Source organism: Staurois parvus, unplaced genomic scaffold, assembly GCF_062004578.1.
Source record: "Staurois parvus isolate SC_StPar_1 unplaced genomic scaffold, SC_StPar_1.0 ptg000449l, whole genome shotgun sequence".
NCBI lineage: Eukaryota > Metazoa > Chordata > Amphibia > Anura > Ranidae > Staurois > Staurois parvus.
In genome coordinates, this window is record NW_028318245.1 from 7,008,485 (window position 1) to 7,291,140 (window position 282,656).

The following is a 282,656-nucleotide window of genomic DNA, read 5'->3' on the forward strand; positions in this document are numbered from 1 at the left end:
TTCACTACACTCATAGCCTGATCCCTCTACCATACCTAGTTCATCGTTCTTCCACTACACCCAATGCCTCATCCCTCTACCATGCCTAGTGCATCGTTCTTCCACTACACCCAGTGCCTCATCCCTCTGTCATACCTAGTGCATTGTTCTTCCCATACACTCAGAGCCTCATCCCTCTACCATACCTAGTGCATCATTCTTCCATTACACCCAGTGCCTCATCCCTCTGTCATACCTAGTGCATTGTTCTTCGCCTACACTCTGAGCCTCATCCCTCTACCATACCTAGTGCATCATTCTTCCACTACACCTAGTGCCTCATCCTTCTGCCATACCTAGTGCATCATTCTTCCCCTATACTCAGAGCCTCATCCCTCTACTATACCTAGTGCATCATCCTTCCACTACACCCAGTGCATCATCCCTCTACCATACCTAGTGCATCATTCTTCCCCTACACTCAGAGCCTCATCCCTCTACCATACCTAGTGCATCGTTCTTCCCCTACACTCAGTGCCTCATCCCTCTACCATACCTAGTGCATCATTCTTCCATTACACCCAGTGCCTCACCCCTCTACTACAACCAGTGTCCCGCACTCAATGCACCTCTGGTTCTGTCTGGCTAAACTCTGTGCTTCCAATCTTAATAATCACACCAACGCTTGGACTTTAGAATGCATTCAGTTTAGGACAGATTCTCAGGTAGAAGTCTGAAGGTCACCCTATTAGAACTCATATTACCCAGAGTAGACTACCATCCACAGTTCCTACAGACAGACACAAGGTGGCGTGTGCGCAGTCCCTAGAAAAAACGCCTTGCAGTTCACAAATTCTGTCGCTAGATGGCAGCGCCGAGCTTTAGGAGGGGCGGTTGGAACGCACAACCAGGAAGTGGGAGAGACAGGAAGTGCGGTGGAACGCTAACAGCAGGAAAAGGTAGAACAGACAGGAAGTGCTGGGTCCCTTTTCAGTGATGGCTGACTGCTGATATGTCTGGTAGCTTGTACTTTCTTTAAGGGTTATGGTTTGCATAGTTTGGTTTGTTTTTGTAACATTCTGATATTAATCTACATCGCAGAGCTGAGTTATTGTCGCCGCATCCTCAATGGTGTTGGTTTTGCTATCCTTTCGTTTAGGCGCTAAACGTTATTTTGATTCGACGAAAATCAGATTGGAAGTTGGGAGAGAGACGGAGAAGATCTGCGGAGTGCTCAGCAAAAATGGCGTGGGGAAAAAAAAGAAGCCGGACCTACTTGCTGTGTGTGCGCGACGTTTGACGCAGTGCTTGTTCTACCCCCTCCCCCCACCCAAAAAAAATACTGCCTTGGTTATAACAACAATATGCCTTTTGAGCTTTAATTCTGCGGTCATGTGACCACACAGACTCCCATCCCATTCCTTTTCCCCCACCAGGAAGAGGGGGGGTGACTAGGGGAGGGAGTGTTTTGACAGTGATGCTGCCATTCAGCATGGTGTGGGTGAGAGTGGTGCAGCAGCACAGCTGATTACGGGAGGACGGGCGCTCCATGCTTCCTGGTCAGATTAAGGGCTCGTTCACACTTGGCTGTTTTACTTGGCTGTTTTACAAACGCTTGCCAAACGCCCCTATAGCGTTTGGCAAGCGTTGGTCCGGCGTTTGCGGAGCGTTTTTTAATGCTCGGCAAACGCTCCGCAAATGCCACATGCGCGGTTTAGCGGCGGTTGCTAGGTGTTTGCCGAGCATTAATAACGCTCCACAAACCCCTATAATGCAGTTTCAGTGGTGTTACCGCTGTGCAAACGCCCCGCAACTGTGTCACAACCGCACCGCAAATGCCGGCCAGAGCGGCACCATAGACAAGAATAGGAGGCTTCAACGCCTCCTGACTCGACCAGAGGCTTCCGTTTTGCCGCGACGCAACGCAAACGCTCCCGTTAGAACAGCACCATGTGCTATAATGTGCAGAATTGGCAGAGGCTTTTGGGAAGCTGTAAAAACGCTTCCCAAACGCCTCTCTGCCGCCTGCACACAACGCTAGTGTGAACGTAGCCTAAGACCTTCACATCTGCGTGGGCACGAGATTCCATTCATTTGAATGGACTCCCGTGCCCCGGGATACGCAGGGAAGAAGTCCCTGCACTACTTTGGAAATCGCAGCCCGCACGGGAACTGAGGTTCCCAGTACGGTTGCGATTTCCAGTGCGGGCGGCATGCCATGCGGAGCTGCGGTTCCTCATTCCTCTGTGTGGGTGGTGTGGCTGCAGGTATTTGTGTGGGTCCCCCATTCCTCTGTGTGGGTGGTGCGGCTGCAGGTATTTGTACGGGTCTGCATTCCTCTGTGTGGGTGGTGTGGCTGCAGGTATTTGTGCGTGTCCCCCATTCCTCTGTGTGGGTGGTGCGGCTGTAGGTATTTGTGCGGGTCCCCCATTCCTCTGTGTGGGTGGTGCGGCTGTAGATATATGTGCGGGTCCCCCATTCCTCTGTGTGGGTGGTGCGGCTGCAGATATATGTGTGGGTCCCCCATTCTTCTGTGTGGGTGGTGCGGCTGCAGATATATGTGTGGGTCCCCCATTCCTCTGTGTGGGTGGTGCAGCTGCAGGTATTTGTGCAGGTCCAACATTCCTCTGTGTGGGTGGTGCGTCTGCAGGTATTTATGCGGGTCCCCCATTCCTCTGTGTGGGTGGTGCGGCTGCAGGTATTTGTGCGGGTCCCCCATTCCTCTGTGTGGGTGGTGCGGCTGCAGGTATTTGTGCGGGTCCCCCATTCCTCTGTGTGGGTGATGCGGCTGCAGGTATTTGTGCGGGTCCCCCATTCCTCTGTGTGGGTGGTGCGGCTGCAGGTATTTGTGCGGGTCCCCCATTCCTCTGTGTGGGTGGTGCGGCTGCAGGTATTTGTGCGGGTCCCCCATTCCTCTGTGTGGGTGATGCGGCTGCAGGTATTTGTGCGGGTCCCCCATTCCTCTGTGTGGGTGGTGCGGCTGCAGGTATTTGTGCGGGTCCCCTATTCCTCTGTGTGGGTGGTGCGGCTGCAGGTATTTGTGCAGGTCCCCCATTCCTCTGTGTGGGTGGGGTGGCTGCAGGTATTTGTGCGGGTCCACATTCCTTTGTGTGGGTGGTGCGGCTGCAGGTATTTGTGCCGGTCCCCCATTCCTCTGTGTGGGTGGTGCAGCTGCAGGTATACCTGCGGGTCCCACAGCGGCACCACCTGCACATTTGAACCAGGGGTTTAAAGTGGAAACATGGGGAATTGCCACGATCACCAGGTATTCTGCAGCAAAGGAGAGAGTGAAAATCTAAGGCGGGGAGCTTTGCAGGAATCTACCATTGGTATACCTAATGTGAATATTTCATATCAATTGTGCGGTTAACATTCACTTTAATTATTGTATCAGCGGTAATCTCACAGATGGACGTCAACCTCCGCACACAGGATCATTCTGGGAAAAAAGAAAACGTCTCCATGACTTGTGCTTTTCTGTACACAGAATATTGACAGAGAGAAGACCAATCCATTAAGGATGGATGAAGACCAATGTCACATTCATAGAAGGATATTAGACCTCACCCTGGAGATCCTCTACCTGCTGACCGGAGAGGTGAGAAGGATTCTGGGAGGTCACATGACATCACTCATCTCTATTAATAAAACACAGACCTGACCAGAGAGGTGAGAAGGATTCTGGGAGGTCACATGACATCACTTATCTCTATTAATAAAACACAAACCTGACCGGAGAGGTGTGGAGGATTCTGGGAGGTCACATGACGTCACTCTCATCTCTATTATTAAAACACAGACCTGACCGGAGAGGTGAGGAGGATTCTGGGAGGTCACATGACATCAATCATCTCTATTAATAAAACACAGACCTGACTGGAGAGGTGAGGAGGATTCTGGGAGGTCACATGACATCACTCTTATCTCTATTAATAAAACACAGACCGGACCGGAGCGGTGAGGAGGATTCTGAGAGGTCACATGACGTCACTCTCATCTCTATTAATAAAACACAGACCTTACCGGAGAGGTGAGGAGGATTCTGGGATACTACAGTTGGTAATGGAAACATATATTTTTGTTCCCTTCTGTAGGATTTCATGGTAATTAGGAAGTCATCAGGCCGTGAGTTGAGCAAGAGCCAGATCTCCATCATGCAGCCTCCACCTGGACACAACGACAAGAAGATTCTAGAAGCCCTCCAGAAGATGATGGAGGTGCTGACAGGAGAGGTGAGCGGTGCCGGGAATTCTGGGACATTCTCCAGTAACAGACAAGGGATGTGTCTGGATGGTGACTGTATCATTGTGTGTGTCAGGTTCCTATAAGGTGTCAGGATGTCACTGTCTATTTCTCCATGGAGGAGTGGGAGTATTTAGAAGGACACAAGGATCTCTACAAGGACGTCCTGAAGGAGGATCAGCCGCCCCTCACATCACCGGGTAGGGTATAATTTTCGTTATCTATATAAGAGAAGGAAGCAAGGTAGTTGCCATAATGGAGCCGGACATCTGGGCCTGGAGTTGATGGTTTTAGTATTTTTGTTTCTCCAGGTTTTCCACCACCAACTCTTGAGATCCACCCCATATGTACATCACTGAACGGCTACGTGTAATTTACTGCAGAAGGGATGTTCCATGTCTGTTCTGCAATAAACATCCTGACTGTTTGCAAGTTTTTTGTTTTGTTTTTTTTTTAGTTTCCACATTAGAGATCATTTACACTTGCTTCAACTTTAACACACATTAAAGCGCCGACTGCTCCAACATGCTTTTTTTCTGTGTTTTTGATTCTTTTTAGAATCTTTAATGACGCTTGGCGAATGCCCTGTGTGTGTTTATTTTCTGTTTGTTTTAAAGAGGCCCAATAAAACCCCAGCTCAGTGCTACTCCCACTCAGCACATCCACGGCTCATTAGTACCCCCGCTCATCAGATCCCAAGCTCATTAGTACCCTTGCTCAGCAGATCCCCAGCTCATTAGTGCCCCCTGTTTAGCAGATCTCCAGCTCAGTAGTAACTCTGCACATCAGATCCCCAATCCCCAGCTCCGTAGTACCTTTGCTCAGCAGATCCCCTGCTCAGTAGTACCTCTGCTCAGCAGATCCCCCTGCTCAGTAGTACTTCTGCTCTGCAGATCCCCTGCTCAGTAGTACTTCTGCTCAGCAGATCCCCTGCTCAGTAGTACCTCTGCTCAGCAGATCCCCTGCTCAGTAGTACCTCTGCTAAGCTGATCCCCTGCTCAGTGGTACCTCTGCTCAGCAGATCCCCAGCCCAGTAGTACCTCTGCTCAGCAGATCCCCAGCTCCTTAGGACCCCTGCTCAGCAGGTCCCCATCTCATTAATACCCCCTGTTTAGCAGATCCCCAGCTCAGTAGTACCTCTGCTCAGCAGATCCCCAGCTCAGTAGTACCTCTGCTCAGCAGATCCCCAGCTCAGTAGTACCTCTGCTCAGCAGATCCCCAGCTCAGTAGTACCTCTGCTCAGCAGATCCCCAGCTCAGTAGTACCTCTGCTCAGCAGATCCCCAGCTCAGTAGTACCTCTGCTCAGCAGATCCCCAGCTCAGTAGTACCTCTGCTCAGCAGATCCCCAGCTCAGTAGTACCCCCGCTCAGCAGATCCCCAGCTCATTACTACTCTTGCTCAGCAGGTCCCCAGCTCATTAGTACCCCCGCTCAGCAGGTCCCCAGCTCATTAGTACCCCCGCTCAGCAGGTCCCCCGCTCATTAGTACCCCCGCTCATTAGTACCCCAGCTCATTAGTACCCCCGCTCAGCAGATCCCCAGCTCATTACTACCCCCCGCTCAGCAGATCCCCAGCTCATTACTACCCCCGCTCAGCAGATCCCCAGCTCATTACTACCCCCGCTCAGCAGATCCCCAGCTCATTACTACCCCCGCTCAGCAGATCCCCAGCTCATTACTACCCCCGCTCAGGAGGTCCCCAGCTCATTACTACTCCCGCTCAGCAGATCTCCAGCTCTCATTAGTACCATTGTTTAAACAGATCCCTGGTTCAGTAGTGCCCACAGTTCTGCTGATTCCCCTACTTAGTGATTCTCCTCTCTCTCCAGTCCGCATTCACCTCCCGCTATATTCCTTCCACACTACACACCACATGTGACATCTTCTAGTTTTTGCTGCTCCGGTCCCCCTGCTCAGCTGATCCTCTGCCACTCAGTCCTCTCTCTCCGGTCCTTCAGCCCCAATTCACCTCCCACTATACCCATGTGGCACACTACGTGTGCTGTCTGCTTGTTGCTCTGCTTCAGTCTGGACCCCGCTCACCTTCCTGCTGCTTCTTTCTGCACACCAGATCAGACACTTCCAGAATATATTCACATGAACTGGAAATGACTGCTGATAACGGCTTTCTGGTTCACTTGTTGGTCTCCCTGTGCATCCTGGGATATCTCATACTTGCAATACCTCCAAAACAAAGCAAAGCTAACTCTGAATTATTATTTTTTATGATTATTATTATGATATACAGGATTTATATAGCGCCAACATTTTGCTCAACGCTTTACAAAATGAACGCAGACATTACAGTTACAGTACAATTTGGTACAAGAGGAAACAGAGGGCCCTGATCCTTAGAGCTTACAATCTAGGAGTATAAAAGCCACTCAAAAGATGTAGGAGAGCTTTGCCATAGACTTCTATGGAGGCTTTGGAGACACTTTGAAGCACCGAGAAAGCAATATGGGGTATTACTATTATTCAGGATTTATGGCGCAAACAGTTTGCTCAGCGCTTTACAAAATAAAGGGAGACAATACAGCAACCATACGGTTCAATACAAGAGGGTCAAGAGGGCCCTGATCCTGGGAGCTTACAATCTAAGAGGGAGAGAAATGAAGAGAGGGGCGCCAGGCTAAGTGCAGTATTGACAGGTAGTTTAATAGCACAAATAACTGGGTAACTCACTAGATGATAGTGGATTAAAGGCATGTGTCTCAGAGTAGACGTCATCCTGGTGGAGATCCCGGAGGCTGATGGGGAGGGTGGATGGACATCTAGGGGCCAAGGCTGTGTAGGGAGCCAGGTCTCCTGATTCATATCATTCTCGTCCAGCGTCCCGTGGCTGTGGCTGCGTGAGCGACCAAGCTGGAATGCAGATGGCTGCCGGGTGGACATGACGTCACCACATGAGCGTAATGCCGCAAGAAGGGGGCAGTAACACGTTTCAAAGCATCAGCGTCTTTGTCAGAGGTCCACCCGGCAGCCATCTGCTTTCCAGCTTGGTCGCTCACGCAGCCACAGCCATGGGACGCTGGACGAGAATGATGTGAATCAGGAGACCTGGCTCCCTACACAGCCTTGGCCCCTAGATGTCTATCCACCCTCCCCATCAGCCTCTGGCATCTCCACCAGGACGACGTCTACTCTGAGACACATGCCTTTAACCCACTATCATCTAGTGAGTTACCCAGTTATTTGTGCTATTAACCACTTCAAGTCCGGACACTTTCACCCCCTTCCTGTCCAGGCCAATTTTCAGCTTTCAGTGCTATCACACTTTGAATGACAATTGCGCGGTCATGCAACACTGTACCCATATGAATTTTTTATCATTTTTTGAGACAGATAAAGCTTTATTTTGGTGGTATTTATTCACCACTGGGATTTTTTTTTTTTTTGCTATGTAAATGAAAAAGTCCAAACATTTTGAAAAAAAAGTGTTTTTCTTATAAAATTTTGCAAATAAATTATATTTCATCATAAATCTTGTCCTATATTTATTCCGTTATCTTTTTAGTAAAAAAAAACCCAAATTAGTTTATAACCAAAATTTATAATTTTTAAACATATTTTTATTTAAATTTTTTATATTATTATTTGTTTTTTTTTTTATATACTGTGACCCTAGCAGTACAGTGTCACCATGGTGACACTGTACTACTTGTGGGGGGTGATGAAGATTTTTTTTTTTTACACTGTTTGCTTTTACACCCATAAAGGCTGTAAAAGCAATCACTTCTCCTTCTCTCTGGCTGCATTCTTGCAGCCATTGAGAACTACTGATTGGTCACAGCTTGTCACATGGTACAAGGCTGTTGTGAATAGCCCTGTACCATGTGATCTCTGTGATCATTCACAGATTTCATACATAGTAAGCAATGATGTCAGAAGTGACATCTTGCTCACTACTCTGCATGTGATCAGTGATTGGCCAATCACTGATCAGAGGTCCCGTTCGACGATCAGTGTTCCACTGTGTCCGGAGGACACAGCGGGCACCAGATCACAGTGCTGCGTGCTCCCAGAGAGCGCGCACAAGCAGGGGGCGGGGAGGCCGTTTATAAACTGCCACCCGCCCCTGCACTGCCACCGTCCGGCCTTTGTATATAAACGACCGGACGGGAGGTGGTTAAACTACCTGTCAATACTGCACTTAGCCTGGCGCCCCACTCTTCTTTTCTCTTCCATAAACAGAGTCCAGCTTTACTCTAAGGGTGCTACCTCCTGATGTTGCTGATTATACCACTTTACTGTATAATACGGACTACTCCCTCATAATAATTTGGACTTAAAAGTCTCCCTCTCTCTCCAGCGCCAATACCTTTAACTTTTTGTTGCAATCTAAGAGGAAGGGGCTGGTGGTACAAAAGGTAAAAACTGTGGGGGATGGACTGGTAGGAGGAATAGGAGATTCCGTTATTATCTGAAGGCAGGATAGGCTTCTCTGAAGAGAGAGGTTTTCAGAAGTGGGCAGAGTAGGCGATAGTCTGATAGATTGGGGTAGAGAGTTCCAGAGGATAGGGGAGGCTCTGGAGAAGTCCTGGAGACGAGCATGGGAGGGGGAGACAAGGGAGCTAGAGAGCAGGAGGTTGTGGGAGAAGCAGAGAGGACGGTTTGGGTGATGTCATTTTTAAGCGACGGTGTGAACAGGACTATATGGCAACCATTACTTGGATCGCCATTCAGAGCGCTTCAATAAAGCGTGTCCGATGCCACATTTTTGAAGCAAGTTTCATTTATGACCACAAGTTTCTACCAATGTGAGGAAATCCTTCAAAATTCTTGTCACCAAAAATATTTATATTTAACAGATTTACCTGAAGGAGCCAAGACGCTACAGACGCACAGAGCTGTAAAGGAGGAATCGGACTCTGTAGAAGACAGAGGTGTTAATACCGAGGTATGCTGTATGAGAGACGACATGAAGATAGAACGGCTCCACGGCGGAGACTGTCAGAACGATGCCTTTCGACCGTCTCCTCAAAACTGGATGGAGAGCCTGTCACCACTTACTCACTTCGAGGAGGAGTTGGGCAAATTTGCTGTTGAGACAGACCGTTTACCTTCCTATACGAAGGAAGAATCCTCTTCAGAACCAACGTGGACTGGCTCCCAGGTCCAACACAGCCACGTTCAGGAAAGAACTGAAAAGTTCGATATCCTGGTCAGAGATGGAAACCAAAGAAAAACTCATACAAGCCTTCCATCATGGCCGCCATCACGGAACCCGGGGACAAAAACCTACAACTGTGACCAGTGCCGGAGCGTCTTCACCAGCAGCTCGGAGTTCCTCAGGCACCAGCTGATGTACACAGGGCCCCATTCCCTGCCCTGTTTGCAGTGCGGGAAGTTTTTTGGCAGGGAGGAGCAGCTGGTAAAACACCAGCTGATCCACACAAGTCCGAAGCTGTACACCTGCCCCGAGTGCAGCAAGTCTTTCCGGCTTAAGTCGCTGCTCATAGAGCACCTACGGACTCACACCGGGGAAAAGCCATTCGCGTGCAAGGACTGCGGGAAGTGTTTCGCCCAAAGGTCGACGCTCATGAAACACTTACGCGCCCACTCGGGGGAGAAGCCGTATTCCTGTGCGGAGTGCGGGAAATCCTTTAATCAGAAGTCGATGCTGGTCAACCACCAGAGGACTCACACGGGGGAAAGGCCTTACTCTTGTTCGGAGTGCGGGAAACGTTTTTCCCATAGCACAAACCTTGTGACTCACCTGAGAATCCATTCTGGAGAAAAGCCTTATTCTTGTATGGAGTGCGGGAAATGTTTTATTAAGAAGTCAGCCTTGACCAGCCACCAGCGAACGCATACTGGGGAGCGGCCCTATGCTTGTTCGGAGTGCGGGAAAAACTTTACTCGCAGTTCTTACCTCCTTCTACACCAGAGAGTCCACTCAGCTGCCCAAAGTCCATCTCGCCTTCATAAACATAACAGGAATCTTAATCAAACCCTACAGACAACCTAGAACACCCTGTTGTCTTAAGACGAAGCATACATACTAACCAGAGGGCAACGAGCGAATTGTGAAAACGTTTTGCCAAATGCAGTTTTCCATCCAGAAAATTGGAAAGGTCGCAAAAATACCCAGGAAAAGACAATTTTTACCTTTCATGAACTAATAAAACAAGGAAACTAAATGCAGTGTCTCATACCTCTCTATTATGCTAGTGCCCCATACCTCTCTATTATGCTCAGTGCCTAATACCTCTCTATCGCTTGTCTAGTGTTTTGTCTCTTGTAATCCTGCATCCCTTTTTAATACAAGAAGGCTTCATTACCTGTCTAATACATTCAGCTTCTTTTACCTGTTTCATGCAGCGGCTTACACCTCCAAGTGCCTTGTGCCTCTGTATCAAATGCAGTGCCCCTTACCTCTTCTTTACTACACACAGTGCCCACTGCCTCTCCATTACCTTGAATATCTTTACTATGCATAGTTCCTCACACCTCCCCAACCAAGAGCCTCTCATGCCTTTATTTCGCACTGCACATCAACGCCTACAGTGTCTCATGCCTCTTTGAGACATGAAGTGTATCATGCCTCTGTATTGTTTACAGTGCCTTATGCTTCTATATTACATTTACAGCCTTATGACTCTCTATTGTGCCCAGAGCCTCATGACTCTCATCAAATGTAGTTCATCATGTGCCTCATGCCCTTTTACTACACATAGTACTTTATGCTTTTATAATACATTCAGTGCCTTATGCCTCTGTAGTGCACCATGATTCTCTATTATTATTATACAGGATTTATATAGCACCAACAGTTTACTCAGCGCTTTACAATATAAAGGGAGACAATACAGTTCAATACAAGAGGGTTAGGAGGGCCTGGCTCCTTGGATCTTACAATCTAAGATACACTGAATGCCTCAAAACGGTATATTACACATATTGCTTGATACCTTTCCATTGCACACATTTCCTAATGTCTGTTAAATATTTCCTTCAAACCTCTATTAGGTGGAAAGTCTTATACCTCTCCAATATACACACATACCTCTATTACTCAATCTGTCTCATACTGCTCTGTTATACACTATTCCCTATACTGCTATTACACAGTGTCTTGTATCTCTGTTATACACTGTGCCTCGAACCTCTTAAATATACGCCGTGCCTCATACCTCTATTACAAGTAGCGGGGGTGTGGACATTTTTTTGAAAACTACTTGTCCAAGGGATTAAATCGGGGTCCCAAGCTACTTGTTCCTCACAACAATCTACTTGTCCTGATAAAAAAAAAATTATTTTAACCAAAACTGTATTTAAACACCTCCCTCCCGCCATATAAGGAAATGACAGGTGGGTGGCGGCTCTCTCGTTCTGGGAGGATAGCATATGATGTCCTCCCACTCTAACTGCACATGCGCGCCGATCAGTGGTATGCTCGGTCGCTGGGACACAGCGGATCCCCAATCAAAGTAAAGAGCCGATGACACAGGCTCTTGTGTGATCAGCTGTGTCCAATCACAGCTGACCGATTGCATGGAAACAGGGAATGCCGGTTATCGGCAGTCCTCTCATCACGCTGACAGCTCGTTAGGAGAGGAGATCCGGTAAGCGGCATTCCTCAGAGGGGACATCTACACTGATCATCAGGGCACTGATGATCAGTGTAGCCCCATCAGTGCCACATACCAGTGCCCATCAGTGCAAATCAATGCCACATATCAGTGCCATATATGAGTGCTGCCTGTCAGTGCCCACCAGTGATGCCTGTCAGTACCCATCACTGCAGCCTCATTAGTGCACATCAGCGAAGAAGAAAAATTACTTAACAAAATTTTATAACAAACTAAGAAAAAACTTTTTTTTGTTAAATTTTCAGTCTCTTTATGTTTGCTTAGCAAAAAATAAAACATTCCAGTGGTGATTAAATACCACCAAAAGAAAGCTCTGTCTAAAAAAAAAAAAAAGATAGAAATTTTGTTTGGGTACAATGTTGCATGACCGCGCAATTGTCATTCAAAGTGCGACAGTGCTGATAGCTGAAAATTGGCCTGGGCAGGAAGGGGGTGAAAGTGCCCAGTAGGCAAGTGGTTAATTAAGGCTGACCATCACATCTCTGACCATCCCTACACTCAGCATGACACCTCTGATCATCCCTACAGAGGTGGCGTGCTGAGTGTGGGCATGGGCAGAGGTGGCGTGCTGGGCGTTGGCATGAGCAGGGGTGGTGTGCTGGGTGTTGGCATGGGCAGAGGTGGCGTGCTGGACGAGGGCCTAGGCAGATGTGGCATGCCACCTCTGATCATCCCTACGCTCAGCAATCACAAAATACAATGCTGTGTGTGGATGTGGCGTGTTGTCATTGATATGTCCTGTATGGTGGTCCGGGTCCTGAGGCCGCCTGCTGTGTGTGTGTCCTGCAACAGAGTATCCAGGCGTCGGGTGATATGAATTGCACATCCCTGAAGTAGGCTCATACCGCTCTAATTATTACATACAGTGTCTCATATCACTTTATTATACACATTCCTCATACCTCTATTATATGTAGTATCTCATACCACTCTATTATACACTGTGCCCTTTACCACTATTACACACAGTGCCCCATACCTTTGTTACAAACAGTGTCTCATACTGCTTTACAGTTGCAAGAAAAAGTATGTGAACCCCTTGGGATTACGTGGAGTTTTGCATGAATTGGGCATAAAATGTGCTCTGAACGTCATCTAAGTCACAACAATAGAACACAGTCTGCTGAACATAATACTACACAAACTTTAGATGTTGCTATGGTTTAATTGCACATAACATGTAAACATTCACAGTGCAGGGAGGAAAAAGTATGTGAGGCCCTAGCTTAATGACTTCTCCCAGAGCTAATTGGAGCCAGGAGTGAGCCAACCTTGACTCCAATCAGTGTGATGATATTGGATGTGTTGCTGACAGCTGTCCTGCCCTTAAAAAACACACACCTGTTTTGGGTTTACTGGTTTCAAGAAGCACTGTCTGGTGTGAACCATGCCTGGCAGAAAAGAGCTCTCAGAAGACCTACGATCAAGAATTGTTGACTTGCATGAAGCTGGAAAGGGTTACAAAAGTATCTCCAAAAGCCTTGATGTTCATGTGTCCACAGTAAGACAGACTGTCTACAAATGGAGAAAGTTTAGCACTGTTGCTACTCTCCCTAGGCATGGCGTCCTGTAAAAATGACTGCAAGAGCACAGCGCAGAATGCTGCATGAGGTAAAGAAGAATCCCAGAGTGTCAGCTAAAGACCTACAGAAATCTCTGGCACATGCTAACATTTTTGTTGACACATCTACAATAAGGAAAACATTAAACAAGAATGGAGTACATGGGAGGACACCACAGAGGAAGCCATTGCTGTCCAAAAAGAATATTGCAGCACGTTTGAAGTTTGCAAAAGAGCACCTGGATGTTCCACAGCACTACTGGCAAAATATACTGTGGACAGATGAAACCAAGATTGAGTTGTTTGGGAAGAACACACAACACTATGTGTGGAGAAAAAAAGGCCCAGTACACCAACATCAAAACCTCATCCCCACTGTAAAACATGGCAGAGAGAGCATCATGGTTTGGGGCTGCTTTGCTGCCTCAGGGCCTGGACGGATTGTTGTCATTGATGGGAAAATGAATTCCAGAGTTTATCAAGACATTTTGCAGGAAAACGTACGACCATCTGTCCGCCAACTGAAGCTCCACAGAGGATGGGTGATGCAACAGGACAATGACCCAAAGCATACAAGTAATTCAACAAAACAATGGCTGCAACAGCACAGAATACGCCTTCTGGACTGGCCCAGTCAGAGTCCTGACCTCAACCCGATTGAAATGCTGTGGCATGACCTTAAGAGAGAGATTCACACCAGACATCCCAAGAATATTGCTACACTGAAACAGTTTTGTGAAGAGGAGTGGTCCAAAATTGCTCCAGATCGTTGTGCAGGTCTGTTCTGCAACTACAGGAAATGTTTGGTTGAGGTTATTGGGGTTCACATACTTTTTCCTCCCTGCACTGTGAATGTTTACATGTTATGTACAATTAAACCATGGCAACATCTAATGTTTGTGTAGTATTATGTTCAGCAGACTGTGTTCTTCTATTGTTGTGACTTAGATGACGTTCAGAGCACATTTTATGCCCAATTCATGCAAAACTCCACGTAATCCCAAGGGGTTCACATACTTTTTCTTGCAACTGTATGCCTCTTTTACATACAGTGCCTCATACTCTTAAATAGACACCATGCCTCATACCTGTTACTAGCAGTGCCTCATACTACTTTACTATACATCATGCATCTATTACACAGTGTCTCATGCCACTTTTATACACAGTGCCTCATACCTCTAGTATATGTAGTATCTCATACTTCTCTATTATACACTGTGCTTTATACCACATATTACACACCGTTCCTCATACTGCTAAATTATACATAATGCCTTTGTTACAGACAGTGCCTCATACCTCTATTATATGCAGTGTCTCATACTGCTTTTTATACACTATGCCTGATACCACTATTACACACAGTGTTTCCTAACTCTCTGTCACACAGAGTTCCTCCAGTGCCACCAAGAAGGTAGGAGACACGGGAACTCAGTTACTCCAGGAAAGTCAGAGGGACTGACAGTGACTGCAGTACTAGAACAGAGGGTATGTAGGAGACATGGGCCGCCAGAGAGGTGAATTTACTACTTGTCTTGCAGGGAAGTACAGGATCATTTATTTTATGAAAAAAGGTCACTTACAGGCATGCTAGAATTGCTTACTATAATATTAGCCGAGAGACCATTTTATCAGTCCCTATGCAGGTACCTTAAATTTTATTGCGACATCATGAGAGTCTATATGTCCAAGGGTAAGGTTACCAGACAGCAGTGGTATCAACCTTTTATTATATTCAAAAGGAGACCGTAAACCTTTCAGCAATATCTTGTGGCCTCCCAGAATCCTCCTCACCTCTCCGGTCAGGTCTGTTTTATTAATAGAGATGAGAGTGACGTCATGTGACCTCCCAGAATCCTCCTCACCTCTCCGGTCAGGTCTGTGTTTTATTAACCACTTCCTTTCCGGACACTTTTACCCCCTTCCTGTCCAGGGCAATTTTCAGCTTTCAGCGCTATCACACTTTGAATGACAATTGCGCGGTCATGCAATACTGTACCCATATGAATTTTTTACCATTTTTTTGAGACAGATAAAGCTTTATTTTGGTGGTATTTATTCACCGCTGGGATTTTTATTTTTTTTGCTATGTAAATGAAAAAGTCTAAAAATTTTGAAAAGTGTTTTTCTAATAAAATTTTGCAAATAAATAATATTTCATCATAAGTCTTGGCCAAAATTTATTCCGTTATTTTTTTAGTAAAAAAAAAAAATCCAAATTAGTTTATAACCAAAAATTATCATTTTTAAACATTTTTTTTTACATTTATTTTTTTATATTATTATTTTTTATTACATACTGTCACCCTAGCAGTACAGTGTCACCATGGTGACACTGTACTACTTGTGGGGGGTGATGATTTTTTTTTTTGTACACTGATTGCTTTTACACCCCTATAGGATGCAAAAGCAATCATTTCTCTTTCTCTCTGTCTGCATTCTTGCAGTCATTGAGAAGTACTGAGTGAGCTGTGATTGGTCTCAGCTTGTCACATGGTACAACGCTGTTGTGAATAGCCTTGTACCATGTGACCTCTGTGATCATTCATAGATTTCACACGTAGTAAGCTATGATGTCACAAGTGACATCTTGCTTACTACTTTGCATGTGATCACTGATTGGCCAATCAGTGATCACATGATTGGGAGCTCGTACAGAGGTCCTGTCCGACGATCGGTGTTTCACTGTGTCCGGAGGACACAGCGGGCACCGGATCGCGGTGCTGCGCGCTCCCAGGGAGCGCGCACAGCTAGAAAAGGCGGGTGCCGTTTATGAACGGCAACCCGCCCCTGGACTGCCACCGCCCTGCTGTTTATAAACAGCAGGCGGACAGCAAGTGGTTAATAGATAAGAGTGATGTCATGTGATCTCCCAGAATCCTCCTCACCTCTCCGGTCAGGCCTGTTTTATTAGAGATGAGAGTGATGTCATGTGACCTCCCAGAATCCTCACCTCTCCGGTCAGCTCTGTGTTTTATTAATAGAGATGAGTGATGTCATGTGACCTCCCAGAATCCTCCTCACCTCTCAGGTCAGGTCTGTTTTATTATTAGAGATGAGTGATGTCATGTGACCTCCCAGAATCCCCCTCACCTCTCCGGTCAGGTCTGTGTTTTATTAATAGCGATAAGTGATGTCGTGACCTCCCAGAATCCTCCTCACCTCTCCGGTCAGGTCTGTGTTTTGTTAATAGAGATAAGAGTGATGTCATGTGACCTCCCAAAAAAGTGTAATAGAACACCAAACACACAAATCATAACACACATATCTGTAAAACGTCTCCTTTACTTTCATATTTTATTATCTGAGTCTTGAGTAGAGCGGAAAAGGGTTACCATCTGTGTTAGGTGTGTATCCCCATTGTGGGGAATGTTGCTCATTTCCTGGACCCAGAGACACAACAGAAAGTCCCAAAGTGGGAGGAAACCTCAATAGAACATGGAAAATGTGACTTCTACTTCTACCCTGTTCTACTGAAAGAATTTGGTTCCAAACTTTAATTGTAATTCGGTATAAGAAATATAGCCAACGCGTTTTGGAAGATTTGGTCCCCCCCTTCTTCAGGGCTCAGTATCAGATGCTGCCAAGGAAAAGCTTATAAAACCATTTCAGAGTCTGTGGGTTGTGACAACGTGTCAATGTTGCTTCAATGTGCTAAAGAGAAAAACGCACCTAAAAGGTTTTACCTGGAAAAATGGTGGATTTCCCATCATCGATAGTCACCGGGACAAATAGAGAGTGAGAATCTCCCCTGCAGGCACACAGCTATAAAAACCTGTTGGAGGTTCTGACTCATCTCTGCCCTATCCAAACCCAAAAATTGAAAAGGAGTTGGGTTTAGGGCCGTTCGACATGAATTCGCTGGTGTCTGACCAACACAGATTTATGGGAAAAGGCCTTCCCGCACTCCAGACAGGAATATGGCTTTTCTCCAGAATGGGATCTCTGGTGAACCACCAGGTGTGAGCTATGGGTATAACACTTCCCACACACAGAGCAATGATAAGGCCGCTCCCCAGTATGAGTCCTCTGGTGGGCGACCAGCGCCGTCTTGTGCCGGAAGGACCTGTTACACTCCAAACATGAATATGGCTTCTCCCCAGAATGGATCCTCTGGTGAATGACCAGAAGCGAATTGCGGGAAAAGCACCTCCCGCACTCCGAGCATGCGTAGGGCCTCTCCCCGGAATGGGTCAGCATATGATTGTCCAGCACTTGCCTTCGGGAGAAGGATTTCCTGCAGACTGTGCAAGAGAATGGCTTGTCTCCTGCGTGAATTTTCTGGTGCATGGTGAGCTGCGACTCCATCCAGAATGACTTCTCGCAGTGCAAGCTGGTCTGACATTTGGGCCCCATGTGGATCCGCCGGTGTCTAATCAGCTGCTCTGTCTCATCGAAACATTTTCCGCACTCCGAACAGAGGGGAGAAGGAGACCCCTGGCTTGTCGCCTGGATCTGGGGGATATTGGAGCTGTCGGTGAAGTTCTGCTTGCACCCGTCAGAACTGTAGTCTCCTGAGCTCTGTGATGGTGGCCAGTATTGGGCACCTGGCTGTGTTATCTCACTAAATTCATCTCCGAACCCCATTAACGGATTCCCAGTTACACCCCTATCTTTAGCCCAGTGGGACATAGAGTCCACCTGTGTGTGTTGCTCCAAAGAATCCCCTTTGGCTTCCATATTATCAGCCCTAAAACCTTGAAGGCCTAGCTTTCCTTTCTCATGAGAAATCGATGGATGTCTCTCAGATTCAGAGATGTTCGGGTTTCGGGGTGAGTCCTCTGTCATTTTGGCCAATGGTAGAGTTCTAGGGCTCCAGCAGTCTCCATCCAAGAGGGCTTCTTCCTTTACATTTACCATCGTATAGTCCGCCTCTATATTATCACCTCCCTCAAGGAGATTTTGTTCCTCAGATGGATACGATTCCTTCTTTAAGGCACTGGAGGTCTGTGGCATCTCGGCTCTTCCGGATAAATCTGTTGAGTATGAAGATGGTTGGGTTACTGGACCAATCACATACTGGCAGAAATGCTCTTTCTCTATGCAGTTCCCAATTAACCACTTCCAGTCCGGACACTTTCACCCCCCTTCCAGTCCGGACACTTTCACCCCCCATCCAGTCCGGACACTTTCACCCCTCTTCCAGTCCGGACACTTTCACCCCCCTTCCAGTCCGGACACTTTCACCCCCCTTCCAGTCCGGACACTTTCACCCCCTATCCAGTCCGGACACTTTCACCCCCCTTCCAGTCCGGACACTTTCACCCCCCTTCCAGTCCGGACACTTTCACCCCCCTTCCAGTCCGGACACTTTCACCCCCCTTCCAGTCTGGACACTTTCACCCCCCATCCAGTCCGGACACTTTCACCCCCTATCCAGTCCGGACACTTTCACCCCCTATCCAGTCCGGACACTTTCACCCCCCTTCCAGTCCGGACACTTTCACCTCCCTTCCAGTCCGGACACTTTCACCCCCTTCCTGTCCAGGCCAATTTTCAGCTTTCAGTGCTATCACACTTTGAATGACAATTGCGCGGTCATGCAACACTGTACCCATATTAATTTTTTAGCATTTTCTTGAGACGGATAAAGCTTTATTTTGGTGGTATTTATTCACCACTGGGATTTTTATTTATTTTTTGCTATATAAATGAAAAAAATCATTCACAGATTTCACATGTAGTAAGCAATGATGTCATTGGATCGTAGTGCTGCGCGCTCCCAGGGAGCGCGCACAAGCAGGGGCCGGGGAGGCCGTTTATAAACAGCCACCGGACCCTGCACTGCCACAGGTGGTTAAAGGGTGACAGAATCTGCATGGTTCGTGACCATGGAAGTCTCTGGCTTGTCTTAGTATCTGGCTGCTCTTCTCTTTCCAGCCTGACCCAGTTCCTTCGTGAGCTCTGTTGACGTTAGTGGAGTGTTCCTGCAAGGCAGACAGCCAGCCTTTGTTCACTTACAGACCATTGCCCTCAGTACCCCTCCAAGGAGAAGTTCTAAAGCCATGGGTGGGGTGTTGGTTGCTGCAGTTACACAAGGCAATTATGTGGACTAGCTGGAAAGAGGCAAGCGACAGGACCCTTTCTGTTTGAAACCCCTGGAGACTGCCCACCCCATGGACATGGTTGACTGGATACTACATAGAGCAAACTGCTCGCTGATTCCCCCCTTGATAACTGGACCTACTCCTGGAGGCTGAGACAGCAGAGACACCCTGGGCACCAGGGTGCAGGTAAGTTACCACTGGTTCTGGACCTGTAGTATCCCAGGACTATGTTCTCCTGCTGGCTTGGATGCAGAAATGTATCATCCTGTCTGCCTGCCATTAGCTGTCTCCAATCTTACCCTAACTGATTGTTTCTTTTGTGACCTGGACTATCTTCCTCTGTACTGTGTGGCCATCTTTGATCCAAGACTTTTGTATAAGGATCTGCACCCAATCTGATAGGAAAGCCTTTCAATAAAGACCATTATACAACTATTACGCCTTATCAGTTTGGTGCTATCCTGAGAGTCTCAAAGCTTCTGTGATAATAAGTACAGGGGAGCGGCCATATTGGCTCCCTATAAGATCATGTAGTACAACACAGTGAATGAAGTTCATTGAGGATGTTATTGTATCACTAAGGGAATCCAAGAATAGATGGAACCATACCAGATGATGTGGGGGTTTCCCGATTCTCCATGGTGACCTTCTTCCAGACCGACCTGGACTCTTCCAGCAGAGCCTGCACGGAGAAATAGACAGTGACATCCTCACCCCTTATAGGAACCTGACACACACAATGATACAGTCACCATCCAGACACATCCCTTGTCTGCTACTGGACAATGTCCCAGAATTCCCGGCACCGCTCACCTCTCCTGTCAGGAGGTCAGTGATCTTCTGGGTGACTTCTAGGATCTTCTTGTCATTGTTCTTCTCAGGTGTGAAAGAGGCAGGTGAAGGATCCATGAAGGGACTTCTACCCCATTCTCCAGACATAGGTGGATACATCCCTTGCAAGAGACCCTCAATGGACACCATCTTCACCACCGCACATTTCTATATAGGGGGAACGATAAGAGTGATGTCATGTGATCTCCCAGAATCCTCCTCACCTCTCCGGTCATGTCTGCTTTATTAATAAGGATAAGAGTGATGTCAGTGACATCCCAGAATCCTCCTCACCTTTCTGGCCAGGTCTGTGTTTTATTAATAAGGATAACAGTGATGTCGTGACCTCCCAGAATCCTCCTCACCTCTCCAGTCAGGTCTGTGTTTTATTAATAGAGATGAGAGTGATGTCATCTGACCTCCCAGAATCCTCACCTCTCTGGTTAGGTCTGTTTTATTAATAGAGATAAGAGTGACATCATGTGACCTCCCAGAATCCTCCTCACCTCTCCGGTCAGGTTTGTGTTTTATTAATAGAGATAAGAGTGATATCATGTGACCTCCCAGAATCCTCCTCACCTCTCCGGTCAGGTCTGGGTTTTATTAATAGAGATAAGTGATGTCATGTGACCTCCCAGAATCCTCCTCACCTCTCCGGTCAGGTCTGTGTTTTATTAATAAAGAAAATAATGACATCACGTGACCTCCCAGAATCCTCACCTCTCCGGTCATGTCTGCTTTATTAATAAGGATAAGAGTGATGTCAGTGACCTCCCAGAATCCTCCTCACCTCTCCGGTCATGTCTGCTTTATTAATAAGGATAAGAGTGATGTCAGTGACCTCCCAGAATCCTCCTCACCTCTCCGGTCAAGTCTGTGTTTTATTAATAGAGATAAGAGTGATGTCATGTGACTTCCCAGAATCCTCCTCACCTCTCCGGTCAGGTCTGTTTTATTAATAGAGAGAAGAGTAACATCATGTGACCTCCCAGAATCCTCCTCACCTCTCTGGTCAGGTCTGTGTTTTATTAATAGAGATATGAGTGATATCATGTGACCTCCCAGAATCCTCCTCACCTCTCCGGTCAGCAGGTGAATGATCTCCAGGGTGAAGTGTAATATCCTCTCGGTCACGGCCTCCTCCATCCTTGGGATAGGTCAGCGAGTCTCACACTTGCCCCTCTAAGCAATACTGAAAATAAGAAGGGAATTCTCTGTCACTCTCTTGATAAATTACATTACACAGCAGTACAGCGAAGGTTAATGTCAGAAGGACCAAAACAAGGTGACAACTTACCGGAAGATGCACCAGACACTTGCAGCTGTTAGCCACACCCACTTCCTGATTTACAGCTCAGCAGCAACAGAACTTCCTTGTTTTGCGTTCCACCTACTTTAGCAACTTCCTGTTGTGTGCGTTCCACCACCTCGGCTCTACCAACTACTTCGATTGATACATTCATTATTGATGCTGCCATCTACTGGTAGACTTTGTGAACTGCATGCTATGTCTGCATAGGGATTCTAGCGAGGACTTCCGCACCCTCTAGCAGGCAAGTGTTGGAACTGCAGGCTACAAACCAGACATGACAACAGTGCAATCACCAGGCTTCTCCTCTTCTTCTTTCAGTTATGTCCCCCTCCAAGAACTGTAGATCTATAATGGATTCCCTAATATTGCTGTAATTCATGTTAAAGGCCAATTAGCCAGATCTAAGAGATTCTTGGGAAACTCTGCTAGACCCTAGGGCAGCCATTCTCAGTCGTTTTAATCTGGAAGGGACCCTTGTAATCACTTTCTGGGCTCAGGGAACAACTGCTTATATCGCAGGGGTGTCAACTGGCTGCCCTCCAGCTGTTGCGTAACTACAAGTCCCATCATGCCTCTGGGAGTCATGCTTGTAACTGTCAATCTTGCAATGGTTCATGGGACTTGTAGTTTGGCAACAGCCGGAGGGCCGCCAGTATAGCCAAAGGTTCCTTTTTTTTTTTTTTATATTAAATCCAAAAATCTTTGTCAGGCAGCACCGCCAGGTCCAAACCTCAGCTTCCTCTACTGCAGCAAAATCAATTCAGCCGGGTCACGCAGCGTCAGTTCATGTATGAACGTCACAGGAAGAGAGGAAATGTCTAGAATAGGGTCCACCCTTAACCACTCTGCTCGAAAACCAAACACACTGGCTGCAAGACAAGATTAAAGTAGGTTGTAAACCCTTACACATACACAGCGACCGGCCTCAGGTGATACACAGAGATGAAACAAATCCTCCTACATAAGTTGTACCTGTTTCAGCCCCTCCAAGTCCAGAATTTATACAGCTTGTCTGATCTTTCAGAAAGCAGGGGTAGAAGAGCTGACGTTACATTCTGCAGAGCTCAGTGAAGAGAACTCTGAGAGCTGATTGGAGAGAATAGACACACCTCCTCCTTTCACACAGCAAAACAGGAACAGAGCTTTAGCTGTCAATCACAGGCTGTGTCCCCTGTCACTTTTTTTTTTCCCTTGGTGTCAGAAAAAAAAACTTGTGATAAGTGATTCATGCTGATAGCAGAGGAAAAGGAGGCAGTGGACAGAAATGACACTTAGTGCTCTGGATTGAGACAAGTACACGCTATAGAGGGATGTACTTTGTTCATATTTCATGTCTGAGGTTTTTAAAAATGAATACAGTATTTCATTATATGGGGGTAGTGTCTATCGTTCTACGCACCTTCATTAAAGAGACGCTGTCCTTTTACCAATGCAAGTCTCTGAAAAGAGCCAAACCTCCTTGTCACGACCCGTGGCCGCCGCCACCAACAGGCGACAATCGCACAGCCGCGACTAACAGTAATACGTCACGCCCACGGCGTCAGACCCCAGACCTTCTCACCAAACTTGTGACCGAAGGGCCGGCCGATCCAAAACCGCGGTGTGACGCGCGTAACAAGGCCCCACCCAGCTGCACCCTACACAGAGATTGCCCAGCTAATGGGCCACAATCGGTGCCTGCAGCCTGAATGCGCTTGTTACTGGGTTGGGTTAATTACACCACTAACCCTCTACTGCCACCACCACTTTTGTCGGAGACTGGGAAACTCCTGTTACCAAATATACACTATAATGATTGAAATATTGATCTATATAGCACGGCCCGCGGACCTGCTATACAGAAATATAACCACAGTAGCGTCTCTTCAAAGGCAGGGATTCGTGAATTGCAAGTAAGCGCTTAGAAACAGTTTAACACTTTCAGAAAGAAAGATTTATTACTAAAAGCGTTGGATGCAAAATAAATATGTACAAAGAGATATCACAAAAATATATATATATATATATAAAGACACAGCAAACATAGAATAGCGAGGAAATACAGGGTAAGTTACTTGCCTTGCCTGGTTTTAGCAAATTCAAGTTGTGAGCCGAAAGGTTCTTTGATCTCCTCTGTTACGATGTTACCTCGGAGATCTCTGTGTGTGTCAGAGTCTCTCTAACTCAGTTAAAAGTCTTAAAGGTCCCTCTCAAAAGGGGAGGGGGGCTCTGACTTGGGAGTGGTCATTGGGAAACTCTACACTAAATTACTAGCTTCATATCCCGTGATATGAACCATACAGTTGACCTCAGGACTGTGCACTTATTCTGGTCGGTTTGATAATGAGTGGGCTTACATAGTTTTGGGTGATAAAAATGACACCTTTGTAGACAGCGTGTCTCCACTTCTAATATCTTAGAGTGTTCCACCTCATCTGCCAGGAGATAAAGTCTGCCTCACAGGAATGCAGGGGGGATGTGAGGATCCCAGGAAGACCTCAAATACACAGACAGAACACGAAAAAGAGAGTGTAAAGGGGGACTCCGCTCCAACAAGGATGAGCAAGTTTGCCACACTCCTTCTGCTTCCCTTTCCAGAATTCCAGTGCTGCTTCCTCCATCTGTGCAGTTTTCTAAAATATCCAGTACTTCTATGTATGGAGGAGCAAGTGACCCTCTTCCCCGGCCCCCCCCCCTTCCCACATGACCGTGCTCAGGTCTAGCAGCCAATTGTGAGGCCCGAACACTGTCACACAACAGGACGAACTGCAATACCGCTCCCCTGGGTTGCCAGCACCACTCCTTATAATGCCGGCTGTGGGAGGAGAAACATTGGTAAGGTGAGAAGACAGGAGTCAGCAAAACCCTTTCCAGAGACGCCATCACTTTTCCCTGTATGTGTCCCTTTAACCCCTTGCCTACGGGGCACTATACCTCCTTCCTGCCCAAGCCAATTATCAGCTTTCAGCGCTGTTGCACTTTGAATGACAATTGCATGGTCATGCAACACTGTACCCATGACATTTTTAGCATTTTTTTGTGACAGATAGAGCTTTATTTTGGTGGTATTTAATCACCTCTGGGTTTTTTATTTTTTGCTAAACAAACCAAAAACTGAAAATTAAAAAAAAACTGTTTTTTCTTAGTTTTTGTTATAAAATTTTGCACTGATAGGCGGCACTGATGAGAAGGCACTGGTAGGTGGCACTGATGGGCATTGACAGGCATCACTGATGGGCACTGAAAGGCAGCACTCATATGGCACTGATTGGTACTGTTAGGAGGCACTGATAGGCAGCACTGATGGGCACTGATAGGTGGCACTGATGCGCACTGATAGGCAGCACTGACAAGCACTGATAGGCAGCTCAGATGGGCACTGATATGTGGCATTGATGTGCACTGGTAGGCACTGATATGTGGCACTGATGGGCACTGGCAGGTGCCACTGATGAGCACTGACAGCTGGCATTGATGGGCACTGACAGGTGACACTGCTGGGGCTACACTGATGATCAGTGTACATGTCCCCTCTCAGGAATGCCAAGTACCGGCTCTCTTCTCCTTTGTCAGCTCGTGAGGAGAGGAATGCCGATAACCAGCATTTCCCTATTTACATGCGATCAGCTGTGATTGGACACAGCTGATCACATGACAGAGCCGACTTCTTCGGCTCTGTTGATCAGTGATACGCTGCGTCCGAGGGACTCAGCGCACTACCGATCGCCGCATGGCCCTGGGGGTTACAGTGGGAGGACATCATATGACATCCTCCCAGAACGAGAGAACCGCTCGGGCGCCCGTCATTTCCTTATATGGTGGGCGGGAGGTGGTTAAATAGCCAAATACAATAATCAGGTGGGTTGCCTTGATGTGTTTTGGCTCATACGGTGTATCCAAAACTTTGCAAATAAAGAAATAAAAAAAAAAGGAGTTACCCCTTGCTTAAGGATCAAAAACGCCACAAACACTCCTTTATATTTATTACATTTTATTTTGCATTTAGATATGATGAAAACATTTTCAAATGCTAAGGTTTGACACTAACACCCCGGGTCACACCGATCCTAACTGAAATTGTGTGACTTACAGTGAAGTCGAACAATTTCAAAAGTCTGATGACACGCCGATTTGAAGTGCAATTTGCAAGACATCTGACACCGACGTCTATGTGAATCGTACCAAAAGTAGCGCATGGACTACTTTAGAAATCAGTGCGGCTCCGACCTGCTCTAGTGCCCTTGGCTGGTGGGGAGGATCACCTGCACCTGGCCTCTGGAAGGGGTCTTTCAGTCTCGTGTTTCCTGCAGATGGCCGGAGCCATCTCTCATGTGAACCTGGGAAAAGTCTTTGATGGAGGTTCCATCTTCAGTCCGCTGCCTGGTATGAATTTGATGGTGTCTGACCAGTCCCGACTTGTGGGCAATGGACTTCCCGCACTCCAGACAGCAATATGGCTTCTCTCCAGAATAGGATCTCTGGTGGACCACCAGGTGTGAGCTATGGGTATAACACTTCCCGCACACCGAGCAATGATAGGGCCGTTCCTTGGTATCAGTCAGCTGGTGAGCGATCAGCGCCGACCTGGTACGAAAACACCTGTTGCACTCCGAACAGGAATACGGCTTCTCCCGGAATGGATCCTCCGGTGGATGATGAGGTGCGGGAAAAGATCATCTGGCACTCAGAGCAGGCGAACGGCCTCTCCTCAGAATGGATCACTTTGTGGCTGTCCAGCAGCTGCCAACGGGTGAAGCCCCTCCCACAGTTGTCGCAAGCGAACGGCTTCTCTCCCGTGTGAACGCGCCGGTGTACGACGAGCTGAGACTTCATCCGGAACGTCTTCTCGCACTCCAGGCAGGTGTAACGTTTCGGCCCCGTGTGGATTCGCCGGTGTCTCACCAGCTGCTCCCTCCCGAGGAAGAACTTGCCGCACTCCGTGCAGAAAAGGGGAGGAGGCCCCCGGCGGGTCGACCGGTGGTGGAGGAAGTTGGAGTAGCCGGTAAAGATTTTCTTGCACCCGTCACAGCTGTAGATTATCACGCCGGTGCTCTGTGATAGGGGCTGGAGCGGGGAAGCTGGATGAGCTGTTCGTTCATTTCCACCTCCACTTCTTATTGAATTTCCAGCTCCTCCCCTCACCGTCCTAATATTCGATCTAAAGCTCATCCATGCATTTTGTTCCAGAGTCTCTTCTTTGTCTTCCAAAGTTATTTTCTTTAATATAGGGGGCGATGTAGAGTCTGTCTCTTTAACATAGGCAGTTGGTCTGTGTCATAGACGCCTGCATTTTGAGGCGTGTCCTCCAAAGCCTTAGCAGATGGTAGAGCTCTGGGGGTCCAGCAGTCCCCATCCAAGAGGTCTTCTTCCTTAACACTCACCATCCTGCAGTCTACCTTCACCTGAACCCCTTCCTCATACAGATTGTGCTCCTCAGCAGGATCCGATTCCTCCTTTGGAGTGCTGGAGGTCTGGATCATCTCGTCCTTTCCACATAAATCTGAGGAATATAAAGACATTTCAGTGATAGGACTTCTCTCGCTCTCTTCTGAGAAATGCCAAAACTACCCCCCCCCAACAACTTCACCTGTTCACCATGCCATTAAAAATGTTTTAACCTCTTTTAGTACCCAGTGAGAACACTCACAGCAGCCTTTAGACATGCATGCTGCTCCCTGTTGGCCAATGGGTGCTGAAGACTTTAGCCGTGCAATCTGCTGATCACTCTATTAAAGTGGAATTAGGCAACTGATCAGCAGATTGTGCAGCTAAATTCTGCAGCATCTAGTGGCCAGCAGGAAAGAGCATGCACATCTAAAAAGAGATTTTATTTTTATTTATGTCAGGTACTTATATAGCGCTGTCAATTTACACATAATATAGATGAAAAACGGTTTGTCTCTTCCCTCTAACTGCTACATCCGCAGGACGGCTTTTTAATTTTATGTATTTATTACAGGTACTTATAGAGCACCGTCAATTTACAAAGCACTTTACATATATATTGTACATTCACATCAGTCCCTAACCCTCAAGGGGTGTACAATCTAAGGTCCCTAAATCACATTCATACCTACACATACTAGGGCCAGTTTAGACAGGAGCCAATTAACCTACCAGCATGTCTTGGAGTGTGGGAGGAAACCGCAGTACCCGAAGGAAACCCACGCAGGCACAGGAAGAACATGCAAACTTCAGGCAGGTGGTGCCGTGGTGTGGATGCAAATCAACGACCCAAGTACTGCCTAGAGATGCCAAGTTCTTCAAATAACATTCTAAAAGAGCATGTGCAGTAACTAACACCAGCCCTAAAGGTCATATCCACGAATACTCAAGGCACTGTATGTTTTATAAAAAGAGGATACAAATTGTGGGTGAAAATTAAAGTGTTACTAAACCCTGAACCCGCATTCACTATATGTGCTCTCCTCGGACCCCGCATTCACTATATTCGCTCTCCCCGGACCCTGCATTCACTATATTCGCTCTCCCCGGACCCCGCATTCACTATATTCGCTCTCCCCGGACCCCGCATTCACTATATCCGCTCTCCCCGGACCCAGCATTCACTATATCCGCTCTCCCCGGACCCCGCATTCACTATATCCGCTCACCCTGGACCCAGCATTCACTATATATCCGCTCTCCCCGGACCCCGCATTCACTATATCCGCCCTCCACAGACCCCGCATTCACTATATCCGCTCTCCCCGGACCCCGCATTCACTATATTCTCTCTCCCAGGACCCCGCATTCACTATATCCGCCTTCCCCGGACCCCGCATTCACTATATCCGCTCTCCCCGGACCCCGCATTCACTATATCCGGTCTCCCCGGACCCCGCATTCACTATATCCGGTCTCCCCGGACCCCGCATTCACAATATCCGGTCTCCCACAGTACACAGAACATGGAAATGCAATTATTTTAGTAAATATAAACTGCTAAATCCCTTTTCTCATCAGCAGTATATAGCGATCTTGTGACTTCTATCAGTGTCCAGTAGAGCACTGATTAAAGCTTGTAGGAGTTTTCATTTTGCTTTAGGAGGATGCAGAACCCCTGACCTCTGTCTGGACAGTGCTGATTGGCCCTGTGCTGATCACATGCACTCTCCGAAGAAAGAAAAAACTCTCTAGCAATACACACTAAACTGAGCATGTGCAGAGTGTCTCCACACAATATGTCTTATCTCCTAGATTGTAAGCGCGAAAGGGCAGGGCCCTCTAACCCTCGTGTATTGTTTTGCTACTGTATTGTCTCATTTCTTGTCCCCCATTCTAATGTACAGCGCTGAGCAAACCCTTTGGCGCTAAATAAATACTCTATTATAATAATAATAATCAGGAGATAAGAGGGGGGCACTGGAAGAAGGGGAGGAATCAGAGAAGACAGGATCAAACAGCATTTTACACAATGCAGAGGATTAACCCTTTAGGTTCTACAGCGAGTATAACAAGCATGCTTTACTGCATCTACAGACTGATTTTACTGTTGTGGGTGTAGTAACACTTTAAGTCAGTAATTTCTATTTTGTAAAGATTACATATTGAACTCACCTTTAATTAATCAAAACACAACAGCTGAACTTTCAGTTTTAACCAGCTGAATGCATCGCAAGTGTATCACAATGAAAGATAGGCAAAGTCTAACAGTTTTGTTTCTAAAAAAGCAGCCACAGCCCAAGCAGAAAAACACCCCTGCCAGCATGCTGCAGAGAAGGATCCTTGCTCTCTGCGTGGAAGTAGAGGTCTCTTTACAGAAGTCTGACACCCTCAATGCCGAATCAGAGCTAGAGCGGACCAATCAGCAGGAAGCAGCTTTGTTGGGCCTCTGCAGAGAGACCACTGCTTCCACACATAGGAAAAGACCTTCTCTACAGTCTGCAGGCAGGAGGACACAGTGGAACACCGATCGCTGTGTGGGACCTCTGTGCAATCAGTGATCACATGAATAGGTGTAAGCAAGATGTCACTTCTGACATCATTGCTTACTATGTGTGAAATCTGTTAATGATCATAGAGGTCACATGGTACATGGCTATTCACAACAGCCTTGTACCAGGTGACAAACTGTGACCAATCACAGCTCTCACAGTATTTCTCAATGGCTGCAAGAATGCAGCCAGAGAGAAGGAGAAATTATTGTTTTTACAGCCTTTATGGGTGTAAAAGCAATCAGTGTGAAAAAAAATAAAAAAAATCTTCATCACCCCCCACAAGTACTACAGTGTCACTATGGTGACACTGTACTGCTAGGGTGACAGTATGTAAAAAAAATAAAATAAATAATAATAATAAAAACAAATTAAATAAAAATGTAAAACAAATTTTAGAAGAATTATAATTTTTGGTTATAAACTAATTTGGGTTATTTTTTTTTTTTACTAAAAATATAACTGAATAAATTGTGGCCGAGATTTATGAAGAAAGATTATTTATTTTCAAAATTTTATAAGAAAAACACTTTTTTTCAAAATTTTTGGACATTTTCATTTATATAGCAAAAAAAATTAAAATCCCAGTGGTGAATAAATACCACCAAAATAAAGCTTTATCTGTCTAAAAAAAATGCTAAAAAATGAATATGGTACAGTGTTGCATGACCACGCAATTGTCATTCAAAGTGTGATAGCGCTGAAAGCTGAAAATTGGCCTGGGCTTGAAAGGGGGTGAAAGTGTCCAGACTTGAAGTGGTTAATAGGAACTTCACCCCCCCCCCCATGTTATTCCCCCTCCTTTCCTTGTATAAGTCGGTTATCCTCAAACATCCAGAAAAGCAAGTGCTGTTCTACCGTCCAGTGCCGCCACACTATGTCATAGGGAGGCAGCTGTTTCTTGTAGATTTTTCCAGCTGGCCCCTAATGACGTGCATATGATGGATCACATCATAAGGGGACTGGAAACAAGAACAAGGAAGAGACAGCCAGCCCCACATTTGCACCTTTTATCCAAAGCCTCCTGAGATGCCTTATGTTAGGGCAGAGGAAGTACATTATTCCCGCTAGGCAAGAAAGGCCTAGAGTTTTGTTTCCTTCTTCTATAGAGATAAGAAAGAACAAATGACACCGTACCAGATGATGTGAGGTGAAGGGAAATGTATGTCTTTTAGGTCTGTCATTTTGTTCTTCCCCACTCCATTTTATATTCCATGTTGACTAATTGTTTTGTATTATAACCAGAATGAGTTAATGAAAATATGCTATGTCAGTTATGTATTACAGAACTATACTCACAAAATTCTTCTATCTTTTATCTTAGCTTAGCCTTGGTAGAGACGGTGAAAGTATCCAACTATTTCTTTGTATTAACAAGCACCTGTTTCTGTTATGATACAATTAAATGTCAAATATTTCTGTCCCATGAGAAAATAATTGTTTGTTACTTATAACTAATTACAATGCCTGAGAAAGATCATGTTCACAGCCTTGACAAGTATCTAGCCAGATTCTATTGTATGTAGCAGATAAGTTTTTATGTAATATTATAGACATTCCTTATTCCTGGGAAAGTTAAATTTTGCTTCTCATCATTATTCAGGATTGACGTAAATGCTTGTATTTGTATTCAGCCAATCAATTACTGAGAATTAAGTTTTTCCCAGATACTCTGTGCCCCCCACCTTTCTTTTTTGTTATATTAATCCTCTTCCCACTAATAAAAAATGTAGATTAATTTCACCTACACTGTGTGCACTTGTCTATTACTTAGGTGAAGTTAGTCTTCTGGACGTCCATACCTTCAAACAGACTGATCAAGACAGATAGCCAGGGGCTAGCGACAACCTTTCAATTGGAGGTCCCACCGAGATCGGGAGGTCAACCCGTTTGCGGTCACCCGGTAAGATAAACAAAATTTGTCTGTCTGTCCGGCTGTCCGTGGGCTCTGACTAAACTCTCGATCTCTGAACTGTGACAGGAGTATTCTGGGAATACTTCATTGAGTCTCAGGGAGACTCAGATAAGGAAAGGTGATTTCTGTAGACGGGGTCTACATTTAAAATACCTAGACAGGGTCTAGGTATAATTACAGAGTCTTAACGAGTCTGTTGAGGGTAACCAACTTTCTTTTCTTTGCTTCTATTATCAAATGCATAGCGTATAAGATAATTTGTTTATGCAAATAAGTGAACCCGGTTGGTAAGTGAACGGGTCGAAGTTATTGAAATAGAGTCAATATTTAAGTTCTTACTGTCTATCCTTTGTTGAGAGTGATAAGTGGTCACGTGTCACTCGACCCGCTCCATACTGTCAGCACGGCTGAAGTACCACTGTGACTAGCTCACGTTTATGGAAGGCGCACCAAAGTGAAAACTGCGGTGGCAGCTGAGCACTGTGAGCATTCCACTAGATCTCACATATGTGTGGTGTATTGATCCAACATACCGGGGTAGATGTAGGAGAACACATAATCAGACACATTTCCGTTGACCCTTACAACATACACCAAGCGTCTCCTACTATAGATAATCCAAAACAGTACTGTAAAAGACAGTACCTTTATAAACATAATTTTTCCTTTTTAATACATAACGATTTTATTGGGCGAACTTTAGGAGATTTACGATTTTTTATCAAGTCATTTAACAATTTTGTAGGACCAATATGGGAGGTGGTAAATCTAAATCAATTTCCCACCCCCCTCCTCAAGCTGAAGAGACATGCAAGGACTACATAGCTCGTGTCTGTGGCACGGACTATTTCCTCATTAACCCTTTTGTAGATAATCTTTCCGAATGGACTGAGTCCATGGGAAGTTGTAGTCCTTTCCCTAGGAACGGGGCAAATGATTCCTTCCATATGGATATGGTAAAGGGGCTGTGTTTAGGAGATGAGGAGGCATGGCCATATTTTGGTCCCGACCCTCAATGGGACCATAATTATATGGAAGAAGGAGGACTAAATTGGTTAACATATGCTCCACACTGGTATGAGACAACTGATAAGGGACAGAAAGTGAAAAACAAAAATAGTCAGGTTAAGTTTCACGAACTACAAAATAAATTGACAGCAAATATTAAGCCCAACAAACCTCCTCCATATAAACACATCTATCCCTCTTTATCACAAAAGGACATAGATGAACTTATGATGACTAGTGCCACCCTATTACCCCCACCACCCACTGTTCCCACGGTGCCTGACCAAAGACAAGACGTTCCCGGAGCAGACGGTTCACCCGTCATAGCAGACACAACAACTCATGACCACCCAGAACAGGAATCTGACGAGGAGGAAGGTCCTCCTCCCTCGAGACATGAGACACAACCTGACTCCACGCAGTCCAAAGCCACCCCAAGACGGTCCGTTTTAAAGATAGAATTACCACGAAGGACAGGTAGGAATACTAGCAAGAGTAATGAAGCAACACACCTGCCGTTTATGACGGTTGGGGAGCAACTCTTAAAGAAACCAATCGAAATCGAGGACATTAATAAAATAGTGAAACACTGTCCCAAACCAAACACGGCACCACAGGGCACCATTACTTATTTAAAGAAAGCAATGTAGGGGGAGAAATTACACTCAAGAGGACATGCGGTTAATCATAGACGGAGTTGTAGGGACACACTCTGGATGGGATTGGACAAAGGTACCCTCCATTAACAACATTCAAATGGGTGACCCCAATGCTAATCCCATTGTTCCCTATCCCACAGCCTCTACCTATGCCCTTAACACCCCAGAGGGACAAGAAACCATGTGGCAGGAGATTATTGACCATATGACGGAGATCTTTAAAACCAGATCCTCCCTTTCCACTGCTATAGCCTGTAAACAGAAGGGCTCTGAGACCCTTACTGAATTCTGGAGGAGATTTGATGCCTGTTGGACTCAGGAAGCGGGACTGGAGAAGACTAATAATGCCAGCCTCCTGATTTCAACATGGATCAGTAATACCCTGCCACACTTGACGGTCCCAATCAGGCAAATGATTCCCTCATGGACATCCGATACACTAGATGATTTTCAGAAACAACTTTATGATAGAGAAGCTGCAGGATGCTTTGACATCAAGAAAACAACGCCCTCTACACATAACTACGACAATATCCTCGCACCACAGAGAGGAAACCATCCCCGTGGAAGAGGTAGAAGGGGAGGACAGACAGGTAGAAGCGCCCCTAATAAATACCAACAACCCCAAACTCACCGCAACTTAGATTTCTCACCGGTCCAAGACCCACAGGTTTGCTATAACTGTGGCAGGCCAGGACATTGGGCCAGAAACTGTCCACAACCCAATAAGAAACAACAACCTAGGAATGAAAGCGCAACAATCACACAAAAGCCAGCACCACCCCAGTTCCCCATAGATTGGAATAACCACCAAACCTCACGTTTCTGAAGGGGCCCGGAGGCTGGTATCCCGACTTTTCCTCAGATCACTGACAGTTGGAGGGAGGCTCCCTTGATTGTTCTCAACATCAATGGATCCTCCATTCCATTTCTCATTGATTCTGGGGCAACCACTAGTGTGATATCTGAAGAACACTATGATGGTCCTAGAGGAAAGTCGGAGCCTTCTGTGGGTATAAATGGGATACCAACAAAAACTTACTGCACAAGACCACTCATCATTACAACAGATGCAGGAGATGTGGTAACCAAACATGTGTTCAGGATCATACCAGGGTGTCCTGTAAATCTACTAGGGAGAGACCTCTTTGACAAATTAAGTCTTTCCATTTCAGTCTCCCCACATGGTGGGGGATTACAGGCAGAATCTCCACTGTTACCCATCTCAATCCCCAGAGGCAAACATCAGGAAGCCCTACCCGAGATCTTGGCTTTCCAGGATCTCCCAGAAGAATTATGGGCTACAGAAGAGTTTGACACCGGTCTAATCTCCTGTACCCCATACAGGGTAACCTTAAAACCAAATGTGGCCCCAGTGTTTCAAAAACAATATTCCCTGTCACAAGAGAAAATTGAAGGTATCACCCCAATGGTTGAGAGGTTCTTACAGGAAGGTATTCTAGAAGAGATTATCTCTCCCTATAATACCCCTGTGAACCCGGTAAAGAAACCCAATGGTACATACCGATTTGTACAAGATCTGAGAGCGGTTAATGACCTGGTGCAGCCTATAGCCCCCATAGTACCAGATCTAAATGCCCTTCTCACTCGCATAACACATGACACAGCAGTATTTACTGTAATTGATCTTAAAAACGCCTTTTTCAGTGTCCCAGTTGACAAGGAGACAAGACCCATTTTTGCTTTTTCCCTTGATGGGCGGCGCCAACTGACCTGGTGCAGAATTCCACAAGGCTTTGTGGACAGTCCCGTGGTATATAGCATTGTTTTACAGTCCACTCTAAGGCCCTGGCAACCCCCCCAAGGTTCGGTAGTACTACAGTACGTCGATAACTTGATGGTCTGTAGTAAGTCATGGGAGTCCTGCCAATCAGATAGTGAATCACTGATGTTATGGTTATGGAAGTGTGGTCACAAAGTGTCTAAGCAAAAGTTGCAGTGGTGTAAGGGACAAGTACAGTATTTGGGCTGTGTCTTCACAAAAGGTCAAAGGAGAATCAGTCCTGAGCGCATCCATGCCATCTTTGGCCTGGTCACCCCACAAACTAAGAAGGAAATGCTGTCCTTTCTTGGAATGATAAACTACTGTAGGCAGTGGATCGCTGACTGCTCCTATTATGACACCATTTTAAGACAAGCCACCCTGAAAGATGCCCCAGACACCATACACTGGTCTAATGAAATGTTACAAGCTTTTCAAACTTTAAAAAGGTCTATGATTGTCAGCCCTGGTTTAGGACTCCCAGACTACAAACTTGTATTTCATGTGTATGCTAGAGAAAATTGTAAAACCATGGCGGGCGTGCTGGCACAAGAACACGGTGGCAAGCTACGGCCTGTAGCTTATTTTTCAAAGGTCATGCCTCTCCAAGTCCAGGGACTCCCCTCATGTTTGCGGGCGTTAGCGACATGTGCTATGATAGTGGAAATGTCAACTGTTCTCACATTAGGCCACCCCACCGAACTTCATACTTCACATGATGTAGTTACTCTTCTTAAGGGTATACACACACAACACATGTCTGCCCAACGACTCAGCGGATATGAGGTCATTTTGATGAGCAACCCCATGTTGCATATCAAGTATAGCGCAAACAATTCAGGTCCAGCAATGATCCTAAACGCACTGTTGGGTCTCAAATCGTCAAACGATCTGGAACCCGAGGCTCATGACTGCCTCAAATCCATTGAGGCTAATACTTCACCCAGACTGGATTTATCAAAGTTTCCAATCCCAAATGCTGATGTTGTTTTCGTAGATGGCTCCTGCACTAGGCCCAACGATAACACTTACCATGCTGGCTATGCTGTAGTTAAACTCCCTAACACCGTTATAGAAGCAAAACCAATCCCTTTTCAATCAGCCCAGGCTGCTGAATTGATTGCTCTCACTAGAGCATGTGAACTGTACAAAGACCAGTCTGTCACTATTTACACGGATTCCAAATATGCCTATGGAACAGTGTATGACCATGGTGTATTATGGTCTCTCAGAGGCTACATAGGAGCTGATGGGAAAAAGATTGCCCATTCCCAACTAATAGCCAATTTGCTCAAGGTTCTCACACTTCCCAAAGAACTTGCTGTCATACACTGCAGAGCACATACCAAAGGGGACGATGATATAACAAAAGGTAACGCTCTAGCAGATTATGAAGCAAAAAAGGCGGCTCAACAGCAACTTGCTTTACTACAGATGCCCACTCTATGCCCCATCCTCCCAGATGATTCCCAATTGATCACAACCTTGCAGCAGTCAGCTTCCACAGAGGAGCTCAAAGACTGGTGCTATCCTATTTTACAGAAGAATCCAAAGACTGGATTAATCTGCAAAGAGGGGAAACCATGCATCCCACGGTGTAGCGCCCCGATATACATTGCACAATACCATGGGATAGGACATATAGGATGGAAGGCAACCCTAAAACAACTTCAAAAAGATATTTATATCACAGAAGTGGCGGAGTTAGTACAAGATTATGTGAAAAGATGCATCACATGTATCAGAAGTAACCCAAACAACCCAAATAAAGCCATGCATCAACATCTGCCTTACCCCACAACACCTTTTACACATCTTCAAATTGACTTTACACACATACCCCAACCAAAGGGAGGACAACAACCAGCTTGTGTAGTCACAGATGTGTTTTCCCGATGGCCAGAAATGTACCCCACAAAAAGAGAAGATGCCAAAACCGTGGCTAGATTGCTCACACAGGAAATAATACCTAGATGGGGAGTGCCATTACAGATCAATTCAGATCAGGGTCCAGCTTTCACCTCCAAGATCTGCAAGGAGCTGGCCAGATCTTTGCGGATTGAGTGGAAATTTCACATCCCATATCACCCACAGAGTTCAGGGATAGTGGAAAGGATGAATAGGACTATCAAGGATAAGTTAAGGAAGGCAACAGGAGGCACATATAATGACTGGAAAAGGTATCTCCCAGCTATATTGGCAGAAATTAGGATGACACCAAACAAGACTACAGGATACTCACCTTTTGAAATCCTTATGGGAAGACCATTCCCTACCCCCTGGGCCAGGGATATATTCATGACAGGAGACAACTATGATAATATCAGAGATGAATATGTAAGGAAGCTTATTGAAATATTGATAAAAACTGAGAACGATGTTATCCGCAAGCTCCCGTCTTTTCCACAGGAAAATACCCACCCGTTCCAGGCCGGAGATCGTATTGTCGTAAAACAACTGACGAGAAACAAGAAACAGCAGGATTTCGCCTATGGACCAGAAACTACGGTCGTAGCAGTAACCAGAACAGCAGTCCTCACTGAACATAGCCCCACCTGGATCCATGCTTCCAGAGCGAAGCTGGTCGAGAAAGGCCCAGGACCAGACCCAAGGGAAACAGGAAAGGAGGTACTAACGGGGGCAGAAAGCCCTGACCTCGAACAGGACAATCAAGAAAAGGAGGTACTAACGGGGGCAGAAAGCCCTGACCTCGAACAGGACAAGGTGCTGTTTATTAAAGGAGGTGAAGCAGGTGATACAAATCCTCGAAGAGTGAGTGAAGCCGGTAACAAAGTCTCTGAAAATAATCAAGATGAGCATTCTGTTAGCCAAGGACTCTGGCAAACTATGGATTCTGCTGGGACTGATTACATTTTTAGTGTTTACCCCAATATGGACAGTGACTAACTGTATATACTCCCCAGAGGATTTGGGTGCTGTTCAGGTTATATGTGGTCACAACAACAATGCTAAAAACACCTCAGAAAAACACACATTTGATAAAAACACCTCAGAAAACGCACACCCAATACACACTAGGACCAAAAGAGAAACCAATGTACCAGCACAGAAACCAAAGGTTGCCATAACCAGAGAGGGGAAGATTATTACATTGTGGTTTGACTCTTCTAATACCTATGTTGCTACCTTTTCTTTTACCTATGACGACCTAACAGGAAAAGGGGATGAAGAGAGTAGCAGGAAAAGGGCGCATAAGAGGGAGGGAATAGGTTACATTTGTGTAACTGATGATTATTGGGGGAGTAACTGTGATTATTGGGGAGCAGTGGGATGGAACATAGGAACTGACTGGGGATACAAACCTGACACAGCCATAAATAAGAAGGACAAGAACGGAAAATCCCTCATAAACAGAATGACTCTTACCAAGCCCAATGCCAAATATACGCTTACCATAGAAAATCCCAGCCCTAGTGATTCGGGAATGTATGTATTTGGGTTATACTGGGGAGGAGGTATATCAGGCACAAGGGGAAAATTTAGGATACAAGACATGCATAATAACAATGATTACAATCCCCTGAAGCCACGTATCAGTACTATTAGGGATATGATTGCCATTGCTGATCCTTCTTTCGAAGATACCGTAGCAGCGGAGACGGGATTTTCAGATGTAAATCTTTGGTTAGAATGGATGAGGTACAGTGCCCTGCAGTACAACAAGTCTAATTGTTATGTCTGTGGAGCAGCCAGACCCCATGTGGGAACAGTGCCACTAAACCTTCCTGAAGATGTTGAAGAATGTTTTCTAAGTCTTTTTACAGGAACACATGACAAGAATGCTTCCTGTGAAACCTGGAAAGCAAAGTATCCCATAGTTACAAAAAACCCCAAACCAGGCGAAGGTTTGCAAATTTACCCAGGGAATTATACCTGCTATAGAGGATTGGCAAGAAAAAGAAGTTTTGCAAATTTTACAAAAGGTTTTTGTCACACATACAGCAACATTTCATCTAGGCTTTTACAGAATCAGACACAATCTTTAGGCGATATCTACTGGATTTGTGGTGATGGTATGATCAGGTCTAGATTGGAGAAGGAGTGGTCTGGTGAGTGTGCTTTGGCCAAAGCTATTATGCCCCTGCATATTTTTAGTGAAATTCCTTCTGAGATCCCTGAAGATGTAACAGGAGGTACTCAGAGGTACAAGAGGGAGGACCCGATGGGTAGTTTTGACCCACATGTGTATATAGACGCCATAGGGGTTCTAAGAGGGGTCCCAGATGAGTTTAAGGCCAGGGACCAGGTCAAAGCAGGTTTTGAGTCAATCATTCCAATCATCACCGTCAACAAGAATGTTGATTGGATAAATTATATATATTACAATCAGCAGAGGTTTGTCAACTGCACCAGGGATGCATTGAAGGGGATAGCGGAGCAGTTGCAGGCTGATTCCACCATGACCTTTCAAAATCGTATGGTCTTAGATATGATGCTTGCAGAAAAGGGTGGTGTGTGTGCAATGATAAAAGGAACAGGTACTTGTTGTACCTACATCCCAGACAACACTGGGCCAAATGGCAAGGTCACTATGGCTATAAAAAAACTGTCTGATCTGTCGGAAGAGTTGAAAAGGAATTCAGGGATCACTGATCCATGGGATCAATATTTTGGATGGCTCAAGGGATGGAAGCAGATGCTAGCACAAATAGGAGTGATTATTGTAGTCACCCTGATACTTATAGCCCTGATAGTGTGCTGTGTGATTCCCTGTATAAAGAAGCTTATGAACAAAGGTATAGATATGACTATGTACGAGGAAAAAATCCAAGAACAAACTGCCCCACTGAACCCAAAACCCAAAGAGTACAATAGTTATCTAGCCAAATACAGAGAGAAGCAGAAAAAGAACTATGTTGTATAAGGGGAAATTAAAATCATATATGTAAATAATGATTATAAGAGGGGATTGAAGGGAAATGTATGTCTTTTAGGTCTGTCATTTTGTTCTTCCCCACTCCATTTTATATTCCATGTTGATTAATTGTTTTGTATTATAACCAGAATGAGTTAATGAAAATATGCTATGTCAGTTATGTATTACAGAACTATACTCACAAAATTCTTCTATCTTTTATCTTAGCTTAGCCTTGGTAGAGACGGTGAAAGTATCCAACTATTTCTTTGTATTAACAAGCACCTGTTTCTGTTATGATACAATTAAATGTCAAATATTTCTGTCCCATGAGTAAATAATTGTTTGTTACTTATAACTAATTACAATGCCTGAGAAAGATCATGTTCACAGCCTTGAAAAGTATCTAGCCAGATTCTATTGTATGTAGCAGATAAGTTTTTATGTAATATTATAGACATTCCTTATTCCTGGGAAAGTAAAATTTTGCTTCTCATCATTATTCAGGATTGACGTAAATGCTTGTATTTGTATTCAGCCAATCAATTACTGAGAATTAAGTTTTTCCCAGATACTCTGTGCCCCCCACCTTTCTTTTTCGTTATATTAATCCTCTTCCCACTAATAAAAAATGTAGATTAATTTCACCTACACTGTGTGCACTTGTCTATTACTTAGGTGAAGTTAGTCTTCTGGACGTCCATACCTTCAAACAGACTGATCAAGACAGATAGCCAGGGGCTAGCGACAACCTTTCATGAGGGTCTGCTGATCCTCCATGGTGGTCTTCTTCTTGATAGATCTGCACTCTTCCAATAACGCCTTCATGGAGAAAAAGACAGTGACACCCTGACACCTTATAGGAACCTGACACACACAATGATACAGTCACCATCCAGACACATCCCTTGTCTGTTACTAGAGAATGTCCCAGAATTCCCGGCACCACTCACCTCCTCCTGTCAGGAGGTCAATGATCTTCTGGGTGATTTCTAGAATCTTCTTGTTGTTGTTCCTCTTGGATGTCCAAGATTGAGGAGGAGGCTCCATGGTGGGACTTTGCTCCTTCCTCCCAACATGGATGGATACATCCCTTGTAAGAGACTCTCAATAGACACCATCTTCACCACCGCACATTTCTACATAGAAGGAAAATACGAAAGAAAGATAAGAGTGATGTCATGTGACCTCCCAAAATCCTCCTCAACTCTCCAGTCAGGTCTGTGTTTTATTAATAGAAATTAGTGATGTCATGTGATCTCCCAGAATCCCCCTCCCCTCTCGTCAGGTCTGTTTTATTAATAAATCTAAGAGTGATGTCATGTGACCTCCCAGAATCCTCCTCACCTCTCTGATCAGCTCTGTGTTTTATTAATAGCTCTACGAGTGATGTCATGTGACCTCCCAGAACCCTCCTCACCTCTCCGGTCAGGTCTGTGTTTTAATAATAGATCTAAGAGTGATGTCATGTGACCTCCCAGAATCCTCCTCACCTCTCCAGTCAGGTATGTTTTATTAATAGATCCAAGAGTGATGTCATGTGACCTCCCAGAATCCTCCTCACCTCTCCGGTCAGCAGTTAAACGATCTCCAGGGTGAGGTGTAATATCCTGTCCATCATGTGACTTTGCTCTGTGTCCATCCTTAGCCAATCGTTTAGCGCATCTCGCTGTCACCACCGCCTGGCGTCTGTGTGCGGCCTGCTACCTGCAGCCCAAATGTTCATAGAAATTAGTATAAATACCACCATTTAGAAGAACATAATAACAGACCACAACAAAATTCTGCCAGGAATATAACAGGCGTGAGCCTGTGGTATGAAATGGTTATAAACGACAGCAAAGGGCCCCATATATCATACACACAGCTGTCATTGTTTACTACTTACAGCCAAACAGGGAACAGCTGATTCCACAATGAATTCCTCCTGCTTGATAAGCTACTTCCTGTTTATGCGTTCCAGCGGGCTTCCGGGTTTAGCGGTCCACATGCGTTCTTCCTACTTCCGGCGCTCTCTTCTAATCAGTAAGTGTTGACATCGTTACCTGACGTTTCCACCTAGCGGCAGTCTTTGTGTACTGCATGCTGTTGTTCTGATGAGTACTCGCCCGCCCTCTATATATATATATATATATATACATACATACAGTTGCAAGAAAAAGTATGTGAACTCCTTGGGATTACGTGGAGTTTTGCATGAATTGGGCATAAAATGTGCTCTGAACGTCATCTAAGTCACAACAATAGAAGAACACAGTCTGCTGAACATAATACTACACAAACATTAGATGTTGCCATGGTTTAATTGTACATAACATGTAAACATTCACAGTGCAGGGAGGAAAAAGTATGTGAACCTTTGGACTTAATAACTGGTTGACCCTCCTTTGGCAGCAATAACCTCAACCAAACGTTTCCTGTAGTTGCAGATCAGACCTGCACAACGATCTGGAGTAATTTTGGACCACTCCTCTTCACAAAACTGTTTCAGTCTAGCAATATTCTTGGGATGTCTGGTGTGAATCGCTCTTAAGGTCATGCCACAGCATTTCAATCGGATTGAGGTCAGGACTCTGACTGGGCCACTCCAGAAGGTGTATTCTGTGCTGTTGCAGCCATTGTTTTGTTGAATTACTTGTATGCTTTGGGTCATTGTCCTGTTGCATCACCCATCCTCTGTGGAGCTTCAGTTGGCGGACAGATGGTCGTACGTTTTCCTGCAAAATGTCTTGATAAACTCTGGAATTCATTTTCCCATCAATGACAACAATCCGTCCAGGCCCTGAGGCAGCAAAGCAGCCCCAAACCATGATGCTCCCTACGCCATGTTTTACAGTGGGGAAGAGGTTTTGATGTTGGTGTGCTGTGCCTTTTTTTCTCCACACATAGTGTTGTGTGTTCCTCCCAAACAACTCAATCTTGGTTTCATCTGTCCACAGTATATTTTGCCAGTAGTGCTGTGGAACATCCAGGTGCTCTTTTGCAAACTTCAAACGTGCTGCAATATTCTTTTTGGACAGCAATGGCTTCCTCCGTGGTGTCCTCCCATGTACTCCATTCTTGTTTAATGTTTTCCTTATTGTAGATGTGTCAACAAAAATGTAAGCATGTGCCAGAGATTTCTGTAGGTCTTTAGCTGACACTCTGGGATTCTTCTTTACCTCATGCAGCATTCTGCGCTGTGCTCTTGCAGTCATTTTTACAGGACGACCACGCCTAGGGAGAGTAGCAACAGTGCTAAACTTTCTCCATTTGTAGACAGTCTGTCTTACCGTGGACACATGAACATCAAGGCTTTTGGAGATACTTTTGTAACTCTTTCCAGCTTCATGCAAGTCAACAATTCTTGATCGTAGGTCTTCTGAGAGCTCTTTTCTGCCAGGCATGGTTCACATCAGACAGTGCTTCTTGAAACCAGTAAACCCAAAACAGGTGTGTGTTTTTTAACCTCTCTAGTGGTATGATTATTTCATATTTTTGGTGCTGAAAGCGGTACCATTATTTTGCATGGAAATATGTAGTTTTTTTTATTGTAGGCTGTAATTTTTAGGAATAACTCACTGAAATCTGTCTGAACAAGATTCTAAATCATACATTTAATTCAATAATATAATCAAACCAAAAACACTGAAATTTGAAATATAGCGCCGAGTTCGCACATCGCTGAGCAAAGTCGCAAAATTGTTTTCAGTGTCTGATGACGAATTTCTCCACGAATCATTATCACTCAATTCTGCAAGTGGTTCTGATTTACTATCGCTGTTCTCTAGCTGATCTAAACCCGCTTTTGACCTAAAGGGACACTTTTTGGACGCCATGGACTTTTCTACGTTTCCAGGCAGAAAGAACAATCAAAATGCAGACAGGGGACAGGACAAACCACTCAGGACAAAATGTATGTGAAATGGGTTGAAACAGCAATGTTTTACTATGTAAAATCGTTTTGAAAAAAATTACATTTTTTTAAAATTTTTAAATTTCCCGCCGCCGGCGGCACCCGTACGTCCCGACGTCACATGGACCGGAACACAGGAGGCGGATGCCAGCATCCGCCGGAGGAGATGGCCGGGGATGCTGCAGGGGACACATCGCGGGAGCCAAGGACAAGGTAAGTGCTGCATGGTAAGCCCGAGTGTAGCTCGGGGTTACCGCTTTTGGTATAGACATTTTACCCCGAGCTACACTCGGGATACCGTTAGGGAGGTTAAGGGCAGGACAGCTGTCAGCAATACATCCAATATCATCACACTGATTGGAGTCAAGGTTGGCTCACTCCTGGCTCCGATTAGTTCTGGGAGAAGTCATTAAGCTAGGGCCTCACATACTTTTTCCTCCCTGCACTGTGAATGTTTACATGTTATGTGCAATTAAACCATGGCAACATCTCATGTTTGTGTAGTATTATGTTCAGCAGACTGTGTTCTTCTATTGTTGTGACTTAGATGACGTTCAGAGCACATTTTATGCCCAATTCATGCAAAACTCCACGTAATCCCAAGGGGTTCACATACTTTTTCTTGCAACTGTATATATATATATATATATATATATATATATTAGTGAGGTAAATACAAGGTATTCTCTGATTGGATAAGGTGGAGAGGTGGATGTGAAGTCACAAAACCCGGCCACGGCCGCAAATGGAGCCAGTGGCGCTATTTTCGGTTGGCCGGGAACTGTGGTGGGGATACCTGCTCTCTGGGGACAGACACTTCAACAACAGGGGTTGTCCCTGATAATATCCAAATCTTTTGGGAGTGTCTACTCACTGCCTGTGCTGGCCCAGCTTCTCAGCCCCTCCCTACATAACCATTCATGACACCCCTGGTCTATGGTATACATCCCAAGCTTGTAGCAAAGCAAAGAGTTCTTTGCTGTAAGAGCAGTTCAGGATTAGAATCTCTATTGTAAGAGGTGGGAATGGAAGACAGAAAGCTGACCGCCTGTGTACTGTTTATGGTATACGTCCTGAGCTTGCAGCACAGGTCAGGGTTCTCCGCTGTAAGAGCAGGTCAGGATTTGAAATCTCTATTGTAAGAGGTAGGAATGGAAGACAGAAAGCTGACCGCCTGTGTACTGTTTATGGTATACATCCTGTGCTTGTAGCACAGGTCAGGGTTCTCCGCTGTAAGAGTGGTTCAGAATTTTAAATCTCTATTGTAGGAGGTGGGAATGGAAGACAGAAAGCTGACCGCCTGTGTACTGTTTATGGTATACATCCTGAGCTTGCAGCACAGGTCAGGGTTCTCCGCTGCAAAAGCAGTTCAGGATTTGAAATCTCTATTGTAAGAGGTAGGAATGGAAGACAGAAAGCTGACCGCCTGTGTACTGTTTATGGTATACGTCCTCTGCTTGTAGCACAGGTCAGGGTTCTCCACTGTAAGAGCGGTTAATGAATTTTAAATCTCTATTGTAGGAGGTGGGAATGGAAGACAGAAAGCTGACCGCCTGTGTACTGTTTATGGTATACGTCCCAAGCTTGTAGCACAGGTCAGGGTTCTCCGCTGTAAGAGCGGTTCAGGCTTTGGAATCTCTAGGGTAGGAGGTGGGAATGGAAGAATTTCAATCTCCAGGCTGAATAATTGGAAGCCATAGGAGGACTGACCCACCCAGAGGATTAATTTGCCTTTCATCAGATCAGAGGGGATTTGCTAGCACGTTGACATTGGCAGGCTAGGTTCACATCTTTGCATTTCAGGAATGTGCACAAAATCGCAGGCTTTCCCCGCCACACACAGAAACATGTTGCCCTTTAACAGACGCATGGGACCGTAACACCATGCCGTGCGGTGTTGCACATTTTTGGAAGAGGGTCAAGGAATTCTTCCCCGGTTTTCTCCTGCATAGGGCAGCCCACTGAAATAAATGTGCAGGAACACGTGGAAACGCACACATGTGAAGTCGCAGCTGTCTAAGTGTAGTGGGGTTTTCTCCTGCATAGGGCTGCCCACTGAAATAAATGCGCGGAAATGCGTGTAAAGCACACATGCGTAGTCACAGCTGTCTAGGTGTAGCGGGGTTTTCTCCTGCGTAGGGCAGCCCACTGAAATAAATGCGCAGGAACGCGAGGAAATGCACACATGCGCATTAACAGCTGTCTAGGTGTAGTGGGGTTTTCTCCTGCGTAGGGCAGCCCACTAAAATAAATGCACGGGAACGCGAGGAAATGCACACATGCGCATTCACAGCTGTCTAGTTGTAGCAGTGTTTCCTCCTGCGTAGGGCAGCCCACTGAAATAAATGCGCGGTAACGCGTGGAAACACACACATGTGCAGTTGCAGCTGTCTAGATATAGCGAGGTTTTCTCCTGCGTAGGGCAACCCACTGAAATAATGCGCCGGAATGCGTGGAAACGCACACATGCGCAGTCACAGCTGCCTAGGTGTAGCGGGGTTTCTCCTGCATAGGGCAGCCCACTGAAATAAATGTGCAGGAACGCGTGGAAACGCACACATGGGTAGTCACAGCTGTCTAGGTGTAGCAGGGTTTTCTCCTGCATAGGGCAGCCCACTGAAATAAATGCGCGGGAACGCATGGAAACGCACACATGCGCAGTCGCAGCTGTCTAGGTGTAGCGGGTTTTCTCCTGCATAGGGCAGCCCACTGAAATAAATGCGTGGGAACATGTGGAAACGCACACATGTGCAGTCGCAGCTGTCTAGGTGTAGCAAGGTTTTCTCCTGCATAGGGCCGCCCACTGAAATAAATGCGCGGGAACGCGTGGAAACGCACACATGCGTAGTCACAGCTGTCTAGGTGTAGCGGGGTTTTCTCCTGCATAGGGCCGCCCACTGAAATAAATGCGCGGGAACGCGTGGAAACGCACACATGCGTAGTCACAGCTGTCTAGGTGCAGCGGGGTTTTCTCCTGCGTAGGGCAGCCCACTGAAAAATGCGCAGGAACGCGAGGAAACGCACACATGAGCAGTCGCAGCTGTCTAGGTGTAGCGGGGTTTTCTCCTGCATAGGGCAGCCCACTGAAAAAAATGTGTGGGAACGCACACATGCGCAGTTGCAGCTGTCTAGGTGTAGCGAGGTTTTCTCCTGCATAGGGCCGCCCACTGAAATAAATGCGCGGGAACGCGTGGAAACGCACACATGCGTAGTCACAGCTGTCTAGGTGTAGCGGGGTTTTCTCCTGCATAGGGCCGCCCACTGAAATAAATGCGCGGGAACGTGTGGAAATGCACACATGCGTAGTCATAGCTGTCTAGGTGTAGCGGGGTTTTCTCCTGCGTAGGGCAGCCCACTGAAATAAATGCGTGGGAACGCATGGAAACGCACACATGCGCAGTCGCAGCTGCCTAGGTGTAGCAGGGTTTTGCCTTCTTCTCTACGGACTAAGTGAAACCGAAAGCTGAACTCCAGCCTTGCCTTCAGTTGTGCACAGTTGCTGCAATAGGTCTCATTTTCTGGCTTGAGGGCATCCAGCATCATCTAGTTCTTTCCTCCCCAGCCTGACTGTCCTTGGCTCACCCCTTTCATTTATTGGGTTTCAGTTCCGTCAATCATGGAGGCTCAGCATCACCTAGAGAAGGCTGCCTGTGAACCACTGACACCCACCTAATAAGGCATTTTGATATTTGCATGACTCCTCCCAAGAGCCAGCTCCTGAGAGGAGTTCTGAGGACGGATGTTGTTTTCAGGAAGCCATGTACAGCACCCTGCCAGCCCCTCCCACCAGCCATGTTTGGCCTGCATTGCTTAGAGAAGCACAAAGACCTAGTAATGACATCACCGGGTCCAAACTAAGATAGGTAATAAAAACGGAAAGGTTTTATTATCAAATGTCATCAGCATGTTGTTGATGGGAGAGAAAAGGAAGCAAGGAAGACGAAACATAGGCAGAACAAACTTCGGCTTTAATAGACCTAGTGCAGCTTTGCTTACTCCATGCAGCTGCTCATTGCTACAAGTTTTTTACAGGTTATCTGCTAGAAGGAAAGTGCATCAAAAGACTTAACTGATCCATGCGTACCTCGGGATAGTGAAACCTCCTCAGCTTCCACCAAACAGCAATGGAATACAATGGCAGATTTCATTATTCTCACCATGTGTGAGGTCAAAATGTCTCAAACAGGGAGCAGAAGACATCTGAGCCTCAACTTTATCACAACTACAAAGCCGCTCTCCTCTCAGATCCTTTCTATTCTTCCCACATTTTCTGGATGGATAGCATTAGAGGAGTACAGGACACCCCGGTGAATTGTTATTGACCAATTGTCATCGATGGGGTCACCTTGGCTGTTGTCCGCTAACCTCTCCATCCTCTCAATGAAGTCACCTTGGCTGGTGTCCTGTAATCTCTCCATCCTCTTGATGGGGTGACTTTAGCAGGTATCCTCTAACCTCTCAAACTTCTCGATGGGGCCACCTTGCTGGTGTCTGCTATCCTCTCCATCCTTTCAATGAAGTCACCTTGGCTGGTGTCCTCTAACCTCTCCATCCTCTTGATGGGGTCACCTTAGCAGGTGTCCTCTAACCTTTCAAACTTCTCAATGGGGTAATCTTGGCTGTTGTCCTCTAACCTCTCCATCTTTTCAATTGAGTCACTTTGGCTGGTGTCCCCTAACCTCTCCATTCTCTTGATGGGGTCACCTTGGCAGGTGTCCTCTAACCTCTCCATCCTCCTGATGGGGTCACCTTGGCAGGTGTCCTCTAAGCTCTTCATCCTCTTGTTGGGGTCACCTTGGCAGGTGTCCTCTAATCTTTCCATCCTCCTAATGGGGTCACCTTGGCAGCTGTCCTCCAACTTCTCCATTCTCTTGATGGGGTCACCTTGGCAGGTGTCCTCTAAGCTCTTCATCCTCTTGATGGGGTCACCTTGGTAGATGTCCTCTAACCTTTCCATCTCCCTCCCCCCACCCTCTCCATCACGACCAACAACGCCACCATCAGTCCCACCCCGCAAGCCAAGGTCCTAGGTGTCACTCTAGATTCAAACCTGTCTTTCCAACCCCATGTCCAATCGCTAGCAAGCTCATGCAGGCTCCACCTCCGCAACATCTCCAAAATACGCACGTTCCTAACCCCAGACACTACTAAATAACTCGTTCACTCCCTCATTATCTCATGCCTGGACTACTGCAACTCCCTCCTCACTGGCCTACCTCATCACAGACTATCCCCGCTTCAGTCTATCCTGAACTCAGCGGCCAGACTCATCCACCTTACCAACCACTCCGCTTCTGCCACCCCCCTCTGTCATTCCCTCCACTGGCTCCCAATTGCCCAACGCATTAAATTCAAACTACTAACACAGGCATACAAAGCCATTCATAACGCTGCCCCAAACTACCTCACCGACCTGATACCCAAATACCACCCAACTTGTAATCTTCGCTCCTCACAAGACCTCCTACTTTCTAGCTCCCTGGTCTCCACCTCCCACGCCCGACTGCAGGACTTCTCCAGGACTTCCCCCATCCTCTGGAACTCACTACTCCAATCCATCAGACTGTCACCTACCCTCCTCACCTTTAGGCGCACCCTGAAAACCCATCTCTTCAGGGAAGCCTACCCCACCCTCACCTAACTGCCAATCTCCTCCACTCCTCCTATCACTCCATCCCCCACAGCCACTTCCTCCTGTGCCACTATCCCCTCCCTCCTAGATTGTAAGCTCGAAAGAGCAGGGCCCTCAAACCCCCCGTGTATTGTTTTGTTACTGTATTGTCTCATGTTCTGTCCCCCACTACAATGTACAGCGCTGAGCAAACCTTTCGGCGCTATATAAATACTGTATAATAATAATATAATAATAATCTTCTTGATGGGGTCACCTTGGCAGCTGTCCTCTAACCTCTCCATCCTCTTGATGGGGGTGACCTTTGCTGGTGTCCTCCAACTTTTCCATCCTCTTGATGGGATCACCTTGGCTGGTGTCCTCTAACCTCTCCGTATTCTTGATGGGGTCAACTTGGCATCTGTCCTCTAACCTCTCCATCCTCTTGATGGGGTCACCTTGGCATGTGTCCTCTAACCTCTCCATCCTCTTGATGGGGTCACCTTGGCATGTGTCCTCTAACCTCTCCATCCTCTTGTTGGGTTCACCTTGGCTTGGTCCTCTAACCTCTCCATCCTCTTGTTGGGGTCACCTTGGCTTGTGTCTTCTAACCTCTCCGTATTCTTGCTGGGGTCACTTTGGCTGATGTCCTAAAACCTCTCCATCCTCTGACAAGAGATGACCTTGTATGCCTCATCATTGGAGAATAGGGTGCTCTAGTTGCTTAGATTTTTGACAATGGGGTGGATTAAAAAGACTCTTTCAGCTGAACAGGCAATGTAACAGGTTCGCTGAAGGTGCTACGACCACCACCAGTACCATCCCAGTGTTCCTCCTGCCACTTTGATCCTTTTGCAGAGCCTTTTTTAATTTCTATCTAAAGAATGGTCTTTGTTGGGGTTTGCACAGAATTGTTGACACTGTCCCTCCCTCACGTCATAGCATTCAGCCCTGGTTCAAAGAAATATTCCCAAAACACACGCTCCTGAAAATGGCTGTAAAGTGGGTGCTGCAGTGACCACCGGCTGGAGCCTGGGAATGACACAGAACAGGAGATATGTCGCCACACATTGAGGATCTCTAAAAATACATCCAAAGCTTTATTAAACTACCACATCACAGCATAAACGAGAGACGTTTTGGAGCCACGCATGCCTGATGAAGGGGTCCTGCGTGCCTCCGAAAAGTTGGTGGTTTATGCTGTGATGTGATTGTGTAATAAAATTTTGTTTTGTCAGAGACCCTTGGTGTGCTGGTGACATATCTCTTTTTCAGTATTCAGCCCAGCGACAGGCACACATATACGCAGGGCTGGTGACAACTGGTTAAAGAGGGGTCCCACCAAGCAGCAAAGGTGAGCATCAATAGGTTTTCAGTGCTTCTAGGTATAGGAAAACATATGAGCTCCTTCCAGGATGCAGTGCTTTGTTGTCAGGACGGGGATCTGAACCCACAACCTCTGCTGTGCCTGGCAATACATTTTTTTTTGTTGAGATACTGGACAACTCCCTGCCTGATTACTTAGACAATCTTACTTTCTGTCTTGTTTCTGGTGAACCTTGAACTCCTTGCTCCTGCTATGAACTTCCTATTTTAGCCATGCCTATGACAGATTATTGTGCTCTTCTCCAGCCAAAATCTTGCTCCTTTTCCTCCTGCTGCTGTCTGCATCTTCACTGCCACTAGTTACCGACCTTGGCTTGCTTTTCAACTACGCTTCCGCTTGATCCCAACCTTTGCCTTGTTACTGCCTACGCTTCCACTTGATCCCAACCTTTGCCTGGTTACTGCCTACGCTTCTGCTTGATCCCAACCTTTGCCTTGTTACTGCCTACTCTTCAGCTTGATCCCAACCTTTGACCTTTGCCTTGTTACTGCCTATGCTTCCGCTTGATCCCAACCTTTGATCTTTGCCTTGTTACTGCGCACGCTTCTGCTTGATCCCAACCTTTGACCTTTGCCTTGTTACTGCCTACGCTTCCACTTGATCCCAAACTTTGCCTTGTTACTGCCTACACTTCTGCTTGATCCCAACCTTTGCTTGTTACTGCCTATGCTTCCGCTTGATCCCAACCTTTGCCTTGTTATGGCCTACGCTTCCGCTTGATCCCTACCTCTGCCTTGTTACTGCCTACGCTTCTGCTTGATCCCAACCTTTGCCTTGTTACTGCCTTCGTTTCCGCTTGATTCCAACCTTTGCCTTGTTACTGCCTATGCTTCAGCTTAATCCCAACCTTTGACTTTTGCCTTGCTACTGCCTACGCTTCCGCTTGATCCCAACCTTTGACCTTTGCCTTGTTACTGCCTATGCTTCCGCTTGATCCCAACTTTTGCCTTGTTACTGCCTACACTTCCGCTTGATCCCAACCTTTGCCTTGTTACTGCCTACGCTTCCGCTTGATCCCAACCGTTGACCTTTGCCTTGTTACTGCCTATGCTTCCGCTTGATCCCAACCTTTGCCTTGTTACTGCCTATGCTTCCGCTTGATCCCAACCTTTGACCTTTGCCATGTTACTGCCTACGCTTCCGCTTGATCCCAACCGTTGACCTTTGCCTTGTTACTGCCTACGATTCCGCTTGATCCCAACCTTTGACATGTTACTGCCTACGCTACCGCTTGATCCCAACCTTTGACCTTTGCCTGGTTACTGCCTATGCTTCCGCTTGATCCTAACCTTTGCCTTGTTACTGCCCACGCTTCCGCTTGATCCTAACCTTTGCCTTGTTACTGCCTATGCTTCAGCTTGATCCCAACCTTTGACCTTTGCCTTGTTACTGCCTTTGTTTCCGCTTGATTCCAACCTTTGCCTTGTTACTGCCTATGCTTCAGCTTAATCCCAACCTTTGACCTTTGCCTTGCTACTGCCTACGCTTCCGCTTGATCCCAACCTTTGACCTTTGCCATGTTACTGCCTATGCTTCCGCTTGATCCCAACCTTTGCCTTGTTACTGCCTACACTTCCGCTTGATCCCAACCTTTGCCTTGTTACTGCCTACGCTTCCGCTTGATCCCAACCGTTGACCTTTGCCTTGTTACTGCCTACGCTTCCGCTTGATCCCAACCTTTGCCTTGTTACTGCCTATGCTTCCGCTTAATCCCAACCTTTGCCTTGTTACTGCCTACGATTCCGCTTGATCCCAACCTTTGACCTTTGCCATGTTACTGCCTACGCTTCTGCTTGATCCCAACCTTTGACCTTTGCCTGGTTACTGCCTATGCTTCCGCTTGATCCCAACCTTTGCTTGTTACTGCCTACACTTCCGCTTGATCCCAACCTTTGCCTTGTTACTGCCTACGCTTCCACTTGATCCCAACCTTTGACCTTTGCCTTGTTACTGCCTACGCTTCCACTTGATCCCAACCTTTGCCTTGTTACTGCCTACACTATTGCTTGATCCCAACCTTTGCCTTGTTACTGCCTACGCTTCCGCTTGATCCCAACCTTTGCCTTGTTACTGCCTACGCTTTTGCTTGATCCTAACCTTTGCATTGTTTCTGCTTACGCTTCCACTTGATCCCAACCTTTGCCTTGTTACTGCCTCTGCATCCACTTGATCCCAACCTATGCCTTGTTACTGCCTACACTTCCGCTTGATCCAGACCTTTGCCTTGTTACTGCCTACGCTTCAGCTTGATCCCAACCTTTGACCTTTGCCTTGTTACTGCCTACGCTTCCGCTTGATCCCAACATTTGACCTTTGCCTTGTTACTGCCTATCCTTCCGCTTGATCCCAACCTTTGCCTTGTTACTGCCTACGCTTTTGCTTGATCCTAACCTTTGCATTGGTTCTGCCTACGCTTCCACTTGATCCCAACCTTTGCCTTGTTACTGCCTACGCTTCCACTTGATCCCAACCTTTGCCTTGTTACTGCCTACGCTTCCGCTTGATCCCAACCTTTGCCTTGTTTCTGCCTATGCATCCACTTGATCCCAACCTTTGCCTTGTTACTGCCTGCACTTCCGCTTGATCCCAACCTTTGCCTTGTTACTGCCTACGCTTCCGCTTGATCCCAACCTTTGCCTTGTTACTGCCTACGCTTCCGCTTGATCCCAACCTTTGCCTTGTTACTGCCTATGCTTCCGCTTGATCCCAACCTTTGCCTTGTTACTGCCTACGCATCCATTTAATCCCAACCTTTGACCTTTGCCTTGTTATTGCCTAGGCTTCTGCTTGACCCCTACCTACTATATCAGCTACTGGACCCTGGCTTGCTCATTTCCTGGTGGAGAAACCATGACCTGGTAATAACATGCAGCAAAACCCATCTCCGCCATCAGAAGCTCTGGTGTATACCAGATCATACTTAGACCCTGCACCTCAGGTGAGCCTGCATCATCCACCAGGGTGACCATCAGGTCAGTGGGAGCCTCTCTACTGCTATAGCTACTGGTGTCTGAGCCTGACCCTTAGTCGTGGTCCTAGTCGCCAGGACCAAACATGACTATGTAAAGGGCAACATCCTTCACACCGTTTGTTGTTCTTCAAAAGAACCTCCCACTTTTCCATAGATGGGCAAAGTATCTGCGTCTCTTTAAAGCAGCCAACAAAGGGGGAGGAGGTAGGAATGATAGCATAAGTTTTGTTCTTTTATCGAATTATCTTAAAAATACAATATAAAGTTTTGATGACTAAAAAAAACAAATAAATTAGCACTGCGTCTCTCGGCTGGTGTGTGAGGAGTGTCCTCTTTGGTGTAAACGGAGGTGGGAACTGCTGGTAAAGCACTTCCCACACTCATGACAAGAATAAGGCCGTTCCCCGGTGTGAGTTCGTTGGTGGCAGATCAACCCTGACTTCTGGGTGAAGGACTTCCCACACTCCGAGCACAGATACGGCTTTTCTCCCGAGTGGATCCTCTGGTGGACAGTTAGGTTGGTTCTCTTGGTGAAACTCTTCCCGCACTCAGAACAAGGGTAGGGCCGTAAGCCGGTGTGCGTTTGCTGGTGGCTGATCAGCACCGACTTCTGATTAAAGGACTTCCCACACTCCGAGCACATGTATGGCTTCTCCCCGGAGTGGATCCGCTGGTGAACGGTCAGGTTCGTGCTCTTGGAAAAGCTTTTCTGGCACTCGGCACATCTGAAGGTCTTGGACTCGGCGCTCGGTGACGGTGGCTGGGACAAAGCGGTTGGTTGAGCGTGTCTTTCATGTCCATCCCTGGGTAGATCTCCACTTTCTTCTTGTATTCTCCAATTTTCTGCTCGACGTGGCATTGAGTCCTTGTGCCTATTCCTCTCTGAAGGTTGTCCTTCATCTTCTGAAAACGACTCCTCTTTAATACGAAAGGCTATATAGTCCGTCCCAAAATCTTCACTGCCAGACTCTTCTTTGATAGGAATACGTCTCTCGGCGTTGAAGATACATATGTTTTGTGGCAAGTCTTCCTTAAACATAGCCGGTGCTTTTAGATTTCTATGGCTCCAACAGTCTCCATCTGAAAGGTCTTCCTTGGAGAAAGATTCTTCCTTAAAGTTGACCGTGACGTTCTCCATCTCTGTACTAACCCTTTCGTCCAAGAGAGCCTCGTCTTCATAGGAGACCATATCTTCCTTCATGTCTCCAGGTGTTTGTGATGATTCTGCTCCTTTGGAAGGGTCTTCTGAAAAGAAATACAATGGGATTACAGATCTGTTCATATTGCTTACTCACTGGCATACATGCTATTACCTGCCTTCTTAGATGCTGGCATATTGACATGTATTATTTATGACATAGCTCATCTCATCCATGTGCCTATTCACAGAGTCAACGACCATTTCACTAATATAAAGAAGTCGTCTCACCAAACAACTATTCAGTGTCTCCTGCCCACCTGGAGACAAAGCGCATTTAGCAATTTTGGAAGAATGCCCCTTTTTTCCCACACTGGCAACCAATGTAAGGAGCATTCCTGCCATTGACCACCAATGTAAGGAGCATTCCTGCCATTGACCACCAATGTAAGGAGCATTCCTGCCATTGACCACCAATGTAAAGAGCATTCTTCCCACTGACTACCAATGTAAGGGTCATTCTTCCCACTGACCACCAATGTAAGGAGAATTCTTCCCACTGACCCTCAATGTAAGGGACATTCTTCCCACTGACCACCAATGTAAGGGACATTCTTCCCACTGATCACCAATGTAAGGGGCATTCTTCCCACTGCCCACCAATGTAAGGAACATTCTTCCCATTGACCACCAATGTAAAGGCTGTTCTTCCCACTGACCACCAATGTAAGGAACATTCTTCCCACTGACCACCAATGTAAGGAATATTTACTAGCAGGGGTTCCCTGAGATTGGGAAGCTATTTCAAGAGGTCCTCTGTATAATAAACTTGAAGAAGGCTGTTCGAATCCTTCCTTGTTCTACTAGTTTAATTAAACTTCTATTTTTTTTTTTTTTATACTCAACATAAGCTGTAAAATGTGACACCGAGAATACTTAAATAGGTGTTCATAGTCTTCAAGACCACTTCCCAAACTTGACCTACGCACCACCCACAAGCAATGTGCTACATTAGTATTCCAGAACGTCAACTGCAAAGCAGCACAAGACCAATCTACTCAATGGGCAAACCTTGTATCTGTCACCATTGGGTGTCCAGCAGAAATAATATATGGGCCCAGGAGCAACGAGTCAGTTACTGTGAGGTGTCAGCAGTCATGTATCTCTAAATCCCATCCATGAGGGACGTCTGTATGAATGATGAGTCATCGGGGGAAAATGGAAGTCAGCAGTCCTCATGATTGGGCAGAGGCTAGGTCTTCTTGCTACTGGTCCTGAGATATCTACGACTGGATCTGGATGAAGGAAGAGTCCACAGGCTGTCAGCACAAAGCATCTTGGTCTTTACCACCTACTGTTGAAGTAAAAATTCAACCAGATCACACCTGCTGGAAGGATTCGGGGGTTCTTCATCATGGTGCCCTTGTGGAGACACTTGGATTCTGTTAAAAACTCCTAAAAAACAAAAAGGACACCTTATAGGAACCTGACACACACAATGATACAGTCATCATCCAGACACATCCCTTGTCTGTTACTGGAGAATGTCCCAAAATTCCCAGCACCGCTCACCTCTCCTGTCAGCAGATCAATGATCTTCTGGGTGACTTCTAGGATCTTCTTTTCGTTGTTTATGGCCGATGTCAGGGAGGAAGGTGAGGGTCTTATGATGGGGCTCCGGGTCATGTTCCGTCTTCTGGACACTGCGGGATACACCCCTTGTAAGAGATCCTCAATAGATGCCATCTTCACTGCTGCATATTTCTACACAAGAGAACAGCAAACAGGCATGAATGTCATGTGACCTCCCAGAATCCTCCTCACCTCTCCGGTCAGGTCTGTGTTTTATTAATAGAGATAAGAGTGATGTCATGTGACCTCCCAGAATCCTCCTCACCTCTCCGGTCAGGTCTGTGTTTTATTAATAGAGATAGCAGTGATGTCATGTGACCTCCCAGAATCCTCCTCACCTCTCCGGTCAGGTCTGTATTTTATGGGGCAGCACAGTGGCTAAATGGCTAGCGCTTCTGCCTGGCAGTATTAGGGGTCGTTGGTTCAAATCCCAACCACGGCACCACCTGCCTGGAGTTTGCATGTTCTCCCTGTGCCTGCGTGGGTTTCCTTCAGGCACTCCGGTTTCCTCCCACACCCCAAAGACATGCTGGGAAGTTAATTGGATCCTGTCTAAATTGTCTCTAGACGTCTATGTATGAGTATAACTTAGGGACCTTAGATTGTACACCCCTTGAGGGTTAGAGCCTGATGTGAATGTACAATATATATATGTAAAGTGCTACATAAAGTACCTGTACTAATAGTAATAAAAATGATTATAGATAAGAGTGATATCATGTGACCTCCCAGAATCCTCCTCACCTCTCTGCTCAAGACTGTGTTTTATTAATAGAGATGAGAGTGGTATCATGTGACCTCCCAGAATCCTCCTCACCTCTCCGGTCAGGTCTGTGTTTTATTAATAGAGATAAGAGTGATGTCATATGACCTCCCAGAATCCTCCTCACCTCTTCGGTCACATCTGTGTTTTATTAATAGAGATAAGTGATGTCATGTGACCTCTCAGATTTCTCCTCACCTCTCCAGTCAGGTCTGTGTTTTATTAATAGAGAAAAGAGTGATGTCATGTGACCTCCCAGAATCCTCCTCACCTGTCCGGTCAGGTCTGTTTTATCATTAGGGATAAGAGTGACGTCATGTGACCTCCCAGAATCCTCCTCACCTCTCCGGTCAGCAGGTAGATGATCTCCATGGTGAGGTCTAATATTGTCTCGGTCATGTGACCCCGGTCCTCGTCCATCCTCTGCAGATCGCTCGGCGCCTTTTGTCGCCTATGGGTTGGGCTCCCACCTTTTATATAAAATCAGCAATCTAGAAAATAATAAGAATAAATGAATGGCTCTCTGTGGTGTTCAGTTGATATCACATTTGTGTCCCGTACATCTCATAACACATTGCAATGATAACAAATACCCCCAGACTGTGCAATATTCCCAATACAAGCCATACAGAACACACACCTACTTCTTCACAGTCAGTTAGCTGCAATTTACTCTCCAGTCACCCCCAACTCCACAATAAGCTCTACCCACTTCCTCTTGCATTTGAAACTTCCGCTTGTGCTCCACCGCACTTCCGGGTTGTGCGTTCCACCTGATGGTTTGCGTTTCACGTGCAGCTGTTGTTTGCTCGGCGCTGACATCTAGCGGTCATCTTTGTAAACTGCGTGCTGTTTCTCTGTTAGGAGTCTAGCGAGTACTAGCTCGCCCTCTGATGTCCACGTGGGAGAACTGCAAGTAATCATCCAGCCGTGACACCCAGGTCTCTCTCTTCCAGGGTTATCTAACCCAAAAGCAATTATATATTTTTTTTTATATTGAAAGTTACAAATTCTTAGATGGGATGGCTGCATTATTTATTTTTTTTTTTTAGGCAGCACAGTGGCTAAATGGTTAGCACTTCCGCCTGGCAGTACTAGGGGTCCTTGCTTCGAATCCCAACCACAGCACCACCTGCCTGGACTTTGCATGTTCTCCCTGTGCCTACGTGGGTTTCCTCTGGGTACATATACTATTGGAGGAATAGAATGTGAATTTATTTATTTTTTTTGCCTGCAGAGCATTGTAGCCATGATCAGCGGATGTTGGGTACAATGCCAAGCTTCTGTAGACTCTTCTTCTAGGTCTATGACCATACGGGGGTACGGGCATTCAGTTGGAGAGCCGGAGAAGGAGCCAATGTGCAGTGAACTGGCCTCGATCTGGAACCAGCGTGCAGCCAGTGAGGTCAGAAAAAAAAAGTCACAGGAAAGGAGGAAACTTTGCTCTTGCTCTAGGCCAAGGTGTGTCAAACTGGTGGCCCTCCAGCTGCTGCAAAACTACAAGTCCCATCATGCCTCTGCCTTTGGGAGTCATGCTTGTAACTGTCAATCTTGCAATGCCTCATGGGACTTGTAGTTTGGCAATAGCTGGAGGGCCGGCAGTTTGACACCCATGCTCTAGGCCAACAAAGTCTTGAGTTGACTTTTTATGTTGCGCCAGGGAACTAGCATTTTCTAAAGGGCAGCCTACATTTTTTTCTTAGAGGTGGTCTACTTTAACACGTCTCTCCTCAGGCAGGTTGCATATAGGTGCAGCAGCTAGTGCTGGGCTTTCTGGAGTATGGGAGACGCCCCCTGTGATATAAGGACCTCCCCTATGCAGATCATGCATGATTTTATAGTAAGCCTCTGAGAATGAAGACATGGAAGCCACCATAGCTGATGTTCTATGGACAATCTATTGCTACGGGGGGGGGGGGGGTATTGCTATGAGGAAATCCACTGTTGTTGGGGAGGGGTCTTATGTTGTTTGAGGGATCTACTCTTGGAAAGGGTCTGTTGTTGTTGTCTGCTAGAGAGTTCATTGATACTGGCTGATTGTGGGATCTAGTGTTGCTAGTGGGGGTCTATTGTTGTCAGAATGGATCTATTGTTGCTGGTGGGGTCCATTTTTTTGGGGGGGGCATTTTTTTCTGGGGAGAATCTGTTGTTGCTGTGGGGGAAATCTATTGTTGCTTGGGGGTGCCTATTGTTTCTGACTGCGTATCAGTTTTCCTGCCTTTTTTGGTGTCATCAACAAATTCCATACAAAATACTTCCACCACAAAATTATATTTGGTTCTGCACTCTCTAAAAGGGGCGGTAATGAGAGATGGGTAATGGGTGGAGACAAGAGAAGGTGCTCAGAAGTGGGCAAACGGGGCAGAGACAAGTGGTGACTTGGGGATTGGAGAGAGACTACCTGCATCTAACCTATGATAAAAAAAGCCCTGTATATTTCAGTCTGAGCCATATCAGCTGATTTCATGTTTCATAATTCCCTAAGCCCTGATGAAGGTTGATGTGTGGCCCCTGAAATGCACTGAAGTACTATTGCAGTTTGATGATTTAGAGCCAATATAGTTGCATCCCCCCCAGGTAAATGATTAGCACTTTTAATTTAGAATCGAGGTTGTCACCACTTTTGGAATTCTTTGCCAAAGGAAGTGTCAGTAGCAGCAATGTATGTGGCTGCAATTGTTGAGAAATGCCATGTCCGGGACGATTTTTACTTTTTACAAATCTTCAGCTGAGTGGACTGAGATGGAACTCAAGCTCAAGAAAATGTCTTACACATTCCAATGTTGGATAAGCATGCTGGGCATGATATCTAACATTTGGTTGGTGGACCTTATTATTCTAGGCGGTATGAATCTATATGGAAGGTTGTAGAGAGATATCTGATATGACCATCACCAATAGGTTATTGCAAATGAATCCCTTTATTATAATATGAACTATACTTTTTGTAGCGACGTCACACAGAGATTAGATACAGAGATCTTTGACAAAGGAACCCAAGCCCAGAGGAAGGAACCGAGTTGTAGATGAAGAAACCCAATCCTAGACGAAGCAATCCAACCCTAGACAAATGCCCAACCCTTGAGGGAAAAAAAACAACCCTAGACAAAAGAACCCAAAACTAGAGGAAGAAACCCAACCCTTGACAAAGGAACCTAACCCTAGAGGAAAAAACAACCCTGGATTAAGAAACCCAACCCTAGATGAGGGAACCCAACCCTAGATGAGGAAATCCAACCCTAGACAAAGACCCAACCCTGGATGAAGGAACCCAAACCTAGACAAAGACCCAACCATAGATGAAGGGACCCAACCATAGATGAAGGAACCCAACCCTAGAGGAAAAAAACAACCCTGGATGAAGGAACCCAAACTAGAGAACAAAACCCAGTCCCAGACAAAGGAATCCGACCCTAGACAAAGAAATGTAACCATAAATGAAGGAACCTAACCGTAGAGGAAAAAAACAACCCTGGATGAAGGAACCCAAAACTAGAAGAAACCCAACCCTAGATGAGGGAACCCAACCCTAGGCAAAGACCCAAGCCTGGATGAAGGAACCCAACCCTAGACAAAGACCCAACCATAGATGAAGGAACCCAACCCTAGTGGAAAAAAACAACCATGGACGAAGGAACCCAAACTAGAGAACAAAACCCAGTCCCAGACAAAGGAATCCGACCCTAAGCAAAGAAATGTAACCATAAATGAAGGAACCTAACCGTAGAGGAAAAAAACAACCCTGGATGAAGGAACCCAAAACTAGAAGAAACCCAACCCTAGATGAGGGAACCCAACCCTAGATGAGGGAACCCAACCCTAGGCAAAGACCCAAGCCTGGATGAAGGAACCCAACCCTAGACAAAGACCCAACCATAGATGAAGGAACCCAACCCTAGAGGAAAAAAACAACCATGGACGAAGGAACCCAAAATTAGAGGAAGAAACACAACCCTAGACAAAGACTAAACCCTGAATGAAGGAACCCAACCCTAAACAAAGACCAAACCATAAACAGAGGAACCCAACCCTAGCGGAAAAAATCAACCCTAGAAAAAGGAACCCAACCCTAGACGAAGGAACTTAGCCCCAGATGAAGGAATCCAACCCTAGTGTTAGGGATCCGGGTATGACCAGAAATGTGTGGACTGACACAGGGAAACGCAGACTTCAGGTATAGTGTGAATAAGACAATTTATTAAGACTAAACAAAACATAGACGCAGTGGCCAGCCCTGGTACTGCAGCCCACAAGGCAGGTGAGTCCCACCACCACTAGCAAGTCTATTCCTGACAGTACCCCACCCTCAAGGAGCAGCCTCAGGACGCTCCAAACAGTCCGTAATGGCCCAAATGTTCCACCGCCTGTGTCCGGCAACTGGCTGGATATCCCACTGCCGGAATCAAGCGATTGGCTGGGTCTCCTGCTGATAGGCCTATCTTTTTGTAGGAGACTGCAGGAAGGCAGATTGCTGGACACAGGATTTCCAGAAGCAGGCTGGGCATCAGGAGCTGGTACGTCAGGCTGGGCAGCAGGCAGAGGCACATCAGGCTGGGCAGCAGGCAGAGGCACGGCAGGCGGGACAGCAGGCAGAGGCACGGCAGGCGGGACAGCAGGCAGAGGCACGTCAGGCTGGGCAGCAGGCAGAGGCACGTCAGGCTGGGCAGCAGGCAGAGGCACGTCAGGCTGGGCAGCAGGCAAGGCAGCGGGCACCGGGCCATCAGGCAGAGCAGCGGGCACTGGGCCATCAGGCAGAGCAGCAGGCAAGGCAGCGGGCACTGGGCCATCAGGTGGAGCAGCGGGCACCGGGCCATCAGGCGGAGCAGCAGGCAAGGCAGCGAGCACTGGGCCATCAGGCGGAGCAGCGGGTACAGGGCCATCAGGCAGAGCAGCGGGTACCGGGCCATCAGGCGGAGCAGCGGGCACCGAGCCATCAGGCGGAGCAGCGGGCACCGGGCCATCAGGCGGAGCAGCAGGCACCGGGCCATCAGGCGGAGCAGCAGGCAAGGCAGCGGGCACCGGGCCATCAGGCAGAGCAGCGGGCACTGGGCCATCAGGCAGAGCAGCAGGCAAGGCAGCGGGCACTGGGCCATCAGGTGGAGCAGCGGGAACCGAACATCAGGCGGAGCAGCAGGCAAGGCAGCGAGCACTGGGCCATCAGGCGGAGCAGCAGGTACTGGGCCATCAGGCGGAGCAGCGGGTACCGGGCCATCAGGCGGAGCAGCGGGCACCGGGCCATCAGGCGGAGCAGCAGGCACCGGGCCATCAGGCGAAGCAGCAGGCAAGGCAGCGGGCACCGGGCCATCAGGCGGAGCTGCGAGTACCGGGCCATCAGGCAAGGCAGCAGGTACGGGGCCATCAGGCGAAGCAGCGGGCACCGGGCCATCAGGCGGAGCAGCGGGCCATCAGGCGGAGCAGCGGGCACCGGGCCATCAGGCGAAGCAGCAGGCAAGGCAGCGGGTACCGGGCCATCAGGTGGAGCAGCGGGCACCGGGCCATCAGGCGGAGCAGCGGGCACCGAGTCATCTGGCAGAACCGCAGGCACTGGGTCACCAAGCTCGACAGCGGGCACCGAGTCATCTGGCAGGACAGCGGGTACCGAGTCATCTGGCAGAACCGCGGGCACTGGGTCACCAGGCGGAGCAGCAGGCACCGGGCCATCAGGCGGAGCAGCAAACACCGGGCCATCAGGCGGAGCAGCGGGCACCGGGCCATCAGGCGGAGCAGCGGGCACCGGGCCATCAGCTGGAGCACTGGGCACCGGGCCATCAGGCGGAGCAGCGGGCACCGAGTCATCTGGTAGAACCGCGGGCACTGGGTCACCAAGCTCGACAACGGGCACCAAGTCATCTGGCAGGACAGCGGGTACCGAGTCATCTGGCAGAACCGCGGGCACTGGGTCACCAAGCTCGACAGCGGGACAGGGAAACGCAGACTTTAGGTATAGTGTGAATAAGACAATTTATTAAGACTAAACAAAACATAGACGCAGTGCAAGACTAAACAACAACGCAGTGCAAGACTAAACAACAACACAGTGCAACCAAACCTCCAACAGATAACAATAGAAACAATACTAAGCGTAGTCGGGCAGGCCGGGTCGGTAGCAAACGGGCAGCCAGGGCACAAGGAGCAGGCGGAAGAGTAGTCAGGAATAGCTGAGGTCAGGACAGGCGGAGTTCATGCAGAGTCAGGGATCGAAGCAGAATCTGGATCAGGCAGAAAGCAGACAGGATGCAGGTACAGGGGCCCTTGGGAAACATACACCAAGGCCCTGATCACAGGCCTGGCCATTCCTTAAATACACCTGTTGTAATCAGCTTCAGGTGATGGCTCATTGCAGGAGTGAGCCTCTGGTTGCTGAGAGCACCCGCTGGCCAGCCCTGGTACTGCAGCCCACAAGGCAGGTGAGTCCCACCACCACTGGCAAGTCCATTCCTGACACCTAGACAAAGACCCAACCATAGATGAAGGAGCCCAACCCTAGAGGAAAATAAAACCCTACATGAAGGAACCCAACCTTAGAGGAAGAAACCCAACCCTAGATGAAGGAACCCAACCCTAGATGAAGGAACCCAACCCTAGACATAGACCCAACTCTGGATGAAGGAACCCAACCCTAGACAAAGACCCAACCCTGGATGAAGGAACCCAACCCTAGACAAAGGACCCCTATCAACTTTTTTTTTTACTGCTGTCTGCTGTAGACATTCCTACACTTTGTCTGGTGAAACCGTACTAATGCTTCCCCTCTTTATACGAAAACTACACAAAAAAAAAAACTTTGTATGCTTGCTTTGGGTGTAGTTTTCACTTTTTGGCACCCAGAAGGTAACATTTAGTTTTTTTGGTGTATTTTTTTCTATTTTTTATCATATTACTGATGTATATACAACGGGTAAAGAAAAGAATCCCACCCTGTAAAATAATCACATTTTGTTGCTTTACAGACTGAAATGAAGACAGACACAATTTTTGTTTTATCCAGCTCTATTTACTCTGCAACTTATAACATCCAAGTGAAAGATATAATATCAACATGTCAGAAAAAAAATAAAAAGATTCAAAAACAGAATCACTGAGTTGGAAAAAAGATCACCCCTTCCTAAAAATGATGTGTAAACTCAATCAGGTGTAGCTAATCACCTTCTCAATGACACACAAAGCCACCTGACTTTAAACTGTGATCAGCTGTGATTGGTTCAGTGTAAAAAGAGCTTTCCTGGAGCATTTCTGTCCCTGGTAGTGCAACTGAAGCAAACAATCAACTATGGGTGGCAAGGCACTATCAATGGGATCTCCGGGATAAAGTTGGGGACAGGCAAAACTCAGGAGATGGATACAAAAAATGTCAAAGGCTTTATCATTGCCTAGAAGCAGAGTGAAGTGTATTAGTAAGAAGTGGAAGTATTTGGTACAACACAGACCCCCCCTTAATCAGGGCATCGCTCCAAACTGGATGAAAGAGCCAGGAGGAATCTGGTCAGAGAGGCTATCAAGAGGCCTCCAGCAACTACCCCAACTGCTTGAAGTTGAAGGAGATGCTCCAAGTGCTTGAGGTGGAAAGAGATACACTAACTGCCTAAGGTTGAAGGAGGTGCCCCAACTGCCCAAGGTTGAAGGAGATGCCCCAACTGCCCAAGGTTGAAGGAGATGCCCCAACTGCCCAAGGTTGAAGGAGATGCCCCAACTGCCCAAGGTTGAAGGAGATGCCCCAACTGCCCAAGGTTGAAGGAGATGCCCCAACTGCCCAAGGTTGAAGGAGATGCCCCAACTGCCTAAGGTTGAAGGAGATGTCCCAGCTGCCTAAGGTTGAAGGAGATGCCCCAACTGCTTGAGGATGAAGGAGATATACTAATTGCCTAAGGTTGAAGGAGATGCCCCAACTGCCTAAAGTTGAAGGAGATGTCCCAACTGCCTAAGGTTGAAGGAGATACCCCAACTGCTTGAGGATGGAGGAGATACACTAATTGCGTAAGGTTGAAGGAGATGCACCAAATGCGATCAAAGGACATGCCCCAGCTGCTTGAGGTTGAAGGAGATGCACCAAATCAGATAATAGAACATTCCCAAAAGGTCTAAGGTTGAAGGAGATGCTCCAACTGCTTGAAGTTGAAGGAGATACACTAACTGCCTAAGGTTGAAAGAGATGCCCCAACTGCTTGAGGATGCAGGAGATACACTAATTGCTTGAGGTTGAAGGAGATGCACCAAATGCTTGAGGTTGCAGGAGATGCATCAAATGAGATCAAAGGACATGCCCCAGCTGCTTGAGGTTGAAGGAGATACTCTAACTGTCTAAGCTGGAAGGAGATGCCCAAACTGCCTAAGGCTGAAGGAAATATACTAACTGCTGAGGTCAAAGGGAATGCCCCAGCTGCTTGAGGTTGAAGGAGATACAATAACTGCCTAAGATTGAAAGGAGATTATTATTATTATACAGGATTTATATAGCGCCAACAGTTTGCTCAGCGCTGAGGAAATGCACCAATTGCTTGTGGTTGCAGGAGATGCACCAAATGAGATCAAAGGACATGCCCCAACTGCTTGAGGTTTAAGGAGATGCCCCAACTGCCTAAGGTTGAAGGAAATACACTAACTGCTGAGGTCAAAGGGGGTGCACCAAATGGGATCAAAGGACATGCCACAACTGCTTGAGGTTGAAGGAGATGCACCAAATGAGATAAAAGGACATTCCCAAAATGCCTAAGGTTGAAGGAGATGCCCCAACTGCTTGAGGTTGAAGGAGATGCCCCAACTGCTTGAGGTTGAAGGAGATACACTAACTGCCTAAGGTTGAAGGAGATACACCAAATGCTTGAGGTTGCAGGAGATGCACCAAATAAGATCAAAGGACATACCCCAGCTGCTTGAGGTTGAAGGAGATACACTAACTGCCTGAGGTTGAAGGAGATGCACCAACTGCTTGCAGTTGCAGGAGATGCATCAAATGAGATCAAAGGACATGCCCAACTGCTTGAGGTTGAAGGAAATGCTCCAACTGCCTAAGGTAGAAGGAAATATACTAACTGCTGAGGTAAAAGGGGGTGCACCAAAAGGGATCAAAGGACATGCCCCAGCTGCTTGAGGTTGAAGGAGATAAACCAAATGAGATAAAAGGACATTCCCAAAATGCCTAAGGTTGAAGGAGATGCACCAACTGCTTGAGGTTGAAGGAGATACACTAACTGCCTAAGGTTGAAGGAGATGCCCCAACTGCTTGAGGATGAAGGAGATGCACCAAATGCTTGAGATTGCAGGACATGCACCAAATGAGATCAAAGGACATGCCCCAGCTGCTTGAGGTTGAAGGAGATACACTAACTGCTGAGGTAAAAGGGGTGCACCAAATGGGATCAAAGGACATGCCACAACTGCTTGAGGTTGAAGGAGATACAGCAATTGCTTGAATATGAATTTGTGGAATATATATCCGAGACCTGGATGTTTGCATTGCCTTTACCAAGCTGTTTGTAAATACATCCAAAATTTCTGAAACTAAAATTTATTTAAAAAAAAAAAAAAAAAGTATAACTAAAACCAAGGACAAAAATGTAATATAATGCAGCTAAACCAGTCCTTCCATGTGGTGGCTGCATAACTTTTCCTTTTTCCGGTCCATTTTCTGAAAATACCAGTTGACCTTGCAGAGTCCTTGTAATTTCCTGTGAATTAAACTCAAAATTCCAAACCAAGATATCTTCTGTAGACTGTAAGTTTACTCCACGATGTAATAGAGATGAGATTATAGTCAAAACAAGATATTTTTTGTATCAGGTGATTTTGACGCGTTTCGCCCCACCCCAAATATCATCCCGCTCCCCACGGCTTCATCCTAGAGACTTGACCAAGAGGCCAGGCCTCGAACCGCATCATCTTGGAGACCAGAGACACTTACAGCCCGTCTGGTCACCTTCTGGATTGTTGGCATGTCACTTCCAGTGAGGTGGTTTCTGGTGATGGACCGCTCACAGCAGTGGTCTCCAAACTTCGGCCCGAGGGCAAGAGGAGGCCCTTTGCTTGCTTTTATCTGGCCCTTGGGGCACTGTTTCATCCACCGATACCAACAATAGACATGCACGGTTCATTTCGTTCCGAATCGCAGTTCGGACAAATTTTATCATTCTTTGGAGATTCGGATGTATCCAAATAATGAATTACAAAAATAACGAATATAAATGAATCCAAAATAATGAAACCTAAATTCAATTCGAAAACAAAATTTAATAAATATTAGAAAACAAATTTAAAGCGGAGCTCCGCCCAAAAGGGGAAGTTCCGCTTTAAGAACTGGTCCCCTGCTCCCCGTTATTTTTCACATTTTTTCTAATTCGGTTTGAAATCTATTCCATTTCAAAACGGCTTTTCGAATTTTGTTGAATCATTTTCTAATTCGGTTGAACCAATTTCAAATACAAACGGCTTTTTGAATTTGGCGAAACGTTTTCGAATTGAATTCGAATGAGAATTACCGAAACGAATTTAACAAATTTACCGAATCCAGCTGCACGAAATTTGTTAAGATTTCGAAACAAAACTAATTTTTTTGTTTTACACAGGTCTAACCAGTGTATAATTCCCCCCACTGACACTGATGAGGGGTCACAATTTCTCCCAATGGCACCAAAAATGGGGCCCAATGACACTGCTGATGGGGCACAATTCCTCTCACTGACACCAACGATGTGGCACGATTCCTCCCACTGACACCAATGGTGGGGCATAATTGCCCCTACTGACACAAATGATGGGATGCTATTCCTCCACATGACACCAATTATGGTACACAATTCCTCCCAAAGATGCCAAGGATGGGTCACAATTTCTCCCAATAACACCAACAATGGGGCCCAATGACACTAGTGATGGGGCACAATTCCTCTCACTGACACCAAACGATGTGGCACAATTCCTCCCACTAACACAAATGATGAGGCACTATTCCTCCCACTAACACCAATGATGGGGCACTATTCCTCCCACTGAAACTAACGACGTGGCACAATTCCTCCCACTAACACCAAATATGGGGCATTGTTTTTGCTCCACTGACCTCGGGACCTTTTCTACTCTCAAAAGGTCACAGTCCGGCCCTCCTAAAATCTGAAGGACAGTAAACTGGCCCTCCCACTAATACCAATGATGGGGTACTATTGCCCCTACTGCCACCAATGATGGGGCACTATTCCTCCCACTGACACCAATGATGGAGCACTGTTCCTCCCACTGACACCAATGATGGAGCACTGTTCCTCCCACTGACACCAATGATGGAGCACTGTTCCTCCCACTGACACCAATGATGGGGCACTATTCCTACCACTGATAGCAATGATAGGGCACAATTCCTCCCACTGACACCAACGATGTTGTGGAACAATTCCTCCCAATAACACCAAAGATGGGGCATTGCTTTTGCTCCACTGACATCGGGACCTTTTCTACTCTCAAAAGGTCACAGTCCGGCCCTCCTAAAATCTGAAGGACAGTAAACTGGCCCTTTGTCTAGAAAGTTTGGAGACCTCCTGGGTTACAGCATTGGGTTTCCCCACTGGATTGTCCACCACCTGAATATTCCCGGTGAGTGCCTCCTACACGCCTGGCCAGCCTGCAGAGAGCTATCGCCTATACTATCTGGGCTCAACCGCACACCACGTGGTCACTAGATGAGCATGTAGGCTTCCTTAACAGGTCCATGTTGGACGTAGACCCATTGCTTTTAGAATTTGTTTGATTAATTGGACATCTTTTTATTCACCTGTCTTTAATTCACTTGGTTTGGATGTTTGGACTGGGGGTGACCGCCTATCGAATGGGAAAAAAATATATAAAATTCTGCATGCTTCCAATTATACTGCCAGTTAGCAGGTATGCTAATTGGGAAGTAGACTCTCTGACGAGTGGACCTTCTGGTGTTGAGTGAGGTAGGAACGGCGCGTAAAACATTTCCCACACTCTGAACAAGCATACGGGCGTTCGCCAGTGTGGGTTCGTTTATGGGTGTTCAGTCCCGTCTTGGTGGTAAAGGATTTTTCACATTCAGAACACCTATATGGTTTTTCTCCAGTGTGCGTCCTCTTGTGGGCCGTCAGTGCTCCCCGTTGGTTAAAACACTTCCCGCACTCAGAGCAAGAAAAAGGCCGCTCCCCCGTGTGGATTCGTTGGTGGATGACCAGTGCTGAGTTCAAGTGAAAGGATTTTCCACACCAAGAACACGAATATGGCTTTTCCACAAGATGGCTCCTCTGGTGAATGGTCAGTTCTCCTTTACAGGGAAAACACTTCCCGCAGTCAGAGCATGAAAAAGGCCATTCCCCGGTATCGGTCACTCGGTGCAGGATCAGCTCCGATTCGTAGAGAAAGGATTTGCCGCATTGAGAACATGAATAGGAGCGGTCGGCAAGATGAATTTTCTTGTGCATTTGAAGATGCAAGCTACTGGAGAAACTCTTCCCGCACTCGGAGCAAGCAAAGGGCTTCTCCCCAGAACTAAGTTTTTGGTGAGCGACGATGTGCGTTCTACGGGAAGAACAATTGTGAGCGATCTGATGTTTTTTTAGACCGAACTTCTGGTTGAAGCCCCTCCCGCATTCCGAGCAGACGTAGGGCTTTTCCCCCGTGTGACTCCGAAGGTGGATAACCAGGCTGCTTTTCCAGATGAAATTCTTCCCGCAAGTAGGACACGAGTACGGTCTCTCCTTGGAGTGAGACCGCGAGTGGATCTTTAGCGTCGATCTCTCCATAAAACTCTTCCCGCAGTCCTTGCATGAAAACGGCCTGTCCTTGGAGTGAGTCCGCGAGTGACTCTTGAGGTTCCATCTCTCCGTAAAACACTTCCCACACTCCTTGCATGAAAATGGCTTTTCCCCAGTGTGGATTTTTTGGTGCCTTTTAAGCTTTGACCGTACCCGAAAAGTCATCTCGCATTCAGAGCATTGGTACAATTTTGGACTTGTCCATACCTGTTGATCTTTCTCCAGCTTCTCTGCTTTGCCTAAAATTGTTCCACCTTCCAAACGCGGCAGAGAATAAGGCCCTTTGTATTTTGGTTGGCGTTGAAGGACTTCAAAGCTGCTGGTGAAGGTGTTTTTGGACCCGTCATCACCGTAGATCTTTGTCTCTGTCCTCTCCGACGGTGGTTTTGATGGACCGGCTGGTTGAGTCTTTATTTCACTTTTTCCGTAGACTTCAACCGGGATCTCATTTTCTTCTATTGCTGTCCTGTCTCCATCATGAAAAGCCGAAGAATCAAGCTGTATATTTGGTCCTACAAGGCCAACTTTGACCTCTGGAAAAGAACTTTCTTTCCGTAAAGACATGCATTTTGCTTCCAGATTGTTTTTCTTTTTATTATGAGCAAACCACAAAAACCTCTCAACAGGGGCATTTCCATGGTGAGGAAGTTCCTCCTTCACTTTTGGCGATGGGTTTTGGGTCCTAGAAGACCAACAATCTCTATCCGCAAGATCTCCTTTGTGCTCCGATTCTTCCTTTACAATGACTTGTGTGTTCTCAGGCTCTGCATCAACACCCTCATCAAGCAGATTTCTTTCCTCAATGGAATCTGATCCCTTCTTTGTAGCATGGCCAGGCTGCACCATTTCAAGTCTTTCAGATAAATCTGTTAAATAGAAACACATTGAAGTTATCAGATTGCTTACGGTGTCTCCTCATTGGTAAAGGTGCTATGGCTTGCCTATATGATGGTACACTGTTCAAATGCCGGTTAAGCTTCTCTGTATGTAATGGAGCTTTCAATCAACTCAATGGGAAAAGGGGCAAAACTAAGGTCGTTCCCGGACTTTAAAAGGGGGACACACACACACACACACACACACACACACACACACACACACACACACACACACACACACACACACACACACACACACACACACACACACACACACACACACACACACACACACACACACACACACACACACACACACACACACACACACACACACACACACACACACACACACACACACACACACACACACACACACACACTTTATTAGGTCCACCTTGCCAGTGCCAAGAAAATCTCCCCCACACCATGCCGCCACCACCAGCCTGAACCATTGATACAAGGCAGGATGGAGATTTTTTTATTTATGTATTAATGTCATACATATCCATCCTCAACTTATATATAAAAGTACAAAATATAATCAATAGAATAAATACAAAACTAAACAAAGAAACTAAAAAAGTCCCAACAACCCCTGTGGGAGAAATAATAAACAAAGAACATAAAAGTCCATAACCTGAAAGGAAAAAAACGGAACTTATATACAATGTGTACAGTACAAGGCCTTTATGGCCGAGACCATATAATTAGGAGCCTCTATGGCTCAGACATAAACATAAACCATAAACAATTTCCATATTAAACCTGCCGCTTACGGCCTATATGGCCCAAACTATACACAAAAAACACCTAACCATTATATACACTACGGGGGAGGGCTAAGGAACCCGCAGATCTTCCACGTCTGACACCTACAACCTACCATGCAAAAGGCTACCAAAAAGACCGAAACGCAAAAGCTAGGGAGTGCAAGAGGCAGAAAGCAGGGACAGTTCCCATCACCCGAGATCAACAGACCGCAGCAACAGGCTTGATGTTCCTCCACGCCTCCATCCAAGCCCTACGCCGCAGCCTGTCTTTCTCAAGACCCCGAATTTTCCCAACCTCACCAAGAATGTCACTCACCACCACCTGAACAGGGAGGACCTTCTGCCGAATGGAGACCTGACACCGTGCCATCCAAATGTAGTAACGGACAACTAAGCTGACTAAAAACAAGGTGTCCAAATCAAAACCCATGCGACGCTCGAATGCACCGTACACCCACTCCGCATACGACATGCGATGGAGGAAAGGAACACCCAGAGACCCTCCCACCTGTTTATACACCTCTACGTTAAAGGGGCACTGAAGCAAGAATTGGTCCATAGTCTCCACTTCACCCCCACACTCCGACCTCGGACAACCACGGTCATCCGGAGGACGGTACTTCAGGTTACCCCTCACGTAGAGCCTGCCGTGGAAGGCGAGCCAGGCCTGGTCCCGCAACTTCAGGGGGATCCGCTCCAGATTTATCAACCGCAAACCCTCCCTCAAAACATGGCCCGGGCAATCTCTCAAGGCCAGCGGCGCATGGAAAGCAGATGCCACAATCCTCTCACCCAGGAGCCTCCTAGGGAGGGACCGGACCTCCTCCGCAGTCACATGCCACCGCCGGAGTAACTTCAGGCACGGGGCCGCATAAGCCGGGAGCTTACCATGCTTGACCCGCAGGCTTCTCACTGGCCCACCACTCTCCCAACTGCGCAGAAAGGGTCCAAACCAGATCCGGAACAGTCCTACCCATGCAGGCGGACTCTCTGCCAGCATGTTACCAAAGTTATGTTTCAAGAACATCAGAGAGAAAAAGACCACCGGGTTGACCATACCTAGGCCACCCTCCCGCCTGGATGAGTAAGTCACGTCCCTCTTGACGAGGTTCAGCCGATTCCCCCATAACATCTGGAAGAAACAGCTATAGATCCTCGCATAGAGCGATTCTGGCAAGAGGCAAACGAAGCTGACGTATAAAAAGACTGGGAGCAGGAAAGTCTTGATCAAGTCAACCCTTTCCCTCAAGGAGAGCCGCCACCCCTTCCAGCATCTCACTTTGACCTCGGCATCCGACAGCTTGGATTCCTAATTTTTGCTTGCTGTAATCAGCAGGGCCAAAATTGATGCCCAACACTTTGATGTTCGGCTGAGGCACCGGGAAGGCGTCCGGGAGTGAAAAGCTCTCACCCTCCCTGCCCATCCAGAGAACTTCACATTTGTCCTGATTGACCTTGGAACCTGATGCCTCGGCATACTGATCCATTACTGAAACCACCTCCTGCGCCTCCTCTGGTCCAGAAATGAAAACAGAAACGTCATCAGCATAAGCCACAACTCTCAAAGGCGGATCTCCAGTGGCACCCACCGGCACCCCACTCACCGCCCCGCCATCTAGCCTCCTGACGAAGGGGTCGATGGCAAAGGCATAGAGCAAGGGACTCAGCGGGCACCCCTGGCGCACCCCAAATCCAACCTCAAAGGGCTGCCGAACCCAACCATTCACCAACATGAAGCTCTCAGCCCCTTGGTACAATGTCTTCAACCAGCCGATGAACCTCCCCTCCAAACCATACCAGTCCAGGAGATGCCAGAGGTACTTGTGATCAACTCGTTCAAAGGTCTTTGCTTGATCCACCGCCAGCAAGTACTTTCCCCATCCTTCAGCCTTACATAGCTCCAGAGCCTCCCGGACAGCTAACACCGCTGTAAAGGTACTCCTGCCCTGAACCGAGCAATGCTGCTGACGAGAAAGCAAACTGTCTGCCACTGACGACAAGCGCCAGAACAAGATCTTCGCCAAAACCTTTCTATCGACATGGAGGAGGCTGATGGGGCGCCAGTTCTCAATAGCCGAAGGATCCTTACCCTTTGACAGGAGGATAACTGCAGACTGTCTCATGGAAGGAGGGAGAGATCCCTCATCCAGACAGCTGTTATACACTTCCGCGAGACGAGGTGCCAGGCAGGATTTAAAAGCCTTAAAAAATTTGCCTGTCAGACCGTCTGGCCCAGGAGTCTTTTTAATGGCCGGACTATTAATCGCTCTGGACACCTCTTCTGCAGTAATCTCCCCAGTCAAACTCGCCAGAGGGATATCACTGTCCAGACCGGGCGTGGATTCCAAAAAGCTCGACATCCCTGTCTGGTCAAGGTGCTTCTCACTCAGTAAATCCGCATAAAAGGACCTGGAGACCTCCAAAATCCCTGACCTGGATTTAGTCAGGGACCCCATACTATGCCTCAGAGCAGAGATCGTCTTAACTGCTGCACTCCGTTTGCAATTCTGGAAAGGGTCGGGCGAGTGGTATTTCCCATAATCCCTCTCCAGAACCAAAGAGGCACGCCGATCATACTGGAGTTTCCTAAGGAGAAGCTTTACCTCCGAGATTGCCCCCGAATCTCCACCGCTAGAAACAAGGTGGTCGAGCCTTCTCCGCAACCGCTGGTAGGCGTTATACCGTTTAAACTGCCCTCTCTTACCAATGGCCTTGAAAAACCTGCTGATCCGCACTTTGGTGAGCTCCCACCACTCAGACTTACTGCCGCAGAAATCCAGCACCGTCTCCTGCGCCTGAAAGAACTCCTCGAAAGATCGTCTCCCCTCCTCGTCCTCCAGCAGAGACGAATTCATCCTCCAGATGCCCTTTCCTCTCAGCGGCGTGTCTGAAATATTCAAGGTGACAGATAGCATAAGGTGATCGGAAAACTCCACCGCCCGACACTCAGGTGCCGAGAAGGCAGAGTTCTCCTTTAAAAAAAAAAACCTGTCTATCCTACTCTGGCAGTTACCTCTCCTATAGGTGAAACCCGTGCCGTCTGGGACACTTTGAATCCAAGCGTCAACCAGACCTGCCTCCCTGACTATAGCATTTAGAAAAACGCTGTCATATCCCAGCCTGTCAGTGAAGCCTCTCCTGTCCTTGGGCCTAGTGATGGTGTTAAAATCACCTCCAAAGACTACCAGCCGGGATGTAAAGAAGTAAGGTTTAATCCTCGCAAAGAGGTTCTTCCTGTCCCACTTGGACTGTGGGCCATAGATATTAATGAGACGGAGCTCTTGCCCCCTTACGAGAACATCCAGAATCAGACATCTTCAAATCTCTACCTCAATTATCCGCCGACACGTTACCATGCCGGTAAAAAGCACCGCAACTCCGCTGTAAGGCTCAGCCGCAAGAGACCAGTAGGAGGGCCCACGCCTCCACTCACGCTTGGCCAGATGGACATCAGCCAAGGTGGGCAACCTGGTCTCCTGCAAAAAGAAAATATCAGCTTCCATCCCACTGATCAAAAATAAGGCTGTTTCTATAGCACTTACAGACTTCAGGCTGGCAACATTAATGGTTGCCACCTTTATCGGAGCGGGAACTGCCATTAAGAGAATTGAGAGGGACATTTCTTAACCCTCCTCTTAGCCCTTTTGGCAGGATCCCTCTCTCTTTTGAGAGACCCCCCCCGCATCCTCATTCTCCATCGGGGTGGCATGACCACTGGACATATCCTCCTCCCCCCGATAGAGCCCCAAACCGATTTTCCAAGGCCACTTCCCCCACCTCCAGTGAGGAAACCGACCCCGCTGAAGACAGCACAGGCTTACGGTGATTTCCAAAGGACACCAGGGACCATCCCTCCTCCACCTGCACCCCTCCCGGGACGGGATCTTGGGACCCCTGGGACCCCACACCTGCCTTCTCCCTCTGCAGTGGTAAGAGCACAGGGGGAGCTGTCATAGCCAAACTAGACCCGCTTACAGCCTTCCTCTCCCCAGCCCCTTTAGCAGCTTCCTTAAGCAGGTTTTTCTTAACTCTGGGGGGGGGGTAGGCCCACCTGAGGGGGAGACAGGGGATCCGACCAAGCCAGATGGGGCAGAGGCAGCTGCAGCCTCAGCAGGCCCGACCTCCCTTGCAGGGGTTGCCACAAGCGCCGTGGCCTTCTCAACCAGCGCCTCACTCGCCTACTCTGCATCCATCCTGTCAAACACCTGTATCAGCTTCCTCTCAGGGAGATTGTGCAAAGCCTCCAGGCACCTGTTGTATGAGTGGCCCACCTTACCACAAAGATTGCACCGTATGACCGTGCAGTCCTTAGCCAGGTGCCCAATTTCTTGGCACAATGAGCAGCGCTGTACCGCAAAGTGCCCTTTCATCACACATCTGTGGCATACCCTGGGTTGACCCGCGTAGAATATGACCAGCCGGTCTTTACCCAGGAAGGCGGAAGAAGGGACGTGCTGTATAACATTACACTCCATCTTCAGGCAGATGGTGGTAGTCCACCCACCCGTCCAAATCCCCCTGTCGTCCAACACTTTCTGCAAGGGCCCAAGCACCTCCCCAAACCGGCCTAACTACACCAGGATGTCTCCTGCTGGGATAAATTCATTCCGAACCAGTATGGTTATTTTCTTAACCAACGACTGGTGGGAAATAAGCTTGGGGGATAAGCCGGCCCACCTGGGGCTAGAGATATAGGTGGCCTCAAACCTCTGCCAAAAGAGATCCAGGTGTTCTGGCTTCACAAAAGAGACATCATACTCCCCTGTTCCCACAGGGGCTATAAAAGCAAAGATTTCACTGGCTTTGAAACCCATCTCCACAATTCTGTCTACCACTTCCCTCCTCCCCAAGGGGGGGCCCTCCCCTGTCCATTTTATCTGGACCACCCCCCCTCCCCTGTCCATTTTATCTGGACCACATTGCGGCGTGCCGCAGAGGTGGGTAAGTTATCCACCCTCACCCTGGCAGACCCCATTGGTCCCACAGTACCCCTAACTCCTGCTGAATAACTAATAGCAGCCCTGGACCCAGGGGCACTTGCAGGGGAGCCGGAACTGAAGGGACCCCCACACTACCACCAGGAGCAGGGGAAGCTGAAACAGGGGGCACGGGACCCTGAGACTGTGGCACCCCAACCTGAGGGACAGAAACCTTATGAACTCGGCCCTCTGGGGCCTGACCCTGAGGATCGGAGACCCCCAACACGGGAACTTGCGCAACAGATCCCCTAGCAGGGGCTTTCCCAATCACCAAGGGGGCGGAGCCCCACGGGACTACCTCCGGGGAAGAAACCTCATCCACCCGGGCCACTGGGTCAACATGCGCCACCATCCCACCCTCGGGGGCACTGCCCGCTGCCCCAGCGCCCAAAGTCACCTCACCCGTATGACTAGCAGAGTCCTGTCCATTACCACCAGGCAGTTCACCAGCCTTGGCGACCACCTCCTTAGGGATGCACTCAAGCTTCACATACGTGGCGCAGTCCTGCACCACCATCTTAGCCGGCTTCCTGGGAACGACGTCACTTCCTCCTTCCTCATCTGACTCTTCCGTCATGAACCGGAAGTCTGATTCACGGAACTCCGGAACTTCCCTAGACACAAAACGGAGCTCTCCCGCTGACTCTGCCTCCTCCACTTGGGTCCCCCAATCCACAGGTTGCTGCCCTGGGGGGGGGGGGGGGGGGGGGAGGACTCCTGCGATCACGCGCCCACGCCATCCTGCACATTAGCAGATGCCATGTCTCCTTCCATCGGAGCAGATGCATCCTGCCTTTGCTCCTTCTCTCCTTCCACCAGCTGCTCCTCTGACAGGTCTTCTACAGAGGAGACCCCTTCCACTGGCCCCCGCAATGCCGCCACTCTGCGGCCTCTTGCAGCCTTAAATCTGGCCTCATGCAGATATTTCTCCGACAAGGCCCCACTCTTCCGCTGCAGTGCAGCAACATAACGTCCCTGCTGGGAGACCTGAAGCTCCAGGGCCTCCAGGCCTGGCTTCATGGCCTGCCTCTTGCTAGACCAAACCCGGGCATAAGAGGCGCGGAGCCTTTTTAGCTCTAATGAGAGCTTCTGCAGCTTAGCTTCCTCGCTCTCAATCAGCCGAGCCCGGACAACCACACGGTCCCGATATGCGGCATAGGTTTCCCCTGTCTTTGGGGCTGTTCCCAGGTCCTCCACTGCTGGGATTCGGAGGCCGGTACTAGGTCCCTCCGGGGTACTAACCTCGCTGGACCCAGGCTCAGGTCCCTCCTTCCTTCCTGAGCCGGGCAGGGCACTTGGGGTCCCAGACTTTGGGGCCTTCTTCTTTCCAGGACTAGGCCCAGGGTCTTCCATCCTGTTCAAGCCTGATAAATCACCTGAAGTCCCAGGCTTTGGGGCCTTCAGGTCAGTAGAACCAGGCCCAGGGACCGACATCCCACCTGGGCTGGGTTGGGGCAGGCACGCCCCAGGCTTTTCAGGCTCTCTTGGAGCTCAGCAGCAGCTACAAACACAGCCTCTCCTTACAGATTCAGGAAATGACACACCTGCTGTGTGGGCTGCAGTACCAGTGCTGGCCAGCGGGTCACAAGACAGGCTGGATCCACCACACCATGACACCACCTCCACCAGCCTGAACCGTTGATACAAGTCAGGATGGATCCCCCACACCATGACACCACCACCAGCCTGAACTGCTGATACAAGGCAGGATGGATTCATCACACCATGACACCACCACCACCAGCCTGAACCGCTGATACAAGGCAGGATGGATCCACCACACCGTGACACCACCACCAGCCTTAACCATTGATACAAGGCAGGATGGATCCCCCACACCATGACAACACCACCACCAGTTTGATCTGGTGACACAAGGCAGGATGGATCCCCCACACCATGACACCACCACCATCAGATTGAACCGTTGATACAAGGCAGGATGGATACATGCTTTCATGTTGTTTACTCCAAATTCTGACCCTACCATCTGAAGGTCACTCCTGTTCTTAGCTGACAGGAGGGGCACCCAGCATGGTCTTCTGCTGCTGATCTGAATCAAGGTTGGATGCTTTGTGTGTTCAGAGATGGTATTCTGCATACCTTGATTGTAACGAGTGGTTATTTGAGTTACTGTTGCCTTTCTATCATCTGAAACCAGTCTGCCCATTCTCCTCTGACCTCAGGCATTTTCCTCCACACAACTGCTGCTCACTGGATATTTTCTCCCTTTCGGACCATTCTCTGAAAACCCTAGAAATGGCTGTGCATCAAAAAAGTAGATCAGCAGTTTTTGAAACACTCAGACCAGCCCGTCTGGCACCAGCAACCATGCCACATTCAAAGTCACTTAAATCCCCTTTCTTCCCCATTCCGATGCTCGGTTGTCTTCACCACGTCTAGATGCCTAAATGCATTGAGTTGCTGCCATGTGATTGGCTGATTAGCATTTTGTGTTACCAAGCAATTGAACAGGTGGACCTAATAAAGTGAACAGAAATTCCAATTGAATTATTGTGGTACCTAGTGGATAGTGTTGAAATGAATAGTGGTGTGTCCACTTGTCACCACCAATGGGAGTCAACCCTAAAAAGTGAATTTAACACTTAAACAGGAGATAATAGTGAATAACCAGCTTCTTTTGATTGAAGAAAAGGTTCTTCAGATCAGCATTGCTGAGGAAGACAACCATCCTCTTGAGGGCCCAAGCAAGAAATGAAGCAAGACAGACATGGGGAGGGGCTATACCTCATAGGGCGGGCCTATAATGTTCTGCTAAGGCCCAGTCCTCCTGTAAGCAGCAGAACAACCCAGTTGTCTAAGAATCCTGTGTCCCTCAATGGGCAAGGCCTCAGTGGATATCAATGGATAAGGCCTTCTTCACACAAGCGGTCTGATCAAGTACACCTGTTCATTTTTCAGGGGGACCTGATCAGACCCTCCATTCTCCTCTATGGAGCGGTAAAACATGTGTCCACCTACATCCAATCTGATCTGCTAAAAACAGACACATAGGGATCTGTTCCCTGCCGTCCTGGCGGGTCAAATCGAATGGCAGTTGGGTGTAAACAGACAGGCGGTCTGTTTAAATCTGACTACCCCTAGAGGAGAGTGGGTTGTGTTTGAGTCTGCTCTGCATAGGCGGAGGAGACACGGATCAGCCACCCACCTGCTTAGCGGGGATCAGCCGAGAGATCCCCACTGAGCAAGAGGATCACAGGCAGAAAGGGGAAGGGGAATAATAGAGAAAAATATATTTTACCATACCCGGTGATGTGAGGGGCGTCTGGTCCTCCACCATGACGTCCTTGTAGAGGTCCTTGTGTCCTTCTATATACTCCCACTCCTCCATGGAGAAATAGACAGTGACATCCTGACACCTTATAGGAACCTGACACACACAATGATACAGTCACCATCCAGACACATCCCTTGTCTGTTACTGGAGAATGTCCCAGAATTCCCGGCACCGCTCACCTCTCCTGTCAGCAGATCAATGATCTTCTGGGTAACTTCTAGGATCTTTTTGTCGTTTTTCATTATCAAGGAGGATGGCCAAGGATCACTGGACTTTTTTTGTGGTCCATAATCCTACATAATGAGAGAATAAGCATTGCATATACATAAACCTCACCTCTCCGGTCAGGTCTGTGTTTTATTAATCGAGATGATTGATGTCATGTGACCTCCCAGAATCCTCCTCACCTCTCCAGTCAGGTCTGTGTTTTACTAATTGAGACAAGAGAGATGTCATGTGACCTCCCAGAATCCCCCTCACCTCTCCACTCAGGTCTGTTTTATTAATAGATCCAAGAGTGATATCATGTGACCTCCCAGAATCCACCTCTTCGGTCAGGTCTGTGTTTTATTAATAGATATAAGAGCGATGTCATGTGACCTCCCAAAATCCTCCTCACCTCTCCGGTCAGCAGGTAGATGATCTCCAGGGCAAAGTGTAATATCCTCTCAGTAATCTGAGTCCAGTCATCTTCGTCCATCCTCAGCAGAGGATCCCAGTTAATCTCACTATATATTTGGCTTTTCCTGCCTAAAACCTTTAAGGAACTAAACAAGAACAGAAATTCTATGTGATGAGGATAACAAAGTGTATAGTACCTAGGGTAGCCACCTCAGCCCTTTCAACCCGAACACATATTCATTACACAGGTTGTGGGACTGATGAAGGCGCTCATTAAACTCAGTGCCGTATCTGCATGAAATTAGCCTCAGAACTGTGTAATGAATATATGTTTGGGTGTAAAGGGAGGAAGTGGCAACCCTAATAGTATATCATGACATAATAATATACTCCAGTAATATAAAAAAAAAAGTCAAAAATATCAAAACACATACAAATACTATATAATACCTTCTGGGTTCAAAACAAAACGGAAAACTGCACACAAATCAACCAATCAGCTCCAAACACCAGTTTCCCGACTCCCAAGATATATCCACCCACTTCCTGTTTGTAATTTGACAATCTGGTGGATTTTTTTTTTGTTTGTTCCAGACTTCCGGGTTCTGCATTCCACCCCTCTGACTTCCGGTCTGGCGTCCTCACACGTGTAGGTGTTATTGCGTTTCCACTAATGATCACCGGAGGGAGCGCGAGTCCTCCATGAGAATCCCACAAGAGCCAAACGGTGCAGTTAGCAAAGTCGGCCAGTAGATAGCGGTGCTGAGCGGTAATGAGCGATCAATAAAGCTCAGACTGGGTAGCAGTTGTATTCTATTAGACACCTTAACCCCTTCCCTGCAGGGCACTGTCACCCTTCCCTGCCGGGCACTGTCACCCCTTCCCTGCCGGGCATTTACACCCCTTCCCTGCCGGGCATTTACACCCCTTCCCTGCCGGGTACTTCTACCCCTTCCCTGCCGGGCACTGTCACCCCTTCCCTGCCAGGCACTTCCACCCCTTCCCTGCCGGGCACTTCCACCCCTTCCCTGCCGGGCACTGTCACCCCTTCCCTGCCGGGCACATCTACCCTTCCCTGCCGGGCACTATCACCCCTTCGCTTCCGGCCACTGTCACCCCTTCCCTGCCGGGCACTTCTACCCTTCCCGGCTGGGCACTTCCACCCCTTCCCTGCCGGGCACTTCCCCCCCTTCCCTGCCGGGCACATCTACCCTTCCCTGCCGGACACTTCCACCCCTTCCCTGCCGGCTTTGTCACCCCTTCCCTGCCGGGCACATCTACCCTTCCCTGCCGGTCACTTTCACCCCTTCCCTGCCGGCTATTGTCACCCCTTCCCTGCCGGGCACATCTACCCTTCCCTGCCGGGCACTTCCACCGCTTCCCTGCCGGGCAATGTCACCCCTTCCCTGCCGGGCACTTCCCCCCCTTCCCTGCCGGGCACATCTACCCTTCCCTGCCGGACACTTCCACCCCTTCCCTGCCGGCTTTGTCACCCCTTCCCTGCCGGGCACATCTACCCTTCCCTGCCGGACACTTTCACCCCTTCCCTGCCGGCTATTGTCACCCCTTCCCTGCCGGGCACATCTACCCTTCCCTGCCGGGCACTTCCACCGCTTCCCTGCCGGGCAATGTCACCCCTTCCCTGCCGGGCACTTCCACCCATTCCCTGCCGGGCACAGTCACGCCTTCCCTGCCAAGCACTATCACCCCTTCCCTGCCGGGCACATCTACCCTTCCCTGCCAGACACATTCCACCCCTTCCCTACCAGGCACTGTCACCCCTTCCCTGCCAGCCACTGTCACCCCTTCCCTGCCGAGCACATCTACCCTTCCCTGCCGGGCACCTCCACCCCTTCCCTGCCGGGCACTGTCACCCCTTCCCTGCCGGGCACTGTCACCCCTTCCCTGCCGAGCACCTCCACCCCTTCCCTGCCGGGCACTGTCACCCCTTCCCTACCTGCCACTGTCACCCTTTCCCTGCCGGCCACTGTCACCCCTTCCCTGCCGGGCACATCTACCCTTCCCTACCGGGCACTTCCACCCCTTCCCTGCCGAGCACTGTCACCCCTTCCCTGCCGGGCACTTCCACCCCTTCCCTGCCGGGCACTTCCACCTCTTCCCTGCCGGGCACTGTCACCCCTTCCATGCCGGGCACTGTCATCCCTTCCCTGCCGGGCACTTCTACCCTTCCCTGCCGGGCACTTCTACCCTTCCCTGCCGGGCACTTCCACCCCTTCCCTGCCGGGCACTTCTACCCCTTCCCTGCCGGGCACTTCTACCCTTCCCTGCCGGGCACTTCCACCCATTCCCTGCTGGGCACCTCCACCCCTTCCCTGCCGGGCACTGTCACCCCTTCCCTGCCGGGCACTGTCACCCCTTCCCTGCCGAGCACCTCCACCCCTTCCCTGCCGGGCACTGTCACCCCTTCCCTACCTGCCACTGTCACCCTTTCCCTGCCGGCCACTGTCACCCCTTCCCTGCCGGGCACATCTACCCTTCCCTACCGGGCACTTCCACCCCTTCCCTGCCGAGCACTGTCACCCCTTCCCTGCCGGGCACTTCCACCCCTTCCCTGCCGGGCACTTCCACCTCTTCCCTGCCGGGCACTGTCACCCCTTCCATGCCGGGCACTGTCATCCCTTCCCTGCCGGGCACTTCTACCCTTCCCTGCCGGGCACTTCTACCCTTCCCTGCCGGGCACTTCCACCCCTTCCCTGCCGGGCACTTCTACCCTTCCCTGCCGGGCACTTCCACCCATTCCCTGCTGGGCACTATCACCCCTTCCCTGCCGGGCACTGTCACCCTTCCCTGCTGGGCACATCTACGCTTCCCTGTCGGGCACTTCCACCCCTTCCCTGCCGGGCACTTCTACCCTTCCCTGCCGGGCACTTCCACCCATTCCCTGCCGGGCACTATCACCCCTTCCCTGCCGGGCACTGTCACCCTTCCCTGCTGGGCACATCTACGCTTCCCTGCCGGGCACTTCCACCCCTTCCCTGCCGGGCACATCTACCCTTCCCTGCCGGGCACTTCCACCCCTTCCCTGTCAGGCACTATCACCCCTTCCCTGCTGGGCAATTCCACCCCTTCCCTGCCGGGCACTGTCACCCCTTCCCTGCCTGGCACTTCCACCCCTTCCCTACTGGGCACTGTTACTCCTTCCCTGCCGGGCACTTCCACCCCTTCCCTGCTGGGCACTTCTACCCCTTCCCTGCCGGGCACTGTCACCCCTTCCCTGCCTGGCACTTCCACCCCTTCCCTACTGGGCACTGTTACTCCTTCCCTGCCGGGCACTTCCACCCCTTCCCTGCTGGGCACTTCTACCCCTTCCCTGCCGGGCACTTCTACCCTTTCCTGCCGGGGACTGTCACCCCTTCCCTTCCGGGCACTGTCACCCCTTCCCTGCCGGCTACTGTCACCCCTTCCCTGCCGGGCACATCTACCCTTCCCTGCCAGGCACTTCCACGCCTTTCCTGCCGGGCACTGTCACCCCTTCCCTGCCGGGCACTTCCACCCATTCCCTGCCGGGCACCTCGACTCCTTCCCTGCCGGGCACTGTCATCCTTTCCCTGCCGGCCACTGTTACCCCTTCCCTGCCGGACACATCTACCCTTCCCTACCAGGCACTTCCGCCCCTTCCCTGCCGAGCACTGTCACCCCTTCCCTGCCGGGCACTCCCCCCCTTCCCTGCTGGGCACTTCCACCCCTTCCCTGCCGGGCACTTCTACCCTTCCCTGACGGGCACTTCTACCCTTCCCTGCTGGCACTTCTACACTTCCCTGCCGGGCACTATCACCCCTTCCCTGTCGGGCACTTCCACCCATTCCCTGCCGGGCACTATCACCCCTTCCCTACCGGGCACTTCCACCCCTTCCCTGCCGAGCACTGTCACCCCTTCCCTGCCGGGCACTTCCACCCCTTCCCTGCCGGGCACTTCTACCCCTTCCCTGCCGGGCACTTCTACCCTTCCCTGCCGGGCACTTCCACCCCTTCCCTGCCGGGCACTGTCACCCCTTCCCTGCCGGGCACTTCCCCCCTTCCCTGCTGGCACTTCTACCCTTCCCTGCCGGGCACTATCACCCCTTCCCTGCCGGGCACCTCCACCCATTCCCTGCCGGGCACTATCACCCTTTCCCTGCCGGGCACTGTCACCCTTCCCTGCTGGGCACATCTATGCTTCCCTGTCGGGCACTTCCACCCCTTCCCTGCCGGGCACATCTATCCTTCCCTGCCTGGCACTTCCACCCCTTCCCTGTCGGACACTATCACCCCTTCCCTGCCGGGCAATTCCACTCCTTCCCTGCCGGGCACTGTCACCCCTTCCCTGCCGGGCACTTCCACCCCTTCTCTGCTGGGCACTGTTACTCCTTCCCTGCCGGGCACTTCCACCCCTTCCCTGCCGCTAACTTCTGCCCCTTCCCTGCCGGGCACTGTCACCCCTTCCCTGCAGGGCAATTCCACCCCTTCCCTGCCGGGCACTTCTACCCTTCCCTGACGGGCACTTCTACCCTTCCCTGACGGGCACTTCCACCCCTTCCCTGCCGGGCACTTCTACTCCTTCCCTGCCGGACACTTCTACTCTTCCCTGCCAGGCACTTCCACCCCTTCCCTGTCGGGCACTGTCACCCCTTCCCTGCCAGGTACTTCCACCCATTCCCTGTCGGGCACTGTCACCCCATCCCTGCCGGGCACTGTCACCCCTTCCCTGCCGGGCACATCTACCCTTCCCTGCCGGGCACTTCCACCCCTTCCCTGACGGGCACTTTCACCCCTTCCCTGCCGGCTACTGTCACCCCTTCCCTGCCGGACACATCTACCCTTCCCTGCCGGGCACTTCCACCCCTTCCCTGCCGGACACTTCCACCCATTCTCTGCCGGGCACAGTCACGCCTTCCCTGCCGGGCACTATCACCCCTTCCCTGCCGGGCACATCTACCCTTCCCTGCCAGACACTTCCACCCATTCCCTGCCGGCCACTGTCACCCCTTCCCTGCCGGCCACTGTCACCCCTTCCCTGCCGAGCACATCTACCCTTCCCTGCCGGGCACCTTCACCCCTTCCCGGCCGGGCACTGTCACCACTTCCCTGCCGGGCACTGTCACCCCTTCCCTGCCGAGCACATCTACCCTTCCCTGCCGGGCACCTCCTCCCCTTCCCTGCCGGGCACTGTCACCCCTTCCCTACCGGCCACTGTCACCCCTTCCCTGCCGGCCACTGTCACCCCTTCCCTGCCGGGCACATCTACCATTCCCTACCGGGCACTTCCACCCCTTCCCTGCCGTGCACTGTCACCTTTCCCTGCTGGGCACATCTATGCTTCCCTGTCGGGCACTTCCACCCCTTCCCTGCCGGGCACATCTACCCTTCCCTGCCGGGCACTTCCACCCCTTCCCTGCCGGGCACTGTCACCCCTTCCGTGCCGGGCACTGTCATCCCTTCCCTGCTCGGCAATTCCACCCCTTCCCTGCCGGGCACTTCTACCCTTCCCTGAGGGGCACTTCAGCCCTTCTCTGCCAGGCACTTCCACCCCTTCCCTGCCGGGCACTTCCACCCCTTCCCTGCCGGGCACTTCTACCCTTTCCCTGCTGGCACTTCTACCCTTCCCTGCCGGGCACTATCACCCCTTCCCTGCCGGGCACTTCCACCCATTCCCTGCCGGGCACTATCATCCCTTCCCTGCCGGGCACTGTCACCCTTCCCTGCTGGGCACATCTACGCTTCCCTGTTGGGCAATTCCACCCCTTCCCCGCCGGGCACATCTACCCTTCCCTGCAGGGCACTTCCACCCCTTCCCTGTCGGGCACTATCATCCCTTCCCTGCCGGGCACTGTCACCCTTCCCTGCTGGGCACATCTACGCTTCCCTGCCGGGCACTTCCACCCCTTCCCTGCTGGCACTCTCCCCCTTCCCTGCCGGGCACTTCTACTCCTTCCCTGCCGGACACTTCTACCCTTCCCTGCCAGGCACTTCCACCCCTTCCCTGTCGGGCACTGTCACCCCTTCCCTGCCAGGTACTTCCACCCATTCCCTGTCGGGCACTGTCACCCCATCCCTGCCGGGCACTGTCACCCCTTCCCTGCCGGGCACATCTACCCTTCCCTGCTGGGCACTTCCACCCCTTTCCTGCCGGGGACTGTCACCCCTTCCCTTCCGGGCACTGTCACCCCTTCCCTGACGGGCACTTTCACCCCTTCCCTGCCGGCTACTGTCACCCCTTCCCTGCCGGGCACATCTACCCTTCCCTGCTGGGCACTTCCACCCCTTCCCTGCCGGACACTTCCACCCATTCTCTGCCGGGCACAGTCACGCCTTCCCTGCCGGGCACTATCACCCCTTCCCTGCCGGGCACATCTACCCTTCCCTGCCAGACACTTCCACCCATTCCCTGCCGGGCACTGTCACCCCTTCCCTGCCGGCCACTGTCACCCCTTCCCTGCCGAGCACATCTACCCTTCCCTGCCGGGCACCTTCACCCCTTCCCGGCCGGGCACTGTCACCCCTTCCCTGCCGGGCACTGTCACCCCTTCCCTGCCGAGCACATCTACCCTTCCCTGCCGGGCACCTCCTCCCCTTCCCTGCCGGGCACTGTCACCCCTTCCCTACCGGCCACTGTCACCCCTTCCCTGCCGGCCACTGTCACCCCTTCCCTGCCGGGCACATCTACCATTCCCTACCGGGCACTTCCACCCCTTCCCTGCCGTGCACTGTCACCTTTCCCTGCTGGTCACATCTATGCTTCCCTGTCGGGCACTTCCACCCCTTCCCTGCCGGGCACATCTACCCTTCCCTGCCGGGCACTTCCACCCCTTCCCTGCCGGGCACTGTCACCCCTTCCGTGCCGGGCACTGTCATCCCTTCCCTGCTCGGCAATTCCACCCCTTCCCTGCCGGGCACTTCTACCCTTCCCTGAGGGGCACTTCAGCCCTTCTCTGCCAGGCACTTCCACCCCTTCCCTGCCGGGCACTTCCACCCCTTCCCTGCCGGGCACTTCTACCCTTTCCCTGCTGGCACTTCTACCCTTCCCTGCCGGGCACTATCACCCCTTCCCTGCCGGGCACTTCCACCCATTCCCTGCCGGTGTAGCATGAAAACTTGCCTCCTATGAAGATCTACACCCCTCGACGTATCTGAGCATGTGCGGGTTTCAGGCATTAGCAGAGGATTGGCGATCTCATCCTCTCACAGTGTTAACCCGTTGTATGCCGGATGCAAGGTATATGAACCGCTGAATCCCATCCCTCGGATCACTGGGGCTGACGATCCTCCCGCAAGATGTATTCTCGCTGTCACTCTGGTAACCCCTTGTATGCTGGATTCAACCGACACCAACTGCAAGATGTCTACAAGCTGCAGGGGGTTGTGACATGGCGAGAACAGTCACCTGTGGGGGGAATCAGTGACATCAGTAACGTGTTGGTGGTGCACTTACATTTGGGGGGCCAGTCACATGGGGGGGGGGGATTTCTGTCAAGGGTGGCAGATTATCACTGGGGACTGAGCTTGCTGCTACAGGTGGGAGGTTGCTTGCGTCAATGGGGGGCAGATCTGCACGGGGACTGAGCTTGCTGGTACGGGTGGGGGGTTGCTTGCGTCAATGGGGGGCAGATCTGCACGGGGACTGAGCTTGCTGCTATGGGGGTGGGAGGGGGTTGCGTCAAGGGGGGGCAGATCTGCACGGGGACTGAGCTTGCTGGTACGGGTGGGGGGTTGCTTGCGTCAATGGGGGGCACATTTTCACAGGGGACTAAGCTTGCTGCTATGGGGGTGGGAGGGGGTTGCGTCAAGGGGGGGCAGATCTGCACGGGGACTGAGCTTGCTGGTACGGGTGGGGGGTTGCTTGCGTCAAGGGGGGCAGATCTGCACGGGGACTGAGCTTGCTGCTATGGGGGTGGGAGGGGGTTGCGTCAAGGGGGGGCAGATCTGCACGGGGACTGAGCTTGCTGGTACGGGTGGGGGGTTGCTTGCGTCAATGGGGGGCACATTTTCACGGGGGACTGAGCTTGCTGCTATGGGGGTGGGAGGGGGTTGCGTCAAGGGGGGCAGATCTGCACGGGGACTGAGCTTGCTGCTATGGGGGTGGGAGGGGGTTGCGTCAAGGGGGGGCAGATCTGCACGGGGACTGAGCTTGCTGGTACGGGTGGGGGGTTGCTTGCGTCAATGGGGGGCACATTTTCACGGGGAACTGAGCTTTCTGCTATGGGGGTGGGAGGGGGTTGCGTCAAGGGGGGGCAGATCTGCTCGGGGACTAAGCTTGCTGCTATGGGGGTGGGAGGGGGTTGCGTCAAGGGGGGCAGATCTGCACGGGGACTTAGCTTGCTGCTATGGGGGTGGGAGGGGGTTGCGTCAAGGGGGGGCAGATCTGCACGGGGACTGAGCTTGCTGCTATGGGGGTGGGAGGGGGTTGCGTCAAGGGGGGGCAGATCTGCACGGGGACTGAGCTTGCTGGTACGGGTGGGGGGTTGCTTGCGTCAATGGGGGGCACATTTTCACGGGGGACTGAGCTTTCTGCTATGGGGGTGGGAGGGGGTTGCGTCAAGGGGGGGCAGATCTGCACGGGGACTGAGCTTGCTGGTACGGGTGGGGGGTTGCTTGCGTCAATGGGGGGCACATTTTCACGGGGGACTGAGCTTTCTGCTGTGGGGGTGGGAGGGGGTTGCGTCAAGGGGGGGCAGATCTGCACGGGGACTGAGCTTGCTGGTACGGGTGGGGGGTTGCTTGCGTCAATGGGGGGCACATTTTCACGGGGGACTGAGCTTTCTGCTATGGGGGTGGGAGGGGGTTGCGTCAAGGGGGGGCAGATCTGCTCGGGGACTAAGCTTGCTGCTATGGGGGTGGGAGGGGGTTGCGTCAAGGGGGGCAGATCTGCACGGGGACTTAGCTTGCTGCTATGGGGGTGGGAGGGGGTTGCGTCAAGGGGGGGCAGATCTGCACGGGGACTGAGCTTGCTGCTATGGGGGTGGGAGGGGGTTGCGTCAAGGGGGGGCAGATCTGCACGGGGACTGAGCTTGCTGGTACGGGTGGGGGGTTGCTTGCGTCAATGGGGGGCACATTTTCACAGGGGACTAAGCTTGCTGCTATGGGGGTGGGAGGGGGTTGCGTCAAGGGGGGGCAGATCTGCACGGGGACTGAGCTTGCTGCTATGGGGGTGGGAGGGGGTTGCGTCAAGGGGGGGCAGATCTGCACGGGGACTGAGCTTGCTGCTATGGGGGTGGGAGGGGGTTGCGTCAAGGGGGGGCAGATCTGCACGGGACTGAGCTTGCTGCTATGGGGGTGGGAAGGGGTTGCGTCAAGGGGGGGCAGATCTGCACGGGGACTGAGCTTGCTGGTACGGGTGGGGGGTTGCTTGCGTCAATGGGGGGCACATTTTCACGGGGGACTGAGCTTTCTGCTATGGGGGTGGGAGGGGGTTGCGTCAAGGGGCTGCAGATCTGCACGGGGACTGAGCTTGCTGGTACGGGTGGGGGGTTGCTTGCGTCAATGGGGGGCACATTTTCACGGGGGACTGAGCTTTCTGCTATGGGGGTGGGAGGGGGTTGCGTCAAGGGGGGGCAGATCTGCACGGGGACTGAGCTTGCTGCTATGGGGGGGGTTGCTTGCGTCAAGGGGGGCAGATCTTCACGGGCCACTTAAGCTTGCTGCTACGGTGAGCTGGGGCTGCGTCAAGGGGAGGCAGATCTTCACGGGGGACTGAGCTTGCTGCCATGGTGGGGGGGGGGTTGTGTCAAGGGGGGGCAGATCTTCACTGGGGACTGAGCTTGCTGCTACGGGGGGGGGGTTGCTTGCGTCCAGTGGGGCAGATCTTCACGGGGCACTTAAGCTTGCTGCTACGGGGGGTGGGGTTGCGTCAAGGGGGGGGGGGGGGGCAGATCTTCACGGTGGACTGAGCTTGCTGCCATGGTGGGGGGGGGGTTGTGTCAAGGGGGGGCAGATCTTCACTGGGGACTGAGCTTGCTGCTACGGGGGGGGGGGTTGCTTGCGTCCAGTGGGGCAGATCTTCACGGGGCACTTAAGCTTGCTGCTACGGGGGGTGGGGTTTGCGTCAAGGTGGGGGGGCAGATCTTCACGGTGGACTGAGCTTGCTGCTATGGGGGGTGGGGTTGTGTCAAGGGGGGGCAGATCTTCACGGTGGACTGAGCTTGCTGCTAAGGGGGGGGGTTGTGTCCAGGGGGGGCAGATCTGCATGGGGGACTGAGCTTGATGGGGTGTATGGACAAGGGGGGCAGATCTTCACGGGGGACTGATCTTGCTGGGGTGTATGGACAAGGGGGGCAGATTTTCACGGGGCACTGATCTTGCTGGTGGGTAATGACAAGGGGGGCAGATCTTCACGGTGGACTGATCTTGCTGGGTTGTAATGACAAGGGGGCAGATCTTCACGGTGGACTGATCTTGCTGGTGGGTAATGAAAAGGGGGGCAAATCTTCACTGTGGACTGATCTTGCTGGTGGGTAATGACAAGGGGGGCAGATCTTCACGGCGCACTGATCTTGCTGGTGGGTAATGACAAGGGGGGCAGATCTTCACGGCGCACTGATCTTGCTGGTGGGTAATGACAAGGGGGGCAGATCTACATGGGGGACTGATCTTGCTGGGGGGTAACGACAAGGGGGGCAGATCTACATGGGGGACTGATCTTGCTGGGGGGTAACGACAAGGGGGGCAGATCTGCACGGTGGACTGAGCTTGCTGCTAAGGGGGGGGGGTTGTGTCCAGGGGGGGCAGATCTGCATGGGGGACTGAGCTTGATGGGGTGTATGGACAAGGGGGGCAGATCTTCACGGGGGACTGATCTTGCTGTGGTGTATGGACAAGGGGGGCAGATTTTCACGGGGCACTGATCTTGCTGGTGGGTAATGACAAGGGGGGCCGATCTTCACGGGGGACTGATCTTTCTGGGTTGTAATGACAAGGGGGCAGATCTTCACGGCGCACTGATCTTGCTGGTGGGTAATGACAAGGGGGGCAGATCTTCACGGGGGACTGATCTTTCTGGGTTGTAATGACAAGGGGGGCAGATCTTCACTGGGGACTGATCTTGCTGGGTTGTAATGACAAGGGGGGCAGATCTTCACAGGGGACTGATCTTGCTGGTGGGTAATGACAAGGGGGGCAGATCTTCACGGGGGACTGATTTTGCTGGGGGGTAATGACAAGGGGGGCAGATCTTCACGGGGGACTGATCTTGCTGGTGGGTAATGACAAGGGGGGCCGATCTACACGGGGGACTGATCTTGCTGGGTTGGAATGACAAGGGGGGCAGATCTTCACAGGGGACTGATCTTGCTGGTGGGTAATGACTAGGGGGGCCGATCTACACGGGGGACTGATCTTGCTGGGTTGTAATGACAAGGGGGGCAGATCTTCACGGGGGACTGATCTTGCTGGTGGGTAATGACAAGGGGGGCAGATCTTCACGGGGGGACTGATTTTGCTGGTGGGTAATGACAAGGGGGGCAGATCTTCACGGCGCACTGATCTTGCTGGGGTGTATGGACAAGGGGGGCAGATCTTCACGGCGCACTGATCTTGCTGGTGGGTAATGACAAGGGGGGCAGATCTACATGGGGGACTGATCTTGCTGGTGGGTAATGACAAGGGGGGTAGATCTTCACGGCGCACTGATCTTGCTGGGGGCTAACTACAAGGGGGGCAGATCTTCACGGGGGACTGATCTTGCTGGTGGGTAATGACAAGGGGGGCCGATCTTCACGGGGGACTGATCTTGCTGGGTTGTAATGACAAGGGGGGCAGATCTTCACGGGGGACTGATCTTGCTGGGTTGTAATGACAAGGGGGGCAGATCTTCACGGGGGACTGATCTTGCTGGTGGGTAATGACAAGGGAGGTAGATCTTCACGGCGCACTGATTTTGCTGAGGGGTAATGACAAGGGGGGCTGATCTTCACGGGGGGACTGATCTTGCTGGTGGGTAATGACAAGGGGGTAGATCTTCACGGCGCACTGATCTTGCTGGGGTGTATGGACAAGGGGGGCAGATCTTCACGGGGGACTGATCTTGCTGGTGGGTAATGACAAGGGGGGCCGATCTACACGGGGGACTGATCTTGCTGGGTTGTAATGACAAGGGGGGCAGATCTTCACAGGGGACTGATCTTGCTGGTGGGTAATGACTAGGGGGGCCGATCTACACGGGGGACTGATCTTGCTGGGTTGTAATGACAAGGGGGGCAGATCTTCACGGGGGACTGATCTTGCTGGTGGGTAATGACAAGGGGGGCAGATCTTCACGGGGGGACTGATTTTGCTGGTGGGTAATGACAAGGGGGGCAGATCTTCACGGCGCACTGATCTTGCTGGGGTGTATGGACAAGGGGGGCAGATCTTCACGGCGCACTGATCTTGCTGGTGGGTAATGACAAGGGGGGCAGATCTACATGGGGGACTGATCTTGCTGGTGGGTAATGACAAGGGGGGTAGATCTTCACGGCGCACTGATCTTGCTGGGGGCTAACTACAAGGGGGGCAGATCTTCACGGGGGACTGATCTTGCTGGTGGGTAATGACAAGGGGGGCCGATCTTCACGGGGGACTGATCTTGCTGGGTTGTAATGACAAGGGGGGCAGATCTTCACGGGGGACTGATCTTGCTGGTGGGTAATGACAAGGGGGGCAGATCTTCACGGCGCACTGATCTTGCTGGGGTGTATGGACAAGGGGGGCAGATCTTCACGGCGCACTGATCTTGCTGGTGGGTAATGACAAGGGGGGCAGATCTACATGGGGGACTGATCTTGCTGGTGGGTAATGACAAGGGGGGTAGATCTTCACGGCGCACTGATCTTGCTGGGGGCTAACTACAAGGGGGGCAGATCTTCACGGGGGACTGATCTTGCTGGTGGGTAATGACAAGGGGGGCCGATCTTCACGGGGGACTGATCTTGCTGGGTTGTAATGACAAGGGGGGCAGATCTTCACGGGGGACTGATCTTGCTGGTGGGTAATGACAAGGGGGGCAGATCTTCACGGCGCACTGATCTTGCTGGTGGGTAATGACAAAGGGGGCCGATCTACACGGGGGACTGATCTTGCTGGGGTGTATGGACAAGGGGGGCAGATCTTCACGGGGGACTGATCTTGCTGGGGGGGTAATGACAAGGGGGGCAGATCTTCACGGCGCACTGATCTTGCTGGTGGGTAATGACAAAGGGGGCCGATCTACACGGGGGACTGATCTTGCTGGGGGGTAATGACAAGGGGGGCAGATCTTCACGGCGCACTGATCTTGCTGGTGGGTAATGACAAGGGGGGCCGATCTACACGGGGGACTGATCTTGCTGGGGGGTAATGACAAGGGGGGCAGATCTTCACGGCGCACTAATTTTGCTGGGGGGGTAACAACAAGGGGGGCAGATCTTCACGGGGGACTGATCTTGCTGGGGGGTAATGACAAGGGGGGCAGATCTTCACGGCGCACTGATCTTGCTGGGTTGTAATGACAAGGGGGGCAGATCTTCACGGGGGACTGATTTTGCTGGTGGGTAATGACAAGGGGGGCAGATCTTCATGGGGGACTGATCTTGCTGCACCGGTGTGGGGAAGTGACATGGGGAGTACAGTGACATTGGGGGTGGGCATGACGTGGGGGGGGGGGCAGTGATATTGGAGGGTGGCCATGACATGTGGGGGGATGCAGTGACATGGGTAGGACAGTGACATGAGGGGGGGCCCTTACTTAATACACGATATTTAACTTTTTGCACACTACGCATTCATATGGGTACACAGATGTCAGTGCAGTTGCAGTTCTGTCACTTGATGGTGTTACTTTGGTAGGGGTGCTGTTTATGGCAGAAGGGTTGGAAGTCTGTCAATAATTGTTTGTGGTTGTTTTGTTGTCGATGTCTGTGTGTGGTAGGTGGTGTGACAGCAATTTAGGGGTCACAATTTTCACCCCGATATTTCAGTAGCTACAATTTCACATTCTGCAGTATCATGAATTAAAGTGATACATTATTTCATGGCCTCTATTATCAGAGGATACCTCGAATGGATACTTAATTCCATTAACCCCTTGCCTACTGGTAACTTCTACCCCGTTCCTGCCTACTGGTAACTTCTACCCCCTTCCTGCCTACTGGACACTTCTACCCCCTTCCTGCCTACCGGGCACTTCTACCCCCTTCCTGCCTACAGGGCACTTCTACCCCCTTCCTGCCCACAGGGCACTTCTACCCCCTTCCTGCCTACAGGGCACTTCTACCCCCTTCCTGCCTACCGGGCACTTCTACCCCCTTCCTGCCTACCGGGCACGTATACCCCCTTCCTGCCTACAGGGCACTTCTACCCCCTTCATTGGTATGTACCAATGTATGTATGTATCAATGTACCAATGATGGGGCACTATTCCTCCCACTGACACCAATGATGGGGCACTATTCCTCCCACTGACACCAATGATGGGGCACTATTCCTCCCACTGACACCAATGATGGGTCACTATTCCTCCCACTGACACCAATGATGGGGCACTATTCCTCCCCCTGACACCAATGATGGGGCACTATTCCTCCCACTGACACCAATGATGGGGCACTATTCCTCCCACTGACACCAATGATGGGGCACTATTCCTCCCACTGACACCAATGATGGGGCACTATTCCTCCCACTGACACCAATAATGGGGCACTATTCCTCCCACTGACACCAATGATGGGACACCAAAACAAAATTAGTCAGGAAGGGGGTAGAAGTTAACAGTAGGCAAGGGGTTAATGGAATTAGGTATCCATTCGAGGTATGCTCTGATAATCATAGAGGCCATGAAATAATGTAATTCATGATACATCAGAATGTGAAATTGTAGCTACTGAAATATCGGGGTGAAAATTGTGACCCCTAAATTCCTGTCACACCACCTACCACACACAGACATCGACAACAAAACAACCACAAACAATTATTGACAGACTTCCAACCCTTCTGCCATAAACAGCACCCCTACCAAAGTAACACCATCAAGTGACAGAACTGCAACTGCACTGACATCTGTGTACCCATATGAATGCGTAGCGTGCAAAGGGTTAAATATCGTGTATTAAGTAAGGGCCCCCCCCCTCATGTCACTGTCCTACCCATGTCACTGCATCCCCCCACATGTCACTATCCCCACATGTCATGGCCACCCTCCAATATCACTGCCCCCCCCCCCCCCCCACATGTCACTGTCATCCCCATGTCATGCCCACCCCCAATGTCACTGTACTCCCCATGTCACTTCCCCACACCGGTGCAGTAGGATCAGTCCCCCGTGAAGATCTGCCCCCCTTGTCGTTACCCCCCAGCAAGATCAGTGCACCGTGAAGATCTGCCCCCTTGTCATTACCCACCAGCAAGATCAGTCCCCCGTGAAGATCTGCCCCCCTTGTCATTACCCACCAGCAAGATCAGTCCCCCGTGTAGATCGGCCCCCCTTGTCATTACCCACCAGCAAGATCAGTCCCCTGTGAAGATCTGCCCCCCTTGTCATTACAACCCAGCAAGATCAGTCCACCGTGAAGATCTGCCCCCCTTGTCATTACCCACCAGCAAGATCAGTCCCCTGTGAAGATCTGCCCCCCTTGTCCATACACCCCATCAAGCTCAGTCCCCCATGCAGATCTGCCCCCCCTGGACACAACCCCCCCCCCCCCTTAGCAGCAAGGTCAGTCCACCGTGAAGATCTGCCCCCCCTTGACACAACCCCACCCCCCCATAGCAGCAAGCGCAGTCCACCGTGAAGATCTGCCCCCCCCCCTTGACGCAACCCCACCCCCCGTAGCAGCAAGCTTAAATGCCCCGTGAAGATCTGCCCCACTGGACGCAAGCAACCCCCCCCCCCTCCCGTAGCAGCAAGCTCAGTCCCCAGTGAAGATCTGCCCCCCCTTGACACAACCCCCCCTACCATGGCAGCAAGCTCAGTCCCCCGTGAAGATCTGCCTCCCCTTGACGCAGCCCCAGCTCCCCGTAGCAGCAAGCTTAAGTGGCCCGTGAAGATCTGCCCCCCTTGACGCAAGCAACCCCCCCCATAGCAGCAAGCTCAGTCCCCGTGCAGATCTGCCCCCCCTTGACGCAACCCCCTCCCACCCCCATAGCAGAAAGCTCAGTCCCCCGTGAAAATGTGCCCCCCATTGACGCAAGCAACCCCCCACCCGTACCAGCAAGCTCAGTCCCCGTGCAGATCTGCCCCCCTTTGACGCAACCCCCTCCCACCCCCATAGCAGCAAGCTCAGTCCCCGTGCAGATCTGCCCCCCCTTGACGCAACCCCCTCCCACCCCCATAGCAGCAAGCTCAGTCCCCGTGCAGATCTGCCCCCCCTTGACGCAACCCCCTCCCACCCCCATAGCAGAAAGCTCAGTCCCCGTGCAGATCTGCCCCCCCTTGACGCAACCCCCTCCCACCCCCATAGCAGCAAGCTCAGTCCCCGTGCAGATCTGCCCCCCCTTGACGCAACCCCCTCCCACCCCCATAGCAGCAAGCTCAGTCCCCGTGCAGATCTGCCCCCCCTTGACGCAACCCCCTCCCACCCCCATAGCAGAAAGCTCAGTCCCCCGTGAAAATGTGCCCCCCATTGACGCAAGCAACCCCCCACCCGTACCAGCAAGCTCAGTCCCCGTGCAGATCTGCCCCCCCTTGACGCAACCCCCTCCCACCCCCATAGCAGCAAGCTCAGTCCCTGTGCAGATCTGCCCCCCTTGACGCAACCCCCTCCCACCCCCATAGCAGCAAGCTCAGTCCCCGTGCAGATCTGCCCCCCCTTGACGCAACCCCCTCCCACCCCCATAGCAGAAAGCTCAGTCCCCCGTGAAAATGTGCCCCCCATTGACGCAAGCAACCCCCCACCCGTACCAGCAAGCTCAGTCCCCGTGCAGATCTGCCCCCCCTTGACGCAACCCCCTCCCACCCCCATAGCAGCAAGCTCAGTCCCTGTGCAGATCTGCCCCCCCTTGACGCAACCCCCTCCCACCCCCATAGCAGCAAGCTCAGTCCCCGTGCAGATCTGCCCCCCCTTGACGCAACCCCCTCCCACCCCCATAGCAGAAAGCTCAGTCCCCCGTGAAAATGTGCCCCCCATTGCCGCAAGCAACCCCCCACCCGTACCAGCAAGCTCAGTCCCCGTGCAGATCTGCCCCCCCTTGACGCAACCCCCTCCCACCCCCATAGCAGCAAGCTCAGTCCCCGTGCAGATCTGCCCCCCCTTGACGCAACCCCCTCCCACCCCCATAGCAGAAAGCTCAGTCCCCCGTGAAAATGTGCCCCCCATTGACGCAAGCAACCCCCCACCCGTACCAGCAAGCTCAGTCCCCGTGCAGATCTGCCCCCCCTTGACGCAACCCCCTCCCACCCCCATAGCAGCAAGCTCAGTCCCTGTGCAGATCTTCCCCCCCTTGACGCAACCCCCTCCCACCCCCATAGCAGCAAGCTCAGTCCCCGTGCAGATCTGCCCCCCCTTGACGCAACCCCCTCCCACCCCCATAGCAGAAAGCTCAGTCCCCCGTGAAAATGTGCCCCCCATTGACGCAAGCAACCCCCCACCCGTACCAGCAAGCTCAGTCCCCGTGCAGATCTGCCCCCCCTTGACGCAACCCCCTCCCACCCCCATAGCAGCAAGCTCAGTCCCTGTGCAGATCTGCCCCCCCTTGACGCAACCCCCTCCCACCCCCATAGCAGCAAGCTCAGTCCCCGTGCAGATCTGCCCCCCCTTGACGCAACCCCCTCCCACCCCCATAGCAGCAAGCTTAGTCCCCTGTGAAAATGTGCCCCCCATTGACGCAAGCAACCCCCCACCCGTACCAGCAAGCTCAGTCCCCGTGCAGATCTGCCCCCCCTTGACGCAACCCCCTCCCACCCCCACAGCAGAAAGCTCAGTCCCCCGTGAAAATGTGCCCCCCATTGACGCAAGCAACCCCCCACCCGTACCAGCAAGCTCAGTCCCCGTGCAGATCTGCCCCCCCTTGACGCAACCCCCTCCCACCCCCATAGCAGAAAGCTCAGTCCCCCGTGAAAATGTGCCCCCCATTGACGCAAGCAACCCCCCACCCGTACCAGCAAGCTCAGTCCCCGTGCAGATCTGCACCCCCTTGACGCAACCCCCTCCCACCCCCATAGCAGCAAGCTCAGTCCCCGTGCAGATCTGCCCCCCCTTGACGCAACCCCCTCCCACCCCCATAGCAGCAAGCTAAGTCCCCGTGCAGATCTGCCCCCCTTGACGCAACCCCCTCCCACCCCCATAGCAGCAAGCTTAGTCCCCGAGCAGATCTGCCCCCCCTTGACGCAACCCCCTCCCACCCCCATAGCAGAAAGCTCAGTTCCCCGTGAAAATGTGCCCCCCATTGACGCAAGCAACCCCCCACCCGTACCAGCAAGCTCAGTCCCCGTGCAGATCTGCCCCCCCTTGACGCAACCCCCTCCCACCCCCATAGCAGCAAGCTCAGTCCCCGTGCAGATCTGCCCCCCCTTGACGCAACCCCCTCCCACCCCCATAGCAGCAAGCTCAGTCCCCCGTGAAAATGTGCCCCCCATTGACGCAAGCAACCCCCCACCCGTACCAGCAAGCTCAGTCCCCGTGCAGATCTGCCCCGGCTTGACGCAACCCCCTCCCACCCCCATAGCAGCAAGCTCAGTCCCCGTGCAGATCTGCCCCCCTTGACGCAAGCAACCCCCCACCCGTACCAGCAAGCTCAGTCCCCGTGCAGATCTGCCCCCCCTTGACGCAACCCCCTCCCACCCCCATAGCAGCAAGCTTAGTCCCCTGTGAAAATGTGCCCCCCATTGACGCAAGCAACCCCCCACCCGTACCAGCAAGCTCAGTCCCCGTGCAGATCTGCCCCCCCTTGACGCAACCCCCTCCCACCCCCATAGCAGCAAGCTCAGTCCCCGTGCAGATCTGCCCCCCCTTGACGCAACCCCCTCCCACCCCCATAGCAGCAAGCTAAGTCCCCGTGCAGATCTGACCCCCTTGACGCAACCCCCTCCCACCCCCATAGCAGCAAGCTTAGTCCCCGAGCAGATCTGCCCCCCCTTGACGCAACCCCCTCCCACCCCCATAGCAGAAAGCTCAGTTCCCCGTGAAAATGTGCCCCCCATTGACGCAAGCAACCCCCCACCCGTACCAGCAAGCTCAGTCCCCGTGCAGATCTGCCCCCCCTTGACGCAACCCCCTCCCACCCCCATAGCAGCAAGCTCAGTCCCCGTGCAGATCTGCCCCCCCTTGACGCAACCCCCTCCCACCCCCATAGCAGCAAGCTCAGTCCCCCGTGAAAATGTGCCCCCCATTGACGCAAGCAACCCCCCACCCGTACCAGCAAGCTCAGTCCCCGTGCAGATCTGCCCCGGCTTGACGCAACCCCCTCCCACCCCCATAGCAGCAAGCTCAGTCCCCGTGCAGATCTGCCCCCCTTGACGCAAGCAACCCCCCACCCGTACCAGCAAGCTCAGTCCCCGTGCAGATCTGCCCCCCCTTGACGCAACCCCCTCCCACCCCCATAGCAGCAAGCTTAGTCCCCTGTGAAAATGTGCCCCCCATTGACGCAAGCAACCCCCCACCCGTACCAGCAAGCTCAGTCCCCGTGCAGATCTGCCCCCCCTTGACGCAACCCCCTCCCACCCCCATAGCAGCAAGCTCAGTCCCCGTGCAGATCTGCCCCCCATTGACGCAAGCAACCTCCCACCTGTAGCAGCAAGCTCAGTCCCCAGTGATAATCTGCCACCCTTGACAGAAATCCCCCCCCCCCATGTGACTGGCCCCCCAAATGTAAGTGCACCACCAACACGTTACTGATGTCACTGATTCCCCCCACAGGTGACTGTTCTCGCCATGTCACAACCCCCTGCAGCTTGTAGACATCTTGCAGTTGGTGTCGGTTGAATCCAGCATACAAGGGGTTACCAGAGTGACAGCGAGAATACATCTTGCGGGAGGATCGTCAGCCCCAGTGATCCGAGGGATGGGATTCAGCGGTTCATATACCTTGCATCCGGCATACAACGGGTTAACACTGTGAGAGGATGAGATCGCCGATCCTCTGCTAATGCCTGAAACCCGCACATGCTCAGATACGTCGAGGGGTGTAGATCTTCATAGGAGGCAAGTTTTCATGCTACACCGGCACTATCATCCCTTCCCTGCCGGGCACTGTCACCCTTCCCTGCTGGGCACATCTACGCTTCCCTGTCGGGCACTTCCACCCCTTCCCCGCCGGGCACATCTACCCTTCCCTGCAGGGCACTTCCACCCCTTCCCTGTCGGGCACTATCATCCCTTCCCTGCCGGGCACTGTCACCCTTCCCTGCTGGGCACATCTACGCTTCCCTGCCGGGCACTTCCACCCCTTCTCTGCCAGGCACTTCTACCCCTTCCCTGCTGGCACTTCCACCCCTTCCCTGCCGGGCACTTCTACCCTTCCCTGCCGGGCACTATCACCCCTTCCCTGCCGGGCACTTCCACCCATTCCCTGCCGGGCACTATCATTCCTTCCCTGCCGGGCACTGTCACCCTTCCCTGCTGGGCACATCTACGCTTCCCTGTCGGGCACTTCCACCCCTTCCCCGCCGGGCACATCTACCCTTCCCTGATGGGCACTTCTACCCTTCCCTGCCGGGCAATTCCACCCCTTCCCTGCCGGGCAATTCCACCCCTTCCCTGCCGGGCACTGTCACCCCTTCACTGCTGAGCACATTCACCCCTTCGCTGCTGGGCACTGTTAATCCTTCCCTGCCGCGCAGTTCCACCCCTTCCCTGCCGGGCACTTCTACCCCTTTCCTTCCGGGCACTTCTACCCTTCCCTGCCGGGCACTTCCACCTCTTCCCTGCCGGGCACTTCTACCCCTTTCCTGCCGGGCACTTCTACCCTTCCCTGCCAGGCACTTCCACCCCTTCCCTGCCGGGCACATCTACCCCTTCCCTGCCGGGCACTTCCCCCCCTTCCCTGCTAGCACTTGTACCCTTCCATGCCGGGCACTTCCACCCCTTCCCTGCCGGGCACTTCCACCCATTCCCTGCCGGGCACTATCACCCGTTCCCAGCCGGGCACTGTCACCCCTTCCTTGCCGGGCACATCTACCCTTCCCAGCTGGGCACTTCCACCCCTTCCCTGCCTGGCACTGTCACCCCTTCCCTGGTGGCCACTGTCACCCCTTCCCTGCCAGGCACATCTACCCTTCCCTGCCGGGCACTTCCACCCCTTCCCTGTCGGGCACTGTCACCCCTTCCCTGCCAGGCACTTCCACCCATTCCCTGTCGGGCACAGTCACCCCATCCCTGCCGGGCACAGTCACCCCTTCCCTGCCGGGCACTTCCACCCCTTTCCTGCCGGGCACTGTCACCCCTTCCCTGCCTGCCACTGTCACCCCTTCCCTGCCGGGCACTTCTACCCTTCCCTGCCGGGCACTTCCACCCCTTCCCTGCCAAGCACTTCCACCCCTTCCCTGCTGGGCACTTCCCCCCCTTCCCTGCCGGGCATATCTACCCTTCCCTACCGGGCACTTCCACCCCTTCCCTGCCAGGCACTGTCACCCCTTCCCTGCCAGGCACTGTCAACCCTTCCCTGCCGGGCACTTCCCCCCCTTCCCTGCCGGGCACTTCCACCCCTTCCCTGCCGGGCACTGTCACCCCTTCCCTGCCGGGCTCTGTCACCCCTTCCCTGCTGGGCAATTCCACCCCTTCCCTGCCGGGCACTTCTACCCTTCCCTGCCGGGCACTTCTACCCTTCCGTACCGGGCATTTCAACCCCTTCCCTGCCGGGCACTTCTACCCCTTCCCTGCCCGGCACTTCTACCCTTCCCTACCGGCCACTTCCACCCCTTCCCTGCCGGGTTCCCTGCCGGGCACTTCCACCCCTTCCTTGCCGGGCACTTCCACCCCTTTCCCTGCCGGGCACTTTCCTGCCTTCCCTGCCGGGCACTGTAACCCCTTCCCTTCTGGGCACTTCCACCCATTCCCTGCCGGGCACTTTCACCCCTTCCCTGGCGGGCACTGTCACCCTTCCCTACTGGGCACATCTACACTTCCCTGCCAGGCACTTCCACCCCTTCCCTGCCGGGCACTGTCACCCTTCCCTACTGGGCACATCTACACTTCCCTGCCAGGCACTTCCACCCCTTCCCTGCTGGGCACATCTACCCCTTCCCTGCTGGGCACTTTCCCGCCTTCCCTGCTGGAACTTCTACCCTTCCCTGCCGGGCACTATCACCCCTTCCCTGCCGGGCAATTCCACCCCTTCTCTGCTTGGCACTTCCACCCCTTCCCTGCCCTGCACTTCCCCCCTTCCCTGCCGGCACTTCTACCCTTCCCTGCCGGCCACTGTCACCCCTTCCCTGCCGGGCACTTCCACCCATTCCCTGCCAGGCACAATCATCCCTTCCCTGCCAGGCACTGTCACCCTTCCCTGCTGGGCAAATCTACCCTTCCCTGTCGGGCACTTCCACCCCTTCCCTGCCGGGCACATCTACCCTTCCCTGCCGGGCACTTCCACCCCTTCCCTGCCGGGCACTATCACCCCTTCTCTGCCGTGCAATTCCTCCCTTTCTCTGCCAGGCACTTTCACCCCTTCCCTGCAAGCCACTGTCACCCCTTCCCTACCGGGCACATTCTACACTTCCCTGCCGGGCACTTCCACCCCTTCCCTGTTGGGCACTTCTACCCCTTCCCTGCCGGGCACTTCTACCCTTCCCTGCCGGGCACTTCCCCCCTTCCCTGCCGGCACTTCTACTTTTCCCTGCCGGGCAGTGTCACCCCTTCCCTTCCGGTCACTTGCACCCATTCCCTGCCGGGCACTATCACCCCTTCCCTGCCGCACACATCTTCACTTCCCTGCCGGGCACTTCCACCCCTTCCCTGCTGGGCACTGTCACCCCTTCCCTGCCGGCCACTGTCACCCCTTCCCTGCCGGGCACATCTACCCTTCCCTGCCGGGCACTTCCACCCCTTCCCTGCCAGGCGCTGTCACCCCTTCCCTGCCGGTCACTTCCACCCCTTTCCCTGCCGGGCACTGTCACCCCTTCCCTGCCGGGCATTTACACCCCTTCCCTGCCGGGCATTTACACCCCTTCCCTGCCGGGTACTTCTACCCCTTCCCTGCCGGGCACTTCAACCCCTTCCCTGCCGGCACTTCTACCCTTCCCTGCCGGGCACTGTCACCCCTTCCCTGCCGGGCATTTACACCCCTTCCCTGCCGGGTACTTCTACCCCTTCCCTGCCGGGCACTGTCACCCCTTCCCTGCCAGGCACTTCCACCCCTTCCCTGCCGGGCACTTCCACCCCTTCCCTGCCGGGCACTGTCACCCCTTCCCTGCCGGGCACATCTACCCTTCCCTGCCGGGCACTATCACCCCTTCGCTTCCGGCCACTGTCACCCCTTCCCTGCCGGGCACTTCTACCCTTCCCGGCTGGGCACTTCCACCCCTTCCCTGCCGGGCACTTCCCCCCCTTCCCTGCCGGGCACATCTACCCTTCCCTGCCGGGCACTTCCACCCCTTCCCTGCTAGGCACTTCTACCCTTCCCTTCCGGGCACTTCCCCCCTTCCCTGCCGGCTTTCTACCTTTCCCTGCTTGGCAATCTCACCCCTTCTCTGCCGGGCACTTCCACCCATTCCCTCCCGGGCACTGTCACCCTTCCCTGCTGGGCACATCTACTTTTCCCTGCCGTGCACTTTCACCCCTTCCCTGCCGGGCACTGTCACCCCTTCCCTGCCGGGCACATGTGCCCTTCCTTGCTGGGCACTTCCACCCCTTCCCTGCTGGGCACTGTCACCCCTTCCCTGCCGGGCACTGTCACCCCTTCCCTGCCGGGCATTTTCACCCCTTCCCTGCCGGGTACATCTACCCTTCCCTGCCGGACACTTCCACCCCTTCCCTGCAGGACACTTCCACCCCTTCCCTGCCGTGCACTTCCCCCCCTTTTCTGCCGGGCACTTCCACCTCTTCCCTGCCGGGCACTTCCACCTCTTCCCTGCCGGGCACTGTTACCCCTTCCCTGCCGGGCACTTCCACCCCTTCCCTGCCGGGCACTTCTACCCCTCCTTTCCGGGCACTACCACCCCTTCCCTTCCGGGCACTTCTACCCTTCCCTGCCAGGCACTTCTACCTTTCCCTGCCGGGCACTGTCACCCCTTCCCTTTCAGGCACTTCCACCCATTCCCTGCCGGGCACTGTCATCCCTTCCCTGCCGGGCACATCTACTCTTCCCTGATATGTAACATTGATTGGCACTGATATGTGGCACTGGTGGGCACTGATATGTAGCATTGATGGGCACTGATATGTGGCATTGATGGACACTTATATGTGGCATTGATGGGCACTGACAGGTGGCACTGATGGGGCTACACTGATCATCAGGGCACTGATGATCAGTGTAGATGTCCCCTCTGAGGAATGCTACTTACCGGCTCTCCTTTCCTCACGCGTGGTCAGCAGGAGGAGAGAACTGCTGATAACCGCCATTTCCTATGTACATTCGATCAGCTGTGACTGGACACAGCTTATCACATGATAGAACTGACGTCATTAGCTCTTTACTGCGATCAGTGATCTGCTGTGCACCGCCGATAGCCGCACCATATGCCCCCTGTGACGGAGCATGCACAGCTAGAGTGAGAGGACGTCACATGACATCCTCCCAGTACGAGAGAACCGCCGCCCTCCCATCATTTCCCTATATGGCGGGTGAGAGGAGGTTACAGGATAACTAAAGGCAAAACCTTTTTTTTTTTAGTGTTGGATAGAGTGGAGGTGGGTTAGACCCCCTGTCAGGTTTATATTTCTGTCTGTGACCCCCATTAGGGAGACTCCCCCTCTCTATTCGTCCTGTTACCATTATCATTGAAAGTGAAAGAAAATCCCACCTTTTGGGTTGTCCCCAGAACAGTAATAGAGGGGAAATCTTCCAATGGGGACACTTGTTCTGGTAACCCAAGGGATTCCCTTCATTTACAGGGATTTCCTTTCACTTTCTGTTTTGGCTATGGGACAGGAAGTGAAGGGAAATCTCTTCAATGGGACACATAAGGCAAAAAAATAATCTGACGGGTTCTAACCCTCTCTTACTCCATCCAAAATTAAAGAAGTTCAGTCAAAACACTGAAGTTAGGACACAGAACTCGGTATTCGAACCTCAAAACACAGAACTCAAATCTCAGAATCTGGAACACGGAACTGGAAACACAGAACTCCAAACTCAGAACTAGGATCTTGGAATTTGGACTTCGGAACACAGAATTAGGAATTCAAATCTTTGAACACTGAACTCGAAACGCAGAATTCAAAACTTGGATCTCAACATTTTGAACCCAGAACATGGAGCTCAGAAGACACTACTCGGTAACACTGACGTTTGACCTTGTAAAACAGAATTTGGAACACGGAACTCAGAACAAGGAACTTGGATCTCGGAATTTAGAATTCGGGACTTGAAACTCGGAACGTGCAATAGTGAATGCGGGGTCCGTGGTGAGTGGATATAGTGAATGCGGGGTCCGGGGTGAGCGGATATAGTGAATGCGGGGTCCGGGGTGAGCGGATATAGTGAATGCGGGGTCCGGGGAGAGCGGATATAGTGAATGCGGGGTCCGGGGTGAGCGGATATAGTGAATGCGGGGTCCGGGGAGAGCGGATATAGTGAATGCGGGGTCCGGGGTGAGCGGATATAGTGAATGCGGGGTCCGGGGAGAGGTGATTTAGTGAATGCGGGGTCCGGGGTGAGCGGATATAGTGAATGCGGGGTCCGGGGTGAGCGGATATAGTGAATGCGGGGTCCGGGGAGAGCGGATATAGTGAATGCGAGGTCCGGGGAGAGCGGATATAGTGAATGCGGGGTCCGGGGAGAGCGGATATAGTGAATGCGGGGTCCGGGGAGTGCGGATATAGTGAATGCGGGGTCCTGGGAGAGCGGATATAGTGAATGCGGGGTCCGGGGAGAGCGGATATAGTGAATGCGGGATCCGGGGAGAGCTGATATAGTGAATGCGGGGTCCGGGTAGAGCGGATATAGTGAATGCGGGGTCCGGGGAGATCGGATATAGTGAATGCGGGGTCCGGGGAGAACGGATATAGTGAATGCGGGGTCCGGGGAGAGCGGATAAAGTGAATGCGGGGTCCGGGGAGAGCGGATAGAGTGAATGCGGGGTCCAGGGAGATCGGATATAGTGAATGCGGGGTCCGGGGAGAGCGGATATAGTGAATGCGGGGTCCGGGGAGAGCGGATAGAGTGAATGCGGGGTCCAGGGAGAGCGGATATAGGGAATGCGGGGTCCGGGGAGAGCGGATATAGTGAATGCGGGGTCCAGGGAGAGCGGATATAGTGAATGCAGGGTCCAGGGAGAGCGGATATAGTGAATGCAGTGTCCAGGGGAGAGCGGATATAGTGAATGCAGTGTCCGGGGAGAGCGGATATAGTGAATGTAGGGTCCGGGGAGAGCGAATATAGTGAATGCAGGGTCTGGGGAGAGCGGATATAGTGAATGCGGGGTACGGGATTTAGTAACACTTTAAATACTCCTCTTGAAACCCACTAGTTCTGTTTTTTTTTCCCCAACCAGAAAATGCTCCCTGCCAAAAAGAAAAAAAACAGATTAAAGCCTATGTGTGCATGGACACATAGGATAACATGCTGGGGCATTTACTAGCTGTAGAAAAAAAATGCCAGAAGCCAAAAACAGCCGCTGTAAAAACGCCCCGTGTACACGAGGCCTTACTCTTCCTAAGACTGGAAAATCATTCTTTCGCATTACCGTATCCGAAGTACGCTGGACACAGCTGTGTCTTGCTGAGGAGTTAAGCTGTCTGTGGATTCTGCCCAATCAGCAAGTCTGTCCGTACATTCTAGAAGCTCAAACAGTTATGTCACTGCATAGATCTGAATTTGAAATGACCCAATTTTATAACTTGACATACATATTTATTTTACAAAAACAAAAAAAAGGTAAATGACCACTGTACAACTTTTCTCAGATTGTTCCTGCAGTTTTGAAAGTCCGATTCTGGGCAAAATTTACGCATCTTTCAATACCAAAACTTTATTACAAAAATACAATGTGACACAGGGTCTGTCCATGAAACTCCAACTGCAAAGCAAAGCTGGCATGCTATAGGGTTGATCAGGGCCATCGGAAAAAAGAAGTCTCTTCCATTCCAAAGCGAAAAACTATTTATTTGTCCGGCGAGACCTTCAAAAGGGTCCACTTGGGGCTGGTCAGTTCAGAGGGTCACTTCTCCAACTCAGCTTGCAGGGACAACCCATCCGCGTTGGCATTTTGCTTCCCCGGTCGGTACTGGATGGTAAAGTTATAGGGTTGGAGGGCCAAGCTCCACCGCAGCAGACGACCATTGTCCTCGAAGACCCGGTTTAGCCATACCAGGGGGTTGTGATTGATGAATATGGTAAAGGAGCGCTCGTACAGGTAAGGCTGCAATTTCTTGAGGGCCCATACCAAGGCAAGACACTCTTTCTCCACAGCAGCATAGGCCTCCTTCTGGGGTAACAACTTTCTACTTAGGTAGGCCATTGGATGGTCATTCCCATCGTCCCCGATTTGGCTCAGAACAGCGCCCAATCCAAAGCTGGAGGCATCGGTGTGAACACAAAACCGTTTGGAAGGGTCTGGAGCAGCCAAAACGGGAGCATGGATCAGGTCATGTTTGAGCTTTTGGAAAGCCGTTTCACACTCTGGGACCACACAACCTGTCGGGGCAGATTCTTCCGGGACAGATCCGTTAGGAGTTTAGCAATGGCTCTGTAGTTGGGGATGAATTTACGGTAGTACCCTGCAGTGCCTAGGAAGGCAAGGACCTGGGTCTTGGTTTGGGGGGTGGGCCAATTTGCTACCACTTCCACCTTTGCCGGTGCTGGTCATTGCTTCCCACATCCTACCCGATGTCCTAGATATTGGACCTCGGACACCCCAACAAGGCATTTGTCAGGTCAGATGGTCAGTCCTGCTTGCCCAATGCGATCAAGCACTTCCCTGAGGTGACGGAGGTGATCCTCCCAACTATCACTGTAGATAGCTATATCATCTAGATAGGCGCAAGAGATGTCCTGCAGTCCATCCAGCAGCTTATCTACCATTCTCTGAAAGGTAGCCGGGGCGTTCTTCATCCCAAACGGCATGACCCTGGACTGGTACAAGCCGAAAGGGATGATGAATGCCAACTTTGGTACCACGTTCGCATCCAGCGGAATCTGCCAGTACCCCTTGTAGAGATTGATAGTGGTAAGAAAATTACCTCTGGCCATCTGGTCTAGCAGCTCGTCTATCCGGGGCATGGGGTATGCATCGGTCACGGTCCGGTCATTGAGCCTGCGGTAGTCCTCACAGAACCGGACGGTTTCGTCCTTCTTGGGTACCAGGACTACTGGGGAGGCCCAGGGACTGTCAGAGGGTTCTATCACACCTAAATCCAACATTTCCTTAATCTCTCTTCTCATCAGCCCACTGACTAGCGTCGGCTAAGGTTAGGGGGTATCTGTCCTGGACCCAATGTCTAACATCCCCTGGAAGTCCATTGTAAAACTGCTCCAGTAACAACAGTTGCAACAGTTCCTCTAGCTTGGTGATCTGACACCCTCGGACCCAGCTGCAGGCAGCGTGTTGTAACTGATGTCCCCATTCAGTGAAGGTGTCCTGGGGTTTCTTGAGTGCCCAGAACTTTAAGAGGTACACTTCTGCGGTGAGAGCGTAGCGGGCCAGTAAGTGTTCCTTAACAAAATCATAATCCAAGCAGTAGCTGCCGTGTACAGTCCTGAATGCACCTGCAGCCCGACAGGTTAGCTTGCTGCTCAAAATGGGGACCCGGTCTTGGGTTGCCACACCATGGATAGTGCACAACCGTTTAATGTCCTGAAGAAAGCTGTCAATATCCCCATCCGCCTCCAGGAAAGTTTTAAAAGCAGCGTAGGGAATTTTCTTTGGTCCGGTTGCAGTCTGGAGAAGGCGGGAGGTAATCCCCTCCCAGACTGAGCCTTCGGTTGATGACCGGGAGTGACTAAGCCGCAGTTGGGTGGCATCATCCAGGGCCTTGGAAATCTGTTCATGGGTGGGAGCGCTGCTGAACAGAGCCAAATGCCACTCCACCTCTTGTCATAAATCCGAATGGTATAGGGGGTCTCCGTACGGTGCTAAGTGGGTCTGGCATTTCAGGGGCCGATGAACTGCTCTGTTCCTCCAACTCCTCTTGTGAAGCGGAGTTCGCTTCTGGCGGAGCAGTGTTCGCTTCAAGCGTAGCGGAGTGCGCATCAGGTGAAGTTTGGTGCGTATCCGCTTGGTCCCGGGCCATAATCTCGTCCAACAGTTCCTCTCTGGTCTTGGAGCCAGAGATACCTCCCCAAGCGACAAGCAGGCTTTGGAGAGCTGGCTTCCGGAGGTCCCGTATATCCATCTGGCTGAGCAGGGACGTCTCCGTGAAAAAGATGAGGTCCCGGTTGGTGGTTTGGGCTTTCTCTGCAATGAGGAAAGATCCCACCGCTGCCAACCAATTGTGGCGGAACTGTTCCGCCTGGGCTTTCTTGTGCGGAGAGATGCGTCTCACCCAATGGTCCCCTTGTCCTGCAAGTCTTCCAGTGCTCTGCCAAGGAAGGTATTAGAGCTCAAAACCAATCCTTCCCTGATATCCCAAACCATGAGTCAAAACTTTGTGTAGGGTGAAATGAAGGAATTTTTATTGAACACAGTTCAGTATATACAGCTTCACCCCCACTCCCACCAGACAGCCTGGCATCGGGTTTTCCCCACCCACAACAAAACCCTACAACCCAACAATACTGTATGAACTCTATAGAAATGAAATACTACAAGGTCACATTTCCCTAAACAAACAGTGTAGATTGCCTATCTACATAACACCTGCTAAACATATACAGCTTTACCAAGGGGAGAAAACTGAAACAGAAAGGGCAAAATGTGATCACAAAGGGACGGTTCGTCACGCCGTCTCTGGGCAAAATTTAGGCATCTTTCAATACCAAAACTTTATTACAAAAATACAATGTGACACAGGGTCTGTCCATGAAACTCCAACTGCAAAGCAAAGCTGGCATGCTATAGGGTTGATCAAGGCCATCAGAAAAAAGGAGTCTCTTCCATTCCGAAGTGAAAAACTTTTATTTGTACTGTTATTATGCAGCCAATTACCGAGCATGCTAACTGGGAAGGGAACTCTCCAACGGGTGGGCCTTGTGGTGTTGAATGAGGTAGGAACGGCACGTAAAGGATTTGCCACACTCTGAACAAGCATAAGGCCGTTCACCAGTGTGGGTTCGCTTATTAGTGTTCAGTCCCATCTTTTGGGTAAAGGATTTCCCGCACTCCGAACACGTAAATGGCTTCTCTCCAGTGTGTATCCTCTGGTGGGCCATCAGTACTCCAGGTAGGCTGAAACTCGGGACAAGTATAAGGCCATTCCCCTGTATGGATTCGTTGGTGGTTGACCAGCGCGGAGTTCAAGTGAAAGGATTTCCCGCACCCGGAACACGAATAGGGCTTCTCCACCAGATGCCTTCTCTGGTGAACGGTCAGTTCTCCCTTACGCGGAAAACACCTCCCACAATCGGGGCACGAAAACGGCCGTTCCCCGGTATGGATCACCTGGTGCAGGATCAGCTTCGATTTGTGGAGTAAGGATTTTGCCGCATTCTGAACACGAATAGGAATGGTCAGCGGAATGAATCCTCTTGTGGGTTTGAAGATACAAGTTACTGGAGAAGCTTTTCCCGCACTCAGAGCAGGCAAAGGGCTTCTCCCCAGAATGGAGTTTTTGGTGAACGATGAGGTGCGACTTCCAGAAAAAACAACTCCCGCACTCGGAGCACTTATAAGGCTTCTCACCGGAATGAGTCGTCTTGTGAACGACGAGGAGCAAATGACTGGCAAAACTCATTCCGCACACTGCGCACACGTAGGGCTTCTCCCCAGTGTGAACCTGTTTGTGTTGAGCCAGAGACCACTTCTGGACAAGGCGCTTGCCGCATTCCTCGCAGGAAAACTGTTTCTCTCCCGTGTGAGCCATCTCGTGTTTTTTGAGATAGAACTGCTGGTTGAAGCCCCTCCCACATTCCGTGCACATGTAGGGCTTTTCCCCCGTGTGGATCCGGATGTGAATGAGGAGAGTGCTTCTCCTGATGAAATTCTTCCCGCAAGTAGGACAGGGGTATGGCCTCTCCTTGGAGTGAGACCGTGAGTGTCTTTTAAGCGTCGTTTTCTCTGCGAAACACTTCCGGCACTCTTTGCAAAGAAATGGTTTTTCCCCAGTATGAACCTTTAGATGCCTTTTAAGCTTTGTCTTTTCCGGAAAAGTCTTCTTGCACTCGGAGCACAGATACAGTTTCAGATTTTTATGGACTTGCTGATGTTCCTCAGCCTGGTCCTGGCCTAGAAATGTTCCACCTCCTTCCACAAGATCTTCTTTGTGGTCTGATTCCTTATGGACTTGCCGATGTTCCTCAGCCTGGCCTTGGCCTAGAAATGTCCCACCTCCTTCTACAAGTTCTTCTTTGAGGTCTGATTCCTTATGGACTTGCTGATGTTCCTCAGCCTGGTCTTGGCCTAGAAATGTTCCACTTCCTTCTACAAGTTCTTCTTTGAGGTGTGATTCCTTATGGACTTTCTGATGTTCCTCAGCCTGGCCTTGGCCTAGAAATGTCCCACCTCCTTCCACAAAATCTTCTTTGTGGTCTGATTCCTTATGGACTTGCCCATATTCCTCAGCCTGGTCTTGGCCTAGAAATGTCCCACCTCCTTCCACAAGATCTTCTTTGTGGTCTGATTCCTTATGGACTTTCTGATGTTTCTCAGCCTGGTCTTGGCCTAGAAATGTTCCACCTCCTTCTACAAGTTCTTCTTTGAGGTCTGATTCCTTATGGACTTGCCGATGTTCCTCAGCCTGGTCTTGGCCTAGAAATGTTCCACTTCCTTCTACAAGTTCTTCTTTGAGGTCTGATTCCTTATGGACTTGCTGATGTTCCTCAGCCTGGTCTTGGCCTAGAAATGTTCCACCTTCTTCTACAAGTTCTTCTTTGAGGTCTGATTCCTTATGGACTTGCCGATGTTCCTCAGCCTGGTCTTGGCCTAGAAATGTTCCACTTCCTTCTACAAGTTCTTCTTTGAGGTCTGATTCCTTATGGACTTGCTGATGTTCCTCAGCCTGGTCTTGGCCTAGAAATGTTCCACCTTCTTCTACAAGTTCTTCTTTGAGGTCTGATTCCTTATGGACTTTCTAATGTTCCTCAGCATGGTCTTGGCCTAATAATGTCCCACCTCCTTCCACAAGATTTTCTTTGTGGTCTGAATCCTGCCTTACGGCAACAATTGAGGTCTCAGTCTCTGTATTGACTCCTCCAACAAAAATATTTTTTTCCTTGATAGAGTTTGATTCCTCCTTTACAGCACGCCACGGTTGGACCATCCCAAGTCTTTCAGGTACATCTGTGGAATATAAATACATATGAATTACTGGTTTGCTAATGGTGTCCTCAACCAACATGGGGTCACGTTCCCCAAGTCATCCCTCCTGTCTGGGGAACTTCCTTCAACCCCTCCTGGACTTGCTGGTCACCTCAGCTTTCCCAGTCTTATCACCAACATAGCTGTCCTGGCTTTCCTAATCCTATGAGCAAGAAGTCCCACCAACATGGGGTCACGTCTCCCGAGTAAGTCATCCCTCCTGTCAGGGGAACTCGCTCCAGCCCCTCCTGGACTCGCTGGTCATTTGATTGGGATGAATTGTGCCTCATTGTTTGTGTCAATTGGAGGAATAGCACCCCATCATTAGTGTCATTGTGCCCCATCGTTGGTGTCAGTGGGAAGAATAGCACCCCATATCTGGTGTCATTGGGATGAATTGTGCCTCATTGTTGGTGTAAGTGGGAGGAATAGCACCCCATCATTGGACCCCATTGTTGGTGTAAGTGGGAGGAATAGTGCCCCATCATTGGTGTCACTGGGCCCCATTGTTGGTGTCATTGGGATAAATTGTGCCCCATTGTTGGTGTAGGTGGGAGGAATAGCGCCCCATCATTGGTGTCACTGTGCCCCATTGTTGGTGTCATTGGGAACAATTGTGTCCCTTCATTAGAGCTGCTTTGTATCACGTTGTTTTATATTCTGTATTATATTATTTATGCTGTGACTAATTGCTGGATCTTTTATTATGTTTTTTGGGGGGATACGGCACCATGCAGGCAGCTAACACAGGTCTTGCTGCACAGGTGGGTCACCCAGACTAAACAAATAACCGGCAGTTATTGAATAGGAAGCCTCTGAAGGAAATGGCTGAGCTGAGACAACCATTCATCCTTCTCAGGGCATTCACACAAAGGGGTGCAAGCCAAGCATAAGAGGGGTCATACCTCGTGTGGGTGACCTACATTTTCTGTTTGTTAGTCTCCAATCATGCTGTAGGTGGCAGTATAACTCAGTTGTATAAGAATTTCATGTCCCTCAATGGACTATAGAGAAAAATAAATGACAACATACCCGGTGATGTGAGGGACGGCCGGTCCTCCATCATGAAGTCCTTGTAGAGATCCTTGTGTCCTTCTAAATACTCCCACTCCTCCATGGAGAAATAGACAGTGACATCCTGACACCTTATAGGAACCTGACACACACAATGATACAGTCACCATCCAGACACATCCCTTGTCTGCTACTGGAGAATGTCCCAGAATTCCTGGCACCGCTCACCTCTCCTCTCAGCAGATCAATGATCTTCTGGGTGGCTTCTAGAATCTTCTTGTTGTTGCTACTCACTGTCAGAGAGGAAGACCAGGGATCACTAGACTTCTTCAGGGGTCCATAATCCTATATAATGAGGTATTAAGTATTACATATATAACCTTCATCTCTCCGGTCATCTCTGTGTTTTATTAAGAGATGAGACTGATGTCATGTGACCTCCCAGAATCCTCCTCACCTCTCCGGTCAGGTCTGTGTTTTATTATTAGAGATGAGAGTGATGTCATGTGAACTCCCAGAAACCTCCTCACCTCTCCGGTCAGGTCTGTGTTTTATTAACCACTTCCAGTCTGGACACTTTCACCCCCTTCCTGCCCAGGCCAATTTTCAGCTTTCAGCGCTATCACACTTTGAATGACAATTGCGCTGTCATGCAACACTGTACCCATATGAATTTTTTAGCATTTTTTTGAGACAGATAAAACTTTATTTTGGTGGTATTTATTCACCACTGGAATTTTTATTTTTTTGGCTATATAAACGAAAAGGTCAAAAAATTTTGAAAAAAAGTTTTTTTCTTATACAATTTTGCAAATAAATAATCTTTTTTCATAAATCTCAGCCAAAATTTTTCAGTTATCATTTTAGTAAAAAAAATAACCCAAATTAGTTTATAACCAAAAATTATCATTTTTAAACATTTTTTTTTTCATTTTTATTATTTTTTTATATTATTATGTTTTTGTTTTTTACATATGGTCACCCTAGTAGTACAGTGTTACCATGGTGACACTGTACTACTTGTGAGGGGGGGGGTGATTTTTTTTTTTTTACACTGATTGCTTCTACAACCATAAAGGCTGTAAAAGCAATCATTTCTCCTTCTCTCTGGCTGCATTCTTGCAGCCATTGAGAAATACTGTGATTGGTCACAGCGTGTCACATGGTACAAGGCTGCTGTGAATGGCCCTGTACCAAGTGATCATTCACAGATTTCACACGTAGTAAGCAATGATGTCAGAAGTAACATCTTGCTTACTACTATTCATATGATCACTGATGGGCCAATCAGTGATCACATGATCGGGACCTCACACAGAGGTCCCGTACAGCAATCGGTGTTCTTCTGGACACAGCGGGCACTGGATCGCAGTGCATCCTGCTCTCATAGAGCGCACAATCCAAAATGGCGGCCGTCGTTTATGAACAGCAACCTGCCTCTGGACTACCACCGTCCTGCCGTTTATATACAGTGGCTGGAAGGGAAGTGGTTAATAGAGATGAGAGTGACGTCATGTGACCTCCAGAAATCCTCCTCACCTCTCCCTTCAGGTCTGTGTTTTATTAACATAGATAAGAGTGACATCATGTGACCTCCCAGAATCCTCCTCACCTCTCCCTTCAGGTCTGTGTTTTATTAACATAGATAAGAGTGACATCATGTGACCTCCCAGAATCCTCCTCACCTCTCCAGTCAGATCTGTTTTATTAATAGAGATGAGAGTGATGTCATGTGACCTCCCAGAATCCTCCTCACCTCTCCGGTCAGGTCTGTTTTATTAATAGAAATCAGAGTGACGTCATGTGACCTGCCAGAATCCTCCTCACCTCTCCGGTCAGGTCTGTGTTTTATTAATAGAAATGAGTGATGTCATGTGACCTCCCAGAATCCTCCTCACCTCTCCGTTCAGGTCTGTGTTTTATTAATAGAGATCAGAGTGACATCATGTGATCTCCCAGAATACTCCTCACCTCTCCGGTCAGCAGGTGGATGATCTCCAGGGTCAGGTTTAATATCCTATCAGTAATACGGGTGCCGCCATCCCTGTCCATCATTGGCAGAAGATCCCTGTGAATCTCGCTCTCACCAGAAATAAACACAATGGGTATAACAGAGTGTATATTCTATTCAGACATCGATGATATAACACTTCACATCAGTAATAACATAAACAGAAATGGGACAAAACTATAAATAAAACACACAGAAACCTTATATCTTCTGGGTTTCAAAAATTAAAAAAATACAACCCCAGCAGCTCCAAACATCAGTCTCCAGACGCCAAAATTCTCTCCACCCACTTCCTCTTTGTAATTTGACATCCTGGTTTTTTTTGCGTTCCAGACTTCCTGGTTCTGCGTTCCACCTCCCCGACTTCCGGCCTGGTGTCCTCCACATGCGTGGGTGTGTGGTTGAGCTTCCACTTAACGGCCACCGGAGTGAGTGCGTGTCCTCGCTAAGAGCAAAGCGGTGCACTTAGCAAATTCGGCCGCTAGATGGGAGTGCTGAGCAGCTGCAAATAGACGCTGTGATGGATTTGCTGCTCAGCACTTCCATCTAGCGACTGGATATAGTGAATGCGGGGTCCGGGGAGAGCGGATATAGTGGATGCGGGGTCCGGGGAGAAAGTGAATGCGGGGTCCGGGGAGACCGGATATAGTGAATGCGAGGTCCGGGAGACCGGATATAGAGAATGCGAGGTCCGGGAGACCGGATATAGAGAATGCGGGGTCCGGGGAGACCGGATATAGTGAATGCGGGGTCCGGGGAGAGCGGATAGTGAATGCGGGGTCCGGAGAGAGCGGATATAGTGAATGCGGGGTCCGGGGAGAGCGGATATAGTGAATGCGGGGTCCGGGGAGAGCGGATATAGTGAATGCGGGGTCCGGGGAGAGCGGATATAGTGAATGCGGGGTCCGGGGAGAGCGGATATAGTGAATGCGGGGTTTGGGGAGAGCGGATATAGTGAATGCGGGGTCCGGGGAGAGCGGATATAGTGAATGCGGGGTCCGGGGAGAGCGGATATAGTGAATGCGGGGTCCGGGGAGAGCGGATATAGTGAATGCGGGGTCCGGGGAGAGGGGATATAGTGAATGCGGGGTCCGGGGAGAGAGGAAATAGTGAATGCAGGGTCCGAGGAGAGCAGATATAGTGAATGCTGGGTCCGGGTAGAGCGGATATAGTGAATGCCGTGTCTGGGGAGAGCGGATATAGTGAATGCGGGGTCCGGGGAGAGCGGATATAGTGAATGAAACCCACTAGTTCTGTTTTTTTTTCCCCAACCAGAGAACACTCCCTGCCAAAAAGAAACAAAAACAGATTAAAGCTTATGTGTGTATGGACACATAGGATAACATGCTGGGGCGTTTACTGGCTGTAAAAAAAAACGCCCGATGTGCATGAGGCCTTACGCTTCACAAGACTGGAAAAACATCCTTTTGCATTACCGTATCCAAAGTATGCTGGACACAGCTGTGTCTTACTGAGGAGTTACGCTATCTGTGGATTCTGCCCAATCAGCAAGTCTGTCCGTACATACAGGGAGCTCAAACAGTTATGTCACTGCATAGATCTGAATTTGAAATGGCCCAATTTTATAACTTGATGTACATATTTATTTTACAAAAACAAAAAAAACAGTAAATGACCACTGTACAATTTTTTTCAGATTGATCCTGCAGTTTTGAAAGTCCGTCTCTGGGCAACATTTAGGCATCTTTCAATACCAAAACTTTATTACAAAAATACACAGGGTGACACAGGGTCTGTCCATGAAACTCCAACTGCAAAGCAAAGCCGGGTTGATCAAGGCCTTCAGAAAAAAAGAAGTCTCTTCCATTCCAAAGTAAAAAACTTTATTTGTCCTGTCATTATGCCGCCAATTACCAAGCATGCTAACTGGGAAGGGAACTCTCCGACGGGTGGGCCTTCTGGTGTTGAGTGAGGTAGGAACGGCGCGTAAAGGATTTCCCACACTCTGGACAAGCATAAGGCCGTTCACCAGTATGGGTCCGCTTATGAGTGTTGAGTCCCGTCTTCTGGGTAAAGGATTTCCCGCATTCCGGACACGTAAATGGCTTCTCTCCAGTGTGTATCCTCTGGTGGGCCGTCAGTGCTCCACGTCGGCTGAAACACTTCTCGCACTCGGGACAAGAATAAGGCCGCTCCCCCGTATGGATTCGTTGGTGGTTGACCAGCGCGGAGTTCAAGTGAAAGGATTTCCCGCACCAGGAACACGAATAGGGCTTCTCCACCAGATGCCTTCTCTGGTGAACGGTCAGTTCTCCCTTACGCGGAAAACACCTCCCACAATCGGGGCACGAAAACGGCCGTTCCCCGGTATGGATCACCTGGTGCAGGATCAGCTTCGATTTGTGGAGAAAGGATTTGCCGCATTCTGAACATGAATAGGAATGGTCAGCGGAATGAATCCTCTTGTGGGTTTGAAGATACAAGTTACTGGAGAAGCTTTTCCCGCACTCGGAGCAGGCAAAGGGCTTCTCCCCAGAATGGAGTTTTTGGTGAACAATGAGGTGCGACTTCCGGGAAAAACAACTCCCGCACTCGGAGCACTTATAAGGCTTCTCACCGGAATGAGTCGTCTTGTGAACAACGAGGAGCAAACGATGAGCAAAACTCATTCCGCACACGGCGCACATGTAGGGCTTCTCCCCGGTGTGAACCTGTTTGTGTTGGGCCAGAGACCGCTTCTGGACGAAGCGCTTGCCACACTCCTCGCAGGAAAACTGTTTCTCTCCCGTGTGAGCCATCTCGTGTTTTTTGAGGTCAAACTTCTGGTTGAAGCCCCTCCCACATTCCGTGCACACGTAGGGCTTTTCCCCCGTGTGGATCCGGATATGGATGATGAGAGTGCTTCTCCTGACGAAATTCTTCCCGCAAGTAGGACAGGGGTACGGCCTCTCCTTGGAGTGAGACCGTGAGTGTCTTTTAAGCGTCGATTTCTCTGCGAAACTCTTCCCGCACTCTTTGCAAGGAAATGGCTTTTCCCCAGTATGAACCTTTAGGTGCCTTTTAAGCTTTGTCTTTTCCGGAAAAGTCTTCTTGCACTCGGAGCACGGATACAGTTTCAGACTTTTATGGACTTGCTGATGTTCCTCAGCCTGGTCTTGGCCTAGAAATGTTCCACCTCCTTCCACAAGATCTTCTTTGTGGTCTGATTCCTTATGGACTTGCCGACGTTCCTCAGCCTGGCCTTGGCCTAGAAATGTTCCACCTCCTTCAACAAGATCTTCTTTGAGGTCTGATTCCTTATTGACTTGCTGATGTTCCTCAGCCTGGTCTTGGCCTAGAAATGTCCCACCTCCTTCCACAAGATCTTCTTTGTGGTCTGGTTTCTTATGGACTTGCTGATGTTCCTCAGCCTGGCCTTGGCCTAGAAATGTTCCACCTCCTTCTACAAGATCTTCTTTGTGGTCTGATTTCTTATGGACTTGCTGATGGTCCTCAGCATGGTCTTGGCCTAGTAATGCCCCACCTCCTTCCACAAGATTTTCTTTGTCGTCTGATTCCTGCCTTACGGCAACAGTTGAGGTCTCAGTCTCTGTATTGACTCCTCCAACAAAAATATATTTTTCCTTGATAGAGTTTGATTCCTCCTTTACAGCACTCCACGGTTGGACCATCCCAAGTCTTTCAGGTACATCTGTTGAAGATAAATACATTTGAATTACTGGTTTGCTAATGGTGTCCTCCACCAACATGGGGTCACGTGTCCTGAGTAAGTCATCCCTCCTGTCTCCTGTCTGGGGAACTTCCTCCAGCCCCTCCTGGACTCGCTGGTCACCTCAGCTTTCTCAGTTTTTTCACACCCGCATAGCCGTCCTGGCTTTCCCAGTCCTATGAGCAAGAAGTCCCACCAACATGGGGTCACGTCTCCTGAGTAAGTCATCCCTCCTGTCTGGGGAACTTCCTCCAGCCCCTCCTGGACTTGCTGGTCACCTTAGCTTTCCCAGTCTTTCCACAACCGCATAGCTGTCCTGGCTTTCCCTGTCCTATGAGCAAGAAGTCCCACCAACAAGGGGTCACGCTCCTGAGTAAGTCATCCCTCCTGTCTGGGGAACTTTCCCCAGCCCCTCCTGGACTCTTGGCCTCCTCATAGGGTTCTCCAAGCTCCCTGGGTTCTTGGGAACTCCCTCCAGCCCCTCCTGGACTCACTGGCCAACTCAGCTTTCCCAGTCTTACCACACTCGCATAGCTATCCTGGCTTTCCAAGTCCTATGACCAAGAAGTCCCACCAACATGGGGTCACGTCTCCCAAGTAAGTCATCCCTCCTGTCTGGGGAACTCCCTCCAGTCCCTCCTGCACTCGCTGGTCACCTCAGCTTTCCCAGTCTTTCCACACCAGCATAGCTGTCCTGGCTTTCCCAGTCCTATCAGCAAGAAGTCCCACCAACATGGGGTCACGTCTCCTGAGTAAGTCATCCCTCCTGTCAGGGGAACTCCCTCCAGCCCCTCCTGGACTCTTGGCCTCCTCATAGGGTTCTCCCAGCTCCGCGGGTTCTTGGGAACTCCCTCCAGCCCCTCCTGGGCTCGCTGGTCATCTCAGCTTTCCCAGTCTTTCCACACCCACAAAGGACTGGGAAAGCCAGGACAGCTATGAGCAAGACGTCTCACCAACATGGGGTCACATCTCCTGAATAAGTCACCCCTCCTGGATGGAGAACACTACTACCTTCACATAAAGGCTGTGTGTCCAAATGGCAGCATCTACCCTGAGCTCTCACCAGACCTGGCTCTCACCAGACCTGGCTGATAAAGACTCCGGACACAGGATTGAAGGTTCCGTCCCACCCAAGACTCTTTGGAACCTTCAAACTCCATCCCACCCAAGACTCTTTGGAACCTTCTGTCCCACCCAAGACTCTTTGGAACCTTCAAACTGGCTGGAGAACACCACTACCTTCACTGATAACGACCACTACCTTTTTCTCAGCCCAACCTCAGCTATTGCACCACCACCACTACCTTCACTACCTGGCTGATAACGACTCCGGACACAGGATTGAAGGTTCCGTCCCACCCAAGACTCTTTGGAACCTTCAAACTCCACTCCCCCATCCGGGATCACAAAACCCAAAGAAAACTCAGAACATTGCTTTCTCCTTCACAATACGAATGCTGGAGCCTCTCCTGTCCTTTCCATCTCCCTTTCCTAATCTCCCACCGCGGCCGGTCCCTCACATTCTCACACAGCATATGAAAGAATACCATCTTCTGATTAAAGGATTCAAATAATTGATATAAAAATGCAACAAATAATAATTACAGTTTATTATGTAGAGCTGGGGTCTCCAAACTCTCTAAACAAAGGGCCAGTTTATTGACCTTCAAACTTGGGGGGGCCGGACTGTGGCCAGTGGAAGTAGAAAAGGTCCCGACGTCAGTGGGAATAAACAATGCCTCATCGTTCGTGTCAGTGGGAGGAATAGCGCCCCATCATTGGTGTCATTGGGCCCCATTGTTGGTGTCATTGGGATGAATTTTGCCTCATTGTTGGTGTAAGTGGGAGGAATAGCACCCCATCATTGGTGTCATTGGGCCCCATTGTTTGTGTCATTGGGATGAATTGTGCCTCATTGTTGGTGTAAGTGAGAGGAATAGCACCCCATCATTGATGTTATTAGACCCCATTGGTGGTGTCATTGGGATGAATTGTGCCCCATTGTTGGTGTAAGTGGGAGGAATAGCACCCATCGTTGGTGTCATTGGGCCCCATTTTTGGTGTAATTGGGATGAATTGTGCCCCATTGTTGGTGTAAGAAGGAGGAATAGCGCCCCATCATTGGTGTCATTGGGCCCCATTGTTGGTGTCATTGGGATGAATTGTGCCTCATTGTTGGTGTAAGTGGGAGGAATAGGTGTCATTGGGAGGAATAGCACCCATCGTTGGTGTCATTGGGCCCCATTGTTGGTGTCATTGGGATGAATTGTGCCTCATTGTTGGTGTAAGTGGGAGGAAAAGGTGTCATTGGGAGGAATAGCACCCATCGTTGGTGTCATTGGGCCCCATTGTTGGTGTCATTGGGATGAATTGTGCCTCATTGTTTGTGTCAGTGGGAGGAATAGCACCCCATCATTGGTGTCATTGTGCCCCATCGTTGGGTGTCAGTGGGAGGAACAGTGCTCCATCATTAGTGTCATTGGGCCCCATTGTTGGTGTCATTGGGATGAATTGTGCCTCATTGTTTGTGTCAGTGGGAAGAAAAGCACCCCATCATTGGTGTCATTGGGCCCCATTGTTCGTGTCATTGGGATGAATTGTGCCCCATTCTTGGTGTAAGTGGGAGGAATAGCACCCATTGTTGGTGTCATTGGTCCCCATTGTTGGTGTAATTGGGATGAATTGTGCCCCATTGTTGGTGTAAGAGGGAGGAATAGCGCCCCATCATTGGTGTCATTAGGCCCCATTGTTGGTGTCATTGGGATGAATTGTGCCTCATTGTTGGTGTAAGTGGGAGGAATAGGTGTCATTGGGAGGAATAGCACCCATCGTTGGTGTCATTGGGCCCCATTGTTGGTGTCATTGGGATGAATTGTGCCTCATTGTTTGTGTCAGTGGGAAGAAAAGCACCCCATCATTGGTGTCATTGGGCCCCATTGTTCGTGTCATTGGGATGAATTGTGCCCTATTGTTGGTGTAAGTGGGAGGAATAGCACTCATTGTTGGTGCCATTGGGCCCCATTGTTGGTGTAATTGGGATGAATTGTGCCCCATTGTTGGTGTAAGAGGGAGGAATAGCGCCCCATCATTGGTGTCATTAGGCCCCATTGTTGGTGTCATTGGGATGAATTGTGCCTCATTGTTGGTGTAAGTGGGAGGAATAGGTGTCATTGGGAGGAATAGCACCCATCGTTGGTGTCATTGGGCCCATTGTTGGTGTCATTGGGATGAATTGTGCCTCATTGTTTGTGTCAGTGGGAGGAATAGCACCCCATCATTGGTGTCATAGTGCCCCATCGTTGGGTGTCAGTAGGAGGAACAGTGCCCCATCATTAGTGTCATTGGGCCCCATTGTTGGTGTCATTGGGATGAATTGTGCCTCATTGTTTGTGTCAGTGGGAAGAAAAACACCCCATCATTGGTGTCATTGGGCCCCATTGTTCGTGTCATTGGGATGAATTGTGCCCCATTCTTGGTGTAAGTGGGAGGAATAGCACCCATCATTAGTGTCATAGGGTTCCATTGTTGGTGCCATTGGGATGAATTGTGCCCCACTGTTGGTGTACATGGGAGGAATAGTGCCCCATCATTGGTGTCATTGTGCCCCATTGTTGGTGTCAGTGGGAGGAACAGTGCCCCATCATTAGTGTCATTGGGCCCCATTGTTCGTGTCATTGGGATGAATTGTGCCCCATTCTTGGTGTAAGTGGGAGAATAGCACCCATCATTGGTGTCATAGGGCTCCATTGTTTATGTCAGTGGGAGAAATAGCACCCCATCATTGGTGTCATTGGACCCCATTGTTGGTGTCATTGGGATGAATTGTTCCTCGTTGTTTGTGTCAGTGGGAGGAATATCACCCCATCATTGGTGTCATTGGGCCCCATTGTTGGTGTCAGTGGGATGAATTGTGCCCCATTCTTGGTGTAAGTGGGAGGAATAGCACCCATCATTGGTGTCATAGGGTTCCATTGTTGGTGCCATTGGGATGAATTGTGCCCCACTGTTGGTGTACGTGGGAGGAATAGTGCCCCATCATTGGTGTCATTGTGCCGCATTGTTGGTGTCATTGGGATGAATTGTTCCTTGTCGTTTGTGTCAGTGGGAGGAATATCACCCCATCATTGGTGTCATTGGGCCCCATTGTTGGTGTCAGTGGGAGGAATAGTGCCCCATCATTGGTATCATTGGGCCCCATTGTTGGTGTCATTGGGATGAATTGTGCCTCATTGTGTGTGTCAGTGGGAGGAATAGAACCCCATCATTGGTGTCATTGTGCCCCATCGTTGGTGTCAGTGGGAGGAATAGTACCACATCATTGGTGTTACTGGGCCCCATTGTTGGTGTCATTGGGAACAATTGTGCCCTTTCAATGGTGTCAGTGGTGGGGGGAATTATATTCCATTGTTGGTATCAGTGGAAGAAAATAATGCCCCGAGGGCCGGATAAAGCAAGCAAAGAGCTTCAGTTTGGAGACCACTGATGTAGACAAAGGATTGTCCCTTCCTTGATCCTCCCTCCCTTCTACTGGTTAACTGGACATTGAACTGAACATGGAGATTGAAATGACAACATGTGTGGCTTAGAGCCGCTTTGTATCACATTGATCAACTAATAGTCCTAGTTTTATATTCTGTATTATATTATTGATGCTGTGACTGATTGCTGGATCTTTTATTATATTTTTTGGGGGGATACGGCACCATGCAGGCAGCTAACACAGGTCTTGCTGCACAGGTGGGTCACCCAGACTAAACAAATAACCGGCAGTTATTGAATAGGAAGCCTCTGAAGGAAATGGCTGAGCTGAGACAACCATTCATCCTTCTCAGGGCATTCACACAAAGGGGTGCAAGCCAAGCATAAGAGGGGTCATACCTCGTGTGGGTGACCTACATTTTCTGTTTGTTAGTCTCCAATCATGCTGTAGGTGGCAGTATAACCCAGTTGTATAAGAATTTCATGTCCCTCAATGGACTATACAGAAAAATAAATGTCAACATACTCTGTGATGTGAGGGGCGGCTGATCCTCCTTCATGACGTCCTTGTAGAGATCCTTGTGTCCTTCTAAATACTCCCACTCCTCCATGGAGAAATAGACAGTGACATCCTGACACCTTATAGGAACCTGACACACACAATGATACAGTCACCATCCAGACACATCCCTTGTCTGTTACTGGAGAATGTCCCAGAATTCCCGGCACCGCTCACCTCTCCTGTCAGCAGATCAATGATCTTCTGGGTGACTTCTAGGATCTTCTTGTTGTTGCTACTCACTGTCAGAGAGGAAGACCAGGGATCACTAGACTTCTTCAAGGGTCCATAATCCTATATAATGAGGTATTAAGTATTACATATATAACCTTCATCTCTCCGGCCATCTCTGTGTTTTATTAATAGAGATAAGAGTGATGTCAGGTGACCTCCCAGAATCCTCCTCACCTCTCCGGTCAGGTCTTTTTATTAATAGAGATGAGAGTGATATCATGTGACTTCCAGAATCCTCCTCACCTCTCCGGTCAGGTCTGTTTTATTAATAGAGATCAGAGCGACATCATGTGACCTCCCAGAATCCTCCTCACCTCTCCGGTCAGCTCTGTTTTATTAATAGAGATAAGAGTGATGTCATGTGATCTCCCAGAATCCTCCTCATCTCTCCAGTCATCTCTGTGTTTTATTAATAGAGATGAGAGTGATGTCATGTGACCTCCCAGAATCCTCCTCACCTCTCCGGTCAGGTCTGTTTTATTAATAGAGATCAGAGCGACGTCATGTGACCTCCCAGAAACCTCCTCACCTCTTCGGTCAGCTCTGTGTTTTATTAACTACCTGCCGACCGCAGATAGCCAAATGACGGCTACACTGCAGCCGGCCAGTTCTGGGTGGATGTCATATGACGTCCTCCCAGAACGCGCTCTCCTGCGCGCACCCGGCGATCTCCGTGATCGCTGTGTCCTACGGACACAGCTGATCACGTGATGTGGTAAAAGGCCAATCACAGCGGCCTTTTACCACATGATCAGCGGTGTCCAATGACACGCCGATCACAGGAAAATGCAAGTGCCGGTTCTCGGCTGCACTTTCCTCACGCTGTCAGATCGTGAGGAAAGTACTGCCGAGAACCGGCAGTTGTCAGAGCGGGGATCGGCACCGATCATCAGGGCACTGATGATCAGTGCCCTGATGATCGGTGCCCAGCAGTGCCACCCGCAAGCTCCGCCCACCTGTGCCCAGCAGTGCGCCCACTAGCTCCGCCCACCTGTGCCCAGCAGATCACCCACCTGTGCCCAGCAGTGCACCCACCTGTGCCACTCTGCAGTGTCACACACCTGTGCCCAGAAGTGCCACCCACCTGTGCCCAGCAGTGCCACCCAGCTGTGCCCACCCACTTGTGCCCACCCAATAGTGCTGCCAGTCAGTGCCCAGGGGTTGTGCTAGTCAGTGCAGCCAGTCAGTGCCCATCAGTGATGCCAGTCAGTGCCGTCTATCAGTACCCATCATCAGTGTCACCTATCAGTGCTGCATATTAGTGCCGCCTATCCGTGACACCTCATTAGTGCTGTCTATCAGTGCCGCCTATCCGTGCCACCTCATTAGTACTGCCTATCAGTGCCCTTTAGTGCTGCCTATCAGTGCCCATCAGTGCCGCCTATCAGTGCCCATCAGTGCTGCCTCATCAACGCACATCAGTGAAGGAGAAAAAATACCTGTTTGAAAAATTTTATAATAGAAACAAAGAAACTTTTTTTTTTCAAATTTTTTGCACTTTTTGTATTTATAGCGCAAAAAGTAAAGCGCCCAGTGGCGATTAAATACCACCAAAAGAAAGCTCTATTTGTGAGAAAAAAATGATCAAAATTTCATATGGGTACAATGTTGCATGACCGCGCAATTGTCAATCAAAGTGCGGCAGTGCTGAAAGCTGAAAATTGGCCTGGTAAATAAGGGGGTATAAGTGCCTGGTAGGCAAGTGGTTAATAGAGATAAGAGTGATGTCATGTGATCTCCCAGAATCCTCCTCACCTCTCCGGTCAGGTCTGTGTTTTATTAATAGAGATAACAGTGATTTTATGTGACCTCCCAGAATCCTCCTCACCTCTCCGGTCAGGTCTGTGTTTTATTAATAGAGATGAGAGTGATGTCATGTGACCTCCCAGAATCCTCCTCACCTCTCCGGTCAGGTCTGTGTTTTATTAATAGAGATGAGAGTGATGTCATGTGACCTCCCAGAATCCTCCTCACCTCTCCGGTCATCTCTCTGTTTTATTAGTAGAGATGAGAGTGATGTCATGTGACCTCCCAGAATCCTCCTCACCTCTCCGGTCAGGTCTGTGTTTTATTAATAGAGATGAGTGATGTCATGTGACCTCCCAGAATCCTCCTCACCTCTCCGGTCAGGTCTGTGTTTTATTAATAGAGATGAGTGATGTCATGTGACCTCTCAGAATCCTCCTCACCTCTCCGGTCAGCAGGTAGATGATCTCCAGGGTCAGGTTTAATATCCTATCGGTAATACGGGTGCCGCCATCCCCGTCCATCGTCGGCAGAAGATCCCTGCAAATCCCCCTCTCACCAGAACTAAACACAATGGGGATAACAAAGTGTAGATTGTAAGCTCTCAGGATCAGGGCCCTCCTATCCCTCTTGTATTGAACTGTATTGTTGCTGTATTGTCTCCCTTTATATTGTAAAGCGCTGAGCAAACTGTTGGTGCCATAAATCCTGTATAATAATAATATTCTAATTAGACATAAATAATAAAACACTTCACATCAGTAATATCATAAAAATAAATGAGACAAAACTATAAATAAAACACACAGAAACCTTATAATACCTTCTGGGTTCCAAAAATGTAAAAAAATACAACCCCAGCAGCTCCAAACATCAGTCTCCAGACGCCAAAATTCTCTCCACCCACTTCCTCTTTGTAATTTGACATCCTGTTTTGTTTTTTTTTTTGCGTTCCAGACTTCCTGGTTCTGCGTTTTACCTCCCCGACTTCCGCCTTGGTGTCCTCCACACGTGTGTGCGTGTGTTGTTGAGCTTCCACTTAACGGCCACCGGAGGGAGCGCGAGTCCTCGCTACGAGCAAAGCGGTGCACTTAGCAAGTTCGGCCACAGGATGGGAGTCCTGAGCAGCGACGCGCTGCCAATAGACGCTGTGATGGACTTGCTGCTCAGCACTTCCATCTAGCGGCCGAATTTGCTAAGTGCAAGGTGACCAGGTGGACGTGATTTATTTCAGATATCTTAGAAAAGGGCAGTTATGCTGGGAAAAGTTATAGGGGAAAAAGAAGAAGAGGGTGACCAATGATTAAAGTGGATGGATGCAGAAATTAAGATGAAAATGAAGAGCCCCAAGTTGGCTATATAGAAGGGTTCTGTTGGGCATGCATGTCTCCAGCGCTTCCAGGAAAGAAGGTCTGCACGGGAGTCACCTGTCCACATGACGGAGATGGCAAAGCCTATATTATATGGGGAGTATGGGTCAATATATGTCACAAGTTAAAGAGCATCTTCACCCTAGAAAGAAAAAATATATAAAGTCAGCTGCTACAAATACTAATAAAAGGATGTTCAGGGATCCAGAGCTATCCTCACCCGGGATGGTTCTTCGCTGGTCTTCGGGTCCCCGACGCCACCATGTTTACTGTGGGAAGCCGACTGTGACTCCTTGCAGCTTCACTGCCAACTTCCCACCATGCGAGCCGCACTGCGCTTTGTAAATGCTCCCGTAGCCTTTTGGGACCTGTGATGTGTCCTAGAAGGCTGCATGCAAGAGGAGGGAGGGGGGGAACCTTGGATCACCTAGGCCAGTGGTCTCCAAACTGTGCCCCCGGGGCCAGATGTGGCCCTTTGCTTACCTTTATCTGGCCCTTGAGGCATTATTCCTGCCACAGACACCAACAATGAGGCACTAATACTTCCACTGACACCAACAATGGGGTAGTAGTCCTTCCACTGTCACCAACAAAAGGGCACTATTCCTGCCATTGACACCAACAATGGGGTATAATTCCTGCCACTGACACCAACAACGGGGCATTATTCCTGCCACTGACACCAACAATGGGGCATAATTCCTGCCACTTACACCAACAACGGGGCATTATTCCTGCCACTAACACCAACAATGGTGCATAATTCCTTCCACTGACACCAACAATAGGGCATAATTCCTGCCACTGACACCAACAGTAGGGCACTATTCCTGCCACTAACACCAACAAAGGGACTTAATTCCTGCCACTGACACCAACAATGGGGCACTACTCCTGCCACTGACACCAACAATGGGATACTCTTCCTGCCACTGACACCAACAATTAGGCATAATTCCTTCCACTGACACCAACAATAGGGCACTATTCTTTCCACTGACACCAACAATGGGGCACTATTCCTTCCACTGAAACCAACAATGCAGCATTATCCTGTCACTGACACCGACAATGGAGCATAATTCCCGCCACTGACACCAACAATCAGGCATAATTCCTTCCACTGATACCAACAACGGGGCATTATTCCTGCCACTGACACCAACAATGGGGCACTCTTCCTGCCACTAACACCAACAATGGAGCATAATTCCCGCCACTGACACCAACAATCAGGCATAATTCCTTCCACTTGCACCAACAATGGGACTTAATTCCTGCCACTGACACCAACAATGGGGCACTACTCCTGCCACTGACATAAACAATGGGATACTCTTCCCGCCACTGACACCAACAATCAGGCATAATTCCTTCCGCTGACACCAACAATAGGGCACTATTCCTTCCACTGACGCCAACAATGGGGCACTATTCCTTCCACTGACACCAACAATGGGGCATAATTACTGCCACTGACACCAACAATGGGGCACTATTCCTGCCACTGACACCAACAATCGGGTATATATCCTTCCACTGATAACAAAAATGGGGCAGTAATGCTCCTGCTGACACCAACTAATACCAAAGATCGGGCATTGTTTTCTCCCACTGGTTACATTCCAGCCCCTCCTGAAGTCTGAAGAACAGTAGACTGGCCCTTTGTTTAGAAGGAGACCACTGACCTAAGCAAACCCGAGCAGAAGTGGGAGCGGGTACATTCCAAATGTGGTAGAAGTGGTGGTGGGGGGGGGGGACATGAAGTGGAACTTCTCTTTTAGGGTGAACTTCTGCTTTAATGTGGTGCAGAAAGATGCCTCACCACCTTCCCCTTGAATCCATGCTCCCCGTCCTTCTGAAGTTTAACCCCTTTGTCAGATGACCAGGAATAGCTAGAGGATCAGGCTAAATTTTCTCCGGTGTCTCCCTTTATTCGAGCCATTTCTTGGAAAGACGAGATTTCCCAACCATAGACGATTTGTAAGTATTACCCATATTTGAGAAGAGAACCATCTTCCTTCTCTCTTATGCCTTAAATCGGAGAGATTCAAGAAAAAACCAAGGAGATCGTGGAGCATGAATGGGCTCCATCAGGCAAGGAATGTACCTTTCAGTATAGATTCTCGAAGCTCTACTCTTACCATTGGTGAACTACTGGATATCGTCTCCTGCAACCTTTATGAGTTTTGCCAAAACCTTTACTTTTTGATAAAGACGTAAGCATTGCAGACATGATGGACAAGGGAGCAGATACAGACCTTAGACCTTTCACCTTGCCCTAAGGCCCCCTTGTTTTGCAAGCCTTAATTTCTCATTTAGTGTAGAGCAGGGCTTCCCAGCCTTTTTAACCTAGTGGAACCCCTAAAATAATTTTCAGGTCTCGGGGGAACCCTTACCTAAACCAACTATTGGTGGTCAATGGCAACAACGGCCATTGTTTTGGTGGTCAGTAGGAAGAATTCAGCCCTTACAGTGGTGGCCACCCTTACAAACTGTTTATATGATAACTGGTGTCACGCTGCTGGCTTTGCCAAGTGGTGCAGGTCCTGGAATCATGCAGGTGCCATCAAGTGGGAAGTTAACGAGCCACAGCTCGGGGAATCCCTAGCAACCTCTGGAGGAACCCTAGTTGAGAATGTCTGGTGTAGACGGTGAAGAAAAAGTACATTACCTTATTCCACATTCTTCCTGTTGTGTGACTGATCCGCCAAAGCCACTCCTCTTCTCTGATCGAGTGATTGTAGCTCACATGCAGAATGTGGTTCTGCATTTTACTGGCGAGCACCAAGGGCCCATCCACATTCTGGGAGCATCGGGGAGTGGAGAAGAGTCCCCACTGCCGGGGAAGCAAGGAATATAGTAAGTCGTTCACCCTTCCCAGGAAAGTTCAAGTTCAGCTTTAAAAAGGTCTAATCAGTCATCGGAGCAGCTTGTAAGCCCTCCATCACATTGACCTCAGCTGCTGGGGCTTTGAAGGTATGGTCAGACAATAAAGAGGAGGCCTTAACTTTAGATGTAGATAGATCGCAGGTTATTTTTTTTTCAACAGGAAATAAAACTTTTGGATTTTTTTCAGCATTTCATCTATAATTATGCGTCTAGCTGTCACTAGCTGTCATAAAACATTATGGCGAAGGCCATGGGTAATGGACACTTCTAAGCAGGGGCTCTGCGCCATGCCGGTCGATGGCAAGATGCTCTTTGGTGCTCCTTTAGATGAAGCGATAGAATTGGTCTGATCACTGCCTACATCATTCAGGGACAAGAAAAAGACAAGCAGCCTCTACTAGGACTATGTTTTCTTGAATGATCCACATAGTTGGGGTGTCCTACAAGGTAAAGGTCATGTGCCCCCTCCTAATATTTCGATGCATTCAGCAAGAGATGTGGTAGCATCCAGGTCACTCGTGATCTGTGTTCCAGCAAAAGCCACCTGTGGCCATCTACAAAGGGCTTTTGCTGGAACCCAGGTCACGAGTGACCTGGATGCTACCACACCTCTTGCTGAATGCATCAAAATATTAGGAGCCTTCACTGCTAGAGAGACATTATGGCTAAGGTCATGGCTGATGGACACTTCTTCTAAGCAGGGGCTCTGCACCATGCCGTTCGATGGCAAGATGCTCTTTGGAGCCCCTTTTAGGGGTGTCCTGCAAGGTTAAGGCCATGGCTGATGGACACTTCTTCTAAGCAGGGGTTCTGCACCATGCCATTCGATGGCAAGATGCTCTTTGGTGCCCCTTTTAGGGGTGTCCTGCAAGGTAAAGGCCATGGCTGATGGACACTTCTTCTAAGCATGGGCTCTGCACCACGTTGTTCGATGGCAAGATGCTCTTTGGTGCCCCTTTAGGGGTATCCTACAAGGTAAATGTCATGTGCCCCCTCCTAATATTTTGATGCATTCAGCAACAGGTGTGGTAGCATCCAGGTCACCCATGACCTGGGTTCCAGTAAAAACCATCTGTGGCCATCTACAAAGGGCTTTTGCTGGAACCTGGGTCACGGGTGACCTGGATGCTACCACACCTCTTGCTGAATGCATTGAAATATTAGGAGCCTTCACTGCTAGAAAAACATTATGGCTAAGGCCATGGCTGATGGACACTTCTTCTAAGCAGGGGCTCTGCACCATGCCAGTCGATCGCAAGATGCTCTTTGGTGCTCCTTTAGATGAAGCGATAGAATTGGTCTGTCAGGTCACTGCTTACATCATTCAGGAACAAGAAAAAGACAAGTTGCCTCTACTAGGACGTTTTCTTGAATGATCCACATAGTTGGGGTGTCCTACAAGATAGAGGTCATGTGCCCACTCCTAATATTTCGATGCATTCAGCAAGAGGTGTGGTAGCATCCATGTCACTCGTGACCTGGGTTCCAGTAAAAGTCATCTGTGGCCATCTAGAAAGGGCTTTTGCTGGAACCCAGGTCATGGGTGACCTGGATGCTACCACACCTCTTGCTGAATGCATCAAAATATTAGGAGCCTTCACTGCTAGAAAAACATTATAGCTAAGGCCATGGCTGATGGACATTTCTTCTAAGCAGAGGCTCTGCACCATGCCATTCGATGGCAAGATGCTCTTTGGTGCCCATTTAGGAGCACCCCTAAAGGGGCACCAAAGAGCATCTTGCCATCGAACGGCAAGGTAAAGGTCATGTGCCCCTCCTAATATTTCGAAGCATTCAGCAAGAGGCGTGGTAGCATCCAGGTCACTCATGACCTGGGTTCCAGCAAAAGACATCTGTGGTCATCTACAAAGGGTTTTTGCTGGAACCTTACTGCAATTCTCCTTTCCTGGTGCCCCACCATATCAGTATGAGCATTCCAGCCCATGCATTTTTAGTTTTCTGGAACTTTTTACTCCACAGACATAACAGAGTGAGGAAGGTTTGTTTTTGCCGTGCGGATTGGTGGATCCAGACCAATTATTAGTGATGACACAGGAAGGCACCAGAAAAGGAAAACCAAGGTAAGCATAAGGATGAGAATTTTCCATAATTTATAGGAGGTGGTATCACAAAATTTCGAGACTAGTTTTGTAACACGCCAACAGAATGCAGCACAAGGCTGCACGCACAGTCACAGGGAGCACCAACCTTCATAAGTCAGTGTGCCAAAAGACATTGTCCTGATATATCGGGAGCTGTGCAACTGGTGCGATTCTGACGTGCGTTACCATGTCTGCTATTTCATCACGGACAGCAAGAGCAAGCGTGAAATTCTGCGTGAAAGCGGGCAAATTGCTGGATCTCCACAATGTTGTTAAAATGGTGACCTTTGAGCTGGATCTTCATCTTTGGGAGGATGGCATTTTTGGGGGTTGAGCTCGTTGAAGGTCTTCCTGGTCTCTCGTCATCTTCCAGTGATGTCCTTCCGACCCTTGAAGCGTTCGTGCCACTCAAAACACCTTAAACGACTCATTGCAGCATCACCATAACCTCGACGAATCATGTCAACTGTCTCTGTGGCAGATTTGCCCAGTTTCACACAGAATTTCACGTTTGCTCTTTGTTCTAACTTGGTGTCCCCACGTCTATCATTTTTTGAATATGTAAAAAATTACAACCTCGGCAACCTTCTCAACACAAAGGAGACCTCTTACAGAGAGCTAAAAAAATCAATGGTGTCAGTGGGAACTTATCTGAGAGGCAGAAACTGCTCCTTCTTGAAGGAACCCCCTGGTATTGTGGTGATTATGCTCATGTGGTAGGTGCTTTTCCAATGAGTTGCGCCACTCCAAATGGCATTTTAGGGTGTAGCAGCCCACCTTTAATGAACAAAAGGGAAAGTTCAATTAAACAACAGTTGCCCATGGAGGGGTTTTCACCATCAACTGTCGATTAAGAATGCCGAAACCACCTGGCTCCCTTTTCAGCGGCATCTCTGCTCTTCTTACCAGTCCCTCTGACTTTGTTGCCCAGTTTTCCTAGTTTTCTTGGCTCTCTTAGCTTTTAGTCGCAGCGCCCTGCTGCGGAGCCCAATCCTGACCTCTGAATTGGGCTTCTCTTGACCGCCCTGATTGGAGCCCACCTGACTCCTGGAACAAGACCTCCTGTCTCTTTGCTGGGGCACCTCTGACCCCTGGTTATTTATGTTTATGGTGAAGTAGACTCAATCAGTGGTAAAGGTGATTAGGTGGTAGCTTTATTTATTTAATAAAATGGATATATTTTCACAAACAGCTTTAATAACAAAGGCATATCAAAGTCCAAAGCGGCCTGGTCACTGAGACAGCTCCCAAACATGAACCCCCTGACGCGTTTCGAGGGGCGATCCCCTCTGCTCAAAGCCCTGCTGAAAATGCTGAGCCACCTGGCTCACTTGTTAGCGGCACCTCTGCTCTTCTCACCAGTCCCTCTGACTTTGTTGCCCAGCTTTCCTGGTTCACTTGGCTCTCTTAGCCTTTAGTCGCAGAGCGCTACTGTGGAGCCCAATCCTGGCTTCTGAATTGAGGTTCTCTTGACCTCCCCGATAGGAGCCCACCTGCAACGAGACCTCCTGTCTCCTTGCTGGGGTCCATCGGACCCCTGGTTGAGACCTTCTGTCCCCTAACTCCTGGCTGGGGCTCCTTTGACCCCTGGTTGAAATCTTCTGTCCCCCAACCCCTGGCTGGGACTACTCTAACCCCTGGTTAAGACCTTCTGTCCCCCACCTCCTGGCTGGGGCACCTCTGACCCCTAGTTGAGACCTTCTGCCCCCCAACTCCTGGTTGTGGCTCCTCTGACCCCTGGTTGAGACCTTCTGTCCCCCAACTCCTAGTTGTAGCTCCTCTGACCCCTGGTTGAGATCTTCTGTCCCCCAACCCCTGGCTGCAGCTCCTCTAACCCCTGGTTAAGACCTTCTGTCCCCCACCTCCTGGCTGGGGCACCTCTGACCCCTGGTTGAGACCTTCTGTCCCCCAACTCCTAGCTGTGGCACCTCTGACTCCTGATTGAGACCTTATGACCCCCAACTCCTGGCTGAGACTCCTCTGACCCCTGATTGAGACCTTATGACCCCCAACTCCTGGCTGAGGCTCCTCTGACCCCTGGTTGAGACCTTTTGTCCCCCAACTCCTGGTTGTGGCTCCTCTGACCCTTGGTTAAGACCTTCTGTCCCCCAGAACCTGGTTGTGGCTCCTCTGACCCTTGGTTGAAACCTTCTGTCCCCCAACTCTTAGTTGTGGCTCCTCTGACCACTGCTTGACACCTTCTGTCCCCCAACTCCTGGCTGGGGCTCTTCTAACCCCTGGTTGAGACCTTCTGTCTCCAATATGGAAAGTGTCTCCAAACTGGGAGCCCTGAGCTATCCTCAGACTTAGGTAGATAACAACCCTGCCCACCTTTGTACTCAGACAGGCTTAGGCACCTGGTAAAATCCAGACACAGGTTATAAGGTTCCATCCCACCCAGTACACTTTGGAACCTTCAAGCTCCAGGCCCCGGTCCGAGACTACAGGATCCAGAGCAAACCAAAAACAGAGCTTTCTCTGCTCAGAAACAATAGTCTAGAACTGTGTTTTAACCCTTAATGTGAATCCTGTATCATTTTTTTGTACAGTGGCAGGGCCTCGTACTGTCACAGAACCCTAGGTTTCCATGGAACCTTGGTTGAGAAACCCCAACCTAGAGGTTTAGCTCTTTGCTTCAGTAAGGTTTATGAGTGATTTATTTTATATGTTTGAGGGGTTCAAATGAAAAAAAAAATATTATGCTGCAATAATACTGCCAAGTAGCAAGTATGCTAGTTGGGAAGTGAACTCTCGGACGAGTGGGCCTTCTGGTGTTGAGTGAGGTAGGAACGGCACGTAAAGGACTTCCCACAATCCGAACAAGCATAAGGTCTTTCGCCAGTGTGGGTTCGCTTGTGGTTGTTCAATCCTGACTTTGTGGTAAAGGATTTCCTGCACTCCGGACACGTATATGGCTTTTCTCCAGTGTGTGTCCTCTGGTGGGCAGTCAGTGCTCCACGTTGAGTAAAACACTTCCCACACTCGGGGCAAGTATAAGGCCGCTCCCCCGTGTGGATTCGTTGGTGGTTGACCAGTGCGTTATGCAAGTGGAAGGATTTTTCACACCAGGAACACGAATATGGCTTTAGTACCAGATGCCTTCTCTGATGAACGGTCAGATCCCCCTTACGGGGAAAACACTTCCCGCAATCGGAGCATGAAAATGGCCGTTCCCCGGTATGAGTCACCTGGTGCTTGATCAGCACCGATTTGTGGAGAAAGCATTTGCCGCATTCTGAACACGAATAGGAATGGTCAGAGGAATGAATCCCCTTGTGGGTTTGAAGACGCATGTTAGTGGAGAAGCTCTTCCCGCACTCGGAGCAGGCAAAGGGCTTCTCTCCAGAATGGAGTTTTTGATGACTGACGAGGTGCGACTTCCGGGAAAAACAACTCCCGCACTCGGAGCACTTATAAGGTTTCTCGCCGGAATGAACAGTCTTGTGAACGACGAGGAGCAATCGACCGGCAAAGCTCATTCCGCACACGGCGCACACGTAGGGCTTCTCTCCGGTGTGAATCTTCTTGTGTAGGACCAGCGACCGCTTCTGGGAAAAGCCTTTGCCGCACTCCTCGCAGGAAAATGGTTTCTCTCCTGTGTGAGTCATCCGATGTCTTTTTAGGTCATACTCCCAATTGAAGCCTCTCCCACATTCTGAGCACGGGTAAGGCTTTTCCCCAGTGTGATTCCGGAGGTGTAAAACAAGACGACGCCTGCTGATGAAGCTCTTCCCGCACGTAGGACAAGAATACGGTTTCTCTCCGGAGTGACATCGTGAGTGCAACTTAAGCAGCGACTTCTCTTTAAAACGCTTCCCGCACTCCTTACATGGAAATGGCCTCTCCCCTGAATGAGTCCGCGAGTGTATCCTAAGCGTCGTTCTCTCTGCAAAACACTTGCCGCAGTCCTTGCATGAAAACGGCTTTTCCCCGGTATGGACCTTAAGGTGCCTTTTAAGTTGTGACCTTACCCGAAAATTCTTCCCGCACTCAGGGCACGGGTACAGTTTGGCACTCTGACGTTTCTCCAGCTTCTCTGCTTTGTCCAAACAAGGGGGCCCTTTGTGTATGGGCTGGTGTTGGAGAACATCATTGGTCAGGGTCTTTGTCTCTGCCCTCTCTGATGGTGGTTTCGACGAACAGGCCGGATCAGCAAATATTTCACTTGAATCAGAGGTTTTGTTTGCTTCTGTTACTCCCCTGTCTCCATCCTGAGAAGATGGATCCTCATTCATTGGTGATGGGTTTTGAGTTCTACATGGCCAGCAATCTCCATCTTCCTTGGAATTCAATTTCTCCTTTATAGCATGGTGTGGCCGTAGGGTCTCAGACCCTTCGGACAAATCTGTTGAATATAAATGCATGTGGGTTACCAGTTTGTTCATGGTATCTCCTCATTTAGAGAGGTAGGCACATTGTTTAATATATATATGCTAATGGTGACGTAGACTCAATCAATGGTAAAGGTGACTGGGTGGTAGCTTTATGATTAAATAAAATGGATGTATACTCACAAACAGCTTTAATAACAAAGGCATATCAAAGTCCGAAGCGACCTGGTCACCGAGATAGTTCCCAAATGTGAGAGGACCCTCTAAACTTCTGTTTCAAGGGGCAATCCCCTCCTTCTCAGAGCCTTGAGGGCTGACACGTTTCAAAGGGTGATCCCCTCTTCCTCAGAGCCCTGAAGGCTGACGTGTTTCAAGGGGCGATCTCCTCCTTCTTAGAGCCCTGAGGGCTGACACGTTTCGAGGGGTGATCCCCTCTTCCTCAAAGCCCTGAGGGCTGACATGTTTCGAGGGGCAATCCCCTCTTCCTCAGAGACCTGAGGGCTGACATATTTCGAGGAGCGATCCCCTCTTCCCTAGAGCCCCAAGGGTTGACACGTTTCGAGTGGTGATCCCCTCTCCTGAGGTCTGACATTTCGAGAGGCGATCCCCTCTTCCCCAGAGTCCCAAGGGCTGACGTGTTTCGAGGGGTGATCCCCTCTTCCTCAGAGCCCTGAGGGCTGACATGTTTCGAGGGGCAATCCCCTCTTGCTCAGAGACCTGAGGGCTGACATATTTCGAGGAGCGATCCCCTCTTCCCTAGAGCCCCAAGGGTTGACACGTTTCGAGTGGTGATCCCCTCTCCTGAGGTCTGACATTTCGAGAGGCGATCCCCTCTTCCCCAGAGTCCCAAGGGCTGACGTGTTTCGAGGGGCGATCCCCTCTTCCTCAGAGACCTGAGGTCTGACACATTTCGAAGGGCTATCCCCTCTTCCTCAGAGCCTGGAGCGCTGTGTTTTGAGGGGCGATCCCCTCTTCCTCAGAGCTCTGAAGGCTGGTGTGTTTTGAGGGGTGATCTCCTCTTCCTCAGAACCCAGAGGGCTGACGTGTTTTGAGGGGCGATCCCCTTTTCCTCAGAGCCCCGAATGCTGGCGTGTTTTAAGAGGTGATCCCTTCTTCCTCAGAGCACTGAGGGCTGACACGTTTCAAGGGGCAATCCCCTCTTCCTCTTAGACTTGAGGTCTGACACATTTCGAGGGGTGATCCCCTCTTCCTCAGAGCCCTGAGGGCTGACACGTTTCGGGGGTGATCCCCTCTCCTGAGGGTGGACATATTTTGAGGGGTGATCCCCTCTTCCTCAGAGCCCTTACACATTTCGAGGGGCGATTCCCTCTTCCCCAGAGCCCTGAGGGCTGATGTGTTTTGAGGGGCGATCCCCTCTTCCTCAGAGACCTGAGGGCTAACACATTTCAAGGGGCAATCCCCTTTTCCTCAGAGACCTGAGGTGTGACACATTTCAAGTGGCGATTCCCTCTTCCCCAGAGCCCTGATGTGTTTTGAGGGGCGATCCCCTCTTCCTCAGAGCCCTTACACATTTCGAGGGGCGATTCCCTCTTCCCCAGAGCCCTGAGGGCTGATGTGTTTTGAGGGGCGATCCCCTCTTCCTCAGAGACCTGAGGGCTGACACATTTCAAGGGGCAATCCCCTTTTCCTCAGAGACCTGAGGTCTGACACATTTCAAGTGGCGATCCCCTCTTCCTCAGAGCCCTGAGGGATGACACGTTTTGAGGGGTGATCCCCTCTCCTGAGGGTGGACGTGTTTCGAGGGGCAATTCCCTCTTCCCCAGAGACCCAAGGGATGACTCGTTTCAAGGGGCGATCTCCTCTTCCTCAGAGCCCTGAGGGCTCTGAGAAAGAGGGTAATCGTCCCTCGAAAAGCATCAGGAATTTGGAGGGTCCTCTCGCATTTGGGAGCAGGTCGTTTTGGACTTTGATATGCTTTTGTTAATAAAGCTGGTTGTGAGTAAGCATCCATTTTATTTAATCAATAAAGCTACCACCCAGGTAATGCACTAGGCTGGTGCGCCCTCTCTTCCTTCTTTTACAATTTCTTCTGGGTTTTCCCCTGACCCTTAGAGGGCAGCAAATTGTTAAGGACCTGAGATCCATCCATCACAAGTACACCATCTTGAGCGCAGGGGATTTTTGTCTTTTCCAGTGGTAGAACGGACTCTATTTCCTTTTTTTGGGGGGGGATCTAATGGATCTCATGGCCTGGATGGAACTGGGCTGAAGCCGCATTTACCTGTCTACAGCTGGGCTTTTGTTTCCACAATTATGGCAATAACAATTCCCACCCTAGGACCACCCCTCCAAAGGGATTCACCCATCTGCTGGAGGCCCCTCCCCGTCACCCTTTTTCTCTTGGTGTCAGGAAAACTTGGCAGAAGTGATTTATGCTGATAGCAGAGGAATGAAGCAGTAGACAGAAATGACACTTAGTGCTCTGGATTGAGACAAGTAAGGTGAATTCTGCTCCTCCATAGATACAGTGAAAAAAAGTGACCATCATCGCCCTAGAACAGGCAAAAACGGTGTGACATAAAAAACTGCAATGATTGTCTTTGCTAAAATACATATATATATACACACACTATATCTAACAGTTCCTGCCGTATGACCCCCCCCCCTCCATCGCGTTTCACTCAAGTACACTATAGGCTTGTACAAAGTCATCAGATCAAGCTGTCCCTTCTAGCTGGAAACTAAAACGTCCCCCAATGCATTTCATCCTGCCCACATGGCTTATTCATGACTAGGCTCTGTGGGCAGAGTGAAATGCATTGGAGGCATGGCCTAGATGGAGCTGGGCTGAAGCAACTTTTACTTGTCTACATCTAGGCTTTTGTTTAGCGTGCGGCATTTGGACTTCTTCCTTGTTTAAAGAGAAAATCTGCTGCTCCCCGGGCATATCACAAATGTCCTAATTTATTGTATAACTCTTTCACAAGCATGGCAATAACAATTCCTGCCACATGACCCTTTCCAACGCATTTCACTCAAGTATACTATAGGCTTGAACAAAGTCATCAGATCAAGCTTTCCCTTCTACCTGGAACTAAAACGTCCCCCAATGTGTTTCATCCTGCCCACAGGGCTTAGTCTTGGCTAAGCTCTGTGGGCAGAGCGAAATGCGTCGGAAACATGGCCTGGATGGAGCGGGGCTGAAGCCGCTTTTACCAGTTCACAGCTGAGCTTTTGTATCCACAATTATGGCAATACCAGTTCCCACCCTAGGACCACCCCTCCAAAGTGTTTCGCCAAAGTATGCTGCTGGCTTGAACAAAGTCATTAGACCAAGCAGTCCCTTCTATTTGTTCTGTTATCAGGAAACTGGTTGTTGCAGTTTATGTAAGAACTGATGTTTCCTTTTATGTTTTTTTTTTTCACGATCGGGGGTCAGGCTTAGAGAACAGTAGCAGTAGAGAAGCTCCCACCGACCAGCAGGATGGGTAAACAAGCAGGTCACCCTTGTGGATGATGTTGGCTCACCCAAGGTGCGGGGTCTAAGCACTCACTGGTGTTCACCAGAGCTCCTGATGGAGGAGATGGGTTAGTAGCAGGTAGCAGTCCTCAAGATTGCCCCACAAGGAGGTGAGCAAGCCAGGGTCCAGTAGCAGATACAGCAGGTAGGGATCAAGCAGTAGTGTATTCGAGGAACAAGCCACAGGTCAGTAATGAGCGGTAGTGGAGATAAGGACAGCTTCATGTACTCTAAGAAGCAAGATATCGGCTGGAGAGCCAATATGGAAGAAAAATATATTTGAAATGCTACAATTTTGGCCATATTCATTATATTTCAATAAATAAATGTGTGTATGTATATATGTACACACACACACACACATACACACACACACACGTGAAACTCGAAAAATTAGAACATCATGCAAAAGTTCATTTATTTCAGTAATGCAACTTAAAAGGTGAAACTAATATATGAGATAGACTCATTACATGCAAAGCAAGATAGTTCAAGCCGTGATTTGTCATAATTGTGATGATTTTGGCTTACAGCTCATGAAAACCCCAAATCCACAATCTCAGAAAATGAGAATATTGTGAAAAGGTGCAATATTCTCGGCTCAAAGTGTCCCACTCTAATCAGCTAAATTAAGCCATAACACCTGCAAAGGGGTCCTGAGCCATTAAATGGTCTCTCAGTCTGGTTCAGTAGGAATCACAATCATGGGAAAGACTGCTGACCTGACACCATCATTGACACCCTCCATAAGGAGGGAAAGCCTCAAAAGGTAATTGCAAAAGAAGGTGGATGTTCCCAAAGTGCTGTATCAAAGCACATTAATAGAAAGTTATGTGGAAGGGAAAAGTGTGGAAGAAAAAGATGCACAAGCAGCAGGGATGACCGCAGCCTGGAGAGGATTGTCAGGAAAAGGCCATTCAAAAGTGTTGGGGACTTTCACAAGGAGTGGACTGAGGCTGGAGTCACCACACAGATGGATTCTGGACATGGGCTTCAAATGTTGTATTCCTCTTGTCAAGCCGCTCCTGAACAACAATGTCAGAAACATGGGCTAAAGAAAAACAGACCTGGCCTGTTGCTCTGTGGTCCAAAGTCCTCTTGTCAGGAATGGGCTCACCTGCCGTGTGGGCTGCAGTACCGGTGCTTGCCAGCGGGTGTGTCAGGAATGGGCTCACCTGCCGTGTGGACTGCAGTACCGGTGCTTGCCAGCGGGTGCTTTGAGCAGCCAGGATCTCACTCCTGCAATCAAGCCATCACCTGAAGCTGATTGCAGGAGGTATATTTAAGCAGCACCAGGCCTGCAATCAGTGCCATGGTGTTTTCCCATGTGCCCTGTTGTCTGGATCCTGTTTCCTGTATCTTGTCTTCTGCCTGCTTGACCCTCCTGCTTGACTCTGACTCTGCTAGAACTCCACGTGCACTGACCCCGGCTATTTCTGACCATTCTCATGCCTGCTCCTGTTGTACGTTATCTGCCCGATTGTTCCTGACCTGGCCTGCCTGACCACTCCACCTCTCCAGCCCTGACTACACTTATACATAGTAATATTAGTTTAAGGTTTGGTTTGTTTGCACTGCGTTTGTATATTTTGTGCAGCTCTTAATAAATTTTATTATTCATCATTTCTGAAGCCTGCTATTTCCCTGTGTCAGTCCACACATCTCTGGTCATACCTGGATCCCTGACACCTCTTTTCTGATGACAGCAATTTTTGCATCTCATTTGGAAACCAAGGACCCAGAGTATGGAGGAAGACTGGAGAGGCACACACTGCAAGATGCTTGAAGTCCAGTGTGAAGTTTCCACAGTCTGTGTTGATTTGGGGAGCCATGTCATCTTCTGGTGTTGGTCCACTGTACTTCATTAAAGTCCAGGGTCAACGCAGCCGTCTAGCAGGAGATTTTGGAGAACTTCATGCTTCCTTCCACAGACGAGCTTTATGGGGATGCTGACTTCATTTTCCAGCAGGACTTGGCACCTGCCCACACTGCCAAAAGCACTAAAACCTGGTTCAATGACCGTGGGATTACTGTGCTTGATTGGCCAGCAAACTCGCCTGACCTGAACCCCATAGACAATCTATGGGGCATTGCCAAGAGAAAGAGAGACATGAGACCAAACAATGCAGAAGAGCTGAAGGCCGCTATTGAAGCATCCTGGTCTTCCATAACACCTCAGCAGTGCCACAGGCTGATAGCTTCCATGCCACACCGCATTGAGGCAGTAATTGCTGCAAAAGGGGCCCAAACCAAGTACTGAGTACATATGCATGCTTATACTTTTCAGAGGTCCGATATTGTTCTATGTACAATCCTTGTTTTATTGATTGCATGTAATATTCTCATTTTCTGAGATTGTGGATTTGGGGTTTTCATGAGCTGTAAGCCATAATCATCACAATTATGACAAATCACGGCTTCAACTATCTTGCTTTGCATGTAATGAGTCTATCTCATATATTAGTTTCACCTTTTAAGTTGCATTACTGAAATAAATGAACTTTTGCACGATATTCTAATTTTTCGAGTTTCACCTGTATGTACACACACACACACACACACGTCTTCAAAGATACAAATCCTACATTTTTGGAATGCATTTACAAATACATATAAAAATATATGTTAAAATTACTTTTTTTATATGTTAAAATAAATCTGAAGAATATATTTTAAAAAAATAATATGTTTTTTTAAATACCATCTTCAGATTTTTTTTAACATATAAAAAAGTCATTTTAACATATATTTTTACATATATTTGTAAATGAATTCCAAAAATGCTGATTTGTATTTTTAAAGACATACAGTATATTTGAAATGTATTTTTAAAAATATTTTTCATATATATTGTAATAAAAACGCATTTCGACATGCAGTAATACATACATGCATATATATATTCTTCCCAAATATATTGCCATTTATTTGAAATGCTACAATTTTGGCAATATTCAATATATATATATATATATATATATATATATATATACACACACACACTGCATGTTGAAATGCGTTATTACAAAGTATCTGAAAAATATTTTTTAAAATACATACATACACACACACACACACACACATATACACACACATATGTGTATGTATGTATTTTTAATACTTTTTTAACGATATTTTGTAATAAAAATGCATTTCAACATGCAGTATATGTATATATATATTTATGCAAATATATTGAATATTGCCAAAATTGTAGCATTGCAAATATATGGCAATATATTTGGTAAGAAAAAAAATATATATATATATAATATATATATATACTACTGAATGTTGAAATGCATTTTTATTACAAAATATATGAAAACATTTTTTGAAAATACAAACAAACATACACATATACACACACACACATTTTATATATATATATATATATTATATATTTCGAAATATATTGAATATGGCCAAAATTGTAGCATTTCATATATATGGCAATATATTTGGGAAGAATATTTTAAAAATATATTTCAACTATATTTTTCTTCCATGTGGGAGAGCACAATAATCTGGCACACAGGGAGTGCAGAGACATGGCTTCAAACAAGAAGTTCATGGGAGGTGCAGAGATCAAGGTTCCCCAGAAAGAAGAGACAAGGCAGGAAAGTCCAGAAGGAACAGACAGGGAGCTGTCCAATATCTCGGGTGGCTTAGAAAGAAGAGTCAGTGCTGGACGCAGCAGAGGTTGTAGGTTCAGTTCCCGGTCCTGACAGGTTTCCTTTTAGCTCTTTGCTTTAGTAGGGTTTCTGAGCGATTCATGTCATATGTCTGAGAGTTGAGTGGACGCGGGTCAGATGTCATAAAACACAATAAAAAGTTTCAAATGGAAAATATATAATACTGCATGCTGCTAAAAATGTTGTCAAACAGCACATCTATTAACTGGGAGGTGAACTCCGTGATGAGTGGATCTTCTGATGCTGCGTGAGGTAGGAACAACACCTAAATTACTTCCCACAAGCTGAACAAGCATAAGGTCGTTTGTCAGCATGGGTTCGCTTATGGGTGTTCAGTCCCACCTTCTGAGTGAAGGATTTCCCGCACTCCGAACATGTAAACGGTTTCTCTCCAGTATGTCTCCTCTGGTGAGCAGTCAGTCCTGAAGTTTGAGCAAAACACTTCCCGCACTCAGAGCAAGTAAAAGGCCGTTCCCCCGTGTGGATTCGTTGGTGGACCACCAGTGTCGAGTTCATGTGAAAGGATTTCCCGCACCAGGAACACGAATACGGCTTCTCTAACTGGTGCCTCCTCTGGTGAACAGTCAGTGCATCCTTCCGGGGAAAACACTTCCCGCAATCAGGGCATAAAAAAGGCCGTTCCCCGGTATGAGTCACCTGGTGCTTGATCAGCATTGATTTCTGGATGAAGGCTTTGCTGCATTCTGAACATGAATAGGACTTGACAGCAAAATGAACCCTCTTGTGAGTTTGAAGACTCATATTAGTGGAGAAACATTTCCCGCACTCAGGGCAGGTATGAGATTTCTCAAGAGAATGAGTCGTCTTGTGAACAAGAAGAAGCGTATTACGGGAAAAACGCATTCCGCACACGGCGCACACGTAGGGCTTCTCCGCGGTGTGGATCTGTTTGTGTAGGACCAACGACTGCTTCTTCGAAAATCGTTTCCCACACTCCTCGCAGGAAAACGGTTTCTCTCCCAGGTGAGTCGTTAGATGTCTTTTCAGGTCAGACTTCCAGTTGAAGTCCTTCCCGCATTCCGAGCACACATAGGGCTTTTCCCCCGTGTGCCACCGGAGGTGTACAATGAGACTTCTTCTGCTGATGAGATTCTTGCCGCAAGTAGGACAAGGGTATGGCCTCTCCTTGGAGTGACACCGCATGTGTATCTTGAGCGTCGAACTCGCAGTGTAACACTTCCCGCACTCCTTGCAAGAAAACGGCCTCTCCCCAGAATGGGTTCGCAAGTGGCTTTTAAGGTTCCCCCTCTCTGCAAAACACTTCCCGCACTCTTTGCACGAAAACGGCTTTTCTCCAGTGTGAACCTTCTGATGGTTTTTGAGCTTGGACCTTACTAGGAAAGTCTTCTCACACTCGGGGCAAGAGTACAGTTTTGGACTTGTATGGACTGGCTGGTGTTGAGGGATGTTAGAGCCGCTGGTCAAGGTGCTTTTGCACCCATCGCTTTGGGTCTTGGTCTTCTGTCTCCTCGGCTGTATATTTTGTTCCAAAGAGTTTCCTTCATCATCTGAAAATGATGTCTCTTTGGAGAAGGATGTGCCGTCGGCCTCCGGATTGCTTCTGTCCATCTCCTTTTTCATAGAAGGCGAAATGCGTCGCTCAGTAACGGGGACATCAAGACTGTTAGGAGAATCCTCGTTAATTGTATGGACTGGCTGGTGTTGATGGACGTTAGAGCCGCTGGTCAAGGTGCTTTTGCACTCATCACTGTGGGTCTTGGTCTTCTGTCTCCTAGGCTCTTTGTCTTTTACCCTCTTGGTCCATGGTTTCGAAGGACAGGCTGGCTCAGTAATTTTCTCACTTGACGTAGAGTTTCCATTGCCTTCCGGTTCTCTTCCGTCTCCGTCCTGAAAAGAGGAAGAGTCCAGCTGTATATTTTGTTCCAAAGAGTTTCCTTCATCATCTGAAAATGACGTCTCTTTGGAGAAGGACGTGCAGTCGGCCTCCGGATTGCTTTTGTCCATCTCCTTTTCCATAGAAGGCAAAATGCGTCGCTCAGTAATGGGGACATAGACACTGTTAGGAGAATCCTCGTTAATTGGTGATGCGCTTTGAGTTCTACAGGACCAACAATCTCCATCTTCTTCGAAGTGCAATTTCTCCTTTAGAGTGCGGCGTGTCTGTAGTGTCTCAGACCCTTCAGATACATCTGTCGAATACAAATGCATGTGGGTTACCAGCTTGTTCATGGTGTCTCCTCATTGGTAGAAGCGATCTTACTCTCCTTTATAAATGTACATTGTTTAAATAATGGTGAAGAAGTAAATCATTTTTCTGCATCTAATGCAGGGGTGTCACACTTGGGCCACATCTGCATTATGGTTGCCGTCAAAGGGCCAATTGTATCTCTAAGACTAGATGTCCAGAGCAACAACACCTCCCCCCTCTTACATCAGCCCCCCCCACCATCAGAAGTCAAGAGTCCCCTACCCCCCTTGTGCTTCTGCCAGGAAGAAGCTGGGAGTAGAGCTGTGAAGAAGAAAGTTCAGGGTCTGCAGGAGGACCAGAGGAGGGCTGGAGTCAACTTCCGGAATCTGCTGAATGCTGAGACCAGGGGAGGCAGAGATGAGGAGTGCTGGGGCTACACAAAGGGGCACAGGACCTGTAGGAAGAGATCTGTCCTCCTCTCTGTTGCTGACTGCTGAGACGGGATGGGGCAGAGATGAGCCTTTCTGCCGCAGGATCTGGCAGGTAAGTTGTGTCCTACTTTCTGCTGCCAACTGCTGAGGGCGGAGACGAGAGGGGTGCTGCATCGGCAGGGGAGGTGCGAGAGACACGTGAAATAGCCCAGTGGGTCAGATTTGACCCACGGACCTTGTGGTTGGCCTATGTGATCTAATGGATCTCTTTAACAACTCACTGAAGCAGGGGACAAAAACAAAGGTCATCTCCAGACTCTAGAAGAATGATGGCCCCACCTACGGGAAGGCATGTCCTCAGTTAATGGAGAACCTTAAATCTATTTCCAAGATTGTTTCTGCTGATCTAGCAGGTTATGTCGAGGTGCAGGAGGATGAGGTCAGCTCTTCAAACAAAGATCCTGTAGGGCACGGGTGTCAAACTGGCAGCCCATCCAGCTGTTGCCAAACTACAATTCCCATGAGGCATTGCAAGTTTGACAGTTACAAGCACAACTCCCAAAGGCAGAGGCATGATAGGACTTGTAGTTTCGCAACAGCTGGAGGGCCGCCAGTTTGACACCCCTGCTGTAGGATATCAGAAACAACCCAAATGTTGCAGGTGATTCCCAAATTGGGGGTGCCGTTTGTGATAACCAGGCCATTCATAGCCAACAGGCTCTGTTTTAAGGGGCACCCCAATAAACTGAAGGTATAGCAGTTAAGAGCACACACGGTAAGCACAGCATGCAGATTGTGGTAGTCAGGGGTATGTAAGATACACGGCACTGTACATACTTCTGAGCTGTGCGTGTTACATACTCCTGACCTCAGCATTGTGACATATTCCAGAGCTCAGCACTTTCTGCACTGACCGTGACAACTTCTGACCAATGTATCGGTTGTCGCAACAGTTGCTGGTTGCTACATAGTATCTGACTATTTAAAACGATCCTGCTCCTGATCCTCCTACCTCTACTGACAACATTCTGTCTGCAAAGAACCACCCCGGGCTGCTGTTAGAAACCACTGGGGCCCCATACAGCCAACCTGACAGGGCTCCATCAAAAAAAAAAAAAAAACACAGTTTACTATGCTTCAGTTATGAATGAACACATCGAGTGATCAGTAGCGATCACTCGTAGTGTTCCTTCAGGAAAAGAAGGGGCTGGTAAATGTGACATTTATTGGACCCTTCCCCCCAACTCTCCATCCTGAAGGATCCTATTGTGTGCTTGCAGCTGCCGGTGGGAAGGAGAGATGGGAAAGCACTGGGGGGGGTGGGGGCACACATGGGGCCTGGGCAGCAGGGGGACATGTATGGTGCTCAGGGGAGGGGCAGTTATTGGAACCGATCCCCTGTATGGATCTCTCTGCAGCAGCAAAAAGCGAGCGGGAAGCGGAGGGAAAGAAGCCAGCTTTCAGCTGCTTCAGAGAGAGCCATACAGGGGATCAGTTCCAGTAATTGCCCCCCCCCGCTGTGCTGATCACCTTCTCTACCCACATTGATTCACCCAGCTTCCTGGGCTCCTCTGCTGGCCTGGGCACCATACAGGAGGACTGGTGGTACCCCCTTAGCCACGGCCCTGGAACCATCTAACGATCCAGCCCAATCTCATGGCTGAGATGAAGGGACCTCTGCAGTCATACTTCATCCTCCATCTGTCTAATGGTTTGTTGACTTATGAAAGCAAGACTAACATTCTGAAGGTTCTTCGGGTTTGCAGTTCACTTCAAAGTTCTAGCAATCATTCTGTAGCTAGTTGCAGATCCAAAAAAATAGAAACAGAAAACCTCCTGCGCTGGCCCCTGAGGATGTCAGGTGATTCATGACGCAACGCGTAGGATGGAAGCGTGGGGACGTCATGACTTCTGAAGTCATACTTCATCCTTAAATATACCTCCATCTGTCTAATAGTTTGTTGACTTATGAAAGCAAGACTAACATTCTGAAGATTCTTCGGGTTTTCAGTTCACTTCAAAGTTCTAGTAAGCATTCTGTAGCAAGTTGCAGATCCAAAAAAACAGAGACAGAAAACCTCCTGCGCTGGTCCCTGAGGAAGTCACGTGATTCGTGACGCAACGCGTAGGGCGGAAGCATGGTTATGTCATTTCCGGTTTCATGACTTTGGAAAGCAAGACCTCAGATCTGCCCCAATCTCCTACTTTCTGGTAACTTCGGAGTCTGCAGGATGTAGCACAGGGGACCTTATGGTAACTCGATCATTCCAAGGATTGCAAGGTGGTTGTCTCTTCCTGTTCAATCTGCACCCGTTACAACAGCAGAAGAGCCAAACCCTGAGGTTTACTTGGACCCTTACCCGATCTTTTCTGTCCCTGGCATAAATCAATGGACTTTATTGTCATACCTTGTCTGGAAGATATCATTCCATTTATGTGGTTGGTGCTAGACTTATCAAGATGGCTTACTTCGACCCGTGAAGGGAACTCCACCTGTAACAGCTACATTGGATATCTTCATTAAAGATAATTAGTCCCCATAGTGTTCTTGATGACATTGCTTCTCACAGAGGTTTGCAGTTCACTTCAAAGTTCTAGCAAGCATTCTGTAGCAATTTGCAGATCCAAAAAAAAAAAAAAAAAGACAGAAAACCTCCTGCGCTGGCCCCTGAGGAAGTCACGTGATTCGTGATGCAACGCGTAAGTAGGAAGCGTGGGGACATCATTTCCGGTTTCTTGACTTAGGAAAGCAAGACTATCATTTTGAAGGTTCTTCGGGTTTGCAGTTCACTTCAAAGTTCTAGCAAGCATTCTGTAGCAATTTGCAGATCAAATAAAATACAAAAAGACAGTAAACCTCCTGCGCTGGCCCCTGAGGAAGTCACGGTATGTGCATGAGCATACCCCTCATGATTACGTGCCTTAGCACGAAACGCGTCAAGAAGGAGCCGTACGCAGTGACATCACTCCACCCCGACCACATGAAGGTCCGGCGGCCATCTTTAAATCGCATATGGTCAGTGTTTTTCACATTTCTTGTTACCTGCATTTACTTCAATAAATATAACGTGGAATACTGCACTATGGGCTTCCCTCTTTTTGGCTCTTTATGAGCAAACACTGATACAGAGCTTATTCTGGAGGACGGCTTGAGTTGCTGAAGACTACCCAAGGGAAGGGGATATATCTCTCTCTGACCAGACCAAGCTGTTCATATCCTTAAGGGGACCTCTGGCAGACAACATCATCATATATACCAGTGATGGCGAACCCGTGGCACGCCGAGCCTTATCTGTGGGCACGCCAAGAGAATCCAGCGGCGCGCTGTCTTCCCGGCTGTAGTGTGCGTGACAGCCGGGTCCCAAGTGCGCATGCACAAGAAGCAGTGCTCTTTGTGAATGGTAAGGCGGTACCTGGGACACATGACAGATCCCAGAAGCCGCCGGACCAATCACAAAGCGCAGCGCTTCTCGCGCATGCGCACTGGGCATCCGGCTGTCCGACAAGCGCCCACACTACAGAAGCCGGGAAGACAACGCGCGGCTGGATAAAGGAACAGGTAAGATAAAAAAAAAAAACTCTGCAGAAGTAAGAGCGGGTACCTGTCAAATTCAGGTACCCGCTCCCCCTCCCTCCCCAAAGGTCAGCAGTCATCCCTGTGCTGTCCGCAGTCTCTGGTCATCCCTGTGCTGTCCGCAGTCTCTGGTCATCCCTGTGCTGTCCGCAGTCTCTGGTCATCCCTGTGCTGTCCGCAGTCTCTGGTCATCTCCTGTACTGTCCGCAGTCTCTGGTCATCTCCTGTACTGTCCGCAGTCTCTGGTCATCCCTGTACTGTGTCCGCAGTCTCTGGTCATCTCCTGTACTGTGTCCGCAGTCTCTGGTCATCCCTGTACTGTGTCTGCAGTCTCTGGTCATCCCTGTACTGTGTCTGCAGTCTCTGGTCATCTCCTGTACTTTCCGCAGTCTCTGGTCATCCCTGTACTGTCCGCAGTCACTGGTCATCCCTGTACTGTGTCCGCAGTCTCTGGTCATCTCCTGTACTGTCCGCAGTCTCTGGTCATCTCCTGTACTGTATCCGCAGTCTCTGGTCATCCCTGTACTGTCCGCAGTCACTGGTCATCCCTGTACTGTGTCCGCAGTCTCTGGTCATCTCCTGTACTGTGTCCGCAGTCTCTGGTCATCCCTGTACTGTCCGCAGTCTCTGGTCATCCCTGTACTGTCCGCAGTCTCTGGTCATCCCTGTACTGTGTCCGCAGTCTCTGGTCATCCCTGTACTGTCCGCAGTCTCTGGTCATCCCTGTACTGTCCGCAGTCTCTGGTCATCCCTGTACTGTCCGCAGTCTCTGGTCATCTCCTGTACTGTCCGCAGTCTCTGGTCATCTTCTGTACTGTTCGCAGTCTCTGGTCATCTCCTGTACTGTGTCCGCAGTCTCTGGTCATCTCCTGTACTGTGTCCGCAGTCTCTGGTCATCTCCTGTACTGTGTCCGCAGTCTCTGGTCATCCCTGTACTGTGTCCGCAGTCTCTGGTCATCCCTGTACTGTGTCCGCAGTCTCTGGTCATCTCCTGTACTGTGTCCGCAGTCTCTGGTCATCCCTGTACTGTGTCTGCAGTCTCTGGTCATCCCTGTACTGTGTCTGCAGTCTCTGGTCATCCCTGTACTGTGTCTGCAGTCTCTGGTCATCTCCTGTACTTTCCGCAGTCTCTGGTCATCCCTCTACTGTGTCCGCAGTCTCTGGTCATCCCTGTACTGTCCGCAGTCTCTGGTCATCCCTGTACTGTCCGCAGTCTCTGGTCATCCCTGTACTGTGTCCGCAGTCTCTGGTCATCCCTGTACTGTGTCCGCAGTCTCTGGTCATCCCTGTACTGTCCGCAGTCTCTGGTCATCTCCTGTACTGTGTCCGCAGTCTCTGGTCATCTCCTGTACTGTGTTCGCAGTCTCTGGTCATCTCCTGTACTGTCCGCAGTCTCTGGTCATCCCTGTACTGTCCGCAGTCTCTGGTCATCTCCTGTACTGTCCGCAGTCTCTGGTCATCTTCTGTACTGTTCGCAGTCTCTGGTCATCTCCTGTACTGTGTCCGCAGTCTCTGGTCATCTCCTGTACTGTGTCCGCAGTCTCTGGTCATCTCCTGTACTGTCCGCAGTCTCTGGTCATCCCTGTACTGTGTCCGCAGTCTCTGGTCATCCCTGTACTGTGTCCGCAGTCTCTGGTCATCTCCTGTACTGTGTCCGCAGTCTCTGGTCATCCCTGTACTGTGTCTGCAGTCTCTGGTCATCCCTGTACTGTGTCTGCAGTCTCTGGTCATCCCTGTACTGTGTCTGCAGTCTCTGGTCATCTCCTGTACTTTCCGCAGTCTCTGGTCATCCCTGTACTGTCCGCAGTCACTGGTCATCCCTGTACTGTGTCCGCAGTCTCTGGTCATCTCCTGTACTGTGTCCGCAGTCTCTGGTCATCTCCTGTACTGTCCGCAGTCTCTGGTCATCCCTGTACTGTGTCCGCAGTCTCTGGTCATCCCTGTACTGTCCGCAGTCTCTGGTCATCCCTGTACTGTCCGCAGTCTCTGGTCATCCCTGTACTGTGTCCGCAGTCTCTGGTCATCCCTGTACTGTCCGCAGTCTCTGGTCATCTCCTGTACTGTGTCCGCAGTCTCTGGTCATCCCTGTACTGTCCGCAGTCTCTGGTCATCTCCTGTACTGTCCGCAGTCTCTGGTCATCTTCTGTACTGTTCGCAGTCTCTGGTCATCTCCTGTACTGTGTCCGCAGTCTCTGGTCATCTCCTGTACTGTGTCCGCAGTCTCTGGTCATCTCCTGTACTGTCCGCAGTCTCTGGTCATCCCTGTACTGTGTCCGCAGTCTCTGGTCATCTCCTGTACTGTGTCCGCAGTCTCTGGTCATCCCTGTACTGTCCGCAGTTTCTGGTCATCCCTGTACTGTCCGCAGTCTCTGGTCATCCCTGTACTGTGTCCGCAGTCTCTGGTCATCCCTGTACTGTCCGCAGTCTCTGGTCATCTCCTGTACTGTGTCCGCAGTCTCTGGTCATCCCTGTACTGTCCGCAGTCTCTGGTAATCCCTGTACTGTCCGCAGTCTCTGGTCATCTCCTGTACTGTCCGCAGTCTCTGGTCATCTCCTGTACTGTGTCCGCAGTCTCTGGTCATCTCCTGTACTGTGTCCGCAGTCTCTGGTCATATCCTGTACTGTCCGCAGTCTCTGGTCATCCCTGTACTGTGTCCGCAGTCTCTGGTCATCCCTGTACTGTGTCCGCAGTCTCTGGTCATCTCCTGTACTGTGTCCGCAGTCTCTGGTCATCCCTGTACTGTGTCTGCAGTCTCTGGTCATCCCTGTACTGTGTCTGCAGTCTCTGGTCATCCCTGTACTGTGTCTGCAGTCTCTGGTCATCTCCTGTACTTTCCGCAGTCTCTGGTCATCCCTGTACTGTCCGCAGTCACTGGTCATCCCTGTACTGTGTCCGCAGTCTCTGGTCATCTCCTGTACTGTGTCCGCAGTCTCTGGTCATCCCTGTACTGTCCGCAGTCTCTGGTCATCCCTGTACTGTGTCCGCAGTCTCTGGTCATCCCTGTACTGTCCGCAGTCTCTGGTCATCTCCTGTACTGTCCGCAGTCTCTGGTCATCTTCTGTACTGTTCGCAGTCTCTGGTCATCTCCTGTACTGTGTCCGCAGTCTCTGGTCATCTCCTGTACTGTGTCCGCAGTCTCTGGTCATCTCCTGTACTGTCCGCAGTCTCTGGTCATCTCCTGTACTGTCCGCAGTCTCTGGTCATCCCTGTACTGTGTCCGCAGTCTCTGGTCATCCCTGTACTGTGTCCGCAGTCTCTGGTCATCTCCTGTACTGTGTCCGCAGTCTCTGGTCATCCCTGTACTGTGTCCACAGTCTCTGGGCATCCCTGTACTGTCTCCGCAGTCTCTGGTCATCCCTGTACTGTGTCCGCAGTCTCTGGTCATCCCTGTACTGTGTCCGCAGTCTCTGGTCATCCCTGTACTGTGTCCGCAGTCTCTGGTCATCCCTGTACTGTGTCCGCAGTCTCTGGTCATCCCTGTACTGTCCGCAGTCTCTGGTCATCCCTGTACTGTCCGCAGTCTCTGGTCATCCCTGTACTGTGTCCGCAGTCTCTGGTCATCCCTGTACTGTGTCCGCAGTCTCTGGTCATCCCTGTACTGTGTCCGCAGTCTCTGGTCATCCCTGTACTGTGTCCGCAGTCTCTGGTCATCCCTGTACTGTGTCCGCAGTCTCTGGTCATCCCTGTACTGTGTCCGCAGTCTCTGGTCATCCCTGTACTGTTAATTAGTTTGCACTACTGTACGAGTTGTTTTTTCTAAACCAAAAGCTCGATATTCAGGTTTCATTGCAGTGTTGGCACTTTGAAAGAAATAAGTTGGTTTTGGGTTGCAGTTTGGGCACTCGGGCTCAAAAAGGTTCGCCATCACTGATATATACAAATGCATATTATGATTACGCATCTGGTGAGTGCGTAATCTTAAAATACTCACGGCACATCACCAGGACGGAAGCATGATGACATAATTTCCGGTATGGACGGCAGCCGCCATCTTGGTACACTCATGTGTGTTCTCTGCAGTTTTATGCTTGTGGGTCTGTGGACCTTGTGTTTTTTCTGTAAGTAGTCATTTGGCTGTTTTTCCAATAAATGTTTCAAGCCTACTGTACTATGGGAGTCTTTTTTGTTCTAACCTGCTATATGGGGACCGCCTGAGAAGAGATTGGCTGATTAACTCCGTGAGGGGATACCACCACTATTGGGTGTTTGGTTCCACCAAGAGGATTTCCTGGATTACGGCCAAGGGTGCAGAAGTGATTAGGATCGCCTTCCTGAGTGCTACATTGAAGTGTGTTGACCCCCGGGGGTCGCAGTGTGGAGGTGAGCGTGCACGCTAGCTGGTGGTGGATATTTTTGTTGCAGTGATCACCGGACGTTGTCATCTATTGCATGAACACTGAGTTTTTTTGGACTTTGCACAATAATATTGTTTTTTGGTCACATTGTTTTTGGCACATGGTGTTCTAGGTCATGAGATTTTATATGATTTAGTACCTTTATCATTTATTTATTAGGTCACGAGTGGTTTTATATTCACTGCATTGAGCTCATTTATTTCTTCATCTTTTGTTCACTTGTTGCCATTTCCCTGATGGTTTCACTTTTTCACTTCATATATAAATTGAGGAAGCACTATATTCACGAGATTGAGGTATATTCATGATCCACTGATTTATTTGTTTACTTGCTGCATTTTTAGCATTCTATTCATTTATCGTATATTTGTTATTGGGGTAGCGCAGCACCATTCTCCTCCTACATAAGGTGCAGATCCACTCTTCTTTATCTTCGGGGTACCACCCCCAAACCAAAGGCCAGACGGGGAGGACAAACCAAATTCTGGTACTTCTCTTTGGCTTCCACCAAAATTAGCTATGCTGTGCTCCTCTAAGAAGCTGGGTCCTGGATACCATGGCCTGTTTCCGGTCCAAAGGGTCATTAATCCAGCCTCATCAAAGTTCCATTCTTGTAGCCAGTATCTCCAGATCTATTTCCCAGGAGGTCAACTCCTCTGCCTCCAACCATCCTTGTAGACGGCAGTGAGCAAATATGAAGTTGAGTTGATAATGGATTCCAAAAAGTCATCAAGGCATCTTCAGTACCTTATCGGGTAGTAGAAAGGTTCAACATGGAAGAGAATTTGTGGGAACCTTCAAGTAACATCCATGCAACCAGTCTGAATAAGGCCTTCCATCATACACACCCTGAGAAGCTCAGCCCCAGGGGCTGCCCTCGGGGTTGAGGGAGGGATCCATGTGCTTGGTGTCACACCGCATTGTGGCCTTCTGACTATGGCAGGTCGTGAGCATGTTGGCATGTGTTGGCTTGCACCCCTAACGCTGGCAGTGCACACATGCTGAGGAGGGTATTTAAACTCCTTCCCTTAGGATGGTTGATGTGACTTCTTTTTAAATACCTTGTTCCTGTGACCGATGGTTTATTGTCTTGCTTGTTACTGACCTAGACCGACTGAGTCTGCCAGTATCTCCAACCCTTGTTGCTGACTCTACTCTTTCTTGTTTTCTTCTCGCCTGCCTTGACCACTGCCTACCATCTGCTTTGACCTCTACATGTCTGCACCTGCCCCAACCTCAGCCTCTACCTTCACCAGATTTAATGCCACAGACCAGTCTCCATCCAATGGCCAATCTGTTTCTGCAATCCCCTTTGCAATGCGATCCTGGAGGCTGTGACCTAGCAACAATTAGTATCTTGGGGGCCACTAAGGTTGCTGGTCCATCACTGCTTGCACAATACTCTAGTGATGATGAAGATGTCACTTAGACTCTGCAACTCATGTCAGGCCATGTTACCTGTCAAGGGAAATCCCATAAAAGCTTCCCTCTTATTTCCCTTGTCAATACAAAATAAATGACAACATACCCGGTGATGTGATGGGCGGCTGATTGTCCATCATGACATCCTTGTAGAGGTCCTTGTGTCCTTCTAAATACTCCCACTCCTCCATGGAGAAATAGACAGTGACATCCTGACACCTTATAGGAACCTGACACACACAATGATACAGTCACCATCCAGACACATCCCTTGTCTGTTACTGGAGAATGTCCCAGAATTCCCAGCACCGCTCACCTCTCCTGTCAGCAGATCAATGATCTTCTGGGTGACTTCTAGGATCTTATCCTTTCTCTTGGTTATCAGAAAGTGAGGTAGAGGCACTTTGATTGTTACATGGTCACCAGACTTGATGAATAGCTGTTGAAACAGACAGAGAGATGTCATTATCACGTGACCTCCTAGAATCCTCCTCACCTCTCCAGTCAGGTCTGTGTTTTAATAATAGAGATGAGTGATGTCAAGTGACCTTCCAGACTCCTCCTCACCTCTCCGGTCAGGTCTGTGTTTCCTTAATAGAGATGAGAGTGATGTCATGTGACCTCCCAGAATCCCCCTCACTTCTCTGGTCAGGTCTGTGTTTTATTAATAGAGATAAGAGTGATGTCATGTGACCTCCCAGAATCCTCACCTCTCGTCAGGTCTGGGTTTTATTAATAAAGAGTGACTTCATGTGACATCCCAGAATCCTCCTCACCTCTCCGGTCAGCAGGTGGATGATCTCCAGGGTCAGGTTTAGTACCTTCTCAGCCAGCTCACCGCTGTCGCCCATCTCCATCCTCAGCAGATTAGCGGCCAACCTGCACGTATCTTGTCTCACTGCCATTTGGCATCCCCCCCTGTGGCTTGAGCTGTGAAAACTTCACATCAGGAAGAAAAATACAAAAAAATTACAACTAAAATCAATGACAATACATCTAAGGATGACTTGTGGATGTATAGAATACTAATGACATAATTATTACACTAAATATCAGTGATATAAAACTGCCAAACACATAACATTACACCAAATACACTCTAAATACCTTCTCGCCCCCCAAAACAGCCAACAAACCAACAACAGCCCCCCTGCATTTATCCTAACCACAACCACTTCCTGCTTTCAAATTGTCACTTCCTGCCTTGTTTTGCGTTTCACTAGACTTTCTGGTTCCAACCCTCTCCCTCCCCTGGGCGCTTCCAATGCTGCCCGCTAGAGGGCGCGCAAGTACTCACTGAGAATCACTAAAGGCAAAGAGGTGCAGTTAGCAAAAGTGGCCGCTAGATGGGGATACTAAGTGCTGGATAGGGAGCAGGAAGTAGAAGTAGGCTGGTGGAACGCAAGAACCCGGATGTGCCCTTTTTTTTATAGCTGGGTGGAGCTGGGAAAGTGGGGAGAGTGTTGTTAGCCGCAATTAATTTGGGTATGAGAAGGAGAGAGGGTGCTATTTAAAATTTTTTGGTTATATGTTGTACTGCCTGGTGTTATTTTGTTATAACTCACTAAACATTATTATGGTGTCTAAGTTATGGAATCCAAGGGACAGCTATGTAATGTTACACTGTGGATCTTTATCCTTTCCGTATTTAATATATTCTTAATTTTGCTCTATGTGTCTGTTTGCCGTATCCTCCATCTATAGGCATCTTCCTGTTCTATACATTCTGGTGTGCTATGGGTGCGTCTTGCGACGGTGATACTCCAACAAGGAGCAAAAGGATCAGCGACTGAGAATGGCGACAGAGCGGAGTCACATGACAGAGAAGAATATTATACACCTCGCCCTGGAGACTATCTACTTGCTGACCGGAGAGGTGAGGAGGATTCTGGGAGGTCGCATGACATCACACTTAGATCTGTTAATAAAACAGACCTGACCAAAGAGGTGAAGAGGTTTCTGGGAGGTCACATGACATCACTCTTGTCTCTATTAATAAAACCCAGAGCCGACCAGAGAGGCGAGGAGGATTCTGGGAGGTCACATGACATCGCTCTCATCTCTATTAATAAAACCCAGACCTGACCGGAGAGGCGAGGAGGATCCTGGGAGGTCACATGACGTCTCTCTTATCTCTTAATAAAACGCAGAACTGACCGGAGAGGTGAGGAGGATTCTGGGAGGTCACATGACATCACTCATCTCTATTAATAAAACACAGACCTGTGCGGAAAGGTGAGCAGGATTCTGGGTGGACACATGACGTCACTCTTATTTATATTAATGAAACACAGACCTGACCGGAGAGGTGAGGAGGATTCTGGGAGGTCACATGACGTCACTCTTATCTCTAGTAATAACACACAGACCTGACCGGAGAGGTGAGGAGGTTTCTGGGAGGTCACATGACATCACTCTAATCTCTATTGATAAAACACAGAACTGACTGGAGAGGTGAGGAGGATTCTGGGAGGTCACATGACATCACTGTTATCTCTATTAGTAAAACACAGACCTGACCAGAGAGGTGAGGAGGATTCTGGGAGGTCACATGACTTCATTCTTATCTCTGTTAATAAAACACAGACCTGACTGGAGAGGTGAGGAGGATTCTGGGAGGTCACATGACATCACTCTTATCTCTAGTAATAACACACAGACCTGATCGGAGAGGTGAGCAGGATTCTGGGAAGTCACATGACGTCACTCTTATCTCTCAATTAGCTTCTGCATGCTGCTCTATACCCTAACATGTTTTTAGCAAAACTATGTGGCTGTTGTGTATAGCAATAGATGGATGCTTTTTTAATTCCAATGTATCTACACAGGGTTACGTAGTATTGAGGAGAACATCTGGTGGTGGACAGATTCCTATGACAGTTCCTCTTCATTCTTTGACTCCTGACAGAAAGAACAAGAAGATCCTAGAAGTCACCTAGATCATTGAGCTGTTGACAGGAGAGGTGAGCGATGCTGGGAATTCTGGGACATAATCCAGGAATGTGTTTGGATGGTGACTGTATCAGTGTGACTGTCAGGAAGTCATGGTGCCTCCTCTCTCAATACAGAATTTATACGAGAACAAACGTCATTCCAGAAGAACATCAGGACGAAGAACCGGCTGCTTCTCACACCAATGGGTATGTCAAGGTTTAGTTCTTATTTTCTGTATGCTGGAAGGGACTACTAGGCGGTGGTAGATGATCATTGCCATGATGAGTGATATGATAGTCAACAGACTATCTGGTAGTAGTTGGTCACATTCAGCTGGACTTGTTCTGTAATGGAGGTGCTTGAAAGCAGGCCCAAGGCATTTCTTCAATTCTGAGAACTGTAGAATTGTCTTGGAGAGGCTACAAAATTTCTCCAACATTACAGAACAAGTCCAGTTCAATGTGACCAACTACTACAGGATATACCACGACCTGGATAAATAAGAACCTTTGCAGAAAAGTCAGCAGGTTGTATTTTGCAACTTGGTATGTGCTTAGTGGAGTCCCACTCCAAGCTCCCATGATATAATTCCACATCAAATAGGGTGCAGGCGTGTATGCTAAGCCAGCCTTTCTCAACCAGGGTGCCCAGGTGCCCTAGGGTGCCTTGAGGCTTCTTCAGGGGTGCCTTGATGTTTCTTCAGGGGTGCCTTGGCAAAATGTCTGAAAATTACCCAAAACTTGTATACAAGCCAGCGGGTGGAACAAGCCTGCCTTTCAGTTACACAAAGCCACAGGTTTTCATTGTGCACCATTACAAGCTTCTAGCCACCGGCCTCCTGACAACCAATGACATCATCAGTTGATAAGGAGAATGTCAGCTGCCTGCACAGCATCCTAGTTTGACCCTCCCCTGCCCCTCTCCGTCAGTGCTGGGGTCATATTAGCTCAGTGATGGAGAAAAACTGAGGGAAAGGAGAAACATTGGCACACTAGTCAGTACCAGGGTGCAAACGTGTATTTGCTTTGGAAGAATAAATCCCCTCTAATGTTGGGTGTACTACATGTGTGGATGTTGCTGTGTTATATAAAGCTATTAGAATAGTTTTTCACATTTTAGAATGGGGTGCCTCAGAACTGTCCATAATTTTAAAGGGTGCCTCGGGACTGTCTGTAATTTTAAAGGGTGCCTCGGGACTGTCCGTAATTTTAAAGGGTGTCTCAGGACTGTCCATCATTTTAAAGGGTGCCTCGGAACTGTCCATCATTTTAAAGGGTGCCTCGGGACTGTCCATCATTTTAAAGTGTACCTCGGGGCTGTCCATCATTTTAAAGGGTGCCTCGGGACTATCCAGCATTTTAATGTGTGCCTCAGGACTGTCCATAATTTTAAAGGGTGCCTCAGGACTGTTCATAATTTTAAAGGGTGCCTCGGAACTATCCATAATTTTAAAGGGTGCCTCGGAACTGTCCATAATTTTAAAGGGTGCCTCGGAACTGTCCATAATTTTAAAGGGTGCCTCGGGACTGTCCATCATTTTAAAGGGTGTCTCGAGACTGTCCATCATTTTAAAGGGTGCCTTGACTGAAAAAAGGCTGAGAAACACTGTGCTAATCCAATGCAGTATGACAGATCCTAGGTGCACACCAGACAGCTCCCAGTGTTTGAGAGATGAAATGCATCCTCAGCCCCGGATCCTCCCGATAGGCCACCCCACTTACTCGTTTCACCCCACCCTGGGGCCTCATTGGAGACCTCTATGACTAAGCCCCGAGGGCGTGGCAAAACGCATCATTTGACATGGCTTATTGGAAGGAGCCATGGCTGAGGCTGCTTTCTATCTTTCAAACACTTGCAGCTGCCTGGTGTGCAGCGTTCGCTTAGAATCTCTCAGGTTGTGTTTCACAACTTAGGCAACGCCTCTTTTTTGGGGCCTAAGAGATTGCAGGCCTGGGTGCCAGGTTCAGTACAGTGCTGGGAAGGGTAGGCAGGACCTTAGCTGGGGGACAGGAGCTGTAAATCAAGGGATTCTAGAAGCTAAGTGGCGTGCAGGCAGTAACATCATCTGAGGCTTTCTGGACCTCCGTAGTGGGAAGGGTCGAAAATACTGTTGTGTGTGTTGGATTAGTGTTCACAGACCAGATTACTTGCAGGGTGATTGCCTTTAGTCAGCTGATCCTTCCCCAATTACCATGCCTTATTCTGCAATGTGCCTACATATGAAGGCAGCCATCTTGGTAGAGGCAGGGCTTTGCTTCCTCATGTCAGAGCCTCCAGCAAGGAGATCATTGAGCAGCAGAGCAGTGACATCACAAATCTCCAAGGACTAACAGTGCCTTAGATCTCACATTACAGCTATGAGGCTGTAGGCACAGGAGTGCCTAGGCACCCTCACATACCAGGAAGTGCACCACTGTTTATCAGGAAGAATTGCAGACATAATGTATATTGTTTAAGATGCAACTTAGGCACAATTAATGTTTCTAAATAGTCCCTATAACATAGCAGATCTTTACTTTTTTGAGTTCAGTTCCACTTTAAATGGACTGTTACTATACCTGTTCAGGCAGTCTCTTCAAAGTCCAACCCCTGACCCACTTATACTTTGCAGTGCTGCCCCACCATCATGGCTGCCGCAAAACACCAGTTGCTTCCATCAAAAGAGGGACCATGTGGCCTCTTCCAATGAGCCAATCGCTGTCAGTGGATAGGGAACATGACAGAGTCTCTTTAATTTTCAACAAGAAAAACAAGCACCTCTCCAGGTGGGTGCACTGATCCACCGCTGCTAACACATTAGTAGGTGCTGGCCCAGCTCGCAACAGTCTTTACAATAGAGAAAAAAAACAATTTTGGTTGGCCGCACATCTGGAATCGCCTTTATCGTAGAATTTTCAGTAAAATCACATCACTGCAAATACAGTAGGGGAGAATGACATAAAACATTAACACGTTTCGTCCTTATTCATAGCTGATGGATCAGCTATGAATGACGAAACGCGTTAGTTGTATTCTGTTCTCCCCTGTTCTGTATTTGCAGTGATGTGATTTTACTGAAAATTCTACAACAAAGGTGAGTTTAGATGCGTGGCTGACCAAAAGACCTTTATTTATATATTTTTTTTTATTTAATTTTTTTTTTCTACTATAGTGTGATTGCTACCCTTTTATATTTATTTTGAACAGATATCTACAAAAGCAAGCAGAAACAGCATGTGTCCAGTGATGTCAAGCAGGAAGACAAGCCCTTAGATGGAGACTTTAATGAAGAAATAGAATACAGAATGGTCAAAATCAAGAAGGAGTCTGAATCTGAAGAAGACCTTTCAGATAGTGACTTGCCTGGCAGTGTGAAGGTCTCTGAGGCTGAGGGCCCTAAGTTATTTGGTCATATTAAGAATAAATCTGAGGATGGTCGTGAGACAGACTATTTATCTATCTGTATTAAAGAGGAATCGTTTTCGGAAGACGAGGGGGATCCTTCACAACTGAATATACAAACGGTCACATGGCCCCCTGATGACGAAGATGGGAGTGTATGGGAAGGAACTAATAATTCCTCCTCAGCCCAGGAGACAAAGACCTTCAGCTGTGAGGGGTGCAAGAAAAGCTTCGGCAGCAGCTCCGACCTTCTCAAACACCAGCTGGTGTACAAAGGGCCTCATTCTCTGATCTGTTTGGAGTGCGGAAAGTGTTTCGCCAAGAAAGCGCAGCTGGTGAAACATCAGCGTATCCACACCAGGCCCAAGCCCTTCATGTGCCCTGAGTGCAAGAAGTCCTTCCCTCTGAAGTCACTTCTAATAACGCACCAACGCATCCACACAGGGGAGAAACCGTTCTCGTGCCAGGACTGCGGCAAGTGTTTTGCGCAGCAGTCGTCGCTCATCAAACACGTGAGGACTCACTCGGGGGAGAAGCCGTACAGTTGCTATACTTGCGGGAAGAGCTTTACCAGCAGCACCAACCTCATTCTACACCACCGTACCCACACAGGAGAAAAGCCCTTTGTGTGCCAGGACTGCGGGAAGGGCTTTGGGCAGAAGTCGCTCCTCGTCATCCATCAGAGGTCCCACACGGGGGAGAAGCCTTATTCCTGTCCCATCTGCAGCAAGTATTTCACCAGCAAGTCCCCCTTCGTCCGGCATCAGCGAATCCACACGGGCGAGAAGCCTTTCTCATGCCCAGAGTGCGGGAAGTGCTTCAACCAGAATTCGCTGCTCGTAAAACACCAGCGTGTTCACACGGGAGAGAAACCGTTCCCCTGTCCCGAATGCGGGAAATGCTTTGCCCAGAAGACTTCCCTGGGCAAGCACCGGCGGACTCATTCTGGGGAGAAGCCCTACATGTGCTGTGAGTGCGGGAAGAGCTTTGCCCGCAGCACGCACCTCACTGTCCACCAGAGAATCCATTCTGGAGAGAAGCCTTTTTCTTGCTCGCAGTGCGGGAGATCCTTTAACCAGAAGTCGGTGCTGATCAGTCACCAGAGGACCCACACCGGAGAACGGCCTTTTTCTTGTTCCGAATGTGGGAAATGCTTTAGTCGCAGCACCCACCTCCATGTACACCAGAAAGCCCACTTATTAGAGACCTCGCCCACCAACTGAGAGACTTGCACAGTCGATGAGCCAAATCCCATATCACTGGCTAAAGTTAAAGAGTAACCAAATCCATCAAAGAAACTGTCCATCCAGAAGATGAAGAAAAATCACATTTTAGGTGCCCTCCTGATCTGAGAGCGTGCCATTCCACTGGGTAGTTGCATCAATAATGTTGTCAATGAGACATCCGAATATTTCATTAAAAATATACAGAATTAATGTATTTCTTATTTATTAATTTAAAAAAAATGGTTACACAGGAAGACTTTATTTAAGTTCTCCCCCCCAACTACACACACTGCAAGGGTTAAATGCTCATTAAGTCTAGGGGTACAGGGATAAGGAGTAATACATACCATACTCTGCACTCCCGTAGGTTCCTTCTAGCCATATGACTGCTCCCTCAAAGCCTCCTCTCTAAGGTGGTCCTGGCCATGGTTACATGTCTGCCTCCTCCACCTATAATGAAGGGTTATTTTCTTCCATCCCTGTGTGCTAAAATAACTAAGTCTACATATAATTACGGGTTATTTGCCCTGCATTGTAAGTGATCATCCTCCTCAGCTTCCCCTAAACCTAATGAGCATTTAACCTTTGCAGTCCTCAGGGCCTCACTGCAAGGTTTTTTGTTTTCTCCATCCCCGAGTTGGTTTTCACGATGGATAAAGCACCCGACCCAGATGGCTTCCATCCTTGTGTGCTAGAAGAATTAAGTCAATATATAATAAAGGGTTATTTTGCCTTGCATTGTAAGTGATGATGCCTAGGGACCACCCACAGCAGAAGAGAGCAGAGGTTAGCACTGGAAGGGTATGTAAGGTAAGTATTACATCCTCTCCAGCTCCCACTAGACCTAACAAGCATTCAACCTTTGCAGTTATTATTATTATACAGTATTTATAAAGCGCCAATAGTTCACTCAGCGCTGTACATTACAAAGGTGGACAGAACATGTGACAGAACAATACCAATACAATGCAAAACATGAGGGGATCGAGGGCCCTGCTCTTTCGAGCTTACAATCTAGAAGGGACGGGATAGTGGTACAGGAGGAGATAGCTGTGGGGGATGGAGTGGTAGGAAGAGTGGAGGAGGTCAGCAAGTTAGCAGGGGGTGAGGTAGGCTTCCCTGAAGAGATGGGTTTTCAGGGTACGCCTAAAGGAGAGGAGAGTAGGTGATAATCTGATGGGTTGGGGAAGGGAGTTCCAGAGAATGGGTGACACCCTGGAGAAGTCCTGGAGGCGGGCATGGGAGGAGGAGACCAGGGAACTAGAGAGAAGGAGGTCTTGTGAGGAGCGGAGTGTGCGTGCTGGGCGGTACTTGGATATTAGGTCAGTGATGTAGTTCGGGGCAGTATGGTGGACAGCTTTGTACGTCAGTGTTAGGATTTTAAATTTGATCCGTTACGCAATCGGAAGCCAGTGGAGGGATTGGCAGAGGGGGGTGGCGGAAATGGAGCGGTTGGAAAGGTGAATGAGTCTGGCAGCCGTATTCAGGATCGACTGAAGCGGGGATAGCCAGCGGCGAGGCAGGCCAGTGAGGAGGGAGTTGCAGTAGTCAAGTCGTGATATGATGAGGGAGTGGATGAGCTGTTTAGTGGTTTCTGGGGTTAGGAACGTGCGGATTTTGGCGATGTTGCGGAGGTGGAGTCTGCACGAGTTTGTTAAAGATTGGACTTGGGGCTGGAAGGATAGGTTGGAGTCCAGAATGACACCAAGTACTCTGGCCTGCAGAGCGGGTTTGATATTGGCGTTGTTGGATGTGATGTAGAAGTCAATGGGGGGTGGTGTCCGGGCTGGGGGGAAGACAAGGAGCTCGGTTTTGGAGAGATTCAGTTTAAGGAAGTGGAGCGACATCCAATCTGATATGTCGCTCAGCAGTTCTCAGGGCCTCACTGTAAGGGTTTTGTTTTCTCCATCCCCGAGTTGGTTTTCACGATGGATAAAACACCCGACCCAGATGGCTTCTATCCTTGTGTGCTGGGAGAATTAAGTCCACTTATGATGGAGGGTTATTAGCCCTGCATTGTAACAACCCACAACACAAGAGAGCAGAGGTTAGCACCAGAACAGTGGGTAAGATAAGTAATACATCCTCTCAAGCTCAAACTAGACCTAACAAGCATTCAACCCTTGCAGTGCCCGGGGCCCCACTGCAAAGTTTTTTTGTTTTCTCCATCCTTGAGTTGAGCTTTACGATAGACAAAACACCTGGCCCAGATGGCTTCCATCCTTGTATGCTAGAAAAATTAAGTCCACTTATGATGGAGGGTTATTAGCCCTACATTGGAAGTGATGATGCCTAGCGAGCACCTACAGCAGAAGAGGGCAGAGGTTAGCCCTGGAACAGTATGTAAGGTAAGTATTAAATCCTCCTGAGGAACCCCTAGACCTAACAAGCATTCAATCCTTGCAGTGCCAAGGGCCCCACTGCAAAGTTTTTTGTTTTCTCCATCCTTGAGTTGAGCTTTACGATAGACAAAGCACCTGACCCAGATGGCTTCCATCCTTGTGTGCTGGGAGAATGAAGTTCACTTATGATAAAGAGTTATTTGCCCTGCATTGTTAGCCTTTATGATAGATAAAGCACATGGCCCAGATAGCTTCACATCTTAGTTGTGCGTTCCATCTGATAGGAAGATTCTGAATGCCACTTCCTGGTTGTGCGTTCCACCCGTCAGGCAGATGCTACACGCCACTTCCTTGTTCTGCTATCAACCTGACAGGAAAATTCTCCACACCACACCTTGGTTGTGCGTTCGATCTGATAAGAAGCTTCATCATACCACTTCCTGTTTGTGCGTTCCATCGGATAAGAAGATTCCGCACGCCACTTCCTGGTCGTGCGTTCCACCTGACAGGAAGATTCTCCACACCATTTCTTGGTTGTGCGTTCCATCTGATAGGAAGATTCTGAATGCCACGTCTTTGCTGTGCGTTCCACTTGACAAGAAGATTCTCCACACCACTTCCTGGTTATGCTGTCCACCTGACAGGAAGATTCTCCACACCACTTCTTGGTTGTGCGTTTCATCTGATAGGAAGATTCTGAATGCCACTTCTTTGCTGTGATAGCAACCACCTGGCCACGCCCCTCCTACTCTTGGCAATAGATCCCTCATACAGAGGAGGAAAGTCAGCGCTGCGGCCATTTTGTTGTAGCTCACAACATTTTAAGAAAATTAAATATATTCTGGAATTAAATTAGTTAAAACCTAATAAGTGTATTATTATAATCAGACTATTTATTCTATTATTAGGTTGTACGACCTCGGCAGCCATTTTGTTGTAGTCCAACTGCTAGTTGTTAAAGGGTGTCCTACCTGGAAGCCAGACTACAGCTCCCAGAGTCCCCTATCATTTTCTACTTTGCTCTGTCCTTCCCAGAATCCTCTCCACCTCCAGAATCCCCTCCTCTGATGCAGTCATATATATCTTTTTATTTAAAGGACTGATGTGCTGTGCCCACCCTGGAAGAGGTAATAAACTTCTTTTATATAATTGCTATTATAAAACTTTAAAAGCTGACCTTTACAACTGGGGTTTCATTTGTTGTCAGCGGCAGGTGGTCAGATACGCAGTTTCGCCTCTCGAGCTGGTCTGACCGTTTTCAGGCTTTCTGACCCAATACGTGATGCACAGAACAATTTAGAAACCTCCAAGCCCCAGTGTTTCCTGAAATTCAGCCCCATACATACGTAGATAGGCAATCTGGAAATCTAAATCACCTTGGAAGGTTCCAAGTCCTCTCGGTGAGGGATGGATGACTGTGAGGGATGAGCTGATGAAGAAAGCAGAAGTTCAGCTTATTGGGTGGAGGTCTTCCTGGTGAGATCAGTTTTTGGGGATCGTCTAAAGGTGAACCGAGTAGAAGACAGCAAGACAGTTTAGGGTAGGGTGTTTCAGAGAGAGGAGGTGGTCTCAGGAGCAGCAGAGAGGACTATTTGGGTGATTTGTTTGAGATGAGGTTGGGAATGTAGCTTGGGACAGAGTTGTGGATAGGGTAAGAAGTTCCAGAGAGGGGAGATGCTGTGGAGAAGTCCTGGAAGTGAGCATGGGAGGAGGTGTTGAGGGGGCTAGAGGAGGAGGTCTCAGGAGGAGCAAAGAGGACTATTTTGTGTGATATTTTCAGATGAGGTTGGGGATATAACTTGGGACAGAGTTGTGGATAGGGTAAGGAGTTCCAGAGAAGGGGAGATGCTCTGGAGAAGTCCTGGAAGAGCACATGCGAGGAGGTAATGAGGGAGCTAGTGGATGTGTAGAGAGTTCCAGAGGATGAGAGAGGCTCTGGAGAAGTCCTGGAAGTGAGCATGGGAGGTGGTGTTGAGGGAGCTAGAGAGAAGGAGGTCTCGGATTTAGTTTGGGTCAAAGTTGTGGATAGGGTAAGGAGTTCCAGAGACTGGGAGATGCTTGAGGAAGTCCTGGAAGTGAGCATGGGAGGAGGTAATGAGGGAGCTAGAGAGGAGTAAGTCTTGAGCAGAGAGGACAGAATAGGTGATATTTTGAGATGAGGTTGGGGATGTAGCTTGGGGCAGAGTAGTGGATGTGTAGAGAGTTCCAGAGGATGAGAGAGGCTCTGGAGAAGTCCTGGAAGTGAGCATGGGAGGAGGTGTTTAGGGAGATAGAGAGGAGGAGGTCTCAGAAGGAGCAGAATGGACTATTTGGGTGAAATTTTCAGATGAGGTTGGGGATGTAGCTTGGGACAGAGTTGTGGATAGGGTAAGGAGTTCCAGAGAATGGGAGATGCTCTGGGGAAGTCCTGGAAATGAGCATGGGAAGAGGTAATGAGGGAGCTAGAGAGGAGTAAGTCTTGAGCAGAGAGGACAGATTAGGTGATATTTTGAGATGAAGTTGGGGATGTAGCTTGGGGCAGAATAGTGGATGTGTAGAGTGTTCCAGAGGATGAGAGAGGCTCTGGAGAAGTCCTGGAAGTGAGCATGGGAGGAGGTGTTGAGTGGGCTTGAGGAGGAGGTCTCAGGAGGAGCAAAGAGGACTATTTTGTGTGATATTTTCAGATGAGGTTGTGGATAGAGTAAGGAGTTCCAGAGAATGGGAGAGGCTCTGGAGAAGCCCTGGAGGTGAGCATGGAAGGAGGTAATGAGAGAGCTAGGGAGGAGAAAGTCTTGAGAGGACAGATTCAGATTGGGGATGTAGCTTGGGGCAGAGTTGGGGATAGGTGGAAAGTTACAGAGGACGAGAGAGGCTCTAGAGAAGTCCTAAAGGTGAGCATGGGAGGAGGAGATGAAGGCGCTGGAGAACAGGATGTGTTGGGAGGAGTAGAGAGTATGGTTTGGTTGATATTTGTAAGATGAAATTGGTGATGTTGTTCAGGGCAGAGCTGTGGATGGCTTTGTAGGTTGTTGCTTGTATCTTGAATTTTCTTGAAGCCAGTGGAGGGATTGGCAGAGAGGGGTGGTGGACACTGACAGTTGGTAAGGTGGATGAATCTGGAAGCTAAAGTCACGATTAACTGAAGGAGGGATACTTTAGCACCCTTGCAGGATGGGTGGGAGGGACTGATAGTTGTGCCATTGATGTCAATGGAGAAGTCAGGGAAGGGGGCACATGGAGGAGGAAAAATTATGAGCTCAACTTTGAAAAGACTGAGTTTAAGGAAGTGTGTGTGACATCCATACTGATATCTCAATTAGTAAATTATTGATGCACGAGGAGCACAGAGATAGGTTTTCCATGGTGTTGTCCATTGATCAATGTCTGTAGATGCCCCTAAAAGTTGTCTTTTGCCCGAGAAGCATTTGTGAGTTCCATTTGCCCTTTCTGAAACTGCAAGCACTTAAATCTTCTGGCTCGAAACATGGGCCCTGGTTGAGGCCCCTCTTTCCCATCTCTTCATTTTTGGTGGAATTGCTACAACACTGGTCTTGTCGAAAATGTAGTGACAAGACTCTGGAGCGAGCTGCTCAGACGAGTTTATTTTTCTTAGGTGGCCTTACCATCTCCTGGCCTTCAGCTGATTAACAAAAGCAAAGGTCCAATTTGTTTTTATGGCTCACTGTCATGAAATGGAGGTGCGGTTGTCTGACTCATGCTTCAGATCCAGAACAAGTTCTTCCCAACGTGTGGTGGCTGAGTCTTCTGCTGGCTTCATATATCTGTTAGGAACAGCAGAGATTTCCCATCTCTCTTTCTGCACAAAGTGGAATTATGAATGTGTTTACCTGTTTGGGGTGTTCCGTCTCCTCCTCGTGCTTCCTGATTGAGGATGTAATTAAAAAATCCAGCATGAATGGTGAGTTTTTCTAGTGGTCAGAGCAGGTCCGAAAACCCGTGAACTCAGTACAGAGATGGTGGGTACCCTTCATGATGGACACTGTGGGCATGAAGACCTGGAAACTCCAAGTGCAAAGATGGTGGAAGGCCCTCGTAATGAGCACAGGAGGTGTGAAGGCCCAGGAACTTGGCCTCTGGGGTCTCACCAGTAGAGACTGTTAGAGGTTTAACTCTCCAGAAACCAACAAACACTGAAATAAAGACCTAATACGCAATAGGTAAACATTTCTTTTCCATATATACAGTATATATATATTGCAACTGGTACATTCGTCTGTAATGTGAAGTTTTCTCTTTGGGTCATCGTGGCCCTCAGTGGATGAAATGTGGCAACTCAGGGTTATCTTAGAAAAACAGGCTCTTGGTTTTATTCAGATTTGACTAATTTCTTGATACCTTTGAGATCATTTGACACCGTTTATGGTATGAACGCGGATACATACGTATGATTCCCTTTGTAGAGTCCTTTGGAATCATACTGAGTTTTCATGGTGTTCGTGATGGATGAGGATCAGAGGCCCGTCACTGAGAAGATATTGAACCTTACTCTGGAGATCATCTACCTGCTGACCGGAGAGGTGAGGAGGATTCTGGGAGGTCACATGACATTACTCATATCTCTATTAATAAAACACAGACCTGACCGGAGAGGTGAGGAGGATTCTGGGAGGTCACATGACATCACTCATATCTCTATTAATAAAACACAGACCTGACCAGAGAGGTGAGGAGGATTCAGGGAGGTCACATGACGTCACTCTTATCTCTATTAATAAAACACGGACCTGACCGGAGAGGTGAGGAGGATTCTGGGAGGTCACATGACGTCACTCTTATCTTTATTAATAAAACACGGACCTGCCCGGAGAGGTGAGGAGGATTCTGGGAGATCACATGACATCACTCATCTCTCTATTAAAAAAACACAGACCTGACCGGAGAGGTGAGGAGGATTCTGGGAGGCCACATGACATCACTCTTATGTCTATTAATTAAACACAGACCTGACCGGAGAGGTGAGGAGGATTCTTGGAGGTCACTTGACGTCACTGTTATCTTTATTAATAAAATACACACCTGACCGGAGAGGTGAGGAGGATTCTGGGAGGTCACATGACATCATTCCTATCTGTTTTCAATAAAGGTTTACAGACTGGTGAAAGAGACATCTGATGAGTACATGTCACAAAACAACCATTCCTGTGTGTCTGGAGGACGGAGACAAAACAAGAACCACCATATGCAGCCTCCATCTCCTTCCATAATAACAGGGAATAACACAGAGAAGATTCTAGAAGTCATTGACGTGATCACTAAGCTGCTGACAGGAGAGGTGAGCGGTGCCGGGAATTCTGGGACATTCTCCAGTAACAGACAAGGGATGTGTCTGGATGGTGAGTGTATCATTGTGTGTGTCAAGTTCCTATAAGGTGTCAGGGTGTCACTGTCTATTTTGCACATAGGAATGGAAGGATTTGGAGAAACAGACGGACGCTGCGATGGAGAACTGGCCAACCTTAACATCACCAGGTAAGAGGAGACTTTCTTGTAAAGGAGAGAATTTTCTTAAGGATCCACCTAGATACACAGATCCTCTGATATAAAGACATAGAAACAGTGTGTAAAGTCAGTGTGTGTGTTTCCTACAGATGGATCCAGTAATGGGAACCCACAAGAGAGATGTCCCCGTCCTCTGTATTCCCGGGATTCCACACAGGAAGGTCCCACCATCTCTCACCACCATCAGGTAGATGGATCCAGTAATGGGAACCCACCAGAGAGATGTCCCCGTCCTCTGTATTCCCGGGACTCCACAGAGGAAGGTTCCACCATCTCTCACCACCATCAGGTAGATGGATCCAATAATGGGAACCCACCAGAGAGATGTCCCCATCCTCTGTATTCCCAGGACTCCACACAGGAAGGTCCAACCATCTCTCACCACCATCAGGTAGATGGATCCAGTAATGGGAACCCACTGGAGAGATGTCCCCATCCTCTGTATTCCCGGAACTCTATACAGTAAGGTTCCACCATCTCTCACCACCATCAGGTAGATGGATCCAGTAATGGGAACCCACCAGAGAGATGTCCCCGTCCTCTGTATTCCCGAGACTCCACACAGGAAGGTCCCACCATCTCTCACCACCATCAGGTAGATGGATCCAGTAATGGGAACCCACCAGAGAGATGTCCTTGTCCTCTGTATTCCCGGGATTCCACACAGGAAGGTCCCACCATCTCTCACCACCATTAGGTAGATGGATCCAGTAATGGGAACCCACCAGAGAGATGTCCTCGTCCTCTGTATTCCCGGCATTCCACACAGGAAGGTTCCACCATCTCTCACCACCATCAGGTAGATAGATCCAGTAATGGGAACCCACCGGAGAGTGTCCCCGTCCTCTGTACTCCTGGGATTCCCTACAGGAAGAACACAGCACCCCTCCTTATGATCAGGCAGGTGGTACCGAGGGCCTCCCGTGAAGTGCTCTGTATGATCTGGAGAGAAGCTTTTTGGATCTTATCATCTGATTATCCTTTGTGAATGTTGTGTTAAGAAATGTTTTTGTCCATCATGCAGGAAGACAACCTGATCAATATCAAAGTTGAGGTTAAAGAGGAAGAAGAAGAAGAAGGGGAGATCACATCTGTGATGGTGAAGGAGGAGGAAATCCCAACAGAGATCAGCGCAGGTGGGTAACAGACATGCAGACAGCATTCTCTGATTGTCCTTGGTCAGTCACTACACCATTGTTCTCCCTCCAATGGTCTGGGAGGAAAAAGGGCCTCAGAACCCAGTGGCCCCAATGAATAATGTGAATAACCTCAAGCGCTAACTATGGTGAATACAAATGTAAATACAGATCAATAAGTATGAAACTGTAGCACACAACCCATGTCTCAGTGGGCTAAATAATGAATAATATCAATGAAAACAATGCCTAAACCATATATCTATACATAAAACAGTGATGTCAAAAACAGAAACTAAGTGACTCAAAAAAATATGTTAAATAAAATGGATTAATTGTCCAAAAAATGAATTTGGTTAAAGTCCAATAATTTAAGTATTCTCCTTGAAATAACAACCGCCATCGTGACTTCATCCACACGCTCCTCTTCAACGCGTTTCGTCACAGATCACGTGACTTTACCAAGGGAATATCCCCCTTGATAAAGTCACGTGATCTGTGACGAAACACGTGCAGTGCAGACAATACATTGGAATAATCCAACGCATTGAAAGCTAGACAGAATTCAAGAGACAGCTGGGCCTCAATCCACAGAAGCCTGTTGCTCAGGCACAGCCTTGAAGCTGCTGCCTCTCTTTAACCCCTTCAATACCGGGCACTTATACCCCCCTTCCTGCCCAGGCCGATTTTCAGCTTTCAGCACTTTGAATGACAATTGCGCGGTCATATGAAATTTGTATAATTTTTTTCACACAAATAGAGCTTTCTTTTGGTGGTACTTGATCGCCGCCGAGTGTTTTATTTTTTGCCCTATAAAAAAAAGGGCAAAAAATGTGAAAATAAAGTTTTCCCCATATGAAATTTTTATCATTATTTTTTCACACAAATAGAGCTTTTTTTTTGGTGGTATTTAATCTCCACTGAGTTTTTTATTTTTCGCTAAATAAAACAAAAATCACCTGAAACGTTTGAAAAAAAAAAACGCACGTTTCTTCCTTTCTGTTATAGTTTGCCAATTTTTAATAACATAAATAACATTTCTTCATAGATTTAGGCCAAAATGTATTCTGCTACATTTCTTTGGTGAAAATAATAATAATTGAACTTTGTTTGTTTTTTTCAAATGTTTCTATTATTTTTTTTATTTTTTATTACATTTTTCTTTTTTTTACTATTTTATTTTTCAGCACTGTGACCAAAGCAATACAGTGTTACCATAGTAACATTGAACTACTCTGGGCAAGTGATCAGGATTTTATTTTATTTTTTAACACATTATGATTGCTAATACCAATGTATTTCATTGATATTTGCAATCGTTTTTACTGAATGAAACTGATTGGGCAAAGCTGATCACATGATACAGATGGGCTGTGATTGGCCCTGCCCTGTCTGTATCATTTGACTGCCTTAACCAGTCACTGCTAACAACATAATTGAATAAAATGGATGGCATGAAAGGAAGCCATCCATTGTATACAATTGACATGTGATCTGCTGTGATTGGTCACAGCGGTCGCATGACACTGGCAATGGGCCGGTGTAGTGATATGTCATCGTCTGTGTACCGCGTGAGCAGCTCGTTTTGACAGGACGTCATATGACGCCCTATCACAACAGCAAGTGTCCCGCCCGGCCTATAGTAGATTGGTAGGTAAGGTGTTAAAGTCCACTACTGAGGGCAGGTGTGCACAGCAGAGATCTTAGCTGTAGTTCTGTGTAATGGCCAACAGAGGGGGAAATTTCCAGGTTGATGATTACATTGCTCATTTCCTTCAACCTTTTTTGCCCTGGTGATCTCTACATTTTTTAACATTTGTTTTACACCCTGACAGATGGACACTACGTCAGGAGAACCTCAGAAGAACATCTTGATTTTGAAGGAGAATATAGCGACAACAGACGAAAGACCCCAGGAGAGTGCCCCCTCCCTTCAAATATCCATCCAGTATGGCCCTGCAGATCAACTGATCCCTCCAATCCGGAGAAAGCGTCTGCAGATGATGGTATACACAGCACGGGTTGGGTTTTCCCCTGCTCCAAATGCGGTAAATGTTTCACCCAGAACGCAGAGCGCATTCGTCACGAGAAACTCCACTTGGGCGAAAAATCGTTTCAGTGCCCCGAATGCCATAAATGCTTCTCAAACAAGGTGGCCCTTAACAGGCATAAAAAACTCCACACTCCTAACAAGCCTTTCCAGTGCCAGGAGTGCAGCAAACAGTTCTTGTACAAGTCAACCCTTCTGCATCACCAGCTCTTGCACCAGGCCGAAAAGCCCTTCGCTTGCCAAGAGTGCAGGAGGAGCTTCATCCAGAAGGCCGACCTTCTAGTCCACCAGAGGGTCCACACGGGAGAAAAGCCTTTCCGTTGCTCGGAATGCGGTCAGAGCTTTTCCCAAAAATCTCAACTCACCCGACACGAGAGGTTCCACACGGGCGAGAAACCATTCGCCTGTCAGGACTGTGACCGGAGCTTCAGAGACAAGAAGGACCTGACGGTCCACCGGAGGATCCACACGGGTGAGAAGCCCTTTCAATGCTCCGAGTGCGGCCGACGGTTTTCCCACAAGCCACGGCTGGTGCGCCATCAGAAGCTCCACTCTGGAGACAGGCCCTTCCCTTGCCCCGAGTGCGAGAAACGTTTCGTACAGAAGACGGACCTTGTCATCCACTTACGAAGCCACACGGGCGAGAAACCTTTCCCGTGCCCGGAATGCGATCGGTGCTTTGCCCAAAAATCCAAGCTCCTTCGCCATTGGAGGCTCCACACGGTCGAGAAGCCTTTCTCCTGTTCAGAGTGCGGGAAATGCTTTACGGATGAGTCCATGCTCACTGTACATGAGAAGGACCACCTGGATGAAAAGCCATGTTCTGGGCCCAAGAGTGGAAAACTTTTCCAAAAACAGCCAAGGCCTCGCTCCGACGACCAGTCTTACCCTTGCACTGAGTGCGAAAAGACCTTTCCGTGCAAAGCCAGGCTTGTCCAGCACCAGGTCTTTCACACGCGGGAGAGACCCTACCCATGCCCGGACTGTGGGAAATGCTTTCCGTATAAATCATATCTCGTCCGGCATCGGAGAATCCACACCGGCGACAAGCCTTACCCTTGCCCAGAGTGTGACCGGCGGTTTGCCGAAAAAACCAAGCTGGTCCGGCATCTGAGACTTCACACTGGCGAGAGACCGTTTTTCTGTACCGAGTGTGGGAAAGGATATACACAAAAGCAGAGCCTCGTCCAACACCTGAGAAGTCACCAAGATGGAAGGTCCACGTCCTGACCAGAGAGCCTAGGAGAAGGTCTACAAAGGATGGACGTTTGGTGGCACCTCATTAGAAGGGGCCACATTTAAAGCAAAATGGCGCATATGAAAGATGTTGGTAATTTGAAGTATGTCTGTGTATGTAGTGATGAGATTTTATATCTGTATTAAAATACACTACTATTTTTTAATATTTATTTACCTTGGGTTTTTTTGGGTTTTTTCCCCTCTGCCAGGAGTTAGAGAGATTAACCCCTTCACGCCTAAGGGTAAAACAAATACCATATATGTGTATGTTATTTGTTGTTTGTACCCGTAGTAAAGCCCAGAAACAATAGTGTGCATTGTTTTGTTTTTTTTAACCTAAAACACACTGATACCAATTAAAAAAAAACAAAAAAAAAACCTGACCTTGACCTTTGACCCTAACCTTGACCCAACCACTTACCCTTGCACTGAACTAGATCAAACCTTGTTCTAGGTATTTGTTCTTTTATTTTTTAATATATATATCTTTTTTTTTTTTTTTTTTTTTTAACAAACTTTTTTTTTTCCCCTCTATGCCAGGTGTAAGAGAGATTAACCCCCTCACACCTAAGGGTAAAACAAAAATACCATACATGTGTATGTTATTTGTACCCGTAGTACAGCTCAGAAACAATAGTGTGCATTCTTTTTCTTTTACCTAAAACACACTGATACTAATTTAAAAAATAAATAAATAAAATCCTGACCTTGACCTTTGACCTTGACCCAAACACTTACCCTTGCACTGAACTAGATCAAACCTTGATCTAGGTGTTTTTTCTTTATTTTTTCTTTTATTTTTTAATATTCATTTATTTTATTATTTTTTTAACAAACATTTTTCTTTTTTCCCTCTTTGCCAGGTGTTAGAGAGATTAACCCCTTCACGACTAAGGGTAAAACAAATGTTGACATATGTCAGTAAAACTGTCCATATCAACTACTTTGCAAATCCAGGTGAATTATACCTTGGTTTTTTTCATGACAAATTGGGCTTTCATTTGGTGGTAAATGGTAATGAATATCTCCTGATTTTTTTTTTTATTACCAAAGGAAAACTGGCCCAAAATAGTGAAAAAAAAACTTTTTTTTTTATTTAGCTGTGTGTCTCTTGTTACGACCATAACCTACCACCTAAAAACAACCCAAAATAAATTCTCCAGCTCTTGACGATCAAAGCAATACCATATATGTGTATGTTAGTTGTTGTTTGTATCCGTAGTACAGCCCAGAAACAAGAGTGCGCATTGTTTTGTTTTTTACCTAAAGCACACTGATACCAATTAAAAAAAAAAAAATCCTGACTTTTTGACCTTGACCTTTGACTCTGACCCAAACACCCTTGCACTGAACTAGATCAACCTTGATCTAGGTTTTTTTTTTTTTTTTTTTTTACCACTTGAGCTCCAGAGGATTTACCCCCCTTAATGACCAGGCCTCTTTTTGCTACTCGGCGCTGCACTAATTCAACTGATAATTGCGCGGTCATGCAATGCTGCACCCAAACAAAATTTACGTCCTTTTTTTCACACAAATAGAGCTTTCTTTCAGTGTAATTTGATCACCTGTGCGCTTTTTATTTTTCACGCTATAAACAAAAAAAGGCCAAAAATTTTGAAGAAAAACAATATTTTTTACTTTCAGCTATAAAAAATATATAGTAAACTCAAAGTTGGTTATAAATGTAGGCCAAAATGTATTCTGCTACATGTTTTTGGTAAAAAAAAATCCCAATAAGTGTATATTGATTGCTTTGTGTGAAAGTTATAGCGTCTACAAACTGTGGTATAAATACTGCAATTTACGCCATTTTTCTGCTATACAGTGCTGCGCTAGTTTAACGGACAATTGCGCGGTCATGCAATACGGTACATAAATGAAATTTACATCCTTTTTTTCCCCACTAATTGAGCTTTCTTTCGGTGGTATTTGATCGCCTGTGCGGTTTTTATTTTTTGCGCTATAAAAAAAAAGGCTGACAATTTTGAGGAAAAAAAAACAATATTTTGGACTTTTTGCTATAAAACATGTCCAGTAAAAAAAAAAATGCAAAAATCAAATTTAGTCATAAATTTCTGTCAAAATGCATTCTGCGACATGTCTTTGCTAAAAAAAAAACCCAATACGTGTAAATTAATTGGTTTACGTGAAAGTTATAGCGTTTACAAATGGCGTAAAAGATACTGGGATTTTTAGGGTTTTTTTTATACTAATAATGGCGGAGATCAGCGAATTATGGCGGCGATCAGGGACTTATGGCAGCGACCAGCGAATTATGGCGGGACTGCAGCGGACATTCTGACATTGGGGGGTACTGACTTGGGGTCACTGACATCCCCAAAAACACTAATACAGTGATCAGTGCAAAAAAAAAAAACACTGACACTTTACTAATGGCAATGTGGAGGAAGGGGTTAACTTTATTTTGCAGGGAAGGGTTATAGAAGTGAGGGGAGTGTTTTACTAGGGGGCGGGGGTGTGTACTGGACGGGACAAGGCTGATCGAGAAAGAGAAACTGTTCTTTCTCGATCAGCTCATCCTCGAGCTGACAGGGAAGTGACAGGCCGCACAGCTACTTCAGCTGTGCTGTCTGTCACTGTTTGCCACCGATCGCCGGGAAACAGCCGCTAAGGACCGGCTGTGACCCGGCGACTCATATCTGCGGCGGTGATCTGCGGGACAGATAGGGCGGCGGCACGCCTCGCGCGCGCCCCCTATTTGTTTACAAAACACACGTTTTAAAACGTGGTTTTGCCTGCGAGTGCCACCCTGCCGCCGTATATCTACAGTGGCTGGGCGGCAAGTGGTTAACCTAAAACACACTAACACTGATACCAATTATAATTTTTTTTTTTAAATATTGACATTTGACCTTGACCGTGACCTTGACCCAAAACTTACCCTGGCACTGAACTAGATCAAACCTTGTTCTAGGTATTTTTTCTTTATTTTTTAATATTTATTTATCTTTTTTTTTTACCTAAAACACACTGATACCAATTTAAAAAAAAAATCCTGACCTTGACCCTGACCTTGACCCAAACACTTACCCTGACACTGAACTAGATCAAACCTTGATCTAGGTGTTTTTTTTCTTTATTTTTTATTTTATTTTTTTTTTAATTTATCTTTTTTTTTTTTTAACAAACTTTTTTTTCCCTCTATGCCAGGCGTTAGAGAGATACAATGTATCTCCCTCCTCCATTCATATAAAAAAAAAAAAAACCCAAGGGGGCTGGGCTGTACAGTGACTGATCACTGTGATAGCCAATCAGAGGCTATCACAGCGATCATGTGACTCGGGAGTCTCGATTGTTCGATGGGGAAAAGTGGTCACTTCTTGTGGTTGGAGGAAGAGAGCTTTTCTAATAGCTAATGGCTCCCAACAGCCCCAATGAGCACCTACGTTTCCTCTTCACCTACCTAACAAAGATACAAAGTTCCCTATAGACCACAAGAAAAAAAAAGAATAAAGAAGTAAGCAGTGTAAAGATCATTCTAGAACCTTCACCACCTGCTGGTCGTCACGCATCACTGCAGCTCAGGTCTTTGCTCTGCACACCTGTCCTCATTAGTGGTTTTTAACCACTTGCCTACTTCGCACTTATACCTCCTTCCTGTCCAGGCCAATTTTCAGCTTTCAGCACTGTCGCATTTTGAATGACAATTGCGCGGTCATTCAACACTGTACCCATATGAAATCTGTATCATTTTTTTCACACAAATAGAGCTTTCTTTTGGTGGTATTTGATCGCCGCTTTATTTTTTTCCCTATAAACAAAAAAAGGGCACAAAATGTGAAAAGAAAAAGTTTTTCTTAGTTTCTGTTATAAAATGTTGCAAACAGGTAATTTTTCTTCTTCACTGATGTGCGTTGATGAGACTGCACTGATAGGCAGCACTGATGGGCACAGATAATCAGCACTGATGGGCACAGATAGGTAGCACTGATGGGCACTGATAGGCAGCACTGATGAGCTGGCACTGATATGCAACAATGATGGGCACTGATAGGCGGCACTGATGGGTGGCACTGATGGTGGGCACTGGTGGGTGGCACTGCTGTGCACAGGTGGGTGGCACTCATGGGCACTGGTGGGTGGCAATGATGGGCACATGTGGGCGGCACTGATGGTGGGCACTGGTGGGTGACACTAATGGGCACAGGTGGGCAGCACAGAAGGGCACTGGTGGGTGGCACTGATGGGCACAGGTGGGTGCCACTGATGGTGGGCACAGGTGGGTGGCACTGATGGGCACTGATCATCAGTGCCATGATGATCAGTGCCGATCCGCCCTCTGACAGCATGAGGAAAGTGCAGCCAATAACCGGTAACTGCATTGTGTCATTGGACACAGCTGATCACATGGCAAAAGGCTGCTGTGATTGGCCTTTTACTACATCACGTGATCAGCTGCATCCATAGGACGCTCCCGGGGGCGTGCGGGAGGGCGCGTCCTGGGAGGACATCATATGACAACCCGCTGTAGCTGTCATTGGGCTATAGCGTGGTTGGCAAGTGGTTAAGCAAGGCCATGGTCTTGTGCAGGCCATACACAGGTCAAATTCTGAATACATTTTCTTTCGAAAATCAGAGATTTCGTGCATTTTGTAATCTGATGACGCCACCATTGATTTCGAAATTCGACCAACCAAGCCTTCAACATCACCTCATGTTGTTAAAGAGAAGAATTTTCATGTTTGGGAATCTTCTTTTCTCTCCAGGTCATGGCTCACACTAATTTTTTTTTCGATTTACATCTCTCGCACAATTCTCCCATCATTGATTAGAAATTTGTTCTTTTTTCAAAAAATTTTCAGCATGGCCGATCACTCAGATTCAACGGACGCACGAAAATCGGCCAGTGCTGTAGCCCACTAATGGTGTAAAAGGATGGTTACGATTTTCGAAAGAAAATTTCTTTTTGGAATTCGACCCGTGTATGGCCTGCATTAGGCCCCATTTACACTTGCAAACGCGGTCATTAGCAGTTACATGCGGCTGACCCAGCGGGGGTTTCCCACAAAGCAATAGGAGGCTGACAGCTTCTGCAATTAATCTCAGCTGCTCATGGAGCAGTTTTATAAACAGTGGTCACTCAAGGGCAGCCTGCGTTCAGGGCCAATCATTGGCAAGTAATCGATCTATGAGTGATTGCATGTGTGCGGCCGCAATTAGCTGTGGGGGGAGGCTGCCTCCAACAGCTAATCATTGGGAACCCCTGTTGGGTCTTCTGCATGAAAGTGGCTTCAACTGCGAGTGTGGACGGGCGGTGGCTCTCTTTTTCTGGGAGGACGTCATATGACGTCCTCCCGCTCTAGATGTGCAGGGATCGGAGGTGCGCTGTGTCCCTGGGACACAGCGGATCACCGATCGCAATGAAGAGCCAATGACACAGGCTGTATCATGTGATCAGTTGTGTCCAATCACAGCTGATTGCTTTTAAATCGAAAATGCTGGTTATCAGCAGTCCTCTCATCACGCTGATAGCACGTGAGGTGAGGAGTGCCAGTAAGTGGCATTCCTCAGAGGGGACATCTATACTGACCATCAGGGCACTGATGATCAGTGTAGCCCCATCAGTGCCACCTATCAGTGCCCATCAATGCCACATATCAGTGCCACATACCAGTGCCCATCAATGCCACATACCAGTGCCCATCAATGCCACATATCAGTGCCACATACCAGTGCCCATCAATGCCACATAACATTGCCCATCAATGCCACATACCAGTGCCCATCAATGCCACATATCAGTGCCACATACCAGTGCCCATCAATGCCACATATCAGTGCCCATTAGAGCTGCCTTTCAGTGCCAACTATAAGTGCCAGTCAGTGACGCCAATCAGTGACGCTTATCAGTGTCAGTCAATGCCACCTAACAGTGCCAGTCAGTGCCGCCTAACAATGCCAGTCAGTGCCATATACTGTATGAGTGCTTCCTTTCAGTGCCCATCAGTGATGCCCATCAGTGCAGCCTACCAGTGCCCATCACTGCAGCCTCAGCGCTCATCAGTAAAGGAGAAAATGACCTATTTACAAAAGTTTACAGAAACTAAGAAAAAACTTTTTTTCAAAATAAAAAAAACCCAGTGGTGATTAAATACCACCAAAAAAAAGCTCTGTCTCAAAAAAATTATAACAATTTTGTTTGGGTACAGTATTGCATGACAGCGCAATTTTCAATGAAAGTGCGACAGCACTGAAAGCTGAAAATTGGCCTGGGCAGGAAGGGGGTAAAAGTGATTAAACTTTCTACATCCAAAGGATGAATATGCAGTGTGAACACTGAGATCTGGTGTCAGATATAAACTCCATAAAAGCTTCTAAAAGTCAGTAGGCGGAGGTGAGGAGGGGCTGATCTGCATATTTATGGGAGCCTGACCAATCCCAGGCAGGAGGCCTGGCAGTGTGGCGGACCAGCTCATAAATATGATAGAGCCTGGCCAGCAGTGGGAGTCGGGTGGAAGATGAAGTGCTGAGAGGTGCTGCTGTGTAGCCTGGGAGGGAGCCCTGGAGAAGGGGGAGGAGAGCTGAACGATGGAGTTCTACTGCCCTGCAGTCCATCGTTGAAGGATAGCCTACATAGCTTGGAGAGGAACCAGCCCAGCTAGAAGGCCTGAAAGCAGTTCCATCCACAGCTGCAGGACAAGGACAGTGTGAGTACCTCTCCACCCCAGAGCCTATAGGAGACAAGTCTGCTGGAAGCAAGTTCTTGGCAAGTCTTCAGGGACAAGTCATAGCTTACCCAATCCCCTGTCCTGGGATCAGATACTGTAGCCAGGTGGTCTGGTATTTTGTTCACTTAGGGGAGTAAAAGCTCCTACAAGCTGGGACTTTGATGAAGATCCACTCAAGGGGATTTAGAACTCCTGCAAGTTGTCGCTTTGCTAAAGACGGTCATAGTTCCGACTGGAACAGTCACATATCTGCCATTATTTGTAGCAGCCTAGAGAAGGCTCATTTGTTGTTCTTCAGTCAAGTTGGACATCCCATAACCCCTTTACCCTATCCAAGTTAAATTCCCCATTACAAAAAAAAAAAAAAAAACAAGGCCATCAACTGTTTCCTGTGTTCGGAACGCGCATGTTGCCTGGCAGTGCAGGAAGTAAAGGGGAACCCAAAACCAGCGGCTCTCAAGGGGGTAGCGCTACACCCTTGTGCCCCATAGTAGACCATCTAGACCAGTCCTCCGTGTCGGTTTCTGCTCCCAGATTCGTATACCAGGCTAACTTTGTCGAAGTAACCTGTAAGAGATTTCCAGCTAAGAGAAGATCGCCGCAACGCATGAATCTGTGCATGCGCAGGATCCCAAGGCATACAGGCAGGCACTAAGACCCAGGCGCACCTGTCACCAATGACGGCGCCGGGCAGGCACTAGGACCCAGGCGTGCCTGTCGGTGCTGGGCGGGCTATTTAAAGAGCACCTCGATGCTAATTCAGTGCTGACTGGTCTTCAGCTCCCCCCGTGTCCTGCTTGCTTCTGAACGTTTCCTTGTTGCTGACCTGGCTTGCTCCTGACCTGACTCCGACTACTCTCCTGCTCCTGGTTTCTGACTCCGGCTCTGTTCTTGACTCTGGCTTCTCCTGCTGATTTTGTACCTCGCTGCCCGACGGTTGATGACCCTGGCTAGTCTATTACCCTGCTCCTGTCCTGTGTCCTGGCTACCTACATTACTCTGCTGCACATCGGGTATTGCCTAGAACCTGCTCTGCTTGCTATTCTGGTAACCAAATCAGAGGATACTCTGCCTACCAAAGTCATCATCTGCAAGAGCCGCAAACAACCACCACTGACGCTCTTGTCCCCCTGGTCCCTAGACTCCCTCTGTTCCAACCTCAGCGGGGTCAGGGCTAGTGACACAAGTGAGGCCGACCTCGTCATTTCAGTCTCCAATCAGGTACGAGACATAACCTTTGCCATTTTTAAAGTAATTTTGCATATATAAATTTTATCAAGCTGTCCTCTGGCTGGACATGTGACGTCCAAGGGTTCTTCTCCACCATTGGGTGGGCCTCAATACTGCATATTAGTGACCTTATCAGCAGCATCGTACTGTGAGCCCAGGAAGACGGGATGGTGCTTGGCATCATTCAACCGGCATTGGACACCAAGGCATTACGTTTTGCGAGAGACAAAACTGGTAAGGAAGGAACCTGGAGTTGAATACAGATGTGCCTAATGATGGAAGAGACCAATGACCAATGGAAGGACCTTTGGTGTTCTAGAGATTCTGTCTGGATGGGATGAGGATTGGAGGTGGTTGTGCAGTAAAAGAAACAAACAAGAAATTATATGCAAATAACACTGTTTTATTTGGTGTTTTTACTACATCTACATATAGTTACCGTCTAGGTTAATACTAATATACCACTTGAACAGGTTGGGTGATCCTGCTTTGCTATGACGGTGAAAGTCTTGTAGGTCCATAACTTCTTCTCCAAAGAGCTTCTCCTACCTGTGCCTTTTTTCCTAATTCTTAGCTCCAGCACCTGCTTATTGAGCTGAATTTGAGCAAGACCAGTGTGAAAACACAGACCACGTACCCCCTTGCTTTCAGGAACTATACTCCATAGTCCTCAGAGAAGGAGGAGAAATGGGCCAGGTGGCCACACTGCTCTATGAGAATCCTGCCGAGTTTGGTTGCCGTGGATTGTAAAAAGCACCAGTGAGAGGTAAATCTGCTGCACTTTCTGGAGAGCAATAAGTAGAATTAAAAAGTAAGAACTCCAGGAATGGGCTCCAGACATCATGGAGCCCATGGACCAGACGTGATGGCACATCTGGCAGGGCCGCAGTGTGGGGAGCGTGGCTCCAGGACTTTCGGTTTTGTTTCTGGTGTCTTGCACAGCTCCTGACAGTGGTATCTGCTTCCTGGCCCCTGAAGACACGCTGAGGTTCAACAGCAAATCACAATGGGTGGATTACATGCTCTTATCCTTATACGTCGAGAGTTAATTTTTAATAAAGTCTTTTCCTATATACTGCACTTAGTTGGTGCCCTCTGCTGTTTCCGATATTTCTATAGGAATATATGTATACATTGCAGAGATTACTTCAGTCTCATTGAGGACATCTTTGGACCTATGGACTTTTTGGTATAATCCTATACCCCCTACAGCACATTCTTGTGTATGATTAGGTTGTACCTTGGCTGTATCCCTACAAGCGCCATTCTCAATAATTCTCTGTGTTAAAAGACTTGGTAAATGTATTGAAAACAAATGGGAGGAGAGGAACCTCCAGATGGGGAGAGCTGTGCCACGTCGGTTATCTTTTCCCACACAGTGGGGTACCTCTGCACCCTCTGGAAAATACATTTTGGGCCAAGGAAATTACTGGTTAAAACAATTCTCTATGTTTGGAGCTCATGGATAACCCCCCTTCATTCTCTCCTGGTGTTAAAACAGTTCAGGGGTAATTAATTAAAATTCAACGTCCAGGCGCTAAAATTTTCTTCGATCCGAATCCTAAGTTTGTGGAATGATAGATTGTAGTCATAGTGTGTCTATCAGAAGTATATTAGGTTGCCCCATCAGAGTGCTCCCTTACATCAGGTGTCCCCATCAGAGTGTCCCTTTACATCAGGTGTCCCCATCAGAGTGCCCCCTTACATCAGGTGTCCCCATCAGAGTGCCCCCCTTACATCAGGTGTCCCCATCAGAGTGCCTTCTTACATCAGGTGTCCCCATCAGAGTGTCCCCTTACATCAGATGTCCCCATCAGAGTTCCCCCTTACATCAGATGTCCCCATCAGACTGCCGTCTTACATCAGGTGTCCCCATCAGAGTGCACCCCTACATTGGGTGTTCCCATCAGTGTGCACCCCTACATCAGGTGTCCCCATCAGACTGCACCCCTACATCGGGTGTCCCCATCAGTGCCCCCTTACATCAGATGTCCCCATCAGAGTGTCCCCTTACATCAGGTGTCCCCATCAGAGTGCCCCCTTACATCAGGTGTCCCCATCAGAGTGCCCCCTTACATCAGGTGTGCCCATCAGTGTGCCCCCTTACATCAGGTGTCCCCATCCGAGTGCACCCCTACATCAGGTGTCCCCATCAGACTGCACCCCTACATCGGGTGTCCCCATCAGTGCCCCCTTACATCAGGTGTCCCCATCAGAGTGCCCCAATAGATCAGTTTCCCCCATTAGAGTATCATTATAGATCAGTTGTGAACCATCACAGTGCACCTATAGACATCAAAGTGAACAGTATGCCTGTACCTGATGGATGTGTCCCTGAAGTCAGGCAGGCAGGGGGCGGGAGCTGGAGAAGAAGCTTTCTGCAGGTGGTGGGACACACACATGACGTCATTGGTTGCTAAGATGGCAGTGGTCCTAGCACCCAGTGACTGCTGAGCAGCAGGGATCTGGTGCTGCAGACTGGCAGGCTAACGGTCTGGACAGGAGCATAACTTGGTCCGGGTCTGGACCGCGGTCCACCACTTCATGACCACTGCAACAGTTCATCACCTTCTGGGAAAACTACTAAATTAGTCAGCCGAAACCAAGCTTCTATGAATACAGGGCTCAGCTAGACTTCTTATTAATGGCTAGCAACATGATGGATCACAAAACCCCTCGATCGTATGCTCCATACTCGATTGCGCATCAGCTAGTCAATGTCACTGTAGCATGAACACCATCAAGCACCCCCCTGATTTTACTTCTGCCCCAAGCACTTCCAACAGTCCATACATTGCAGTGCCTTGGTGCATCTTTCCCGGATATGAATCTTTTGGTGTTTCAGCAGAGCAGGTTTGTGTGTGAAGCACTTCCCGCACTCACCGCAAGGGAAGGGCTTCTCGCCGGTGTGGAACCGCTGATGCCGCACGGACGCCGACTTCTGTGTAAAGCACTTGCCGCATTCGGCGCAGGGGAAGGGCTTCTCGCCGGTGTGGATTCTGAAGTGTGTGACCAGATCCGCTTTGCGGGTGAAACACTTTCCGCACTCGGAGCACAGGTAAGGCTTCTCACCCGAGTGGATCCGCTGGTGTTGGACCAGGTAGGACTTGTGGGTGAACCCTTTCCCACAGTCCAGACAGGGGAACGGCTTCTCTCCCGTGTGAATCCTGCGATGGATGATGAGCTTTGATTGCTGGCTAAAATGCCTGCCGCAGTCCAGACATGGGAAGAACTTTTCACATCTCCGTACCATCCGGAATGGGATGGTGTTCAGTTTATCTGGAAACGTTTCTCCAGGGTTTCTGGGATCTGGTAACCTCTGCACCCCATGGAGTCCTAAGTGAAACTTGGAGGTAACAATTTGTGATCTATCAAGAGAAGAGTGTACAGGACTCAAGTCATCAGGTGATCCATCTACATTGTGAAGTCCCAGATGGATATTTGCAGCACCAGTACATGAGTTGTCAGGAGAATAACCCTGAGGGCTACAGGGATCGGGTGATTGATCCATGCCGGATAGTACTGTATGGATATTTTGGGTTATGGAGACATCTTCTGGAGAACTTTGACCAGAGTTTTCTCCTTCTAATTTAGAGAGTGAAGATAAAACAAGGCTTTCCTCTGGGTTATTTCCACAATTCTGTCCACCTGTGGAGATAAAAGACACACAGGTTGTCATACAGTAAAATAAGGGTGAAAAACATACCAACCTTGACATATAAGGAGAGATGGGTAATATTTCCAGTTATGAACTGTCACCTACAACGGGGTAATGAATTCAAATTCTGAGGTCTGATTGCTAAAATAATCTTCCATCCAAGGTCCGAATTTCAAGTTTGTGCTGTGACGAAAGATTGTAGTTGTTGTATGTCTTTCAAAAATATATCAGTTTCCCCAAACAGAGTGCCCCATTACATCAGGTGACCCCATCAAAGTGCCCCCTTACATCAGGTGATCATATCAAAGTGCCGCCTTACATCAGGTGCCTACCTCAAAGTGCCCCCTTACATCAGGTGCCTACATCAAAGTGCCCCCTTACATCAGGTGCCTACATCAAAGTGCCCCCTTACATCAGGTGCCCACATCAAAGTGCCCCATTACATCAGGTGACCCCATCAAAGTGCCCCCTTATATCAGGTGCTCATATCAAAGTGCCCCCTTACATTAGGTACCTACATCAAAGTGCCCCCTTACATCAGGTGCCTACATCAAAGTGCCCCCTTACATCAGGTGCTCACATCAAAAAAAACCCTTACATCAGGTACCTACATCAAAGTGCCCCCTTACATCAGGCGCTCACATCAAAGTGCCCCCTTACATTAGGTACCTACATCAGAGTGCCCCCTTACATCAGGTACCCACATCAAAGTGCCATCTTACATCAGGTATCCACATCAAAGTGCCCTCTTACATCAGGTGCCTACATCTAAGTGCCCACTTACATCAGGTACCCACAAAGTGCCCTCTTACATCAGGTGCCTGAAGGGAAATGTATGTTCCTCGCCCTATATTCTGTCTTTTTTATATATACTCCATTTTGCTTCTCTATTTTTTATTTTGTCTAGATAATCAAATGTATAGTTGTGTGTGTTAGTTACGTGCTATAGAACTGCAGCCACTCATCCTTTTAAATCTAGCTTTGCTCAAGGCATGAAAAGTCACCACTTATTTCTTTGTACTAACAGCACCTGCTTCTGCTATGATATAGTTAAAAGTTAACCACTTTTGCTTTAAGGGAAAATACCGTTGGTTTATTATAATTGATTCAAGATCTGTGCGATATGAATTGTAATTGATTCAAGATCTGTGCGATATGAATTGTTACAGATGTCATGTACATAGACTTAACAAATTACTCAGTGAAATTCCATTCCATGTTCTCCTGTTACAACTCACTGTATATAAGGAGGAAATTGTGAATAAAAAATCAGATTGCTCTCTGGAAGACCTGGCGTGCATGTGTATTTTTCTTTCTCCCAGAGAGCAGCCTCATGGATCCAACGGGGCCTAAACCTGCCAGTGATCGATAAAGAAAAATCCCTTTCAGTGTCCACATCAAAGTGCCCTCTTACATCAGGTGCCTACATCAAAGTGCCCTCTTACATCAGGTACCCACATCAAAGTGCCCTCTTACATCAGGTGCCTTCATCAAAGTGCCCTCTTACATCAGGTACCCACATCAAAGTGCCCTCTTACATCAGGTACCCACATCAAAGTGCCCTCTTACATCAGTTGCCCACATCAAAGTGCCCCCTTACATCAGGTGGTCATATCAAAGTGCCCCCTTACATCAGGTGGCCATATCAAAGTGCCCCCTTACATCAGGTACCCACATCAAGGTGCTCACATCAAAATGCCCCTTTACATCAGGTGCCCACATCAGAGTGCCTTCTTAAATCAGGTACCTACATCAAAGTGTCCCTTTACATCAGGTGCCCACAAAGTGCCCCCTTACATCAGGTACCCACATCAAGTGCCCTCTTACATCAGGTGTTCCAGTCAGAGCACCCCTTTACAATAGGTGTGCACATCAGAGTGCCCCTTTACATGAAGTGCCCCAATCGAAATGCCCCTTTACATCAATTGCCCCCAGAGTGCTCCCCTACATCAGGTGTCCCCAATCAGAGTGCCCCCTTACATCAAGTGTCCCCATCAGAGTGCCCCCTTACATCAGGTGTCCTCAGAGTACCCCCTTACATCAGGTGTCCCCAGTCAGAGTGCCTCATTACACCAGGTGTCTTCTTACATCAGGTGCCCACATCAGAGTGCCCTTTTACATTAGGTGTCCCAATCAGAGAGCCCCTTTACAGCCGGTGTGCCTTTCAGAGTGCCCCCTTAAATCAGGTGTCCCCAGCAGAGTGCCCCTTTACATCAGGTTCCTCCATTAGAGTATCCTTATAGATCAGTTGTGATACATCATCTATAGACTGGTAAAGTGAACAGTATACCTGTACCTGATGGATATGTCCCTTTAGTAAGGCAGACATGGGGCAGAAGCTGGAAAAGAAGCTTGCTGCAGAGGGTGGAGCACACACGACCTCACTAGTTACTAGGAAGGCAGCGGTCCTGGCAACCAATGACTGCTGAGCAACAGGGATCTGAAGCTGTAGACTGGCGGGCTGAAGGTCCAGACAGGAGTGTCACTTGGTCCGGGTCTGGCCCACGGTCTGCCATTTTGTGACCACTAATCTACACATTCACACATGAAAGCCAAAATCTTTTTTTTTTTTTTAGCAACATTGTCATCAGTAATGTTCCTCAACACAATCTTTATGACTTCCCGTTGTAAGTCATCACTGAAACCTTGTTGCTTCATTTTGGACTACTGTGGACAACATCTAACCATTAACACATCAACTCTGTGACCTCCCTGTGAAGAAGTGGTGTAGAAATGTGGACATTAAATTCGGTCATTTTGACTTTTTACCTGTTATTTAGATGATAAAATCTAGGTAATGTGAGTCAGTCTCCCAGGCCTGCGGGTGAAAATAACAAGGACAGGGGCTACAGACATAGGCTGATTCCTATCAACTGGTGTCAGAAGTGGGATTAAAGGTGTGGCCGGTCAGCTAAGCTGAGCCAGTCTTAATTTTACCTGGACTGTCCCCCTTTAAGACCCATGGATAGTAGCCAAAGTTTCCGTATGAGATTGCTGGATCTCGTGGGGAGTCTTTGAGGTTGGACCTCAAAGGGAATTCAGAGGTTTTTGGGAACCTCTGGGGAAAAACTGCCTAGGCTGGTATAATTGTGAATTCACAGAAGTCCTCATTTATTTTTGCCATTTTAGAAGTATAAGTGCTTTTTTGCTGTATGTTAAGAAACTGCAAATAGTTGAGGGATACCATATAAGGTAGTTCCGTTTCATCAGAAATGAAAACTATTCTCAGAAAACGAGAGAGAAGTTACAAGTGAAACTAACTGTTCAAACATCTAGAAATGGAGGCATTATACAAAATGGAAGACATATTTCTTTACAGTGACTCTAGGAGAAGATGAGAGGTTTGTATGGGGTGTGTTAAGGAGACCCTATGTCTTTATTAGTCCTTTCATTTGGTGCTTGGAGAGTATACAGATCTCCAGAGGAATGCACAGGAGTAACTAATGGAGGAAAGCCAGTCTTATAGAGGCTGATGGCTCCTGACTCCCCCACTGGGCACATACTGTCCCCCCATTAGTGTCTACTGACAGAGAAGGGGAGAAGAAGAGATTGTTGTAGCGACTAAACATGGAGACTATAGGGATCTCCCTGATTTGATGTTTGTTGCTTACCTATGCTTATCTCCACGTCAGTATCTTCCTCTTTGCACCGTTGCTCGCTCCCCATGTATATCTCCTCTTCATCAATGACTTCAACTTTGATATTAATGAGGTCTACACCCTACAAGGTAGAAAAAAAAATCAAGTTTGGGTTTTTAAAAGAAAATGTTTTTTGAAGATCTGAAGAACTTTTCAATGACGTCACTTCATTGGGACCTTCAGCTTCCACCTACTTGATGATGGTGAGGGATCTCATGATGTCCCTGTGTAGAATCCCGGGAATAGAGAGGACGGGAACATCTCTCTGGTGGGTTCCCATTACTGGATCCATCTGTAGGAAACACACACACTGACTGAATCCATTTTTTCTATGTGTTTATCAGATGATAGGTAGATCCTCTGTACTGCTTTCTCCTTTACAATAAAGTCTCCTCTTACCTGGTAAAGCAAGAGGTGGTCCGTTCTCCATCATGATGTCATTCTGTTCCTCCAAATTCTTCCATTCCTATGTTGAAAAAAATAGACAGTGATATCCTGACACCTTATAGGAACCTGACACACACAATGATACAGTCACCATCCAGACACATCCCTTGTCTGTTACTGGAGAATGTCCCAGAATTCCCAGCACCGCTCACCTCTCCTATCAGCAGCTCAATGATCTTCTGGGTAACTTCTAGGATCTTCTTATCTATGTTTCTTTTGGATATCACTGAGCAAGGTGGAGGTACTGACTGTGGTTTGTCATGTTTACCAAGTGTCTTCTTCACAACTGTGTAATCCTGCAATAACAAATATTATGTTATCAGCTGAATGTCAATGAAGTGATATAGCTTCCAAAAAGACATTCTCAGGATCCTTCACCTCTCCGATTAGGTCTGTGTTTTAGTAATAGAGATAAGAGTGACGTCATGTGACCTCCCAGAATCCTCCTCACCTCTCCGGTCAGGTCTGTGCTTTATTAATAGAGATAAGAGTGATGTCATGTGACCTCCCAGAATCCTCCTCACCTCTCCGGTCAGGTCTGTGTTTTATTAACAGAGATAAGAGTGACGTCATGTGACCTCCGAGAATCCTCCTCACCTCTCCGATCATCTCTGTGTTTTATTATTAGAGATAAGAGTGATGTCATGTGACCTCCCAGAATCCTCCTCACCTCTCAGGTCAGGTCTGTGTTTTATTAATAGAGACAAGAGTCATGTGACCTCCCAGAATCTTCCTCACCTCTCCGGTCAGGTCTGTGCTTTATTAATAGAGATAAGAGTGATGTCATGTGACCTCCCAGAATCCTCCTCGCCTCTCAGGTCAGGTCTGTGTTTTATTAATAGAGACAAGAGTCATGTGACCTCCCAGAATCTTCCTCACCTCTCCGGTCAGGTCTGTGCTTTATTAATAGAGATAAGAGTGATGTCATGTGACCTCCCAGAATCCTCCTCACCTCTCCGGTCAGGTCTGTGTTTTATTAACAGAGATAAGAGTGACGTCATGTGACCTCTGAGAATCCTCCTCACCTCTCCGATCATCTCTGTGTTTTATTATTAGAGATAAGAGTGATGTCATGTGACCTCCCAGAATCCTCCTCACCTCTCCGGTCAGCAGGTAGATGATCTCAAAGGTGAGGTCCAGTATCTTCTCTGTGATGACACTCCGCTCCTTCTCCATTATAACTGGTGCTCAGCCTTGGTCTTCAAAAAGAGACTACCACTCCTGCAGGCAGAAACATAGGTTAAGTGGTGAATCAGTGTTCTCTGTACAGCGCGGCAGTATATGTCAGAACTATATGCATGTATATTAATAATAATAGTGTGTGACTGTGGGGGGGCATTAGAGTATAAGCTCCTCTGTTACAGAGACTGATGTGACTGGCTCAATGTTCTCTGCACAATGCTGTGATATATGTCAGAGCTACATAAATGTATAAAAAAAATAGTGTGTGACTGTGGGGGAGGGGACATTAAAGTGTAAGCTCCTCTGGCACAGAGACTGATGTGACTGTGGGGGAGGGGACATTAGAGTGTAAGCTCCTCTGGTGCAGAGACTGATGTGACTGTGGGGGGAGGGGACATTAGAGTATAAGCTCCTCTGGTACAGAGACTGATGGGACTGTGGGGGGAGGGGACATTAGAGTGTAAGCTCCTCTGGTACAGAAACTGATGTGGCTTGCTCAGTGTTCTCTGTACAGCGCTGCGGTATATGTCAGAGTGATAAAAAACTAAAACAATAATAACATAATAATTAATACTCAGGATGATAATGTTATGGTCTAAGCTGCCTTCTGCTATAGCAGTCCACTGTACACACCTTATAACCAGCATTATAATCACCTGAGACACTACAGATTTAAAAAAAGGATTGCCCTTACCCTCTGCCAGGAACATCAATGTCTCCTCTCTCCTCAGGCTCCTCCCCTGACCTGGAAATGATCATGCCTCACTTCCTGTTCAGCTGACTCAATCATTTCCTGTCTAGGCCACACCCCTGTCCTCTGGGAAGTGCTAACCATATAAAGAAGCAATTTGCAACTCTAGGAGGAGGCTGGGAACAGCTGTCTGCTAGAATGCAGCCATTTTTTAGGAGTCCATATTAGTAGTTCTTTAAAGTGGTGCTTCAGTCTCCCCCCCCCCCCCCCCCAAAAAAAAATGAAGTCAGTAGCTACAAATAATGTAGCTGCTGACCTTTAATATAAGGACACTTACCTGTCCAGGGATCCGGCGATATCCTCACCCGAGCTGAATCTTGAATTGGCTTAGGGCGCAGGATTTGGCATCTTGTGTAAGGGAAGCCGGCGGTAAAGCCTTCTGGATTCAGAGGCAGATTCCTGCTGTGCTGCGTGGTTGGTCCCGCAGTCTTCTGGGACATGCATGTGCCCCAGAAGGCAGCGGTGGAAAGGAGGAGGGGTCGAAAGATCGCAGAAGAGATCTTACACGGAAGTGGGTACCTGTCTAAACCAGCTGCCCCCCTCCTAAAAAAAAAAGTGCCAAATGTGGCAGTGGAGGGTGGAGGATGCAACCCTTTTGGGTTGGAAGTTCAATATTTTGAATGGAGCTATTTTCAACCTCTCTTATTTTGAAGGGTCCAAAAAAAAACCATTGGGCATGACACTGCCAATCCATTTGGATCTTTCAGGGGTTGTCCTTTGGTTTAGTTTCAATCGTCTCCAAATCAAGTGGTGCACTAGGGTTGTCACCTCATCCCTTTAAAACCGAACACATATTGATCTCAATACAATCGAACAGTTGTGGGATGTGCTGGAAAAATAGTAGTAGTGGCCTCTTTCAGCAGGATAATGCACCCTTCCACAGTGCAAAAATAGTTCAAGAATGGTTTGAAGAACACAACAACCCTTGGACCGGTCAGAGTACCCATGCTGACTCATGTCCATAGCCAATAGCTCCTACAATAGGCACATGAGCATCAGAACTGGACCACGGAGCAATGAAAAGAGGTGGCATGGTCTGAAGAATTCAAGAATGGTTTGAGGAACACAAGTTTAAGGTGTTGACATTGCCTCCAAAGTTTCGAGATCTCAATACAATCGAACATCTGTAGGATGTGCTAGAAAGACAAGTTCGAACCATGGAGGCTCTACTTCGCAACTTACAGGACTTATAGGATCTGCTACTGACAGCTTGGTGCCAGATACCACATCATACCTTCAAAGGTCTAGAGCCATCTATGAATCGATGGGTCAGGATGTTTGGGTGACAAAAAGGGGATCTACTCAATAAGTGGGTGTCATAAAGTCATGGCTGATCGATGTATAGTTTATCTAGTCACCTTCATCCATTTTTACAGAGCCATCATTTCCAGGAAGCGCGGTTTGGAGCAAAACCAAATTTCAGCATAGGAAAGAATGACTACCTTTCCCACCAAAAATATTTTTCAGCAAGTTTATGTTCTTTAATTTCAAGGCTCTTCCAACGTACACTGGCAAAAACCCCAGCTTTGCCCTTCTCACCCATTTTTCAGCCCATCTGTTGTCAACTTAAAACAGAACTATGGGTGAGGAACTGCTTTAAAGTTCGAGAAGTGCTGCTTGGTAAAATTATATAAAGCACACAGACTACATTAATTTACATGTTTTTATTAAGTAATAAAATAGTCAAAATCTTTAAAAGTCATTAAAAATTTAAACAAATGCCAACATATTTCTACCAAGAACCAAACAAAAGGACAGTAAACGCATACAATCAATAGAAACGAAGTATGGAAGGTAAGTGGAAACTACTGCCATTTTGGCACTTTCTCAAGTCATGCTGGAGAGTAAAGTTGGGTTTGATGTTTGAGTCGAACGTAAGTTTGCTTTGGCCAATCATAGCATATGCTGATGTCACCGGGTGACCCCACCCCTTAGATATTTAAGAACAGTCAGGCTGGCGCAGCTATCAGACGGCGGGAGCCAGCATCGAGAGCGGAGCAGGGTTTTTCTTTTTTTTGGGGTGGCGGTGGTGGCGGGTATCATGATTGGATCTACTTCGGGGGAATTTTTTTTTTATTTTTGTATTTAATAAAGGAATTGTCAAAGACTGTCTCCTGTAATTTTTTACTACATTTTTTTTTTTGTGAATGAGCAGCGTTACCCCAAACTCATTCACATGAGGGGGAGGGGCGGGATCTGGGGGCCCCCTTGTTTAAGGGGGCTTCCAAATTCCAATAAGCCCCCCGCCTGCAGACCCCCACAACCACCGGCCAGGGTTGTGGGGAAGAGGCCCTTGTCCCTATCAACATGGGGATGATGTGCTTTGAGGAGGGCAGCCCCCCTGCCCCAAAGCACCCCCAGATTTTGAGAGCATGTGGCCTGGTAAGGTTCAAGAAGGGGAGGGGAAGCTTGCTCATCTTCCCCCCTTTCCTGACCTGCTGTGCTGCATGCTCAGATAAGGGTCTGGTATGGATTTTGGGGGGGACCCCCACAGCATTTTGGGGTGGGGGTTCCCCTCAAAATCCATACCAGACCAAAAGGGCTCTGTATGGCTCTCTCTGCAGCAGCTGAAAGCCAGCGGGAGGGAAAGAAGAAGCGAGCATTCAGCTGCTGCAGAGAGAGCCATACAGGGGATCGGTTCCAGAGATTGCCCCACTCCTATGGCGGTCACAGTCCCTGCCCACATCCGATTCACCCAGCTGCCTAGGCCCCATATAGGAGGACTGGTGATACCCCCTTATCCATGACCCTGTGTGTGGCCCCTTGATGATGTCAGGGTCTGCACGTAGAAAGTTGACCCAGCTGCCTGGGCCCCATATAGGAGGACTGATGGTACCCCCTTATCCACGGCCCTGTGTGTGGCCCTTTGATAATGTCAGGGTCTTCACATAGAAAGTTGACCCAGCTGTCTGGGCCCCGTATAGGAGGACTGGTGGCACCCCCTTATTCATGGCCCTGTGTGTGGCCCTTTGATGATGTCAGGGTCTGCACGTAGAAAGTTGACCCAGCTGTCTGGGCCCCCGTATAGGAGGACTGGTGGCACCCCCTTATCCACGGCCCTGTGTGTGGCCCTTTGATGATGTCAGGGTCCTCACGTAGAAAGTTGACCAAGCTGCCTGGGCCCCGTATAGGAGGACTGGTGGCGCGCCCTTATCCACGGCTCTGTTTGTGGCCCTTTGATGATGTCAGGGTCCTCACGTAGAAAGTTGACCCAGCTGCCTGGGCCCTGTATAGGAGGACTGGTGGCACGCCCTTATCCACGGCTCTGTGTGTGGCCCTTTGATGATGTCAGGGTCTGGAAGTAGAAAGTTGACCACCACTAATATAAAGGACCAGCCATGAATAACTCTCTATACTAAGGATCAGGTCACTCTAGGCTCTTGACCTATGGATAAATAGTCAGTATCTTTCTAAACGATGTTCTGGTTCTTCCCCATGTTGAACATTTTTACATTGAGCAGCAACGGTCATCCCTCTACATGTCATGGGTGAAGTTCCTTGAAGCCCACTGAATTGCCCATTTTACTATTCCTATTAATGAAGCTTCTGGTGTTTAACTAGATGTACTTTCTGTGTAAACTGCTTGCCACACTCTGAACATCGAAATGGTTTTTCTCCCGTGTGAACCCGTTGGTGTGTCAGCAATGCCCCCTTTTGCAGAAATGTCTTCCCACAATCGGTGCAGGAAAAGGGCCGCTCAAAAGTATGAATCCTTTGATGGGTGACAAGCATCGACCTGAACCGGAAAATTTTCCCACACTCCATGCACTCGATGGGCTTCTCTTCTCTGTGACTCTCCTGATGCTTGACCAGAGCCAACGGGTCCCTGAAACATTTGACACAATCCAAGCACCATGAAGCCTTTTTGCCAGAATGCGTCTCTTGATGCTTGGCCAGAGCTGCGGGATTTTGGAATCCTCTTCCGCACTCACCGCACCAAAATGGTTTCAGGTTTTTGTGTACTCTCTGGTGTTTGACCAGCCCGACTTTTTGTATAAAACCCTTCCCACAGTCTGGACAGGTAAAGGGACACTCGCCTGTGTGGGTCTTTTGGTGCACAAGAAGACCCACCTTCTGCGCAAACTGTTTCCCGCAATCAGAGCAGGTGAATGGCTTCTCTCCCGTGTGAACTCGGAGATGCACAATCAGTGCGGACCGATGACTGAATTGCTTGCCGCATTCACTGCATTCCAGAAGCCTTTCCAGGGCTTTCTCACGTTCTGTCAAAGGTGGCGTATCCATCACATGTTGCCCGCGTCTGGAGCGCAAATATGGGCCCTCTCTTTGGTGGTTTGCCAGACCTGTTTTGTGGGTAAGAGGTTTTCTGCGCTTTGTTTTTTTATGTTTTTTCTGGTGCGCAATCAAAACCGGTTGGCTTCTAAAACATTTCTGGCACTGAGCACATTCATAGGGCTTTTCTCCCGTGTGGGTTCGCTGGTGGTTTTCAAGAGTAATTTTCTGTGCGAAGCGTTTATCGCAAATCGGACAGGCGAAGGGGCGTTCTCCCGTGTGGATCCTCTGATGGGTAGCCAGTAGCGATCTATAGCCAAAACATTTCCCGCACTCGGTGCACTGAAATGGCTTCTTGGTGGAGTGAACCATTTGGTGGAGGTCAAGTTCTGCCTTCTGAGGAAAACACATTCCACATTCATAACAAGGGAATATTTCACCACCACTAGGTCCATGGCTAGGTTTTGTAAGAGTACCAGGAAGGGGTTCCTCAAGGTCAGAGATATCTGAGGATCTATTCACCCCATCATGTCCTTGGTGGGTATTTGTAGTACTGGGGTTTCCTTCTCTTCTGACGTCCTCTATTTCTGCCTCAAAGTCTGAAGGCGAAATGACATGTCCATCTTCTAGGAAAAAAAGCACAGGGACCCAGTCAAGCTAAAAAAAAGTTAAAGTCCATCAAAGTTTTGCATTTCCTAAGCAGTACCAGTCAGATCATGTCCTCCATTTTATTGCTCTACCAGTAATTCACGTAATTACAACCAGAGATAATGGGGTAGATTTACTAAAATTGGACAGTGCAAAATCTGGTGCAGCTCTGCATGGTAGCCATCAGCTTCTAATTTCAGTTTGTTCCATTAAACTTTGGAAAAAAAATGGAAGCTGATTGGTTTCCATGCAGAGCTGCACCAGATTTTGCAATCTCCAGTTGTAATAATTCAACTCCATTGAGTCTAATGAGTATGGTGACCAGTTCTACAGTTACTCTTGCCTACAGTCCATTTTTGGTCATCTTACCTGTAAGCAAGGGTAGATGGGTGGCACTTCCTCCATGCCTCTCTCCTCGCTGGGTGCCAAGTACAGGCCTCATAGAGGGGCCTACCCCAGGTTGGTTCTTGAACAGAGTTACTGCCTTGCACATGTGGTACCTTTACTGTGCCGTGCTCATCAATGCCCCAGGACAAGGCAGTTGCTTTCAGGGCTAACTCAAGCTTAAGGAGGACCTCTAACATTAGAGATGGCAATACCTTATTGTGCACTTGACCAATAAACTGTACTCCAGTTAAATCTCTCATCCCCATGTCAATGAACACCTTCTCTGTCACTGTTGTATTTAGGGACACGATGACCTTATGCCCACTTCACCTGTCCAGCGTACCTCACTACCACTACTGGAATGGGGCCCCGCCAAGCACCTAGCATGAAATACATATGTGCTGTGCATCAACCTGCTGGGCGCCAAGTACCTCTGCACAGGCCGGGGACTTCTGCAGTGCAGATCTGTTCCGATTGCTATGGGAGATGGACCGCTCACGGGCAGAGTGCCGACAACAACTCCCATGCTGTAAGAAGCTGTCCCACTTATCACAGGTACACACTTATGACAGACTGATCCCAGGCTGCTTGTGGCTGCCCCAGCATACCTGCTCAGGCAAAAGTCCACATTGGCAATATCCAGAGCTACTATCGTTAGGGCAGACTGCAAGTCCCAGCAATCCCTCTACATGGTGGATGTGACAGCAGGCAGGCTTGCTCTCCAAGGTGGAACTGCTCCCTCTTCTCTCTAAGCTGCTTGGGATTACATGCTGTGGTTTGTCTGTGTCTTTCCTTCCCATGCAGACTGTCTGAATCTGGGCAGAGCCCTCCCCCCTTTTAACATCAGTACAGGGAGAGTGTGTTGCTTTCCTCACTGGATGGAGGGTGTGGGTCCTCGGGCATGCCCTGATGTCTAGGGGGGACGTGTGGCCCTCAGTTTCCTTCCTCCCCTGATCCTTGGGAGGGGTGTCTCTTCGGGAGAGCCCCTTGACCAAGTACTTGGTGGTCGGCTTTGGGTGATCACAAGGAAAGGGGTCCGGCAGGCCTTTTGGCTAGGTGGACCAAGCTGGAAACCTTTGTCCCTGTCAGGAACCTTGCGCCCTGGGGGAATCAGTGTAGAGGTCCTACCGCTTTAGGGGGTGGACTAAAGGCACACCCTAAGTGCACTTTTTTGTGTTGGTGTTTTTGCACTTGCACCTTTTTTGTAGAATTATCTGGTTTTTAGTTTTGCGAACTTCCGTGGATTAAAGAGAAATAAAAATCAGCACAGGGAGAGAGGCAGAGCTCAGCAAAAACCGCGGGAAACAGGTTCACTCTTTCTCTCCCAGGTGGGGCAGCAGTTTTCCCAGAATTTCAACCTGCTTATACACCCTTCTGTAGCAGAGAACACTAAAAGTCTCACCACCCCTACTTTGAGGATCTTGATATATGATAGCGGTGAAGGAATTTTCTCTTCTATTGGCTAAAAATGTGTTTTTAAATTTAGGTATGACAATGTATAGGTAAGAGATTAAAGCACAAAATAAAAGGGAAACCAAATAAATATTTCTCCAACATGTATCACTCACCTATGCTAATCTCTGAGGCAATTTCCTCCTCCAAAGATGGGTCATCATTATCCGTCTCAACTTCATTAACAGCTTTCTTTGTAGTCTGGGTTTCACCCTAAAAAATCCACAAAACAACTTTGTAATTAAATTAGTAACCCAACACAAAACCAGCATTGTTGGGTCACTTCGGTATTTGGCCGATTCCTCAATTCCACCTACCTGATGATGGTGGGGGATGGTGAGATCTTTCTGTGTGGAATCCCGGGAATACAGAGGACGGGGACATCTCTCTGGTGGGTTCCCATTACTGGATCCATCTACCTGATGATGGTGAGGGATGGTGTGACCTTCCTGTGTGGAATCCTGGGAATACAGAGGACGGGGACATCTCTCTGGTGGGTTCCCATTACTGGATCCATCTGTAGGAAACACACATACTGACATTGTTTCTATGTGTTTATCAGATGATGGGGGATCTAGGTGGACCCTCCGTACTGCTCTCTCCTTTACAATAAAGTCTCCTCTTACCAGGTGATGTGAGGGGCGGCCGCTTCTCCATCATGACGTCCTTGTAGAGGTCCTTGTGTCCTTCTAGATACTCCCACTCCTCCATGGAGAAATAGACAGTGACATCCTGACACCTTATAGGAACCTGACACACACAATGATACAGTCACCATCCAGACACATCCCTTGTCTGTTACTCGAGAATGTCCCAGAATTCAAGCATCACTCACCTCTCCTGTCAGCAGATCAATGATCTTTTTGGTGACCTCTCGAATCTTGTTGTTTTTTTCCAGTGTCAGGGAAGGAGGTGGAGGCTCCATGACGGGGTCCTTGCTCTTGCTCCAGCTTCTTGATACAGAGGGACTGCTGCGGAGGGTCATATGATCACGAATCTTCTTCAAAGGTCCATAATGCTGCACAAGTCAAAGGAACATACAATGGTAAAAATAACCAGGGATTTTTTTTCAGCCAGACCATGGCAGAACGCCACCTCCACCTAAACACTGTGCACCTCTCCTGTATGGGGTGCACTGTATGGGGAAAAAACAAGCCACGGGTGTGAGAAGTGCTAGAGCCAAGCATGTGGAAGATGGTGGAGATCTGGGGGGGAAGAGATTATGGCAGTGGAGAGGGGTAGTGTGCAGAGGTGAAAGATTGGGGGGAGGGGGGGGGGGTGAAGAGGTCAGAGCTGAGGAAGGGTGCAAAAGTGAGATGTGGATGGGGGATGAAGAAGTAAGGAGTTTTGGGAGTGGGTGAACCCTGCACACTTTGCTTTGCGCACTCCTGAACACTGTATGTAGTGCGCTCCTGAACCCTGCATTCTGTACGTAATGAGCTCCAGAACCCTACAATCTGTACGTAGTGCGTTCCTGAAACCTGCACTCTGTACGTAGGGCGCGCCTGAACCCTGCACTCTGTACGTAGGGCGCGCCTGAACCCTGCACTCTGTACGTAGGGCGCGCCTGAACCCTGCACTCTGTACGTAGGGCGCGCCTGTACCCTGCACTCTGTACGTAGGGCGCGCCTGTACCCTGCACTCTGTACGTAGGGCGCGCCTGAACCCTGCACTCTGTACGTAGGGCGCGCCTGAACCCTGCACTCTGTACGTAGGGCGCGCCTGAACCCTGCACTCTGTACGTAGGGCGAGCCTGAACCCTGCACTCTGTACGTAGGGCGCGCCTGAACCCTGCACTCTGTACGTAGGGCGCGCCTGAACCCTGCACTCTGTACGTAGGGCACTCCTGAACCCTGTGCCCCGTGTGTGATGCACTCCTGAAGCCTGGATACTTCTGAACATTGTACCCTGCATGCAATGCACACCTACACATAATGCACTCCTGAACTCTACACACTGTGTGTGATACACTCCTGTTTTTTCCCACTGTTCAGTTCGGCCATACCCACCATATGACGCGGCACAATTCTTTATTTCCCTGCGGGCAGGGAGCGGGGAGCAAGAGGGGGGAATTGGGGGTCCATGAGTTCCTGTGCCTATTCTTCAACAAAAATAGCCCTGAATATAACACAGTAATTTGGATCACTTCTCCTTAAAACTCTCCTTAATCCGATTACATTAGGTCTTTTATAACTATAAGTGATGTCATGTGACCTCCCAGAATCCTCCTCACCTCTTCGGTCAGGTCTGTGTTTTATTAATAGAGACGAGAGTGATGTCACGTGACCTCCCAAAATCCTCCTCACCTCTCCGGTCAGGTCTGTGTTTTATTAATAGAGACGAGAGTGATGTCACGTGACCTCCCAGAATCCTCCTCACCTCTCCGGTCAGGTCTGTGTTTTATTAATAGAGATGAGAGTGATGTCATGTGACCTCCCAGAATCCTCCTCACCTCCCCGGTCAGGTCTGTGTTTTATTAATAGAGATGAGAGTGATGTCATGTGACCTCCCAGAATCCTCCTCACCTCTCCAGTCAGCAGGTAGATGATCTCCAGGGTGAGCTGTAATATACTTTCTGACACGTGACTCTGGTCCTTATCCATCCTGGGGTCTACCATCACACAGTAAGGCTCCTGAAGACAGAGAATGGAAAATATATTATACACAGAATTATTTTAAACAAAAAAACCCAATTATTATAATATTAAGTCGCCATTGACCAATGCACACCCCCTGAAATCATAAATCAGGCTGTAAGTGATTATGCAAGCAATGATTGGTTGCTCAGTTTGAAGCCAACTGTGTATGAAATGATAGTATTTAGATCAGGAGATCATGGTCCATCCATCCAAGACCACCCCACACATCGCATTCGTGTTCTTACCGTACATCAGTTCACACCATGAGGAGCTAGACGTGTCTGGAAGCGAGACCTGATTGTGTCTTCAGTATTACATACATGTAACATCTTCTGGTCGCTCATCGGACTTTACAATGGCGCTCCATGCTACGATGACGTAGAGTTGGTTCAAGGGGTTTTTTTGCGGTTTGTACCTATAAACAGAACCAAAAGGGGGGGAAAAATTGAAGTGGAGGATGGGACAGAAGAAATTGTATCCAGCCAGTACCATCAATGATTACCTTGGCTTCTTTCTGTTGACCTCTAACCCGGAACTTCCTTTCCATGCAATCCAGATGACTTCCTGTCCTCTTTTTTTCACGTATCCCTATACTAAAATTCTTTACATATCCTTCTCACAGCCAATAGCCATGATCCTTTACGCTTGCTGATCCTATATGGAGGGTCTGATGTCTTCCAGGCAACACCAAAAGTAGTGGTTAGAAGATCATGACACACATGTCCTTAGTGCAGCCATTTTGTTGTGGTCCTCATCTTTATTTTAGGATGAAAACAAACTCGCCTTCCTCGAGCTCTCATCTTGATCCATAGCTGTTGCCAAATCTATTAAAGGAGGTGACCCTGTGTGACCCAGGACTTCTGGGACCCCCTGTTTTGCCAGCAGGACTACAATTCCCAGAATTCCCTGCCCTGGCTGCTGTACTACAACTCATAGGACTGTTTCCTTTAAGAGGTAAAAAAAAAAAAAATAGTCAGATGTATTGTATTATTATTGGTGTTTCTACTATTATTATTATGAAAAGCTGTCAAGTCCATGTTGACTACTGGCACACGCATGGATGGTGTTTATCTATCTCCTTCCTTCGCCCTGTTCGCCCACTTTCCATCAAGTTACTCCTTCGCCTTCCTGCCTCATTATTGAAGATATATATTTTTTTTTTTGATAGTACCTTTTTTTAGGGTTTGTTCACGCAACCATATTATACAGGATTTATATAGCGTATATTCTTAATGCCTGCCAACTGTCCCGTATTTGCCAGGACAGTCACAATTTTTTACCAAGCTGTCCCGGGATGGCCTGGTCAGCATCTCAGAATTTGTACTGTGCCCTCCTGACTCCCCTTGTACTGTGCCCTCCTGACTCCCCCAGTACTGTGCCCTCCTGACTCTTCCTGTACTGTGCCCTCCTGACTCCCCCTGTACTCCTGTACTGTGCCCTCCTGACTCCCCCAGTACTGTGCCCCCCTGTACTGTGCCCTCCTGACTCCCCCAGTACTGTGCCCTCCTGACTCTTCCTGTACTGTGCCCTCCTGACTCCCCCTGTACTGTGCCCTCCTGACTCCCCCTGTACTGTGCCCTCCTGACTCCCCCAGTACTGTGCCCTCCTGACTCCCCCAGTACTGTGCCCTCCTTACTCCCCCAGTACTGTGCCCTCCTGACTCCCCCAGTAATGTGCCCTCCTGACTCTTCCTGTACTGTGCCCTCCTGACTCCCCCTGTACTCCTGTACTGTGCCCTCCTGACTCCCCCTGTACTGTGCCCTCCTGACTCTTCCTGTACTGTGCCCTCCTGACTCCCCCTGTACTGTGCCCTCCTGACTCCCCCAGTACTGTGCCCTCCTGACTCCCCCAGTACTGTGCCCTCCTTACTCCCCCAGTACTGTGCCCTCCTGACTCCCCCAGTAATGTGCCCTCCTGACTCTTCCTGTACTGTGCCCTCCTGACTCCCCCTGTACTCCTGTACTGTGCCCTCCTGACTCCCCCTGTACTGTGCCCTCCTGACTCCCCCTGTACTGTGCCCTCCTGACTCTTCCTGTACTGTGCCCTCCTGACTCCCCCAGTACTGTGCCCTCCTGACTCCCCCTGTACTCCTGTACTGTGCCCTCCTGACTCCCCCTGTACTGTGCCCTCCTGACTCCTCCTGTACTGTGCCCTCCTGATTCCTCCTGTACTGTGCCCTCCTGACTCCTCCTGTACTGTGCCCTCCTGACTCCCCCTGTACTGTGCCCTCCTGATTCCTCCTGTACTGTGCCCTCCTGATCCCCCCTGTACTGTGCCCTCCTGACTCCCCCTGTACTGTGCCCTCCTGACTCCCCCTGTACTGTGCCCTCAAAGTCGCCCCCCCCCCCCCGTACTGTGCCCTTTGTGTTGATTAGCCTTTGATTTATGGCATATCTTTTTATTGTTTGAAATCAGTTTTATTAACACGACTAATAAATATATGTTTAATTCTATCAACTATTATTATTATACAGGATTTACGGCGCCAACAGTTTGCTCAGCGCTTTACAATATAAAGGGAGACAATACAGCAACCATACGGTTCAATACAAGAGGGTTAGTAGGGCCCTGATCCTGGAGCTTACAATCTAAGAGGGCGGGGCTGGTGGTACAAAAGGTAATAACTGATAAGAGGAATAGAAGATTCCGTTATTAGCTGAGGGCAGGATAGGCTTCCCTGATTAGAGAGGTTTTCAGAGATCGCCTAAAAGTGGGCAGAGTAGGTCTGATAGATTGGGGTAGAGAGTTCCAGAGGATGGGGGAGGCTCTGGAGAAGTCCTGGAAGAGGAGACAAGGGGGCTAGAGAGCAGGAGGTCGTGGGAGAGTACGGTTTGGGTGATATTTGGAGACAAGACAACTTAATTTCAATGGGCTGCCACACAAAAAGTAGTACATGCTTGATTTTTAAAACCCGACCTCACCAATCCACATGGTGCTATGGTGCCATGGATTGCGTCGGCTGGGAATGCATGCAGCTTCGCCAGATTCGTAGGGGTGCAGGAACAACAAGAACAAGGATGACAGCATGGGACACTGGTGCAGAGGATCACAGCAAGACAACACTGGATCCCCTAGGCAGGTGAGTATCTGAATTGAGGACAATCCAGCTTGGGGTGTACCTACCTGTCAATCTCTTGGGGTACAGTTGAAAATTCCTCTTAACCGCTTGCGGACCGCGCACTGTACATGTACAAGATTCAGCATTTCTGGGTTAGCGGCACGCTTGCGCCTGCCGCCCCGGCTGTGCTGTTATTCGCTACAGCACAAGCTGAACAGCGGGCCCCGACCAATGGTTTATGGCCGTGACCCGCTGATTGGCTGAATTCCAAAAGAGAGCTCTGTGTTGGTGAAAAACACAGGGTTCTCTACAAACATCAGCAATGTACCATTTTTTTTTCCTTCCTGCAAAGCAGGGAGTAAAAACCGGCACATTGCTTAGTAAAACATCACACTATAAACATTGTTAGGCACACAGTTAACACTTTGCTTGCCCCTAAATGTTAACCCTTTCTAAGCCAGTTTCATTACTACAGTGACAATGTAAATTATTAGCACTGATCACTGTATTAGTTGCACTGGTGATGTCAGTGTCAGCTAGTTCAGTGCCAGTTAGTGTCAGATTGCCCATCACACTATCACAGTCCCTCTATAAGTCTCAGTATATATCCCATAGTTTGTAGATGCTAGAACTTTCACACAAACCAATCAATATACACTTATTGGGATTTTTTTTTTTATTAAACACATGTAGCAGAATACATTATGGCCTAAATTTATTACGTTTTTTTATATTATTTTTTATTAAATATGTTTTAAAGCAGAAAGTACAAAAATATATTTTTTTCAAAACTTTAGGCCAGTTAGTGTCAGATTGCTCGCCACACTATCACAGTCCCTCTATATGTCCCAGTATATATCCCATAGTTTGTAGATGCTAGAACTTTCACACAAACCAATCAATATACACTTATTGGGATTTTTTTTTTTTACCGAACACATGTAGCAGAATACATTATGGCCTAAATTTATGAAGATTTTGTTTTCATTATTTTTTATTGAATATGTTTTATAGCAGAAAGTAAAAAAAATATATTTTTTTAAACTGTTAGGCCAGTTTCACACAAACCATACACTTATTGGGATTTGTTTTGTTTGTTTGTACAAAACACGTAGCAGAATACATTATGGCCTAAATTTATGAAGAAATTTTGTCTTATTACTTTTTATTAAATATGTTTTATAGCAGAAAGTACAAAAATATATTTTTTTCAAAACTTTAGGCCAGTTAGTGTCAGATTGCTCGCCACACTATCACAATCCCTCTATATGTCCCAGTATATATCCCATAGTTTGTAGATGCTAGAACTTTCACACAAACCAATCAATATACACTTATTGCGATTTTTTTTTTACCAAACGCATGTAGCAGAATACATTATGGCCTAAATTTATTAAGACATTTTTTTAAATAATTTTTTATTAAATATGTTTTATAGCAGAAAGCAAAAAAAAATATTTTTTTCAAAATTTTAGGCCAGTTTCACACAAACCAATCAATATAGGCACGCAAAAAAATTTGACTAACAATGGCAATAAGGATACACACAGGAGTGCCATTACCATCAAGACGTACAGGTTTCATCAATCAATAAACAGAGACTAAACTGTAGGAATAAACCAAATGTAACAAAAACAATGCAGCGGATAAAGTAGAAAAAGAGAGAAGAGAGAAAAGAAAGAGGAAACAGCTCCTAAGAAAAAGGAAAAAAATAGGGGGGTGGGGGTCAGCTGTAAGACTCTCACGATACAAAAATGTAACTAATCCAAGGCTCCCAAGTCCCCTCAAATCTGGACACATTGTCATTGACAATACTTGTAAGTTTATCGTTTACCATTATCCAATTAAGTTTATGTTTCACCCTGTCCAACGGGATCACAGATTGTTTCCAACTTCTAGCTATGGTAATGCGAGCTGCCAGTAAGAGGTATAAAATTAGTTTAGTCGATTTTTTGGGAACGTCAGTGGGAAGTATATGAAACAAGGCCACTTCCAGTGATCTACAGATATTAACTCCTGTTACCGAATATATAAAATGAAATATGCGGATCCAGATCCTACTCACAACTGGACATTTCCACCAAACGTGGAACATAGTACCTTCTTGACCACAGCGTCGGAAACAGCTAGATGATACTGAGGGGTACATTTTGACCAAGCGAGTAGGAACCAAATACCAGCGAAGTAGCGTTTTATAATTGGATTCAACAAGATCAGTATTAATCGAGATCTTTGATAAAGTATGAAACGCATTCCGCCATGTATCTAAATCTAATGAACTATTTAAATCCCCCCCCCCATTGGGTCATATGTCACGTCTATGGTAGTGAGCTCTATAAAACCACAGCTTGGGGTTCCCCAGGGCGCGGAATCTAAGCCCCAGCCTGCTTGTTCACCAGGGCCCCTGATGGTGGGGATGGACTTGGAGCAAGCTGGAACCAGGTTGCAGCCCCCAGGTACACCCAGCTGAGGTAGAGGAGACAGCTAGAGGGAACAGGGTACACCAAGCGTAGACACAGGAGATCCAGTTGGAAAGCCGAGGTCAGGACAGGTGGAAAACTAGCGATGTCAGGAACAAAGCCGGGGTCGGTACACAGGCAGACAATACAGGAGGGATGTCAGGGACGAAGCCGGGGTCGGTACACAGATATACTAACGGATACTCAGTAGAACACAGGGGAGCTCCAACAACAACCGTTGCTCAGGCAATGTGGCCCAGTCTGAGCACATCTTAAATAGGCAGGCAGACAAGGAGGTGGGACAGGAAGTGATGGAAGGAAAGGACATAAAACCCAGGGAATAGCAGACGACGCCCACAGGTGAGCACAGAACACCACATGTGAAGGAATCCAGAGCAGCATGGAGGTAAGTGTAAACACACCAGAGGCTGCAAGCTAACTTGTGACATCATGTAGGACAATTTAGCGAGAGGATCAACAATGGAAGCATAAATAAAGGATAAACGACCTCGCATCATCCCACCTGCTCCACAGGAGACCTCGAGGGAAGTAAGCGCACAGGGTTCTCTGAGTAATCTAAGTTTGCTAATGATAAAAGAGCGAAGTTGGTGATAACGAAATATTTCTCTGGGAGGCATCTGATATGTCATCAAAAAATGTTCAAGTGACCGAGGACTAAACTCATCTAAATAGTCTCTGATACGTAACAGACCCTTATTAATCCACCACTGGAACACCGATGGAGATAGACCCGGGGCAAACTCAGGATTACCAAACACTGGGGCTAATGGGGTATGTGGAGAGGAGAAAGTTTTGAGAGCTCGCCATCTATCCCACACCGATAACGAATAGGATAGAGTAGGTCACAAAATAGGAGGATGCAATCCACCAGGAAGCCACATGAGAGTACCCACAGCGTATAGAAGGCACGAAAGAGCCTTAATCCCGACCCACTGGGGGACATATCCCCTGGCCGTAGTACACGATAACTGTGATATTTGGGCCGCCTGAAAATATGCCAGGAGATTAGGGAGTCCCAAACCGCCATGCCTCTTCAGGGAGAATAAGGTGGACTTGTTAATCCTAGGGCGTTTTCCCCTCCATATAAATCTAGAGACCGCTGCTTGTAGTAATAACAGTTCCGTTTGGGGACCATGATTGACAGCATCCTGAAATAGTACAATGATCTCGGTAAAAAGGTCATTTTAATAGAATGAATTCTACCGAACCAGGAAAGTGAAAGATCCTGCCAGTCTAGTAAGTTATTTTTAAGTCGTTTGAAAAGCGGGAGATAGTTGGTCTTGTATAACGTCGATATAGATTTCATGACGTGAATCCCTAGATAGGGAAGAGAGCCAGGGGCCCACTGAAAATCAAAATTTTCTCCGAATCGGGTAACGAGATATTCAAGGCAACCGTTTTAGACGAGTTAAGAGTAAGACCAGAGGCCTCAGAAAACCGATGAAACAAGTGGAAGAAACCAGGCAGAGACGTTCGAGGATTAGAAACATACATTAGAACATCATCGGCAAATAAGGCGCATTTATGATCCCGTTGACCACAGTAGACGCACGAGATAGTGGGATCAGCACGAATAGAATCGCAAGTGGTTCCATTGCCAAAGCAAAGAGCAATGGAGAAAGAGGACATCCCTGTCTAGTCCCTCGTTCTATCGAAAAAGGGGCTGATTTATATCCACGAATAGAAACTTGAGCAGACGGAGTAGAATATAGGGCCCGTAACAGCGTCGTAAAATGAGGGCCAAACCCGAATTTGTCTAACATCTGAAACAGTCCCAAGACAGACTGTCGAATGCTTTCTGAATATCCAGTGACAGTAGTACAATTTCCCTCTGTGAAGACCTGTCCCAAATGGACTGCACCGCTGACAGCAAAGTTATAGTCCGTCGAATTTGGTCCCATGTTTGTCGACCGCTTATGAATCCTGACTGGTCATCGTGAATATATAGGGCCAAAAATTTATGGAGACGTAGGGCCAGTATTTTAGTAAGCATCTTTAAATTGCAATTATTTAAGAAAATAGGCCGGTAATTGGAAACCATAGCGGCGTCTTTGAGAGGCTTGGGGATGACACTGATGAATGCTTTATTTTCATCTGGGAGTAACATTCCCCCGTCCCGCAAATAGTTAAAGTAGAGGGCCATATGGGGCATCAAAATATCAGGGAAAGCTTTATAATAATTATTGGGAAGACCATCCGGTCCTGGGGCCTTATGAGAGGCAAGAGATTTCACCGCGTTCCCGATTTCTTCACATGAAATAGGCCGTTCCATCATCTCCCTATGGGTCTCCTGGAGAGGGGGGAAGCGAAACAGACCCCAAAAAAGTGTCAAGAGACGAAGAAGAACCCCCTTTGGGCGAGCTATAAAGTTTAGAGTAGAAAGAATGAAATTTGTGGAGGATCTTACTAGGGTCCTGGGATAACGAACCGTTATCCAATCTGAGTTTGGGGAAAGCCGTCTGGGAATGTCTGGGAGTCAGCTTGCGTGCTAACAAAGTACCAGGTCTGTCCCTCCAAGTAAAGAATTTATGCTTAGACCAACGAAGTTGTTTGTCAGCAATGGTAGTAAGACACAAATTAAGTTCCAGTCGGGCCTGGTCAAGTTTACGTAACAAATCAGGACTGGGATTTTGCTTATGTTGAGCAACCAGGTCAGTGTATAACTGAGTATTAAAGGTAAGTAGGTCATTTCATGCTTTTTTAAGACGAGAAGAAAGTTAAATAATACACCCCCTGACCGAGGCCTTATGAGATGCCCAATTAATCGCCTGGTCCGTGTCCTTTGCTTTATTGAAGTCAAAGAATGCTTGTAAATGTGAGGAGATTTCCCGACAATGAGAGGGGTTACCCAAAATAGAGTCATTAGGACGCCAGTGAAAAGCCGTCCTACCAGGTGTGCTGGACGACAAGGTTATAGAAACTGGGTTATGGTCAGACCAGGGCGTGGAGAAAATTTTAGCAGTAAGAAGTCTGGGGAGTGAATGTGTCTGAAGAAATATATGATCAATATGGGAATAACTGTTATGAGCCCTGGAGTAGTGGGAGTAGTCTCGAGAAGTAGGATTAGCCTCTCTCCATGCATCAATAAAGTCATAGCGATATAATAGTTGGGCTAACTTACGGCTCTGTCTAGAAGGAGGCTGCAGCGTGACGGTTTGGGAATGATCCAGAGTCTGGTCCAGTGCTAGATTGGAGTCACCAGCCAGAATAACATCACCCTCAAATTCCCCGACCAGGGTGCTTAGCAGGGACTGAAAAAATTCCACCTGATTGGTATTTGGAGTATAATAAATTAGAAAAGTGATTAGGTGTCCTCCCAAGTGGCCTTTCACCAGAAGATATCGCCCCTCCCTGTCCCGCATAATTTTGGATTCAGTAAAGGACAGTCGGCGAGAAAAGCAAAGGGCCTCCCCCGTTTTTTCTCTGTAGCATTAGCAAAAAAGCAGACAGGGTAATCTTTATGGATATAGCGCGGAGAGAAGGAGGGGGGAAAATGCGTCTCCTGTAAGGCAACTATATCTGCCCCAAGAGAGTGGTACAAACTAAAAGCCTGTATGCGTTTAGAGGGGGAATTAAGCCCCTGAACATTGTGAGAAATTAGACGAATACCCCCTCTAGGGAAGACATTATAAATAATTAAGGAGCTAAGCAGGATGGAGACCCTACGTTCCTGAAGAGTGAAAATGTTCCTAAGAGTCCCTAAATGTTGCCAGCTGACCCCAGAGGAAAACAAAAAAAGACAAAGAAGGAAAAATTGGAGAAAAAGGAAAGAGAAAGGATAAGACATTCGGAACACAAAAGTCCGCATGTCAAGTAACCGTGGTACACGAAACATTACTATATAAATAGTTCAGACTATGCACCAGGAAATACAGAGCAATAGCCCTGTAGTGGAATGGATCTGCCCAGAGAAGCGATCTCGGGGAATAGTCTTCCAGTCAGTGAGAGCGCAAAGACACTCTCTGGCACCGACAGTAGCAGAAACCCATCAGCAATAAATCGAAAGTTTAGTGCAAAAAAATACAAGAACAAAACAAAACAATTGAACCTTCTGAAATGGCATTCAGCAAACAGATGTAAAGTAATCCCCAGGTCCCGCCCCCACAACTCCCCCCACAACCCCCCCCCCGCCAACGCTAGCAGGAGCCACAGAGAGGCCACCACCAATCAAAACATTACAGTGAAAAGTCCCCAAAAGGACACAGGAGTTCAAGAGATCTTCCCAGGTGTATTCCGTGACCCCTTCTTCTTAAAGTTTGGCGTAGCCCACAATGGCTGGAGCAGCAGAAGTCGAGAAGCTGATCCCGTAGGGGAATGGAATGCCGGACTGCGAGAGATAACACCCAGCTGAAGCAGCAACTCCTCGCCAACCTGGAACGTAGAAAACCCATTAAGAGTGAACTGCAGGCGAAAAGGGTAGGCCCAACGATATCTAATGCCCTTCTGAACTAAGTGAGAGAGTAGTGGCTTGAGGGATCGCCGCTTCTGGCTAGTGGCCGGAGAGACATCAGCAAAGATTTGTATCTTGTGCCCCGTAAGCTCCAGGTCCGGGGGGGGGGGGGCCGGGAGCTAGTGTGCACTATGCCCTTATATGGGCTGTTATCGGCGCCGGAGGTGTGCGGAGCTATCGCCGGGACATCCGATCCCGGCGGCCGCGCATGCGCACTCCCTTGAATATGTTTTATAGCAGAAAGTAAAAAATATATTTTTTTCAAAACTTTAGGCCAGTTAGTGTCAGATTGCCCGCCACACTATCACAGTCCCTCTATAAGTCCCAGTATATATCCCATAGTTTGTATATGCTAGAACTTTCACACAAACTAATCAATATCCACTTATTGGGATTTTTTTTTTACCAAACACATGTAGCAGAATACATTATGACCTAAATTTATTAAGAATTTTTTTAAATAATTTTTTATTAAATCTGTTTTATAGCAGAAAGTAAAAAATATTTTTTTTTCAAAATTTTAGGCCAGTTAGTGTCAGATTGCCTGCCACACTATCACAGTCCCTCTATAAGTCCCAGTATATATCCCATAGTTTGTAGATGCTAGAACCTTCACACAAACGAATCAATATCCACTTACTGGGATTTTTTTTTACCAAACACATGTAGTAGAATACATTATGACATAAATTTATTAAGAATTTTTTTAAATAATTATTTATTAAATCTGTTTTATAGCAGAAAGTAAAAAATTTTTTTTTTTCAAAATTTTAGGCCAGTCAGTGTCAGATTGCCCGCCACACTATCACAGTCCTTCTATAAGTCAGTATATATCCCATAGTTTGTAGAAACTAGAACTTTCACACAAACCAATCAATATACACTTATTGGGATTTTTTTATCAAACACATGTAGCAGAATACATTATGGCCTAAATGTATGAAGATTTTTTTTATTATTTTTTATTGAATATGTTTTATAGCAGAAAGTAAAAAATATGTTTTTTTTGTCAAAATTTTAGGTCCTTTTTCATTTATGTAATAAAAAATAAAAACCCCAGTGGCGTTCAAATACCACCAAAAGAAAGCTCTATTTGTGTGAAAAAAATTATATTAAAGTACAGCAGTGCTGAATAGCAAAAAAATGACCTGGTCATGATGGGAGCTGAAGTGATCAACATTAATCAACGTGGTTGCAATTCTTATTCAGTTCACTAATTGATTTGCCCCAGAAAAGTATATGTTGGGAAGGATCGTATATTGCACATAGCCGTCTTTGTAATCACCATATTGATATGAGACTCCATGATAAAAATATGTTCCGCCATTTTTGGATTTTTTATTAAATAGTTGAGGTCAATGGGTGTAGCAATTATGGTGTCCAGTCCATGAGAGCCCTTCGGGTGGGTTTTATCTGTCCAGCATCTTTATTGTATCTGAATGGTCCAGAAGATCATGTATTTGTATCAGGACCGGAACATTGTTGGTATAATTGCTTTGATTTTTATCTTTACCTGCAGAGATCGTTTTGAAAGGAATTACTTCCCTTGGGATTAGGCACACTTTTTCGGGTTTCCCATGATGACTGAAGAGGAGAGTGACATGACTGAGCAGATATTAAACCTTACCCTAGAAATCATGTACCTGCTGACCGGAGAGGTGAGGAGGATTCTGGGAGGTCACATGACATCACTCTCACCTCTATTAATAAAACACAGACCTGGCCGGAGTGGTGAGGAGCATTCTGGGAGGTCACATGACATCACTCTTATCTCTATTAATAAAACACAGACCTGACCGGAGAGGTGAGGAGGATTCTGGGAGGTCACATGACATCACTCTCATCTCTATTAATAAAACACAGACCTGACCGGAGAGGTGAGGAGGATTCTGGGAGGTCACATGACATCACTCCTATCTCTAATAATAAAACACAGGCCTGACCGGAGAGGTGAGGAGGATTCTGGGAGGTCACATGACATCACTCTTATCCCTATTAATAAAACACAGACCTGACCGGAGAAGTGAGGAGGATTCTGGGAGGTCACATGACATCACTCTTATCTCTATTAATAAAACACACAGCTGACCGGAGAGGTGAGGAGGATTCTGGGAATGCTATAGTGAAATTCTGATTTCAAGTCTTTTAATGGCCTTTATACACAGGATTACATAGTGGTGAAAACATCTGGTGATCGTGTAGCCTCCAGAAGCCCTCAAAATATATCAGGAGGATTGAACGGGAGCCAGAGTTCCAACATGGAGCCTTCACCTCCTTCTTTGATACTTGAGAAGAACGACAAAAAGATTCTAGAAGTCACCCAGAAGATCATTGAGCTTCTGATGGGAGAGGTGAGCAGTGCCGGGAATTCTGGGACATTCTTCAGTAACAGACAAGGGATGTGTCTGGATGGTGACTGTATCATTGTGTGTGTCAGGTTCCTATAAGGTGTCAGGATGTCACTGTCTATTTCTCCATGGAGGAGTGGGAGTATTTAGAAGGACACAAGGATCTCTACAAGGATGTCATGATGGAGAATCACCAGACCATCATCGCCCCAGGTAAAAAAAGATTTTCACTTCCTGTAAAGCAATGAGCAACATGGATTGTCCACTCATATCCACCATCATCTAATAACAACATGTCTGTGTTTCTTTTTACAGATGGAGATACTCTCAGGAAAACATTGGGGGGATGTTCTATCTACACAGGTGATAAATACATTCATCAAGACTGTCCAGAAGAAAGTCCAATGTCTCCAAATATCCCTGCAGGACTTCATGATGCTGAAGGATCTTTTGCTTGCCCAAATCCAAAAGAGACTCCTTCTAATAAATTCCATACAGATATCCAAAATCTTCATCCAGGACTTCACAGTGTGCCACCTAATCTCTCTAAACTCAAGAAGTCTTCTCAAGCTAAATCACGCACTCTTGCCTCAAATCAAAAGTCAGTAGTGAGATCAAAGAAAACCTTGAATCCTCAGAGATTGTCTCACCTGGAACTTGTGTCAATTGGCCACATTTACAAAGCTCACAAAGCATTTTGCTGCCCCGAATGCGGAAAATGTTTCCCCAAGAAAACCGATCTTGTTAGGCACCTTAGAAGTCACACAGGAGAACGGCCATTTTCATGCTCCGAGTGCAAGAAAAGTTTTACCCAGAGTTCCCACCTCACCCGACATCAGAGAATCCATGCAGGAGTGAAGCGATTCGCATGTTCCGAATGTGGAAAGTGTTTTTCGGAAAAGTCCGATGTTGTCCGGCATCAGAAGGTCCACCTGTGGAAGAAGCCGTCACCGTGTTTTGAGCATAATAGTTTTACAGTGATAAATACAGGGGACTTGAATGGACACAAGAACAGTCAAGAATAGAAAAGCAGTTCCTTATTTGATTTATCTAAATTTCTTAGGAGAACCGTGAAGACTTGTACTAGTTAAATGAGCTTCGGGAATGTGAAGAGGTTCTACACCAATTACGTCTATAGCATGGCTATGAATAAGATGAGGGTTCTGCAAAAATAACAGGTAGCTAACAAGGAAGCTGAGCTGGTCTTCAAAGATCCTGATGACTGGGCAACACTTGGTCATGTTCTTTGGATGACAGTGAAGACTCACTCTGGTTAAGTGAGCTACCATAATGTGTAAATGTTCTACACTAATTAATTACATTGATATTACTATGAGTAAGATGAGGGTTCTGCAGAAACAACAGAAGTAACTAGCAAGGTCACTGAGCTGGTCTTAAAAGATTCTGTGGTCTGAAGACTGGGCAATAAGTGGTTATGTTCGCTGGATGACCGTGAAATGGTTCCCTGGTTAAGTTAAATGAACTTCCAGTTTAAAAGGTTCTCTACACCAATGCATTACATTTATAGCATTGCAATGAGTGAGTTGAAGGTTCTGCAGGAGTCACTAACAAGGGAGCTGAGCTGGTCTTAAGAGATCCTGTTGCCTGATGGCTGGGCAGCAAGTGCTCATGTCCCCGGGATGACCATGAAGACTCATACTGATTAAGTGAGCTTCCATAATGTGAAAAGGTTCTACACCAATTACATTTATAGCATTACTATGAGTAAGATGAGGGTTCTGCAGAAACAACAGAAGTAACTAACAAGGTTGCTGAGCTGGTTTTAAAAGATCCCGTGGTCTGATGACTGGGCAACAAGTGGTCATTTTTTCTGGATGACCATGAAGACCCACTCTGGTTAAATGAGCTTCCATAATGTGAAAAGGTTCTACACCAATTACATTTATAGCACTGTTATGAGTAAGATGAGGGTTCTGGAGAAACAACAGAAGTAACTAACAAGGTCGCTGAGCTGGTCTTAAAAGATTCTGTGGTCTGAAGACTGGGCAACAAGTGGTCATGTTCCCTGGATGACTGTGAAGGACCACTCTGGTTAAATGAGCTTCCATAATGTGAAAAGGTTCTACACCAATTACATTTATAGCATTACTATGAGTAAGATGAGGGTTCTGCAAAAACAACAGAAGTAACTAACAAGACCACTGAGCTGGTCTTAAAAGATCTCGTGGTCTGAAGACTGGACAACAAGTGGTCATGTTCCCTGGATGATCGTGAAGGACCACTCTGGTTAAATGAAAATTTAAAAGGTTCTCTACACCAATGCATTACATTTATAGCATTGCAATGAGTGAGATGAGGGTTCTGCAGAAACAACAGAAGTAACTAACAAAGGAGCTGAGCTGGTCTTCAAAGATCCAGTTGGCCGATGATTGGGCAACAAGTGGTCACGTTAACTGGATGACCATGAAGGACCACTCTGGTTAAATGAACTTCCAGTTTAAAAGTTTCTCTACACCAATGCATTACATTTATAGCATTGCAATGAGTGAGATGAGGGTTCTGCAGGAGTAACTAACAAGGGAGTTGAGCTGGTCTTAAGAGATCCTGTTGCCTGATGGCTGGGCAGCAAGTGGTCATGTCCCCTGGATAACCCTGAAGACTCACACTGGTTAAGTGAGCTTCCATAATGTGAAGGTTCTACACCAATTACATTTATAGCATTACTATGAGTAAGATGAGGGTTCTGCAGAAACAACAGACGCAACTAACAAAGGAGCTGAGCTGGTCTCCAAAGATCCCAGTGCCTGATGATCGGGCAACAAGTGGTCATGTTCCCTGCATGACCGTGAAGGACCACTCTGGTTAAATGAAAATTAAAAAGGTTCTCTACACCAATGCATTACATTTATAGCATTGCAATGAGTGAGATGAGGGTTCTGCAGGAGTAACTAACAAGGGAGTTGAGCTGGTCTTAAGAGATCCTGTTGCCTGATGGCTGGGCAGCAAGTGGTCATGTCCCCTGGATAACCATGAAGACTCACACTGGTTAAGTGAGCTTCCATAATGTGAAGGTTCTACACCAATTACATTTATAGCATTACTATGAGTAAGATGAGGGTTCTGCAGAAACAACAGACGCAACTAACAAAGGAGCTGAGCTGGTCTCCAAAGATCCCAGTGCCTGATGATCGGGCAACAAGTGGTCATGTTCCCTGGATGACCGTGAAGGACCACTCTGGTTAAATGAAAATTAAAAAAGTTCTCTACACCAATGCATTACATTTATAGCATTGCAATGAGTGAGATGAGGGTTCTGCAGGAGTAACTAACAAGGGAGTTGAGCTGGTCTTAAGAGATCCTGTTGCCTGATGGCTGGGCAGCAAGTGGTCATGTCCCCTGGATAACCATGAAGACTCACTCTGGTTATATGAGCTTCCAGAATGTGAAAAGGTTCTACACCAATTACATTTATAGCATTACTATGAGTAAGATGAGGGTTCTGCAGAAACAACAGAAGTAATTAACAAAGGAGCTGAGCTGGTCTCCAAAGATCCAGTTGGCCGATGACTGGGCAACAAGTGGTCATGTTCCCTGGATGACTGTGAGGCCCACTCTGGTTAAATGAGCTTCCATAATGTTAAACATTTCTACACCAATTCATTAAATGTATAGCATTACTATGAGTAAGATGAGGGTTCTGCAGCAGTAACTAACAAGGGAGCTGAGCTGGTCTTCAAAGATCTCGTTGCCTGACAACTGGGCAGCAAGCGGTCATGTCCCCTGGAAAGCAGGAGGTAGGATCTCAAGGACATACGAACTGTATTTGTACTTGGTGAACCACAAGTCCTCTTTGCATCTTGTCTCACCAGCTACCAAATTGGCAAGAGGGTCCATGGCCTCCATCGCAGGTTGAAACCTTCTCATCAGTAGTCGGAGTAGCTCCATGGAATTAAACTTAGGGGTGCTTTCTTGTAAGATGATAATATGAAAATTAACAATTCTTACTAACAACGTCTTTAACTGTTAGATATGTTTATCACACAGTTGAGAAAACCTCTTTGTTTTGTCTGTGAAAACACAATTGTATAATATATTTAATTTTTTTTTGTATTTTAATAAACAAAATACACCATCAAGTTAAGCCTTTGTAGATATGAGTGCATGTCAAGTTTCTCCTTGTATTGGGTTAAGACTCTATGACTCAACTGGCTGTTCTTCGTACCATTAGGAGATGTTAGTCTTGAGCAAGCATCTCCTAATACATTCCATTGTGATTCTAATAACATCCATGGAGGGAGGATTCCCCTGAAATGCCTTGGCTGTATTCAGGCCAATAACCAATAAACATTTCAAAAAGACCTTCAATTGATACAAGCATTTGTACTAGGTGCTTCTCAGTACACATCCAAGAGTAAACCAAAATTGAGTCAATGTCAGCCGGTTCGCCCTGGCAGTTGCCATGTTAACAATTGTTAGTCCGACACGCCAGATTCCCAACACTCTTCTGTTTTGGGGTCCCTTAAAATTCTAATGACTGCAGCTTCACTGCTACCTTTACCTCTAAGATGCATACAAAGGCATGTACTTGGCAAGCAAACTACACAAATGGGTTTCCAGGTGGACCTGCATGACTGACGTTAATTTTTTGACTATAGGATGTAAACCCACCACTCATATAAGGTATGAAGGACTGATTTGTATCCTTAGAATATTTTGGTGAAGACTTCCCAGGAACAGTAACCTTGCCTTCTCCATTCCTATATGCCCTATGGTGCCCCATGAAGAAATCATCACCTCTTTCTGATAAATAAATAAATTTTGCCCAGACCAGGCCTCAATCACCAGTCAAAAATATATGGTCCTGCCAATGAAGGCTATCGAAGTTTATAACATCCTTGTATACACTCACCAGCCACTTTTTTAGGTACACCTGACCTGTTCAATTGCTTGGTAACACAAGTTGCTAATCAGCCAATCACATGACAGCAACTCAGTGCATTTAGGTATGTAGACGTGGTGAAGATGACTTGCTGAGGTTCAACCCAAGCATCAGAATCGGGAAGGAAGGGGATTTAAATTACTTTGAACGTGGCATGGTTGTTGGTGCCACACGGGCTGGGCTGAGTATTTCAAAAACTGCTGATCTCCTGGGATTTTCACGCACGACCATCTCTAGGGTTTACAGAGAATGGTCCGAAAAGGAGAAAATATCCAGTGAGTGTCAGTTGTGTGAACGAAAATGCCTTGTTGATCAGAGGTCAGAGAATCAGTAGATTGGTTCGAGATGATAGAAAGGCAACAGTAACTCAAATAACCACTCGTTACAACCAAGGTATGCAGAATACCATCTCTGAATGCACATCACGTCCAACCTTGAAGCAGATGGGCTACAGCAGCAGAAGACCACGCCCGGTGACACTCCTGTCAGCTAAGAACAGTAAACGGAGGCTACAATTTGCACAGGCTCACCAAAACTGGACAACAGAAGATTGGAAAAACATTGCCTGGTCTGATGAGTCTGGATTTCAGCTGTGACCTTCATATGGTAGAGTCAGAATTTGGCATAAACAACATGAAAGCATGGATCCATCCTGCCTTGTCTCAACGGTTCAGGCTGGTGGTGGTGGTGTCATGGTGTGGTGTATCCATCTGCCTTGTATCAACGGTTCAGGCTGGTGGTGGTGGTGTCATGGTGTGGGGGATCCATCCTGCCTTGTATCAACGGTTCAGGCTGGTGGTGGTGGTGTCATGGTGTGGTGGATCCATCCTGCCTTGTATCAACGGTTCAGGCTGGTGGTGGTGGTGTCATGGTGTGGAGGATCCATCCTGCCTTGTATCAACGGTTCAGGCTGGTGGTGGTGGTGTCATGGTGTGGAGGATCCATCCTGCCTTGTATCAACGGTTCAGGCTGGTGGTGGTGGTGTCATGGTGTGGAGGATCCATCCTGCCTTGTATCAACGGCTCAGGCTGGTGGTGTTGGTGTCATGGTGTGGTGGATCCATCTTGCCTTGTATCAACGGTTCAGGCTGGTGGTGTCATGGTGTGGAGGATCCATCTTGCCTTGTATCAACGGCTCAGGCTGGTGGTGGTGGTGTTATAGTGTGGTGGACATTTTCTTGGCATACTCTGGGCCCCTTAGTACCAAGTGAGCATCGTTTGAACCCCACGTCTACCTGAGTATTGTTGCTGACCATGTCCATCTCTCTATGACTCAAGTGTCCCCATCTTCTGATGGCTCCTTCCACCAGGATAATGCACCATGTCACAAAGCTCAAATCATCTCCAACTGGTTTCTTGAATGTGTCAATGAGATCACTGGACTCCAATGGCCTCCACAAGTCACCAGATCTCCATCCAATAGAGGAACATTGGGATGTGGTGGAACGGGAGATTCTCATCATGGATGTCCAGCAACTGCGTGACGCCATATCAATATGGACCAAAATCTCTGAGGCACGTTCCCAAGACCTTGTTGGATCTACACCACGAAGAATGAAGGCCGTTCTGAAGGCACAAGGGGGTCCAACCCGGAACTAACAATGTGGACCTGATAAAGTGGCCGGTGAGCATACGTGTTGATATATAATTGTTGTTGTATCTGTTCTGTGCTATTTGCACCTATAAACATTTCTTTATTTTTAGAAATATCCTCATTATGTTGTATATTACAATCAATGATCATTGGGATCAGTGCTCCGTGTTACCATCCCAGCTTCTTCAGCCTCAGAAGAAAGGGTTAAATTCTGGAAAGCAGCCCTGGCGGATTGTGGGAGTTGTATTTCCTGCAGCTAGAGGCGGACTTCCGGGTCAGCTGTGCTGGGCTACAACAACATGGCCGCCTCCTTACACTGGAGACATTTCCGTGTGCTGTGCTTGTTTTCCATCTTCCAATCAGCGCTGGAGGGGGCGTGGCCGGGGTTTGCTGGTGGGAGTGTTCAGGTGAGAGCTGTACTGTGTTTATAGGGGGTTTGTGGGGCTTTGTATGGTGATAATAATCTGCAATGTGGGTGGAGATGGTGGGGGATGTGTGTTATGCAGACCTTCCATAGAGTGGGTGATGGACTGTATACCTTCTACAGGACATGGTGTCCCCTGTGTGTGATATACAGATGATCAACAGTTTCCTCTTAGCAGCTGAGCACCTTGGGAGCGTATTGGTTGCCAGGAGACGCGCGCTGCGCCGGTTCTGCGGTCAACCAGACACAGAGGTGCGAAGGGCATCAGGTGCTGCACCATTGCTGGTCTCGCTATGCCAGCGACGCCATGGATATCTCTTAAAAAGACTCTCATTAGATCATTCAATTCAACAGTAAACCTTCCATATTATTGTTTCATGTATTTTATGCACTCAAGTAGAATTTCTCTTTGCTCCTCCCCCGGGAGCTCCATATACGGTTATGTAGGGCAGGGTGAAGGAGCTGGACCAGCACACACAGTAATTAGATGTGATGTCAGCAGGCTCAGAGCTATAATTTAAGTAGCATACCAAACTCTCTCCGGACCCCGCATTCACTATATCCTCTCTCCCCGGACCCCGCATTCACTATATCCTCTCTCCCCGGACCCTGCATTCACTATATCCTCTCTCCCTGGACCCTGCATTCACTATATCCGCTCTCCCCGGACCCTGCATTCACTATATCCTCTCTCCCCGGACCCCGCATTCACTATATCCGCTCTCCCCGGACCCCGCATTCACTATATCCGCTCTCCCCGGACCCTGCATTCACTATATCTGGTCTCCCCGGACCCTGTATTCACTATATCTGGACTCCCCGGACCCCGCATTCAATATATCCGCTCTCCCCGGACCCCGCATTCACTCTATCCGCTCTCCCCGGACCCCGCATTCAATATATCCGCTCTTCCTGGACCGTGCATTCACTATATCCGCTCTCCCCGGACCCTGCATTAACTATATCCACTCTCCCTGGACCCTGCATTAACTATATCCGCTCTCCCCGGACCCCGCATTCATTATATCTGGTCTCCCTGGACCCTGCATTCATTATATCCGCAGCTTATATAAGGCTCTGTAGGGCAGAGCAGAGGAGCTGGGTCAGCACAGACAGTAATTATACCCTTCCAGAAGAGGAATTCATCCTGCGAAACCAAATGTACGTTTTTTGTGTGTGACTGGGGAAAAAATAAATCAAATGTTATTAGGCTTTTTTTTTGCTTCAGGTCGAATGTTCTTCATTGATACCGAATAGCATGGATTAGGAAACTGCAGCACTATAGCCACTAGATGGAGCTGACAAAGTATTCTTTGTGTTGTGGTCATCAGCTCCATCTAGTGGTCATAATGCAGTATTTTCCTGATTCATGCTATTCTGTATATGTGGATAACATCCAACCTGGAGAAAGCATAGTCTAATAACATTCGAGTTTTCCTCCATTCACACAGCGCATGAATAGCACAGGATGAACTTTTTTTTATAAATACACCCCATTATGTCTTAGGGTGACAACACTTATTCACACGTCTGTAAACGCGGCTACAAAACCATGCCCCTTCACAATATGGAGGGTGTGGTTCTGTAGCCCTCAGAGAACAATGTAACTGATAAGATTTTGGCACAGGCAGACAGCAAAGGAAGTTATCAGCTTGCAGAATTTCTGGCAGGATCAACGGGTATAATTTGCACTTCTTGAACAGATATAAGGAAATGTGTTCAGTGTGTATATAGAACAGACCAAAGGGGAGCAAATAGGAGAAGTTAATTGTTTGGGTTTACATAACCTTTATTAACCCCTTCCCCTTTAACTGGGGAGGGGGGGCGGGACAGACTTCCCAATCGTGACAACTGTGACTGGCTGTCACATGATTGGGAACTTGCATGCCTTGCTGCTCGCCGCAGTGTTCGTTGCAAGCGGAAGCCTCCCAACCATCTGGTTTTATGAGGGATCCCAAGTGGAAGATTCCCGACCAACTGGTTCTTTGGGGGATCCCAAACAGAAGCCTCCCAACCAACTGGTTTTTTAAAGGATCCAAAGCGGAAGCCTTCCAACCAACTGGTACTTTGAGGGATCCCAAGCGGAAGTTTACCAACCAACTGGTTCTTTGAGGGATCCCAAGTAGAAGACTCCCGACCGACAGGTTCTTTGAGGGATCCCAAGCAGAAGCCTCCCGACCAACTGGTTCTTTAAATAATCCAAAGTTGAAGCCTTCCAACCAACTGGTTCTCTGGGGGATCCCCATCAGAAGCCTCCCAACCATCTGGTTTTATGAGGGATCCCAAGTGGAAGATTCCTGACCAGCTGGTTTTTTGGGGGATCCCAAACAGAGGCCTCCCAACCAACTGGTTCTATGAGGGATCCCAAGTGGAAGTCTCCTAACTGACAGGTTCTTTGAGGGATCCCAAGCAGAAGCCTCCCGACTAACTGGTTCTTTAAATGATCCAAAGCAGAAGCCTTCCAACCAACTGGTTCTTTGAGGGATCCCAAGCTTAAGTCTCCCCGCCAACTGTTTTTTTGAGGAATCCCAAGTAAAACCTCCTGATCAACTGTTTAGTTGAGGGATCCCAAGCGAAAGCCTTTCAACCAAATGGATCTATGAGGGATCCTAAGTATAAGACTCCCAACCAAGTGGTTTTTTGAGGGCTCCCAAACAGAAGGCTCCTAACCAACTGGTTCTTTGAGGGATCCCAAGCAGAAGCCTCCTCACCAACTGGTCCTTTGAGGGATCCCAAACGGAAGCCTCCCAACCAAGTGGTTTTTTGAGGGCTCCCAAACAGAAGCCTCCTAACCAACTGATTCTTTGAGGGATCTCAAGCAAAAGCCGCCTCACCAACTTGTCCTTTGAGGGATCCCAAGCGGAAGCCTCCCAACCTACTGGTTCTTTGAGGGATCCCAAGAGGAAGCCTCCCGACCTACCGGTTCTTTGAGGGATCCCAACCAGGAGTCTCCCAAGCAACTGGTTCTTTAAAGGAACCCAATCAGAAATGTCACAACCAACTGGTTCTTTGAGGGATCCCAAGTGAAAGCCTCTCAACAAACTTGTTCTTTGATAGATCCCAAGCAGAAGGTAGCTGTCCAGTGCTGCTCTCTCTCAAGGAGAGAGAGTGGCAATGGACGGGTTATTTCCATTTAGGATCTCCTCAAAGAACCAACCAATGGGATCATTGAATTGGCTAAGAATTAATTGGGAGGTGCCTTTCAATGAATTCTCAGCCACCTGCCCACCAGTTCTTAGAGAGAGATCCCAAACAGAAGTAAGGTGTCCAGATCTTCCTGGATCTCTCTTCTTCCTCCAACCCTCCTGCCAAGAAAGTAAATCTAACAACCTGCTGCGGTGAAAGTCCAGGGGCTTTAAGCAAAATTGAATGGGCGATGGAGGGGTTCTGGATCTCATGACTGTCTGAATGGAATAAGCCATCGTTAAAAATGTTTTGTTACCTCATATTTAGCTGCTTGCATGAAGTGCTATAGCTGTTGTTGATAGACAAACAAGGGATGTGTCTGGATAGTGACTGTATCATTGTGTGTTTTTGGGTTCTAATTAGGTGTTGGGAGGTCACTGTCTATTCCTCCATGCAGGAGTGGAAGAATCTAGAAAGACACAAGGATCTCTACAAGAACGTCATGATGGAGACTAAGACACCTGCCACATCATTGGGTAAGAGGTTCATTTGTAAAGTATGGAGCAGTACAGAGGGTCAACCTAGATCCTTTATCATCTTATAAACACATAGAAATGATGTTCTCGGTGTCTGTGTTTGTCTCCTACAGATGGTTCCATTGACAGGAACCCACCAGAAAGATGTCCTAGTCCTAATTCATATAACGCTGCAGTGGACTTACGTGAACTTAATATCATTGTTAAAGAAGAGGAGATTGCAATACCAGTGACTGTTAAGGAGGAGGTGGCTCCAGTAGATCTTGAGATTGGTAAGAGGACCACTTGGTAACCTGGTTGTATCAAAATAAGATAAAGTTGTAGAGGGAGAGAAGGTCATCTTTAGAAATTTGTAGAAGACAATCAATGGGGTCTAGTATTTGGCAGAGTTGGCCAAAATTGGTTGTCAAAATGAGCTTGCACTAACAGAAATGCAGTTGCATGTTTTTACCTTTCACTTTGTTTTTCCCACAGATGGGCACAAAAATGAGGACATCTTGGAGGTGTATCTTGCTCCATCTCAAGACTGCAAAACAGAGCACAACGACATTGCACTGGTCCCCTCTCATGAAAGCAGTGTCGCCCCAAATATCCAGATCGTCCTTTGCTCTGCGAGCATTTTGCCAATCCCTACTAACTCCATGGAACTCCCCAGCCCTGTTGCTCCTTCGACTAACTGTAGACGCAAAAAAGTATTCCCCTGTCCCGACTGTGGGAAAAGCCTTAGCCATAAGGCTAACCTGATAGCGCACCGGCGCATTCACACAGGGGAGAAGCCATTTTGCTGTCCAGATTGTGGGAGAGCCTTCACTCAGAAGTCAGACCTAGCGAGGCATCAGAGGATCCATACGGGAGAAAAGCCGTTCGCGTGTCCGCACTGTGACAGATGTTTCACTCAAAAGTCCGACCTGGCCCTACACAAAAACGTTCACGCGGGGGAAAAGCCCTTCCCTTGCTCGGACTGTGGAAAAAAATTTACGCGGAAGTCGGTTCTGATCCGACACAGGAGGATACACACTGACGAGAACCCTTTTCCTTGCCCTGAGTGCGGGAAATGTTTTGTGCAGAGATCGGATCTGGTCTACCACCTCAGAATTCACGTCGGCGACAAACCGTTTTCCTGCGACGAGTGTGGGAAGTCCTTCATCGGGAAGTCCGATCTGGTCACCCATCAGAGAATCCACACTGGCGAGAAGCCTTTTGCCTGCACGGACTGCAGCAAGCGTTTTGCGCACAGGACAATGCTCATCAACCACCAAAGGGTCCACACCGGGGAGCGGCCATTCTTCTGCACGGAGTGTGGCAAGAGCTTCATGCAGAAGGCCAGCCTGATATACCACCAGAGACTTCACAGGGGGGAGAAACCCTTTCCCTGCCCTGACTGCAACAGGAATTTTACTCAGAAATCTGATCTCGTTCGACATCAGAGAACTCACAAACAGTAGATGACTCTACCTCAATGTGTGTATTGGAAATAGTTCATGTAGTAGGTTTCCATAAAGCGTGAACGTTCACATATGTAATGCAAAGGGTTTTTTGAAGAGCACCTGTCACCTGTGGTAAGGGAAGGTGGACCTTTTTCTTGACTCAACCATTCTGCATACCACCATGTGCGTGGTCACCATTAAAAAGGCTTAGTCTGATATGTGCTCATTAGAGTCCTCATCTGATTGTAAGACCCATGTGTTCTCATGTGGACCTCTCCAAGTCAAGTTAAACTGCCCCATAGTCCTAAAGCTTGTAGAAAAATAAATGAGGCCAATGTTAACTTGTTATGGCCTGTCCAGACTTGTTCCAGTGGCCTTGTCATATACACCCAAAACTCATCCCATAGCCCACAAGGCTTCTTTTTTTTTTAAATGTGTACACCCTGTAACAAACTCATGAGACCCAAGTCTCAAATGTGGAACACCTCTGTTGCGTCCTTAAAATACGCAACACCTACAAGGCTTGACGGAGCCTTTCATAAACTCATGCGGTCTGTCTGAAACAAGGACCAGTTCCTCCAATCAGTCTTAGCTCTTATTCCCCCATAATTGGCTGTAAGCCACTTTTAGGTTGGCTTCACAGAATTTTTAAGCTCTTATCATAAGACCACTTGCTGTGGATATGAATGGCAGATCTTCTTCAGCCTTAGGTGAAGAATTGGTAATCATGGTTGTTCTTCCTTGGTGGTGGCCTTTTCGAGACAGTACTATAAAAGATGGACTTGAACTCTTGTGAGAAGGCATCACTTTACTGTAAGGACCTTTTGTAACATATATAGTGTGCTGTGCTCCTGAGATGGTCGGTGACAAATGGAAATACACATCTTCATTGAGTTAGGAGGAAGTTCATGCCGACACAAGAATGAAAATTATCTACATGGATCTATAATAAACGTTTTGTCATAAAAACTCAGTTGTAACGATATTGTTCTTACTTTCCTCCTCCAAGAACTTCTGATCTTGCTGTGATAGACACAAGAAAATCTCGGGTCCAAGAGCTCAGCTTCCACTCTCCTTCTATAAGTCGTGATGATTTTTTAGAAGACCCGGCTCCATATTTGCCTATAGTTTTGATCAAATAACTATTCTGTAGTGTAATTAATATATTTTTTGACATTGCTGGAATATTTCTTAACACTTAATTGGAACATACTTTATTTGGATACGGTTTGCCTAATTTGCAAAGATTTTTCAAAAATATTTCCCTTTCTTTAACGCAGTGGTCTCCAAACTGCAGCCCTGTACTTGCCTTTATCTGGCCCTTGGGGCACTATTCCTCTCATTAGTACAAGGCCGATGATGAAGCACCATTCTTTCATCTGACAGCAACAGTGGTGTACTATTCCTCCCATTGACACCAATGATGGGGCATTATTCCTCCCACTGACACCAATGATGGGGCACTATTCCTCCCACTGACACTGATGATGGGGCACTATTCCTCCCACTTACATCAACAATGGGGCACTATTCCTTCCACTGACACCAACGATGGCGCACTATTTCTCCCACTGACACTGATGATGGGGCCCTATTTCATCCACTGGCACCAATGATGGGACGCTGTTCCTCCCACTGATACCGGTGATAGGGCCCTTTTTTTCATCCACAGGCAAAGATGGGGCATACTTTTGTGGTATAAATGTTGGAACACTTATCCTCCCACCAACAATGGGGCACTATTCCTCCCACTTACACCAGTGATGGGGAACTATTCCTTCCACTGACACCAACGATGGCACACTATTTCTCCCACTGACACTGATGATGGGGCCCTATTTCATCCACTGGCACCAACAATGGGGCACTATCCCTCCCACTTACACCAAAGATGGGGCATACTTTCTTCCTCTGGTATAAACGTGGGAACACTGATCCTCCCACCAACAATGGGGCACTATTCCCACTTACACCAACGATGGGGAATACATTATTCCACTGATATAAATGTTGGAACACTATTCTTCCTATCAACACCAATGATAGGGCACTATCCCTCCCACTTACATCAACGATGGGGCCTTATTCCTTCCACTGACACCAATGATTGGACACTATTTCTCTCACTGAAACCAATGATGGGGCCCTATTTCATCCACTGGCACCAACGATGGGGCACTATCCCTCCCACTTACACCAACGATGGGGCATACTTTCTTCCTGTGGTATAAACGTTGGAACACTTTTCCTCCCACCAACAATGGGGCACTATTCCTCCCACTTACACCAGTGATGGAGCACTTTTCCTTCCACTGACACCAACGATGGGGAATATTTATTCCTCTGATATAAATGTTGGAACACTATTCCTCCTACCAACACCAATGATAGAGCACTATCCCTCCCACTTACATCAATGATGGGGCATTATTCCTTCCACTGACATCAATGATGGGAAACTATTCCTTCCGCTGACACCAACGATTGGACACTATTCTTCCCACTGACACCGATGATGGGGCCCTATTTCATCCACTGGCACCAACGATGGGGCACTATCCCTCTCACACCAACAATGGGGCATATTTTTTTCCTCTAGTATAAACGTTGGAACACTGATCCACCAATGATGGGGCACTATTCCTCCCACTAACACCAGTGATGGGGCACTATCCCTCCCACTTACACCAGTGATGGGGCACTATTCCTTCCACTGACACCAACGATGGGGAATACTTCATTCCACTGATATAAATGTTGGAACACTATTCCTCCTACCAACACCAATGATAGGGCACTATCCGTCCCACTTACATCAACGATGAGGCATTATTCCTTCTACTGACATCAATCATGGGACACTATTTCTTCCGCTGACACCAACGATTGGACACTATTCCACTTAGTGACACCCATAATGGGGTGCTATTTTCCCAAAAAATGATGGGGCACTGTTCCTCCTCTTAGTGACCATAGATGCTCTTTTCTACTTCCACCAAGCACAAGGCATTTTATACTTCCACTGGCCTTTGTCTGGTCCACTTAAGGTCTGAAGGACAGTAAACTGGCCCTTTGTTTAGAATGTTTGGAGACCCCTGCACAACTCGAATGTTGCCAAAACCCCTTTCATTTGAACATCTCTAATTGTTCACCCAAGGAGCTTTTCTGTTCTATGTCTTGTATGAGTCTTTACCATGAGAAAGACAGAAGTGAGCAAAATTGGCGAAAGTGGTGAAAATACAGAGTATGCAAAAATACACATCTTGTTTTTGAGCATTTATAAAAGACTATTGTAAATATGGTGCTGGGCAGGGGCAGACTGACAACTCATGGGGCCCCTAGGCCATAGGGGATCATGGGGCCCCTGTGTCCTTGCCCAAACTCAAAAAAGCCTATGAAAAAGGTACCAGGGGCATCTCATGGGGCCCTCTACTGACCCCGGGCCCTCAGGCAGTGCCAGAGTTTCCAAATGGTCAGTCCGCCCCTGGTGCTGGGGTTTTCTTTTTCGGTCATTCAGCATAGACCCGGATATCTGTGATATTAATAACTCTATTTACCCTTGGTGAACAAATATATAATCAGGGGATTTTACAAAAAATATATACAGAATAAAAAATATATATATTATTAAAAAATGTATATATATATAATCCACTGATGAAATTATAAATGTGGAAATAATATCCCCAGAAACAATAAGTGATAAATATTGTGTACTAAAACATAAATATAAATAAATCAATATGCATCATGATTGGTGAATAATCAAAAAATACAAATAACTTAAAATATATATATGTACTGCAAATTAATTTGTGATATTAATGTCCTTTAAATACAGTGACTTTGTGCTTGATTAAATCTTGATTTGGTGACTTATTGTGAATCCGTGACTCTCTTTGAATCCTTAATTAGTGAAGATGTATGCTCACCTCCTTATTAGCCTGCAATTAGGCTATACACACTTGTGGTTCACCTCCTATGGAACCTGCTTAGATGGAATTCCTCCTTTACAGATTGTAAAAACGTGGATATCCGTTATCCTCAATTAGCCCATATGCGTTTTTCCATATGTGGGGACAAATTACCAAACATAGTGTTTTATCCTTATAAAAAGGTTTTGCTTTATTGCTCTCCAACAGATACACTCACATAAATAGTATGCGGTATAGGATGAATTGCTCAGCTCAAGTAATCCGCCAGCCGTCTAGCCATGCACTCGCCGTCTATAAAACACTCCGGCTCTCTCCAAGTGACACCGCAGCCCCACCCCAAAATGTATAGCACAAAGTCACTGTATTTAAAGGACATTAATATCACAAATTAATTTGCAGTACATATATATATTTTAAGTTATTTGTATTTTTTGATTATTCACCAATCATGATGCATATTGATTTATTTATATTTATGTTTTAGTACACAATATTTATCACTTATTGTTTCTGGGGATATTATTTCCACATTTATAATTTCATCAGTGGATTATATATATATAAATTTTTTAATAATATATATATTTTTTATTCTGTATATATTTTTTGTAAAATCCCCTGATTATATATTTGTTCACCAAGGGTAAATAGAGTTATTAATATCACAGATTTTCTCACTGGGAGCGCAACACAATATGAATTATTGACTTTATGGACACAGAGGTAGTAGTGTGTTGAGTGTTAGCGATCCTATTTATATTTGGGACAGTGTGTGTCCATTTTTTTGATTTTTTTGATGATTTTGGGAGGTTAATATTGGGTGGATATAAATTGGCTCGTAAGTCACACAGATATCTGCTAATAGACCCGGATATAATGCAGAGATGACTGACATAAACAAAATTGTCATATACATAAATTATTTCTGGATTTAGCCTAAACAATGATCAAAATTCCTTTTTTTTGCTATCTGAGAATAACGATTTTACCGAGGTATAGCATGAACACTAATCAGTGATGTCAGTTGATGGGAGGGAAGTTTTGACTGAGTTGTTGGGTTTAGCTGACAAGTTTGTCTCTCTTTTCTAACTTATTGCTATGGGCTATGATTACGGTCCTAAATAACGAGAGTAGAAGCAAATGTAGGTTTTTCTTTGGGGTTTCTGTCAATGAAACAGAGTTTGGAGATCTGAGAGAACCTCAGAATAAAAGTGTTCCACCTTGAAGCTTGAGTTGAATTCTTGGTGGGTAATCCAACCAGCCTGTATCTCAGTCCTAATTTATGACCGTGAGCTGTGGATGAGGAAAAAAAAATGGGAACAGTAACAGGAATTTTGTTTTTCTGTTGGGTTTGGGAGGGTTGGTTTCTGTGAGATGACAGAATTTTAGAATAGAAGTTCTCCACCTCTGTATTGAGAAGTTTTGCAACTGGTTGATGAGAGTGGAGCTTCAGCTGTGTTTTTGGGGTTAACTGACCAGTTTGTCTCTCTGTCCAAACTTACGGCCATCTCCTAGACTGTAAGCTCGAAAGGGCAGGGCTCTCGTGTAACCCTGTAACCCTCGTGTATTGTGTATTGTTTTGCTACTGTATTGTCTCATGTCTTGTCCCCCATTCTAATGTACAGCGCTGAGCAAACCCTTTGGCGCTATATAAATACTCTATAATATTAATAATAATGAGCTATAGATAAAGTGCAAAAAAATGTGAATAAAAGCAACAGGTGGGGTTACTCACTGTGGGATGAAGTGTTCCACTATTGGATGAAGAAGTTTCACGACTGATGAGAAGGAAGCTTCAGTTCTTGGGGTTAGCCATCTGACATCTATCTCTATCTTAAATTATGACTGCAAACCATGGATGGGATCCAAGAGAAGGAGAGTAGAAGCCTCAGGAATTTAGTTTCTCTGTTGGGTTTGGGAGAGTTATTCTCAGTGTCTCTGTCTTACCTCATGGCCATGAGCTATGGACAAGGCCTAAGAATGAGAGCATAAGCAACAGAAATTGGGTTTCTTTGCAAGGTTAGTAGAGCTACTTTCCATAAGATAAAACAGAGTTTGGAGATCTGAGAGAGCTTCAGGATAGATGTGATCCACCTCTGAATTGAGAAGTTTCACAACTGGTTTATGGGAGGGAAGCTACAGTTGAGTTTTTGGGTTTAGGCAGCAGGCCCATATCTTTTTTAATTTATGACCGTGAGTTGTGTATGGTGAGGTTTTGTGGCCTGTGAGGTTCAAAAGATCGAGTGTTGAGGCAACAGGAATTACGTTTCCCTAAGTGGGACTGGGAAGGTTACTCCCTATGAAATTACACAGCGTTTGGAGATCTGTGAGAACATCAGAATAGAAATGTTTCACCTGTGGATTGAGAAGTTTCACAACTGGTTGATGGGAGGGAAGCCACAGTGGAGTTTTTGGGTTTAGGTGGGAGGCCCGAACTTCAGAATGAAAGTGTTCCACCTCTGAATTAAGACATTTAGCAAATGCTTGAGGGAAACTTTAGCTGAGTTTGGGGTTAGCTGTCTGGCCTGTGTTTCTATTTTAACTTATGACTATAAGTTATTGATAAGGTCCAAAAGAACGAGAGTAGAAGCATCAGGATTTGAGATTCTCTATAAGATAACTATACATGATATGCACAGTGCTTGGAGATATTTAGAACAGAAGTGTTCCACCTTTGGATTGAGAATATTAAGTTGGGCCACCTCGTGCACATAACCCTTTAAAGATGTGTGCCAAATAGTCTTTCCCAACATGTCCAAACGGTCCATTTGGATGGTTCCAGAACATGATATGGGGGTTATATTTCTTACCTGGCCTTGGAATAAGACTCAGGAACAGATGAGATGACAGCATGGAGCTCATCTCATGAGTAGTTATGACCCCCAAAAAAGATATAAAATCTAACTGGCACATTTGTGGAATTGCTATGGCCAAGAACACATGCGATATCATTGAGAACACAGAATCCAGTCATCAAGGTTGGTTTTCTGGGAACGCTGACCAGTGGGCAAAGTTTGGATTACAGTGTTACAAAAAACACCTAATTAGAACTTCAGTTTTGCACACAATACAACGGGGTCATTTGTACTGGAAACAAAAAAAGAAAAGTAAAGGGTTTAAAAGGAGCTTCATAGCAGGTGATATCAAACGACTGCCATCACTGAAAAATTGAGCTAAAACGGTGAGCAAGACATTTTTTGGGGAGAAAGAATTAGACTGTGTTTGGTTGAGTTTGCCTTCAGCCCCCACCCTGACCCATTTGGGGTGGCGAGCTGCCCTTATCACGAGATGGTGGTGGTGTCACCAGAACAGGAAGTGATGGTAAATCTTACCAGTGGGGGCACAGTTAGCACCATAATTCTTGGGAAGCAGGAAGAGTAGTGCTGGAAACCTAGGATTGTGGTGGTATTTGTACAGGGTATCCAGTTTTGTTGCTTCTCCACACCAAAGCATTTCTATGGTTCCTTTGGTTTGTAACAGAATGGATCTGAACTTGAAGTACCACACCAAGAATTGTCCAGGTATAAATTTAATGCATGAGCTAGGGTAGAAGACTTTGTCACGAAGCCAATGTGTTTCGGGTGCTAGACAGCACCCCTTTCATCAGGGTTTAAAGGTTGTGAATGATGCGTGCCGGACAGAAAGGGGTGAATATCATATAATTTTGATGGGAATTGTGCAAAGTCTGTCAATAGTACTGAAGAGCTCATGTGTGTTTGGATCCTAGTCCAAACCCACTTGAGTGAGCCCACCGGGAAGCTGTCACAATTATTGGGCCAATGATCTGCGGTTGGGGCATTCCCCACCTTGTAGTCGCACATATAAAATGGGTGTATATATATACGGCTGGGGGGCCCGGAATGCCTCAGTCGCTTATGATTGGCCCAGTTCAGTAACAACTTCCTCACGGATTCGCTCAAGTGGGTTCAAACTAGGCTCTGCCCAAGATTGCTGGTTCGACCAGTAATGCAATATAAAAGTTATTTATTTTCTGCTTTTATTACTATTTAATTAACAAAAATTATAATAAAAAAATCATATATTTTGATAAGATTTTTTTCCATTAACAACCATAACTGGCTTCCAGTAACAGCCATGGCTCTTTCCTATGTTCTCCTATTCGCCTTTGACCTGGAACTTCATGTCAATGTGACTTCCTTTTTTTGGTGGAGCCATTTTGTCATAGTCTGAGGACCCAAAGGTGAAACAGTCATTCCTCACCAGTCCGTATCTCCATCCTTCTGTTTTGAAATGTTAATAAAGCAAAAGATGAGGAGGAATTAAAAAAAAAAAAAACATAGGACCTCACTCTATGTTCTGCAGAAAGGCCGCGAGGTAGCGGTGGCAATTTTTTTTGTGCTCCTGAAAAAGTGGGGATCAGAACTACAACTCCCAGAATCCCTTGCTGCACTAATTGTACTTCCTGTCTGACGAGATTTGCACTGGAGCTGTGTTACTGAAAAAAGTAAGGGTGTTTTTTATTTGTTATTTTGCTTTATGGATATTGGATTAAAAATAAAAATAGAATTGAGGAGGCAAATGTAATGTTTTTAGGTTACTGATTTAATTTTTTTTTTTTCTTCTTCACAGTGAGTTTATACCGAGGTGACAACTCCATTAATCATTTGGTTTAAATCTGTTATCACAGGGGACGTGATTTGGTCCCCAGGGTCATTTTCCAAACCTGGTGTCTTCAGGATGGGTAAGGATGGAAGTCACATCACTGAGAAGGCTTTGAACCTCACCCTGGAGATCATCTACCTGCTGACCGGAGAGGTGAGGAGGATTCTGGGAGGTCACATGACATCACTCTTATCTCTATTAATAAAACAGACCTGACCAGAGAGGTGAGGAGGATTCTCGGGGGTCATATACTAAAATTGTCCAACTTTTAATCTAGAGTTTTCCTCATGTGAGATCTGGGGACCTTATGACCATCATGGTACCATCACCTCTCTCCCCAACTCCTGCAAGAAGCAACTCCAAGAAGATTTTGGAAGTCACTCAGAAGATCATCGAGCTGCTGACGGGAGAGGTGAGCGGTGCCGGGAATTCTGGGACAATCTCCAGTAACAGACAAGGGATGTGTCTGGATGGTGACTGTATCATTGTGTGTGTCAGGTTCCTATAAGGTGTCAGGATGTCACTGTCTATTTCTCCATGGAGGAGTGGGAGTATTTAGAAGGACACAAGGACCTCTACAAGGACATCATGATGGAGAATCAGCTGCCTCTCACATCACCGGGTAAGAGGAGACTTTATTGGAAAGGAGAGAGCAGTACGGAGGGTCCACCTAGATCCCCCATTATCTGATAAACACATAGAAACAATGGATTCAGTCAGTGTGTGTGTTTCCTACAGATGGATCCAGTAATGGGAACCCACCAGAGAGATGTCCCCGTCCTCTGTATTCCTGGGATTCCACACAGGAACATCAGGAGATCCCTCACCATGACCAGGTAAGTGGACCTGAGGGATGACTGCACGTTGATCTGGAGAGATCTTATAAACATAAAATCTCCTGTTTCGCCTCCACTTATGGTGTTTAGCTATATATTTGTTCTTGCATAGGATGAAGACCTGATGCTTAATATTAAAGATGAAGATGGGGATGGAGATGCTGATGTTTTTCAAAGAGTCTATGAGCAGTGTAAGGATGACACTTCTGCAGGTGAGTAATAAGCTTCTCTATAGAAATATCTGGAAGCCATCAGATGTTCCTAGATATGAGGAGACTGGTCACTTCTTCATGACCACCTCTAGTTTCAGGAGTACCAGTCTGGTCCTGCTTTCCCTAGCTTCCTCTTGGGCTTAGAATAAATTGGATTACTTCTACTTATGACGTTCTCCATAACTACAGATTTTATCCTCGTCATATTATTCGGGAGAAGATCAGCCTCAATCTTCTGTCTTTTGGTAAATTACTGAACAAAAGCTGTAGAAGTTTTCCATAGTAATATGAGAGTGTAACACTTCCAGGCTTGGTTCTGATGGGCACACAATGGGATGAGCCCTTCTTCAAAGGAGATATAATGCAATGAAGGTACAGTGCAGGTGGACCTTGTTCTGGTTTTAAGCTGCTACCTCTCTGATAGCGACAAAAAGATCACTAAGCAGATGACAAACTCTGAGTTGGGTTTTGGGGAGCATCCGGCACAAACGTTTATATCACTCAGAGGTCTTTTTAAAATGTTTACTGGTTAAGAGCATAAAGTAAATCCAACGTTTTGCTGGGGGAAGGCCCAATGCTGGAGTACTAGATGTAATTAAATCCAACACATTTCGGGGGGAAGGCCTCCTCCTTCCTCGATGCTGGAGCAGTAGATATAATTAAATCCAACACATTTTGGGGGGAAGGCCTCCTCCTTCCTCAGGGCTGGAGAAGTAGATGTAATGAAATCCAACACGTTTTGGGGGGAAGGCCTCCTCCTTCCTCAGGGCTGGAGCAGTAGATGTAATTAAATCCAACACGTTTCGGGGGAAAGGCCTCCCCCTTCCTCAAGGCTGGAATAGTAGCCGTATTAAGTCCAACACGTTTCGGGGAGAAGGCTTCCCCCTTCCTCAAGGCTGGAATAGTAGCTGTATTAAGTCCAACACGTTTCAGGGGGAAGGCTTCCCCCTGTCTCAGGGCTGGAACAGTAGATGTAATTAGAATCACAATGAGATGCAATAGGTAGCCTATAGTAGGGCTTGATAAACACTGTCATATCTCAACGGCATTACGAACTGCCAGCTTGGTTGGTCCTCATCGTCTCAGCCTAGGCAAAGTCAATGGACTGGAGCTCAGTCCAAGGACGACTTTTTAATGATAAAAGGCAGCGTCCATCCAAGACAGTAGTAGAAGAGAGAGGGCAGGGAGGTTCGGTTAGCTGAATACCCAAAATATATAAGGAACTTGTGAAGTTCAACCTCTTCCATAGTTCTCTCTGGTTTTGTCCTTTGGTATTCTATCTACATACTTGGTGGCCAAGTCTTTTTGGTTACAATGAATTATGGGTTGTTTTTCTCTTGGTGGTTGAACCTTAACTTTGCTAACTCTGAGTTTGGTTGTCCTAAAATGCCCTTTTTTTTATTCCTGACAGGTATAGATGTGGATTACAGAGGTCTAGGTTTGCTTCTGGATCCAGGAGAAATTACCTTGATCCCAAAGGTCCCTTCTGGACCACCCAGCATGGATCAGACGCTGCATACCTCTGCTGAATCTTTGGACATTAAGCCTTTTGATCTTCCCCGCAACAGCCCGTGTCCTGGACCTGGAGATAAAACGTATTCCTGTTCAGAGTGCGGTAGATGCTTCACCCAGATTGAACACATGATGGTTCATTTCAGGAACCACTCAGGAGAGAAGCCATTCTCTTGCTCAGAATGTGGCCAGCAGTTTGCCCGGAAAAAAAACCTTGTGGTCCATTTCCGGACCCACTCAAGTGAGAGGCCTTTCTTGTGCTCAGAGTGTGGCCTATGTTTTATCCGGAAAGAACTCCTGGTGCTCCACCTTAAGAGCCACTCAGGTGAGAAACCGTTCTCTTGCTCGCAGTGTGGCAAAAGCTTCACCCGGAAATCCACCCTCATGGACCATGAGCGATCCCACCAAGGAGAGCGGCCACACCCCTGCTCTGAGTGCGGGAAGTGCTTCAGGACTAAGTCTGATATCGTACGCCACCAGAGGGTCCACACAGGGGAGAAGCCTTTCTCCTGCCCACCATGTGGCAAGCGCTTTCAGCAAAAGTCTTCTCTCATCAAGCACCGAAGGCTCAGGATCTGTGAGAAGCCCTTTCTAGAAGGTAGGCAGCATTTACGAAGGAAACCAGTTCTCGCTGGGGATCAACAAGACGAGAACTTTTTTCCTTGTACAGAATGCGGCAAACTGTTCCGGTCCAAGTCCTATCTGGTAGTTCATCAGAGGACCCACACTGGAGAAAAGCCTTTTTTGTGTTCTTTGTGCGGGAAATGTTTTACCCAGAATTCTACCCTCCTCAGGCACCGCAAGTTTTGCCCAAAACAGGAGGCATCCTTGCGTTCCGAGGACAGGACTTCGGATCAGGCAAAGCGCCACTCGATAGAGAGGACCATCCCATGTGCTGAATGTGGCAAGATCTTCTCCTGCGCCTGGCACCTAGCCGAGCACCAGCGTATCCACACCGGGGAGAAGCCGTTCTGTTGCGCCGACTGCGGTAAACGTTTCTCGTTTCGCTCCAGCTACGTCAGCCACCAGAAGATTCACTCAGGAGACAAGCCTTTCTCCTGCCTGGACTGCGGGAAGTGCTTTTCCCTGCGTCAGTACCTGGTCAAGCATCAGAAGATCCACCGAGGCGAGAGGCCATTCTTGTGCCCCGTCTGCGGAAAGAGCTTCGCGGAGAGGTCGGACGTCATGAAACACCAGAGGGTGCACACCGGAGAGAAGCCGTTTGCGTGCGCCATTTGCGGGAAGCGATTCTCGGGGAGCTCCAATGTGTCCAGGCACCAGAGGACTCACACCCAGGAGAAACCGTATTCATGTTCGGAGTGCGGCAAGTGCTTTTCATGGCGGTCCGATCTTCTCAAGCATCAGCGAACTCATGATAGGAAGATAATCACTACCTCTTGAGCACCGGAACACGTTTGTGGACCGAGAATCCACGTGTTGTATATAAAGATGCCTATTTATTAAAATGTCAATAAAAAGGTTCAGTCCATCTCCAGTGGAACATTCCGGTCTAGGTGTTTTCCTTGAGGAAATCTAAATGGTGATTCTAGGATGGGGATGTAACGGAACCGGACCCTGACTGCACTAGGGTATTTCCGTTAGCCTCCCGCTTCCCTGTCTGAACACAGATACACAGAGCGGGGAAATACACCCAGTCACAGGAAACACATCAGCAGGCCGTCCCATCAGGGGGAAGGGCTGCCGGAAACACCCCCCACCAAGCCAGTACAAACACATATATCCCATAATAGTTTGCTCCCAAGCGAGACACAGAATAGAACAATGGGATGCAAGCCGCATGGCAGTGAACAATGAACACCCCGCACCCCAATATTAGAACCTTCCACCCTGTACCCCTAACAGGCACAGGGTGACTTACACATAATAGGGATATGGGGAGCTGAGACAGGGGTCCCCCCACCCCCAAAGGTCACTCCCATCACAGGGGAGAAAACTATTCAGTCTTGGAGCTTAAGAAGACACTCAATGAAGTTGGCTGAGAAGCGATTAAACCTGCTTAGGGGGTTCTTTACTGTCAGAGCGGTAAAGATGTGGAACTCCCTTCCACCATCGGTGGTGTCAATAATTTCAAAAAAATTGGAGGAAACAAGATACACGACTACCCTTATGGTGGGAGTCCCATTGGGAGAGTAGTCGAGGTGCGGACGGAAGGCTGCCCCTAGCACTCTACCTTGGATCTAGAGGTTGGGGGTCAACGAGGCATAAAGTGAACCTATCATGACAGTATATGGAGGAGAATGCCAGTTGCCTGGCTGTTATTCTGAACCATAGACTTTCGGAGTCACCTAGATTAGGTGTAGGAACTCCTCCCTTCCACATTACCCCTTGTCTCAGCCCCCCTACCCAAGTCCAAACAACGTCCCTTGGTTCCACCCACTGCCTACCTCCCAGTGCCGACCCTCTTAGAGAATACAGAGCCAAGTATCATGTTGTGATGCAAAGTCATTTGCATGTCATTTGTTAATGACAACAAGAAACAAGCTGTGAAATAGATCCCCTCAGCAACAACAGATCCCCCAGCAACAATAAATTCCCCAGCAACAATAGATCCCCCAGCAACAACAGATTCCCCAGAAAAAACAGATCCATGAGCAACAATAGATCCCCCAGCAACAACAGATCCCCCAGTAACAATAGATCTCCCTAGCAACAACAGACCCCTCCCCAGCAACAATAGATCACCCAGCAACAACAGATACCCCCCGGCAACAACAGACCCCTCCCCAGCAACAATAGATCACCCAGCAACAACAGATCCCTCAGTAACAATAGATCTCCCTAGCAACAACAGACCCCTCCCCAGCAACAATAGATCACCCAGCAACAGCAGATACCCCCAGAAACAATAGATCCCCCCAGCAACAACAGATACGCCCAGCAACAAAAGATCCCTCCAGCAACAACAGATCACCCAGTAACAATAGATCTCCCTAGCAACAACAGACCCCTCCCCAGCAACAATAGATCACCCAGCAACAACAGATACCCCCGGCAACAACAGACCCCTCCCCAGCAACAATAGATCACCCAGCAACAACAGATCCCTCCAGCAACAACAGATCCCCCAGTAACAATAGATCTCCCTAGCAACAACAGACCCCTTCCCAGCAGCAATAAATCACCCAGCAACAACAGATAACCCCAGAAACAATAGATCCCCCTAGCAACAACCGATCCGACAGTAACAATAGATCTCCCTAGCAACAACAGACCCCTTCCCTGCAACAATAGATCACCCAGCAACAACAGACCTGCCAGAAACAATAGATCCTCCCAGCAACAAAAGACCCTCTGCAACAAAATATCCCCCAACAACAATGAACTCCCCACCAGCGACATTACAATAGATCCCCCAGCAGCCAGCAACAATAGACCCCTTCCTCAACAGTAGACCCCTGTCAGCAGAAATGTACCTCCTAGCAACATAAAACCATCCCCCCAGCAGCAATAAACCTCCCCAGCAACAAAAGAAACCCTTGCAACAATAGATCCCCCAGCAGCCAGCATCAGTAGGCCCTCCAGCACCCCATTCAGTCCTGGAAGTGCCAGAACTGCGTTCCCCCACATTCGCGCTGCTGAGTCACCTTCCTGGAACAAATTAACTAAGCTCCTTGTTAAGACATCTGTAAATGTATTTTTTTTTTCATTTGAGCATTTTAAGTAACTGAAATGAGTCAGTCCCTATACAGCAGAGCTCAGACTGGGGGAGGGCGAAGTAATGCAAGGGACAAACTGATAGGAGGAGAGTACAGAGGGACCGAGAGATGAGCTCATCAGTCTGCTCACTTACAGCGTGGGAGAGGGGCGGGACTTGCAAGTGTTACGAACTGCAGCAAAGAAAAACCACGTCTCCTCTCCTGCCAGACCGGGCTGTGCTGCGTGACAGAGCTGTGCAAAACTCGGGACTGGATGAACAAGAATACACTTCCACTAGGTGGGGCTAGTGTGAGGTAAATTTATTTCTGGCTCATGGTAGTGAGTGAGCCTGAATTTACTCTGGGTCCAATGTGAGGTCAGGCTGGATGACTCAGGAGGTTGGGACTCTTATCGCCTCCACCTGGTTCTGGAGGCCAGTGGAAGCTTCCAAATGCCAGCAGACCTCAATCTGCATATTCATAGATGTATGACCAATCCCAGGCTAAGAGGCCCTGGTAGTGTGGTAGATCAGCCCATAAATATGAGAGCCATGCTAGCAGGGGTCAGACTCTGGAGTCGGGTGTAAGAGGGAGTGAGGAATGGTGCTGACATGGAGCCCCTGGAGAAGGGGGGGCTTGAAAGAGAGACGTCCACTGTTCTACAGTCCACCGGTGATGGACAGCCTATCAGCAGGGGAAGCAGCCAGCCCGGTGTAAGGCCTGAGAGCATTTTCACCTTTAACTGCTTGCCCGTCACCTGATAACAGAAATACTGCTCCAGGGTATCAGGGCTGCACATATATACACGTGACTTGCATTTCCAGGTAGGGGGCGCACGCGCACCACCCTACCTGTGCTGCTATTTGCGGCTAAGGATGTCAGTCATCGGGTCCCAGCCAGTGATTCCTGCCCAGCACTCGGCGATCGTCTGTTAAAGCTGACGGGAGAGATCATTGTATAAACAACACGGTTTTTTTTTTTTGTGTGTAAAAAACACAAACGCTAAAAAACACAAATGCGAAAAAACACGGCTAAATGTTAATACAAAAATGCTGAAAAACTTGCGTTTTTAACGTGACTTTATGCAGCTAACGCTACCGGCGTTATTAAAACGCCAAGTGTGCATGCAGCCTTATTTGGAGGAATTTCTTCTCACTTCCTGTTTCAGCTGTGGGACAGGAAATAAGGATAAATCTCCTCAATCAGACACAGATGAAAAAAAAAACTGACGGGTTATAACCCTCCCTTACTCTAGTCAAAATGAAAACAAAAAAATGGTTTTGTCTTTAGTACTCTTGTATTGAATTGTACTGTTGCTGCACTATCTCCCTTTATCTTCATATTGTAATATCGTAAAGCATCGTGCACACTCTTGGCTCAATACAATAATACAATATATAATATATTATAATTTATATTATAATATATAGACATACAGTGTGTGTTTATATATATACAGTTGCAATAAAAAGTATGTGAACCCCTTGGGATTCCATGGAGTTTTGCATGAATTGGGCATAAAATGTGCTCTGAACATCATCTAAGTCACAACAATAGAAGAACACAGTCTGCTGAACATAATACTACACAAACATTAGATGTTGCCATGGTTTAATTGCACATAACATGTAAACATTCACAGTGCAGGGAGGAAAATGTATGTGAACCTTTGGACTTAGTAACTGGTTGACCCTCCTTTGGCAGCAATAACCTCAACCAAACGTTTCCTGTAGTTGCAGATCAGACCTGCACAACGATCTGGAGTAATTTTGGACCACTCCTCTTCACAAAACTGTTTCAGTGTGGCAATATACTTGGGATGTCTGGTGTGAATCGCTCTCTTAAGGTCATGCCACAGCATTTCAATCGGGTTGAGGTCAGGACTCTGACTGGGCCACTCCAGAAGGCGTATTCTGTGCTGTTGCAGCCATTGTTTTGTTGAATTACTTGTATGCTTTGGGTCATTGTCCTGTTGCATCACCCATCCTCTGCGGAGCTTCAGTTGGCGGACAGATGGTCGTACGTTTTCCTGTAAAATGTCTTGATAAACTCTGGAATTCATTTTCCCATCAATGACAACAATCCGTCCAGGCCCTGAGGCAGCAAAGCAGCCCCAAACCATGATGCTCCCTCCGCCATGTTTTACAGTGGGGATGAGGTTTTGATGTTGCTGTGCTGTGCCTTTTTTTCTCCACACATAGTGTTGTGTATTCTTCCCAAACAACTCAGTCTTGGTTTCATCTGTCCACAGTATATTTTGCCAATAGTGCTGTGGAACATCCAGGTGCTCTTTTGCAAACTTCAAACATGCTGCAATATTCTTTTTGGACAGCAATGGCTTCCTCCGTGGTGTCCTCCCATGTACTCCATTCTTGTTTAATGTTTTCTTTATTGTAGATGTGTCAACAAAAATGTTAGCATGTGCCAGAGATTTCTGTAGGTCTTTTGCTGACACTCTGGGATTCTTTTTTACCTCATGCAGCATTCTGCGCTGTGTTCTTGCAGTCATTTTTACAGGACGACCTCACCTAGGGAGAGTAGCAACAGTGCTAAACTTTCTCCATTTGTAGACAGTCTGTCTTACCGTGGACACATGAACATCAAGGCTTTTGGAGATACTTTTGTAACCCTTTCCAGCTTCATGCAAGTCAACAATTCTTGATCGTAGGTCTTCTGAGAGCTCTTTTCTGCGAGGCATGGTTCACATCAGACAGTGCTTCTTGAAACCAGTAAACCCAAAACAGGTGTGTGTTTTTTAAGGGCAGGACAGCTGTCAGCAACACATGAAATATCATCACACTGATTGGAGTCAAGGTTGGCTCACTCCTGGCTCCAATTAGCTCTGGGAGAAGTCATTAAGCTAGGGCCTCACATACTTTTTCCTCCCTGCACTGTGAATGTTTACATGTTATGTGCAATTAAACCATGGCAACATCTAATGTTTATGTAGTATTATGTTCAGCAGACTGTGTTCTTCTATTGTTGTGACTTAGATGACGTTCAGAGCACATTTTATGCCCAATTCATGCAAAACTCCACATAATCCCAAGAGGTTCACATACTTTTTATTGCAACTGTATATATATATATATATATATATATATATACACACACACGCAGAAAAAAATTATTTTATATATATATATATATATATATATATATATATACACAAATATATATGTGTGTGTGTGTATATATATATACAGTCAGGTCCATAAATATTGGGACATCAACACAATTCTAACATTTTTGGCTCTATACACCACCACAATGGATTTGAAATGAAACGAACAAGATGTGCTTTAACTGCAGACTGTCAGCTTTAATTTGAGGATATTTACATCCAAATCAGGTGAACGATGTAGGAATTACAACAGTTTGCATATGTGCCTCCCACTTGTTAAGGGACCAAAACTAATGGGACAATTGGCTTCTCAGCTGTTCCATGGCCAGGTGTGTGTTATTCCCTCATTATCCCAAGTACAATGAGCAGATAAAAGGTCCAGAGTTCATTTCAAGTGTGCTTTTTGCATATGGAATCTGTTGCTGTCAACTCTCAAGATGAGATCCAAAGAGCTGTCACTATCAGTAAAGCAAGCCATCATTAGGCTGAAAAAACAAAACAAACCCATCAGAGAGATAGCAAAAACATTAGGCGTGGCCAAAACAACTGTTTGGAACATTCTTAAAAAGAAGGAACGCACCGGTGAGCTCAGCAACACCAAAAGACCCGGAAGACCACGGAAAACAACTGTGGTGGATGACCGAAGAATTCTTTCCCTGGTGAAGAAAACACCCTTCACAACAGTTGGCCAGATCAAGAACCCTCTCCAGGAGGTAGGTGTATGTGTGTCAAAGTCAACAATCAAAAGAAGACTTCACCAAAGTGAATACAGAGGGTTCACCACAAGATGTAAACCATTGGTGAGCCTCAAAAACAGGAAGGCCAGATTAGAGTTTGCCAAACGACATCTAAAAAAGCCTTCACAGTTCTGGAACAACATCCTATGGACAGATGAGACCAAGATCAACTTGTACCAGAGTGATGGGAAGAGAAGAGTATGGAGAAGGAAAGGAACTGCTCATGATCCTAAGCATACCACCTCATCAGTGAAGCATAGTGGTGGTAGTTTCATGGCGTGGGCATGTATGGCTGCCAATGGAACTGGTTCTCTTGTATTTATTGATGATGTGACTGCTGACAAAAGCAGCAGGATGAATTCTGAAGTGTTTCGTGAATATTATCTGCTCATATTCAGCCAAATGCTTCAGAACTCATTGGACGCGGCTTCACAATGCAGATGGACAATGACCCAAAGCATACTGCAAAAGCAACCAAAGAGTTTTTTTAAGGGAAAGAAGTGGAATGTTATGCAATGGCCAAGTCAATCACCTGACCTGAATCCGATTGAGCATGCATTTCACTTGCTGAAGACAAAACTGAAGGAAAATGCCCCAAGAACAAGCAGGAACTGAAGACAGTTGCAGTAGAGGCCTGACAGAGCATCACCAGGGATGAAACCCAGCATCTGGTGATGTCTATGCATTCCAGACTTCAGGCTGTAATTGACTGCAAAGGATTTGCAACCAAGTATTAAAAAGTGAAAGTTTGATTTATGATTATTATTCTGTCCCATTACTTTTGGTCCCTTAACAAGTGGGAGGCACATATGCAAACTGTTGTAATTCCTACACTGTTCACCTGATTTGGATGTAAATACCCTCAAATTAAAGCTGACAGTCTGCAGTTAAAGCACATCTTGTTCATTTAATTTCAAATCCATTGTGGTGGTGTATAAAGCCAAAAATGTTAGAATTGTGTTGATGTCCCAATATTTATGGACCTGACTGTATATATATATATATATATATATATTTTTATTTTTTTGGTAATGTGTGTGTGTGTATATATATATATATATATATATATATATATATATATATATATAAAAAAATATATTTTTATTTTTATTTTTTTTTAATGTGTGTATGTGTATATATGTATATATATATATATATATATATATATATATATGTATAATTTATTTTTTTTTAAATTTATATGTATGTGTGTGTGTATATATATATATATTATTTGTATAGTGCCAACAGTGTACATGATGCTTTACATTATTACAATATGAAAGGGTGATAGTACAGCACAATTCAATACAAGAGTACTAAAGACAAAATCTTTATTATATATAATATACTGCATATATTAATTCTTCAATGAGTAAATTCATGGTGGGTTGCAGTTTTGATAAACAGCCACAGGGCGGTAGTGTGGCACTATAGTATGAAGGAGGGTACAGCTGTGACCGCTGCAGTACTCATAAATGGCCACATGATGGCACTGCGGAGCTGTAGTGACCATTTTTACTTTGCAGTTTTAACAATGAACGCACGATGGCGCCTGCATGGCTACAAAACTGCCTGAGATGCATAACCCGGAAGAACAGGCGGCAGCGGCTGGAACGCACAAACCGGAAGTTCCGGGGAGCTGGAAGAGGAAGCAGGAGCCACAGTTGTTACTGGCAGCAGGTATTGACAATCCTTTGAAGCTTCCTTTGTATATTTGTATATTCTGATTAGTGACAGCGTGTGTCTGGTCACTGGGATGGCAGGAGAGGACGAATAATTCTATTATTTATTTCTTATAAAAGGGTGTACAACATATCAATGGCTGCTGTGTCCTGGTGGGTGTGATATGTTTGAATAAGCAAATTAGGAACTTATAAGTAAATAAATGCACAGATGATACCAAAAAACAAAACAAAAATCTTCAGGCCTCGTTCACAAGGGTGCGCAAGTTCCTGGCGGCAGAAAATTGCATTCATTTAGATGTGTTTGCATTTACGTGCGTTTTAGCACATTTGCGTGCTGTAAAAACGGAACTGTACAGCCATGGTCACACCTCTCCTCAATTATTTTTTTTTTTTGTACGTTGATAAATGCAGGGCTACATAATGCCCCCCCCCCCCCCCCCCAAATGCACCTGTCTGAATGGCCCAATTCATTCGTGCAGAAATCTGTTTTTTACGTGTGAATGAGGTGTAGCAAAGAAATAATGATGGATGTGGGCGTTCATTAGTAGAGGGGGTTGGGATGGCAGCTGATCCTCATTTGGGGTGTCCTGGGGGTCACCATTGTGGAGGAGGGGGGTCATACTTGGGGGGATGAGCCATTATTAGACCAACATGGACAATGGAGAGACCAGTAGTTGGGATTTGGGAGAGGAGTGGGTGGTGATCAATGAGGTGGCAGGAGGGGGGCTGGTTGACCATCAGTCTAGAAAAGAGAAGATGCTCTGTAGTCTTGGTGGATGAAGATTCGGCAGGGTCAGGGACCGTCATCAGTCTGGGTGGAGGTCTGTAATTGCATATGAATAGGTGAGGGATGGGGATCGGGTCACCAGTGCCTATCGGAGGTGGAGGTATATAGTGTGGTCAGTAGTCTAGTGGAGAGAGTTGTGGGTGGTCACCAGTATGGGGAGACAGTGGATTCACATCCACAGAAGTGGGTCCCAGCTGAGTTGGGGAGTCTGGGGTGGTCATAAATCCTAGGGAAGGAAATGTGGGTGTTCATTGGTTGGTGGTCATTTGTCCAGGGAGGGAGCTATGGGTGTTCATTAGTCAACAGGTCTTGGTGTGGGTGAAGGCATTTTGGCACCCCTCAATAGGTGGAGTTTGGGTAGAAGTGGGCATCAATCAACGTTATCAGTGCAGTATGTGGTCATCCGTCTGAGAAGGGGAGCTGTGGATGGCCGTTGGTGGTGGGTGGATGGATGATCATTCCAGGAACAGATATTGCAGGAGCTTATCAGTGCGGGGAGAGGTTTGTGGTCAGTGGGGTGGTGGAGGCTCAGATGGTCAAAGGTCCAGGGGAGGGAGCTGTAGGTGCTCATTGATTGTGACAGGTAGATGGAAGATTGTAGGTTCTCATCACTTTGGGAGAAGGGTTCCCGGTGGTCATCAATGGGTGGGTGATGCTTAGATAGTTGTAGATTGAGAGGAGGATGCTGTGGTTGGTCATTGCTTGTAGGGGGTAGATGGCTGATCAGTCCAGAGAGGGGTCTGGCAGGTTCTCATTCATTCAGGGAGAGGTTTGTGATGCTCATCAGTGGGTTGGTGGAGGCTCAGATGGTCATAGGTCCAGGGGAAGGAGCTGTAGGTGCTCATTGATTGTGGCTGGTGGGTGATAAGTCAAGAACAGGTCTTGCATGTCCTCATTAGTGCTGGAGGAAGGTTGTGGGTACTGCTCAGTGGGGTGGGTGAGGCCTGGATTGTTCTAAGCACAGGGAAGGGAGCTGTGGGTGGTCACTGGTTGTAGCGGGTGAATAGAAGATTGGTCGAGAGAGAGAGAGGTCTTATAGGTTCTCATCACTTTGGGAGGAGGTTTGTCGGTGCTTATCAGTGGTGTTGGTAATGCTTAGATAGTTGTAAGTTGAGAGGATGGTGCTGTGGGTGGTCATCAGTTGTAGGGGTAGATGGTTGATCAGTCCAGAGAGGGGTCTTACAGGTTCTCATCAGTGTGGAAGGAGGTTGAGGGTGACTGAGAAGGGAGGGAGCTGTGAGTGATCATTGGTTGTGGCAGGTTGATGGATGGCCATCAGTCTATAGAAGGTGTTGCTGGTGCTCACCAGTGGCTTGGTTTGGAAAGGAGGGGAGCATACAATGAAAAAAGTCTGCTGATTATCTTAAAAGTTAAGCTGTGTGCAGAATCTTCTTTCGGCTTCTCTCCAGCATCCAGGCGCCCTCCAGCTATAGCCTGGAAGTGATATCGTACAATTAAGAGGGCGCTCCAGGGAAGGGGTTGGAAGCTTTACAGGTAAGGTTTTAATGGGAGGATTCAGATTTTTTATAGTTTTACAGGCACTGAGGCCAGTTCTCCATGAATATTTCCCATTCAATCATCCAGTCCACCATCATGAGAAGACCCATCCTGCAATGAGTGGAGCATTGGTTGAGTGTAAGGGGCACAGGAGTGATAAACTAGGTAGATCTGAAGGGTCTCAACACTGGGTGTAGATAGAACCTCAGAGGTGGTGAGATCAGATTATTACGAGGAAGGTCGGGGAGCACTAAAAGGGTAAAATAATATCAAACCAAAGCTGTTTTATTTTAAAGGAGAACCGCACTCAAAGGTCCCACTTGTCATCAGCTGTCTTCTTAAAGCCCCCCTCACCAGCGTGTATCAAAGACTTCTCCGAAGACCTGGCAAGGCACTGCAGTCATTCCTTTCCCTGTTACCAAAATAACTCTCTTATAGATCTAATGACTTCTTCACTGACCATGGATGTAGACTGGGGCCGTGTGACGGAGCGGATGTTAAACCTTACCCTGGAGATCATCTACCTACTGACCGGAGAGGTGAGGAGGATTCTGGGAGGTCACATGACCACTCTCGTCTCTATTAATAAAACACAGACCTGACCGGAGAGGTGAGGAGGATTCTGGGAGGTCACGTGACATCACTCTATTAAAAATACATATAGCCAACCGATTCTTGAAGGCTCGTAATACATCAGACTCACTTCTGCTTTAACAGGGATCTAAATAGTAACACTAGGGATTCTGGGAACACTTTTATTTGTAAAATGTACAAATCTTTTCCCCAATATACAGGATTACATACTAGTGAAGACATCTGGACTGTATGTATTCTCACGCAATCATCCCTATGGGCATGGAAAGTTTGGCACAACCCAGAGCTCCATGAAGGTACCTCCACCCTTCTCCCTGATATCTGAGAACAAAAACAAACAGAAGGTTCTGGAAGTCACTAACAAGATCATCGAACTGCTGACGGGAGAGGTGAGTGGTGCCGGGAATTCTGGGACATTCTCCAGTAACAGACAAGGGATGTGTCTGGATGGTGACTGTATCATTGTGTGTGTCAGGTTCCTATAAGGTGTCAGGATGTCACTGTCTATTTCTCCATGGAGGAGTGGGAGTATTTAGAAGGACACAAGGACCTCTACAAGGACGTCATGATGGACAATCAGCCGCCCCTCACATCACCGGGTAAGAGAAGACTTTATTGTAAAGGAGAGAGCAGTACGGAGGGTCCACCTAGATCCCCCATCATCTGATAAACACATAAAAACAATAGATTGTCAGTGTGTGTGTTTCCTACAGATGGGTCCAGTAGTGGGAACCCACCAGAGAGATGTCCCCGTCCTCTGTATTCCCGGGATTCCACACAGGAAGGTCACACCACCCCTCACCATCAGGTAGATGGATCCAGTCATGGGAACCCACCAGAGAGATGTCTCCGTCCTCTGTATTCCCGGGACTCCACACAGGAAGGTCACACCATCCCTCACCATCATCAGGTAGATGGATCCAGTAATGGGAACCCACCACAGAGATGTCCCCATCCTCTGTATTCCCGGGATTCCACACAAGAAGGTCAAACCATCCCTCACCATCATCAGGTAGATGGATCCAGTAATAGGAACCCACCAGAGAGATGTCCTCAATATGCTCTGGCTTCCACACCGGAAGATCATGAGGTCCCTCACCAGGAAGATCATGAGATCCCTCACCAGCATCAGGTAGAGGTTTATTTAAGAGTCTCAACAAAGTGACTGTGCACCATTTGATCTACAGAGAATCTACATTTTTGTGTTTTGTGGATTCTTTTTAGGGTGAAGAAGGTGTGATTACTATTAAAGCTGAAGTCTATGATGACGACGACAAAGTGCTGTCTGTGAGGGGTGATGAGTCTTGTAAGGAGGAGGAAGTACCTCCAGGGATCAGCACAGGTGAGAAATAAACTGTAAATCCAGAGAAGAGTCCCAGATTCTCCTTGTTCAGTCACTAAAACAATGTCTTCTTCTCTACTCTTCTCCTTCATTTGGTATGTTTCCTACAGATGTGTCCAATTCACCAGAGAGATTTCTCCGTCCTCTACATTCCCAGTATACCACACAAGAACATCAAAACATCCCTCACGATGATCTGGTAGGAGGAGAAGAAAGTCTCACCAAAATGATTCAAGGCTGTGTGAACTGTAAAAAGCAGTTGTTTAAACATCATCAAGTCAAGACATGATTGTTTTTTTTTAATTTGTCCTCTAGTTTGAAAATGATGTAGAGGACGAGGTCTACATGACAACCTATCAGCAATGTAAGGAGGAGGAATGTCCTATAGAGATCAATGCAGGTAAGTCATAAATGTTTCTTTTGCCATGGGAAATATTAGAAACGTAACTGTTATTAGGTTTGTTGGGCCTTGTGGTACAGTTCTTGTCTAGATCAGATGGCTTTTCGTCTTTTTCCTCAAAGGTTTGGCACCATCTCTTGAAATAATAATCACCCCATCATCAGTTTTTCTTCCCAGTAGACTTGTGGTCTTTCAGGTCATGCTAATTTTTTGGTAAAATGACCATTATAAGGTCAAAGAACCAGCAAATTAACTCAAAAGAGGTGAACTTTAAGATCAACCTCCCCCCACTCACAGGCCATTATCTTGGACAACGGCTTTGGTTGATTTTGCTCTTCTGGTAACTCTTCTTCTCTACGTTTTTCATCTGCTGTCTTCTGCTGCATAATCTGTTGTTTTTTTGTTAATCCATTTGGATCTGCGGTTTCATTTCTGCGATCTGTGTGGTTTTCTTTTTCTTTTTTGAATTGGATCTTTTTGAACAGTCGCAGAAAACATGTCACTGAGTGATTGTAGGTGTCCATTGGCTTCTTTGCTTCACTCCCATATTTTCCAGACGTTGGCGTCACACAGGGGTGGACTGACCATTTGAGAACTCGGGCACTGCCCGAGGGCTCTGGGTCAGTAGGGGGCCCCATCAGATGCTCCTGGTATTTTTTTATTTTTTTTTTATTTTTCATAGGCTTTTTTGGGTGTGGGTGAGGTCACAGGGGCCCCATGATCCCCCTATTGCCCGGGAGGCCCCATGAGTTGTCAGTCCGCCCCTGGTGTCACATATGATTCTCTAGTTGATTGCTGGTGACCATAGAGTTTTTCACTCCTTCTCAGTCACAGACCACAAAGATTGTCATAGCCACTAAGCATAGGTGGTTCTGTCTTGGGATCTTTCAAAAACTAAATGAGGGCAAACTGACCAATGGTTCTCTCGTATGATAGTTTTATGAGGTGTTTCTTCTTTTTTTTTTTTTTTTTTTTTTTGTATAACATTAACCAGAATAGCTTGTGTTTTTAGTCGCGGCAGTGTTCATCACAGGAGTGTTTCAGGCTTTTGCAAAAAACATCTTCGCGGCGAGTAAAATATAAAAGATAAGAGATTGGCTGTGCCTAGGGATATCATCTGCCAGATTGTTAAAGAGCACCATTTTGGCCGCCTTTGTAAGGTCAAGAGAGGTCACAGAGGAGATCAGGGCAAACGCTCTGGTCCAGAAACGCTTAAAATGATTTTTAAAGTTTTTGGGGTTTTTTTTTTTTTTGTTTGTTTTTTAAATACAGGTGTACCTCGGTTCACGACCGGTGTGCCTCCGGTTAACGTAATTTTCCGTTTACGAATAAAAATCCATTGAAAATAATGCCTCGGTTTACAAATTTTTTACATATTTTTTTTTGCAATACAAAGTGTTTGTCAGTGTCGATTTTTAAATGCAATTGCCGCCCTTCTTCCTTCCCTTTTTTTTTTTTTTTTTTTTCTTCACTATAGCTCACAGAATTAGCTGTCACTTTCCCCAGAAACTTTGCTTCTTTTATCTCGGGAAATAAACTAAAAGGAAACTTTTTGTTTCTTTTAGCTGGGGGGAAAGTGACAGCTGATTCTCTGAGCTATAGTGAAGAAAAAAAAATCTGGTAATTACATTTAAAAACCATCACTGACCTATATGACAGCAACCTTCTCTTTTTTTTTTTTTTTTTTTTTACTTTTTTCTGACTTCCAGAACGATTAATTGGTTTTCAATACATTCCTTTGGGAAACTGCGTTTTTGGAGGAGAGGATTTCCGTTGAGGGCATCCCAAGAGTTCTGAGTAAATGTTCTTTTGGTTTGGTTTTATCCCTCCCGAGGTCAAGAAAGTGTCTTGTTCTGTATAGTCCCTTGATGATCAGTGTGCCCTGATCTGTGTAGCCCCAGCAGTGCCACCTGTCAGTTTCTCATCAATGCCACATATCAGTGCCCATCTGAGCTGCCTTTCAGTGCCGCCTATCAGTGCCATTTATGAGTGTTGCCTTTCAGTGCCTATCAGTGCCACCTACCAGTTGCCATCAATGCCACCTGCCAGTGCCCATCAGTGCCTACCAGTGTACATAAATGCCACATATCAGTGCCCATCTGAGCTGCCTTTCAGTGCTGCCTATCAGTGCCATATATGAGTGCTGCCTTTCAGTGCCACCTATCAGTGCCCATCACTGCAGCCTCATTAGCGCACATCAGCGAAGGAGAAAAATCACTTATTTATATAATTTTATAACAAAAACTAAGAAAAAACGTTTTGGTTTTTTTTCAAAATTTTCAGTGTTTTTTGGTTTGTTTAGTAAAAAAATAAAAAACCCTGAGGTGATTAAATACCACCAAAATAAAGCTCTATCTCTCTCAAAAAAATGATAAAAATTTCATACGGGTACAGTGTTTCATGACCGCGCAATTGTCATTTAAAGTGCGACAACGCTGAAAGCTGAAAATTGGCCTGGATAGGAAGGGTGTATAAGTGCCCGGTAGGCAGGAAGGGGGTGGAAGTGCCCGGCAGGCAGGAAGGGGGTATGAGTGGCAGGCAGGAAGGGGTATGAGTGCCCGGCAGGCTGGAAGGGGGTGGAAGTGCCCGGCGGGCAGGAAGGGGATGGAAGTGCCCGGCGGGCAGGAAGGGGATGGAAGTGCCCGGCGGGCAGGAAGGGGGTGGAAGTGCCCGGCGGGCAGGAAGGGGGTGGGAGTGCCCGGCGGGCAGGAAGGGGGTATGAGTGCCCGGCGGGCAGGAAGGGGGTAGAAGTGCCCTGTAGGTGAGGGGTTAACATAAACCAAATAGGCAGCCAAACAGTTTTCTTTCATTTTTGTAGAACTACTGGAGCTATATTTTGTAAAAACTTGAAAAATAAGTTATTAAAAGTTTTTTTTTTTTTTTTTTTTTTTTTTTTTTTTTTTCTATTCCCGGCAGACGGTCGTGAAGTCAGGAAGACCTTGAACAGGCATCTCACGTTGTCTCCATATTGGGACAGACAAGAGGACAACATCACAGAAGTTTCTCCAAGAGAAGATCAGGCCAGTCTACCTGTCTATCCAGTACTGAATAGGTCACCCACTCCATCCAACCTTCAGGAATCTTCTGCCGATACATCACTTATCCTGATCCCAAGCAGTAATCTAGGTCTTCCCGGTGCGGATTGGCCACCAGATCCTGCTGACCTTCAGGAAACTGGATACCATAAAGCTCTTAAAGGCAATAAATTACATCTCTGTTCTTTTTGCGGCAAACAGTTCACCACGCATGCTAACGTTGTGCGTCATGTGCGGACACACACGGGGGACAGGCCGTATTCCTGCTCTATATGCGGGAAAAGTTTCACACAGAAGTCCATTCTTCTCAACCACCAGAAGGTCCACACAGGGGACCGACCTTTCCCGTGCCCTGACTGTGGGAAATGCTTTGCTAAGAGCTCGGATGTTGTCAGACATAGAAGGGTTCACACCGGTGAGAGGCCCTACTTGTGCCTGGAGTGCGGGAAATCCTTCACGCAGAAATTCAGACTGAGAAACCATCAGCACTTCCATAATGAGGATAAGTTGCCTTTGCGGGGCTTAGCTGATAAATCCAATCAGTTTAGATGACACAGAAATTAACACTTCGAAAAAATCCCGTTTTTATACCCTTAATGTGGAAGCCAGCACTGAATAACCCTGCTCCAGGGGCGGACTAACAACTCATGGGGCCCCCGGGCAATAGGTGATCATGGGGCCCCTGTGTCCTTGCCCAAACTCAAAAAAGCCTATGAAAAAGGTACCAGGGACATCTCATGGGGCCCCCTACTGACCACGGGCCCTCGGGCAGTGCCCGAGTTTCCAGATGGTCAGTCCACCCCTGCCCTGCTCTGTAATAAATTCCCATTTTTTTACACACCAACTGAAATCTTGTTGCAGGTGGAAGTGCCTACACTGGCTACAGGAAAGAGGTAGAGAGCAGAAGAAATATAAGAACCCAACAGGTTGAGATGATTTGGATGAGGGGATAGAAACCAGGATTGATGAGGATGTAGCTCTGACAGTCTCACGTATTTATTCACTGAACAAGTTTTCAGAGCTGCAAACAGATGAGGCGTGTTAGGAAGCCTAAGTCTGACCAAGAAATAATTATGGACCCACAAAATGGGAGTTTCAATCTGTAAAGCACAGAAGATACACAGAACCAAGAAAAATGTTGGAAAATTTAGGATTTTGTTTCCCTTCTTCCGAAAATGGTGTATTATAATTATTATTATTATTATTAATAATAATTTTTTAAATTTTTATAAAATAAAGTTCAGGTTTGCCATGGTGTGTATGATGTTATTTGTATATAATATATGTATGTTTAGACACACCTTTTCTGACACTTTGTAAAAAATGTTTTTTTGCTAGAAAATTACTTAACCCCCTAAACATTATTTGTTTTTTTTTTCATATATATATATATATATATATATATACAGTGGGGATCGAAAGTTTGGGCACCCCAGCTAAAAATTTGTATTAATGTGCATAAAGAAGCCAAGAAAAGATGGAAAAATCTCCAAAAGGCATCAAATTACAGATTAGACATTCTTATAATATGTCAACAAAAGTTAGATTTTATTTCCATCATTTACACTTTCAAAATAACAGAAAACAAAACAATGGCATCTGCAAATGTTTGGGCACCCTGCAGAATTTATAGCATGCACTGCCCCCTTTGCCAAGCTGAGACCTGCCAGTGTCATGGATTGTTCTCAATCATCGTCTGGGAAGACCAGGTGATGTCAATCTCAAAGGTTTTAAATGCCCAGACTCATCTGACCTTACCCCAACAATCAGCACCATGGGTTCTTCTAAGCAGTTGTCTAGAAAACTGAAACTGAAAATAGTTGACGCTCACAAAGCTGGAGAAGGCTATAAGAAGATAGCAAAGCGTTTTCAGATGTCAATATCCTCTGTTCGGAATGTAGTTAAGAAATGGCAGTCATCAGGAACAGTGGAAGTTAAAGCAAGATCTGGAAGACCAAGAAAAATATCAGACAGAACAGCTCGCAGGATTGTGAGAAAAACAATTCAAAACCCACGTTTGACTGCACGATTCCTCTGGAAAGATCTGGCAGACACTGGAGTTGTGGTACACTATTCCACTGTAAAGAGATACTTGTACAAATATGGTCTTCATGGAAGAGTCATCAGAAGAAAACCTCTTCTACGTCCTCACCACAAAAATCATCATTTGAACTTTGCAAATGAACATATAGACAAGCCTGATGCATTTTGGAAACAAGTTCTGTGGACCGATGAGGGTAAAATTGAACTTTTTGGCCAGAATGAGCAAAGGTACGTTTGGAGAAGAAGGGGCACAGAATTTAATGAAAAGAACCTCTGTCCAACTGTTAAGCATGGGGTTGGATCAATCATGCTTTGGGGTTGTGTTGCAGCCAGTGGCACAGGGAACATCTCACGAGTAGAAGGAAAAATGGATTCAATAAAATTTCAGCAAATTTTGGATGGTAACTTGATGCCATCTGTGAAAAAGCTGAAGTTAAAGAGAGGATGGCTTCTACAAATGGATAATGATCCTAAACACACCTCGAAATCCACGGGGGATTACATCAAGAGGCGTAAACTGAAGGTTTTGCCATGGCCTTCACAATCTCCTGACGTCAACATAATTGAAAATCTATGGATAGACCTTAAAAGAGCAGTGCGTGACAGACAGCCCAGAAATCTCAAAGAACTGGAAGACTTTTGTAAGGAAGAATGGGCAAAGATACCTCAAACAAGAATTGAAAGACTCTTGGCTGGCTACAAAAAGCGTTTACAAGCTGTCATACTTGCCAAAGGGGGCAGTACAAGATATTAACTCTGCAGGGTGCCCAAACTTTTGCAGACACCATTTTTTTGTTTTCTGTTATTTTGAAAGTGTAAATGATGGAAATAAAATCTAACTTTTGTTGACATATTATAAGAATGTCTAATCTGTAATTTGATGCCTTTTGGAGATTTTTCCATCTTTCCTTGGCTTCTTTATGCACATTAATACAAATTTTTAGCTGGGGTGCCCAAACTTTCGATCCCCACTGTGTGTGTATATATATATATATATATATATATATATATATATATATATATATATATATATATATATATATATATATATATATATAATTTTTTTTTTTTTTTTAAAAAGATTATATAAAGCAGAGGCCCCCAGAGAATAAAATGACGGGTGTTGCAATTTTTATGTCACACGATATTTGCACTGCAGTATTTCAAAGGTAATTTTTGGGGAAAAAAACACTTTTCTGGATTTTAATGCACAAAAAACACAATATAATACCCAATTGTTTGGTAAAATGTAATCATGTTACGCCAAGTAAATAGATACCAAACATGTCACACCCTAAAATTCCACGCCAAAACGTTCATTGAAGGCCGACCTCACCACCAGTCGGAAACTCTGCCACCAGCCTTGTTTCTCCACTTTTTTTTCGTCATACCAATACAAACAAAAGAAATAAACATGAGAATGCTGAAACATTTGTAATTGCAACAATTTTTCTGGGCGAAGTGGTGCATTATCTGGCAAAAATGTAAGGGTGCCAATATTTTTGGCCATGACTGTATGTATGATTTGTTTTTAGTGAAAGTGGAGCCTTTCCTTTGGCATACTCTATGTCACAGGTGTCAAATACAAGGCCCGTGTGCTGAATCTGGCCTTCCAGGCCATTTCATGTGGCCGTTGCATCTTTTCTGCAGGTACCCCTTGTCTTCACCCCACACCTTGTCTCAGCAGTCGGCAGCAGAGACGAGAAGAGAACTGCTTTGCCAAATCCTGCATCTCCTCATCCCCGCCTCCCCTGCTCTCAGCATTCAGCAGACTTCGGTAACTGACTCCTCTTCTGGTCCTTCTCCAGACCCTGCACTTTCTGCTTTTCAACTCTGCCCCCAAAGGGGGTGCATGGTGATGTTAGGGAGGGTGTGGGATTCTTGACATCTGATGTAATGGGGGGTGGGGTGCTCTAGACATCTACTTTTACAGATACAACCGGCCCTTTGAGGGCAACCATAATGCTGATATGGCCCGCCATGAAATGGAGTTTGACACCCCTGCTCTATGTCTCACAATGCATTCTCTTTCTTCCACTATTGGTTGTGTTAGTGTTAGCCACACCTCCAAACTAAGTACTGAGGGCCTAAGCCAATGTGTTCAATACAGAGCAAAAAAAAATCCGACAGGTCCACTTCGGGTGTCTGCTGCATCAAATGTAAATAATGTCGATTTTAGAAGCGGTAACTAAAAAAAATACTAGAATGTGATTTATTAGTTACAATAAAAAATATTTAAACTGGAGAATATTAATCTTTATGTAGCAAGAAGGAATAAATACAAATCCTCTCCAAGGAGGAGATTTATGTACAAGCAGTATTACAGTCATTTTCATTATTACATTAACACTGCCTATAGTTTGCCTTTTTTACGACTAACTAAAATCCTTCATAGGTCCTGATCATTGCCTGTTTGTCATTCCTCTGCATTTTTAGTTCCTTCTATGTAAAAAAAATGGTCTTAAGTCTAACATGCTGGCCTGGAGACCTCACCATCAGGGTCTATGTGAAAGTCATCCACCTCCATCCTTTACCATGGCCTGAATTGCCAGTTGCCTTCTCAAAGCTCTGAGGAACATCAGTGGTGAGATCTTCTATAGACAGATGATGAGACTTCACCATCGAAGTCACTCAAAGTCCCTCACGACCAAGTCTAAATGTGTCAGTCATAGACTCATTCTGAAATGATGTGAAAAACTGCAAAAGATATGTAACGCAAATTAAAACCGAGATGAATGTTGTTGGCCTGAATTGCCAATTGCCTTCCCAAAGCTCTGAGGAACATCAGTGGTGAGATCTTCTAAAGACAGATGTTGAGACTTCACCATCGAAGTCACTCAAAGTCCCTCACGACCAAGTCTAAATGTGTATTGACACATTTAGACTTGGTCTAAAATGGGACAAACAGGAGGAATGACATAGACTCATTCTGAAATGACGTGCAAAACTGCAAAAGATACATAACGCCACTTAAAACCGAGATGAATGTTGTTGACCTGAATTGCCGGTTGCCTTCTCAAAGCTCTGAGGAACATCAGTGGTGAGATCTTCTAAAGACAGATGTTGAGACTTCACCATCAAAGTCACTCAAAGTCCCTCACGACCAAGTCTAAATGTGTCAATCATAGACTCATTCTGAAATGATGTGCAAAAGTGCAAAAGATACGTAACACCACTTAAAACCGAGATGAATGTTGTTGGCCTGAATTGCCAGTTGCCTTCCCAAAGCTCTGAGGAACATCGGTGGTGAGATCTTCTAAAGACAGATGTTGAGACTTCACTATCGAAGTCCACGAGAAAGGTCATTTAATATTTTCTGTAACCTTTAAGCCGTCCCCCTCCATACTTTACCACACTTAAAAGTCACTCATGACCAGAATCACATATTTTTTGATGGCTTGAAAGTTTCATGATGATCAGTTGAATACTTCTGCTACCAAATGCTTGGGAATGTGTGCAACAGACAGATTCCTTTGCTTGCCAACCTGATGGAAAAAGGCAAACTGGAGGGGTGTTTTTTACAGTGAGTGAAGACATGAATACTTGCGCCCTGCAGGAATTGGCACCATTATCTTTTAATGAGCAAGAGAGGGCTTGAGTTCTCTATGAGCAGAGTAGACAAGCCCTTTATGTGGACTGAACCTTTAAGCTCCCTCAGAAAACAGTCAAGTCTTCCCACCAGCGTGAACTCTCTGATGATAGAGAAGGTTGGCTTTCTGCGCAAAACATTTGCCGCAGTCCCGGCATTTAAAGGGTTTTTCCCCCGTGTGGGTTCGGTTGTGTATGACCAGGTGAGACTTGTGCTTGAAGAACTTCCCGCACAGAGGACAGGAGAAGGGTTTCTCTCCCGTGTGAATTCGCTGGTGCTCGGCGAGGTGCGACTTGCGGGCAAAACACTTCCCACACTCGGAGCAGGCGAAAGGCTTCAGCCCCTTGTGGATCTTCATGTGCCGGATTCGGTTGGAAATGTGGGTGAAACCTTTGCCGCATTCGGAACACGGGTAGATTTTGTCGTTTGCCCGTGTGCGTGTAATGATTTGATCTGGAAGCCATTCTGGGTCGGAGGGGTAAGGTGAGATACTCGCCCCTCGAAGTCCTGGATGTAGACCTGGAATAACAGAGTTGTCTTCTTGAGAAGATTGCACAGTGTCCACATCTTCTGCCTTCAAATAGGTCAACACCATCGGTGGAACATCTGGGGACATTTGGTTGTAGTGTCCATCTGGGGAGGGTAAAAAAATATTCTTAACCTCAAAACATGACTTTTTGTCTTATGCTTTTCAATTATTAGTGTGTGCAGCACTTTACTATATAACAGAAAATAGTACAGTTACAATAAAATTCAAGAATAGACGGTTAGAAGGGCCCTGCTTGCGAGAACTTTCAACCTAAAAGTTGGGCAATTGATACAAAAAGATAACAACTATAGAGTGATGAGTTGATGGAGAAAGTAAAAGTTTAGGGTGAGGCAAAATAGGCTTCCCTGAGTTTTTATTGATTGCCCAAAGGTGACAGAGTCGGAGAAAGCTAGAGAGATTGGGGTAGAGAGTTCCAGAAGATGGGAGCGGCTCTGCAGAAATCCTGGAGTTCAGCACGGGAGGAGTTGATGAGGAGATAAGAGAGCAGCAGGTCTTGGGAAAAGCAGAGATCTGTATGGGTGATATTTTGAGATGAGGTGGTGATGGAGCTTGGGGCATAGTTGTAGTTGAAAGGCACCTCTTTGGAACAAGCGATGATCACGATCAAAAAACAAAATGAGAATTTAGGAAGTTTTTTTTTCATTTTTGAGAGTACACAGGTACTGCTCACCTGGGGTGATAAATGTTGAGCTGTCCTCCTCCAAACATGGCCGTTCACCCTTCAAATACAAATCGTCTTCAGCCTCTACAATTTCTACTTTGATACCAACCAGGTCCTCAACCTACATAATGGTGCAAAGTTTAATGGATCAAAAAGAAGAAGTTTATAGCAAACACACCACTTCTCTTACAAGTTGAGTCCTTCACACACAGACTCGATGGACCACTTGGCCCATTTTTCTGCTGTCCCTTTTCTGTGAGTCACTATGGTCTTTGGTGAGACCCTCATTATCTACCTGATAATGGTGGTTGATGGTGTGATCTTCCTGTGTGTAATCCCGGGAATACAGAGGACGGGGACATCTCTCTGGTGGGTTCTTGCTAATGGAACCATCTGTAGGAAATACACACACATTGACTGAACATGTATTGTATATATGCTACTGATGGGTGGGAAGACTTCTATAGTTGCTTCGAATAAAGGCTAATAAAGGCTTGTCTTACCCGTTGATGTGAAAGTCTGATGATTCTCCTTCTTGATGTCCTTGTATGGATCCTTGTGTTCCTCTACGTGATTCCAGTCCTACACAGAGAACAAGTACTTGACCTAAAAGTCAAACTGTGACACAATTGTTTTTCTAGTTTTGGACAGTTTGTGGATGGGATAGACCCTCTGTCATATTTTGGCAGTAGGGAAGTCTACCTTTTTAATTTTTCCAGGTGACCGAGGTCACAAGGACAGATATTGAGGGGAAATCCAAAATGTTATGGTTTTCACTGAAACATGAGTAGAAGAGATATTGTCCAACGGGAGCACCATTTTCCGGGGACAACTCTTGGGGAGATTTCCACTCCTTTTTGATCATGTCTCTTGGACAGGAACAGAAGGGAAACCTCCCAGACGATGACAAAGACAGGTACTAACCCTTCCCCACTAGTAGTGGTTCCTTTTCAGAACTACTCTAATGAAGGCCTGTAGTTACACTCTCCATAAAAACACATTTTTGTAAGGCTGATTAAGGGTACAGCTCCAATGGAAACAAACTGACACCTCCCACGCAAGGCAACATCAGGAAAAGATCCCCTCTTTGAACCTTAGAAGAAGAGGCAAGGAAAAATGATTTTACAAAGACGAAACATCAACCATCAGAGGTCCACTATTAAGTTATCAAGAAGTCTTCTTCGCTGGTTGCAACTCTGGTGTGGTATAAAGAGATAATGCCATGGGTGTAGCCACTCCGTAGCCAAATGTCCATCAGCTGGGAAGTGAGCACCAAAAGGAACAGAAACATTATGTTCCAGCTACAGATTGCCTACAGATACACCTTGCTTGTTACTAATAAATACCTTGTACAGGGGCGGACTGACAACTTATGGGGCCCCCGGGAAATAGGGGATCATGGGGCCCCTGTATCCTTGCCCAAACTCAAAAAAGCCTATGAAAAAGGTACCAGGGGCATCTCATGGGGCCCCCTACTGACCCCGGGCCCTCGGGCAGTGCCCGAGTTTCCAAATGGTCAGTCCACCCCTGGCCCTGTAATTCCCAGGACCGCTTACCTCTCTCGTCAGCAACTCAATGATCTCGCTGGTGGCTTCCAGAATCTTTTTGATGTTAGCTTTTCCCATCCTGCTCATCACACTTGAATGATTGTTCAGAGTGAAATGCTCTCCGGTTGTCTTCTTCACTAATGTGTAATCCTGTACATTGAAACAATATCAAACTGATATATATAAACTGCGACCCTCCCAGAATCCTCCTCACCTCTCCGGTCAGATCTGTGTTTTATTAATAGAGATAAGATGGATGTCATGTGACCTCCCAGAATCCTCCTCACCTCTCCAATCAGGTCTCTGTTCTATTAATACAGACACGAGTGATGTCATGTGACTGCCCAGAATCCTCCTCACCTCTCCGGTCAGGTCTGTGTTTTATTAATAGAGATAGGAGTGATGACATGTGACCTCCCAGAATCCTCCTCACCTCTCAGGTCAGGTCTGTTTTATTAATACAGACAAGAGTGATGCCATGTGACCTCCCAGAATCCCCCTCACCTCTCCGGTCAGGTCTGTATTTTATTAATAGAGATGGGAGTGATGTCATGTGACCTCCCACAATCCCCCTCACCTCTCCGGTTAGCAGGTAGATGATCTCCAGGGTGAGATTTAATAATCTCCCAGTCATGTGGTTTCCATCCTTCTCCATCATGGAGTCCCTGAATAATAAAAACACATCATCAACATCATCTAGAACATACAGTGAGGAACAGAAGTATTTGAACACCCTGCGATTTTGCAAGTTCTCCCACTTAGAAATCATGGAGGGGTCTGAAATTCACATTGTAGGTGCATTCCCACTCAGAGACAGAATTTAAAAAAAAATTTAGGAAATCACATTGTATGATTTTTAAATAATGTATTTGTCTTGCACTGCTGAACATAAGTATTTGAACACCTAAGAAACAGCAAGAATTCTGGCTCTCAAAGAACTTTTACTGTGCCTTTAAAAAGTCCACCTCTGCTCCACTCATTAATCTAACTTAGTAGTACCTGTCTGAGCTCTTTAAAGACACCTGTCCACCCCACAGTCATTCAGACGCCAACTACTACCATGGGCAAGACCAAAGAGCTGTCAAAGACACCAGAGACAAAGTTGTGGACCTCCACAAGGCTGGAAAGGGCTACGGGGCAATTGCCAAGCAGCTTGGTGAAAATAGATCAACTGTTGAAGCAATTGTTAGAAAATAGAAGATGCTAAAGATGACTGTCAGTCTCCCACGGACTGGAGCTCCATGCAAGATCTCACCTCGTGGGGTATCACTGATGATAAGAAAGGTGAGGAATCAGCCCAGAACTACAAGGGAGGAGCTGGTCAATGACATGAAGAGAGCTGGGACCACAGTTTCAAAGGTCACTGTCGGTAGAACACTACGCCGTCATGGTTTCAAATCATGCATTGCACGGAAGGTTCTCCTGCTCAAGTCATCACATGTCCAGACCCGTCTGAAGTTTGCCAATGACCATCTGGATGATCCAGAGGAGGCATGGGAGAAAGTCATGTGTTTAGATGAGACCAAAGTAGAACCTTTTGGTCTAAACTTCACTCGTCATGTTTGGAGGAAAAAGAAGGATGAGTTGCATCCCAAGAACACCATCCCTACTGTGAAGCATGGGGGTGATAACATCATGCTTTGGGGGTGCTTTTCTGCAAAGGGGACAGGACGACTGTACTGTATTAAGGAGTGGATGAATTGGGCCATTTATTGTGAGATTTTGAGCAACAACCTCCTTCCCTCAGTCAGAGCATTGAAGATGGGTCGTGGCTGGGTCTTCCAACATGACAACGACCCAAAGCACACAGCCAAGATAACCAAGGAGTGGCTCCGTAAGAAGCATATCAAGGTGCTGGAGTGGCCTAGCCAATCTTAAGACCTAAATCCAATAGAACATCTTTGGAGGGAGCTGAAACGCTGTGTTGCTCAGCGACAGCCCCGAAACCTGACAGATCTAGAGGAGATGTGTGTGGAGGAATGGGCCAAAATCTCTGTTGAAGTGTGACCTGGTCAAGAACTACAGGAAACTTTTGACCTCTGTAATTGCAAACAAAGGCTTCTGTACCAAATATTAACACTGATTTTCTCAGGTGATCAAATACTTGTGTTCAGCAGTGCAAGACAAATAAATTATTTAAAAATCATACAATGAGTTTTCCTGATTTTTTTTTTTATTCTGTCTCTCAGAGTGGGAATGCACCTACAATGTGAATTTCAGACCGCTCCATGATTTCTAAGTGGGAGAACTTGCAAAATCGTAGGGTGTTCAAATACTTCTGTTCCTCACTGTATTTCATTGTTGTACTGCTGCTGGCATGTTAAACACCTGAGCCGCCATCTCATAATCTCATATCTCTTATGGAGCCCAGTTGCCTTTGTGCAGCAATCCAGTTATTGATGAAGCATGTGCTAATCTTGAGATTTTATGGCATTGCTCCCTTATGTCAGATGTGTACCATGAAGATCTCATGGCCACATTTATACAAGTACAAGTAAAGTATGGTCTACCTCGCTCCTTCTTTTACATATTTATGCATCTCTGTCATGGGTTTGAGTCACAATTTAGAAATTAGCATAGGTCTGTATTTAAAAACCCTCTTATAGGCACCTTCAAATCACAGGGCCATTAAGGGTTAGTCTGTACTTCATATACCCATCTATTACAAACCAAACTGGTAACTGGGCAAACTAATTGGCAAGTTCTTATGCCTACTTTGACAGACGAAGATTGGGATGATGTGTTCTTCTTCTATGTACTGTATGTATTGCCAGCAATCAATAACCGGCTGATTCTCTGGTATATTAATTATCAGACCTATCTATCCCCAGTCGGTCTAGAAAAAAAAAATGGATGTATGAACACCCCTAACTGTATACTATTTTAGTTGTCCCTAAATGTGGTTAGGCACCCCCAGTTGGTTTGTTGGGCTAGCAGTTCATCTCAGGGCAGAATTGTTAACTTTTTTGGGGGGGATGAAATAATTGCATGCCTGTCACTTTAAATCAGTTGAACATAATTTATTAGGTAAAAAACCTAAGAGAGAGAGGGATTAGGGCATTGGATACCCCAAAAGACCAAAACACAGACTCTACAAAAAATCAATACAGAGTAAGAGAAGTACATGATCTCCCTGATCGAGCCACCAGAACTTCTTGCAATGGCCACCAGTCGTAGTTTCTATCCAGCTTCCCCCAGACACATTTCAGCAGGTAAAGCTTCAACCCTGGTGCTCCAATCTAGCTCTCAGCTTCACTCCTTCTAGACATAACCTCCTGCAAGGCAGTCCAACCTTCCTCGACTTCAGACTGATGCCTTCCTTCTCAAAGCACGTGTGTCCTCCCCAAGCAGCAGGTCTGAAGGGTAGAAAGTGGCTTTACACACCTACCCAGGCAAGGGCAACCCCGACTTTGCCCCACGACCAGATGATCAGCAATTTCTTTGCTTTAGAACTAGTGGGCATACTCATTTGACAGACTTTCTGACCTTCTACCGCGCTCTAATTACTACCGATCTCACCCGGCTGGTGGACCCTCCTTTGGGCTTCTGGGGAGACCTCCAGCTTCGACCCTATATTTGCTCACTCTTGCTTTGCTGGCATTGCTCGCACACTAACGGCTTTCAAAGTCCTGTGCCACAAGGTTGAGCCAGTTTGGCACAGTCTCTCAATCATCTATTTATCTCTCATCCATCCAGAGACTGATTACTCTCCCCCTCTTTGTGGGAGTCAGATCTAGGTGTGTCCTTTACGGCACAACAGAAGGAGAAAATTCTACATTTTGCCCAAAAGTCCTCAATGGCCACCAAGGTCCAAGAGACCAACTATAAACTTCTCACTTGATGGTATCGGGTACCCACCAAGCTCCATCACATCTCGCCACAGTTTTCTAGTGCCTGTTGGCTCTGCGGGGGAAAGACAGAGGTACCTTTCTCCAAATCTTTTGGCAATGCCAGAAGCACCAATCGTTCTGGCGAGAGGCAACTGGTATAATCAAACAACTTATAACCATGGACCTGCATGACGACCCAGCAGCCTGCCTCCGTCACTTGAAGGGGAGACCCATCAAGAAATATAAGACCTCTCTCACCATTCAGCTGCTTACTGCGACAAAGGCCTGTATCCCACTCCGCTGGAAGGAAGTTCACCCACCCAACACCTACCCAGGAGAGAACCTTTCCAGGTCAATTCTATATTCTCCCCCAGCATGCACCAGTGGCAAATATTCATAACTCAGGTTATTGGATCGTCTTACGCAAGAGATAGTCTCCAATAGCAGGCAGAAGCAAACATTGACTCCTTGCTTAGGAAAAACCTGAGGAAAGCAGAACTAACAATCAATGCTCAAGCTGACTACAGCCCAGCAGCACTAAATTTGGAATAAGGACATGGCATAGGGCAGGCTCCCTACACTATGTATCTAAGCTCAGTCTGATTTTACGCACCTTATCTAAAGTTGCCTAGTTATACCAGATTTTTGGAAGAAGGTGATTGCCTTCTTAGCTAATATTTTATGTTTTCCTATTTCATGTACACCTATAAGTTGCAATTTATTAGACGAACATTCACCACATTACATGACAATATATCTACAGGAAACATTGTCCATGGCCCGTAGCTATTAGATGGATGAACCCATAGCGCCCAGGAGGAAACTATTAGTAAACCACATCATTCCCTATAAGAAAGTTACGTACAGCAGGAGATATTGTCCTAAAGTCTGGGACCTATTGTGTGAATTTGCACTTTGAATTCGAGATAGAAAAACCCTGGCCTTCTCGTAGATATTTCCAAAGCCAACCCTAAGTTTTCCTTACAGCAGCCATTCTCAAACAGGGTTCCATGGAACCCTAGGGTTGGCAAAGGGTTCCTTGAGCTGTGGCTAACCAACCTCCCATTTGATGGTGCCCACATAGTTCCTGGTCCAACACCATTTGGCAGAGCCAGCGGCATGACTGCAAGCGTACTATTCTTTCCACTTACCACCACCAATGTAAGGGCGTTTTTTCCAGTGACCCACACTGAACTAATCTTTAGTTTATTCAACTTTTGACATTCAACTAAAGACTGCGCTACTCTACGGGCCGTCTTATAGTGTGCACTGCATATTTTTAATTTGCAATTCACTGCAACCTTTATAACACAGCAATTATTACCGCTGAAAGTAATATTAATTAGAGTAATGATCATTATTACCTTGCTCGAGAGACTCTCAGTCCAGAAACTCAGCTTCTGCAGATTTGTCACAAAACGGGAAGCAGAGTGACTCCTGCAAGGGATTCTGGGAGTTCGAGTCCTGGGTAACTTTCTACTTTGACTGCAAAAATATGGCTGCAAGTCCCTTTCTGCCCCCCCAGACACTTGAACCTCTAGTGTTCGAAGTGGCCATTCAGCCCCTCCTGCAGTTCTGGCACATGTTGTCTCTAACTCCTTATTAATCTGCTCAAACAAAAGGGAATGAACTAAAAATGGAGTCCAGAAGAGTCAAACTTTAGCATCAAGCATCTCTCTTTAGATTGAAGTCACAACAACAAAATGGCTGCTGCCGCTCTTGAGGACAGGAAGTCAACTGGAAAACAGATGTCTGGTTGCAGGCAGAGGCGGGATGTTCCAGGGTGAAAGGTGAAGAGGCAGGAAGTAAAATGGAGCCATTGATGGTACTGGCAGCCAGTATTACATTCATAGCACAACATGAGAACTAAGGAGCCCTAAGCATTTGCAGATCCACATCAAAATACATAGTAAACATGAAGAAATGATCGGATGTTACATTCCCACTTTTCCTCTGTGGCAGCAAAAATTAAAAATGATCAATAAATAAATATATATTCAAACATGAATGATACATGCTTTTATGTATAAAAATCTAATTATATCTGGATGGGTAGCATTAGAAGTAAGAACAGATTTGTACCTTTCTGGCTTAGAATGCACTACATATTTAAAGGGACAATTCATATTTTCCCCCAAAAAATTAAAAAAATGCCTGTTCAGATAAGGGATGTCTGTAGGTAAAACCAAAAAAAGTTGAAAAATGCCTTTGCTATAGGTGTAGGCCATTTAAATACTTCATGAAGCCTGAGTGGAAAAAACTAGGACGTCGCTAAGGACATTGATAAGAAAGGAATAACTGTTACTATTCACTTTCACCATCATGGGAGTGAGCTCTTAAATGCTGAGATCAGAAATTCTCCAGGTCAGATAGAATTAGTCATGCACTAACCATAACCTCTCTTGAGCCATGCCCAGTGTCTTCCTTCCTTGTGTGGGAAGCTTACACCCTCCAGCAGCACAGAGCCTCCTCAGGTTCCATGATCGAGCCTCACCAGGTCCTCGGGCAGCGCCAACCTCCCCGAAAACTGCCGCCCTAGGCAGATGCCTTGTTTGCCTTTCAGGAAATACGCCGCTAGTTGGAGTATATTTATAGTGTGGTTGACCTTGTCACTTTATTATTATTAATATTTTATACACTGTTTTGGGGCTGAAAAAATTTTGATATCGTTTTATGTTTTTGGTGTTGTGATTCACACTAAGTGCAAGCAGCTGAAAAGAATCAGGTTTTAGTAGTAGCACAGTAACACTTATTATATACCTTTGAATTGTTCTCTCACCTACTGATGCACCATTAGTTTGGCCTTTTGGCTAGAATCAAGTGTAGTATCTGTTCTTACCAGTGTCCAGTAGGGGCACTCCGCTGTTATCCTTGCCTACTGGCAAGGATGGCTGGCTCTATGGCTCTACTGGTATGATGGGGGCTCTGAAGGTTAGTACCAGCTGGAAGAGAAACCGAGGAGCCCACAGTCTGTTGGGGCCCGGGAGTAATTCCCCCTGGGAAAACTGGAGGGGCCCAGTTCCTCCTGATGTGAATGGGTCTACCTTATCTGTTCTGGGGTCAGGGAGGCAGAGAGTCTGCAGAGCAGTGCCCCCTGAGAGTGGTCGCCTCATGGGTGCTCTTAGTAGCACATGGAGGTGGGATCCCAAGAGTGAAAAGTGCACATGGTCACTGTTCTAAACACTTTTTCTGCACTGCACCTTTTAGGGCCAGGCCTATTGCTAAGTCCAGGGCAATTTTTTTGCTACGGGCCTCAGGGCCTAGTCAGTGCACAATTGCACGGCCACTTATTTATTTTATTATTTTTCCCTCACTGTTTTTGTCACATTTCACTTTTGTGTGTGTTTTTTAATCCCTAGGATGGAGGGTTTGGGTCTTCGGGCCTGCTTTGAAGTCTAGGGGGAGGATGCTTTGCCATTAGGTTCCTTCCTCGCCTGTTCCCGGGGGTGGACTCTCCTCGGGAGAGCTCTCTGACTTAGTACTTGGTGATTCGCTTCGGCTAGCCACAAGGAAAGGGGTCAACCAGGCCTTTTGGCTAGGTAGACCATGTTGGAAACCCTTTGTCCCTGTCGGGCCTGCTCTGAAGTCTAGGGGAAGGATGCGTGGCCATTAGATTCTTTCCTCGCCTGTTCCTGGGGGGGACTCTCCTCAGCAGAGCTCCCTGACTTAGTACTTGGTGATTCGCTTCGGCTAGCCACAAGGAAAGGGGTCAACCATGCCTTTTGGCTAGGTGGACCATGTTGGAAACCCTTTGTCCCTGTCAGGATCCTTGCACCTCGGGGGATCAGGGTAGAGGTCCTACCCCTTTGGGGGGGGGGGGGAACAAAAGCACACCCTTAAATGCACTTTTTTGTGTTTTTGGACTTGCACATAAAAAATTAGTTTGGAGATGTTCTTTGATGTTACCTATTCCCCTTCTGTCTTCCAAAGCTAGTCTTTTGATTCTCTTGTCATCATTAGGGGTAAGTCACCTTTATTCTGCCTCTTCCTTGTCATGTAGAGGGTTGTAGACCCTCTGTGATGTGTGCACATTTGGCGAGAGTGCAAGCCCAAAAAAAAGGGTCGAGTCCAAAGAGCTGCCTGATATTTAGGGAGTGAGGGGCCTCACCACAGGACAGTTTCCAGGTTTCTGCCCTGGGATACTAGTACAAGAGTCTCTGAGAAAACTGGGGTGCCGGGACCAGAAGAAGGAAGGAAGACAAGAGTCTTTGCGAACATTGGTGTCACAGGTAGACAGGAGAACAAGAGTATCTGGAACCACTAAGGGTGCTGGGTTCACAGGAAGGCAGGAGTGCAATAGTCTCTGGGAGCACTGAGATCACAGGAGGAAAGGCATACAAGAGTCTCTTGGAGCACTGGGGTGCTGGGATCATGGTGGTTGAAGATCTTCTGCAAGCACTGGGGTGCTGGGATCACAGGAAGACAGGTGTACAAGAGTTTGTGGGAGCACTGGGATCACAGGGAGACAGGTGTACAAGAATTTTTGGGAGCACTGGGGTGCTGGAATCACAGGAGGACAGGTGTACAAGAGGTTTTGGGAGCACTGGGGTGCTGGGATCACAGGAAGACAGGTGTACAATAATTTTTGGGAGCACTGGGGTGCTGGGATCACAGGAAGACAGATGTACAAGAGTTTTTGGAAGCACTGGGGTGCTGGGATCACAGGAAGACAGGTGTACAAGAGTTTTTGGGAGCACTGGGGTTCTGGGATCACAGGAAGGCAGGAGTGCAAATATCTCTGGAGTGTAGTTTGAAATTCCCTCGACCAATAGGTAATAACTTGCCTTGCCTATAGGGGTATTATTCCACTATATATCTCTACCTCTTTGGGTTTTTTTTGATAAGTGGGGGTAGCATCTAAAATATGTGGAATATATGGCTTATATTATTCTATTTTACCATTTGCTGATTATTACCTTTTAGGGCACTGGTCTGCCTTCTGATGCATGAGAATATTGGATCTCAATCATTTCTTGGAATGACCCAGGTCCCCCAATCTGTATGGTATTTGTGGCTCTTTATATTGGCTTCTTTTTGTAATCTTAGAAAAATATATGCCAGATCTCCCTGAAGAAGCAGGATTGTCCTGCGAAACGCGTCGGATTGACTAAATTTTTTTTTTCCCTATGACTATTGTGGGATGCAAATGTGAATGGCTGGCATATTATATGACTGTGTTGTTTTTAACAATATCTCAATGTTTTTCTTTTAATTTTACTACTTTTGTATAATAAATTTATGAACTTTTTACATCTGGTGTGGTACCTTGAAAATCCTAGTAGTTTTTCCTCACGTAGAAAATGGGGCTATATTTCAGTGTCATGTCAATAGAGGATGTGGTACCAGTAAAACCGTTGGACAGGTTGTTTTGCACAAGTCCTGCTCCCTTTATCTAGATTTATCGAGGGAGTCCAAGAGTCTCTTGGAGCACTGGGGTGCTGGGATCGCAGGAAGACAAGGGTGCAAATGTCTCTGGAAGATGCTGGGGGTCACTAAGAAGAAGAAATACTCTATGGGACAAGGGTCGCTGGCGATCGCTAATAACTCGGAACAAGAATTACTGGGGATTACTAGGAACTGGGGCCTGGGAGGAATACAAGCATTGCTCAGGTGTGGACGTGGGACCAAGCATGGTTTACATGGAGAAGCAGATTGCCAGGCCAGGTGGAGACAGCTGACAAAATGTGCTACTGTTCCTCCAGTGTATAGATCTTCATCCTGGACAGTTGTCTCTGACTGGACTCAAGGTACATGGCCTCCTCTGGCCTGGACTCAAGGCACATGGCCTCCTCTCGACTGGACTCAAGGCACATGGCCTCCTCTCGACTGGACTCAAGGTTCATGGCCTCCTCTCAACTGGACTCAAGGTACATGGCCTCCTCTCAACTGGACTCAAGGTACATGGCCTCCTCTCGACTGGACTCAAGGTACATGGCCTCCTCTCAACTGGACTCAAGGTACATGGCCTCCTCTTGACTGGACTCAAGGCACATGGCCTCCTCTTGACTGGACTCAAGGTACATGGCCTCCTCTCAACTGGACTCAAGGTACATGGCCTCCTCTCGACTGGACTCAAGGTACATGGCCTCCTCTCAACTGGACTCAAGGTACATGGCCTCCTCTTGACTGGAGTCAAGGCACATGGCCTCCTCTTGACTGGACTCAAGGCACATGGCCTCCTCTCGACTGGACTCAAGGTACATGGCCTCCTCTCCTCTGTCTTACTTTACTGACAAGACCAACTCTTTCCTACATCAAGAAATTCACATCCCAGCTGCCTACTAATTTCACTCTCGAAAAAGATTGCACTAAAAAAGGACAAAAGTAACAGCAAGAGCAAACGATAAACCAAACAATCCGATTATACTTTATTGACAGTCTCTGACATACAGAACACATTACAGCTTTTCCAGTGTATGAACTCTTCTCTCGTATTTAAGGCCAGTGGTCCCTGACCATGGTAGATCCAACTGCTTGAAGAAGCTTCTCAGCAGGTCATCTATATCTTATCATCAAATTTGTTTTAGCCATAACTACCAAAGTTCCTGTCAACCCAAGATAGATAATGCAGGTTATTCTCCAGTTAGAAAAACATCTATGGTACCACTACATTTCAATACCAATATTCTATCTGGCTTTGACCATGTGCTGCTGTAATGGCCTATGTCCTTTAGGTTTATGTTAAACATTAGTGTCCATGTCAGTGTCTCCTTAGGGTCCTCTAGACTACCCAGTAGAGGTTTAGGGTTAATCAGGTAATCTAACTGCTTGGTACAAGAATGGGCATGGTCCATGACCATGGTTGTCAACTGCCAGGCCGCAGCTTCCTCACTGTACTGACAGCTACTGCTGTCAAGCCAGGCTTGGACTGGCCTGCTGGGGGATTCTCAGGTGGGTTCCACCCAACATATCACAAAAGAAAACTGCAATTACTCCATGGGTGGATTGATCTGTAGCCAAAAGATGTGAAAGAGTTTTGGCACCACTGTGCTGTCTCACTCAAAGGATGAGGCACTGGTGGACAGTGTGCAGGATTTTAGGTCTTCCTCTGTGGGCAGTGCTGGTTGCTAGCCAAAGGTACCACCACTGACACCAATGATTTGAGGACCAATCCCTGGGGCCCACTGTTTCACTGACACCAATGATTTGGGTGGCCATTCTCCCATGGTGCCATCTTTTCCACTGACACCAATTATTTGAGGCACAATTCTACCCCGGGAGCAAGTATGCCACTGGAACCAATGATTTGAAGGACTTTTTTTTCTGGGGTTCACTATCTCACTGACCCCAATGATTTAGGGGTGCTATTCTTCCCTGGTGGCTACTACTCCACTGACACCAATGATTCGAGGGGCTATTGTCCCCAGGGGCAGCTATGCCATTGAAACCAAAGATTCTAAAGGGTTTTTTTTCCATCCACTATCCCACTGACCCCAATGATTTAGGGGAGCTGTTCTTCCCTGGTGGTCACTATTGCATTCATACCAATGATTTGAGGGACTTTTGTCCCTGAAACCAATTATTTTAACGACCTTTTTTTTTCACCAATGATTCGAGGGGTTATTGTCACCAGTGGCAACTATGCCACTGAAACCAAAGATTCCAAAGGGTTTTTGTTCGGTTCACTATCCCACTGACCCCAATGATTTAGGGATCTATTCCCCCCAGGGGGCAACTATCCTACTGACACCACTGATTCTCCCATGGGACCCATTTTTCCACTCACCCAAATGGTTTGAGGGGTCATTCTCCCCAGGGGACAACTATCCCACTGACCCCAATGATTCAGGGAGCTGTTCTTCCCTGGTGGTCACTATTGCATTGACGTCAATGATTTGAGGGACTATTGCCCCAGGGGGCAACTATGCCACTGAAACCAATTATTTTAAAGGACTTTTTTTTCTGGGGTTCACTATCCCACCGACTCCAATGATTTAGGGATCTATTCTCCCCAGGGGGCAACTATCCCACTGACACCAATGATTTGAGGGGTTTTTTTCTTCCTAGGGTTTACCAACCCACTGACACCAACAATTTGTTTGGGCAGTTTTTCTTCCCTGCTGGCTACTATTCCCAGGGGGCAACTATCCTACTGACACCACTGATTTGGGTGGTCATTCTCCAATGGGACCCACTTTTCCAATCACCCAAATGATTTGAGGGGTCATTCACCCCAGGGGGCAACTATCCCACTAACCCCAAAGATTCAGGGAGCTGTTCTTCCCCAGTGACACCAATGATTTGAGGGACTATTATCCCCACGGGGCAACTATGCCACTGAAACCACTTATTTTAAAGGACTTTTTTTTTCTGGGGTTCACTATCCCATCAACTCTAATGATGTAGGGATCTATTCTCCCCAGGGGGCAACTATCCCACTGACTCCAATGATTTAGGGATGTATTCTCCCCAGGAGGCAACTATCCCACTGACTCCAATGATTTAGGGATCTATTCTCCCCAGGAGGCAACTATCCCACTGACTCCAATGATTTAGGGATCTATTCTCCCCAGGGGGCAACTATCCCACTGACTCCAATGATTTAAGGATCTATTCTCTCCAGGGGGCAACTATTCCACTGACACCAATCATTTGAGGGTTTTTTTCTTCCTAGGATTTACCAACCCACTGACACCAACAACATGTTTGGGCAGTTTTTCTTCCCTGCTGGCCACTATCCTGCTATCACCAATGATTTGGGGGAAGGGGGTCTCTCCTGGGGGCCACTATCCCATTTATACCAACAATTAGATTTAAATAATTTTTGTTGTGTCTATTTAAACTAATATTCATATTTTTGTCTGATTACTCTCTCTTTAACACATATTTTGCATTCCCATGCTTCTATTTTATAAATTTCTCAATGTTGAAGCAATAAAGGGTTTGTCTCACTAAGGTCGAGAAACCCTGGCATAGTGGGGTTGGGCTTTCTGAAGAAAGAAAGATTTCCTTGCAGGTTTCCCAAAAATCCCAACTCAGTCCAAGATGTTTTTTTTTTAATGAACTAGGGAAGGAATGATGCTTCTGTCTGGGCTTTTTTGGCCCTTCACTTCCCATGTGCTCATCACACCAGGTGATCTTACTAACGAGGATACCAGCAAAAATAATACCCCCGAGCCAGGGGCGGACTGACCATTTGGGTACTCGGGCACTGCCCAAGGGCCCCCGGGGTCAGTAGGGGGAACCATGAGATGCCCCTGGTACCTTTAATTGGCTTTTTCATAGGCTTTTTTTGGGTGTGGGCAAGGACACAGGGGTCCCATGATCACCTATTGCTGGGGGGCCCCATGAGTTGCGAGTCCGCTCCTGCCCCAAGCTTTTCAGACCCTTTCTTACTCAAAAAAAAACACCCCAAAAAATTAAAAAACATTCTGCTGTTTGATGTTAAACAGGTATTGAAACTGCTAGAGGTGACTGGCAGTTGGGACTCCTTTGCTCCTCTTCTTCATTGTGTGAGTCGTTGTTACATGTAAGTGTGACATACGTTTCCTATATAGATAATGGAGTGTTCCCTAACTTTTTACAAAATTTTGAGTTGTCCGAAAAACATCTGCTTTTAGGGCATAAAAATAGCCTAGTCCTTGCTACAATGGCCAACATCTTGCATTAGAAGACAATCCCTTGTCCTTTTTCGGAAAGAAAAAATGCAGGAACAGTGGTGGGCACCAAAGCTCCTATCATTCCGACCACGGAGATGCCTTCTTCCTTCGGTGAATCTCCTGATGTCTACTAAGGTCCGATCTCTGGGAGAATCGTTTCCCGCATATAAAACACGGATATGGCTTCTCGCAGATGTACAGCCGAAGGTGATTGAGGAGAGAGGACTTTTGGGAGAAACACCTCCCGCAACGTGCACATGGGAAGGGTTTCTCTCCAGTGTGGACTCTCAGATGCCTTACCACGTCGGACTTCTTGGCGAAACACTTCCCGCACACCGAGCAAGGAAATGGCTTTATCCCTCGGTGGATCTTCTCGTGGTTGACCAGAATGCCTTTCTGCGTGAAGCTTTTCCCACAGAAGGAACAGGAGAAAGGCTTGATCCCGGTGTGAAGTCTCTGGTGCATGAGAAGGCCTCCATAAGTGGTAAACCATTTCCCGCACACGGAACAGGGAAACATTTTGCTGCCTCTCTGAGCCATGCTCAAAGTATTATCTAAATTAGAGGGAGAAGCTTCCCCAGGGTGAGAGAGATCTGGGGATCTGTTGGGATGTCCTCCAAAAGTATTTGGGGTATCAGGGAGTTCTTCTAGAGAATCTTGTGAAAACTCTTCATCTTTTACATGACAGTCGGCAGATAAAAGTAAATGTTTCTCTGCCATTTTCCTCATGTGACCATCTGCCAAGGAAACAAAAAGGTATATTCAGAAGACCTGCTAGTTTTTTGAAGAGACTTGTTGGTTTGGTTGATCAAAGCATCATGCTAACATGGTACCACTTACTAAACTTCGCAACCACAACTCACTCTTGCAAACAGGCCACGTAAACGTCAATGACTCAGAGAAAATCTCCCAATGTTTGACTTTAAGAAGGGTATCCTGGTTCCCCCTTCATTAGAGGACCATCTTTTCCAATATTTTTTATTTCGTTATGTTCTGAGCAGAGTGAGAAGGTCAGATTTTTTTCTTATGGTACCTGTGTTTCTGTTTCGTAGATCACCCCTTATTTCCTGTGGCGGTGACAGAAGCGTCCCTAGGGTTGGTGTCACCCGGTGAAGTAACATTTGGTGTCACCCCCTCCGACGATCCCCGCAGGATGGATCGGATCTGCGGATTGAGCATAATGGATCGGAGTCCGATCCGTTATGCTCCCCAATCCACAGATCACCCCTTATTTTCTGTGCCGGTGACAGGGGCGTCCCTAGGGTTGGTGTCGCCCGGTGCGGTAACACTTGGTGTCACCCCTCTGACGATCCCCACAGGATGGATTGGATCTGCGGATTGAGCATAATGGATCTGAGTCCGATCCATTATGCTTCCCAATCCGCAGATATGATCCACCTTGCAGGGATTGTCGGAGGGGTGACACCCAAGTGCTACCGCAGCAGGTGACACCAAGTCCCGAATCTTGCAAAGCTTTACCTAGATCAGTTAACCCCATATAGGTTGCAAGCTGACGATCCCCGCAAGATGGATCGGATCTGCAGATTGGGGAGCATAATGGATCGGACTCTGATCCATTATGCTCAATCCACAGATCCGATCCATCTTGTGGGGATCATCGGAGGGGTGACACCAATTGTTACCGCACCGGGTGACACCAAGTCCTGGATCTTGCACAGCCTTACCTAGATTAGTTAACCCCATATAGGTTGCAAACCACCGATCCCCGCAAGATGGATCGGATCTGCGGATTGGGGAGCATAATGGATCGGACTCCAATCCATTATGCTCAATCCACAGATCCGATCCATCTTGTGGGGATCGTCGGAGGGGTGACACCAAGTGTTACCGCACCGGGTGACACCAAGTCCCAGATCTTGCACAGCCTTACCTAGATCAGTTAGCCCCGTATAGGTTGCAAGCTGACAATCGCCGCAAGATGGATCGGATCTGTGGATTGGGGAGCATAATGGATCAGACTCCGATCCATTATGCTCCCCAATCCGCAGATCCGATCCATCCTGCAGGGATTGTTGAAGGGGTGACACCAAGTGTTACCGCACCAGGTGACACCAAGTCCAGTATCTTGCACAGCCTTACCTAGATCAGTTAACCCTGTATAGGTTGCAAGCTGACGAGATGGATCGGATCTGTGGATTGGGGAGCATAATGGATTGATCTCCGATCCATTATGCTCAATCCGCAGATCCGATCCATCTTGCGGGGATCGTCGGCTTGCAACCTATACGGGGGTTAACTGATCTTTCAACACCGGTCCAGTCTGCCCAGTGCTCGAGAAGTGATGTCAGATGGAGGAGGTTCTTGCTATCGCGGCCGCATTTCCTGGTTACAGATAAGTCCCGGATCTTGCACAGCCTAGATCAGTTAACCCCGTATAGGTTACAAGCCGACGATCCCAGCAAGATGGATCGGATCTGCGGATTGGGGAGCATAATGGATCCATTATGCTCAATCCACAGATCCGATCCATCTTGTGGGGATCGTCGGCTTGCTTTAAAACTTTCCTTTTCGTGGAGCTCGTGGAGAGGGTTTGGTGTCACCCCGTGCGATAGGTGTCACTCGCCTAGGGACTCCACTGGCTGGTGACACCCTCTCACACCATGATACACAAGGTGTCACACCCAACAGTTTTACAGAGATAAAAAAAATCAACAACGGAGGTTTGAACTCTTGGCCATGCTAAACCAAGCAAACGTACTGAGAGAGGACGGGGGCAGTGCAGGAGCGGGTTGCCATTTATAAATGGTGTCTGCATTTACAGCCTGTGCGCACTGCCCTGGAGCGCGCAGCGCCACAATCCGATGCCGATCGCTGTACGGGACCTCTGTGTGAGGTCCCAATCATGTGATCCCTGATTGGCTAAATCAGTGATCACATGAATAGTAGTAAGCAAGATGTCACTTCTAAAATCATTGCTTACTACTCGTGAAATCTGTGAATGATCACAGAGATCACATGGTAAAGGGCTATTCACAACAGCCTTGTACCATGGGACAAGCTGTGACCAATCACAGCTCTCACAGTATTTCTCAATGGCTGCAGGAATGCAGCCAGAGAGAAGGAGAAATGATTGCTGTTACAGCCTTTATGGGTGTAAAAACAATCAGAGTGAAGAAAAAAAAAAAAAATCTTTATCACCCCCCACAAGTAGTACAGTGTCACTATGGTGACACTGTACTGCTAGGGTGACAGTATGTAAAAAACAAAAACAAACAATAGTATGAAAAAAATAAAATAAAAATGTAAAAACATGTTTGAAAAATTATAATTTTTGGTTATAAACTAATTTGGGTTATTTTTTTTTTCTAAAAAGATAACCAAATAAATTTTGGCCAAGATTTATGAAGATTATTTATTTGCAAAATTTTAAAAGAAAAACACTTTTTTTCAAAATTTTTGGACTTTTTAATTTACATAGCAATAAAAAAAAATCCCAGTGGTGAATAAATACCACCAAAATAAAGTTTTATCTGTATAAAAAAAATGCTAAAAAATTCATATGGGTACAGTGTTGTATGACTGCGCAATTCTCATTCAAAGTGTGACAGCGCCGAAAGCTGAAAATTGGCCTGGACTGGAAGGGGGTGAAAGTGTCCGGACATGAAGTGGTTAATAAAATGTAGAGAGACAACAACCAGCCTTGGAAAAAAGTCAGAGGATCTACACAAGGATGGGACAACTACAGCACAGAACAAAACATAACTGTGCTACATGGATCCAGATGGAAACCAAAGCTCTCCATTACCCACCTGCTCCGATCTCTATGGGACCTTCCTCTGCCTTACGTTGCCAGTACTTTCTAATAAGCATCTCTTCTTCTTCGTCTATCTCTTCAACTTTTATATTTGCCAGGTTTTCAAGCTAGGTGACACACAACAAGTGACAGTTAATGTCTTTCTGGGAAGAGTAGAAGAATATGATGTTAGTAACATCAATAACCTTCCCTACAGTGCGAAGATTTACTTTGGTATTTAATGAAGCCCACAGTTCCACCTACCGAAAAATGGTCTGGGGTGCTGTGGTCCTCCTGTGTGGAATCCCGTGAACACAGAGGACTGGGACTGCCATCTTCCTGCATGGAATCCCGGGAATATATCGGACTGGGACTGAGATCTTCCTTTGAGGAATCCTGGACATACAGAGGACATCTCTCTGGTGGGTTCCCATTACTGGATCCATCTGTAGGAAACACACACACTGACTGAATCCATTGTTTCTATGTGTTTATCAGATGATGGGGGATCTAGGTGGACCTGCACACTGCTCTATCCTCTACGATAAAAGGTCCTCTTACCTGGTGATGTGTGCGGCGGCTGGCTCGCCAAATTGCTGGGGATTCTTTGAAGTTTTTTGTCAGTGTTCTTCTCAGTGTAGGAAACACACACACTGACTGAATCCATTGTTTCTATGTGTTTATCAGATGATGGGGGATCTAGGTGGACCTCCGTACTGCTCTCTCCTATACGATAAAGTCTCCTCTTACCCGGTGATGTGCGGGGTGGCTGGCTCGCCAAATTGCTGGGAACTCTTTGAAGTTTTTTGTCGGTGTTCTTCTCTGTGTAGGAAACACACACATTGACTGAATCCATTGTTTCTATGTGTTTATCAGATGATGGGGGATCTAGGTGGACCTCCGTACTGCTCTCTCCTATGCGATAAAGTCTCGTCTTACCTGGCGATGTGCGCAGTGGCTGGCTCGCCAAATTGCTGGGGATTCTTTGAAGTTTTTTGTCTGTGTTCTTTTCTGTGTAGGAAACACAAACACTGAATAATTACATTGTTTCTATGTGTTTATCAGATGATGGGGACACCTCTTTGGTGGGTTCCCATTACTGGATCCATCTGTAGGAAACATACACACTGACTGAATCCATTGTTTCTATGTGTTTATCAGATGATGGGGGATCTAGGTGGACCCTCCGTACTGCTCTCTCCTTTACAATAAAGTCTCCTCTTACCTGGTGATGTGCGGGGTGGCTGGCTCGCCAAATTGCTGAGGACTCCTTGAAGCTTTTTGTTGGTGTTCTTCTCTGTGAAGGAAACACACACACTGACTGAATCCATTGTTTATATGTGTTTATCAGATGATGGGGGATCTAGGTGGACCCTCCGTACTGCTCTCTCCTATATGATAAAGTCTCCTTTTACCTGGTGATGTGAGGGGCGGCTGGCTTGTCAAATTGCTGGAGACTCCTTGGAGCTTTTTGTTGGTGTTTTCCTCTGTTTAGGAAACACACACACTGACTGAATCCATTGTTTCCATGTGTTTATCATATGATGGAGGATCTAGGTCAGGGGTGTCCAAACAATGGCCCTCCAGCTGAAGTACTACAAGTTTC

The 282,656-nt window shown here is 47.7% G+C and overlaps 14 protein-coding genes and 3 pseudogenes across 36 annotated transcripts in view; 6 read left to right on the top strand and 11 right to left on the bottom strand.

Moving 5' to 3' along the window:
* The first annotated feature begins 946 nt into the window (after nucleotides 1–946).
* On the top strand, nucleotides 947–10,364 carry LOC149453502 (oocyte zinc finger protein XlCOF7.1-like). Of its 4 annotated transcripts, XM_089688429.1 has the most exons (6): nucleotides 963–998; nucleotides 1,139–1,260; nucleotides 3,467–3,577; nucleotides 4,074–4,211; nucleotides 4,298–4,421; nucleotides 9,033–10,364. In XM_089688429.1, exons 1-6 carry the CDS (start codon nucleotides 992–994, stop codon nucleotides 10,190–10,192), a joined length of 1,662 nt encoding a protein of 553 aa, XP_089544555.1. In that variant the 5' UTR covers nucleotides 963–991; the 3' UTR covers nucleotides 10,193–10,364. The 4 variants fall into 4 exon arrangements, with proteins under 4 accessions (XP_089544557.1, XP_089544555.1, XP_089544556.1 ...); XM_089688431.1 differs by lacking the exon at nucleotides 1,139–1,260 and having other exon boundaries at nucleotides 947–998; XM_089688430.1 differs by lacking the exon at nucleotides 1,139–1,260 and having other exon boundaries at nucleotides 972–998; nucleotides 3,374–3,577.
* A 6,283-nt stretch (nucleotides 10,365–16,647) lies between these two features.
* On the bottom strand, nucleotides 16,648–21,682 carry LOC149453503 (uncharacterized). Its single transcript, XM_089688476.1, has 5 exons — nucleotides 21,556–21,682; nucleotides 21,336–21,450; nucleotides 20,241–20,426; nucleotides 20,037–20,109; nucleotides 16,648–18,356 (listed from the first exon to the last, which is right to left on the bottom strand). The coding sequence occupies exons 2-5, from the start codon at nucleotides 21,402–21,404 to the stop codon at nucleotides 17,218–17,220; spliced, it is 1,467 nt and encodes a 488-aa protein (XP_089544602.1). The 5' UTR covers nucleotides 21,405–21,450; nucleotides 21,556–21,682; the 3' UTR covers nucleotides 16,648–17,217.
* Nucleotides 21,683–25,523: 3,841 nt separating this feature from the next.
* LOC149453504 (uncharacterized) lies at nucleotides 25,524–41,726 on the bottom strand (annotated as a pseudogene). The gene is made up of 4 exons (XR_016314690.1): nucleotides 41,616–41,726; nucleotides 41,292–41,434; nucleotides 40,681–40,866; nucleotides 25,524–27,049 (listed from the first exon to the last, which is right to left on the bottom strand). The product of XR_016314690.1 is annotated as an uncharacterized LOC149453504 (transcript).
* A 12,076-nt stretch (nucleotides 41,727–53,802) lies between these two features.
* Nucleotides 53,803–58,095, bottom strand: LOC149453505 (gastrula zinc finger protein XlCGF48.2-like). Of its 3 annotated transcripts, none has more exons than XM_089688507.1 (5): nucleotides 57,765–58,095; nucleotides 57,467–57,615; nucleotides 56,302–56,493; nucleotides 56,115–56,184; nucleotides 53,803–54,833 (listed from the first exon to the last, which is right to left on the bottom strand). In XM_089688507.1, exons 2-5 carry the CDS (start codon nucleotides 57,542–57,544, stop codon nucleotides 53,884–53,886), a joined length of 1,290 nt encoding a protein of 429 aa, XP_089544633.1. In that variant the 5' UTR covers nucleotides 57,545–57,615; nucleotides 57,765–58,095; the 3' UTR covers nucleotides 53,803–53,883. The 3 variants fall into 3 exon arrangements, with proteins under 3 accessions (XP_089544633.1, XP_089544632.1, XP_089544631.1); XM_089688506.1 differs by having other exon boundaries at nucleotides 53,803–54,836; nucleotides 57,769–58,093; XM_089688505.1 differs by having other exon boundaries at nucleotides 53,803–54,836; nucleotides 57,765–58,093.
* Nucleotides 58,096–64,096: 6,001 nt separating this feature from the next.
* Nucleotides 64,097–81,212, bottom strand: LOC149453506 (uncharacterized). Of its 3 annotated transcripts, XM_089688322.1 has the most exons (6): nucleotides 80,879–81,205; nucleotides 80,427–80,574; nucleotides 79,987–80,100; nucleotides 79,777–79,900; nucleotides 74,295–74,417; nucleotides 64,097–70,745 (listed from the first exon to the last, which is right to left on the bottom strand). In XM_089688322.1, exons 2-6 carry the CDS (start codon nucleotides 80,505–80,507, stop codon nucleotides 68,998–69,000), a joined length of 2,190 nt encoding a protein of 729 aa, XP_089544448.1. In that variant the 5' UTR covers nucleotides 80,508–80,574; nucleotides 80,879–81,205; the 3' UTR covers nucleotides 64,097–68,997. The 3 variants fall into 3 exon arrangements, with proteins under 3 accessions (XP_089544448.1, XP_089544449.1, XP_089544450.1); XM_089688323.1 differs by lacking the exon at nucleotides 74,295–74,417 and having other exon boundaries at nucleotides 80,879–81,212; XM_089688324.1 differs by lacking the exon at nucleotides 80,427–80,574 and having other exon boundaries at nucleotides 80,879–81,207.
* A 28,843-nt stretch (nucleotides 81,213–110,055) lies between these two features.
* On the bottom strand, nucleotides 110,056–116,719 carry LOC149453507 (uncharacterized; annotated as a pseudogene). The gene is made up of 4 exons (XR_016314674.1): nucleotides 115,848–116,719; nucleotides 114,105–114,221; nucleotides 113,895–114,018; nucleotides 110,056–112,844 (listed from the first exon to the last, which is right to left on the bottom strand). The product of XR_016314674.1 is annotated as an uncharacterized LOC149453507 (transcript).
* A 730-nt stretch (nucleotides 116,720–117,449) lies between these two features.
* On the bottom strand, nucleotides 117,450–131,337 carry LOC149453508 (uncharacterized). 3 transcript variants are annotated; one of them, XM_089688350.1, is made up of 6 exons: nucleotides 127,399–131,336; nucleotides 127,019–127,283; nucleotides 125,004–125,157; nucleotides 124,773–124,889; nucleotides 124,563–124,686; nucleotides 117,450–119,539 (listed from the first exon to the last, which is right to left on the bottom strand). In XM_089688350.1, the coding sequence occupies exons 5-6, from the start codon at nucleotides 124,645–124,647 to the stop codon at nucleotides 117,771–117,773; spliced, it is 1,854 nt and encodes a 617-aa protein (XP_089544476.1). In that variant the 5' UTR covers nucleotides 124,648–124,686; nucleotides 124,773–124,889; nucleotides 125,004–125,157; nucleotides 127,019–127,283; nucleotides 127,399–131,336; the 3' UTR covers nucleotides 117,450–117,770. The 3 variants fall into 3 exon arrangements, with proteins under 3 accessions (XP_089544476.1, XP_089544477.1, XP_089544475.1); XM_089688351.1 differs by lacking the exon at nucleotides 124,563–124,686 and having other exon boundaries at nucleotides 127,399–131,337; XM_089688349.1 differs by lacking the exon at nucleotides 125,004–125,157.
* A 2,734-nt stretch (nucleotides 131,338–134,071) lies between these two features.
* LOC149453509 (uncharacterized) lies at nucleotides 134,072–157,601 on the bottom strand. Of its 2 annotated transcripts, none has more exons than XM_089688298.1 (5): nucleotides 157,507–157,601; nucleotides 157,176–157,338; nucleotides 156,716–156,838; nucleotides 156,506–156,629; nucleotides 134,072–137,284 (listed from the first exon to the last, which is right to left on the bottom strand). In XM_089688298.1, exons 2-5 carry the CDS (start codon nucleotides 157,302–157,304, stop codon nucleotides 135,672–135,674), a joined length of 1,989 nt encoding a protein of 662 aa, XP_089544424.1. In that variant the 5' UTR covers nucleotides 157,305–157,338; nucleotides 157,507–157,601; the 3' UTR covers nucleotides 134,072–135,671. The 2 variants fall into 2 exon arrangements, with proteins under 2 accessions (XP_089544424.1, XP_089544423.1); XM_089688297.1 differs by lacking the exon at nucleotides 134,072–137,284 and adding an exon at nucleotides 144,587–146,617.
* A 152-nt stretch (nucleotides 157,602–157,753) lies between these two features.
* Nucleotides 157,754–164,150, top strand: LOC149453510 (uncharacterized). Of its 6 annotated transcripts, none has more exons than XM_089688483.1 (6): nucleotides 157,754–157,884; nucleotides 158,104–158,275; nucleotides 158,406–158,634; nucleotides 159,228–159,362; nucleotides 159,468–159,539; nucleotides 162,520–164,150. In XM_089688483.1, the coding sequence occupies exons 5-6, from the start codon at nucleotides 159,536–159,538 to the stop codon at nucleotides 163,935–163,937; spliced, it is 1,422 nt and encodes a 473-aa protein (XP_089544609.1). In that variant the 5' UTR covers nucleotides 157,754–157,884; nucleotides 158,104–158,275; nucleotides 158,406–158,634; nucleotides 159,228–159,362; nucleotides 159,468–159,535; the 3' UTR covers nucleotides 163,938–164,150. The 6 variants fall into 6 exon arrangements, with proteins under 6 accessions (XP_089544609.1, XP_089544611.1, XP_089544608.1 ...); XM_089688485.1 differs by having other exon boundaries at nucleotides 159,308–159,362; XM_089688482.1 differs by having other exon boundaries at nucleotides 158,406–158,563.
* Nucleotides 164,151–167,289: 3,139 nt separating this feature from the next.
* On the top strand, nucleotides 167,290–176,370 carry LOC149453511 (uncharacterized). Of its 2 annotated transcripts, none has more exons than XM_089688347.1 (7): nucleotides 167,290–167,409; nucleotides 170,683–170,799; nucleotides 171,366–171,554; nucleotides 171,685–171,751; nucleotides 171,871–172,070; nucleotides 172,806–172,917; nucleotides 174,753–176,370. In XM_089688347.1, the coding sequence occupies exons 2-7, from the start codon at nucleotides 170,710–170,712 to the stop codon at nucleotides 176,195–176,197; spliced, it is 2,103 nt and encodes a 700-aa protein (XP_089544473.1). In that variant the 5' UTR covers nucleotides 167,290–167,409; nucleotides 170,683–170,709; the 3' UTR covers nucleotides 176,198–176,370. The 2 variants fall into 2 exon arrangements, with proteins under 2 accessions (XP_089544473.1, XP_089544474.1); XM_089688348.1 differs by having other exon boundaries at nucleotides 171,871–171,968.
* Nucleotides 176,371–184,507: 8,137 nt separating this feature from the next.
* On the bottom strand, nucleotides 184,508–193,794 carry LOC149453512 (uncharacterized). Its single transcript, XM_089688493.1, has 7 exons — nucleotides 193,745–193,794; nucleotides 192,967–193,089; nucleotides 192,021–192,164; nucleotides 191,821–191,887; nucleotides 191,616–191,713; nucleotides 191,395–191,503; nucleotides 184,508–187,773 (listed from the first exon to the last, which is right to left on the bottom strand). Exons 2-7 carry the CDS (start codon nucleotides 193,042–193,044, stop codon nucleotides 186,884–186,886), a joined length of 1,386 nt encoding a protein of 461 aa, XP_089544619.1. The 5' UTR covers nucleotides 193,045–193,089; nucleotides 193,745–193,794; the 3' UTR covers nucleotides 184,508–186,883.
* A 1,656-nt stretch (nucleotides 193,795–195,450) lies between these two features.
* LOC149453513 (uncharacterized) lies at nucleotides 195,451–203,808 on the bottom strand. 3 transcript variants are annotated; one of them, XM_089688370.1, is made up of 8 exons: nucleotides 203,660–203,808; nucleotides 203,403–203,572; nucleotides 203,044–203,151; nucleotides 201,354–201,536; nucleotides 201,145–201,268; nucleotides 200,836–201,035; nucleotides 200,635–200,731; nucleotides 195,451–198,657 (listed from the first exon to the last, which is right to left on the bottom strand). In XM_089688370.1, the coding sequence occupies exons 3-8, from the start codon at nucleotides 203,134–203,136 to the stop codon at nucleotides 197,336–197,338; spliced, it is 2,019 nt and encodes a 672-aa protein (XP_089544496.1). In that variant the 5' UTR covers nucleotides 203,137–203,151; nucleotides 203,403–203,572; nucleotides 203,660–203,808; the 3' UTR covers nucleotides 195,451–197,335. The 3 variants fall into 3 exon arrangements, with proteins under 3 accessions (XP_089544496.1, XP_089544497.1, XP_089544495.1); XM_089688371.1 differs by lacking the exon at nucleotides 203,660–203,808 and having other exon boundaries at nucleotides 195,451–198,654; nucleotides 203,403–203,649; XM_089688369.1 differs by lacking the exon at nucleotides 203,660–203,808 and having other exon boundaries at nucleotides 203,403–203,649.
* Nucleotides 203,809–203,908: 100 nt separating this feature from the next.
* Nucleotides 203,909–240,118, top strand: LOC149453514 (uncharacterized). Its single transcript, XM_089688654.1, has 16 exons — nucleotides 203,909–204,111; nucleotides 214,665–214,803; nucleotides 215,311–215,496; nucleotides 215,583–215,706; nucleotides 215,809–216,517; nucleotides 219,324–219,380; nucleotides 222,097–222,393; nucleotides 225,960–226,072; nucleotides 226,186–226,344; nucleotides 226,547–227,515; nucleotides 236,029–236,210; nucleotides 236,335–236,469; nucleotides 236,556–236,679; nucleotides 236,796–236,893; nucleotides 237,006–237,105; nucleotides 238,517–240,118. The coding sequence occupies exons 2-16, from the start codon at nucleotides 214,723–214,725 to the stop codon at nucleotides 240,016–240,018; spliced, it is 4,836 nt and encodes a 1,611-aa protein (XP_089544780.1). The 5' UTR covers nucleotides 203,909–204,111; nucleotides 214,665–214,722; the 3' UTR covers nucleotides 240,019–240,118.
* Nucleotides 240,119–247,713: 7,595 nt separating this feature from the next.
* On the top strand, nucleotides 247,714–256,734 carry LOC149453515 (uncharacterized). Of its 2 annotated transcripts, none has more exons than XM_089688391.1 (9): nucleotides 247,714–247,817; nucleotides 250,545–250,645; nucleotides 250,901–251,089; nucleotides 251,176–251,299; nucleotides 251,414–251,832; nucleotides 251,925–252,042; nucleotides 252,153–252,241; nucleotides 252,358–252,442; nucleotides 255,359–256,734. In XM_089688391.1, the coding sequence occupies exons 1-9, from the start codon at nucleotides 247,715–247,717 to the stop codon at nucleotides 256,027–256,029; spliced, it is 1,899 nt and encodes a 632-aa protein (XP_089544517.1). In that variant the 5' UTR covers nucleotide 247,714; the 3' UTR covers nucleotides 256,030–256,734. The 2 variants fall into 2 exon arrangements, with proteins under 2 accessions (XP_089544517.1, XP_089544518.1); XM_089688392.1 differs by having other exon boundaries at nucleotides 251,513–251,832.
* Nucleotides 256,735–259,709: 2,975 nt separating this feature from the next.
* Nucleotides 259,710–269,145, bottom strand: LOC149453516 (gastrula zinc finger protein XlCGF66.1-like). Of its 2 annotated transcripts, none has more exons than XM_089688527.1 (7): nucleotides 269,062–269,145; nucleotides 264,445–264,532; nucleotides 263,877–264,017; nucleotides 262,824–262,902; nucleotides 262,616–262,713; nucleotides 262,330–262,441; nucleotides 259,710–261,742 (listed from the first exon to the last, which is right to left on the bottom strand). In XM_089688527.1, exons 2-7 carry the CDS (start codon nucleotides 264,523–264,525, stop codon nucleotides 261,186–261,188), a joined length of 1,068 nt encoding a protein of 355 aa, XP_089544653.1. In that variant the 5' UTR covers nucleotides 264,526–264,532; nucleotides 269,062–269,145; the 3' UTR covers nucleotides 259,710–261,185. The 2 variants fall into 2 exon arrangements, with proteins under 2 accessions (XP_089544653.1, XP_089544652.1); XM_089688526.1 differs by having other exon boundaries at nucleotides 262,616–262,737.
* A 1,345-nt stretch (nucleotides 269,146–270,490) lies between these two features.
* Nucleotides 270,491–270,598, top strand: LOC149453517 (U2 spliceosomal RNA; annotated as a pseudogene).
* A 3,443-nt stretch (nucleotides 270,599–274,041) lies between these two features.
* LOC149453518 (uncharacterized) overlaps nucleotides 274,042–282,656 on the bottom strand; it is a 47,710-nt gene continuing 39,095 nt past the window's right edge. Inside the window, exons 13-19 of the mRNA XM_089688655.1 lie at nucleotides 282,466–282,537; nucleotides 282,276–282,347; nucleotides 281,990–282,061; nucleotides 281,612–281,872; nucleotides 281,315–281,496; nucleotides 281,067–281,178; nucleotides 274,042–278,033 (exon numbers count right to left, since the gene is read on the bottom strand). Coding sequence (XP_089544781.1) covers nucleotides 277,375–278,033; nucleotides 281,067–281,178; nucleotides 281,315–281,496; nucleotides 281,612–281,872; nucleotides 281,990–282,061; nucleotides 282,276–282,347; nucleotides 282,466–282,537 — 1,430 coding nt within the window. The 3' untranslated portion in view covers nucleotides 274,042–277,374. The remainder of the gene's footprint in view (nucleotides 278,034–281,066; nucleotides 281,179–281,314; nucleotides 281,497–281,611; nucleotides 281,873–281,989; nucleotides 282,062–282,275; nucleotides 282,348–282,465; nucleotides 282,538–282,656) is intronic.

What these genes read in the sequence shown, in the direction of transcription:
- LOC149453502 (XM_089688428.1), top strand. Translation starts at nt 1,108, where the DNA reads ATGGTGTTGGTTTTGCTATCCTTTCGTTTAGGCGCTAAACGTTATTTT. An exon ending in TGGAGGTGCTGACAGGAGAG is followed by an intron (nt 4,212 to 4,297) that starts GTGAGCGGTGCC and finishes TGTGTGTGTCAG; the next exon opens with GTTCCTATAAGGTGTCAGGA. An exon ending in GCCGCCCCTCACATCACCGG is followed by an intron (nt 4,422 to 9,032) that starts GTAGGGTATAAT and finishes TATATTTAACAG; the next exon opens with ATTTACCTGAAGGAGCCAAG.
- LOC149453503 (XM_089688476.1), bottom strand. Translation starts at nt 21,404, where the DNA reads ATGGAGGAGGCCGTGACCGAGAGGATATTACACTTCACCCTGGAGATC. An exon ending in TTCACCTGCTGACCGGAGAG is followed by an intron (nt 20,427 to 21,335) that starts GTGAGGAGGATT and finishes CCCCCTATATAG; the next exon opens with AAATGTGCGGTGGTGAAGAT. An exon ending in CTGACCTCCTGACAGGAGAG is followed by an intron (nt 20,110 to 20,240) that starts GTGAGCGGTGCC and finishes TTCTCCGTGCAG; the next exon opens with GCTCTGCTGGAAGAGTCCAG.
- LOC149453505 (XM_089688506.1), bottom strand. Translation starts at nt 57,544, where the DNA reads ATGGACGAGGACCGGGGTCACATGACCGAGACAATATTAGACCTCACC. An exon ending in TCTACCTGCTGACCGGAGAG is followed by an intron (nt 56,494 to 57,466) that starts GTGAGGAGGATT and finishes TCTCTTGTGTAG; the next exon opens with AAATATGCAGCAGTGAAGAT. An exon ending in CCCCCGAATCCTTCCAGCAG is followed by an intron (nt 54,837 to 56,114) that starts GTGTGATCTGGT and finishes ATTTCTTTTCAG; the next exon opens with AAGACCCTTCCAAAGGAGCA.
- LOC149453506 (XM_089688322.1), bottom strand. Translation starts at nt 80,507, where the DNA reads ATGGACGAAGATGACTGGACTCAGATTACTGAGAGGATATTACACTTT. An exon ending in TCTACCTGCTGACCGGAGAG is followed by an intron (nt 80,101 to 80,426) that starts GTGAGGAGGATT and finishes CTCATTATGTAG; the next exon opens with GATTATGGACCACAAAAAAA. An exon ending in TTGATCTGCTGACAGGAGAG is followed by an intron (nt 79,901 to 79,986) that starts GTGAGCGGTGCC and finishes TGTGTGTGTCAG; the next exon opens with GTTCCTATAAGGTGTCAGGA.
- LOC149453508 (XM_089688349.1), bottom strand. Translation starts at nt 127,099, where the DNA reads ATGGACGGGGATGGCGGCACCCGTATTACCGATAGGATATTAAACCTG. An exon ending in TCTACCTGCTGACCGGAGAG is followed by an intron (nt 124,890 to 127,018) that starts GTGAGGAGGATT and finishes CTCATTATATAG; the next exon opens with GATTATGGACCCTTGAAGAA. An exon ending in TTGATCTGCTGACAGGAGAG is followed by an intron (nt 124,687 to 124,772) that starts GTGAGCGGTGCC and finishes TGTGTGTGTCAG; the next exon opens with GTTCCTATAAGGTGTCAGGA.
- LOC149453509 (XM_089688297.1), bottom strand. Translation starts at nt 157,304, where the DNA reads ATGGCAGTGAGACAAGATACGTGCAGGTTGGCCGCTAATCTGCTGAGG. An exon ending in TTGATCTGCTGACAGGAGAG is followed by an intron (nt 156,630 to 156,715) that starts GTGAGCGGTGCT and finishes TGTGTGTGTCAG; the next exon opens with GTTCCTATAAGGTGTCAGGA. An exon ending in GCCGCCCATCACATCACCGG is followed by an intron (nt 146,618 to 156,505) that starts GTATGTTGTCAT and finishes TGTATTCGACAG; the next exon opens with ATGTATCTGAAGGGTCTGAG.
- LOC149453511 (XM_089688347.1), top strand. Translation starts at nt 170,710, where the DNA reads ATGGTGTTCGTGATGGATGAGGATCAGAGGCCCGTCACTGAGAAGATA. An exon ending in TCTACCTGCTGACCGGAGAG is followed by an intron (nt 170,800 to 171,365) that starts GTGAGGAGGATT and finishes TTTTCAATAAAG; the next exon opens with GTTTACAGACTGGTGAAAGA. An exon ending in CTAAGCTGCTGACAGGAGAG is followed by an intron (nt 171,555 to 171,684) that starts GTGAGCGGTGCC and finishes TTTTGCACATAG; the next exon opens with GAATGGAAGGATTTGGAGAA.
- LOC149453512 (XM_089688493.1), bottom strand. Translation starts at nt 193,044, where the DNA reads ATGGAGAAGGAGCGGAGTGTCATCACAGAGAAGATACTGGACCTCACC. An exon ending in AGATCCCTCACCATCATCAA is followed by an intron (nt 191,504 to 191,615) that starts GTAGGTGGAAGC and finishes TCTACCTTGTAG; the next exon opens with GGTGTAGACCTCATTAATAT. An exon ending in TGACGTGGAGATAAGCATAG is followed by an intron (nt 187,774 to 191,394) that starts GTAAGCAACAAA and finishes TTATCTCCACAG; the next exon opens with GTGGACAGAATTGTGGAAAT.
- LOC149453513 (XM_089688370.1), bottom strand. Translation starts at nt 203,136, where the DNA reads ATGGTAGACCCCAGGATGGATAAGGACCAGAGTCACGTGTCAGAAAGT. An exon ending in CCATCCCCCACCATCATCAG is followed by an intron (nt 200,732 to 200,835) that starts GTAGGTGGAATT and finishes TGGATTTTTTAG; the next exon opens with GGTGAAACCCAGACTACAAA. An exon ending in TGCCTCAGAGATTAGCATAG is followed by an intron (nt 198,658 to 200,634) that starts GTGAGTGATACA and finishes TTTTTTTCCTAG; the next exon opens with AAGATGGACATGTCATTTCG.
- LOC149453514 (XM_089688654.1), top strand. Translation starts at nt 214,723, where the DNA reads ATGATGACTGAAGAGGAGAGTGACATGACTGAGCAGATATTAAACCTT. An exon ending in CCAGACCATCATCGCCCCAG is followed by an intron (nt 215,707 to 215,808) that starts GTAAAAAAAGAT and finishes TTCTTTTTACAG; the next exon opens with ATGGAGATACTCTCAGGAAA. An exon ending in TCCAGTAGATCTTGAGATTG is followed by an intron (nt 226,345 to 226,546) that starts GTAAGAGGACCA and finishes TTTTTCCCACAG; the next exon opens with ATGGGCACAAAAATGAGGAC.
- LOC149453515 (XM_089688391.1), top strand. Translation starts at nt 247,715, where the DNA reads ATGCATAACCCGGAAGAACAGGCGGCAGCGGCTGGAACGCACAAACCG. An exon ending in AGATCCCTCACCAGCATCAG is followed by an intron (nt 251,833 to 251,924) that starts GTAGAGGTTTAT and finishes GATTCTTTTTAG; the next exon opens with GGTGAAGAAGGTGTGATTAC. An exon ending in ACCTCCAGGGATCAGCACAG is followed by an intron (nt 252,043 to 252,152) that starts GTGAGAAATAAA and finishes TGTTTCCTACAG; the next exon opens with ATGTGTCCAATTCACCAGAG.
- LOC149453516 (XM_089688526.1), bottom strand. Translation starts at nt 264,525, where the DNA reads ATGATGGAGAAGGATGGAAACCACATGACTGGGAGATTATTAAATCTC. An exon ending in TCAGACTTTCACATCAACGG is followed by an intron (nt 262,738 to 262,823) that starts GTAAGACAAGCC and finishes ATACATGTTCAG; the next exon opens with TCAATGTGTGTGTATTTCCT. An exon ending in CTCAACATTTATCACCCCAG is followed by an intron (nt 261,743 to 262,329) that starts GTGAGCAGTACC and finishes TACCCTCCCCAG; the next exon opens with ATGGACACTACAACCAAATG.